Raw genomic sequence first — 288,358 nt, forward strand, 5'->3', positions numbered from 1 at the left:
TAAAGTTGGCTGGACCATCTTGTCATATCATATTCTCTGTCAGGCTTTCTCTTCATGCTCCCACTCATCCCATCAGACTGACGGCACTGCTTCATCTGCTAAAATAGAATTTGCCACAAAACTCAATAATGTTGCTAATTTAGGGTCTAATTTCCAAAGATTCCTTACATATTGCTTTAACTTATCCATATTTTGAACACCACAACAAATAAATAATTTTTTAAAAACAACTTTTATTTCATTTGTGTATATCCTGAGGGGAATATCACCAAAACACACCTAAGTTTGGTACATCCTGCATAAATGTGTCCCTCTGATGTGCCGATGCTTTAAGGAAAAGCCGTCTGAAATTACATACCCGCCGTTACTGCTCTCCATTTCTGCCATGAAAGTAGAGGAATTACTTCTCACTACAAATAGATTTTTTCTCATGCTCACGTGCAGTCCTGTGACAGACATTTCTTTCACAGGACTCTCTGCAGTCCTGTTCAGCTTCATAATTCAAGTAATAACTTGAAGCTGTTTTTTTCCTGTATGACTTTATCAGTCTCTCACATAATTGTGAAATAATTCTTGTAAGGTCCCACCACAGCATCTCAGTCTGGTTGAGGTCCGGACCGGGTCTGCTCTGGATCATTCTCCTGTTGCATGACCCACTTTCGGCCAAGCTTTAGCTGTCGGACAGACAGCCTCACATTTGACTCAGTGACTTCCAGAGGTCCGGGTCCTGTGGCTGTAAAACAAGCCCAAATCATCACCCCTCCATCATAACTTTCACAGTTACTATGAGGCATTTGTGCTGATATGCTGTGTTTGGTTTTCACCAGATGGCATGCTGTGCAATATGGCCAAACATCTCCACTTCGATCTTGTTTGTCGTTGAGTCTTGTGATTTGTCCAGATGCAACTTTGCAAACCTGAGGCATGCTGCCATGTTCTTTTTAGAGAGAAGAGGCTTTCTCCTGGTGTGTGCTGTTATGAATCTTAGCATTCAACATGCTAACTGAGGCCTGTAGAGTCTAGTGCAGGTATTGCTGAGTTTCTTGCATTTTTGTGAGCATTGAACGGTTGAATTTGCAGGGACGTTCACTCCTGGGAAGATTGTAAAATTCTGTTAATAAACACCTGAATGTGACGGACCAGCAAAATGCCAAAATCTCTGTTTTTATAGAGGTGATCACCAGAGATGAGCAGTAACGTGTAACGCGTTACTGTAATCCAATTACTTTTTTCAAGTAACAAGTAAAGTAAGGGATTACTATTGCAAAAACGGTAATTACATTACCGTTACTTTCCCGTAGGAACGCTGCGTTACTGCGTTACTAAAACTGTGAGTTTTTTGCGAGAATGTCTCATGACAGTGACGTAAGCGAGTGCGACGTTCGTGACAACAGCTGTGTGCAGATCAACAATGGATCATATATCGAGTACGGGAGAGAGTATGAGCGTGCAGCGTTTAAAGCGTGGAAGTACTGACCTTACTTTGAGTTTGATTCCATAAAAAGTGACAAAAACATTAGTGTCCGTTGTGCGTGGGAAGAAAACTTCTTTTTACAGCGAAAAAACCCCTAAACTTCCGAGCAAGCACCGAGTAGCTACGACGTAATGGGAAATTCACAGAGAAACTCGCGGATTCTTCCACTGACCGTTGCGGCACACCTGCACCAGGGTAAACCTCCGCCTACCTCACTCCTGCTTTACAGGTGAAAATAGAGCAACAGGACCGCTAGTCTTTGATTTTATTTATTTTCTGCTGTGTTTTACTTGCATCTATTTGAAAGAATGAGTGTAAATGCAAAAAAAAAAAAAATTATGTGCTGGAATGTGCAGAAATTAAGTTTAAATGTTAAACAAATTTCTTCCAGTCAGAGAATGTTGCATATAATTAAATTTTTGCTTGATGCATAAAGTTAAAAGATTAAAACTAATAAAACAAGTTTAAAAAAAAGAGACTTTTCCATTTGATTGCATTTTGTATGATGGATTATGTAGAAAAAGTAGAAGATGAGCTGAAAGATCTATCGCTTTATCACCTATTCAGGTTGTAAATCGTGTTTTTAAAAAGTAGCTAAGTAACTAAGTAATTAATTACTTTTGAAAATAAGTAATCAGTAAAGTAACGGGATTACTTTTTTGGGGAAGTAATCAGTAATTAGTTACTGATTACTTTTTTCAAGTAACTTGACCAACACTGGTGATCACACATACTGATGATCAGTTTACCAAGGGTATTTGATTATCAGCACTTAGCCGCCTGGTGTTTTATTATTATACTGACCGTACCTGCTATCAGTTTCAATGCCACAGTTGCATTTGTATTGTGTGCCTTCAAATGCTGTTTAATTCATAACTGCATTTAGTGCAGTAATGAAACATTGCTTTTCCCACCAGAGTCAGTTCCACATTCTTCCATGCTGTGCTAAATCCCTGCTGTGCCTGGTAGCTATGAAACCAGGCCATATGGCCATTGAGCTGCTGTGGGGTCAACCGCTGACCATAACAGCCAAAACAGTGGCAACAAAGATCCACAGCTTCCACTCAGTCTTTGAGCTCCCCTGAAGGCGTACCAACACCCGCCATCTGCTTGACTTCTTTCTAGCTGTGATATCATTTTGACAGAAGCTTATTTCCACAATATACTCCCGGGATCAAAATACCTGTCCACCTCCAGGATTCCCACTCCAGTGCCTCCTCTGAGTGAGATTTATTTCGTGCACACATTACAGCGCGTAGGCAAAATATATGGAGATGTCATCTCCGCTCTTTGCATTTGACACACTGAAAAGGAGAATATTGTGGAGAGAATTCACAAGGGTGTGTTGGGTAATCAAAGACTGCGTGTGTTAAACCATTTTTGAGTAAACCCAGAACTTACAATGAGATTTGGAAAGCTAGTCTAATTTTTGTATCTATTAATGGTTAATTGAATTTATTTATTTAAAAGGGACAGTGCAGTTAAACATAGTTCAGGTGCAAGACATGAGACTGATGTACCGCACATAGGTTTATAGCTACTGCTAATTTTCAACAATTGTCCCTTGTTGGGCTTACAATCTAAATAAATACATATTACAATAAAACATACATTTTCATAAAACCAAATTACATCATAAATACAATTACAATTGATAGACAATAATTTTAAATAAAATTAAAATCATCAGATAAAATGACTACAACTTTGGTTTCCCTTTAACCAAACTTTAACCTTCAATGTAAAGGATCTAATGTCTGTGATCAGTTTGATATCGGTTGGAAGTGTGTTCCACAGATGGCAAGCCTTTATAGAAAAAGCTGACTGACCGAATGTAGATCTGCGATATAATATCTTCACCTTACTCCTAGTAACACGATTACTGTCTTGTCTCTGAATGTATCTATTGAGACACTCTGGGGCCATCCTATTTATACATTTAAAAACTAATTTAAGATAACACCAATGATTAAAACTCTTAAAACTAAGTAAGTTATACTTCTGTAAAATGTGACAATGATGCCACCGAACCGATTTTTTTATCCATTATTTTTAAGGTTTGATTATATAAGGATACCACAGGCTGAATTGTAGATGGTGCTGCTTGTGTCCAAACTGTCATACAATATGAAAAATGCGAAAATATCATAGAATGCATAAATAACTGAGCTGCTGAAGTGGGTATACAGTGCCGAATTAACTTAAAACAATTCAGATTAGCCTTGACCGTCTTAGAAATCTTCTTTACATGCTTGTCAAATTTAAGATGTGAATCTAAGATTATTCCTAAAAACTTAAAATCTTTGACCTCCTTTATTTCTTCGTTCCCTAGGTTGATTTTAAAATCATCAGATGAATTTTATTTCCAAATGGAAAAACACATAGAAACAGTTTTTTTTAAAATTCAGTACAAGATGATTTTGTTCCAGCCATTTTTGGACACCATTTAGATGTACCGTTAAGGTGTCTGCTGCTTCACCAGGTGACTTAGCTGGTACATGTATAACTGCATCATCTGCATAAAGTTGGCAGTTGGCTTTTGGGCAGCTGTTAGGCAAATCATTTATAAACAAACTAAATAGCAATGGGCCAAGAACAGATCCTTGGGGAATACCGATTCTGTTTTCCAACATGGATGACTTTTCTTTATCAACCCTCACACACTGTTCTCTTTTGTGGAGATAGGACTCAAATAGTTTCTATCCTATCAGAGTGTAGTGACATAATTTAACAGGTGGTGAAAGGGAAATCCAGACCCAACATCCTATATATGTGCAAATACAAACAGTTCAAAGGCTATAAATATAATTACTATTCAAGAATCATACGCACAAGTTTCCCCTCAAGCCTTAAAATATCAACACAGGTCTGTAACTTGGTGTCAGTTTATGGGTGCGCCAACAGGCCCGAAGTATGTTGACTGAAATAAGCTTGAGTGAGTGAGGGTGCTGTTGCTGGATGACCGGCATATTCTTAGACTCTGTTTAGAGAAGATCCAGCTACAACAACAACACGAGTGCTGCACCCAACTACAGTTGTGCCTCAAACAGGACAGCTGGATTTCACAACTCAAAAAACTGGGAGCAAATTTTGTATTTTTAGATACTGAACGCTTCGTCTGACCCGCCCGTCATCCAGTGACAGCAGGGCTCAACTGCAGCCTCTCCTCACAACCCTGGATTGGTTGGAGCGTCTGTTGCAACTTTGTTTCTTTTTGTTTGGTTTGCAATGAAAGAAAATGAAAAGTAGACACTCCATAAAATTCTCCAGACTCCCTCTCTCATTTCAATTCCCCGAATGAGTGAGGGAGGAATGTAAAAATGCTCAAACCTTAAAGTGATAAAATTCCTCCCCGAGGAGGCAGGGGAGGAGAAGAAAGATGAACAGCCAGCAGCCGCTCTGGCATTGATTAATGAAACAGACTCGGAGCTCTCAAGTTCAAAGCTGTATTTATTACTCTGCTTTCTTTTCGCTACACGATGGAGTCCGTAGGCTGAGATTTTTGTTTTCCCTCGCCTGAAACTGTTGATGCAAGTGCTAAATATGATAAACTATCAAATCAGACTCATTCAAAGCAGGATAAAGAGCGATGCACGGAGCTATTTGTGGATTTTGACCTCAGGTAAACATTCGGAGCATTGAAGCCGGTGCAGCGTACTGCTGAACGCTGGGAATGCGATAAATGACTCAGCGTTCTCAGCAGGAGCTGGCAGAGCTGACATCCATCACGCCACTGTGACGGTGTGGCCGTAGCCTATAGTGACTCCTCTGACATTATAACTCTGTGCAGGTGGAGCAGACACCGCTGACTGCAGAAGAAATATTAGTCTTTTTCTGAGCAGAGGTCAAACTAATCTGAGGAGAAGTCATTTCGAGGAACAGCCAAACAATAAACGGCGATTAGGTCTGAATGAAGACTGACTGTCTCGGTGGGATTATGCCTGCTTTATAACAAGCTGCAGGACCTCTGGTGCAAACATGAGTTGTGGGGCAGCTTCATTAAAGTTTCCTTTAAGCGCCCTTAAGTAATTAACAAAAGCTCCAATGCTTGGAAACTATCCTGCCTAGCTAGATCTTTCTCTTTGAACACCACGCCAAGATCACTTCTTCTTCCCAGCTTCATCCCTTTACACTAACAACGAGCAATCAGCCTGAGAGAAACCGGCCTTTCCACTGACAGAGCCTAGACTGAGAAACACATCATCCAAAAAGCCCATCACACTCAGAGCAATCACTACCTTTTGTAACTTTCTTGCTTCCCACAAAGAAAATGGACAAGAAAAAGCTTCAACTCCTTCTACAAATGATTACAATCTAATAATGATAACGCCACAAGCCACAGCTGTAAGAAATCCCCATATTTTACCTCTGTGTCAAAGAATCAATAACATCACGGAGGTTCAAATTTGTTTTGATCTCCTGCAGCCCCTGCGCTGCTACATCTACCTTTGCCCTGCACAAAACATAGTTTTTATTTTTCACTCCTTTTTTAACTCCTCTCTCCTCCTCCATCACAGGCAGCAGAGGTCGGGATCATCTGGAAGACGGCACCCTGCAGTAGCTTCTCTGCGAACCACCTCAGCGAGCCTCTGGCTGAAGGACACACTCTGGAACGCCTTATTGACCTTGTGCATGACTCCCACGTAAAAACTTGGAAATGCATGCGCCAATACCAGTTCCGGAAAGCATTGCTGGCATGATTGGAATAGAACCAGCTTTGATTCAGAGCATCAGTGGTCTGATGCTAATGCACTGTAATGAACCAACTGGATCTTATGTAACAGCAGCAGCAGCTCCTGTTAGCACCTGTTAGCATCAGATGATGATGCAGATATTAGTGACTGATGACAACATTTCAAGCTAATTATTTTCTGGTCTGGCACAAAACAAGTTTGTTTTTTCTTTGTTGACATAAATTATATATTTTCTCATTTAACAATTGCCTCACTTGCACCAGCAAACAAACCCTTTAATTATACTCCCATGACACAGGGGGAGGTGTCACTGTGAATGCTTTCCTTGGATCGGCAGGTGGCGTTGTCATGGCAACAACAACTGAAACTGTCATAGTGGCTCATGAGTTGACTGGTGGAGATGGGGAGTGAGGTTTACTCTTTGCCCTTAGATCAGGTCCTGACCTCCTCGGGAGGGGTCCCTTGGGAATAGTAGTCAGAGGTGCTGGTGCAATGATATTACTGGTTTTAATATCCACTGGCTCTCAGCTCTCTCTGTGACGCCCATATCCTCAGGCCCTCCACTTAAAATTAGAGAGCAGCTGTTCCCAGATTGTCTTATCCCGAGACAGATTCCTGAAATACCTGGGACAGAATTATCCTGGGGGTGATGCAAAGAGGAGGTACGGGGCAGAGAGCCTCTTTTAGAGGTGAGTGTACATAAATGACTATTTTGAACTGTGTTGGTACTCAGGCAGCAGCCTGGCAGGAATGAATGTTTGTGTTTCTATAACAAACTGCCAAAGCTAGGGCATCACACTTAATCCGGTGCCTTAAACCATCTATTTTAGGATTATATGATGTGCTTAGTTGTGTATTTCATTTTGTGTGTCAGGATGTTCATCCATCCATTCAATTTTCTACCCCTTATCAGGTCCAGATCCAAACCGCCCTTTCCCTGGCTGCCTCCTTCACCTCATCTGGGGGCTCACTGAGGCAAGCTCGTGACTATAGGTGAGGGTAGAGATACAGGATGATTGTTATTCCTGCCGCTTCACAGTTGGCTGCAAAATGCCCAGTGTGAGCTGGAGGTCACCCAACACATTGAAGCCAACAGAAGCAGAGACAAGTTCCTCAGCAACTAAAGTGGATCCTCCAAAGGATGTGACAAAAACCACATCATTCCTCTTGAATCCGAAGTTTGACTAACAGACGGACTCTGCTCTTCAGTACCCTGGCGTACCCCATTTGAGGACTGTGATCACCTTGAAGTTGGCAGCCAGTCACTGGTCTCACTTCTTAAAAGGCAGACTACCACACCAGGCACTGTGCCAGACACTCCAACAACATCCAGAGAATTGAGAAACTCATGCTGCATCTCATTCCCCCCCGGGACCCTGCCAGCAAGGAGTTGTTTAACTACCTCATTGACCCCTGCCCCAATAATGGGCGAGTCATACGCTCGTCCTCAGACTCTGCTTCCTGTATGGAAGGCCTCAGACTTGTCATTCCAAAGAGTTGCCAAAGAGTTTGCCAGAATCATTTTAAGGCTGAAAGAATATCTTGATCATTCGCCCCACCAAATTCCTCCCACGGCCGTTTATGCTTCAGCTACTTCCAGAGTCACGCTCCAATGGCCTGTTGGTACCTGCCAACTGCCTCCAGAGTCTCACAAGCTAACCAAACCTGACAGAACTCCTTTTTCACCACCTGATTTAGGGTTTACTGTCACAAAAAGCACCAACTACCTTGCAGCCACATCTTCATGGAGATGAAGAACATGGTCCACTCAGATTAAACGCCGGCAGCCTTTCTGGAATGCAGCCGACGCGTTGCTGAAGGTGGGAATTGAGGACCTCTGTCGATTTCTAGCACACTTTCACCACATGGCTGGTGATGATCAGTTGACAACTCGCTCCTCTTTTCACCTGAATGTCCAAGACATAGACAAGCAATACAACTACAAAATCACTGATTGATCTGCAACCTGTGGTTTCCTTATGAACATCTTTATGCTCAAACATCATTATAGACAACCAGTGACAGAAGTCCAATAACACATTGGACAGGCTCTTCCTCTCATTCACACACCTCCAGATCTCGCTGTTGTCCCACACCTGAACAGTGGAATCCCCAGCAGGGTCACCTGCAAGCACCCCACCCAGGTACTCCAACAAAGCTGGGTACTCTGAACTTTTATTTGACACATGAGTTCAAAGGCTCCTGAGGACCGATTCCCAGAACCTAAGGTACAGGGAAACAATCAATGTGATCCCCAATGTGCAGTCAGAGAACCGAAGCAGATACAAGTATACCCACCCCCACTCAACTGCCTCTCACAAGGGGCAGTGACATATTGGAACAGAGTCCAACCCCTCACAAAGATACACAGACATATGCTCTATATACTGTATTTTTGTCTCAATGAGTGTCTGCTTGTCACTGGGAATGTGGCTGTTTGCTTTTCTGTGTGTGTGTGTGTGTCCTTGTGGGTTTGGTAATAGAGCTCCAGTGAGAACCGTGACAGTCTGTTTACACTGGTGTCTCAGAGAACTGGGCTGGTGCTCTAAAATATACCTCATGTGGGTGTAAACACATCCAAGGCTTTCTACGAACCGACAACTTTTCACAGGAATCGCTTCTCATCGAGAGGCTTGTGTCACCATCTCCACAGAGAACTAAGTGGATCTGACCAAATAATATAATTCACTGATAGCTATAACTCAGGGGGGGGGTGCGCTCTCAGGGGCGTTGCAGGTAGCGTGAGCTCCCATTCATCTCAATCTGAGCTCCGACAGTACAAATATACGCCAGCACCAGGAGCGTGCAGTGTTTAATGAGATCGTGTGAGGCTGTTGTTAGTGCAAGGAGAGATGCTGGATTATTGATGCCTCTAAGGTCCTTTGCTGGGCTCATTTCTGGCTGTCTTTTCAGGGTAGAGGTGTGTTTACTCACCTCCAGTTTCAGTGACAGCCCGGTATGAATTACCTTCCTCATTCCCCCCTGCTGACACTGCAGCTAGCGGCCAGCAGCGACGCATTTTAATATGGAGACAAGACAGGGAGAAGCACACGAGGGAGAAGCGAGTGGGAGAGAAAGGACAAGACGAATTTGGTGCATGTGCGTTTGGGTTGCTATGAGTGATTTTGTGTTTTGGAAGAAAAAGAGCCGCGAAGATAAAGGGAGAGGCGGTGGCACAGACGAGAAGAAGCAAAGGAGATGAGAGGCGAGATGAGTCCCAGTGAGCTGAAAATCAATAATTGAAAGGTCACACGAAATGAGAAAGTGAAGGTCCTTTCACTAAATAATCCTCTCTTAACACACAGCTGCCAAAATCTGCTGCTTCCTCATCCCATCAGGTCTCTGGGAGTGCTGACACCAATGTACCCAGGGCTTTATTCATGCAACATATATATCCTGCTCTACCAACACACACGCACGCATATGTGTAGTGTGCATACACAAAGAACGAGTCCTAAATTGGCCCGTGATGTGTGGTTATTGCTGAATAATATACTGTAGTGTGCCTCTAACACTTGACTCATGCATTATGTTAAACACACGCTGGTATTCACTTAGTGCATGCCAAAGGAGCATTTGAAAAAGCACTTGGTGACGGTGCAGAGAAAAAATGTTCCCTTTTAACAGGAAGAAATCTCAGAACCAGGCTTAACCGGTTGGGCTGGGGGGGGGGGTAGTAAAGCAAAGGAAGAGCATGGACTAGTGGAACATGCCGATCGGGAAATGTGGCACTTTAGATCCAGAAACAGCTGCAGAAATGTAGAAGGAGAGAAAGTATCGAGGGGGAAAAGGGGTCAAACCTATGGGAGAGAGAGGACACAAAGTTAATGACATGCAGTAGTGATGATGGGTGAAAGAGAGCTCAGTGGGAGCATTCCTGGGCCTATAGCAGCATGGCTAGGAGACTAATCGTATCCAATACACCCAAACTGAGCTGGTTTCACAGGAAAGTAGAGGAGCCTGATAGCTGATGGCTCCGCCTCTCGTTGTCCAAAGGGCTTTACTGCAATGTCACCATGAGGTCATTAAGCTACAGTGTTGGGGAGTAACGGAATACATGTACCGCCGTTACGTATTTAAAATACAAAATATGAGTAACTGTAACGGTAACCGTTACAGTTACCGTTTAAAAAGGTGGTATTTAGAATACAGTTACTTTGTTGAAATAAATGGATTACACGGCGGTACTTCCCTGTTTCATATTGTGGCGGGTCAGGCCTGTTTGGGTTTTGTTTGACAGCTACGTTCTGTTGTTCCAGGTGGCAGCGTTACGGTTGCCATGGTTACAGGGTGACGCTCTCTCTCTGCCTGTTTCCTGGGTGAGAGAGGCCTTTTTGTTGTTGTTGTGCTAAGCTAATAGGCAGAATGCTACAGGTATAGCTCTAAAGAATGTAGCATCATAGGCAGTGTAGTCCGTGCTGCAGGGAGAATGGACTGCCATACACGTTATGTGTCTGTGAGCGAGGGAGAAAAAGTAAAAGTACGAGCTGTCATCGAGCAAAAACGGGAGCTGGAAGCATGTAAATATAATAATAACCACTGCAGCCAAGAAGAGTGCCTGACGAGCCCAGCTGTAAGTAAGCTATTAAGACTCGACTATACATATATACATGTTCGTGTTTTCTTCCAAAAACAATAAGTTCCGTTGGAGCAGCCTTTCAACGCCTCTCTCTGTCTCTCGCTAGCAAAGTTGACCCAGACAACAAAGTAAAGCTAGTTTTCAGCTACGAGCCCGACACAGAACCCACCGTATTAGCCAGAGGTCCCTTTACTACGGTTCGGAGCCGCGGACCTTCAGTAACAGTAATAAATCACAGCAATAGTACATTCATGTAGTTGTAAACAGCATGATAATATATTAAGTAATCCAAAGTATTCAGAATACGTTACTCTCATTGAGTAACGTATTCTGAATACGTTACAGAATACATTTTGGGGCATGTATTCTGTATTCTGTAATGGAATACATTTTAAAAGTAACCTTCCCAACACTGTTAAGATATGACTGCGCTTGATCTTTCAGGACTTATTATATGAACAGAATATTTAATATCTGCCCTATAAATCCAGGTGATCCCATCAGCCTGAATCAAAGTGACCTCAAAAACGTCCTCGGTTTGATAACGTAGACAGAGCTTTCTCACCTAAGCCCGGCCACTCTCCTTTTGAATGCTTAAGTCCTTGTCTGGTCTTTCTATTTGCTTGCCGCACTGAGATTTTGAATAATCAAATAAATTCAATCACCTTGTGCAATGTGTCGCATTGAGGCACCCAGAGCAATCAGTAAGTGCATCGGTGGCCGTTCAACTTGGACAAGAGACAGACTTTTGTAGAGAAAAGGCCAAGCTCAACAAAATCTATAATGAACGAACCCAATTAACAAAATGGATGCGTTAGAAGCAGCTTTCCACCTCCCTGAGCATCACGCAGTGCTGATGCGTCGATTCTGACAATCTTAGCCGTGGACTTTGTTGCAGAGTCTAAAGGACATCTTAAAGCATGAGCCTGGGGATCATGTGTCACACTGTGTTAAAGCTCAGAGTTATTTCCAGTAGCTCTAACCGTTTAGGGTTTTTTTAGCAGGTGGGGGCATGAACTGACTTTGAGTGTGACCTGGGAATACTTCAATTGCTCCCCTTCTGCAACGCTGACCCGGTCAGTTAATAATCGCTGATCTGAGTTAATGGCAGACTAACTACATAATTATGTGCAGTCTGGGAGCAGGATGCAAACACTATAACATAATGGGACCTCAGCGACAGTGTAGTCAAGCTGACTGCACAGACCCTGATATGTCCTTTGCTCTTATGTCTTAACACCAGCTTTACATGTGTTGAGGGACATGAGGGTGAACTAAGTAACTAAATACCACAGGAGGGGATCAAATATTGTTTGGGGAAGAGATTAAGAGAACAAATTACTATCATTACAGCCCACAAGACTTACAATTTAAAAGGGGGGAATATTTCTGCTCTTTAATTAAATTAAATTGATCTTTAAAAAAGCTATGCAGGTCTTATGTAAACACCTGAAATGAAGCTTAACTTTGAGTACTGAACCTTCCTTTCGTATTCTTTTCACATCTCTAAACTTACTTGAATTCTTTGGATTTAGCAGATTTCTTTCTTTTTTGGGTTTTTCAATTCAATTCAATTCAATTTTATTTATATAGCGCCAAATCACAACAAAAGTCGCCTCAAGGCGCTTCATAGATACAGAGAAAAACCCAACAATCATATGACCCCCTATGAGCAAGCACTTTGGCGACAGTGGGAAGGAAAAACTCCCTTTTAACAGGAAGAAACCTCCGGCAGAACCAGGCTCAGGGAGGGGCGGGGCCATCTGCTGCGACCGGTTGGGGTGAGAGAAGGAAGACAGGATAAAAGACATGCTGTGGAAGAGAGACAGAGGTTAATAACAGATATGATTCAATGCAGAGAGGTCTATTAATACATAGTGAGTGAGAAAGGTGACTGGAAAGGAAAAACTCAATGCATCATGGGAATCCCCCGGCAGCCTACGTCTATTGCAGCATAACTAAGGGAGGATTCAGGGTCACCTGGTCCAGCCCTAACTATATGCTTTAGCAAAAAGGAAAGTTTTAAGCCTAATCTTAAAAGTAGAGATAGTGTCTGTCTCCTGAATCCAAACTGGAAGCTGGTTCCACAGAAGAAGGGCCTGAAAGCTTCTGGGTCAGCATGCTCCCAACTACACTGCTCAGCCAGAAATCATGGAGCACACCACACACTGGCTCTGATCCATTTCTTACCTCCACTTTAATATAACCCACTCACCATATGGGCCTCCTTCAAGGGTAATGATGGAGAAGACTGCTCACTTCCCCCTGTCTGGACAGCAGATTTTCCGATATACAAAAACAGGGACAGAGATTTTAATCACAGACGTGTCTCGACTTGGGGGTTGTTAAAGTGGGTGGGCAGTGTTTCTTAGGTCTGTGTTATTAGCTTTATCCGGTGTGTGGGTGGACACATTTGTGTGTGTTTTGTGTGAGTGTGTGTCATGTGTTATGTTTGTTAGCTGAAATAGGAGAAGCCTGTCAAAACTTTATCACCCTCACGTGTCTTTTTCCAAACATTTATGTTTTAAGTGGATGATATTTGAAAAAAATGAACAGGCTGAGGATCATTCATATTAACTTTATTAGTGGTGCTGTTGGAATCAGACTTTTGAACACAACTTTTAGAGCTTGATTTATATCCAAAGTTTTGGTCCTAGAGTTTCTTCTTCTTCTTCTTTTTCATTCAGCTGATCCCAGTGGATCATCTGTGTGTCGCCCTATCCCTATTATCCCCCTCAGTCATACCAACCCTGTGCATGTCCTCCTTGAACCTTCTCTTTTGTCTTCCTCTTTTTCTCCTGCCTGGTTCCTCCATCTTCAACATCCTCTGCTCCATCTATTTACTAAGCTTCCTCTGCACATGTCAAAACCACCTCAGCCTTGCCTCTCCAACTTTGTCTCTAACCCACCCAACCTGAGATGTCCCACTCACATACGAATATCATGTCCATCCTGCTGGTCACTCCCACTCAACACTTCCACTTCCTTTTTTTTTTTTCTCCATCAAGGTAGACTTTATTATCCAATTACCGGCATATTGTTGGAAAGAAAGCGCAGCTGAACATCTTTGCCGTTCAATTCAGGAACGGCCGAGCCAATATTTTCTCATTAAGCTTTTTGCCAGCAGCGGCAAGTCATTCAGCAGTTGCTCCATGTAGTCATCTGCCAGATTTTGGTATGAATGCAATGACGGCGTTTCACATTTGGATTTATGTCGCGAATTTTGGTGCAATGTGCTGCTCTCGTCTGGAATTTTTCCCCATCCAGCTTGATTCATTTTGTTTTTTGTTTTTTTGTTTGTTTTGTTTTTTTTGTTTTTGGTATGGAGAAAAAAAACAGAAGAGAAAGCAAACAAAAAAAGAGCAACATAATAAATACAGCACCGTCACAATAAACTAGCTAGCAGTAGATAACAGTAGATACTAAATATTAAACGCTATTGTGCAGCACGCAAGATAGACAGCGCACAATGTGCTTTGAGGCAGCAGCCAAGAAGGGTGTAGTCCGCATCTGTGAACACCTGTGTGCACACCTGTGTGAATCAGCATGCTTGTATTACAAAGGTTTCTCCATGTAACGATCTGCTAGGGAGTGTGGGGAGCCATAGCCCCGTCCCCCAGGGTATGAAGCAGGTATGGAGGAGATCCAGGCCCCAGACATCCGGAGGCCCCAGAGTACGAGTACACTTCCACTTCCAGCTCTGCTTCCGTTTGATACAGACACAATCTTCATTAGTCTTTTTGTGACAAAGAGGCACCATCTTAAATAGGGAGTGGCTGTTAATAGACTTTTTGTTTGTTTGTTTTAAATGAAGCTGAAGACTGTTAAATACTAAAATCTAAGTTAGTGTATAGGAGTCTGTTTGCACTATTTGACTGTTCTGAACTAACTTTTTTCAATTATTTATTAAAGGCTGTGCATTAAAGATGGGCAGAGCTAACTTTTGTTTCTGGACTCAATATTTTAAAACCTCATTGTTAACTTTTTGACCTGTAAAATGTTTTTTTCTTTGTAGCCAGAAGCCTGTTGAAGTTAAGGGTCTGGCTGCTGGGCTGCGATCAGCAGACACTTTGGGTCCTTGTCTAGCTTAGCATTAGCATACTGTCTGTGCAGGTGCTTGTAAACAGCCAAAGTGGTGTTAGCAGCATAATGCTGTTTTGCACTTGTCCTGGATACAGTTTCCACTTTACCATCACCTTCTCATCCTTTCTGAGCCTCTAATTTTCTCCTCTTGCACAGGAACTGAAATCAGCTGATTGTAGCACAAGCGGAATCAATAAGCGTATCAATGGGCAAGAAACTGGTCACAAAGTGATGTGTGGTAGTGCATCGAAAACCACCTTGCAAATGTTTTGGTCGCTTGCAGATTGCCACAGTGACTGGTAATTTCTATGGAAGGTGGTGATTTGTTTGCAAACTCAGACACTCAGCAATTTCCAGTAACAACTAGCCAATGAACTGGGGCATACACATTTTACCCTAGCAACTGCCAGAAGGCCTCTAGGCCTGTGTGACTGAGGCCTAAGGTGACCGACTTGCCTCAAGTGGCCAGAAGCTGCAGTGTTTTTGTCTCATTTACTGAGTAAATCTAGCAAATAGTTTCTTTTACTTATCTACTTTATGGTTTATTTCAATTGTCAGCTATTATTCCAGCAGCTGTTTTAATGCTTTAATCATTTCTACTCTAATTTATGAAATTATCAGTGTGAACCATTTTTTCCATCACTTATCATCAGCGTTTAAACTTCTCCACTCCATTTCCACTTTTCATGTACTGCCACAGAGCACACTGTTGGATCAAGTCCTGCTTTATATTTGCTGAGCAGGTGCTCTGCTCTTATAAGTCAAGTTCTGAGTACCACCTTGGCATTTTTAGTATCTGTGGTTGGAAATCGCTGGTGCTTCATTTACATCTGAACACTCCAACTTTGACCGGCATGTCTGTATTCATCAGCTGCCATCCCCAGGCTCCTAACATTCAGCGCTTAAAATGAAAGACTCTGGGAAGTCAAGAGACCTTGCATATCACAAATGACTGATTGGAGTTGGGGTGACAGCTATGTTAGTGCCCCCTCCCTAAACTCTCCAAGGCAATAAAGCCAAGGAGGTGAGAGTTTCACACCAGCTTGACCCCCTGTGAACAGTCTCCATGGCGTGTCAGAGGTGACCTTCTGCAGGGTTCAGGGGTGAAGGTCCTAAAACAATAATATAACAATCATTGCACCCGCCCCCTTCTGAGCAACCTGATGCCCGTCTGGAATCCACCACATATAAACACAAAGATGGCTAAGAATTATGTTTAAGCTCTGCCTTCAAAATGAAATCAAACACATGTGATGTCTGGTACCAGCGTTAACCTAAAATGCAGCTCTCATGAATATTCCTGAACGTGCTGAGTGAAAGTTTAATCTGCAAGATCCTTGAACCCTGTTGAGTGGACCACAGTGCTCTGTTAGGTTATCACGCCTCCATCTGCTACATTCCCACTCGCTCCGTGTCTTTAATCAGTAACAATGAGACCTGAGGCACCGCTAAAACTGCAATAGCACAGAGGGACAAAGTGCTTGATCAGGTTGGTGCATATTACTCCACATATATCACCCACATATATCATAAACTGGGCTGCTGGAATTCTGCATTGCGTCAATGTGGAAAATGAAAACAAAAAGAGAAATGCACAGATCTCTTGTCTCATCACGTCGGCTCCGTGCACTGACAGGAATTGTATTGGCTCTTGATTAATGACGGTGGGACTGTTTAAAAAAACATAAAAGGACCACTGACAGTGCATTTTCAGGCCATTTGTAGACAGAGTTTGTACACATTAAGGAAGAGCATATGTTTAATAAATGACCACAAGTGACAGCCCAAGGCAGTAAGATAAATGAGGGCTTCTTAAGTGGAGAGGAATCAGTCACCACGGGTATGTTTTAAACGTTCCCTGTGGGAAATGTTTGAATTAGATGGCAAAGGCAGCTTAAAGGTGCACAGCTTAGGTTCTTTGTGTGATTTGTTGCCGGGCTCCTGCACGTATAGCCATCGGCTTTAAAATTTCCTTTGGAAGAACTTGATATCGTCTAAAGTGAGATTTAATTTCTCCCCAGCTGAGGATTTTTTAAAAACTGCAGTCATGAGCAAAGTCAAGGAGACACCCGTACCGAAGCAGGAAAAAAAAGCCTCGGTTTATAGAAAATTAATCTTTCAATGAAAATGTTCTCAGAAAATTGAGGATTACAAATGGATGAGGCGACACAAATTCAGCATCCGTGGGATACATTTCGATCTTCAGATATAGAAAGAGAGTGTGACTTTAAATAAAAAAAAATGGAGGGAAATTGGCATGCAAAACTTTAATCCACTAAAATAACTTTGCTGAGCTTTTTTTCCTGGGGCCAATTAAATCCTGGGACGAATATGCTGCTCCTTTGCGAAAGAAATACTAACAAAAACAAATAATTTGGTCTGTACACATCATTAATATAAATTCCCATCTAGGAAGTCATTACTTAATGTTTCTGCTGTGCCAAACAATTACAATTGCCTGTTATCAAAAAAGTAGGACAGATAACAGAAGTCCAGCTTCTCCTGGGAGGAAAAGCCAAAACTTTGTGATCTTTAATGACACAAGCCACAGTCTAGACATGAAACAGGAAACAGAATATTGAGAAGCCGTAGTCTTTAATGGTCACGGCCACTTTGATTCCCGTGGTAGCAGTCGAGTCTTTTTCATGCTCTGTTTGCTGCCAGCCGCCCACCATGATTGCAGCCCACAGTAACATCTCTGATGGTGCGATTCCTACGGTCAGTGACTGAACACGTTCAACCCCTGCTGTCCATGCTGACAGTGTGTGCAGCGGCAGAAGGATGGCAACTGAGGTGGAAAGGTTTCTAAAGACCGTGAGCATCCATGAGGCATTCATGACCTTCAACCATGATTGGCTTGTAATGTATCTAAACCCCAAATCCTTGCCTGGAAGATGAAGAAGTGTGGTCGCTCTCTGTGATGGATAGCTATTTCATATTCTATTTCATGCTGAGGAGCTCGGCAGTGGAGGGGAAAAAACTGTTGATGTCTTCTTTCTTCTTCTTCTTTTCGTTTCTGACCAAGTAACGAGAGGGAAGCTGCAAATTCTTACATTTTTGAAGCTACAAACTCTTCTTAGCCTTGATTCTTCCACACTGCCTAAATTCTTTTAGCCAAGCTTTCTTGTCATTTCTTAGATAATACTTCTCCAGGCTTCTACTGAAACCATTTCTGATGAGGCTTCAGTAAACAGGCTCAGATTTCTCTCAGGTAGTGTGTCGGGTGTTTGCACGATTTTTCCCTTTTTGTTAAAAGTTGACTTTTAAATGCTGTTCATCAGATGTAGATAAGTTTGTATGGCTGCCACTTCTTTTGTCCTCCAATTGTCCAGTTTCCTTAATTTTTTTAAGGACACAGTAAACACTATATTGAGATATGCTGAATTTTAAGCTAATAGTTCTGTGGGACTCACCTTACTGGTTCAAAAATACAATTTCATGCCTGTCAAACTGTGTTATCTTTGGCATTTTTTTCACATTCAACGGAAGAAATTGGGGAAAAATTATTTGTTCTTACCCCTAAGCATACAGTTTAAAATCAGTACTTTGCTCAATTGTCTGTTGTGTGTAAACACAACAGTTTCATCTCCCGAGTTATGTTTTTTTTAACGATTTGCACTTCAGGGTTGAGTGTGTTAGCAAACAAACAAGGTCTGGACTGAAAATGAGGGAAACGGTTGCCAACATTCAAAGAACAATATGAAAGATCTTCCCCTGGAAGTTGTTGCTCGGGTTTGGCTGCTTGGAAGCAACATTTAAAGCAATGAAGGGTGGCTCAAGACTTTTGCACAACACTGTACAAAATCCAAAATGTCGTATGTTATTGCAGCTTCCCTTTGTTGATCTATCGTATTCCAGTCATTCATTTTCTCCCTCTTATCCAAATCAAAGTGGTGGGTGGGCTGGAGCACATTCCAGCTCTCATAGAGTAAAAGTCAGGGTCCACAAAGAGACAGACAACCATTCACACCTACGGTTACTTTAAAATCACCAATTAACCTGACATGCATATCTTTAGACTGTGGTGGTGATGGGTGGGGGGTGGGTCAGTCTGCATGCAGGCAAATTTGCCCAACACACCCCTGCTGCCCCATAATATACTTCATCACAATCATCTCTCGTGACTTCTCTGTTGACTTACGCTGATTTCTTGCAAATAATCCGAAGTCACTGTTGAGCCATAGCTTGACTCACCTTCATTGTTTAGAAATAACAAAGGACAGATATCCTGAAACCTGTAAAATGCAAACTGAAAGTTTTTTCCCCAAAAAACTGCTTGGACTAAGCAAAAAATCCGTTACCTACCAACACTCATGTGTGGATATTAGTGAGGCTGACAGGTACAGCTCTGCTTATGGAGCCAAACCACTGCTCCAAATGAGACAGACTACTAAGTTACTCTTAGTAAGAATGCATTCGTAGCAGACATTAAACTATCAGCAGTTGTGAAAACCCCTGAAGAGCACAGTGTTTCTCTCACAGTGGGTAAAATGCTCCTGAGGAAGTTGCACCTACCTGAGCTTTTGTTGTTGTCTCACACCTATTCACCAAGCCCTCCTATTGACTGTCATTGTATCCTAAAGAAATGATAATGGCCACTCTGTCTTTCTTCCAGAGTGGCGGGGATCTGTGAGAGAAGCCTTGTGTGCGTGCATGTGTGTGCGTGCATGTGTGTGTGTGTGTGTGGTGCTGGGTGTCCACTTTCTCTCGTTCACTTCATGTGTTGCCAAACTGGAAACAAACAGGCATTGTGCTCCAGTTCTGCGGCGGCGGCCCTGATGTTCCTGTTTATGGTCCCATCACTTAATTGTGGCCTCACACAACTATGCCCATTATCTGCTGTTTCCCTGTGAATACTGTAGCCAGTGCGGCTTTGCTGAGGTCTAATGGTGGGCCTCTATCCTTCCAACATCTATATATGATTTGTTTGGGACAGTTTTTGAAGTAAAAATCAACAGATATGTAACAAGATTCCTTGCTTCACAGCGAGAGTTTGCATCGTGGGCTGCTGACCTTTTCTTTCTGATTTCCCAAGTAAAATAATTGAAGCTACATGTGTCTGAATTTGCATGAGCTGCAGCCGTAGCAAAGTTCTCAGTGTGATGCAAATTTAGCGACGCAGACGCATCTGAAGTAATTCTTTGATTGCTTCGCATCCTCCTCTCCTTAGGGGTGCTATCTATATCTGAGGGTGTTGATTAGATAGCAGTCTCCACCCACATTTGCAATTCAAGGAATTGTTATTCTCACATTGCTATGCGCACCGCCGTGTGGTTGTTCCGCAGGGTGAAGACTGTAGTTAACTCATAAATGATCAATATGCCATACAAGCCTCTTTCACGGAGAGTGAGCTTTCTGAATGTCCCTCTGTGGAATAGAGACGGGGTGAAATGCATGGATGTACTTTTGATTTACAATTCCCATCTTGCCTGTCAGGACTAAAGGATTAAAAACAGCTTTTTAAGCTTCGCACATAAACAGTTTCACACATTTTGTCACATTCTGGTACAGACGTTTTGCTGAAATATCAATTTTACCATGTCTGGATTATCCATCCAGGACCTTAACGCATCAGGCACTTGTGTGTTTAATCTACTCTCTGCCAGCAATGTTCTCTGTCCTGTCCAGTGGAATCCTTTGAGATAACTGAGGGAACTGAGATCTGCAGCTAGTGATGACAGCCTGCGTGACCATGGGTCAAACACAAATTTGCAAGTAAACTGGAAATTTGTCAAGTTGCCCTTTGTTGGCCCCTGTGTTTCATGTGTTAAGTACTCTGTTCAAATCAGCCATGCACTTTAAATCATGGCGACCACTTAGAGCCTGCTATCCCCACAGATCCCCACATAGCACCGGAAAGCATCTGACCCTGGACCTCAGTCTTAGTTTAGCCGCCCGTGCTAAACTAGCTGCACGCTCCCACAATAACAGTATTGACGTCACTGACCATCATTGGACGCGTGCTGCCTTCAGGTTCTCATTATAAGCTCAGATTTTGGACATTTGGAGAGCTGACATAGAATGGATAGAGATGGAAAGAAGAGACATAATAAATAAATAGATAAATAAAACAGATAAAATGCAACCCAGTAGGCTTCATTAAACATCTAACAGTATTCATTTGATCCTAGTGCATGTGAGTTATGGTTATTTAAGCAACTGGCCTAATATGGATGTTTTCTGATACTTAAATATGGATGCATTTAAAATGTGCCATGCATTCCGGGGCTTCTCATACATGAATGTGTTTACCTGCTATGGGGACTGATAAACTAATATTTCCTTTCCCTACACACACCCTTACATTTGATTGGCACCCAGAACACTCGATTCAGTATTTAAACTAAACTTTAACACATAACTATAAGTAATCTTCCCTGTAACAACGCAGCATTTATTTTACTTCAGGTTTGGTACTTATCCCCCAAATTTAAAAATTAGACATATGCTGTGACAGATGCGGTTTTCCTAATAGATAATACTGAGTTTTGCTCTCATACGATAAAGTTAATTAAATACCGTTTTATTTAGGCTGTCCTTCTTCGTTTAATATCGGGAATCCCAACTTCCTTGATACATTTGATACACACGAGTCTGTTTTGATACATTTAACATTACATTATGTAAAACAATCTCAATACACGCCTCTTTTTTGTATTTACACTGTGACTAGGTGGTTGCTTAATACACAAACTGTGTCATCGGGCGCACACCCATGAGTAAGATTTAGGACTGTGTGTATTTTGGTACATCCGGACAGGTCTGGGAATTTTCCCGACAGTCCCTGAACGCCTCGAGCTGCAAAACTGCGAGAGAAGCGGTGATTGAAGAGGATAGCAGAGCGGCGGTGGCGACGACGACGGCCATCTTAGAGCTACCGTGGTAACCGACACACTCATCTCCTGGATTTAATTTTTCATGTGAGACAAACACTCCGCCTGACTGACGAAGGGAAGAGGAAGAATAAGACGGCTGTTTTTAACTTCGCCGCGGTTGAACTCGAAGTCGGGATGCGGTTCCGAGGGAACAAGCAATTTGCATCCGCAGTCGGACTGGTCCTCGGACTATTATGTGCGGTGGAGGCAGCTAAAGGTAACTAAGCTGGGATTTAGATCCCGTTGTGTCTCGTGAGTGTCAGAGGCAGACAGTCTTTTATTTCATTTTATTGTTTGTTTGCGGCTGTCTGAAGCCACTTAGTCGCTCCAGGACGCTGAAGGTTACAAAGAGCGGTTAGCAGACAGGGGCAGTGCGGTCCTGAGGGGGGGATGCGTGTCCAGTAACCTGCTCCGGGATTGCCAGCCCCGGAGCCGCAGCGGATGGATGTGGCGAAGTATCCCGCCGGTGGACAAGTGCATCCCGCGATGCTTTGTCCAGTGCAGCCCGAAGCAGAGGGAAATTAGCCATTATGGTCCAACTGCACTTATTCTCCGTCCTGCTTAACATTGCCTCCTTAGTGCAAGAAGTGTGCCGCTTTATGAGATAATATCGAGGCTGTGAATGACCCCCTTCTGTCATCCGCATCGATTCTATTTTTGGCATCTAGTCACTTCTTTATACTCATTTTTTATCTTTGTGTTGTGTATTATTAGGATTATAAATCCGCTTCACCCGCTGCATGCTTTGTAATATTGCCCGTGGCTGGCACTCCCTGTACTAATCTTGTTTTTAAATACGTTTGAGTACATCTGGATTAGGGCTAGTGGTGATATGTTTCTTTACCCCCAACCCACCCAGTTTTTTTTTTTGTGTGTGTGTGTCTGTTTTATGTCCATGCTGTTAAAACCACGCAGGTTTATTTTTCCATTAGTGGGTTTAATACTTGGGGTTTGGCAACGTTGTGTTCGCACCAGGATCGAGTGGCTTGGTTGGCTGCGCATTGCAGATCCTCTTCACCCTGTCCCTGTTTCGTCGGTAGATTTAAAAAATTTATGTGGTGTGATCACGGGCTTAAAGTGGGGGAAAACACACACACGCTCAGTAGGTCTGGGCCTACTTTTGTGCAGAAACTATGCAAGACCCGAAAGTGCATCTGCCCTCTTCTTGTGCAACGTCACCGGTGGGCATTTGCTGCAGGGCGGTCCACCTCTCCTGCTCTACAGTGGCTCCAATCTGACCACCGTCGATGCGTGATTTACACGTCGTGTTTCATCGTTAAACTCCCAATCGGCGCACTCCCTAGCGTGAGCTTCCTGTTTCAGGGTGTGTAGAGGCAGGTGCGACTTAATCAGCGGCCATATCGGCATGCCCAGGCAGGGCTACAGAAGCCAGGGTGTGCTTTTGTGTTTGACAGTTATTGTGATGAGAATACAGGCGGTGAAATAGACACAGATTTTAAAAAATGTCTGCACAAATAAAGGGTGGGGTGGGGGGATTATTCTCGTCGTAATTCCCTTGTTTCCAGGTTAAGCAGCTGGGAATGCACCGCTTGTACAGCAGTAACTTCATTTCTTTTTCCATCCATCAAAAGAAAGAAAAGGCCTGTAGCACCTAGGCCTGGATAGTGTGGCTGCCTTTTAATGATCTACTAAAGAGTGTGCGTGCGTGCGTGAATGCATGCGTGCAAAGTGCACCTGCTGCCTTTCCTGTGCTTATCAGCGCACAATACCTGTGAACTGGGCATCTTGATGTTGGCTTATCTTTTATTAACCAAAGATTACTTGCTTGTTTGTTTGCACTCTTCCCTACAGCTTTGTTTTCATTGCTTTCCCCCCCCTCATTACCGGCCATCTCACAGCACATGAAGAAACCAGATAGTCCTTGGGTAGTGGTTCTTGTTCCCTTCTCTCAGTGTTAGCAAATATTAGCACTATGGAAACTGATTGAGGTGAAAAGCTTGGCACAAACAGGTGATTTGGCAAACTCTGACCCACAACTCAGACCGATAACATGACCGTAAGACGTTAAGGATGTGTTGAAACGCTATCTTTTTGGCTCCACCTATGATCATATGATCCATCAGATTGCCGGGGAGGAAATTCTGGTGTGTGTACCACTAAAGTCAAGAGCTAAACAGACACATCGCTTGTTTTTCCGAGGTCTGACCCGTGTAATTTATTTAGTTTTCTGTATACTGTGAGCAGCGGCTGTGTGTCTCCCATGCTCCAGAGTCAAAACATTAGGTCTGCTGGGATGCATGAGTTTGTTCAGTGCACACAGGGTCAGACAAAAGAGAGGCCGGCTTGTTGGGAAGTTCCTTCATTCATCATTGAATTAAGCAATTGTAGTTGAACAAATCGGATGCCCTGCTTTGTGGGGTGCAGAGTTAACATATGCGTCCTTCTCACATTGCTGGGGCTTTTTCAAGTCAGAGATCTCCCCCCCCCCGCTGCCCAAAAAAGCTTCCCAGCCCTGCATTAGCTTCCAAAGCCCATTACCAATCAATAGTTACAGTTAAAACGATGTAAATAAACTATTTATGTAAAAAAAAAAAAGTCTTCCTCAGCTCAGCTCTAAGGGGACTTATGGCAACCTCAATAAAACATTCTTCAATGGTGTAATTATCTCAATTAATTAGTTACTACGTCAACATTTTGCTCAAATTACTAATAATTTCATTTGTAATCTAATCACTTATCTCATGCTTTTTCATGGTTAAACAAAAGCTTCATTGCAAAAATGCTGCACTGATTGAAACTGCTTGCCAGGCTTATAAAAAGGCCCCTCATTCCAGGGATCAGAGCATCCCAGACACCAAGTGATGGATGATCGCCATTTGTGACTTTTCTGACCTTGAAGGAAATATATACTCTTACATTTTCTACATGCTGCTGCTGACTGTCTCAATGGAGCCCATTTCAAGCCTTCAAACTAGCAGCGATCCGGCTGACGTATGTTATCTTGCCGTGTTATGGCAAGCAGAAACTATGTGGATGCACACAGCTGACAATGACTGCATTGTTTGCCTCTTCCATGCAGCTCGAGAACCACTGTGGCGTGCTGCTATTCAGAGTCAGTCCAGAGACTTGTGTTTTTCCTTAGAAAGTATGCCAGTAAGTATGGGGTTGGGACAAAATGTTGATAAAGTCATATCTCGCTGTTTGCTCTCGAGATGCCATTATCGGGTGAAAATGTCGATCTTTTAATAAAACGTGCACTAGCGGCTCTAAACAGTTTCCCCTGATAGTTTGTCTTAGTAGAGTCACCGCTTTATGACTCCTCCTCGTGGTGCTTATCAAATGATTGATGGTAAACTGAACCGAGGCTGCAGTGAAAAAGAAATTTAAGGGGGAAAAAAGACAAATCGCACATTTAATTTCACACATTCTTGAAACTGAATGCGAATTATAATAAATATGCACAGACCACGGTGCAGTGAGTTAATGCATCACTCTTGCTTTTTGCTTTGTTTTTTGTCTTTAATTATGCAAATATTGTGATGTATTGTAGGCAGTTGAGTCTCAGAGTCGCTCATTGAGGCGTTATCATGGTCTTAGCATACAGTGATATTAGTTAGATGGCATGGCAGCAGCTTAAGATCCAAAAGTGTGATGTAGCGCTGAAATTAAAACGGAGCTCTCACTTAATTAGCTGATACGTGTGTTGCATAAAAGATGGATTGCTTTAACATTATTTTAAGTTGTTGAAGAAGGAAGCATCTAGAAAGAACTCACGGGAGGGGGAACACACGTAGATTTCCTGAAACACGATAACAATATGAAACGCATATCCCTTCTTTTTTTCTTTAAACTGTTTGAATAGAACTAGAACTAGGTGTGAACAGCTCCACAGGGCTACAGGAAGGTGGATGCTTTCAGTGCAATTACTGCCTTGTTTTCAGAAACATTGCGGGCTTATACTGGTGCACCACTTGCTGCAAAAATGTTTTGGGTGCATGCCATGAAAAACTGATTACATATTTCGATTGTTTAAAGGTAGTTTGTTTTAAATACATCATGCCCACCACACATTGGAAGTTATCTGTTTATCGAGTTCATTTAGGTAAAGGTAGCCATGTTTGCAAGGATTAAAAGCCTCAATGATTAAAATGCTTCTTGCAAACCCACCAATTAGAGGATCCTGCCTTTGTTGAAGCTAGTGGTAGAGACTGAGTGAAACAAAACCGGTCTGTATCTGACAAACCTTTTACTGGAAATCAGAGCCATTACTACGTCTACTATTTCTGGAAAGTTAGACAATTGTGTGCATGCGAAAATTCCTTTTTTTTCCTTGTTGTTTTGTTTTTTGTTCAAATGGTTCATGTGTATGTGTATGCTCTTCATCGGCTAGCCTCATGTAGGATAAAGAGTGAAGCTCTAATATGAATTTTAATCAGATTGAAGAAATTTTGCACATTTAACACAGCTAGTGGGCAAGAGGTTGGACACACCCTGGTCAGGTCGGTTAGCAGTTTGTGGCATTCCTACAGCCAATTTAGAATCAGCATTTAAAGTAACAAACATGGGAGGAAACCAGAGGATATATCTTGGATATAAATGGATACAATGTGACGATCCTGGGAAAAAAAAGAAAGAAAGAAAACGGTACTTTGTTCTTCTTGGCACAGAATTTAAGGGTCACACATTTTATTGTGAATGGCTACAGGGTGACGGATAGTGCTTATCATAATTAAACCTAGTCGTCTGGGTCATGGCCTACACCAGATTTCATTAAAAATGTATTCACTGAGATCAACGAACATCATGTCCAAGCTGGATTTAATATTGAATGTTTCTTCTGTGGAGACTCACAAGAAGCATTACAAAAAAAGTTGCTCTTTTGGCCTGAATAACAGTTTGCTTGCCCTGAAGCGAAGCTCCAGTCACACTCGTTACTTCTTAACATTTTTCAGTATTTATTCAGAGATTTCTCAGAGGAACAAAGGGCTTTTATTGGCTAGATGTTGGGGGGGGGGGGTCGGGATCTCGACTGATCACGTCACAGTGCGGTCACTGTTCATGGAGTTGCGCCTCAAGCCCCTGAAGAATGTGTGTATGAGTTAATCCCCCGAGAGTGCTAAGCATTTCCATTTGGTAGTTTGCCACTTAGGCCGCGACAATACTGGACTCAATTTGTGTCTGTGATGACTTTCCTCTCATTGGTGCCTTCGGGAGCTGAAAGGAGTCAGTGAACTGTCAAGAATGGGTCATTCAGTTGTGAATATTAAGCCGGCCAGAATACTGGGAAGTTGTGTCGACCACCAAGAAAGGAGTCTGGAGTCAAGTCAGCCTGTGGTTGTTAACTTTTGCGTGAGATATAAAAATAACAACGTGAGAAAGTGCTTTTTCATTAATTTCCCCCCTTAAATCTGTCTTAAATCTTCTTTTTTTTTTCATATCTGTTTCTGCATTTGAAACTAACACTGCAATAAACTATCCAGTATGCAGAGAATGTAATAAAAATATCCCTTTTCCTCATAAAAATGTCAAAAGTGAAACCGAATGCATAGAATGCCGTAAAGTAATAGCTGGTGATGATTATCCTATTGTGTTATTTCTATAAAAGTGTAATAAAAACCAGAGCGAACAGGGTTTAACTGAGTTCAGCAGCTTATCTGGCTGTTACGTCCTACCATTGCTGCCGGGCGAAGATATTAACCCGCTCAGCTATTCACATTTAGGCGTGTTCTCATTAAGATTTGGTTTCCCTGAGAAGCAGGTAACCAGAGAGCACATCACCTGCAGGTCGGCTACACCCGAGCATCTGGTTAGTTTCGTCTGTTTTTCTCTTGTGTTTTCACTCTCACTGGCCTCTTTTGTGCAGCTCGCACAGAGAGGTGATTGAGTTGCGTTCAAGGCCCCGCAGCTCCCCACCCCTGCTTCAGAGGACCGCCGTGTCGTCTGGGGTGTGTTCACTCTGTTGGGCGGTTGTGACTGCACGGAGGACAAACAAATGTTGTTGCCTGGCAGGGAAACTGAGAGGCTCTCCTGTGTGAGCCGAGTGTTTAAGGAGTGAAGGGGGCCTGAAGTCTGGGCTGCGTTTAAGGGTTTTCGGGGTTCTGTGAACAGTCCACAGTCTGTGATGGAAGTAGCTTACGTCAACAAGCTCCAGAGCTTTTAAGGCGAGGCAAACAGAGAAGTGTGCCTGCTTTTTCACGCTGTGAGCAGATTATTCTTTGATTATTTCTGGTACACAAAAATGGACTAAATAATTCAAGTCATTCCTTGGCTCACATGTGCAAGCATCACATACCTTAAGCTGTTTGGCCACAGCTTCTGTTTGACTGTGCTGCCTTAAATCCCTGAAGTTGTCATCTAATTTGCAACGAAGGCACACCTGTCTATGAGGCAAACTTTTCTTCTGGCTAGCACAAAATTATTGAATAATTTTCCATTGTTAAAATGCATATGTCCTCATATGCTGAGGCAGGGGAAATAGCTGGGGCATTCAGCATATTCTTCTGGTAGAATAATGTTTATTTAAAGCAGTTCAGAAGTTTCTAGACTCTCCATGAAAAACCCATAAGGTCTGACTATCGCCTCAGTGCACACACTCCCTCCTTCTTTTCTCAGTGCAGCTACTCCTGCAGCTAATGGGACAAATGTGATCAACCTGGCAACAACAGACTTTATTTAGTCTCAGACAACACACTCTCTGCACGCGCTGCTTGTAGACCATTCAGCCACTTGTATTCCCTTGATTGGCCAATTTTTCTACTAAGTTTACTGTATTTCTCAGTCTGGTTAATCAGTCAGTGGAATGAGGCTGATTATTCACTACATTTGGTTGTGTGTGCGTGTGTGTGGTATATCATAAATAAAATTTCCATATACTTGGATGTACGTGATAGTCATTGAATGAATGCTCGAATTGTTGCTGCACAAAGGATAAGTGTTGCTCTGGTGTGACCGGCCATAGCTCTGCATTTGCATGTAATCAAACAAGATTTCAAGACTTGCAGGCTGCCGGCCTGTCAAATATAAAATCGACGAAGCAGACCTCCACTGAATGTCACAGGCCTCACGTGTGACTGCAGCATCATCATTACACAACAGGTCCTCGGAGGTTCCCAGGCATTACGAGGCTTGATCTGATAATTACAGACTGATCATCTGCTGCTATCATGCAGCTACAATCTGGACAGCTGTGGCATTTTTCTCTGTTTCTTCTAGAGTAAGGACGAGTGAGCCATGTTCTCATTGTGTTTGGTTTAATCTGTACTGTTAGGGAGGATTATACAGTGAAGTGAAAACTTTTGGCGAGTGGTTTGAGATTAAGATTAAGATTTTTATCCTTGTGTTTCCCTTAAGGGAAATATGTTGTGGGCTCAGAGTTGCTGCCACAGAGTGTTGGTGTTGGGGAGGAGGATTCACAGTCCTGGCATAGATGGAGAATGAGTGTAAAGGCTGCCTATTGAATCTCAGGATTACCAGCACCTATTGTGACTCTAACGTTCTCGCAGGAAGTATTTCATCACGGTTAATAGGCCAAACTGTATAGGTTAGGCTTCTATAAAAGAGCAAGGCAACCATAGTCGGGACTTTGTCTTTGTGTCCAAGTGAATGGACAGCATGTAACCCAGTGCAACTCCACCACAGATTTGAGGTTTTCTGTTGTTTACTTTATTTCTTTTGAGCAGATTTGATCTCTAGCTGCAGCACTTGCCGATCGTGATTTAGTATATATGAAAATTGAAACTTAATATGCTGAAAAGGAAAACACAAATCTTCATTTCAAGTCCTCAAATGCCCCTCTGCTTCATGGGAGCTCAGTGCAGGTGGCAGAGACGCAGAGCTGATTAGTCGAAGGCATGCCACAGCACAGCTTGGCGCACACAGTCAAATCGAGTACTTGATCCTGGTCCATCTGTGTCATCAGTCAGCTGTGTTTCAACATTGCTCTCCAAAATGTTCTCGATCTCTGCAGTTCTTCCTGTCATTTGAGCATCTTTTATGCTCACAGCTTAACCCTGTCTCGCTGAAAACCATGTCCGTCCGTTATATCAGCACTGGCGTGGCCGTATTGTCTGAGTGGCGACGCTTATCGTTCAGGAGAATACTGTGGCAGCTACCTGCGCTTTAATGGCGGACATAAATAGAACTGACGGTGTGATAACGATGTGGCGTTACGCAAAGTGGCCAACGTGGAGAGCATACTGGTGCCATTCTATGCTTTCAGCGTCCACTAGGGTCTGCTTTGGTTCCTATGATGTAAATTTCAGCATCAAACGGTGAGGATCTGGAGGGACCAGTGAACAGATAATTTACATTACAATAAACCAATTATGCTTGCGCCCAAGCAGCAGACTTCAAAGAAGTGTAGGAACGACTACCCGGCTGTCGGGTCTCCATGTGTACTTGTCCATATCCACAACAGGGTATAATCTAGGCTTTAGTCTTGTCGTGTTATCATGGTCACCTCTGTACAAATAGTATATTGGTTTACAAATCATCTAAGAATTGAAAGATGCTGGTTTCAATCCTGGGAAGAGACACAAGTCCCTTTGGAATTGCATCAAGAAGGGCATCTGGCTTAAAAATCTGCCAAATCAAACATGTGACTCTACCTGTTGTGGTGCCCCCCCCTCACCCTTGTGAATAAGGGAGCCCGATGAAAGTAGCTCCATGCCGACCTCTACATGTACACGATCAGAATTTGGCAGGAATTTGCTTTCTCCAGGTTTCTTTGATGTCTTTATATCTCGCTCGTTGCACGACCTTGTCATTGAATGAAATAGACGCATCCCATTATAGGATTAAATGACATTGGCCTTATTTGCTGTGTAACAGGATTGCATGGCGCTGTGTGGTTGCCAGCCTGGAAGTGCATCCAGTGGCCCACCATCTGTGCACATTTAGTAATAATATCTCGATATGTGTGTTTGTCTCCAGCTTCTGACACATTCATCCCTCAGAGGCTTCTTGTACATTTTCATTTTTCCCGTGTCTATCTTTCTGTGTTTTGTGAACTTATTTGTATTCATGGTTATTGGCGGGGGGATAATGCTGCCTGAAAAGACTTTATTTCACCGCAAAAGGCCAAGATTGGTTTCAAATGTCCGTGTATTTATGGCCCAGCTCTGCATATAATATTTATACTGAGTACAAAGACTTGCTTGTGTTAAAAATAGGATGGTGAATAACTAGTCCATTTTTCTCTTAATCTTTAAATATATGCATGTGTGTGCAGTGGGTAAAAATGGCTTTCCTTTTCTGTTCAACCTTTTACCTGATAAGTCTGCACCACAGAATTTAAATGACACATTAAATGTGGTTAATGATGCACCATCCCTACTGTTTATTTCTCTAGGCATCTTAAAAATGAGTGTTTCTTCTCAGTCTGTCGCAGTGATAGTGGGGCCAGATACTTGTTTTTTGTTTTTTTTAAAGAGCTTTATTTTGCTTCCCGTTAAAAATGGATTTAACGTGAAACTACTTTGTTCCTTGTTGCTGTGACCTCTTTTCAGCCTTTTAACTCAGAGAGCATCTTGGCAGCTCCTGCGGGCAGTTATTTTATGACCAGGACGTAAAAACTTCATGTATAGAATCACCAGCCAGTAAATGCTTGAGGTTTGTTGACTTTGCTTAAAATTATGGGAAGGTTTTTGGGGTTTTTTCAGTTTGATAGTTTGACATTACAGGTTTATTTACGGCTAAAATCAGAGTGGCGGCACAATCGAGATTTCTGGTGTGTTCCACTGGAGCACTTCAAGAAAAATCACATCATAATTCACGTATACTTGGTTACATTTATATGACAGTATTGAGTAGATATATCACTACACAGTTAAAACTGTGGTGGACCTCCTCTTTGCACTTGCGGCAGTGCAGCAAAACAATTGTAAATGTAATATAAAATTACTGAGGGGCTCTTTGGGAGAGAGGTGCAGGATATCCACTACTTTTGGTATCATAGAATATATTTATGATTACGGTTCTTTAAGTGCTTCTTCTTTCTCTGTCTCCAATTTCGGCCTCCAGTTTTCTTTTCTGATCTTTCACATGTGAACAACTATTCTGATTAATTTTCAGTGATTTTGATGATCAAATAAAAATTCAGTTTAACAAATTTTAGGATTAGCTGCTTATCATTTTTAACATGGTCATTTTTGGCATTAAAAAATACAATTAAGATTAGTTGGTGGTTAATATAACTAGTGTAAAGAAATAAGATTTATTTTATTTGTTTTTTGCTAACACAAGACACAGTAAGGCCAGTTTATCAGTTTAATGTTAATCACTCAGCTTTCCGCTGAATTATATGCTTTGATTTGTATGAAGACTTGAGTCTGCAGGTTATAATTGTGCTGGTTGGGCCTATGCACGGCATTAGATGGATTCATTTCCTGATTAAGTTAAATTAAGGAAATGGCACTCGTCCAGGTTGAAAATCCTCAATGCTGCAGCAGCAGGCCTATAACAGGCTGCCTTGTTTCAAAGGCCTTACTTCTAATCTCATCCCAAAGTCTCCCCCCCCCCCCCCCCCTTTTTTTTTTTAAGCAGCCAGTCCATCCCTAAAACACATCTTCTCCCCTTATAATCAGTATATTATTATTAAGTAAGTAAATTATTCAGATTTGCTCATGTTCCTCTGTGTCAAATGTTGTCAAAGCACAACAAATGTTCTCACTACTCACTGCAGGCTTGATGAAGCGATCTTGTCAAAAAGGCTTTGTTGGCAATTTCATGCAATCCATGTGAGATTTCCCGCTTTAAATAAAATAATGTTTTAGATTTGATTTCTTGGGAAGTGTCTGTTTGATTTGGGCTGTGATTTTTGACAGCAGTACGGTAGCGGTAATCTGTCAAAGGTGTGCCATCTGTTTTCTCAGACATGTTAACATTTTTCCGCAGGCGTATACATCACTATTAATTATTTTTCATTAGTTTTGTGTTATACAAAAAGCATGCTTCAAACTCAAACCTATAGCACAATTAGACAAACGCATTTATAAGCTACAATATCTGTGAGTAACTCCAGCCAGTTAGAGTATTCACACAGGACGTCTTGAGGTGTCCTGTGGTGTTGTTGGCAGGTAAAACGGATCAACGTAACATCTTTAGGAATCTCAGGACTCAAGGTTGCCCAAAAGAAGTAGCGTTGTCACATGGCAAGATGTTCCGTGCTATACACCTGTCTGTCTGAGAGTTTTTTCTTCATCTACCTTTTTTTATTTTCTTTTTTTTCTTGAGGGGAATGGAGGCATTCCACTTGGCATTTTTGCTGTCTCAGTGGGTTGTCTCCTTAAGAATAAAAGCCTGTGCAGCTATACATAATTTAAATGGCTCATTGAAGCTATCATTTGGGGTTGGGCTCCATTTTGCACATCCTTTTTTCACTGATTTCCTTCTTTTACAGAGCAAAGACGGCATTCGGGGATGTCCTCTGTGTCCTCAGTGTTGAATTTTAAAACCTCATTATATCAGTAAAGATGTGGGTTGACCACCATTAGACTAGCTACCAGGTTTTTCCAAGGTTTTCTAGTCCCAGTAAGCATTATAGGCAGAGATCACCCTCACGAACTTCTGATGCACAAAACGCATACACCTCTGTGAATATATCTCCAACTGGATCAATAGTTGCCAGTAGAAAAATGGTGTCTGTCACCTAGCATTGATAAGTAAATGGGCATTGTGTTTAATATATTGGGGCAAATAACTCTTATAAGGTTGCCGGTTCGAGCCCCGGCTTGGACAGTCTCGGTTGTTGTGTCCTTGGATAAGACACTTCACCCGTTGCCTACTGGTGGTGGTCGGAGGGCCCGGTGGCGCCAGTGTCCGGCTGCCTCGCCTCTGTCAGTGCGCCCCAGGGCAGCTGTGGCTACAATGTAGCTTGTCATCACCAGTGTGTGGATGGGTGGATGACTGGATATGTAAAGCTCTATACAAATACAGGCCATTTACCACTTGTAGTTTGCTGGGATAAGGTTGCAGGTTTATACAAAACATTTCAGAGTCTTGGAGGATACTGCATGACCTCTTGCCATTTAGTATTAGTCCTGAAGGCCATAAAGGACTCGTGAACAAATGTGATCATGTGACCTAGCTCACAGTGAGGAAGCTAGAGCTGATTATTGTAGTACTGGTCTGTCTGAAGATATCCACTTCACTTCAGGGTCACGAGATGCTAAGACTATTCGTTAGGCTCGATCAAATCAAAAATTACTGGCACGCAAAGCAGCGCCTTCAATTAAGGCACTGGTGTAAAGTTGTGTCAAATAAAATGTCTTTTTTATTGTTAAAGACTCAATTTGAGTTAACATAGTGACGTTTAAACTCAGTTTGTTGTCATAGCTGTGCAGTATTTCTGTCCTTGCTAAGACTAGACTTGAGGTTATTACATATTGTACGGTTCAGACACACTTTTAATGGGTTATCAACTGTTTCATAATGATTATTTAATGTCACAGCCTGTATAAAGTGAATAATTGTTGTAAGTCATGATTGAAAATCCTTGCTTGGTAGATTGTGCCAAATTCCTTCGCTGTAAGGCTATCTAACTCATTTCTGGGTAATACTACTAATGCTTGGTGATGCGTGTGTCGTACAAATCCCGTGCAAGTAGCTTGTAATTAATTTCCATTGATTGTGCAATCACTGAGAATTACACTTAATTATGCAATGACACAAATGCAATTTAATTGCTTCACTGAAATTGGATTTGGCAGGCTGTCACCAAATGTCATCTGAAAACATTTACATTGTGCGTTTATGCTTGTGTGGGTTTTCTGTTTACATCTGTGGTTACTATTTAAAGCTCATAATGTAATTGTAGCCCAGACTCTCTTGGAGAACATCAGGCACCTTCTTATTAGTAAAGTAATTTCACTGCATGGCATATTGCAATTGCTATGTAACTGTTAAAAGTCAGGTAGGAAAAACATCTGAAAATGTGTGCGTTTTGTGTAAGTCTTAGTGGAACGACACACTTTTATGAAGGTCTGGATATCCTTTGGGTCAGTTTGCTTACTAAAAGCGTTTCTGGAACAATTAGTTATCAGTTATTGAGTGTAAAAGTTTAACAATACACACATTCATGTGTACATTCGTGAGAATATCCATGAACATTTTGAAGCACAGATCCGGTAATTAATCGTAAAGCTGTTTGTTGAAACGGTGTTGTCTTGTTAATGAATTTTGTGCATAGGATCAGCATTATCATGTGCAATTAATTGGTAGATTTTAAGATTTCTGTTCATGTAACCTTTTACCATTTTTTTCTTTGTTATTGATGTAAAGCAACCAGAAATGTAAAAATGCAATTTTGAGCTTTTAAACAAGGTGATTAAAGGAGAATATGGCTCATGAAATAATTATCATGCTGAGCTATGAACGTATTTGAGTAACTGCCAATTATGTTTAGTACTGTGTCTGGCAAAGAGTGTTTGATTATAATTACAGTTTGATGTTATGCCAAAGTTTTTATGTTGTTTGAAAAATGCCAAAGTGTGTGTGGACAGATACAAAGCATTGATAATGGACCCTCCCACTGTCTTTTCTTTAAATCCAGTTTGTGTCTGACACTCTCTAAATGGGCCTTTTAATAGCAAACCAGGCTTTTAGAGGCTATTATTTAAGCAGTTCAGCACTGCAACGTTTCCCTGCAGTGTTGTGATTAAAAGTGGAAAAAGCTCATGAAGCAGGTAATTGATGTTTAACTTGTTTGTGGAAAGTGTGTATCTGCTCTATTGCTTTTTGTCTCGTCTCAGAAAATTGAAGGTTACAGAAAAGGCTCATTTACATCCGACAGCAGCCTGAGGTCACTTCACGTGCGCTTTAACAGCTGTAGCATTCTTATCAATAACCCCCCCAAAAGTGCCTGTATTAACACTGGGAGTTTTTCTCATCTTATTGATTATTAAATGAGATCGCTCTCAATCCTACCTGTTATATAACTGGAAATGTTTTCTATTTGTGACCCTCCTAATTATGCTGTGATCAATGATTTCCTGCCATTGATTGTTTAGGCTATTGCAGCACTTCATTGTTAGCAGGGATTAGATTGTTTCTATTTAAATTTACCATCTGAATAAGAACTGCGGTTGGTTGGGGTAGAGGCAGCGTGTCTGAACGGATTTCAGCAAGCTCTGTTTGTTTGTGTCATCACAGTATAAAAATTAGAGCTGTTATATAATATTTTCTTAATGTGATATTACGCCTGAACTAAAGCTACAATTCCAAAATGTAGTGAATCAGCGTCAGAGCGATTTGGACGTATTTATGTGTTGTTGTGCCTCGTCTGGTTACCTTTTCGACCGCATCTGTCCCCCACGGCGTGCTGTCAGCCAGCGTCAGCATCACCTTTGCAGATCAGTAGCACAGGAATACCGCCCTCCCTCGCACTGTGAAGTGCTCGCATATTGGCTGTAAGAGAGCTCTATCTCCCCGCATCAGCGCCATGTTCTGCACCATCCCAAATATGTCACTCACTGCAGCTTTTTACTGCAGCCGCCAGCTACAGCCGAGTCCCGTCTGCAGCTGGGCTTCGTCTCAGGCCGATGAGCACGCAGTGATGTAAACGGCTCGACTGCCGCTCCAAAAACTGGCCTGAAAGTCTTTATCACCCCCGAATCTACTGTCAGGACAAATTAACTCATGCAAACTGTGGATCATGCTTTGTAACTTGTACATCTTAAAACTGAAGCTATAAATTCAAATTCAAATTTTATTTGTCACACACACACAACCATACACAGTATGACATGGGGGTGAAATGCTTGTAGCTGCGCAATGCCCGACCATTAAATGACAGAAAAAAAAAAAAGTTTTACAGTATTACAGTATTTACAATTTACTACAAAATTTACAAATTAACTTAGGAATTTACAGTAAAAATAAAAATAAAAATAAATAAAAATGTGCAAACAGCAGAGAGAGATTATAAAGATTATAAATTATAGGAAATTATAGGAAATGTGTGGTGGTGCGTGTGGTGATGTGATGTGTGTGAGAGTCCAGTCTTATAGTGATGTGTGTGGGAGAGTACAGAAGGATACAGGGTTTTTATTTTTAATTGAAGCTTGTGAGATTAATTTTTCCTCGCTGATGCTGTCTGAAAAATGTGCCAGTATTGATACACATGCTTGGCGGCACATCAGTGTTGGACCTGCTCCTTCCTTCTATAAACAATGCATGTTCCCATTCCTTCAGGGCTCATGGTTGCCAGTTGCTGCTGTATGTGATCTTTTCTTGTTTTGTGTTGCTTCTAATGTCGTTTCTAAAAATACCATTAAAAGCATCCAAAACCTCATTAAAAATGTATTTAAGCTTCACTGGTGAGGGGAAAGAAAAGTCAAGCCAGCAATGAGATCACACACACACACACAGTGTCAGTTTGTTATTCAGCATTGGTGAGAGGAAAAACAAGTTGCCAGCTCGATTGTGGACAGATATTTAGTGTTTTTACTTTTTACATACTCTTACATTTTCTCTCTCGCTCTCCCTCTGACAGTTAATAAGCACAAACCGTGGATTGAGACAACGTACCATGGGATCGTAACAGAAAATGACGACAAAGTTCTTCTGGACCCTCCTCTGATTGCACTGGACAAAGATGCTCCTCTACGCTACGCAGGTGAGAGAGAGCGTTTAATGCTGCTGCATCTGTTCCTTAACGAGAATTATTCTTTTCACACCAAATTACAGAAAACATCCGCTAATTAGTCTGTACCTTTTGAGCTTTGTGACATTATCAAGTATTATGGATGCAGGAAAAACTGCGGGAATAGTTTATAGACTCGAAGAAGAAAAAGAGTCCATCCACTTGCTAAAATCTTATTCTTCTTGGTAAATGAAATAGAATAAAGCTTGTTTAGCACTTAATTCTTTAACCATGACATAGATGTAATTTTTTAATGTGTGGAGGTCTCTTTCCCTGCAGGGTGTCTCATTATACATTGCTCGTAATACTTTCTGTGATACAGGTTATAATCTTAGATTAGCTATGCACACGGATACAAATCAAAGCAGTGAGTCTGCAGTGAAGAAAGAAGACAGTAACTGTCAGGTCTTAATTGTCAGCTCACTTTTGAATAAGTTCTGCTAACACATTTCTGCACATTAGTTTTTTATGACTTGCCTGCCATACTGATGTACAGTTGGTTACCATATCCTCAGGCTGAACCTTTTGATATTCAGATCAAAAACTTTTTTCAAGTTTTTTTTTACCCCCCCTCCCTCTCTCCCACTGTAGAGGCACAATTAGTGTGCTTTATGTACCAAGGCAGCATTAGCTCTGGGGTTTTTAATCACATCAGGATTGACTTTGGCCATGATTCAAAGCACCACAGCACTGGAAATCGTTTCCCACCATCTCACATCACATGAGTTGTGTGATCTCTTGTCTGCGGCTCTCTTCACACTCGGTGCTCTCACCAGGCTTTATATGACTATTTTAATCACAGATTACTCCCCCTGATTTAGAATGTGAGGCTTTAGCATCCACGTGCACGCCACAGGACATGCCAAATGTAATCTTCTTGACAAAGTTATGTGAAATTTCTCCTGAGTTGATTGGCTTGGCAGCTTTTTAAGGTGGACAACTGCACCAAGAGAGCCATGATTAGAGTAATATGCCCAACTCTCTGCATGATGTTTGTCTCCCTTCACATAAAAATTGTTTTGAACGCAGAGCTTTGGGGAGGGGAGTCCTGTTTCTCTCAGCTCTTTTGATGAGCAGGCTTTTTGCGAGTGGACTGTGTGTCCTTGTGAACTTGCTCTTTTGAGACAGTGTAAGCAGTCCGGCTTCACGTGGCAGCAGGGGTGACCTACTCTATCATGCCAGCCTCCTTTTTAGTCGGTTCTTCTGTGCCAGCGAGCAGGGTTCACTTTAAGCCAGCCTGCAGATCATTCAGAAGCTCAATCCCAGGTTCTTAAGTCAGTCTGAGGAACAGAAGCTTCACGAACGAGGAGTTGCTATATAAGTTGTCTGTAAGGCTGATTCGCTGTGGGACGGGCAGGGTAATTGGACCTGAAATGGCTGAGACTAAAGCCTTTGAAAACAAGCTCAGTGCTCATGGATGACTGTGCTGTAACACAAGTGTGAAACACAAAGCAAGAATGGCCCACCCACCAGATCGGGTTATTTTATTCCCTGAGAAGTAATAGACAAGACAAAAGGAGTAAAAATCTTGTTTCTGCGACACAGCTCCTGGAAAATGGGTTAAGATATTAACCTTTTGTGAGTGTGTGACTGTATTGAGAACATTACTCATTGTATTTAATTAGTACTAGGCAGGCTGAGGATAAATGTTTAACTATCCTTGTGATTGCTGACCTGATCCGAACTGAGAGGCCTGTGAGAAAAGCTAAGGAAATCCTAAACTCCTGATGTGAGCTGGTCGTTAGAAGTGTGTTAAACTCAGCAGCCACAATGCCGACTGCATGTCAGACTTTAGCAGCACCTCCATCCATCCACTATACCAGCTTGCACTGGCTAATGTGAAATCCATTTCTAATTGTTCAGTAGGTACAAACAAAGGCCCAGCTCACCTGTTAAAGAGATTGAAAACGTCAGCTAAGCAACAAAAGAAGTTGTCATTTTGTTTTCCCTAAGCTGCCTTATCTTCATGTCTTAAAGTTTAATATATAAAATATATTAAAAAATGAATGAAAATGGTAAATGTGACGTTTTGAGAAATATGATTTCAATGTGACGGGACTGACTTTCCACACTTCCTATCTATCCTCTAATTATATATTCTTTTTCTTTTTTAACTTGTTTAGTACTTGTTTACTCTGGTGTAGTCCTTATTCCCCACTCGCAGTATGTTTTTTGTTTCTCTGAGGGAGGTATTGTAAGCCTTTAGCTAGCGTGTATTATCTTCCTGTCCTCTGTGTGTGTTATCTCTCAGCTTCTAACTCTTCTCTGAACTGATCTGGGTTTATCTTGTCTCCCTTCCTTGTAGAGAGTTTTGAGGTGACCCTCACTGAAGAAGGTGATCTTGGGCTCTTTCTTCTGCCTTGTGCTTACTTGTTACTATTAACCCACTAACGCTAAAACCAGCATCCACACTTTTACACAGAAACTCCTCGTGCTCATGCTCTGTAAACTCCCCATTTGGTTTTCTTGACCTTGCGTTTTATTTTCTCACCCTGAAGTTTTTGCCGTTCCAACAGCTGGATGAAAAGTGTGATGTGGGGGCTGACTGTTCTTAGAAATATCTGTGCATGAGACATCCATTGCAGTTTGCAGACCCTAACAGTTTTTCAGCTGTCAGCAGGAAACAGAAGCCGCTTTAAAATAACACAACAACAAAAAAAAAACAGCAGTTCTGAGTCTCTTTGCCGTTTTGTCCAATTCGGTCCTTTTAATTCCCCGAAAAAAAAAAAAACAAAGAAGGGGGAAAAAAAGCAGAAGGCTAAAGCAATTTTCTGCACAACTCCAATTTAAAAGTCTGTGTAGGATTATTTTATAACCTCTTTAACATGCGGCAATTGGAGCAGAAATTGAAACTCTAATTGGTATTTTAAGAAGCTGAACCTTCTTAAAGTGTAACCATCTTAAAGGCACCGAGCATGCTCGGTTGTGGCCGTTAATGACCTCGTTATAGCTGCGCAATTCCAGTGACTCCTGTGAACCTTTCTGACATTTTAAGTCTTCACGTGAGATTGCTGAGATTGTTAACTAATGCAAACTCTCTCTGCTGCAAAGTTTCTGTTATCGCATCTTTGCCTCAGTGGATCTCTTGATTTCTAATTCTCCACCACTAATCTCTACCATTAGCATGGCTGCAGTTGTCATTTGATGTGGATGTCAAGCAAGTTGATATTTCTAACCCCAGTTCTCATCCAGTACTTTTGTTTTGGTTTGAAAACAGTTTTTGTACTGGTTTAGTTCTCTATGATTTCATGGTTTTCTTTTCAGTTCATTTTGCAGTAGTTTTGGGTCAGAGGCAAAATTACACAGGAAGACTTTTCTCAAATTGTGCCAAAATATTAAGCGTTGTCTGGGCTTTTTTTCCCCTTTTCTTTTCTTTTGCAGACATTTAAGCCGGGATGGCTGAATCTCAATGGTCTCTATTGTTTAGGATTTCAATTTTTGTTCCTATAATTTGTGTTATATATTGTTTCTCTCATCAGATAGGATGTAACGTTATTTTTTTTATTCTCAACAAATATACTGTGCTCTATATGCTTACTTTTAAACTTGGTTTCATGACTTTTTTTAATATCTTAAGTACTCCTGTGAAATGCCTGTCCACATTTTTCAGTTTCTGCCTGCATGACTGGATGCAATGTTTTCAAGTGGCTTGGAAAATACACTCTCTGTACTGATACGTAATGTCACCCACCACCAAACTACTCACCCACACGGGCTTCCTTCACAGACCCCACGCACCTCAATCTACAAGTCCCCGGCTCCCAAAACCTGTGGCTGACTTTGATTTGATTTTGTTTATTTTTGAGGCGTTTAATTAATTTGTTTTGTGGTTAATATAATTGCTTAATCGCTTCATTAGACGTTTAAATTTCACAGCGGTCGCCAGTTATTCTGAGCAAGCTCTGTTTTGGCTCTTAACATGTTCAGGTGAGATTTGCGGCTTCAGGATCCACGGGCAGAATGTCCCTTTTGAGGCAGTGGTCCTGGACAAGTCCACTGGAGAGGGGGTTATCAGGGCAAAGGACAAGCTGGACTGTGAGCTGCAGAAGGAGCACACCTTCACCATCCAAGCCTACGACTGTGGAGAGGGTCCTGATGGTGCCAACATGAAGAAGTCTCATAAGTGAGTTAACCCCTGCGCTAAAAGTGTTGCACAATTATCTTTGAGCACATTTTCTTTGAGATAAAATGTTTTTAACTATCTAAAAAAATATGACACAGCAGTGGGAAGCCTCAGCTTTTGGCTCACAGGGATCACTTGTTCATACGCTACTATAAAGGAATACAAAAAGAAAAATCATTTTAGGTCTCCTAAGTAAAAAATCCTGATTGTGGTTCAAGTGCATCATCAAATCTGATGCATTTGCCCTGACGAATGGGTTATGAAAGCAAAGCAAGCACACAAGTGTGCAAATGTAAATATGTGGTTTTGGCATAAAATCAAAAGCTGCGTTTTAAGTCTTTATGCTGATTGTGGGAACTGTCAAGGGAATCCTTTCCCGAATGAGCCGTATAATTATCCATGAACATTTGGTGACATGAATGCACATCTGGATTGTGAGGATTTCCAATCGGGAATGAATGGAATAAGGGTCATGATTAGATGGTTATTTGATTTGTCTGTCAACAGAAAATTAAGCTGCACCTTTTCAAAAAAAAAACAAAAACAAAAAAGATCAGTAGTGATGAAGTAATGATTACAAATAGAGTTGACTCAACACAAGAAGATTATTCTTTCCATCTGCAGTAATCAAACAAAAGCCAGGCCAGGCCTTAAAGTCAAGAATTTATTTTATTTTAAACCACTCCAGGATTTTATAATTATCTATGAATGAGGATGATCATGTAAGGTCTCATTTTCATAATAAAATAACATAAATAAATAAACCATCGACTATCCAACCGATAAAGTGTCCTAACTTGAATATCTCCCTATCAGGGCCACTGTCCACATCCAGGTGAACGACATCAACGAGTATTCACCAGTGTTCAAGGAGAAGTCCTACAAAGCCACCGTCATCGAGGGAAAGAAATACGACAGCATCCTGAAGGTGGAGGCGGTGGATGCCGACTGCTCGTTCCAGTTTAGCCAAATCTGCAACTACGAGATTGTGACCCCTGATGTGCCCTTCACCATCGACAAGGATGGTACGGATGTTCACACAGCGCCTTTGTCTTTGTGCCCACTGGGAAAAAGCTGCAGCCCACGCCCAAGACTCATGAGTGCAATGACACGCTTCACAGTGCCTATTGATTAGTTTAAATGATGATGCTGCAGGCAGGCATTCTTTGAACGTCACCAAGCTGGTCAGTGATTAGTGCCGGATTTTAAGATAATTTCTTTTTATCTTTAACAAAAAATAAATAGAAAAAGTTAGAGCTGCTCGATTATGGCAAAAATGATAATCACGATTATTTTCACTGAAATTGAGATCTCGATTATTTGATGATATTTATTGAACAATAACAATGTATTGAATAATGACTTTAAAGATTGTCAAAAAATAATATAAAATAGTGTGCAAATACTGATAACAGTGCAAATGTTTGCAATATAAAAAATAAATGAAAAATGTAAACATCTATGTTTAGTGAACTTTGCAGTGTTGCTCTGTGGTGCAGCTACGACACTGTAGCAAAGTTTACACACTATGTCTACTTGATCCACGTCTGACTCCGCGAACCCATAATGTTTCCACACTACTGAAGTTTTTTTTTACCTCTCTTTTCAACCAACGGCAGTCACTCTCCTCTCCAAATAACTTCTGCTTAGCTTTCCGAGCTTCCCTCGGGTCCTCTTAATCAGCGGTCCCCAACCCCCGGGCCTCGAACCGGTACCGGTCCGTGAGTCGTTTGGTACCGGGCCGCGAGAGTTGAGGTTCAGGTGTGAAATGTTTAGTTTTCAGGGTTTTTATCGGTTTTCAGCGTTATTTTGTTATCGTTTTTATCGTTTACTCGGTTTTCCTGGGTCTTTTCACGTGTGTTATGAATAAATTTTCTTTTTTTCGGTACCGGTACTAGTTTTATTTTGTTGTATTTATCCGCGACACCTTAAAGGCCGGTCCATGAAAATATTGTCGGGTATAAACCGGTCCGTGGCGCAAAAAAGGTTGGGGACCGCTGCTCTTAATTGTTGTGACACGTGTTCGAAATGCAGAGAGGTGCGCTCGATTTGCCACACGGAGCAGCGCGAGAGTAAAGCACGAGGGAGGGGCTAATAATCCGCTCAGTCATTTTTAATGATCGTTGAAAGCCCAGATCGTAATCGAGATTAAAATTCGATTAATTGAGCAGCCCTAGAAAAAGTCAAGACCCAGTTTTCAAACTCTGACGATTATAATGCCTAACTAAAAAAAAATAAATAAAGATGGGTAATAATATTAGGAGTAATAATATTCTCAGTGACTCTTTAATTTCACTTTAATTGTGAGACTCTGCATACACAAAAGCTTTGAAAATAACTCTCAGTACAGCATCTCAATTCAAAATGTTATGAATCCTAAGAGTGGTCCATCAGTTTATTGTTTGGCTTGTCGATAAATTCCCTTTTGTTTTTTAAATAGTCTTTACTCTATAATTCTGTTTGAAACGCGTAATGTTTTAGTGCTTTGAGGATTTCTACACCTACCGATAACTCTGCCAATTTTAGCACAGCCGCAGCTTTGAAGTTAAACAAAGAATGGTCCTTCTATTAAAATTACATTTTCCCCCCACCTGCTCTGTTCAGGCTTTATCAAGAACACAGAAAAACTGAGCTATGGCAAAGAGCGCATGTATAAACTGACCGTGACCGCCTACGACTGCGGAAAGAACCGAGCCTCTGAGGACGTGCTGGTGAAGATCAGCGTCAAGCCCACCTGCAAGCCCAGCTGGCAAGGTACGAAAGCTCTCCTCCTTTGTTGTCGCTCGCCAGCCATCACTGTTAAGTTGTGTCTTTTGTGTTGAATATAAATGATCACTGATGCAGTCCAAAAGGCTCAGAGGATAATTGAACTCCTTTAAACTATAAGGCCTCATTCAAACTCAAAAGAAGAGGAATACTTCTTAATGAGTATTTAGTATTAAAAAGGCTTTTAATTAAATAACATCTTTTAATGCTTTTTACTCTCTCTGCTTCTTTTTCAGGCTTCAATAAGAGGATTGAATACGAGCCTGGCACTGGTAGTTTGGCCCTTTTCCCCAGCATGCACTTGGAGACCTGTGATGAGCCAATCACGTCCATCCGGGCCAGTATTGAACTGGAAACCAACCATATTGGAAAGGGCTGTGATCGTGACACCTACTCTGAGAAGTCTCTGCATAAGTTGTGTGGTAAGGAGCTGGAAATGGTTCTTGTCAGTAGTTGTTTTATAACTCTGTGAACCACATACAAGTAAGTACACCATCTTTCTTTATTAGGAGCCAGCTCCGGCACTGTGGAGCTCCTTCCTGCTCCCAGCAGCTCTGCTAACTGGACCGTAGGGCTGCCAACCGATAACGGCCACGACAGCGATCAGGTGTTTGAATTTAATGGCACCCAGGCCATTAAGGTTCCTAATGGTATGGTGAGCACCAGCCTGAAGGACCCCTTCACCATTTCTGTGTGGATGAGACACGGCCCTGGGGCCCACGAGAAGGAGACCATCCTCTGCAACTCTGACAAAACGGGTAGGAGTCACAGCTTATTGTGAATAAAATAAACATGCGTATTTAAAGGCTCCAACTATTATTCAACTGTTAAAAAGGGGAAAAAGATAACTGACTCACTGTATAGATTAAATCTTCCTGTCAGTCCACTTTAATTGAAGATTTAGCTTTATAATAAGATACACCCTGGAAAGGTTGCCAGTCTGTCCAGGGTGTACCCTGGACACATAGAGACTCTCAATCATTCTCATTCACATTCACACATATGGGAAATTTATATTCAACAATTAACCTAACCCCACTAACTGCATGACTGTGGGAGAAAGCCAGTGTACCCGGAGAAAACCCATGCAAACTCCACACAGTGGAATTGAGCCTTCTTGCTGTAAGGCTACAGTGCTAACTGCTGTACCACCTTGATGTCCCTATTGTTGTAATTCCAGTAAAATCATACAAATAGCCATAAAAGTTTAATTATATATGCTAGACCATTATATATAAACTATATAAACATTATATATAACCTAGCAAAAGGCAAAAATGCCTTGTTTTTAGCATATAAATGACATGTACTACCCAATTTTCACCTTTCCTAATGTAATAAAGTGCATCCATTCGCCAATTGCATGATAAGATCAAATAATACTGTAACGCTGGCATGAAATATTAATAAAAATCTTGGAACAGAAGGTTTCGAAGAGTTTTGTAGGACAGAGCGTCTTGTTTCATACATATAATAAGCATGGCACATGGACTCATTAATCTCAAAACTGTGCTATTAAAATATCTGGCGGATGCTGATTATTGGTGCACATATGGTGTCTGAAGAGATCCTGTAATTAAAAACAAAAAAAGCCCTACCATTGAAACTTCAGGCTATAATCAGTGTTTGTGCTCAGCTGGTGGTCTAACACATGGAAACGTGATTCCTTGTTAATTTCTTTCTCACATCCCGCTGAGCGCTTGCTGACCTTTCCATTTTGACAGTAGTTGTAAATTTTCTCCACGGTCACAAGCTCCTTGATCTTACGGACTGTAAAGTCTCTGCCGTGGCCAGTGACGGGGAGCCAGTTCATCAGCTTCGGCCCAGCTGCTTATATAAGGAGGATTACATCAGGGCTGTGGCCTGGACAGGAAGCTCCCATACCCATGAGATCATGGGTCATTTGTGACCTTTGTTCAGCAGAGTCTGGAACAGAAAGACGAATCTCATTTTGCTTTAGCTTTACAGAACCACGTAAAACTGAAATTTATTTGCAATCATTTAAACCATATTTTAAAATTTTTATTTTTGCTTCATGTTAATGATAAATTGACTGTTTCTTATGTGGTGTTTTTCTACTCTGCATTGGCACTTTATCTAACGTAGACCATTCACAACTGCATTCATGCAAGCACTTGCATCTAACGCTCACACTACAATCAACATATTAGGAACAACCTAGGGTTCAGTATCTTGCCCAAGGATACTTTGGCATGCAGAGCAGTGAGGGACTGAACCACCTAACGTCTGATTAGTAGATGACCTGGTCTGCCTCCTTAGCTACAACCACCTTTGTGTCAGTTTGATGGTGTACTAATAAGTGTTAATTGGTTACCAAAAAACAACAACCTTCCCATAAAGGTTGAATCTTTCAGAATCAGATACAAGGAGAGGATGACCACTCTGTGAGAGACTATGTCGGCAAGGATGATCTGATATCGTCGTGTTGGTGTTGTTCCCAGATCATCATGAAAATGTTGTTCCAGGTTCAACATTGCAAGTGACCAATCACATTATTGTGACGTTATTCTTTTGCGCACCAACCCATTCGTGCATTTATGAAATTCCAATGTTGCAAGGACAATATCAATTCTGCTTAGCGTTTATTAAAGGGTCAGGGTCAGGGTTAGGGTCCGTTGATCGGCGGACAAAGGCGGTTTCTCGCAGCTTAAGTACAGTTTTTTGTTTTACGCCGGTTTTTCCCGAAGTCGCAAAAGTATGACATCACAACATTCTGATTGGTCACTTGCAATGTTGATCTTGGAACAACCTTTAGTATGATGATCTGGGAACAACACCAACACGAGGATATCAGATCGTGCATGTGGGATAATAGTTCAGCATTTTAAGAGTAATTGTGAAGATGCAAGACAAGATTAAAAAAAACAAAACATAATCTATGTATCCATGAATCAGGGTATTTAAGGACCATCCATTTCTATCAGCACACTCATTGTACTGATGTTTTAGATGCATGGCTACATACATATGAGGGCACCATTAATGCTAAATAATGTTCACAGGTATTGCGTCAGTCTGTAAAATCCCATCCAGGCATTGTTTTCTGTTTTCTCCTGAGGTTTTGCTAATTCCAGTAAGGCAGCGGTCTCCAACCCCCGGGCCTCGGACCGGTACCGGTCCATGAGTCGTTTGGTACCGGGCCGCGAGAATTGAGGCTCAGGTGTGAAATGTATAGTTTTAAGGGTTTTTATCGGTTTTCAGCGTTATTTTGTTATCGTTTTTATCGTTTACTTGGTTTTCCTGGGTCTTTTCACGTGTGTTATGAATAAATTTTCTTTTTTTCAGTACTGGTACTAGTTTTATTTTGTTGTATTTATCCACGACACCTTAAAGGCCGGTCCATGAAAATATTGTCGGGCATAAACCGGTCCGTGGCACAAAAAAGGTTGGAGACCGCTGCAGTAAGGCGTTGCTAAACCACACTGTGCATATTACAGCCACATAGCGATTTTTTTAAATAGAGAGAGGCTGCTAAAAGGGCCTGTATTCAGTCCACACCTTCTCAACACTTAGTGTTCTGACAGATTACAGATTTCGACACTGAGCTGGAGCACAAGAGTTCAGTTTTACCTGGAGAATCATCAAGAAAACACATTTGTTATGGTTTCTTAAGAAGATTGAGATATTTTCTACAAATACATTGCTACACATTTCCATGGATAGTCAGATATTTAATTTATCCCACAAGGGGAATTGTTGAATAGTTTAGAGTTACAGTTTCTCATCCTGATCTCTTCTGTCGTTTTCTTCTCTGCAGAGATGAACAGACACCACTACTCGCTCTACGTCCACAACTGCAGGCTGATCTTTCTCCTACGCCAGGAGCCATCTGAGGCAGAGAACTATAAACCCGCAGAGTTTCACTGGAAGCTCGACCAGGTCCGCTGCTTCCAAAACTCAACTTTGTGCCAGTGCACAGCATGAGGCGGCACACAAAGTTAAAATAATAATAATAAAAAAATCAGGTTTCAGTTTTTCACTCCTCCTGCTGTCATCTTTCCAGGTGTGTGACAAAGAGTGGCATCACTATGTGCTTAATGTGGAGTTCCCCACTGTTTCTGTATTTGTGGATGGGACTACCTTTGAGCCCTTCCTGGTTACGGAGGACTACCCACTGCACGCCTCCAAGATAGAAACTCAGCTCACGATTGGTGCCTGCTGGCAAGGTAAACCGTGTAACTGATTTTTGGAGAGCTCTCTTTTGACATTTATATCATTTATATGCATTGTATTGAAACACAAGTTCTTCTGAGTTCTTCTTTTGTGTGTTTGATACTCTATTAGAAAGAGTTAAAACTGTGTTCATGCGACATGACATAAACTATTACTTTATATTCAGCCAATGGCGTATTAACTCTTTGTAATATTAATGACGTGACCTCGTATGTAGCATCTGAATCTCTCCTCCAGATCCTCAACCTTCCTCCCTGTCTCTTCCTGCTCTCTTGTTTCTGTCCTTTACAGAAAACTCAGGACATGACAATGACACTGAGACAGTCTCTGAGCCCAGTTCAGGTTGCTCACGTCTTTCCCTTACTCCTCAGACATGTCCATGTGTCCACAATGTCCCACCATGCTAATTGCATCCTCATTCCATTAAGACTAGAATGATTCCTACCCATTCTAGATGCAAAAATAATTTGTTTTGTTGCAGTATTGATGTTCAGTGGCGCCTGACTCCCATGTATTTTATTTTCTCTTCTAACTGCAAAAGCTACGCAGTTGTTGTTTTTTTTCATTTTCCCCTTATTTCTTTATTTTTCCCCCAACATTTGATACACCAGCAGATCGCAAATAAATCTATAACGAGTCAAGAGTCCGATCCAGCTGCAGCCGTTCAGCCATGCTGGCTTTTCTTTCAGAGCTTGACCTTGAGGCTGGAAGCAGTAGCTCCTCTGTATCAGATAACAAACCTGCAGCAGAAGCGCGGGCACATATCAGTGGATGAATACGCGACCTTGAGATGTAGAGTTTGTCGCTGACTCCGCAGTGGTGCAGACTAATGCTCATTATGATGTAGCTGGAAGACAGGAGTGGCGTACCTCTCTCGAAATGTCAGGACTCCAAATTTCAGATCATGAGCATTTTGCGGCCCTCAAGATGGCTCTGTTATTTAGTGAAAATGAGGTGACTAAAGAGGATTAATTCATCATTATCTTATGTAATCCCTTCTTTGAGTTTCTTTTTTTTCCCCCCTGTTGATGCCATTTTTTTCCACAGTAAGCCGTTCACCCTTTTAATGCAAGCGTTGCATGCTGCCGCTGGCGTGCATAAGCTCATCAATCATTTGCCTGTCTTGCTCTTTGGGCTTCGGGCCTTTTGAAGGGCACACATACTAACTTGCATGAACTCCATTCACGCCAGTTTTGTACAGTGAGACAGCATGCTTGAAGCTCCAGCTCAGAAAAGGTGAAGCCTGTGAAATCTAATAAATAACTTCTATGTGTTGTCTTGGAAACCAGGTGGAAATGCTCGAATGGCGCAGTTTTTCCGCGGTAACCTAGCGGGGCTCATTATCCGCACCGGCAAGCTGGAGAACAAGAAGGTGATCGACTGTTTGTACACATGCAAAGAAGGACTGGACGTGCAGCTGCCTGAGGAGGTAGCTTCAGCTATCAAGGTGAGGAGGGCAAAGAAAGCTTTGAGTTTGTGATGTGAATCTTTTTTTAAATCATTTGACAGCTCGCTCAAGTAATGAACTGTGGTTCGTAACATCCAACCAAATAAAAAAAACAACCATTTTTAATCTTAAACCTGCAACTTTTGGAGAATATTTACCTCAAAAGTTGCATTTTTGCTGAATGAATTACTTTAAGTGGTTCTCCAGGACTGATGCTTCAAAGGATTGTTTATGTTTGTTAGCTCAGCATCAGTCACAGGTCATGTTATTCACAAATCCCTCACCTTGTTTTCTTCTCTCAGGTGGAATTCAACCCCAACCAGTCCTCTCTGACTGTGGAAGGTGACGACATCGATGCCTTTGACAAGGTCATGCAGCACATCTCCTACTTAAACTCCCGCCAGTTCCCAACCCCTGGAATCAGGCACCTGCGTATCTCAACCACAGTGAAGTAAGTAGAAGAAGAAGAAGCCAGAAGCACTTATTGTTTTCGCAGCCCGGCCTCTGTCTTGTCACTTCATCTGTTGGCTGGCAGCAGCAGCCCTGTGTTGTTTATAAAGCAGCTCCTTTCTGCCTCATAGACATTCAGAAAGCTTCTCTGCTGCTGCTTAAAATGTAAGGATGGTTTATTGAGGTAAAATGGAGGTCAAGAGTTTTACCTGATGCCCATAACAAAGAGAATAAACACAAGGTGTTTTGCTGCTTGAGAATGACAGACTGAAGAGCAGTATCCATTTTCCCCTCCCCTTTCTTTTCTATTTTCTTTGATGTCTGCAGCACTCGAAAGTCAGTAAGAACAGCAGTAGTTTTACTGATTTATACACGAGTATGAAATGAATATATCAAAGCTCTCGTGGTTGTTCTGAGCCTAGTGTGAGATTTGTTCCAGTTGGTGAAGTCGTTTAGTATTTGTTCTTATTTGCACATGCACAAATGTGCATCAGCTCCCAGCTTTATGACGCGGACTGAGTAATCAGACTAAATTGTTTTTATTTTTTCTTGTGATGGCAGTTAAATTTTTATAATTGATGAGGAACATTTGAAATTAGCTTTTTATATGTTGTCGCAGTCAAAGTGACATTTAATGTCAGTGAAAAGAAAGAATGTGTTCTTTATTTGTTACACATCAAACAGCTTGATGCATAAAAATACACAAATACCCACAAGAACTGATGAAACAATTTATTTTGCCATTTGTACAGATAGGTGAGCTTTAGGCTTCTACACGAGCACAAATAAGGGCCTTTGTCTTTTATGCCGCACACTGTTGTTGGCTCAAATTTGTTCATATACCTTCCCAACTATTCAGAATGCCACTTTTCTTCTATAGGGAGAAGCAGCAACGTGATTTAAAAAAAAAAGACAGAAGGAAAATCACATTTCTGAGCATTTAAAATCGTCTATTTCACAGATGCTTTAACGAGGAGTCCTGCGTAACGGTGCCAGATGCTGAAGGTTACGTGATGGTGCTGCAACCAGAAGAACCCAAAATCAGCCTGAGCGGCATTGACCACTTTGCCCGCAGTGCAGCTGAATTTGAGAGCCAGGAAGGAGTGACGCTGTTCCCCGAGTTACGCATTGTGAGCACCATCACCCGTGAAGTGGAGGCCGACACGGAGTCTGAAGCTGCAGAGGGAGCTGACGATGACCCTACAGGTAAGAGATGTGCACACTGGACTCTGAAGCAACTAAAAGGATTTAGCATATACACAGGAGCTAACCTGTACCTGTCCATTTAAACATGGCTGCATATGTAATAGTAATTATTGCCTTGATGGCATTACAGAGTGATGATGTGTTGGGGTGATTTAAGGCACATCCGGACTGGAGGAGCTGGGGATCGAACCACCAACCTTCTCATTTTACCTCCTGAGCTTTAGGTGCTTGTTAAGAAAGCAGCTGGTCTTCCATTTGCACCACACATAGGCCCGTGCACATACTATGTCGCCCCCTCAACAAAAATAGAGCGCACACACTCACTGGTTTGATTTCCCTTTAAACGCTCACCTGTCTGCACCTTTGACACCGAATGATTCTGCAGTTACAGGGTGTGTACAGTACAGACGTCTGTGCGGAACTACAGTAGCAGTCTATGTTGAGGATTACGCTTGGGGGATGAAGGGATTGGAAAAACAGAGCGAGAGGGAGGGTGCCATCTGTTCGGCTTGCACATAAGTTAAGTGGAGGAGACACAATAGACAAGCTCTGAGGTTGACACAGATACCACGAGATACGACGTCCTGCGGTGAGCAGCAGGCCATAAGGGACAAAAGGGCTTACAGAGCTCTGCTGCTATCACCTGCATTACCCTGCCCCACCTCACACACCTCGCAAACAAGAGATGACATGGTAGATAATTAAGAGTCATTAAAACGGAGCTTCGAAGAGTCAAATGGTACAGGCAGTAGATGCATGAATATTCATTTGTTTCATAAGCAAGCTGAGGATGCAGACTATTACAACATTATGATTTAAATAATAAAATCACTTTCTCTGATATACAAGTATAATAACATTGCTAAATCTGCTGTAGTTGTTTTATTGGACTCTGACTGTTGGAGCCAGGATTCTCTGTTTACCAGCATTTCTAAAGAGCACGTTGCATATTCTATAATGTCAGTAGTTGACTTGTTTTATCATGTCTCATCAGTTCTGGATCTTTCTCTCTTACTCCAGTTCTTTAGGTTACTTTGTTTTGTTGATTGAACAGAAATAAAATCACAAATATTTGTTCCCTTGCTCTTACTCTGTATCTATTTGTTTGGAAAGGGCAGCCAGTTATTGAAGAAATAGAGAAGGAGTGCTGTTTCAGATTTTCAAGAGTGCTCCAAATCTTTCTCCTCAATCGTTTTTGTGCTTTTGTTCTTTCAGTCCAAGAGACGGTGGTGTCGGAGGAAATCATGCACAACCTGGACACGTGTGAAGTGACTGTGGTGGGAGACGAGCTGGACGGAGAGCACGAGAGCCTTGAAGTGGACATGTCCCAGCTGCAGCAGCGCAGCTTAGAGATGAGCTCATCCAACATGGGGCTCGTCATCACCGGTACAGACCACCGTGCTCGGCTAGGAAGCCTTAACTAGCATATAGCCCTGGTTTCTGCAAAACCTCTGATAGTTCTGTGAGATTAAAGAAGGAAAAATGACTTAAAGTGTCATTAACACTTCCCCCCCCTCTCTGTGGTCCAGGTGTGAACACCATGGCCAACTACGAGCAGGTCCTGCACCTTATCCGTTACAAGAACTGGCACACCGAGGCTCTCTTTGACAGGAAGTTTAAACTGGTCTGCTCTGAACTCAATGGTCGCTACATCAGCAACGACTTTAAGGTCGAGGTACGTCTGAGCGTTTGTCACGTGCACACTGAACCGTGACCAGCCCTTCCTGGTGTTATCCACATACTTGTGCGCCCTCACTTCAAGCGTGGTCTTTATTTCTCTCTAGGTTAATGTAATCCACACAGCCAGTCCCATGGAGCATTCCAACAATGCCATGGTGCAGCCCAACTTCATCAACCCTGTCCATCACGCCTCTGTGGATCTGTCTGGGCATAATTTGGTCAACGCTCATCAGGCCTCAGGTACTGAAACATGGAGAATGCTTCATCCTTTTTCAGCAGGTTGCATAGAAAATCAGGAGTCATCTGCAGCCATCGATTCACCAAAGTTTCAAAATAAAAGAGGAAAAAATGAAACATGCATCTGTTTCAGCGACGTGGAAAAAGACACAAAATCAAAGTATAAAAGTCTTTCCTGCAAAAATTAATTTAAGGATGCCTGGAAAATAAATTAAGCAGTAGTGTTTATTTTTTCCTCAGTATTGGCTGCAATATCGTGTGTTTATCTGTTGAATGCAACACTAAATATCATAATCAAACCAGTAATCAGCTTAATTGTAGAAAAAGATTTGTGATATGAAGCAGGAGGATTACAGCCTGCTAAGCAGAAGTGGGGCATGTATGAAACACTAGTAGTGTGTCTGTTTTTTAATGGACCAAGTTAGGGATTACTTTTGAGCGCTGTTTGTGACATCTGTACAGGCAGTGCACACTGAGCACGACCTTTTATTTTCCGGCTTCTGTATTCTTCTAAGCTGACTGCCTCGCTAAGCTCGCCACTGCTCCAGAGAGGGCTCTTCCCGCTAATATGGAAAGTGGAGCAGGTTGGCGCGAGACGGGCTAAGCTATTTAAAGAAAAACAGCCTCAACACCTCGAACAGTCAAAAGCACGTGTGTGTACAGATCGTTGGGAGCACGCCATAAAGCCAAAGCGGCGGCGGAAGCTGCGTCTGCACATATTTGATCGTGAAGTGTTGTTTTGCATCTAACTAATCACTGTGTTTTTCCTGATGTGGTTTGCCTCCTCGTAGTGGTTCCGAGCGCTGCCACCATCGTCATCGTGGTGTGCGTCAGCTTCCTGGTGTTCATGATCATCCTGGGCGTGTTCCGCATCCGAGCTGCACACCAGCGCACCATGAGGGACCAGGAAAACGGCAAGGAGAACGAGATGGACTGGGACGATTCAGCCCTCACCATCACAGTAAACCCCATGGAGGTAAAACGACACGAGAGGAGGAAGCAGGGAAGCAAAATAAGCAACAAAAAAAAAATGATTATGATGGTGATTAACTGGTGAAAAGCTGTTTAACAGAATTTCGCTGCTGGTGTTAGGCTGTAGCCCAGACAGCTTTTCGCCTGCTAATGCGAACTGGGTGATGTTAAAACTGTGCCCTAGTTTTGTCTGAGCCCCTCGTAATTAGCAGCCTTGCGGGGACGAGAGACTCTGTTGCAAATATGTAAGTCACATTACCTGACTGACGCTCAAGAATGAAACGAAAGGAAGCAGCTTCTTTTCCCAGAAGCCCAAAATGAAGCGAATGAGTCAGCTCGTGGGCTTGAATATATTTGTACAAGAAGATTCATGTCTTTCTGAGTCATTCAATTACTCGTTGTTGCTTTACTGTTTGTTAAAAGGACCGATTATTTACCATGTTTTCATTTGCTTTAACTCCCATCCTGCTGTGACTAAATCACAAAGGTGGTTTGCCACAGCACACCTGCCGAGTGAGACTTTACACATTTGACCAAAATAATCTGATCATATACAAACTCTCCAATGAGACATACGGATTTGTTAAAAGATGATGGCCTTTTTTGGTAGCTCTGTTTAACAGTTTTGTTAAACAGAGCTGAAACGAGACGCTCAATTTCCTGAGTATCTTGGAAATGACTCTTTCAAAGTGGTTTGTTATTTTTATTGAATGGATTTGGTTCGTAGGAGAAAGTTATTGAGGTAATGCGGCGTTTCTCAAAGGCAATAAGAGACGTGCATTAAATCCTCTCCCGTGGTTTTATTGTATATCGCTGCCTTTTAATGCTAATCTACATCCCATGTTAGCTTTTCACCTGATGTGTTGAACTTCCGTCATATTTACATCAAAGTGTACTTGAAACGTCCGAATCTATTTAGGTTTGATTAATGTGTCTCATGTGCACAGTTCAATGACATCGAGTTTACCTTGAAAGGCTCACTGCTATGACTGTTGTGTCTAACGGCCCCAGTATTTTCTAATGTGTGAAATTCAGAACAGTGGAGGTGATAAACCTTTGTCACCGCCACTGAGGATTTTAAGCAAACAAGATGTGATTGAAGGGCAGACTTTTAGCTCAAGTTTTGCAGATGAAAGATGTGGAGCTTATTCCAAGTGTTGACCAGCTCAGCAGCACCAAAAAAGCCTGTAAGACCGCAAAAGACAACTAAAGTGCACAATGGCAGATTCATTTCAATGGTTCAGGAAAACAGTTTAACAAAAGGAGGTAGGCGTATTATTGTGAAGAGTCTATAATCAAGAGACGTCTTCATAAATGGGAATGCAAGGCCCGATTAGTCTTTGCTAGAAAACATCTAAAGGAGCCTGCACTTGTCTGATTAGCAGAGGCTGCTTGTTGTTGTCCAAACACAGTTACATACATGAAAATGATGTGAAACAGGAAGGTAACGTGCACGGTGCTCAACAAAGCCATGATCTGTATAAAGTTTTTCTAACATGGATTTAATAATAATAATAGATTGCATTTATATTTATTTACAATACCACTATTCGTTCACTCTCGCATTCACACACTGGTGGAGGCAGCTACAGTTGTAGCCACAGCTGCTCTGGGGCAGACTGACATATCGCGCCGTCGGCCCCTCTGGCCATCACCAGTAGGCGGTAGGTGAAGTGTCTTGCCCAAGGACACAACGACCAAGACAGACAGAGCTGGGGATCGAACCGGCGACCTTCCGGTTACAAGATGAGCTTCCCAACCCCCTGAACCGCCCTGGTCGCCCAATTTAAGTAATTGAGTATTTAAGATCACAAAATGAGTGCCCACAGTCACAGTCTCCATCTTTTCTCTCGCTGTCACTAATGCAGACGTACGAGGACCAGCACAGCAGCGAGGAGGAGGAGGAAGAGGAGGAGGAGAGCGAGGACGGCGAGGAAGAAGACGACATCACGAGCGCCGAGTCAGAGAGCAGCGAAGACGAGGAGGGCGGCGAGCCGGAGGACCAGCAGGGGGCCAGCAGACAGCAGCAGCTGGAGTGGGACGACTCCACCCTCACCTACTAAACACACACAAGACACCCAAACAAGAGCTCCCGACACACACATCAGAAATTCACTCATACTCCCTGCCTCACGCACACACTCACAAACACAGCACTCCCTGCAGTTTCATGTCTAGGAGCCATGATGTAAAAACTTAACAAAAATAAAAAAAATCAAGAAAAGGAGAAACATAAAGTCCCTTCAGCGTATATATGGTCAAGGTTTTCCTGTTGTTATCTTAGTGGTGGTACTCAGTGTAGTGTAGTCATCACCAGATTGCTGACTTTTTTTTATTTATTATATTTTAATTCCCAGGAAAACCTGGCTTACATTGGAACTGTGTGAGGAAGCCAACCCTGCACTTTGTTTGTTTTCTCTCAGATGTACGGCTTTGAAGAGCAGAGCAATCGCTTCTCCTGATGTATATTCTTTGCTAATGCTTGTAGATTTATTCGCTAAACTCACAACTAGCTCCGACTTGGGTTTTCTTGACTTGTAGTCCACAGTGAATCGAAAATGATGCTTTTAACAAGTAGACTGCATTTTTCTTCTTCCATTTCTTTTTTTTGTTTTTCTTTTTAGTGCATGGAGAAATTTTGGGGAAGTCATGTGTAGAGAAATAAATTGCTTTTTAAAGATTTTTGTAAATATAATGAAACCATGTAATTAGTCAATGTGTTAGTGAAGACCTAATCAATGGGGTCCAATATCTACGATTATGTAATGTAGACTATTTGTGTCACACAGGCTGTCGCAGCATGCCGCTGAATTTCTGCAAAAGCTGTTCCATCACGCTTGTACAAAATGTCTCGCTTCACGATGCGAAACCGAGGACTGTTCAGCGGTTTCCATGACAAAAACGTGTCCATTTCGTCCCTTTTCTTTAATCTTTTGCGAGGAGTAAAGTAGCTTCTTTTGCTTTCTCGTAGGCGGAGGACTTAGTTGACGGTTTCAGCTTCACATGATGCTTTTGCTTCGCTTGCACGCGTGGCAACGCTCTACTCATGGCTTTAGTGTTATTTCATTCCCAGCAGATCTCACTGATGTACACTACAGAGGGAATCTTCTTTCAGTTTCAGAAAATGTCGCGTGGAATCACAAAGATCGGCTCAGCAGTGCCGTTCGTGGTGAAAATAAGGGTACTAAAATGTCCTCAGCAGCTTTAAAACCTTTGTCCCTGTCTCAGTCCCTGTTGTGGTTCAAGGAGAAACCCTTTCAAGCTACTGAAAGAAAATGTTTATGAGCTTTAGTGGAGACTGGCTGAATCGTTGAATTGCTGGCAATGTTTTCTTTTCTTTTCACGGCACGGCTATTTTACCTAAAATAATAATACATAGCCTGTATGAGGTACATTTTTAAACTGCTTATTGCTGAAGCTTCGTCAACGACGATGCTTACGGCAGGAAAACACTTTAAAAATGAATCTTTGAATCTTAAAGTGAGATATTTTTTTGCAGTAGACCACTAGATTTTATTGTACATGAAACTGTACTGTAGAGTTGTTCAAAGATATTTGTTTACATTTGGTAAACTTATTTTCCTTCGGGTATTAGTATGAAGCTTACGATTGGGAAGGTGTGTCCAACCTCTTGTCTCCTCTCAGACACTGTTGTCCATAACTTGTATATAATCTTTCACCAGACCAGATAAAAACGTGCCGTCACACTGAACGATTTTAGTGTTCGTCTTTTATGGGGGGGTACAGAGTAAAATATAAGCGTTTCCCAAACATGCATTTATTACGACCATGTTTGGGGCATTGGATTGTGCAGAAAATGGCATTATCGGGATTGGAAAAGTCTATGCGTGCAAATCTGTTTTCAGAGGCCAAAATTAATTAAAAACACCTTCAACGCTGCTTATTATTATTATTATTATTGTTGTTGTAAAAAGTTTCCAGGCTACTTTTGTTTTCAGCTCAGTGAATCCATTTGATTTTTTTAAAAAATAGGTGTGTATTTGAAACGTAGTGAACAGTCTCCCTTCCATGATGACTTTGGCTTGTTTTAAAAAAACTAAAAAACTTTAAAAAAAAAAAAAAAATTAAAAAGGGGGGGGCGCCAGGTCTGAGCCGGCTGAGATGGGAGTGCCTTTTGCCGATCATAGCGTAATTAGCTGGTCTAACAAACACACTTATCCGTGCTCTTTTATTTTTATTTTTAATGCTAGATTTCTTTCGTAGCTGGGGAGACGTTTTCTCTCAGTTTCTCGCGAGAATAGGCCGACGCTAGTTTTATTACAGGTGAAAACATTTTACATAGATGTCACGTGTCCTTGTTGATGTGTAGAGGAGTAGATCCACATCGTATCTTCTATAGATATTGTACTTAAAAATCATATTGACGGAATCCACCTTTAAAAGATGTACATTATGAAATTGCTTTGGCAGCATACAGCGTGTATACTGACCTATTTGTGTATAGTGGAAGGTGAGTTTCTTTTTTCTTCTTTTTAACGGTGTCCTGTTGCTTGAGCTGTTGAGAAACAATTTTTTAATTTTTTTTGAGGGCAGCATGAAATTTCACAAGAGTATATATGCCTGTCGGTGACGCAATTCTCACGGTTTCATTGTGTCAAACACTTCATGTCCACATTTCAGCTACAGTTCAAAGGTTAACTAGCATCTCGTTTTTCGGGTTGTGCGCCCCCAATGAATGTCACTGCCTAACAATCTGAAATGCAGCCATACTGTAACAACATCAAGATGAAGTAAGGAAGGGTGGGTGGATGGACAGGTGGGTGGGGGTATATTGACTTTGCATGAACCACAAGTGTGTGTGTGTACGCTCCACGTGGGCCTATGAGACCGGAGTGAGAAAGGAGACGCGATACACTACTGATTCTCAGATTGTCTGTTTCACACATCCATGACACTCCAGAAATTTTTTTTCTTTGTTTTAAAATCTGCTCAAAATGGACGGTGACGGTGTTTTCAGCGTGGTTGGATGTTTCCTTTGTGCTTGTTGGAGCTGCTCTCTTTTCTACCAGTTGAAAGGCAAATGTAGTGAGGTTGATGCTTGCTCGTAAACAAAATAAAGGAAGATGAGATGGGGTATAACTTCTGTCTGCTCTTGTTTTCCTTCATTGTTTTCTCTAGTGTAAACATGGTTCCGGTGCACAGCATGGGAACACACCCTGGGTGGTGCTTTTTTTAAAAAAAAAAAAAAAAAAAAAAAAAAAAGAGCATTGTTGCCCTCTGGTGGTGAAACTGAGATCTGCTACAGCTCCACGATAAAATATAGAGCTGGTAGATTTATTATGCTCATTTTCAACTCCATGCTTTTATTCGTGCGCTCTACCAGGGCTGCTTTGCATGATTCACATTTCAAACTGTGTATAGTAGAACCACCAGTAACACCAGTAAGGCCTTAATGCTCAGGTATATTTCTCAGTTCCCTTTCTTAGAATTGGCTGCCCCTCAAAAACGGGTTTGAACAGCAGGTGGGTGGGCCTCCTGTGCTCAGAGCATATTTATGATACCCACTCTCAGTGACATCATACAGAGACAAGATTTGAAAACTGTCTGAAGTGAACCTTGAGAGCAGTTTGAAGCCAAAGCTTTAGCCACTCCGGGACGACATGTATGTTTGTTTCCCAATCTCATTATTTCAGACTATGGCCATGTTTAAAATGAGCATCCATGAGTGTAACAGTGTATACACTCATGAGATACTTTATTAGATTTGACTTGCTAGTATCAAGTTGGACCCTCCTTGCCTTTAGAATTACCTTAATTCTTTCGGCAAAGATTCAAGACGGATACGCGGTGGTCATAAAGTGACGGACATGGCCTGCAGTAACACTCAGGTAAGTTGTGGTGTTTATTTGATGCCCAAAATGTGTGAAGAAAATATCCCCCACACCATCACACCACTAGCAGCAGCCCAATCAGATCCATGCTTTTATACTGTTCACGCCAAATTCTGAGCCTACCATCCAAATATCGCACGCTTTTCCCCAACCAACAACCATGACACATTCAAAGTCACTTTAAATCAGCGTTTTGGTACTCTGTTTGACCATGCTAACATGCCTACATGCATTAAGTTGCTGCAATGTGATTGGCTGATAAAATATTAACACTGATGAGCAGCTGAACAGGTGTACATAGTGGCAGGTGAGTGTACACGGCGGGAAATAAAACATGAAGCCTGTTGTTAGTTTTCTTTTTACTCACATTAAAAGTAGCAAGAATATCAAGATTAATGCTGTAAACATTGTGACATTCACTTCTACACAGACTGATAGTTTTTAAACTCGCATCAAACTTCATCACTGTCAACATGAAGCTACAGTCATCAGTTTGAGTTGCATGATAATAAATGCATAGAGGACTCATTAAAATAATGGAAACACCCAAGTGACACTGAATAGTGGTAAAGCGTCTCAATTCATTACTTCATCCTGTAAAATCTCTGTATTTTCTCCATGAACAGACCGAAGACCCACACTGATAATAAAACTTTATGATTCTCATATTGTTGGACGATGGCTGCTCTAATCCACCCTGCAGACTCAGCACATTTCAACTAAACTGGTGAAAGACTCGTCGAGTTTTACTGAAGATATCATCAGACTCTACATCTCACCTGCACACAAGTGGTTTACAAATGTATTCATCTATAAATGCAACTGTAAATTGGTTATAGTGTACATATTAATCGAGGCACATCCGATCATCTGAAGCGCTGTAGTCCTGGCACATGCAGTGTTTCTATTATTTTATTCAGAGTCCTGCAGACGGCACAGTTTTAGCTGAAATAAAAATACACCCTGAAGGAAAACAGCATCCTAAAAACAGCACTGTTGAATGTTGAATATTGACATTTTGGAATAAAGAATCACTGCACAAACCACAAGATCATAATAACAAACTGTCTGCGCCGTCCTCTACATTCACGCACCGTTTAGCAAATCACACGCTCGTACCTAAAATACATTTTTACGCTTTATCTGGACGATTAAAAGACATTTACAAAGATTGACTTGTACATATAAAACAATACTGTTAAAAGTGTCAGCGTCTGCAGTAGCACTTAAAAGCGCACTGATTGTTTAGAAAATCCATAATTGGATGGCACATTTTTGTCTACATTAAAAACACACTTTTTTTTTTTGCAGAACTGCTATGACTTTGTTTTCACACCAGAGCTAGCTAAAGCCATTATTTTGTCTTCGGACCCTGAAAAAAGGAAAGCAAAATGAGGTCAACAGAAATATCTGTGAGAAAGTATCAGTTTTGTAGTAAAATCATCTTTTTGCTCACCTTGGTTTGCAGTAACTTTTTCAAACTGGCTCAGGGTCGCTGTGGCGTTTTCAGTGAGGAACGTCTCGTCTTCTGGGGTGAGCTGTCACATAATTGCAACATGAATGAAAGGAAACATTCGAGGCAGCTAGTGAGGGCTGCATGACTGAAATGAATCATTTCAGACTTTACGTAGCACAAGCCGCTGAATCATCCTCGACTCTGTGGATAATCATGTGTGCTCTGAGTGCTCCTCACCTTCTCCCCCAGTTTTCTCAAGGCAGTGAGGATTTCCATTTTCTGCTGCGTGTACACGTCCCGTGACAGTTTTCCCACCATCACATCGCGGTCCATCTGCACAGTATGCCACACACCGGTCGGGAAATTGTCAGGCAAATGAATCCACACATAAACACTGAGGTGTGACTGAACTCTGCTGTTGTGGTCAGAAATGTGTGTGCGATCATGGCAATTTGGGGCTTTTGATAATTTCTTTGAACTGTTCTTCCAGAGTGGAACGATTTCACAGCAAACATCTTTCATGATATTAAACAAGTATTTTAAAACAAGTTTGAATTTTTTGGGGATTTCCTCCAATCCACACAGGGTGAAATAATAGGCTTAAATATAGACATGCACTCACTTAAATCTTTCAATAAGTGGACAAAGTGGATGGAATAATGAAGGATGAGGAAAACCTCTAAATTCTTCAACTTCACCTCAGATGAACACAACACATGATCAGAACAATAATCCCAAACACACATCAGAACTGGTTTCAGTTTGGATAAAACAGGCTAACGTTAAGCTTTTGGAATGACCTTCCCAAAGCCCCGACCCCATCCTTGTTGAAAATGTATGGACTGCGTTTAAAAGTCGTGTCTGTGCCAGGAAACCGACCAATTTAAATGGATTCTGCCAACCCTGCCGAGAAGATCGGTCAAATATCCAGCAAGAAGTATGCCAGAAGATTGTTGATGTTAAGCAAAAGTGGAGATGACAATTTAACCAAATATTAGTGGGAATGTATGTTTATGTTTGAGCCTGTATTAGAGAAAATCCAAATTAAATTCAATCTTGTGCACACAATTCATGTTTTTCCAAGTCATTAAAGATAAAAAAGAAGTAATATAGAAAGTAAAAATGAAACATCAAAGAAATCATTAAATGCCCCAAATTAACATGATATTCATGCACATGATGAGGGTGTGTAAACTTCTTACCACAACTCTGTGTGTGTGTGTGTGTGTGTGTGTGTGTGTTATACAATATATATTTGACATTGCAAACCTCTGCCAGTCTGCTTCTCAGCTGTCCTGGCTGCTTCTTAGCAAAAAGTCGAATCACCTCCGGGGTTTTGAAGGCTTGGCTGATGGCAGCTTGGATCGCCTGATGAAGACAGAAACATCTGAACGTTCTGACATTTTACTAATCAACAGTTTTCTTAATCAATGTGCTATAACCTATTTAATGCACTCCTAATACACAGTAGTAGCACATTAATTGTCCATACCAGTTGCATCCCACTGAGTTCATCCACAAGTGTCATATCTCCTGACATTATTTTCTTTAAGGAGTCGTTGAATTCACCCAGCTGCTCCAAAGTTTCCTTCTTTGTCTCTTCGTACTCTTCCTCATCCAGATCTTCTCTGGAATAAACAAATGAAGGAATCAATGAGAGAAGAGAAGCATTTATTTACTCACTGTTTTTTATTCTCTTTGTTATTCTTCAGGTACTGCATGCCAGATTTTCATATACAAAAAGCACACAAGAGGAGTTTATTGTTTTTCTTTTTCTGTACTACACCTGCATTCCTCCAGGTCCTGAAGCTGCTGCATTAGTCTGTCAAGTTGTTCCTCCATATTTTGCCTCAATTTTCCAGTTTCTGATTTCCCTCGAGAGGCCATCTTCAGTTAAAATCCTATTTTTTCTACGGGAACTGAGAGAACTGGCACCAAACAACAGATCACGTTAGGTTTTGTTGCTGAGGTACTTCACAGATAACTCAAAGATGACCTAACGTGCTATTTCCACTCGATGAGAGCAGAGCTGTTAGTGAAAAAAACACAACACTTTATCGGATCTAACAGTCTCTTTGGCGACTACACTGATAGGATAAATGTATCTGTGTGTTGGAAGTTCATGCACACAGTCCAAGTTGTTTTGTTAGCTAAACAGCTAGCGTACATGCTAAAGGAAAACATCTTACCGGGAATTTCTTTGTAAACAGCTGCAAATCAGCCTTAGTAGAATGTTAGCATTTACTCAAGAGTTTGTCGTAAATTAAAGAAGGTGGCCACTCTAGAGGAAAATAAAAATAATTACTTAAAAACACGGCTATAACACGTTTACTATTAGTCGAGACGTTTGGGATTTGGGGAATTTGTGATTGTGAACGCAGCATCACCAGAGCGGGTGCGGCTCACCGCTTCCTTGTCGATTGTGTCCAATCGGATTAGTGGATCTTACAGCGTAGTCCATGACGTCAAAGGAGGAAGCGGGTGAAACACAAATGGTATCTGTAGCTGTTTGTCTTGGTACTACAATGACTACATTATTTGACATTATATTAAAAACGCATAATTTGCTTTTAAGTTAAGCACCGAGTTCATGTTTTGTCTGTTTAAGGGTCCTGTATGTGAATCTTGGACGTAAAAGGAGGCTCGCGCTGTGTGCTCAATAGATAAGCTAAAGTTAGCTACTTGTTATAGTCGAATGCTAACGTTTAACATAGCTAAAGCGTCGAGCTTTAGTTTTCTTTACGTTTGTAGTTCCACTTAATGAAGCTCACAGACTGTATTTAAACGAGGTTAAACTACTTTCTTAATACAAATATACTGTTTCCGCCCCCCACAAAGCGATTCTCGACATGTGGTCAGCCAAGTCTTAATCAGTCTTCGTTTCTTCTCCTTGTTTGTGCAAACCCAGCTCCAGTATGAGCCATGGAGGGTCACAGTATAACCAAAGTGGTCCTGCTGGCCTGCGGGTCCTTCAACCCCATCACCAACATGCACATGAGGATGTTTGAACTGGCTCGAGATCACCTGGAAGACACAGGTTGAGTTACATGAAAATTGGATCTTTTACTGTGATGCATCTCCACCTTTATCATCCATTCATTTTTTTTTTAAATTCAGTTACCCTCCATGCTGTTCAACTGAGTTATTCTAAAGTCTATTATCTCAGATATTATCATCATCATTTAGTTAGTTAGATTTAGTTAGTTCTCTAAACTTCTAAACTTACTGTAGGTGCAAATGTGTGCATGAAGGGTTCTCTGTTTCTATATGTTACCCCTGCAACAGATTTGCAATCTACCCAGGATGTACCCTGCAATCCTGAAATGGATAAGCGGAAGAAGATGGATAGATGTGCAAAAATTAAGTGAAAGGGGTAACTTTGTCTTAAAAAGGGATTGTGAATCAGTACATTGGAGAGACAAGTGTTTTGGATAAAATTGTTATACCAAAAGTCCAGATACAAAATAGTTCAAGAAGGAATTATGCTTTTGTAAATTGATTAATATGACAGTACAGAAAAGCTGGCAGTGTTTTAATATTGCATTATTATTAATAGACACTATTAGGTTGTGCCTCATACTTGATTTGGGAGTTTTATGCCAGATCCCCTTCCTGACCCCTCCAGCTGGAATGACTTTGCATTTCACCACATATTTTGATTTGGCAGACCTGGGATCAAACCAGGGATCTTTTGTTTGTTAGGCTAATGTGTAAACCAATACACTATCGAGCTAGAACCAATTATTTATTCAGTAAATGCTGATTTCTTTGATTCTGTCTTTGTTTCGGCTGTGGCTGCCTGGATTTTATTCTGCTCAGACAGTTTCCCGTGTGTCATTTCCCTTGTGCTCTCTTCCAACTTTCTTCTCTACTCTACTGTTCTGTCCAATAAAGTCTAATAATTCATCTCAAAAATTAAAAGAAAATGCATTATGTAGGAAAAACTGAACTTATTTCAAATACTATGCAAATTTTACACATATTTTGCAAACTTGTAATGTTCTTTGTATATGTTTGTAGGAAAAGTACTAGTAATAATAGAGGTCAAATATAATATTTTACCTGACCAGTACTTAAGAACATGTCTTCTTTTGTGCGTAAGGTCAGTATAAGGTGGTGAGAGGAATCATCTCTCCAGTGGGTGATGCATATAAGAAAAAGGGCTTGATTGAAGCCTGCCACCGTCTGGAGATGACTCGATTGGCTACCGAAAGCTCAGACTGGGTTATGGTGGATTCCTGGGAGAGTTTGCAGCCAGAGTGGGTGGAAACGGCTAAAGTAGTTCGGTGAGTTGACATTTCTTGCGTCTGAGTGCTGGGAGTGCTTTTGTTTGATGTAGGTGGTTTGTCTTGAGACAAAAACTGTGTGACACTACCTGTGAACTTTACTGTTTTGTTATCTGTTGTTTTCTGATTCACCTTTATTACTGACTCACCCCAGTCCGCCCACTTTCTTCTCTATTAACTTAACATTATCACTGCAAGTAATAATGCCTATTAAAATACTAATTTCCCAAACCTAAAGCATCTTTAAATGACGTGTGATGTAGGCAATTAGTGGTAACCTTAATGATAATTGCTTTATGAATTCTTTAGATTTGATTTGTGTGTGTGTGTGTGTGTGTGTGTGTGTGTGTGTGTGTGTGTGTGTGTGTGTTGCTGCATCATTAAGTATGAACACACAAAGCATCACACTCCCTGCAGTTACACTGGCTCACACACTGCTGAATGATGGACTCTGTATTCTTCATCCCATGTCTTGAAACCTTTTATCGTTTTCTAGATAAATTAATTCTTAAAGCAACAAAATCCATTATAGAGGCTTGATTTAAACGTTAGGAATTAAAATTAAACTTGTGCAGGATTAATTAGATATTAGATAATTAACATCATTATGCCTCACATAAATGAAATCATTATTTAGAATCTTTGTCATCTATTTTCCTGTGGCAGCAGGAAAAGGAAGAAATGCAAGGCAGGAAATGTGAGAGCCTTCACTGGTATGATACTCGATACATGTTATGATTTGCCGAATACTTCCCAGAACTTTGCAGGTGCAGTTCAAACAAGATAGAATCAGACAAAGTCAATCAAAATTCCTTAATTGTTTAAGTTGAAGGCTGAAATTATTAAATGCTGATGGTGAAAAGAATCTGAAATAGTATCCCAACTGCAGCCTCACAGACTTGAAGAAAAAAAACCCATAAAAGGCACAAAAACAGTTTAATAATGAGATCAAATGCATTTAGCATAACGAGAATTTGATTTTGGAGCACTATTTTGCTGACTGACAACTACCAATAGTAGCCTTTTTCCACTTTATAGCAAACTGTCAATACAGTATACACACAGCGTGGTTTTTGCTTGATAAAAATCTTTGATTCCAATTTGTAAATTTACAGGCATCACTATGAGGAGCTTCTTGCAGCAGAGCAGAACATCGATGATGTGGACACGATCAAGTATGCAAAAAAGAGGCGCATCGAAGAGAATCATCGCAAAGACAGAGGTAAGTCATGCCATACATTTACCTCCCTGTCGTTGTCTGTAACTTTTCTTATCCATCAAACGAGCCATGCAACAAACGTAGTTGTCAGGATTTTCCTGTTTGCAGCTTAACTGACAAGAGAATGGGTTTAGGGTGTGGATACTCAGGTGTGGTGTTAACAGCATGAGCTGAGCCTCTGGGGGATGGAAGGGAAAAATATGCGTTATGGAAGCACTTGAATTTTTGCTGAAGGTGCATTGTAAAAGCTGGCAGGTTGAAGTGCATACTATGCTTTGCATTTAAGTTCTACTAGCATCGCTTAACCCTGTAAAGCTTGAACCATGAAGTGTAATTGCCAGAATATTCTGACAAAAAATGTATTAAATATCAATTTTATCAGTTTGCATCTATGAGTTATATGTGAGATACAGTTGGCATTTTTGTGCAATGTATTACTTAAATACTTACTGTCCAATTTATTCAGGAAAAAAAATGGAAAACAGAAAATGCAGAGGTCACAAAATCTCATGTATCGAAAATGTTACACTTGGCATTACAGGGTTAAGATGTCAGCAGTTCAGTTTAAAAGCAGTGCAGCAGAACTGGATATCTTCTTCTTTATTCCATGAATCACCCTCTTTCCTCATCAAAATTTCAACCCTGCAACGATCTGCAGTGCGACGTGACCACTGACAATTCATTAGGACATTTGGGTGTGTTCTTATTCGCAGCTAATGTAGGCAAGTTCCAGTAAGCGCACTTCTTTGTTATTCCACACCTTCAAACTCAACTGATGTAGAAGCTGAAATAAATAGAATTTGATTTCATGTGTGACATTTCAGGCAGTTCTTGCGACAGTCACATATGCACTGTTCTGCCCCATGACAGATAGTGACTACACTAATGGTTCAAACTTTAAAAAGAGCCCAATTCTTCCATTCTTTAAATTGAAATTCAAGCAGCTCAAGTCCAACGAATAGCTTAAAATAGTGTAATGTTGCCTAAAACTAAAAAAATACATATTTCAGAAATATACAACGGCCTTTTTTAGAGAACGGGAAATGGATTAAGAACTTAAACCTGTTCTGCAGCAAAGGAGGTTGATCGAGCTTTGACAGTTGATCCTACCAACCTACTTTTGTACACCATTGAACAAGAAAAAACATGTTGAGTGTGACATCAACTTTTAAATATGAGGAGGAAGCGTGATGGTCTCGGGATGTTGGTGACATGTACAGATTTAGAGGCACCTTGAACCAAAATGGTTCTGCATCGCCATGCAGCACCCTCTGGTATGCACCTAGTTGGTCTGGGTTTCATCCTACACCAAGATAAAAACCCAAAACATAAGTCCAAGCTGTGCCAGAACTACAGTAGGAAAAAGCAACAAGAATGCACACTCTCCATCTTAAAAGTGCCATGCATTTATGGGAACTTCTGCAACACAGCTGGGAAAAACTTCCATCCATCCATTTTCTTCTCCTTATCCATGGCACGGTCGTGGGCACAGTAGCCTAAGCAAGGATGCCCAGACCTCCCTCTCTCCAGCCACCTCCTCCAGCTTATCCCGAGGAACACAGAGGCATTTCTAGGCCTCTGTGTCTCCAGCAGGTCCTGGGTCTGCCCCTGGGCCTCATTCTGGAGTTGGCCAGTAGGCATCCTTGCCAGATGCTTGAACCACCTCAACTGACTTCTTTCGATGTGGAGGAGTAGTGACTCTACTCTGAGCCATTCTCAGGTGGCTGAGCTCATTTTCGCCGCGTGTATCCGTGATCTCATTCTTTCAGTCACTACCCAGAGCTCGCGACCATAGTAGAGGACAGGGACGTCGATTGACTGGTAAACCGAGAGCTTCACTTTCATGCGGCTGGACGGATGGATAGATGGCATTGTAGAGATAATGCCATGAGTGTTTTTAGCTCTGCCAAAGGTGACTACTTTGATGAAAAGTTTAGATTACATTTTGATTTATAAATGGATTCCATGGTTGTTCTATGCTTTAATCTCAACGAGACATTAAACTGCTTGAATTTCAATAAAAAACTGGAAGAATTGGGGTCTTCTTAAAGTTTGGACCTGAAGCATATGCACAGTGTGGATTAGTTGACTCTTGTGTTGTGCTGACAGACTTGTTTCTCTGTGCTCAGATGACCTTCAGCTGATGTTGCTGTGCGGGGCTGACGTCCTCGAGTCTTTTGGGATTCCCAACATGTGGAAGCAGGAGGATATCGCAGAGATCGTGGGCCGCCACGGTTTGGTTTGCATCAGCCGCAGCAACAGCGATCCACATAAGTTCATCCACCAGTCAGACTTGCTGTGGAAGTATCGCAAGAACATCCATATCGTCCGCGAATGGGTGACTAACGACATCTCAGCCACTCACGTGCGGCGGTCGCTGCGGCGCGGCCAGAGCGTCAGATACCTTCTGCCAGACAGCGTCATTCACTACATCAAAGAGCACGGCCTGTACAGCTCTGAGAGCGAGCAGAAAAACGCAGATGTGGTTCTAGCGCCCCTCCAGAGGTACACGGGTGCTTCCTCAAGTTGAGGAAATTTGACTGTGAATTTGAAACAAAAGTGCCTGCACTGAACAGGAGTCTTTTCTAAGAATGGGTGTGTTTCAGGTCGTTGAGTGAAGTGATTTAGTAACAGTTTCACTTTGCCGGAACTTTTTGTTTGCGTGTGTGGAAAAATACACAAGATCACAAAATAACTGAGCAGCAGATCATATAGATGAGCGGTCACATAAATGTGTTTCCAGTCAATCAAAGGATTTACATTCAACTGTGAAACGGTGAGCCGACGATGTTTTTTATTAGATGAAATATGGTGCATAGAGAATTAATTGAATCACACTTGCTTTACCACAGTTATCCTTTCCATGTCTGGCTTCAGCGCACTCCGGTTAGTCAACATGTTTTTGTACCTAGAGCTGTATTTTTCCATGCTTTAAATACCCACTTCTGCAGATCTGATGATAAAGACATGATATGTGATATTCTAGAAATAAACAGCACTCTTTGTTTACCACTTTGTGAGCCGTTCATTGTTGCTTTTATCGCACAGATAAGAATAAGAAAGTCCTAGCTTTGCTTTCATGATGAAAATGCTTATCTCGCAGGATTATCCTTACTTTTAGATTTCCGGTGAAATAACGAAACTTCAGCCAAATGAAGAGATGTGATTATAGTAATGGGGTTTAAAACTAGAATATAACAGAGAACATCATCATTAGTATCAGAATTGATCATTATTAGTAGTAGTATTTTAATAATAATAATAATTTGATTATGATTAATTTCGAAAAACATTATTATTTCTACCAATTTACTCTGAGTATGTTTTAGCTAGCATCCCAAACTCCTCTGTGTTTTATTTAAGCAGTTAATACGTCTGCAATGTTATTACGCACATTTAGAGCGTTGGCAGGGGAAAAACCCTGACGTGGTTTTCCCATGTAACAAGACACCCCGTCAGAAGAAGCAACAACAACACCCGAGTATTTGGATAAGTGCCCTGTGTTTCATTTTTTTTCCACACTTGACTTACATCAATCCTTTTCACACTGCATGCCAGATAGTGCAAGAGTGTCACTATGTTCCTCATTGCACATAAAGGTGTGCCATTTTTACGTAAGCCCTGTTTGTAAGAAACAGCAGCTGTTTGATTCTGTTTACGTCTAAACTGGAATATTGAAATCCCTCTCCCTATACAACTATTATATAAATATAAAACCTTAAATGAGATGAGCATGATTTATTTTCTTTTAACTGGAAATATGTAGATTATTGAAACTCAGAGAGAGTCCAGTGCCACAGCAAATTCACACATAGTACTAAAACATTACAAATAAAGATAAAGTGCTAGATAATGTATGCCTACCAGCTACTACACTACGTGATAAATACATATAATCACAATTTAAGATTTCTCTAACTGTGCAGTAAAAAGTATAGTGTGCAAATCGGTCAATATAACGTTTACAGTCGTGAAAAGTCAAGATTTCAACAGGACTGTGCAGCCCTTATTCCATGATTATTACCTATTATTATTATTATTATTACCTATATATATTAGCTTGTAGAACCACAGTTAGAAACAGTAACTTGGAAGTTACAACTTTCTGTTTGATTTTTCAGTCACATGGTTGTGGAGGAACTTTGGTCCACTCTTCTATGGCTGTGCTGCCTTTTTCTTTTTAGAAAGAAGAGGCTTTGTCCCGGTGACGATTCCAGCTGCTCCTTGCTGCTGCTTACCTTCTTAATTCCTATCGAAGCAATTAAGGTGGACTTAGTTTGTGTACTTAGTCATGTAAAATCTCTTTTCACGTGGCTGTTTTTACTGCAGTTATATAACAGAAATAGAGTGACTGCTTTGCTGTCATTGTACAAGTGATTAATTCTGAGTAACTTTTTGTTTTATTAAAAGAAAAGGATAAAAGCCTTTCAGTCCGTCATTCAAATCCAAACACTGCTTCTGGATAACATGACCCATTAGGATTTGAATGCCATAAAGGCGTGATGCCTGGGGCAAATTTTCACAGCCATGTTTAAACTGAACTGTTGCACCAGTCTGACACGTCTGGCCTCTTCTTTACTCTGGAACAAATCAGGTCACCTCTCTCATCCTCAGGTGACAGGACACACCTGCCTCTGAGTCTCCTGATCTCATATAAACAGCATTTGCCTCAGCCTCTTCTCAGCAGTCTGCACCTGACCGGCTCAGGATCACCTTGCACTTACACGCTTCCCAAAAGAAGGAAAAGTCAAGTCCGTCAGCATGCCTGCCAGCCTGAGCGGCAAATGGGAGATGATCAGCAATGTCAACTTTGACAACTACATGATTGCGCTGGGTAAGTCCGCGTGTTGTTTCCCTCCAGAGTATGTGCGTTCACATCATTCAAAATGCACTTTTGTAGAAAAACACGGCAGCGGGGCTATTTATCATTTAATTGAACTGTGCGAGAAATGAGAAAATGAATTTGTGCCTACTGTTCAACCTCTTTTTCCACTTTTCCAGGCATAAGCGCTTCCTTACGAAAAATTGCTGCAAAACTTACCTTAAAGAAAACAATTGAGCGGCAGGGGGACCAGTTCATCATCAAAACCACGAGCACTTTCCGAAACTACACGGTCACCTTCAAAGTGGGCCAGGAATTTAACGAGTTTACAAAGGGACTAGACAACAGACACCTGAAGGTGAATGGGAATGGCTAAAGCGTATCATAAATATCATAATTGGAAGGGTTTGAATATTATGCATGTTGAAAAACAAGTCGTGATTCACGCTTCGCTTCTCTGTTACCTGTGCAGTCACTCGTGAGATGGGAGGGGAACAAACTAATATGTGAACAGACTGGAGAGAAGAAGAACAGGGGATGGACTCACTGGATTGAAGATGACAAGCTTCATCTGGTAAGACTGTGGATTTGGACATTCTACATAATACACAGAATTTAAAAACGATGCATTATTGAACTCATTTGAATCTGTTATATTTAAATAAAATGTAATTATTAAAACTTTTCTGACCTTTTCTCCTTAGGAGCTGTTCTGTGAAGGACAAGTCTGCAAGCAGGTTTATAAGAACGTTTCAAAGACGAGAGAAGAAGAATGAAGAGTTGGAGGAGGATCTTGAGGTGGTCCAGAATTAGAAGGCTTTATGGAGTAGATCCATCAGCGTAAAACCCTGACTGTGAAACCCACCCCGAGAGTTGCGACTGGTGTCTTCCCCGTTGCTTATATACTCGGTTCAAATGGAAACGTCTGTACTCTCAGGGTATGCATTTACACCACTAGATGGTATCGCTGCAATACTTTTGTCAGATGCTGGTGTGTCTGGTCCAGCAGCCTGTCGGTGCGTGCCTCTATCCCAAACCGTCAAGAATGTTTATAGCACCATTCAGCTGGCTGAAAAAATGTATTTTTTGTTAAATATTTAGAGCTACGAGAAAAAGGAGACACGGGTGCCGCTTGTGCTCTCCGTCGTGCATTTTGTTCAATGTTTCTGTAAATTTTTCATTCATGCAAGAACATTTATAACCAGTGTAACTGAAAGTTATTCATAGGATGTTTGGAATACAGTTTTGTTGTATGTAATATGTGAGTAAGAAAAATAAATCTGATGTAAAAGTTGAAGCATTTTTTAAATTTTGTTCTTAGTAAACTGACAGGTTTTTGTTGTGCCATTAATCACACGTCACCATCGGATCGACCGGTAAAGTCACCGTACCCTGTCGGCTGAATGCTGCTGACACACTTCAATTATAAGTTACACTAATGCATACAGTTTGCTGCTTGAGCTCTGCGGTAGAAGCTTCAGGTAACAGTAGTTTAGTGCTTCTGCAGCAATCGTTGTAACCAGAATGACTAAAGGACTGAGCGAATTATCCCATGCAGGTCACACTTTGGGAATAACCCCTCATGTCTCTTTGTAATTTAAAAGAGGTCATTCATCAGCGTGTGCAGCTCGTTTTTAAAGCTCAACCCTACTTGATAATTGCATAAATTTCCAGACAAATAGAAATGTGTTGAGGAAATTCTGCGCTCACAGCTGCCCTTCATTGATCCACTTCTGTGCCCAGAGAAAATGTCTCATCTGATTTGACTCTGCAGCACCACCTGTCAGCTACCTATGATCCACTCCCAGGCACTTCATACACTACTCACACTTTGCCTTAGGTGACCTAAATAGGTCACATGGGGTGGGGCAAGGTCTCATAGTGACTTTACCCTTAACCCCAGGAAATGGTAATGACCCACACCTATTTTCACACCATCCACGACCCTCAGGACCACCTCCAAAGGGGACCTGGGACTCTCCATCTTCTTCGTTTGTTTTAAAAACTGAAGAAGCTTCTTGGATGGGAAGTGAAACATCTTCACAAACCTAAAGAAATCCAGTTGGCCTCTTTTTTTTCAATCTCAAAACTCAATCCAGGACAGATATTTTTGCACTTATATATATATTCATGAGTATACCATAGAGTATAAATAGTAAATGAACTGGTACTTTCTAGTTAGTTGATCAGTCAAGTGGGGCTACTCAAGGTTTAAGTGTCTTGCCCAAGGATACTTGGGTACTTTGGATACTGACTGCCTGTGTTGTTGTTTTTTTTTTTTTTTAAATATATATTAATTACAGCGAGTTATTGCCAAAAATTTTAAAATTTGGTTGCCTATTTAGTTCATCTGGTGTACAGCCCATCCTGTCACACACGTGATGTGGCTGTAACTGCGTTAAAATAAAATGTATAGGCACATACTGTGCAGGCATCTTTACCTGGTGACAGATGATTGGCAATTACGTCACTAATATAAGTCTTTGCAGTGACCTTGCACCCCTCTGACTTGCCATGGTTCACGCACGCTCAGTTTGATGCGCTTTATGTGGTAAATGTGACCTTAGTTATAACCCGAGGTCACGCTAATGCAGGAGCGTTACATTAAAGTGACCTAAACAGACTTTTATACTTACACAACAGATGAAATACTCCATTTATCTGTGCGACACGCTACGCACCCCCACCTTTGGTCCCTTTGGTCACGTGACTTGTGGAACCAAAATGGCCGCTGTTGTATTTTGACGTATAATAGCTAGCTACTTTTCTTTTTGTTTCATTCTTGGTAGAAAACCAGCAAACAGCAGACTTTTTGGGGGAGCTACATTTCGCCATCCTCCGAATATCGGTGTCGTTTTTTATCTTGAAGACAATCAAACTCCTGACACATATATTTGTTGAACGAGTTAGACTATGCATATTTAGATCTAATACAAGCTAGCTAGCTGGCTCTGGCTGGCATATTAAAGCATTAGAAAGTGAAATAGCTAGCTGTCTTAGCTGGGATGATGGAGGAGTTGAGCGCAGATGAGGTAAGGTGACAATATGAATAAACGCTTACACAGGGAATTGAAATGATTTTACGTTACTGACGTTAGAAATGTGCGTTTTGCAAATTCTTTCTTTACCCCTTTTAGGGATATTGCTGCTAGCTGAGATGCTACAAAAACTAGCTGATGGAAGAAATACATTTTCGATAAATATCTCAGTTAGCTGGAACACGGCAGTTGGTGTCACGCAGTTTAACTCAAAGGCTAATTATTCACTTCTTATATTGGGAATATAAGAAGTGAAATAACGAGAGGCGGATTTGGGCCGTGTTCTATTTAGCTGGAGCAGCTGGGTTGCTAAATGAAAGTAGCTAACGTAATGCTACAAGCTGGAGAACACTGCTCTTATATAAAGCATCGAACATATTTCAAGATATTGTTAGCCGCTTGTAAGTGGCAGATATTTTTCGGTGTTGTGTTTTGACAGGGAGATTAGGAAGGGAACGTTCTTTTTACTGATATGTTTTCGCATGTCACCTCGCGGCGGTTTAGCTGACAGTCAGAAATTAGCCTGCGAGACGACTCAGCATAAAAAACACACACAGAGACCGGGCCACCATTGTGCAATCAGCCGTGGGCCGATGCATGGCCATTGAGCTGTTTATATGAAATCGCATACAGCATACTGCAGCTTACTGTTATCATTTTCAGCTGCTTGATTAGCATTCAGAGAGTGTGCAGCAGATAATTTAGCTTTAACGTCGCCCCTCGGCCAAGCTGCGAAGATTGGTGTCCGCATTTGACTTTATTCGCGATGTTTTTCTTCAGATCTGACTTTAAAACGTATAACAAAGAAAATCTTTGCCTTAATGATCTGTCTTTTCTGGGCAATACATGCATAATTTGGTTATTCTTACAGTGTCCAGGCATTTATATACATACTTATAGGTTTATTAATAACCAATAATACATTTCAACATTATAACAAGAGCTACAGAGTTCTTTTAATGACCCTGTATATCTGCTCATTCAAGATTCGCAGGAGGAGACTGGCACGATTGGCAGGAGGACAAACGTCCCAGCCTAGCACCCCTCTCAGCACACCCCTGACATCCCCACAGAGAGAGACTCCACCTGGACCCCTCCCTGGACCCTCAGGTGCTGCACCCCAACCCGTGCCACCAGCTGCCTCTCAATCACTGGGCCTCAATGTCCACAGTGGTACCCCTGCCACATCTCCTATGGGCACCTCTGGTAAGAAATTAAAACAAGGTTCTGGGAATTTCCTATAAGGAAAAAAAAATATTGAAAAAAGGTTTGTGACATTGAATGATTCACAGTGTTAAAATATCAAAAATCCCCCAAATCAGGGTACACTGTGACAAAAAGGTGTACCCTGCTAGACACGAATGGTGAGCCCTCTAGTACAAAGGTAGAATGGAGGCTTCACTCATGCACAGGCTCTAGAAAATGCAGCAGAGATCCATGTATGGATACAGCAACAGTTTCCTGGCATTGTTTGTTGCTATGCATAGCCAGCTGCTTTAAAGGTCTTCCTTTTAGGCCCAGTGGTGCATTTCCTAAGTGATTAATAAGAAGAAAAAAATACTGGCAGTTTAACAAGCCAAACCTTCTCACTAACTTATTTATGTGTATTACATCTGACATTGGTAGCGTAATCATTCAATTGCATAATTGTTGTATAACCAGGAGAGAGCTGTTAATTCCAGCCCGCTATCTGGAGTAAGATCCTTTGTTAATCAGATTTCTCGCTACCTGTCTGCAGTAGTCAGTAAGCAACTTAAAAATTCCAATCTGAGCCTTTGCTAACCCAGACTGACTAAACAGTTGGTTCTTCCTTAAGCAACAGCTGTGACATGAATTCTCAAACTATACATGGTTGCCTATTCATGTCATATCTTTGTGTGGTTCCCAGTGGTAAGTGTTAGAGAATGGTAGTAAAAAAGTGCCGTATTTTCAGCATTAAACGTCATCTTTGATTACAATATCAGGAAAGATTAAGACCATAAAAACTATTTTGTATAAACGTCTTGATGCATTCTCAATCATCCAGGAAAGTAAAAGTCCAAAAGTTAATTCTGTTCATCTGGACGTAGCGTTTTGTGGGAGAAACGTTTCGTCACTCATCTAAGTGACTTCTTCAGTCACAGCTGACTGCAGGTTTCCCTAAATTTTATAAACAGTACATTTGCATAATGACTGAAACCAGTCATGATACAATGCTGTGATTGCAGCCATTCCCCAACTCTCTGTGAATGGGACTCATAGCCATTGATCAGTGGTCTTTGATCAGTGGGTTTTGGTTGGTGGTTGTTGATCAATGGTCATGAGAATTTGTGTAATTATGATTAAGGAACTGACCTCCGAGCCCATTGTTCATTCAGTGGGCTGGTTTCAGTCATTATGCAAATGTACTGTTTATAAGATTTGGGGAAACCTGCAGTCAGCTGAGACTGAAGAAGTCACTTGGATGAGTGACGAAACGTTTCTCCCACAAAACGCTACGTCCAGATGAACAGAATCAACTTTTGGAGTATTTTGTATAAAACTAAACCTTCAGTTGAACAATCATTTCAAAGTCAAAGCCTCAAACCTGCTGTTTCTTCTTTAAAAACGATATGTATATTAATATTTTCTTCATTTCTTTTTTTTTTTCTGGAAAATGTATCCTTTTTTTCCCTGACTACTGCCACAACTTTAGGGCCTTTTTGCACATCCTCTTCCTCATTTCCGCTTCTTACATTTCTTGATCTTTTCATGTCATCACACTCTGATATTATGCCAGCCATGTATAGATGTATTTACTGCATATGTCCTAGATTTTAGTCTACAATTACTGACATAGAAAATTAGGAGTTTCCCTTTGATCACAACATCCAGATGCGTTTGTCAGTCCACACGCAAGGCATTCGATTGGTTTATTCTTTTTGTTTCTGTTTGAAAATAGGATTTAATGTGAAAGGTAACTCGAGGGCATTTCAAAGAGGAATCAGCCCTGTGTGCTGTGCAGTTCACTGGTAAAGGTGTCTTGTTTTCTTTCTGTACAAAGGCCAGTTGAAAGTGAAGAGTAAACATGACTGATGTTTGGTTTTAGGTGACTGTTTGACATCAATGACCTGGATCCATCATGTTTTTTGTTTCAATTTAATTTCCTCAGAGTTCTTAGTGTGCTTTTTTGACTATGTCGTTACCCTAATCGCTGTATGTTGGGACTGATTATACCTTGAAAGCAATAAAAAGATTAGAAAAATCTATAAGAAAGGAAAAGACATGATAGACTAAAATTCAACGCTGTGCAAAGGATTTAAAGTGTACAGTAGGAATCAATACAGTCAATATTTTTCATTTCTCCAAAACTTTAGTTCATCTGAGGGGTTGGTGAGTTATGTTGAACTTAAAGTCAGAGCTTTCTGCGTCACAAAAGTAGCTTTCAAACCTCTGCTCACCACATAACATGGTCGGGAGCAGGTTACATTCAGTTTCGATTTAAAGGCTTGGGGGATTTTTGTGTTTCTCTTAATGTAAGTGCACAAACTGTGCAACTTTCAATCAATACAATTAATTTCACTTTGATCTGCTGACAGACTAAAGTGACTTTGTTAGGCTGAGGAAGAATAACAGCAATGTTATATTGTATGCAGTTTAAAGTACTCACGTATGCACTCAGCATTGCAATAATTAACTCAAATTAAACGTTTTTCTTACTGCTCTGTGCACACAGACCGCTACACCTGTGTTGAAAAACACAAGAGAAAAAAATAATTAAAAACAAAAGCAAGCAAATTTAAAACCTTACTATTTCCATTTTATCTGAAGACAGAGGCACAAGAAACCCTCCAGAAATGTGTCAGATTTGATTCATTTTTGTCATTGTTATTCAGAGAGATTCACTTGTGGTGTTTTGTTCTTCCAGGGGTCGCTTATGGTAGTCAGAGCAGCGAGGGTGTGAGCTCACTCTCCAGCTCCCCCTCCAACAGCCTTGAGACTCAGTCCCAGAGTTTGTCCCGATCGCAGAGCATGGATATCGACCCTGCCTCCTGTGAAAAGAGGTGAGAGCGTCTCCTGTGTGCTACCCTACCCAGCTTCTGTGTTCATTCTCAAATACTCCTTATCTGTGAAATTGAACAGAAGCTGTGAAAATAATGTGGCCTTCCTCAGCTCAGACTGACAGGCACATGGACAGTGATTAGATAAATATTGACACTATGTACGATTGAGCTTGGAGTAATAGCATAGTTTGCTTGGAGATAATGGCTTATTAAGAACTGTGGTTTCTCTTTTATTCCAGCATGTCCCAGGTGGATGTGGACTCAGGGATAGAGAACATGGAGGTGGAGGACAGTGACCGCAGGGAGAAGAGAAACTTGACTGAGAAGGTAAGCAGTTAGAGTGAACATTAATCAAAAGATGTTGCCTCCTGGACTTTGACCATATCTATCAGGATATCAAGAAAGTCCTAAACGAATAAACATTAAAGGAGTGTCTGGTTGTTTGCAGACGGGTGATTTTCCACAAATGCTATTCTTGGTTTCATTTTTGTTTATATCAACTCATTCACACGTACCTCTGTTGTTTCTTGCTCAACCAGAGAGATCATGAGATAACGAGTATCCTGAGACTCAGTAATGCTTGTTCATTATGCATGTTTTGTTTTGTTTTTTTTAAATCAAGGCTTCACTGTTTTTTTTCTGCATCTTAGGAAACTTCTGCAAACTCAGATGTCTCTGAAGAACAGGCCCTGCAGCTCATTTGCAAGATTCTCCGCGTATCGTGGAAGGAGCAGGATAGAGATGTCATCTTTCTCCCTTCACTGGCTGCAGAGTTTCACCAGAACCCTAAAGAAGGTAACGCCACTAAACAACAGCTTTGACCATAAAAAGCTGATTCATCAAAACGTTGTTTTTGCACACGTGGGAGGCTCGTCCAACTGTTATGTTTTCTCCTGCAGTATACTCTGACTTCAAAGACCTCATCAGCCAGATCCTGATGGAAGTCTTAATGATGTCCACCCAGTCACGTGTCCACAACCCCTTCGCCAGCTTGACAGCCACCTCACAGCCAATTGCAGCAGCCAAATCCCCCGACCATCGTCTGACACTGGTGCAGCCCTCCAGCCAAGGTGGAAGCCCAATGGGCCCTAGCGCTGGATCCTTTGGAGCCAGCTCTCTGTCCAGGCAAGTGCCACGAGTCATTATTAAGCTCGCGGAGACATATCAAGGCTGTTGATTGGGCTGTTTTTTCTATTTACTTTATTATCATGCTGCCATGTTCTTCCCAGTCTTTTTCATCATGCTTTAATCATTTCTGTTTTGAAGGCTTTAAGGTCATTCTTGTCTTAACAATGTTATCCACAGTCTGTATGGCTGTGGTAGTCCTCACCCAGTGGCTTTGGATGCAGCCAAGAGGACCTCCCCCTCTCTCCTCACCCCTACTACACCGTCTACCCCACAGTTCGTTGTTCCCCCCAGCCCACCTGCTTCCACTCCTCCACGGCACTCCCTCAGTGCTCCATCTGCCCCCGTGCCCATTTCCCAAAGGTATCGCCCTTACTCGGTCACCACTCCCTGGGTGGCTCCTTCCCCAACAAGCCCGAGTCACAGAGGGTTTAGTTTCCCTGGACCCTCTCCCAGCCCTGCAGGACCCTCCGTTCCCCCCAACACTCCAGTTTCTGTGCCACCACCTTCCCCCCAGTCTTTATCCTTGAGCTCACCTATGGGTCACAACCAACCCTCCTCTGCAACCTCTCCTATGGTGCCTCCTTCTCCCAGACTGAACACTCGACAGGCTGCCTTTGCTGCCAGGATGCCTCCATCTAGGTATCTAAACTGTCACCTGCATGTCAGAGTGGAGTGCAAACGCAAGCCAACATACTAAAGCCTGAACCTTTGGTGATGTTTCTGTTCATCACTGGTTATATCTGCCTCTAAATTAACTTTCCTGCATTTAGAAGTTACTAGCACTTTAACATTTCTGTAGTTAAAATCTTGTGAGAAAATGAGATTTAAAAAATGCTATCTCTACCACAAAGTAACTATTTAAATTTAGGCAATTAAAAAAATTAATACATTTAATATTAACAGCTGTAGTTCTTTGTATAAGGTCATCATGGCACAGAGCTAGCATGAGTGTGCTAAAGCGATAGAAAACTGGTTTAAAAAGAGAGAAAGTAGTCTCCATGAAAGCATGCATCTTCCCTGTGCTCCCTTTCTCATTTCCTTTTTTTTGTTTGTAACTGTTCCACATTTGTCTTGATGCTTCCCCCCCGTTGGCTTTCTGCCTCCTCACGCTTGTGCATCATCCTCCTTTCTTCCAGTCTTTCTCTCATTTCACCTGTTTTTCTCTCGTCCCGTCAGCCCCTTTTCGTTCCTGTTTTTTGCCCTCTCTGACATATCTCAGGACAGCGATGATGAAGATTCTCAGGAGGAGCAGGAGGAGGATATTTCACAGGTTCAATTTGGGTCCAGGTACACCACTGCGTGGTGTGTGTTAATGCGCGTGTGTGTGCACGCTTGCTCAGGGATGGGCTCTGATGCATGTTCCAGCGGGTCCGGTAGGCTTGCCACTAACCGTGCACAAAGACGCCAGGCGAGATTAAAGAAGATTAAACCATGTTTAGGAGTGTTTTGGTCATCGACATTCAGAGATAAATTCCCATAACTATAAATTTTAGTACATGCAATATGGAGGTAAGTAATAACCACATTAACTCTTCTGCAAACGGCTTCAAGATGTAGAAAATCTTCAGTGCTGTGAATGGCTCATTAATGACTCTGCGTTTCTGTCTGTATAAGAATCCATTGTTACGTTCGCATCTTTCTTTTTAAGAAGGAGAAATCACCCTTAGCTCAAAGACATGTGAGCCACTGTTTCATCATTATGTAACCCGATCAGACAACATTAGATATTTATGTATAAGCCTACCAAACCCGTATTTTGTGTTTTTGATTGCAAACATTGGAAGTAACACCATGAATCCCTGACTGCAGAACTTCAAGCTCTCTGGCACTGCCCTGCCTTTGATTCATAAATGGAGAATTATATCTCTAAGAAAATATTGTTGCTTACTATTTAAAACCATCATTTAGCCAGTATATGTGTATATATGTATGTGCAGAGAAATACAGAATATATTGCTCACATTAGTAAATTAAATCTACTTTGTTGAGATCTTTTTTTATGCTGTGGCTTGGAGAGGTTTGGAACAGGTTTGACCTTTGCCGCTTTAATTTGTTTCTGTTGTCTAAATCATCTTGACATTATTTTAGACTAATATGGAAAGTGATTGAAAGCAAGGCTTATTGTGCCATATATACAGCTGAGAAACCCATAGAAAATCATTTTGATTCTTCTTGTTCAAATGTTTTAGCTCACACTTTGAGTTTGTCTTCATTGTAGCCTCATTTGTGTTCATTGTAGCTTATAGGATCCATATCTTCAGTAGCATAGTTGCTTAAAAATCAAACCGTATGTGTTTTTGTTTGTTTGTTTGTTTGTTTGTTTGTTTGTTTGTTTGTTTTATTTGAGGACCATAAGTACAAACCTTAAAAAGGGTTGATGAAATAAAGTAATTTGATTGGGTACCAACATTAACGTTCTCTTGCAAGGAGCTGAGAAACTGTTCCTCACAGTAGCAGAAACAATTCATCTAATTCACATTTGAGTTCAATTTGCTTCTTATCTTATTGAAGAAAGAAAAAAATCTGTAGAGCTCGACCGATATAGGACTTTTTAAGACTCATACTGGTATTTGGTGATTTAGAAACAAAATTATATCGGCCATTTGTTTTTCTTGTTTTTTTTGTTTGTTTGTTTGTTTGTTTTCAGGCACACAAAACATAAACAGATTCCCTTTTTCTTACATGTAATTTGTGTGCTCTTACTGAGTTGACATGACAATACAGTTTAACACTAATCTTATTTTACCTGCTCGGATCACCTGGTGGTTGAATTTTGCAATGCTACCTTTAAAGTGCTTTAGTTTGTCGTCTTTCAGGACTTTTCAGGAAAGTTTGATTCTAATGCTACGTCTGTCCACACTGTGACATTTCCTGTTATTTGATGAGCCTCTCTGTCTGTGTCTAATTTTGTTTGTAGTCTTGGGGCATGTGGAGGGGGGATGTCCTGCGAATCAGCCAGCGACCGCTTCACCATTGAAACATGCAAAGAGACAGAGATGCTGAACTACCTCATTGAGCGTTTTGACAGTGTTGGCATGGAGGAGAGGAAAGCTCCCAAGGTAGATGACAATCTGTAAGACCAGTAAATATCCCGACCAGGATTTATAGCAGATGATTTATTTTTCTTTCCTAAAATATTTAAGATTTGAGATCAAAATCGTAATAAGAGCTGATATATAAAGGTCTTTAATATGTTCTTCATGTTTCAATTGTTTTAAAATGCGCTGAGTATAGAAGAACAGGTTGTGCTTTGTAGACTAGCTGCAGGCATTAGGCATAGCTCGTCACATAACACTTTTTTTTTTTAATCACACTGCAGTCGTTCTCACTCTTCTCTCTGTGTTTTTTTCTCAGATGTGTAGCCAACCAAATGTCAGCCAGCTTCTCAGTAACATTCGCTCTCAGTGTATTTCCCATGTTGCCCTGGTCCTTCAAGGCGCTCTGACCCAGCCTCGGTAAGAAGCCATCCATTAACTCAGACGATCTCTGGGTTTTTACTTCTTTTTTTTTTAACGCTCTCACCATATTTGTGCATCTTCCATTCCTTTTCCCTCTCTGTATCCATAGCAACTAGTCATTCACCTTGTCTCCAAATGTGTGATTAATTTATTTATTTATTTGCCGTATGTTTACTACTTTTAGGAGCCCTCTCCAACAGTCTCTGCTGGTACCTTACATGCTGTGTCGGAACCTTCCATATGGCTTTATTCAGGAGCTGGTGCGCATTACTCACCAGGAGGATGAAGTATTCAGACAGGTGACGAGCACATCCATCCATTCTTTTGGATCTGTTTATGCTTACTCAAAGCTGTGGGTTTTTTCCAAAAGATTTCTTACTGCTGCACTCATTTGCTTTCTGTGCACTATGGCTCATACTGTTTGGTACAGACCGGCTCTTTACACACACCCATAAATAATCTAGTTAACTGTAATTAATGGGGATGAATCAGTTTAAAAATGTAGAACTGTATTTCTTCATATTTCTTCATAACAGCTGGAGATGATCTCATACAGCCATATATAGTTTGTACTGGGTGATTCAACTAAGCAAAGCCCAAATATCCATTTTTAATTGTCAGGTTCAGCACAGATAGAACTGGAAAGTCTGCACGCTGAAGCTTTACCAGCCCAGCATGACTAAACAGACTGTACTAGGTTGAATCTTTCACACTGTGTTTCTCTGGGTTGATCCTGCAAAGCCAGAAATGATAATTCGTTACAAAAATATCCTTGCCCTTTTTTTCCCCAACCTATTTCTCCTGTAGATGGAGCACCTAAATTTAAACAGCTAGAAGGTGACTCCTTGATGCCTTTATTCCCCCCATATTTAGCCATCTGCTTGTCCAGATGCATGAATATAAAAATGTAAAAACAGAGTGATCCCATGTTTAGGGCAGCTAGTTAAACACCCTCACGGTGATGTGTAAATACAGACCGTGTGAACGTTTCTCCAAGGTCAAAATGCACTGAAGCACCGAAGCATGCTGTTTAATGTGTTGTTGTTTTTATTTAGATCTTCATCCCTATCCTCCACGGCCTGGCTCTTGCAGTCAAAGAATGTTCCTTTGACAGTGACAACTTTAAATTTCCCCTCATGGTAAGGCGACATTGTCCTGGTCTTTCCTGCAGCTGCAGTAATTCTGTAGGGAATATATCATACAGCATGGGATGAAGCACACATCCATACAACTCATTTTTAGCACAGTTCACGTGTTGGGTTGTAATCCTTTTCTGACCTGATGTCTGTTTTTGATTTTACAGGCATTAGCTGAGCTTTGTGAAATTAAGTTTGGAAAGACTCACCCGGTGTGCAATTTGGTAAGTATACAAATGGAAAGGTAAAGCTACATCATAACACCTGAGTGTTGTTCACTGGGTCCTTATGGCTCCAATTATTATCGACATCTATTGTGAAAGCAGTTTGGTTACCCTGAGCTTATTAATAAATGTAGCTGTTGTAAATGTACTTTTCCTCATACCAGGAAGGTATGAACTCTGCCTGTTGTGAGACATTTTCCTGTTACATGGAAAAAGGGCAAGAGGAAATTCCCCGGTGGAGGGGTGGGGTCTCTTAGCTCTCTTAGTGTTTGTTATCTATCCAATTATATTCTTCACTTCGGGGCGACCGTGGCTCAGGGGGTTGGGAAGCGTATCTGTTACCGGAAGGTCGCCGGTTCGATCCCCGGGCTCTCTGTCCTGGTCGTTGTGTCCTTGGGCAAGACACTTTACCCTACCGCCTACTGGTGTTGGCCGATGGGGGGGCCGATGGCTCCTCTGGGGCGTCAGGGCAGCTGTGGCTACAACCGTAGCTTGCTTCCACCAGTGCGTGAGTGCGAGAGTGAATGAATAGTGGCATTGTAAAGCGCTTTGGGTGCCTTGAAAAGCGCTATATAAATCAAATCCATTGTTATTATTACTTAGTGTTTAAGTTTTTAAAATACTGTGGAATTAATTGATGCATAATTAGCCATTTAGCTTCACTTAGGGAAAATGAGTTACAGTTACTGTTGATTAGTATATAATATATAAATGTATAAATCAGTGTTATACAGAACTTGACAATAACATGTATTAAATCAATGACTGTGTAATGTGTGCAGGTAACATCACTGCCTTTGTGGTGTCCCAAACCTCTGAGCCCTGGATGTGGCAGAGAGATTCAGAGACTGTCCTACCTGGGAGCCTTTTTCGGCCTCTCTGTGTTCGCTGAGGATGATGTGAGTTGTACTTTGTCTGAATCTCAAATAAATCAGGAGTGTCAAACGTAAGGCCCAGGGGCCAGAATCAGCCCAAATCCAATCGGTCCGAGTGAATGGCTTAGGAAAAGGTGAAGGAGGGCATAAATTGTGGACTTTTAACTGTCTTATCAGAAGTTTTTCTACTTCTCCTACTGATGAGGACTTCCCCTGTGACCCTTCTTATTACACCATATTATTATTATCATATTATTTAATTAAGTAAAGGATAAACTATGGGAAGTCACGCAAACCTCATATTTAAAAAAAAAAACAGAACAAAACTGAAAAGTACCAACCATTTCAATGACAAAAGGCTTTTTTTTCCCTTTCTTTCTTTTTTTAGACAAAAGTTGGAGACAAATACTTCTCCGGCCCGGCCATCACCATGGAGAACACACGAGTCGTCAGCCAGTCACTGCAGCACTACCTGGAGTCTGCAAGGGTAAGTCTCAGTTTCATGTTTTTATTTTTTATTTTTAATAGTTGTTTTTTCCAGCAGTGTGGAATGATGTTGTTTATTGATTTATTTTTTTAAAATCAGGGTGACATGTTCAAAGTTCTCCACAACATCCTGCTAAACAGTGAAACGCGGGAGTTGGCTCTTAATTACATGGCAGCTCTAGTCAACTACAATGTGAAGAAAGCCCAGATGCAGGTAAAGTTGTATGTTTTACAAATCGATGTTTTTCATATTACTAGATTCAGACCATAAGGAACAAACGTGATTAAAAGTATATTAATTTTAGAAGTCATTCTTGATATTATTTAATCTTCGGGGGCAGGTGTTTACTGTGTGTTTGTAAAGATTTTAATAAAAAAACAAACCCCACATTCTCCTCTCTTCCAGACTGATGACAAGCTGGTTTCGACAGACGGTTTCATGCTCAACTTCTTATGGGTGCTGCAACAGCTGAGCATGAAGATCAAGTTAGAGACAGTGGATCCCTACTATATTTTCCATCCACGGTGTCGCCTTGTCGTCAGTCTTGAGGAAACGCGTCTCAAAGCCACCATGGACGAGCTCAAGGCCTGGCTGTCTGAACTACGTAAGCTGGCATAACCAGAAATGCTCAGATACATACGATCATTTCAGTAAATCTAAGTGGACCGCATAGGTTTTAAAGAGGCGGTCGTTAAAGATAAATATCAGTTGTAATTCAGCAGTTCTCATGAACTAATCCTAAGCATATCAGAGCCACAGTTTTATTTTGTTTTGGGGTATTTTTAACTAATCTAATTGGTTAAAAGAGTCACTTTGTTGCTTTGATGCTGTGAATGAAATCTTTTAAATCTGTGGGCTTAGTAGTAGGTCACTAACTTTGTAGAGACTAAAGCTGATATTTGTGTCCTTATAACCATAAATTTCATCTGTGAATATGTACAGATAAAGACCCCGCCAAGTTCACAGAACCCAAATTTCCTACCGAGTGTTTCTTTTTGACGCTTCACACCCACCACTTATCCATCCTGCCCGGCTGCCGGCGCTACATCCGCAGATTACGAGCCATCCGCGAACTCAACAGGTACACGCTCGCACATCTACACAGATAATCATATCGCGTTAAGTGTATGCGTGTGTATTAATGCTGCTATTTTTATCTTTTAGGACTGTAGAGGAGCTCAAAAACAGTGAGAGCCAGTGGAAAGATTCTCCCCTGGCGAGTCGACACAGAGAGATGCTCAAACGCTGCAAAACTCAGCTTAAGGTCAGTGTTACGTACTTGTAGATGGAGCCACTGTCTTAATTCATTTAATGATCAAACACCAAGGACCAATTTAAATGTAGAGATGTGAGAATGCTCTCAGCATTTCTTGGTTGGGTATATTTGGAAGACACGCGTGGCTGATTTGGAGCATGTTTCCAGACGAGTGATTGTTACTGTGTGTGACAGAAACTGGTGCGAGCCAAAGCTTGTGCTGATGTGGGCCTTCTGGATGAGAACCTGCTCCGCAGATGTCTGCAGTTTTACAGCACAGTCATCCAGCTCATTCTTCGCATGGTGGACCCCACCTACCCCAAGTTAGTCACCTCTCCTCTGACGCACCATGTTGCCATTTGTTTTGATATCGATGTCAGAGGAACAGCTGTGGCATCACGCAGTTGCTGTTTTTTCCAGTATTTTTATTTTTTTTTGCTTCACTTCAGTTTATTATTAAATCAAGAAGTAATATGTTTGTTTTTCCCTCCCTTGCGCAGCATTAACCTGCCTCTGAACCCCGAGATACCCAAAAGCTTTGCCGCTCTGCCCGAGTTTTACATTGAAGATGTGGCAGAGTTTCTGCTTTTTGTTGTGCAGTAAGTCCTCTGCTCATCTATCATGTTTTAATGACTGTCCTGTGGAGGGCAGTAATAAAATGTTAACAGGAAGGAACGATGAGGGGGAAAATACAGATATTAAATGCTTAACAACTATAAATGTGTATATACATGTATAAATCCATAATTCCCGGTGAATTTTGTGAGGAAAAATTAAATCCAAATAAGGGATTTGTGAACCGCTATCTCCTCTTTTCTCCCAGGTACTCACCCCAGGTTTTATATGAGCCATGTGTCCAGGACATTGTCACCTTCTTGGTGGTGTTCATCTGCAGTCAGAATTACATCAGGAACCCCTACCTTATCGCCAAGTTGGTGGAGGTGCTGTTCGTCACCAACCCCGCTGTTCAGCCTCGTACTCAGCGATTCTCTGAAATGATGGAGAACCACCCGTTGTCCGTCAAACACCTGGTCCCTGCTCTCATGAAGTTTTACACTGGTGAGCTTTATGTCGTGCTGCAGTTCTCTGCTGATGTTGTGCTCGGTAGAATAAAATTCTTTACAACTTGTTCTTTACTACAAGTTGTGATCTTTTCAAGAAAAAAAGTTCACTAAAATCTTTCCCTCCTCTGGTCAGATGTTGAGCATACCGGTGCTACCAGTGAGTTTTACGATAAGTTCACTATACGGTACCATATCAGCACGATCTTCAAGAGCCTCTGGCAAAACATTGCCCACCATGGAACCTTCATGGAGGAGTTCAAGTGAGTTTGCTATTGACAAAAACAGCAGTTGCAATGTTTATTTTAATTTTTTTTTTTTACCTTATTTTAAAGAAATTGTGGTTTAGAGTGTGTGGCTGTATGACTTTTCCAGCCTCACATCCTCTTCTGTCTCCTTTTGTTCTTCTTTCACACCAGCTCTGGCAAGCAGTTTGTGCGCTACATCAACATGCTGATTAATGACACCACCTTCTTGTTAGATGAGAGCCTTGAATCCCTGAAGCGTATTCATGAAGTTCAAGAGGAGATGAAGAATAAAGAGCAGTGGGAGCAGCTGCCAAGGGTCAGTGCTCAGTTTTTTAGGATCTAGCAAAGACAAAACTGTCAGAGGTCATGTTTTATCAGATTATCGCTTCATTCACAGTTGTGCTGAGCTGTGAAGACAGGCAGAAGGTTACTGCCATTGTATAGGGTAACTTATTTATTATTTTGTCTTTTTTTGTTGTTGTTGTTTTTTGGGGCGGTTGTACAAATTTTCAGGAGCAGCAGCAGAGTCGTCAGTCCCAGCTGACTCAGGATGAGCGGGTGTCCCGCTCCTATCTGGCCCTGGCTACCGAAACAGTTGAAATGTTCCACATCCTCACCAAGCAGGTCCAGAAGCCTTTCCTAAGGCCTGTGAGTGTCACTGTTACCAATGAACACTTGATGTATTCTAGAGATTTATTCTCAGTTATACAAATAATATAAAGGAAGCATTATTTGCCATTTTCCTCCAGGCATATTATAGAATAGGTACGTTGTCATTCAAACATACACCAGTTAGTGCACGTTAGAACAAAATGTTGGTCCATTGACTCGACATTGGACTAATGTATGCATCCATGCATCCATCTTCCCTTTTCCACAGCAATAAAACAGCAAAAAACAATGTATATCATTATTCCAGACATAATGCACTGCCATGAATATACAGTAATGTGAAACAGTCCAGAGACAGTTTCAGAATGTACCTTGTTTATGTATAAGAGGGATGTGAGGGTTATGGAGAGTTCAACAGTCTGATGTCTTGGGCAATGAAACTATTGGAAAATCTATAGATGTGCTTTTCTAAACAGTGGTTCCTTCTTCACACAGGAGCTGGGGCCTCGTTTAGCTGCCATGCTGAACTTTAACCTCCAGCAGCTGTGCGGGCCCAAGTGTCGGGACCTGAAGGTGGAGAACCCAGAGAAGTATGGCTTTGAGCCCAAGAAACTCCTAGACCAGCTGACAGACATCTACCTGCAGCTAGACTGTGCTCGCTTTGCTAAAGCTATAGCAGATGACCAGGTTGGCACTGATGGGGGAGGGGGGGGAAATTTGATGTCCAGTCTACATTTAGTTATCTTGAATCATCTGTTGTGACTTTATTGCCGTGCCAGTTAGCATGAATTCTCTACTGCACGTGGAGAATATAGTGTGTGTGTATATATATATATATATATATATATATATATATATATATATTTCCTGATTTGTTGAGAGAACAAAGAGAACATTATGAATGATGAAGCCACATTATTGCATATTATTGTTTTCAGAGATTTACATCAGAACATATATGTATGAAATGCAGCAGTTGCTTGTTGTGTGCATTATCAAAATCTGTAAGTTTGAAGACGTGACTTAAATTTCAAATCTGTGATGTGATGACAGTAAGGTACTGAAGTCTGACCTCAGGGACTTGTTGCTCTTTGCAGAGGTCCTACAGCCGTGAACTCTTTGAGGAGGTGATCTCAAAGATGAGGAAGGCTGGCATTAAGTCCTCAATTGCCATTGAGAAATTCAAGCTGCTATCGGAGAAGGTGGAGGAAATAGTCGCCAAGAACTCCCAGTCTGAAATGGACTACAGTGATGCACCGGATGAGTTCAAAGGTGTGTGAAAGACAGTGTTTGAACAGCACAACTAGAACTCTTGAATCTGGTTATGCAGCAATGGTAAAGCGAATCATCTTTCCCACAGCTGGTTTAATAACATCTCACTCTGATATGTGCTGTACCGTTAAATTAATCTATCTAGATCACTTCAGAGTAATGTATTGAGATCCTCAAATAACATCCATATAAAAATAATGGGTCACATTACGCTGCTTCTGAACGCATCATGTTAAATATCTTTCTAGGTCTTCAAATGCAGTTTTTAAATAATATTGTCATTGTGTAAAAGACTGACCTGTGACCTCGGGTCAGTCAATGACAGACGGGATCTTTAACGGCCTCTTCTGCTATTGAATTCCAGACATGTGTGGTGGATTTTGAAGCTCACACTGGTCATCTAGACAGCTTAGTGCAAGGCTATCGAGTAACCACAGACTTAATATAATCTAGAAAGAGTATGTGGTCTGCGTGCCTCCTTTGATTCTCAGATATGCCAGCCAGCCCACCACAGTTGATGGGAGTGTGCCATACAGGAGACTTGAGTATCAGCTGTCTGAGTAGATGAAATCTCCCACGACAGGTTTTATTTTTGTAGCACCAGAGTCCTACTGTAACAACCTTGTGACATTTCAACACAGAGCCCCACGCCACCAAACGCTCTGTATCGGACTTCATGGGAAATTTCGTTTACTAGTGTTTTGATAGGTGCATCAATATTGTGGTCATATAAAACATTTTTTGGACATGTGACAGGCTCCTACACAAACCAACATGGGCACACATGTATGTCACTTTATTTATTTATTGTTTTTACGCTTAAACAAAGAAGTTTAATTTTTGCTTTTAATGTTGTAACACTGGTCCCTCTCCTTATCCAATCAGGGCGCCAGCGCTGCTGGTGATGAATCAGATTTTTAGTGTAGCATCTCGCTTGTAATTGTCTGTAAAATCTGTGACTGTGTTACAACAGACCCTCTGATGGACACGCTGATGACCGACCCTGTGATGCTGCCTTCGGGGAACATCATGGACAGATCCATCATCTTACGCCACCTGCTCAACTCCCCCACCGATCCCTTCAACAGGCAGCCACTCACAGAGAACATGCTGGAGTCAGGTAACCCCACCATTTATCCTTTTACTTTATTTATTTTAAACAGATAATGTAAATGAGTGTTGCTGTTTAAGGTACGCAAGATAATGCACTTATAGATGGAGTCGAGGCTAATAATTTCAGGATGCCTAAATGTCACAATGTTAATTCCACAGTGCCTGAACTGAAGGAGAGGATCCACACCTGGATGAGGGAGAAACAGGGTGGACGGGGTGTCTAAGGACTACGTCACTGATGTCTGGCTAATCATCATTAAGGGATCGGTCCAAATCACCTGAATTCAGCATCACTACTACCAATGAGAACAAAAAGAAACAAACATTTTGAATGGAGAGGAAAAAAAGGAGACTTGATTTGATAATTTTTTTCTTTTTTCTTTTTTTTTGTTGCATTTACCCTTTTTGTCTCAAACCATTATCATGGTTCTAAAACAAAACATAATAAAGCTAAGACTTTTAAGTTTTTCTCATGAGTTTGTGTATATATATATATACGTATATATATAAAAATATATATATATCAAAGTATATACATTAATTTAACAATAGTGCATTATAAAGCTGCAGAAACCATTACCAACAGGTTTACCTGCGAGGTGCATACAGTCTCTTCATTGATCACCTTCCTTTATGGTTCTCATTTTGTTTGGTATTACTGAGTCTGGTTGGGTTCTGATAAAACTGTTAGCCTCAAGTTTTCTTTATCAAGGCTTGTGACGGTAATGAGTTTGAGTCCACGTAATGTTTAATGGTGTTCCAGAGATAACTTATGCACAGTTTGTGCTTGTAGAAGAGGTTCAGGATTGGGAATACCCTAAACTAATCCTCAGTGTCAGCTTTTGTTTTGAGTAAAGTAGGAAGAGGAGCTGTGGCTCACAATGATAAAGTGTGCCCAAATTTTCCTTCTCGGTCACGTTTTCCCCGCTGACTTTGATAGATTGAATTTACTTGTGCGTGTGTGTGTGTGTGTGTGTGTGTGCACGGCCTTAAGTCGAGAACCTCCTGAGCGCCACGTGGACATGTAATCCCCATTTTAGGTCTAGTGGAAGGACCGTGAGAATGTAGCATGATCACCTGAAGCACCATCCTAGGAGCACACCATTAAGTCATCTCACCTTAAAATGGTCTCTTTCAAATAGCACTGTACCTAACTTGACCTTGCTGACCTTAACTGTACAGGAAATTATTTCCTTTAACCACATACCTGTTTTGGAAGCTAGGATTTTGAACTCGAATAAATGATGATGCACATTATTTCACAACTGGTCACCATTTTTTTTCCCTTCAGACTGATGTCTTAGTGGCTTTGTTTAGTATCTTTTTTTTTAAATTTAAGTTTAGTGTAAGTAAAGAAAACAAAGACGCCCCTGACAAGATACAAATAACAGATCAGTTGCATTTTATTTATACAGTGCGAAATTGCAACTGTTGCCTAAAGAAGCTTTATATTATAAGGTGAAGACCAGGAGGAGGCAGGACAAAAGACACATTGGAACAGAGAGAGAAAAACAACTACATAAATGGCGAAAAAAAAGCTGGATGTGGCAAATATAATGCAAACCTGTTTTCATTTTGTGTCAGCAAAGGTAACTTCCAGTTCTAGGGAACAAAAAAGTTGCAATCTTTTTTTGGAATGTGAATAGACTAGTCATTGTTCTCAATTAAACTTGGCGACAGTCCAGTATTTACTGGCAAGGACACCTGTTAAACTTTTAACTCCAAGTTCATTCCAAAAAGAAACTGCAACTGCAAAAATATCACAGGAAAGTGAATTGCTTTGAATCAAACCTGCCTCTTAATGATTCTGCCAGAGGTTCCCTCCTGTTAAAAGGACGTTTTTCCTTCCCCTTGTCGCCATGTGCTTGCTCAAAGGGGTTGTCTGATTGTTGAGGTTTACTCTCTATTATTGTATGGTCTTTACAATAAAAAAGTGAAGTCATTTGGCACTAAATGAGTAAAATGTAATTGAACTGATTATATTCAAACACAGCAGGAAATGCATTTGCTCATTTTATTTTGTTTTATGGTCAGTGACATCTCTTGTGCCTGCTTTAAGGCAATTTATATTAGCAAAAATATAAATAATTTGGTTTATAAATTCGTGATGCACGGAAAATTTACGTCGCTAGGCGGCGATCTTTGCGGTAACCCACGGTGCTGCGGGTAGCGGTAATGAGAAATCCTGCAGTGTGGCGTCACGGGCGAAAAAAAGGGAGCGACACCCCACCTATTCCCTCCCCCTTCGCGACCCCGAGTCACGCCATAGGCTCTTCGCCGCATTAGTCGCCGCTCTCTGTTTGCTCATTGGCCCGCCAGCCTGTCCGTGAGCGCGCTGAGAGGGAGTTGACGTAATCTCTTCGGTAAATCAAGACAATCTACCAATTCTTCTTCTCGCTAGTGTGCAGATAGGCGTCCGCCGTTCATCTGTAAGGGAGACTAAAGTAGTCAACGAAGTGGCCGTTTCCAAATACAAATCCTTCCACCGGAGGATACCGCTATAATGGGTGTTTTTCACGGAAATGGACTTTATAGCAGTTTCCTTGCGCACAGATTCTGATAGAAACAACACATTTTGACGCCTGCTAGCTAGCGTTAGTTCTCGCCACTGTCCGGTGGTTTTGGTTTCGTGTTTTGCAAGAGTCTCCAAGCGTAAGTATATATTTTTTAAAATAATATATTTATATTTTGGGGGACTGTTGTGCACTGGGTTGTTATTACAGTTTAGTTTCAACGATGGATAGGGAGCAGTTGTCTGTGTTAACTAATACACGTCCGGTGGTCAGTGGACCTCTACGTGGCCATGGTTGCGATAACATAAAAGAATTAAACATATATAGGTACTTAATTGTTATAGTATATAGAATAATTTGTTTATAGGTTTAGTTGATTATAGTTGGATAGCTGTTTCCATTAGACTGTAGGTCGTAAATATTGAAGTCGGAGCCAATAACATTTAACGGGTTAAAGCTAGCTTAAAATAGAAAATATAATAGCTACTGTTGAAAGCTTCGCCTCTGGTAGGATTTAACGTCAAAACGCCTTTAACCCTGCCGGATAGGGTAAATGTGAACAATGTATCCAGTCTGGGCTGCTAAAATAAGCATGTAACTCCTCCCTTGCACTATTCCCCAACATGCAGCGGCGGAGGATTAGCCTACTTCCTAATATCAGCGAATGTGATTTTTTTTTTTTTTTAAAGGGGGAAATTTAAGCTCTTCGTCTGCACAAAATGAACAGTGTCAGATGCAACAGACAGGCCCTTGGTTAGCTGTCCCGCTGTAGCTCACGCCAAATAGGGGAGATAGGATTTCATGGGCGTATGCTTCGGCGAGTATGGCTGACTGCAAGTACATGGAAAAACATAGGATATTTAGGCTGTGTAGTCACCGGGTGCGGGTTGTGTAGCCTAAATGGACTGTAAAAACGATGGAAAGTTGTGTGGTATTTTAACGCCACGTTATTTTATGCATGCAACAATCGTGATTTGTGATCTTCGTATTTTGTTTTCGGCTAAAGCGCATTTCACGTAAACTGTGGGTTTATGATATAAATATAAAGGTTTACATCCTCTGTTTGATTTGCTAAATGTATGATCGGCTGCTGTTTACAAAATATTAAAGGCTTCATCGGGTTTGGTCGGCCATATTTGTTGTAGGCTGTTATGACTGAAAATTGGGAGGGGGTGGACTTTCATTGTGTTTGATTTACATTTAGTGAAAACAGGCTCTGCTTCTTTTCACCACATCACTTTTGTTTTATTTTTAAAGAAGGAAGCAAACATTGTCTGGCTTCACTGCATCACTTATTGTTTTAACTGAGGAGATGCACACTTGTTTTTCTGTTTCCTTTAGGAGGGATATACACAAGGGATCTTACAGGGAGACGGACTTAAACTGCAAACATGTCTGGGGCTTCTGTGAAAGTCGCTGTTCGAGTTCGACCCTTCAACTCGAGGGAGATCAGCAAGGAGTCAAAATGTATCATTCAGATGCAAGGCAACACTACAAGTAAGTGGCCTATTGGCATGCATGCAAGACCACCAACACAAACTGGAGGGGAAAAAAGCATCTTGATTTTATGCAGGTCCAGTCTGCAGGAACACTTTGGTGTATCATGCATGCTCCTGCATGTTCTTCCTTCAGGCGTCTTAGCAGAGAACAGTAGAATGAGCAAACTGAATAGTGGACGGTTGGGGACGAGCAGCCTGAAAGAGAATAAAAGGCTTACAGAGTAAAATTCCTCCGCCTCTGGAGGGGTGTGCATGCCAGAGGAGATTCTGTGTGAGAAACGCTTAGTTGGTTCACGCTGGGAGACCCAGGGGTCGTCCCACAGCGTGGACTGCCAGCACCCCCAGTTCAGCTAGGCTTTATCACACGGCCACTGTTTTTCTTTAATGGATGTGTGTGCTGCTTTTTAGTTTATGGTTGCGTTATCTCTTGAGTGTACACAAACAATTTGTGAAGAGGTTGTTTGATGCATATAAAACACGATTGGCAGTTAATTATTTACAAGATTTGCATCCCTATTTGAACCACAGTGGTTGAGATAGAGATGCAATGTGTATATGTGTCTTTCTGGCTGCTGTTACAACCAAATTTCCGCTTGTGGGACAATTAAAGGATTATTTTATTCTATTCTATTCAAAGTCTGACAGGTTAAGTAAAAATATACATATTTCTAACTTTTCTCATGTTGCACTAATCCATGATTGAGGCATAGGGAAGGATGTTAAGACCATCTAAGATTTAGTTTTAAGCGAGGCACATCAGCTTTGATTATGTGATAGTGCCCTTATTTACTGTAAAGCATGCTTGTCGACAGTGTTATGTGATAAGCAATAGCAGAGCAAGAAGAGAAAACCTGAACGTGGTTTGCAGTCATGTGATTCAACCTGCTTACTTGTGAGTCATCTGTTACTGTGAAGTGCTAGCTGCCTCCTTACTCATGACTCTGTTGTGTGTGCTTCATTCCAGCTAAGCACAAGCTCCACGACATTAGCGTGGAAGCATTTATTAACCCGCAGTAACGAGACAGCATGTGGAAACAGAAACATGCTCTACCAGCAGGCTCTCGAGTTTTGTCTGTCAGTCTTATATCACCCTCATTAGACTAAGCTTATATGAATCTTCCATAAGATCAAGTGTCCCTACCAGTTATGGCTCACTTGTCCTTTATCTCTCACACTCTACCAAAGAGAAGCTTTGTGTCAAATCCCTAGTAGTTTTACTCTATATCCTTGGGTTTTCATTATGCCAATGTCACCCGAAGGAGCTGGAGGGTGACTCGTGGTTTGTAGCAGAGCTGCAGTGGAATATGCAGCGTTTTTTAGGGGGGTTAGTCAGTGAGTGTGTGTGAGGGAGAGGAGTAGGCTGCGGTACTGCCTACTCTGCCTCCTTTCACATGGGCAGATTGCAGAGCAGAAAGGGAGGCTGGCAGGTGGCCATACTCTCCCTTCGTCAGGACTTCATTGCAGATGGTATGCTGAGAATGCGCTGTCTTATTTGGATGCCGAGAGGCCAAATTTTACCTGATGGCTCAGACACGCACAGGATCATACTGAGATCATTTGGCTCGAAGTTTTAAAAAAAATCTGCCTTTTTTTTTGTTGTTGTAGTCGTTGTATTCCCCCAGACTTTCTAAAAGCCATTGTGCATTTTTACTCTAACCAAATGAAATAGACACAGCATTGCCATTTGAACAGTATTTTAATAATCAAGATTCTTATGGTATGTTTTTAACAGTAACAGGATAAATAGATAGAATTAGTCACATGAGTGTTACATTTACCAAGGAGTTTTTATTTGTCAACCTAGTGTTTTCTTCCTAAGTGATATGTTCAGCGTCCATCTGTGTAAATGTCTAATTTTGCATGATTGAAAAACAAAAATCTAAACATGACTCATCCCAAGTTTACCCAAGTTGTTTGATACCCAAACAGCTTTGGGTATCAAAAACCCAACAACATAGCCTTTCCAGAAGGCGTGGAAGGTGGCTATGAAACAGTTGGTGTCTGACGTGGTGAATCAACAGCATCTAGAGAAACTTCTAAAATCCATGCTACTGGAAATTCCCTTAAAAAAAATCTCTGGTCTATATGTTATGTTTTTGCCTGTGTATGATAAGCTGTGATGTAGTACTAGCCAGTCAGTGTGTGTGTGTGCAGTATGGGTGTACCTCTAATGTTTTCACTGGTCTTTGCTTGCATTTAAATTGGGCTGAAGGCTGCCTGACGGAAATGGGATGTTGCGTGGTCAGCTTGTATGTGTTTGGCAGATGTGTGCGTTATGCCATGACACTCCCCTTATTGTTGTGACTGGCTCAAGGGCATATGTGCCCGCCTGTGTGCATGTGTCAACAGTACAGAGAAAGATGGCGGTAGGGGGCAAGAACTCAGTCTCTTTCTCGCTCTTTCCCCTTTTCACCATGCAGAGAGGGTTGTCAAGGATAGGATGAGAGCAAAGGAGCAGCAAATTGATTATCCAGTGTGCAGGAAATGTGTCCAAGGCCTCTGCAGGGAGACAGAAACAAAGAAAAGGCCTCATTCAGGAGACGCTCTCAGACATACCAGAGCTAATGTAATTATAAAACAGTGACGCGATGGCCCGCTAATTTTGTGTTGGTACTCCAAATGTTGAATAACTCCAGTACACCCAAACTCCGCCTTAATCTGGGGCCTGATGTGTTCTTCACTTCAGTTTCCATCTTGTTATGTAACTCATGTGTTATGTGCCCCTTGAGCCAGTGAGGAGCCACTCACGATGTATAGCCAGAGATGATCAAAGAGTTTCAAAGCACACAGATGTTATGATGAAGCATTTTGTCAACTAATTAAACCTGCAGTCTAGTCCAGTCGCTGTTTGGTGTTCAAAATAGTGTTTCTAATGCTTTATCAGTAGTCTACGCTAGCCACATTTTCAAGAACGGGATGTTAGACGATATTATCACTTAAGCTAAGAGTAAACAAAATGACCAATTGAAAGGACAAACAGAAGGTCACCACATCAATTAAACCTTCACCTTTCAGATACAATTCACACAAGTGTGCTCTCACTATGAGGTAAGTGGATGCTGACCTTACCCTGCAGGGAAGAACGAGCTCAGCTCCAGTGTCAGTTACACATAAGAGGAGGCTCTCATCACAGCAGAAATAACAATGAACCATTTTCAGGTCAATGAAATGCAGTTATTGGTGGGACATGCAGCAAGGAAGGTGGGTTTGGATGTGGGGCAGTCATACTTTCGCTGAACCCTGTGCAGACAGGGCTGATTGACCCGATTAAGACCAGTAATCCTTTGGCTTGCCTCAGATCACCACGCCCAGAAGCGGTAATCCTTGTGACCCTTGCAGGTGTATACATACCGACATGCACCCGCTCTAGGGTGTTACATTCCTCATCACTCAGATAGTTCTAGAGCCAAACATTCACAAATGTACAGAGCAAACTTTTACATTCAAACATGACCTCCTAATAAGGAGGAAGGACAGACAGCCTGTGTTTACTGTGTCATGGGACTGTCAGCTGAGAAGCACAAATGCATGTCATGCAACTCACCCAGTTTTTAGCTGAACTACTCGTAGCAGGTGTCTTACAGAAAGTCACACAGTTAGTGTATCGACGAGTGTGTTCAACTAGCTGTTGAAGCTAGGGAGACTGTGTGCTAATATTGTTATTGTTACGTCTTAACTCACATTTAACATTTCACTTGGTATTTTTGAACAGCGTACAAGCGCTCTGCTCTAGGGACAGGTATCGTTTAGGTTTTATCCGATACCAGTACCAAACCGGTACTTTTGAAACGGTGCTGGTGCTTAAACGGTGCTCGAACCGGTGCTTAAAGAATGGAGAACACAAAATTGGTCCAAAAACCTCTCATGTTCAACTGTTTTTTGTAAAAAGATAACAATGTTAGCCTTTTCTGCAGCTATAGGGCATATATGGTATCACTCTTGGCTGGAAGCAGTGCTTAAACAATGGAAAAAACACAAACTTTGTCCAAAAACCTCTCATGTTTAACTGTTTTCCACTTTTTCTTTGGTCATTTTAGCCTTTTTGGCCAGGGTGAAAGGAGTATCTGCCATCAAACAAGAAGACAGCCGCATGTAGCTACGACGGTGTTTGCTAGTTCACCTTACATGCATTAATGTAATAACGCGGTTAGCGTACTCAACATAAATTACACACGAACAACATTAAGCTACTCACGCAGAGAAGAACGGCTGCTGCTGCCATCATCATCCGTCATCCTTTCTGCTACACTGGCAGGGCTAGGGGCCAGGACTCTCCTCTTCGGGTTTTTGGGGGATGTTGCTAACTCCATGTCCGATAACAGGCACCACACCCGCAGTAAATGTGCACGGTGTGAGGTCTCGCAGCAAGCTATCAAATACGGCGCATTTCTGTTTGCATCTTTTGCTGTGAAGTACAGCCAGACTTTGACCGCTTCGCCTTGGGCATTTTTAATCTGTAGCTCTGCTCTAAAAGAACCTATGTACCTGGGCCCGCCTATTATCCTTGGAAACTTAAAAATGATTGGCTAGAATATAAAGTGTATGACATCTCAGGAAAAAAAAGCAACAAAATAAAGCACTGAAATAAAGCACCGAAATGTGCGCTGCTTTTTGGTCTGGTTACTACCGTTTATGCCATAATGGCACCGGATACCGGTACCCATCCCTGCTCTGCTCACCCTTACCTGTCCATAAACATATTTAAATTTGTAAGCAAGTCACAGACTTTTCATGGAGCATTATTGCTAAGTGCACACCATCTGCCTAGCTAGTGTGTGTAAATAATCGTACTAATACTTGTATAACATCTTTCTATACAGAGTATTCCAATTTTTCCTATTTTTACAAAAAGCAACATGTACCCATTCAGATAACCACTCATGCAGCGCTTTATTCTGTGCCTTTTAAGCACTTTCCATCATACGCACACTGACTCTCTGATGGATCCATCAGGAGGCATTCAGGATTCACCATCTTGCTTGAGGCTTCTTTGACATATGAAATGTACCAAGTCATAAACCCTAGACCAAGGTACATGCCAAACTCATAAACAGGAAATAGAAACCCTGTAAGGGTCTGATGAGCCGTGCCTCATGAAACCACTGTCATATGTTCTGTGGTTGTCTTCTGTAGTAGTCAAAGCAATAGCAATACTAAAACATCTGCAGCGAATGAATAAAAGCTTCTCTTTTTCTGTATTCTTTGCTTTTTTAAAATGCATATGAGGGAAACCCACCACAGCGTTATATTTTGACTTGTGGTTCTTCATGATGCTCTGTTTTTGGGGTCAGCTTTGCAAATTGTTGTTAAATGCTGATGTTCTGGCAGTTATTGAAACTGACTGGTGGACATATGTTTGGGATGTTTGAATAGACACGGTCACTTTGTGTAATAGCATGTAGGCTGCTGAATGCTGACCTAGTTACAACAATACTAACCATAGGTTTTAATGAGACATTCTCAGGTACTGGAATCTTCTCTAATTCTCAGATTCTTTTGATAAGCTTCTCTTCATGTGTCACGTGTTTGGCAAATGGGACCATTCTTATTTAAGATGAGAAACAAAGCATTGCACAGAGTCCCGATGGCCTTACCCATTAACACTGAATTATGCTTTGTTAATAAGAAATGAATAAGAACCCACAACAGTGCATTGCACATGAGGGTGAAGCTTGAATGCTGCTATATTCTAGATGTGGCTGAGGTCAGAAGAGAAAGTGTTAAACTCCTCAAAGTGGTTACAGCTTTGTAACTGACCAAGTTTCTTGTGGTTTTCACTTCAGTTTTTGTTTGCTTTTTGGCAGCTAGGTTTTATTTTGTTTCCAGTGTTCCTCCTTTTAAACATTTTACTTTAGTCAACATCAATTTACTTACTCAGTAATCTACATAATTATGCACACTCATTTGCTCAAACTGCAAACAGTTTTTCATGGTTAGCATGTTGTTTGGGCCATAGAGTCTGTGGAAAATGGGATCCTGATGTCAACTGAAGTGAGTGACACAAGGCATTGTGGGATTTCTTGGTACGGAAACTATGGAAGGAGTCTGAGCAGTAATTTCTCAGACTTAGAAAAACTGTGGACGCAGCGACGCTTGCTGTGGTCGAGCTAGACTAATGAAATATCTTAATAACATGCAGGGCTGTAATGTACTGTGTATTATAAATAAGCCGTGGACTGTCATTAACAGAAGCTACAGCCAAACAAAGAAGAGACATCTGCTGTTATATATCAGCGTCATAGCAGATGGATAGAAACACCTCCTCATTAATTGATGCACTCCATCTATTGAGCTGACGCAGCCTGAGATCTGGGTAGAGTTAGCTACTCGTCATCATGGTTAAAGATTAAGCCATGGCAGATTTTACTTTGCTATCTAGAATTTTAGTTCAGTAACTGGATTTTTAAAATGGTCTTCTTTGGCTCTCGGGGAGATTTCTCTAAGCCTAAACAGTTATTAACCCAGAGTATAACAGATGTCTGCTTTAGAAGACAGAGATCACTGAGATCACCCAACCATTCTCCATGTTGCCACAGATCAGGCCAGTTGCTACTGTATTTTCTTGTAATAACCTGCCTTTGCTTCCTTGTTCAGCTTATTACGGGAAGGAGTCTTGTAACTTCCATTGTTGATTATTTATTTGCTTTTTGTTTTTCTGTTTTGTCATATCTTTGTGTTTTAATTGCTACATGAAAACAAAGAGACTTATTAGAAACTTCTTTTTTGCAAACGCTTGCAGCAAATGTCATAGTTGGATGACGTGATCCTCTGTAACTTGAGGGCTTGAGGATCAGCTCCAGATGTCTTTAAGCGTAGGTATTACCAATGCCATAAAGCAGTACATCTGGAAAAGCAGCATACCTCCTGATCTCACGAGGTTTATTTTTCTCACATAGCACACTAGCTAGAAATTTGCCAAACTCGTTCTGTACTCATCTTATGGTTATGTGTTTTTTTCCATGCATCCTATTGGTTAAATTCTATCTACCTCATTGTTTTTAGCTTTTCAGCCTGCGACAGAGATCAGAAAATCTGAGTGAGCCTTTTGCAGAAAAAAGTGGGATATTAGAGGAGCTGACTGGTAGGGGGGAGGGGGTGTGCAAACGCAGCCGCAGCAGAGAGACAGTGAAAGTCGTGCATGAGCACACTTCACGTGTAGGACAGCGTGAGGCAGCATCACATAGCAATACATCGTGAGGTTTTGGTCATAATTATGATTGAGGCTGACCGTGCATGTTTGTAGCTTAGCTACCAGTGAAGGGAGACAGTGCCATTATTTTTTACATCCGTTAGTCATAATTGGAAGCCTGTGTTTGCATTTTCACTTCATTATTTAAAATACAAAATGCGAACAGAAATTAGTAGAAATTGAGAGATCTCTGTATTTAGGCTGGTTCAGTTGTTTGTAACTCTCCTTGTTTTTCTTAGCACTGAAAATGTTTCTTTATCACTCTGCTTGTCTCCCTCATGTTATTGCATGATGGCTAAGAAGAATGCAAACATTAAACGTCTGCACAAGATAATCAGCACATGCAGGGTTCAGAGTATAGGATGATGCTTTTTGTGCTTTCATTTGATTACCTGCACACCACATAATCAGCAGGTATTTCTTTAAATGTCTTTGCGTTCCCAACAGCCTGCATCCAACACCGTTCATCTCTGACTATCAGCAAAAAAAAAAAAAAGCCAAGATAATGGCATGTTTGTTATCATGTTCCATCAGTTCTTGGCTTGCTTCTCATCCCTGCTCTTTGGTTCAGTGCTTAAGTTGACTGAAATGGTCAGACCTTCCCACATTCAAGAAAGTGAATGTGTTTTTAAGTTTTTTGCCCTCACCGACACAGCTCTCTTTCCAGACTGTGTTGTTTGGTTTCCTCCCACAGTCTGGGGCTGAATTCAGAGGCAGCCCAGGGAGCTTTGCAGTCTGAGCACGAGTAGCTTGTTGGTGGGCACCATGCTCCCTGTGTATTATTCATGCGTCCAGAGTGAAGGGGTTGGCAGTGTAATATTTTTGAAACCTTAATTAATCAGGCGGGACAACTGACCCATGACTAGGTCAGGTACTGGATTCCTTTGCTGGGAAGCTAATGAAGATCATTGGAGTGTACACCCACTCATGGATGCATATGCATGCAGCACACAGACTTTCACACATCACTTTTGTTCTCTGCAGAGAAACTGTTCTGTGAGAGGTTCACTCATCTAATGTTAACATGAGGCATCAATCTCTGCTTAACCTGAATGTTTGGGTTTTTTTTGAAAGATGTACACCAAAGGAAAAGAAATGTGAGGTTTTCACTGATCCATGCGCCTGCTCCGTGTTCATGATGTCACAATGTGTACAGAAAGCCAGGGAACATTTAAAGTGAGACTTGTGTTGCAGAGTAGAGGCTAGTTAAGGAAATCCAGGTCACTGCTCTGTAAAATAGGAGCTTGTTGTGAGCAGTGCTGTCTTCCCCGTGTCTGCACAGCTCGGTCTCCACCGTTGTTCCCACTGTTCATGGCCATATGATAATCTGAGCACTGAAGAAATGCTCTGAGGATTTCTGCACTGAATTTTTTATTTTTCCTTCTGTCTTTGATTTTTTTTTTTTTTTATTCCCCCTCTTAAGCACAAATTCAAATATGCAGATTTCTGGAACTGGATTCAAGGACCCTAAAACTGATGTGACCCCAAAACTGATATAAACATTGTCTACTGACATCAATAAATGTCATATTGTGTGGCTCCACAAGCTGAATATTGGCTGCTTAAACCATTGCATCCCCACTGTTTTTAGACAGACTTCAGATGTTGCTCTATCATGATGTAAATATAAAAACAAGTAATGCTGCACTGCCGATCCATTCATTTATACTTGTCAAAAAAGCTTTCCTTTCTCCAGGATTTATTGTTTCTGACGGTAGGGCACTGCACTCATGTTAAAGTCATAGGTTACTGGAGTTGAATCAGGCCCTCTCTCCCTTTTTTTTTGCTCTTCTTGTTATTTTTATGACTTTTTCAGCTGTAATTTCATGTTTTATAGCATCATCTGTGTGTAAATGTTATTAATTAATCACTGCTCTAACTCGCAATGTTGATCACCTCAGTTGAGTTGACATTAAAATCTTGTTCTGTAGTGTGCAACCAAATTTTCTAAAAATTTAAACTTAAAGAGGAACTGCTTTCTCTGTAAATATTTTCAGTTCCTCTTTTTTTAGTTGAGCACGTGCAGCTCCACGGGCTTATTGTGCCAAGATTAATGCAGGAAATATTCAGTGCTGTAAAAGTAAGTGCTATTTTTAAATCGGAATATACCAGACTCTTTTAAAGCTGAGCTGGACGTGCTGAACTACTTCTCGGCACAGGTTGTCATGGGAAAGACCCTTTGACCTTTGAGGCAGCACCTGCACCAAGGAGAACATAATTCTTGGAAAGCGGTGCCTCTTGAAGCTGTGAAAATGGCTGAAAAAAGCTAATTAAAGGTCCTGGAGTAGAGCAGGGCGATATGACCAAAAATATTTATCACAATATACATTTGAAAATTTGCAATAACTGACGATATAATTGACACTAGACAAAATACTTTACAACTCCACAACTTTATTAGTGCAAAAAAAAAATAATTATGTGCATTAAAGTTATATAAAAATGTAACAGTGCAAATTCCTTGCTGGCAGTTTAACCAAAAGGCATTTCCAGTGGAAATTGGCCGACATATCCTCAGCATAACAATGTAGAATATCCACAAAACTTAAAAAGAGGTTATACACACACAACACGGTAATATTATGTTGAAGCACAGTACGTATCACTCCGCGAGGCTCCTGCCTACGATAGCCGTAATGCTCCGACAATCCATCAAGGGTGCGGCTTCGTAGCTCAGCAAAGTCGTACTACAACATTTGACAGATTTTCGAGCGCCCTGTACCACAGAAAATCGTTTTGAGGTCAGTAAACACAACCAGAATTAATACATAAGGCACACTGAATTATAAGGGGCACTTTTGATTTGAAGTCAAAGGATTGATTTTAAGTGTGCCATATTTTCCAAAAAATACGGTAATAACGGCGGCCCGCTAGCATGCTCTACCAAAAATAGTGCTTTGTTGTGTATCTGACGGACGAAAGCCAAACCGGTTCCACACCACTGGAGTTGCAGCATTTTTACAAACCAATTCTGGTTCATCTGTTTCATTCAACGATCCGCTGTCGCCCATCTCATTCTCTGTCGCCGCCATGTGCGTATGAAAATAAAGGCACTGAGCATGCGCGTTTTACCCATATTCTATCGCGATATTTCATTTTCTTATCGTTGCCCAACATTATACTGGTATTAACGTGAACGGTATGATATGGCCCAGCCCTATCCTGGAGTATGTTCCCAGAGTTTAGGTTGACATACAGAGTTTAGGCAATTAAAATTGAAACTTTTTTTTTCTTTTTCTTTTTTAAATTTAAAAAAAAAGAGAGAATTTAGTCTTATTTCAGCATTGATTTCATTTAACCCTGCATGCCACCACCTGTGAGGCTGCCTGGCATCCCTCTCTCTTTGTTGTAGTTCTGTGTTTGTTTAGCTGCTGAATGGAGTCCTGCTGGCCTTGCATGTTTTCTCTATCTGGTGGCTTCTAGAAGCCTCTCTTTAGTCTCTGTTATCCTGGACTCAGTGAGTCCACATAAGCTGCTAATATCAAGAGGTAGTTGGAGCACCCGCCAGCTATCAGTGTCTGTGGGCTCAGAGCAATGTATGGTTTGGCTACAAGTTCAGCGGAAAGGTTGGGCGGCTGAAATCTGTCCATTCCTTCCTGTCACTGACAGTCTGTCGGCATGCTAGGCACTAACTGCCATCTGCTGCTGTATAAATAGACAGTCGTCAGAGCTGGAACAGCTGGCACATGGGCCGGCCAGGGCTGCGCTTCTCCCACTGCTTTCTAGCTAAACGGGCAACTCCACCTATAATCAGGTTACGCATGTGGGGCTTTTTTGTTTCCTTTTGGAACAACTTTTGTTAAAAATGTATTGATTTAAGATTCATAGCGATTTCTTATTTCTCACCATGCTAACAAGAAACCCAGTATCCTAAATTGGGGCGAGGAATTAAGAGAAAGCCTGTTACCATATACATATATGCATATTAAGGGAAAAAAAGCATACTCCTACTAGACTGCCTCTCTTTTCTCTCTACTCTCACTCAAAATGCTTTAAAGAAATCCTCTTAAGTTGGTGGGTGGTGGGATTTATATGTGATAGCTCAGAAACAGAAAGTAAACAGGGGCTTTTTTTTGCACTACATGCAAACACTGATTTCCTGCTCAGACCATATTTCATCAGATAACCTAGGCGCATGTATTGAATGCATTTAAAGCTTAACTTTTAGAGCATCAGTTAAATAAAGCATGCTTTTGAATGGAGCGCTGTTGTTTTACATTTGCTTTTAAGCTAACTTCAGTCACTTTCCAATGAAAACACTGAGAGTATATATTTTTCTGAATGCTTTTTCTTTCCTAAAAAAAAAGAGGGGGGTAGGGCAGTGTGAAAAGGGTCATTGTCACAGAGGGGACTCGGCGCATAGAGCCTTGTCATAACAGATTACCTAATGTGTTTTGCAGGCTCTAACCCTGCATGCAATACCCTGCATTCAGTGCTTTGTTCAAGTGTCTTCCTGTGCCTTTTTTCCTCTCTCCTCTCACCCAGTAGAAGAATGACGTGATCGGCCTTCTGAGTAGAAGCTGAGATGCATTTAGTGCCTTCCTTTAAAGTTCCAGCAGTGCCTCTGAAGTACACTCATCTGATCAAATGAAAATGTCTGATTCTGAGTCAGTGACCGTGATATAGATTGTTTTAAAGGGTCATGTCTCCTTGTAAGAAAAACTCAGCTCGCTGCTTGGAAAGTTAAGTTTTTTTTTTCCTGACAGAAGTATTTAACAGAGGCATATTGATTTGCTGTGTCGATATTTTTTTAATTAAAGGCCACCTGGCAACCCACCCTGACCTTACATGAACGTTACTGTATCCAAGGGGGGTAATCAAGGTGTAAGTTTCTATTTTGGAGATGTTGTATGTGCTGTGTTGTGGCTGCGACAAGCTCAGCTGTTTGCAAATGTGCGCTGCAGTGCTCAGACACTACTTTTAGCCCTCAGCTTTAAGCCGCATCCAGCGACAACTCTGTCACCTGTGCCGCAGCCCTGGTAACCGAGCCATCAAACACACTCTCCTAAATACACTGGATGCAACACGCAGAGAATTTCTGTGGCCAACTCAGCATGTACCTCATCCAAACTTGAGTCTTGCTACTTGAGAGTGAACAGCTATATTAGCGTTACTGTGGCACTGCTCACATCGTTGGTTCATGTCAACAGCTGTTTCGCTTCACCATTCATCCACAAACTGACACAGGCGGGAGGCTGTAGTTTGAAATAAGTGTACACAACATTTTCTATTTCTCATACAATGCCTCACACTTTTTACCAAAAGGAATAATTGTGTTGTAGCATGAAGCAGCTGTGATTATCCATACTGCAAGAACCACACGATGAAGTGTCACATGACAACGGTGACCTTAAATGGAGATTTAATATTTTAAGTGAATATACTTACCTTTTCCCTCAAGTCTTCTGTATAGAAAATGAATGATACTCTGCGACTTCAGGTGTCATAACTGCAGGCAATGGGAAGTAGGCCGGACTCAGGTAAAAGTTTTCTCAAATTCCCGGTAAGCGACTGAAGCAACTACCAATGAAAGCGAAGATTACCGCTAATTGACATATGACCTGGTAGTACAACACAGGGTGTGCAAGCGACCAGCCGTCAGCTTCAAAGTGATGTATGACAAATGAATCTCTTCCAGCGTGCGCACAGCTGAATGCTTAATTTGTGGATTTGCCATTTCATCCGTTTGTGTATGTATTTGCCTGTGAAGGCGAGTTTTCAGCCAAGGCTAACATGCTTCCGTGCAGCGCGTCGAGCAACATGTGATGCTTTGCATCGATCAAATGTTGATTGATTGATTGAAAAGTGGACTGGAACAGGGTAGGAAGCGACAGCAGATCTCACCAGGAATGATGCAAAAAAAAAAAAACTAAACTGTGTTGTATGTTGCTAAAACAACTCAGTTTCCCTCTGGGATCAATAAAGTTCCTCTGATCTGATCTGAATTCAGTGCTGGCTGCATCTGTGTAAAACATACCAGCTGTGGACGTAGAGGATGCAGCAGTTTCCCTGTCAGACTTTGTTGCTGTAATGTTTTAGTTTACCCTCTCTGTCTCTCTGTCTCTTTATACCAATGCAGGGTGTTTCTTGGGGGGGTTGTTTGTTTTTTAGATGGCAGAGGGAGACAGAGATTAGGTTTTAAGCGGCATTTCTAATCAGCACCATGATCCACATTATCAGATTATGTTATTGGGAGAAATTCCATTAATGGAACAACAACAATTTTAATTGATTTGCTTCCATCTTGTATTTTACATATTAACTAGCAGAGAATAAAATCATTCTAGACCCAGAGCTCTACCAAAGCAGAAAATAATTTTCTGACATGGGGTGTGTTTTGGTGAGGTTCCATTATTGTTTTGGGCACCTAGATGTAATCTCTAGAAATAAAAACATCCAGTGACGGTGAATTGCAATCCATTTAAAAATAATTACTATGGCCTTCAATATTTAATAATAAGTAAGAAGCTGGGCGCTAATGCTGTACGCTGAATTTTAAATGTTTCTCTCAGCTGCTGTTACAAATGGATTTTCTATCAGTAAAAGTAATTTTCCTGTGAAGTTACATGTCATGAGATTATTTAATTAGTAGTTAAGTGCACATGGTTTTGGTTCAACTGGTGTAACCAACACTTTTATTTAGTGGAAAAGAGCAGTCTGTACTCTTGTGAGTAAATATGAATTAAATGTTTGAAGTGATATTATTCAGAAGTGAACATCACACAGGTGCACTTGCATATGCACACAGAGACCCCAGGGATGCTATTTAAATTCCTGTCTTGTTCAAAGAAGCACGAGTTGTCATTCCAGCTGTGCACAGATATTATTTCTCTGGGTTCCTTTAACTTCACCCATTTGTTTCTCTTTCAAAGTTTCCATATGCATTCACCCTAATGTCTTCACCCCCTGCCTGTGATCCCAGACAGTCATCGATCAGCTTCACTTAGCAGTCGGCGTATCCTTAGAGGGTTACTGGAAGAGAGAGAGGTCGATTTTGTTCAGCCATTTTAGACTCTGGCTGTTAGCGTCAGGTGAAAAGGGCTAACTTTTAGTCTCCATCTGGTGCTTGGAGACCTCCTAACAACCTAATTACTGAGGGGTTTTTTTTTTCTTTCCTGGTTGGAATATAGACCCCATATTGAGCACTGTAGCACAAAATGTCTGCTGGCAACAACCAGCTGAGGTTGATGTCAGGATGTGGTTAGTTAACTGCTGTTCACTCTGAGGGCTTGTGGAGGGCTTGCATCCTATCAATCCTAAATTCCTAGGAGCTGAAAATGTAAAACCGTAGCATTTCAGAAGAGTAAACAGATGAATGTGTCACACAATAGCTTTTGTTTGTCTACGTTTCTCAGTCTTAAGAGAATTTTGACTCCTTTTGAGTACCTCATATGTGTAGATTTGCATGTCATCTGTTAATGTAATGGATGTTTAGTGCTTACCGACGGCGGGATGATAAACAGTGCCTTATTGAGCCTGACATAAGTGGCCTAAAGTCTGCAGTGCCGCCCTCATGTTGGTTGTTAAGATGTGCAAAGGATTTAAAGCTGGAAAACAGTGTTTGATAAATGACTGTAATTATCCATAAACTTGAATTTTAAGAATGTCTAAATAGTTTGCGAGGGCAATAACGGCGAACGCTCGAGACGAGAGAAAAGAGGACGAGATGTGCTGCATCCTCCACGTCTGTGCCCAGTTTGAGTTGTTATGGCAACCAGAATCTGGTCCTATACCTGTTGCCATGGATGAGAAAGACGGAATGATGACGTTGCTTATGAGGCAGCAGGATGCGTTTGCCATTTCAAGTTCAGGACGTGACTGTGGCTGAATATTAAGTGGGGGTACTATAAGTATTATTTATTTCAGTCAGGATTTGTGACTTTTACTAAGTGTGAATCCTTGTTCATGTGCTTTATGATATGTGTAGGTGCAGGTGTAGGCATGTCATGCTTGAGTGTAAAGGCACTGTTTTGTGATTGACTGTATAGCAGATGGTGAGGATAAAACTCTCCACATTCTGCCCGTCAAATGCAACAATTTGACACATGCATGTGACACACCAGCCCAACCTTTCTACTCCTGGTAGATGCAAGTTGCTACTGGACGTTTTCTGATTGGATTAAAGCACAACTACATCTCTATAGTTTTTGTGGATTATTTTACTTTTAAGACTCATTATGTCTACATTACGTATATGTGTTCATTGTTATTTCTAAATAAATGTTGATAAACAATTTTTAGTACAGTGGCACTTTGGGATCACTGGAATGTGATACATTTTCAACAAACTGTAACTAATAGTGCCTGTAGCTGATTAGCTTGTCTTAAACAGTTAATGAGTAGTCTGCAAAGAAGTAGTACAATATATTTAAAAAAAATCATTTGTTTGGTGTTTATGACCAGCAAGTTTCTTAATATACACCGTGATAATGAACATAACAAGAACGGCACGATAAAATTACACACGTCTGTGTTTTTATGCCTGAGCGAAGCAAACTAGACCCACAGGCCTGCGTTTGTGCTAGTCATTATAATAATGACAAATAAAATAAAACCACATAACCAGAATAATTTGCAGTCCACGCTTCCACTCGGTTAACAAAAATCAAAAGTAATTGTCACAGGAAATAAAGTCATTCAGTCCTTAAAAGGTTTCCTGTTATGCTTTTCAGTTAGACATAATGCCACTTTTTAATTTCCACTTATTTTTAAACAAAATTGGGATATGTGCTATTGTTAGTGTTAATGTGTCCAAAGCAGAGAAGTCTAACTTAAAAATACAACCAATTAATCTCAATTTGGATTTATTAATTTGATCCTTAAATCTCTGTGGTATTGGACAAAACACCTGTTATCTTTGAGAAGCACTGATCTTTGTCTCTCTTGGTTCCCTGTACCCTCACAATCGGACTCTGCTTTATTCATTCAACCAATTTAAACAAAACAGATTTTTTTTTAGTTCTCGGTATTGCAGCATGCCACCACACTTTGTGCAAACAGGAAATCTTCTAAACAATGGGCACAGCTTATTTCGGTGCCCATTGGACTTGTTCTTGTTCCTCCATGCTGTGTAAGCACTCTTTCTAGGAACTAGTGCACCCCTGGTCACACACAGCACAGCAAACCAAACATAGAAAAACTTATATTTGAATAAAATAGATGGCTCCCTGTTGTCACAGTACCACAGACACCCAACCCAGCTATTTCAGTCTGTATCGAACCAATATCATGAACAAATATTAGAGTGGTGTGTTTTTTTTTTTTTCTTTTTACTTCTTTCAACACAATGTGTAAATAAAAGCCAGACTGTGAATATGTAACCGTTGCCATTGGTATCCTTTATGTGCAGACGCAGCACTAGTTAGAGCCCCATTTTTGAAGGTGTGGGTATCTTGACCTCAGAACACCTTTACAGGCTCTTACAGAAGAGACCCACTCTTATGACACACTGATGACACCACATGGGTGAACCAGCTCTCCTCCTTTCTGGGAGCAATGTTGTGAGCTATTGAATGAGATAATTATAGTACATGAGCATGATTCACATTAGGGGCTGATCAATCTCCTAGTAGTTGCTACCATGTAGAGTCTTGTCCAAGATTGAACTTTGAAAGATTGAGAGAGTCAAAGATTAAAAAGCTTGTTTAATGCTGATTCCCTGTATGGTAGAGTTTGTCACCATCAGCCTTCTGTCCTATAATAGGAATATCGCTGTCTAAATGCCCCCACATGTGGAACTCTCTCATCATGTTTCTGTTTTTAATGCTTAGTTGCCCCATTGACACTGAATCAGAGCTTAGGCTGCTTTCTCATTAATAGCCACTGTAGATTGCTCCAGGAAAGGTGAATAAGGGCACTGGTAACCTAAATCCCCCTTCATTTCTTCATCCCCAGTCTCCAATTTCCCTTTGGAGGCAGGTCAAAGTTGAAATTGGGATTTATTTAGCAGCCTGTCTCGCTGTATCCTCTTCCAGTGCCCAATATGGAAGCTGCTACTCTGCCTGCGCACCTTAACCTGTTCAAAGATTGTAGAGTGCACAGTCAAATGGATTATTTTTGCATGAATCTATATGAGCTTCAGTGAAATAGCTGCTGCTTTAATCATCATAGATTTAGCATGAAGCAGTTAGTGTTCTGGTTTCTGAGGACATGATGTGCTTTTCTGTCAGCCTGTGACCCATGGAGGGCGATATGCTATCCCCGTCTCTCCAGATCTCCTGCATTATTGATAAGCGCGCTGAAATCCTCTGACTACATAAGGCACTCTGCTGGCGACATCTTGATGCAAAAGCCTCTCAAGCACCGTCATGTTGAGGAGCCAAACCTGGCTTTAATTTGCCCATTAGCACAGGGCATCACACAATGCTAATTATTCCTTTGTGACTGCTTCTGCAGACTTCCCTGGAAAGATTGAAAATGCTCTAAATACTTACGCTCACAGACTGTAGCATTCTTACTAAGACACAGATAGTTTTTTCCCTTTTGTCCTGCCTTCGGTTTCTGTTGTTGATCTGTTTGGACTGTTGCTAGGGCCTTGAGCACTCACATTATTTTAGTCTCTCCAAACCCTTCTTTCACTAGCCTCTTTCTCACTCCTTCCTCTCCCACTTCCTCCTCACTTCTAAAGGTGGTGGTATGCATTTGTCTGCCTGGCCTTGGTGTGTCTTGCTGCAGCCATGGCACAAAACAACTCTAATCCCTAAAGTTTAGTTTGTCTAAGAGGAGTGATTACTGTGGTTATCTTATAGTAAATTAACATCCCGCTTTCTGCCTGTCACATATCCAGTGTGAAATCTAGTGCACTTGTCACCGGCAACACCAACCAGCATGGTTGAGGAGTGTGACATGCCAGGCATGGCAGCAGATTTCTGTTCATTAAAAACTGTCCATGTGGCGACGGGGAATGGCTGAGTAGTGTTGAGCGAGAGCAGGTGAAGTGGTGTGATTGAAGTAGGCTGGTGTTTTTCATTCAAACTCTGCTTTTGATTGTCATTTTGTAACGATGTCAATCTTAATGATGATGATTAAAACACTGGTTAAAGATAAAGCATATGTGGCAGAGCTTGCTGCAACAGTTGCAGTTCTCAAAAAAAAAGAAGCCAGCATCTCGTAGTCTGCCACTGATTCATGTGACTTGCATTGCCAGAAATATCTCTCTAATTGAGGAACAGGAACCTGAGGTAGCTGCTATTTGCCAACCAGGATCACATATATATATTATCATTTGGGTCTATTTAGTAACTCCAATTTAAATTTACAGTGTACCGGTTTATTTATTTACTTTAAAAAGAAATGTAGGAAAGACATGAAGGGAAAACATGAGGAATGCATGGTTATATATATTATTGAGCACAGAAGCTGCTTTTGGTTGAAGAAACAGAAAACTAAAGAATTCTGTAGAAGACATCATAAACTAACTAAAGGCAGCTTTTTAAAATAACAGAACATGCGAGTAGTTTTTGTGTCACTTCAACTTTCAATCTAGAAAATATCAACCCCATTACTAATTTTTGTTCCTCCTCCACAGCTATCCTCAACCCCAAAGCCCCAAAGGAACCAGCAAAGACCTTCAGTTTTGATTACTCCTATTGGTCTCATACCTCTGTGAGTTTTAACTCTAATCACTAAAAGCAAAGAAAATATGCAAATCTTATTGTGATGATGCATATATTTAAATATATTTTTCTCTTTTTTATTGCAGCCCGATGACCCCAGCTTTGCCTCACAGAACCTTGTGTACAATGACATTGGAAAGGAAATGCTGCAGCATGCTTTTGAGGGTTATAACGTCTGCATCTTCGCTTATGGCCAGACAGGAGCTGGCAAATCCTACACCATGATGGGCAAGCAGGAGGAGGGGCAGGAAGGAATCATTCCCATGGTTTGTTCAACAAAACCTCATTCACCATTCACTGCACTGCAGAGACTAAGACAAATAATGCAATCCCTTGTCTTGTAGTCTGTTTACTATTCCTGCTCATTTAGAGCCTTGAATGTATAGTACAACTCACAAACTGCTGAGTCCATTTAATCTACTAATTATTGTTCTGTACACATCTTAGACCATCAGAGCTCTGGAAATATTACACGTAGTGCCTTGTTTATGATGAAAAGCCTGAAAAATATGTGCATAACAGATTTTTTTTATACACTTAAATAATGTATGTAATGACAAAGGTGTCCTCTCCCAAAGCTTTGATCTGGCTCTTTCCCCTCCTTTGATCAGATTGTCAGATCTAATAGATAGAAAGTTTCTAAATTCACCTTTCAGAACATTAAAACAGTCTAAAATAGAAGAACTGAAACAACTTTAAGTCCTTTAAGCTGCAACCACACTGAAAGCAATTTAGAGCGGTGTGGAAAGTGAATGACATTTGGCCAAAGTTTACAATTTTAGATTCATTCTAGCCTTTAGACAAAGTTTTCAGGCTATAACTATTTAAGTGTTTGCTTTATAAGAAGCCCACAGATCTCACGCCTATTTATCGCCTCTTTTATGTCTCTGGTTGCCGTCATTTGAACTAAAATGCTTTTTTTTCTTTGCCACTCAGCTGTGTGAAGATCTGTTTGAGAAGATCAATGAGGACGGCAACAAAGAGGAGCTCTCCTACTCAGTAGAGGTGAGTATCATTCTTCTTTGGTATTTGTAGTCCTCATGGTTCACCTCTGCCCCTAACTTTTTGTGTTCGCTGCTCTTTCCTGAGCATTTCCCAGACTTCAGTCACATACTGCATGGTTTTCTTTGCAAATCTCTGCCAGTAAAATTGGGAAAACAAAAGTGTGACTGTGAAGTTGAGGTGCGATTGTGGTCTGGATAATTCCCCAAATCTGGGATAAATAAAGTATATCTTATGTTCTTATGTTCTCTGACCTTAATATATGCATGCAAATACCTCCTCTTATATATATTAATAGTGACATTAATATGTATTCTTTGTACAGAGCTGCACAATATTAGCTTAATATATTCAACCTGGGGCACCTGAAATTACTCTCTGTACTTCTGAAATTGTTTCCAGGTCAGTTACATGGAGATCTACTGCGAGCGCGTCCGAGATTTGCTCAACCCCAAGAACAAAGGGAACCTACGAGTCCGAGAACACCCGCTGTTGGGTCCCTATGTAGAGGATCTGTCCAAGCTAGCTGTCACCTCCTACACAGACATCGCTGACCTGATGGATGCAGGCAACAAGGCCAGGTGAGCTAAGCCCTGAGATCATGCTGAGATCACAGGAAGGAGCGGGAGGGGCTAAAGTTGTGGCGACAGCTGTGGTGATCTGATAATCAACGGTCAGCCAGGTTGATAAAAGATAAAAATTAGCTTTGAATCAGGAAATGTTCTTGTATGACTCATTTGCAAGGATTGAATTGTTAAACAGCAAGACAGCTCAGCCTTCACTGTGTTACCGCCTTCATTTATTTATTTATTTTTTTTTTAAATATAACTGCATGTCAAGCTTGACCTGGCAGGTAATGAGTATTTTTCAATGAAATGTGCGCGTGCACGAGGGCTCGTGTGAGGAGGAGTGAACCCTGCCATAATCTCACTGTGCTGACTTAGAAGGCTTATTTCTAGAACATGCCACGTAAAGCCCACATCTCCCCTGTGACTATCCCTCTGAGCACTCCTCATGTATTTGTGTTTGGCGTCCTCGCGTTATTATCCACCTCCGCCGCACAAAGTAATCCTTTAGACTTACTTCACTCTAATAGGTGTAAAACCCACTGATGATAGCGCTAGTAATAGCCAAGACTAAGAATTAGGAATTAATTTTCCTTTAAAAGAATATTGTGTGGTTATTAAGGTGCTCAGAAATCATACTGTTTATTTCCTAACTGTGCCCATATGTGCTAAACTCCAGAACTGTGGCTGCCACCAACATGAATGAGACAAGCAGCAGGTCCCATGCTGTTTTCACCATTGTCTTCACTCAGAAGAAACACGACAGCGAGACGGACCTCTCCACAGAAAAGGTCAGAGCAGGAAAACAGTCGCCCTCTTTGTTTATAATTAGTCTGTAAAACATTCACACTCAAATACACTTAAAGTTCCTTCCTCGTGTTTGTTAGAGATGAATTTCTTTATGCTGTTTTATTTAGACTGAAAAATGGGTTAAAAGCTTTCTTTGGTCCTTTAGTCTCCTCCAGTTAGTGGTCACAGGAGGCAGGAAAAAAAAGAGAGAGAGCCATTTTAGATTTGACTTTTAGCATTTCCTCAGACTGTGGAGGAACAAAGACCGCTGTGTTACTGTAAACAATGCCTATTGTATGTGGCCACTCTGTTAGATTTTACACCCTTGCTCCATCTCACTTGACAGGAATGCCCCCAAATGCTTTGAATGTGTTCAACAATTCATTCTGCAGATTTTTATGGTGGGATTTAAACCATTAAACTGGAATTTGCTTTTTGGGATTGTTGTTGTCTCTGTTTTCTAAATGCAAAAATGTTAAATGCAAAAACGTTTTGCATTTAGAATTGATTTCCTTTATAAATTATTTTCTAATGTGATTTGTGTGAAACTGCTGCTTGGCCCGGGAGCACCAGGCATACGTTTTCCTTGACATAAAAACTATAAATAAAGTGAAAGTGGAGCTTTCATTTTTTACGTCATACCTCCAGCAGCGCTGTTTCTGTTGCAGTAATGGAACAGATCTTTTGTAATAGATTACACTGATGGAGCTATTTCACCTCACCAGAGCTGGTCAAGTTTTATAGTGCGTGCTTTGTCGCTGATGCTCAGCTCATTACTGTGTCCAGGCTGTTCATAAGATACTAACCTGTGTCATGCAGTAGCTTTAGTATGAGGAGTCTGTACATCATCCAAGTGCTGCACTGTGCTCCTCTATCTTTTTCTGATGTGGTCAACATTATGCAGAAATTTAGATTTGGCATTGGTGAAGCTAAGAGCTGTATTTTATTTATTTATTTATTTATTTTCCCACCCTATTAAATGCACATTATTATAGGCCTGATGCATCTAATGCATTTACTCCCTCCCTTTAGGTCAGTAAAATTAGTCTGGTAGACTTGGCAGGCAGTGAGCGAGCAGATTCAACTGGAGCTAAAGGTACCAGGCTAAAGGTAAGACTCCGATCTTCCCAAACACCTTGGAATCACATAAAAAAATGGCTTGTATAACCTGGAAATCTGTGTAATTTTATTCTGTTTTTGTTTTTTGTCTGTGCTTGCAGGAGGGAGCAAACATCAACAAGTCTCTCACCACGTTAGGAAAGGTTATCTCTGCCTTGGCTGAAGTGGTGAGTCTTACACTTGATTTTATTTCCTTTATTTCTCTCCTCCTCCTCCTTTGCAGTCGTTCTCTTATCCTCTACAACTTGACCCTACCTTCAAAAGGAATTCATGTTTGTAGCCTGGCATGCTGTAATGTCTGCCCTTCTGTTCTCTCTTCTCTTGTCCTTGTAATGCTTACTTGCACAGGATAATTGTACCAGCAAGGTAAACCCTTTGACAGCTAAACCACTAACCTGTCATTCATCCCATGAGACAGATTTGACAGCCTTTGGTCATGTGCAGCAATTAAGTTACAGATATTTAGCTGTTATCAGTTTTAAACCTTAAACCCTCAATCCCTGCACAAGAGCAAATGCATGTCAAATTAACTCTCTCCTCATTTTACCTGACATATTGACCCTTACACATAAGGATCTTTTTTTTTCTATTACAACATAATATTGTACAGCCTCCAGTCGCTTCCATAATTTGTACATCATTACATCAGCTCATTTTTACTCATATATTGATTTTTTTTTTTTTTTTTTACTTACCGCAGAGCAAGAAGAAGAAGAAGAGTGATTTCATCCCATACAGGGACTCTGTTCTGACATGGCTGCTGAGGGAGAACCTCGGTATGAATATTAGTATCACTTGATTAATTGACGTTACTATGTGACAATAGTGGTTTGCCAGTAAATTACGTATGAAAATCCGTATTTGTAGACAGCCAGAGAAATTGAGCCATTTGCATAATGGAATATGCAGTCAGGATTAAAAAAAAGAAAAGACTTGAAATAGTCTACATTGCTCTCAGGAAGTTTAAGAAGAGCATAGTCACCTCACCTCCTTGGTCCAGACGTGTCACAAAAAGTGTGCAGTGTATCTTAGATTTAGTCTAATGAAGCTCTTGATTACACAAAAAATGTATTTCATTTGACGAGCTTTTAAAAAGTGTTGTATTTTCATAGAAATTATATGTGCCTTTGGTCATGTTTGGTCCTCAATGCTTATCTGACATCTCTACTGATCTTTTATCAGGTGGGAACTCCAGAACAGCCATGGTAGCTGCCCTCAGTCCTGCAGACATAAACTACGATGAAACCCTCAGCACTCTGCGGTAAGCTTTCTGTGCTGGAGAAAGATTGTGATTGTTTGAATTACACTTAAAATTATTTGTTTTATTATGCTTTTTAGCTATGCTGACCGCGCCAAGAACATCAAATGCAATGCTGTCATCAATGAGGATCCCAACAATAAGTTGGTGCGCGAACTGAAGGATGAAGTGGCCCGACTGAAGGAACTGCTCCGTGCCCAGGGCCTGGGAGACATTCTGGACAGTGAGTTTTATGCTGTCTCAGCTGGTCGTATCTGCAGCCAGCGACCTTCTCTGTCAGGGCCCACCACAAACTGGCAACGTCTTCTATCTTCATTACTGTCTCGTTACTCTCAGCCATCTAACGTTTTCATCTCAGTGCTTGTACTTGTGGCTGGTACATCACTAAAAACAAAGAAGGAAGCAGCTTTTAACACGTTTACCTCAATACTGGTTTATTATGCCTCAGTGCAGACATGTATAGAACGTCAAATATGTAGTATATTTAAGGTTGTATGTGTTTGACAACACATGTAGTCACTCAAAACTGCACTAAAATAGCATTTGCTATATGCAGGAGTAATGGCTCATAGCCTTGTCAATTAGATACATAATATACCTATTAATGACTTCTAATAGCTGAAGTAATGAATAACCTGACTACTTGCTAATGCCTGCATAGATCACGCCTAATGGCGCAGCACTTAGCAAAACATATCGTGACGTTTCCTCTCAGCTTTGTTATTGTTTATCCAGCCCCCCCCCAAAACAAGCAAACATAAAAAATATCTGTAATCTTTTCCTCCGATTCTACTGGTGCTGACCTCTGACCCTTCTCATCTTTTCCTGCTTCCCCTCAGTTGATCCTATGGGGGATGATTGTCCAGGAAGTGGAATCAAATGTGTGTATATGTGTGGTAGACTTGCACTGTATATCACTATTTGCCCTAATTATAGTAGCTAACATTGCTTATGAACCCCATTAGCTGTATATTGAATCTGCTACCAGCTTTGCATGTAAGTGCCAAAAGCTTAATAGAGTCTCAGAAATGCAAGGTTTCCATAGGTGTTCTTATAACTGGCAAAAGTAAGCATGGCAGTAGGTTAGCATGCTTTGCGCTTTATTGTTATTTTTTTGTTACGTTTTTCAGAATGACAGGGGGGAGGCAGCTACTTACAGGCTCAGATCCATTTTAGAGTAGCCGTTTAGTTTTCCCTGGCCTCAAAATGCAAATGCATCGTTTCATAACAATGTCTCACTACCTATGACTCGCACTCTTTAAGCTTATTTTAATCCCGGTTATTCGTTCTGCTTTTTATTTTGTTTTCTTTCACTAATCATCCCCAGCAGGTGACGGTGCCCAAAGCTTTAAAATGCCCCTTCTGAGTTCTCAAACTGAGGCTCAGAGCTACAGACGGAAAGGTGCTTAATTTTTGTATTTCTATATAGAGGCACCAGAGGTGTTTGTGTAAAGATTTGACTAACTTTGTGCACTTTAGTAGTTAGTAGAGTGACTAGTTTGCTAGTGTGCTTTCTGTTGTATTCTCAAGCATCCCTAACATCTTAACCTTAAAAATGTTTCTGCACCATCTGATGCGCAGGGCAAATAGTTAACTAGCTCAAGCTAGAGTTGGGTCTATTTTTTTGGAGAAAAAAAGCCCATATCTTAAGAAAGTCATCATCCCCCAGAATATTTACCCTTTTCTAATATCACTTTGATTTAGTTTGGTCCTAAAGAGCTCACTTGTGTGTTGCCTCAGAGGCCCTTGAGGTCACATTGACATGAGCTACCTGACCTTTGAGTGAGGCTGCTGTGGCTTTTGTTATGGCGGATGCTGTGTGCGTATGGCACGTGTGCTGTGAATTAATCTAATCTAAACTCCAGGCTGAACTTTCTTTGCCAGCATGTGTCCACGTCTCTCCTCTGTCCTCCTGCTGGACCTTCTTGCAGTCTCCATCTCCCTCCCATCCTGTAGCCGATACTCATGATAGCAGTTTTCACACAGTGTGTTCACTCTCATTCACACATACACAGAAGCAACAAAGTGACACCTCCCTATTCCTTCCAAACATACTACAAATTAAGAGCTCAGAGTTAATTGCTCTCCACTGTAATTGTGACCACCATAAAAGCAGCCCTTTAAACTGGTTATTAAAGCTCAGGCTGAAATCTAATGCGTTTTCTCTGGAAGATGATGAGTTGGAGCGTAACTGCCTGGAGTGAAAACTGCTGCTGTCTGTAGCTGACTATCATGCTGGGTGTTTGTCTAAACCCTACAACGTAAAATGTGTGTCTTACATTGGTCTTTCCTCCCCTTTGTCCTTTCTCTTTCCCCATCTGCCCCCCCTCTCTTACTTTCTTTCCTTCTTTCTATTTGGTGTTTCGTTATTCCATTTTTATGTGTTTTATTCCTTCCAACCTTTCTTGGCCTATCCCTCCTCTTTCTGTGTTATCTTCCTTCTCCCTCTCTCTTTCTTGTTGTTGGCTCAGACCTCAAAGACATTCAGAACAATAAGAATAGATACTTGATAGCCTCAGAGAACCAACGCCCTGGCCATTTCTCCACAGCCCCTATTGGTTCCCTGACAGCCTCGCCGTCCTCTGGCTCGCTGTGCAACCAGGGGGGCCTTCAGTCAGTCACCAGCATCCAAGAGCGCATCATGTCCACGCCTGGAGGGGAGGAGGCCATTGAAAGACTCAAGGTAAAGCAGACAATGGTGTATGCAGCACTTTTAAAATCACACTCACTGTTTGTTGTTAGGAAAGTTAAAAGTCCCGCAGCCGTCTTCCTACTCTGGCCACTTAAAGGTGTATCCCAGATATCTCATTTTATACCCTGGCCCACATACAGATCTTTGATCTTAAGTGGAACTCCTCTTTCTGTTAGTGGAATAAGACATTTACAACTATGTATTTATTTGCTGAGATATGCAATTATAAGAAAAATAAATATAATTTCAACAATATCTAAGTTTTACTACATAAAGGAGTAATGTAGCTGTAGGAAAAGAAGTCTGTCAGCAAAACTCTGGACTTAAATTGATTGATAAAAATCAAAAGTTCAGTTACTGCCCAGACTATCCTGTAATTATAAAACAGAAAGTTTTTCTTAAATCACAGAAAATTTTCAGTTATTTTCACTGCAGACATTTAATTGTTTATGTATTACTTTATTACTTTGAATATCGTTGAGGGACGTCTTTATTAGTAGGGCTGTTTTGGAGCCTTTGTTGGGCCAATTCTGGCCCCTGGACCTTATGTTTGACACCTCTGCTCTAACCAATAGAGGCCTGAAGAAAAACTATTGGTATTAACTGCTGGTTTCATGGTTAATATGGCAAAAATAATAAAGTAATTGCGGACTTTTTCAATGCCACACGGGACAACAGGCTTGCTTTTAATTGTTAAAAAGTGTATTTTATCCACAGTGTATATAAATATATAAATATAGAGATGCAGCTTTATATTTTATGATTAAATATACAAAATTTATTAGAAGTCAAGAAATTCACAGTAACGTGAAATAAGATAAAAAGGAAGAAACTGTAACTTGTTCAATACATTTATTTATCGTTAAGATGGCTGTTTAATTTTACGCCACATGCAGCCTTTAATAAAAGCCTGCTTTGCGTATCGGTCGTCACGCAGACACCGAGCCTTATATGCCTCCCACTCGCAGCAGTCTCTCGCACTCTGTAGATAGGGTAGCACATAAGATTGCAACATCCACAGCCATGAGGAGCTGCAGTTTCCATGGCAACCGTGGTGCCCGGTCCCGTCTGTCATCCAATGACGTCAAGCACCAACGCAAATACGGTGGAAATCAGACCAAAATAGATTCAATCTTATCAACTTTAGGCTTTAATAGTGAGGAACAGTGTTCTCTATCAGTGCTGAAGCTAATTTGGGGAATCTAAACGCAAGAAAATAAGTCATAATCACGTTGAGTATACAAGTTTATTTTGTGAAGGGAAAGTGTAAACATTACACATAAACATTTGACAGTGATGAGGCAAAGGTAATCTTCCAAATCCAGGTTGGTGCGCTTGTTCCTGCCTCCAAAACACTGCTAGTAGTTACTTTTATATTACACAGGTTTTGTTTTTATCTCATAATTTTCCCTTTGTTCAGGAATCAGAAAAGATCATTGCTGAGCTCAATGAAACCTGGGAGGAGAAACTGCGAAAGACTGAGGCAATCCGCATGGAGAGGTCAGTACAGGCAGACAGTGTTTGTTCATTTCCATCTTTATTTCCCGAGGGGGAAGGTGTCTGTCCAACGTGTGCATTAAAGTCTTCCTCATTGCATCCTGTCAGTCTTAGAGGGGTGTGCGGTCTGTCTCAACTGTGTGTCAAATGCTCTGATAGCATTAGAAACTTCCCCCGACACACCTCTCAGACGTCACATAGAGGGATGTCTGTCATCCATTATCACCTGATGCTGTGATTGGCCACTTTCCTTCTCATTCTAGCTCTCTGAAGCTTTGTTTGTTTGTTACTCAGCATGTGTGGCTAAATGTGACTATTACCCCCTTTTTTTGTATAGGATATTCTTGTCTTCTCCCTCTTTGTTGGTCATGATTTATCTATCCCCGTCTCTCTATGAGCACATTTAATTTTCCACACTGTCAAATATCACATCTTAAGAACTTGTCCTGAGAAACTGTAACCAAACCTTTAGTTTTCCCCTAGTACTTTACTCTCTATCTCTCTATCTCCCTCTGTGCTGTCTGTTTTACTTTTCTCTCCCACCTTTTTTTCCATCTCTGCACTAGTTCTGTCCATTTCACCGTCCTCCTTTGTCGTCACACTCGGCTGCACAAACACCCCTCTCAGACATCAACCATGCTACCGTCTGTCCATAGAGTCTAACTGGTGCCATTCTCAGCCGGTTGTCATGCTACAAATCACTTACTCCAACGTTGCACACCATCGGTTCTCATCCTCTCCGAGTTACCAGTACAAACGATCTTTAGTGGGAAAAAAGAAGTGCACACCGTGTATGTTGCAGCAAGAATAAAAGACCAATAAAGGATGCTTTCACTGAGTGTACGAATGTTTTTCGGCTGTATTTCAGGGAGGCTTTGCTTGCAGAGATGGGCGTGGCAATCCGTGAAGATGGAGGCACTTTGGGTGTATTCTCTCCTAAAAAGGTATGACAGACTGGGTGGGAGCGCATAGTGTCAACATTCCCACTGGTGGTGAAGCACATCCTTCCTCCATCACTTCACTTTATCTCAGTGTCTTTTTCCATGAGAACCCTTCCTGGGAGTTTTTTTTCTTTATCATTCTGTCTTTCTTTCCACTTCTTATTTGCTTCCTTCACATACTCAGCTTAGCGATGAAGGGCCATTTGACGAGCCTTTTGATTGTTTTGCCACCAAAAAGGTTTGTTTAACCAAATAAGCTGGCAGAACTACATTTCCCGCATTAGAAATAGCCCCACTTTAGACAGTTTAGTCTTTAATAGACATTTTATGTGCATGGTCCAGATCTACACTTTTTCTGCTCATTGTTTTGTACTTTTACTCTGCTGGATCATTTACAGTCTTATGTTTTTTCCTGTAGATGCTTAGATCTCTCAGTGCTATCAGATCCTTATGAAATTACAAGCAGTGGCATGTTCCATTCGCTCAATCAAGTAGAGGCAGTGCTATAGTGCAGTGACTTAAAAACTGGTAGATATGTTTATGTTTGTTTGTCAGTAGAGTCATTAGTGCCTGAAACAACACACGTCATCACTTCAGGAGTCTGTGAGGCATTGTTCTAGTGTGTGTGTGTGTGTGTGTGTCCTTTGTTCACATCCGATTGTCTTCCATAATTTCTTTTCTCTCCTTTCACTCACTGCTCCACGGGTTAGCCTTGCGATCTCTATGCAGACTTTAACGGGGTATTCTCACCTAAAAAGGTTGGTGTTTTGGAGGAATAGCTTGCAGGATCCTTTTTGAAGTAGTTCTGTGAAATATAAAACTCCAGAGTTGTCAGGACAGTGTTGATGTGACCGCTTCTGTCTACATTTGCAGACAGAAGCATTTGTTTGATATGAAAATATCCTAGCAACAGGGGCAGTTTCTGCACTTATGAATGTTGATTAAAGCAGCGAAATTCTAGAAATGTTTTTGTGGTAAACGGTCTGCCTCATGTGTTTATCTGTAGACCCCACACCTGGTTAACCTGAATGAGGATCCTCTCATGTCTGAGTGTCTGCTCTACTACATCAAAGACGGAATTACAAGGTAACCTAAACCTGAATAATGACCCTGCCACAGTGGATTTGGAAAGTTCTGGCAACTCTCCCAGGCAAGGTTGTCTGGAAAACTACTGGGTCTTTTTATGATCAGGCTTAAAATCTGCTAATGAATACATTTTGCTTTTGTTTATGTCGCCTCTTTGTCCTGTTGGTACCTTCTATAGACTCTTTCTGTTGAGTCAGTTGTTACATTTCAACTTACAGAAACACTAACTGTACATTTTTGCACAAATGGCTGACAATGCATGTGGATAGCAGTATTATGTCTCTCAAACTGGCTTCTGCGATTGTTTCAGAGTGGGTCAGGCCGACGCAGAGAGAAGACAGGACATTGTTTTAAGTGGTGCTCATATCAAGGAAGAACACTGCTACTTCCGCAGCGAAAGGAATGCCAACGGAGATGGTGAGACATAATACTGGCTGCTGGTGTTTGGAGGTGTTTGTATTGTATGTATTGAATGTGTGCTAAATTAAGTTGAGCAAGATGTTTGTAGTGTGATTTTTAAAAACACCTAAACACATACAAAAGAAACCTTTTTTTTGAACGGATGAAATGAGTATATAAATATTAGGGGTGCAACGATACACAAAATTCACGGTTCGGTTCGGTTCGATACTTTGGTGTCACGGTTCAATATTTTTTTGATACAAAAAAAAATGTTCATGCCTTTTTAATTTGTCATTTATTAAAATTATAAATATATATTTTAACTCAAAAGTACAGTTTTTAAATTTAATGTTGCTGAAACAACAAAGTAATAAAAAAAAAAATCTATCCGATCGAGAAATCACTCATCTTTGGAAAAGAGAGTTTATTACAGAGAAATGGCTCTTTCCAAAATAAAAGCTATACTATACGCTTCTTCTGGGGTATACTCTCAGCAGCATATTAAACATATCAGGTCCCCATAAGGAGAATCATGTGCTAACGGCTGTCTAAATGACTCGGGTAAAGTTTGTAGCATGCGTGCTTGTTGTTTTTGTCTGCGTCCACTTGTCTTTGCACTAGGATGATGTCGGAGTAAATGTGCAGTCAAATTCGTTGTGTTCCCACTAGTGCTGTCAGCGTTAATCTCGTTGAAATGACGTTAACGCCACAACACGGCAAATCTCCGTTAACGAGCTATGGCGGATCGCCCGTGTGTGGGGCTGGACGGCGTCAACACGTTAACGAGCTAACTGCGCTAACGCACTAGTTCCCATCAGTTGAGCATTGCGTGGCACATCCGACATACTGTTTTACTTTTGTCCATGATGGCTTACCTTCAGGGTCATACGTCACATGAAAACCAAAATAGTTCCAAACGCCAGATCTGAATGAGGGTGGGGGAGGTTCAATTTGCCATGTTGCAACGAGAGCTTAACTTCTGTCTCGCTAGCTTGCCCTGCGCTCAGTGAATCTGCGTTCGACTACTCCGCCTAGGCTGCACTGTCGAGCGCAGATCCACTGAGCGCTCAACACAGACAGCATCGTCAGAAGGAAAGTTGATAAAATAAATTTAAAATTTTGTATTGTTCATACACATGCGTACCGAACCGAAAGCACAGTATCTAACGGTTCAATATCGATACGAGTATCGTTGCACCCCTAATAAATATATAGACTACATCTAATGGGTGACATATTTGTGGGTTTGTTTTCTTTTTGTTTGTTTTTTTTGAATGGTGATGAGTCATTCAGAATGATTGATTTGCGATTGGTTTGTTTTTTGCTAAAGTTATTGTCATGCTGGTGCCCTGCGAGGGATCGGAGACCTACGTCAACGGCAAGCGTGTTGAGGACTCGATCCAGCTTCGTTCAGGTATGTGTGTAGAAAGTTTTCTATACAAACTGTGAACATTTGCGTGATGTCTGTAAGCAGATATGATGTAACTAATTTCCTAATGCCCAAATTATGAAATGTATTGATGACCTGTAGCGTTTAAGAAATTTTTTTTTCATGCTTGTGCTGCCTTCTTTAAGGCAATCGCATCATTATGGGAAAGAACCACGTGTTCCGGTTCAACCACCCAGAGCAGGCCAGAGCTGAAAGGGAGAAGACGCCATCGGCCGAAACCCCCGTGGAGCCCGTCGATTGGACATTTGCTCAGAGAGAACTCCTGGAGAAACAGGGCATTGACATGAAGCAGGAAATGGAGAAAAGGTATGCAATCTATGACGTTCATTTATTTTAAATATGCGAGTAGTCGTGTGGCATTAAATGTGGATTGTTTGATGTGTTTCAAAACTTTTATTTTACTCTGCTGTGTAGACTCACTGAGATGGAAATCTTGTACAAAAAAGAGAAGGAAGAAGCCGATCAGCTTCTGGAGCAGCAGCGACTGGTGAGTTCAAATAAGCCCCTTTTGTGAATTTAAAGAACTCACTCTGTTTTTTGTTATCAAAGATGTTTTAAACCAGTTAGTAATAAGTGCAGAGTGGGTGTAAAAGGAGCTGTAGCTTTTGTTAAAGTTAATGAAATCGCTACTAGACGCAGCCTATTGAGTGAACGTGCTAGTTTGGGATATTTTGTGTGTGATTGTTTTTTTGATGTACTTCAGGCCATCTCTTGTGGATTTCAAAGTAAAAGTATCTCCAAAGCTACGATCAGTTACAATTTGACAGCTTGTTTCTTTGGATGATGGTTTCATTTGGTCCTTTTAAATCTCACTAGTACTAATTCTCACTCCGAGCTCTGACACTTTGAGATGTTTATGTGTGAATCACACTTTTACTCCTAGCGCATGTCTGTTCTTTTTGCATGGAAGTTTTTCTGGTTTGAGACGGATAAGCTTTTACTGGCTGTCCTCTTGTGTTCAACAATTTATTTATTTTTTTCTGTAGCAGCTTGATTGAGCAAGAATTAGACTGTAAAGCTTTCCCCTTTCCAAACCCCTGTTTTCCCCTTTCTTGTGTCTTCTTTAGTGGATCTGAATCTTGCAAAACAGCAACTTGCAGCTAAAATTGATTTGATATGAAGATCAAATTTCCTTTAAAACCGATTCAGCATTTATCAGCATCGAAAAACATGTTAAAAAGTGCCGCTGCTTTTGCATGGTTCATTTTAATAGCATGTTTTCTTAACTCATTCAGTACTGGTTGTGGACTAAGTTGCAGTGTTTGCCGGAGCTGGTCAACTCTGAAGTGGCTGTTGATTTGCTTGGATTAGATTTCTACTCTAGTTTTCTTACTCTGTTTTGTCCTGAGTTTCATCTCTTCAATGCAGTTGCAGATATGTACAATGCATTGTGATAACAACAACTTCTGCTGTAGTTTTTGACAGATAGTGACAATGTGGTTTCTCATTGACTTCTTTGGCATCTGTGAGGGCACGACTGAACAACAGTTACCACTGCTCACAGTTAACTCAGTGAATCACGGGGCCTCGTTCACATCCTGGTGGTTTTATATGTGCAGAATTACACACAGAGGGTTCAGACTCCCAGGGACATAACACGTCCAATTCTTCCCAAAGATACGTACAGTCTCATACACACAATCGAAATGATCTCTACTGGTTGTGATCTGTAATGTATGCTGTCTCCAAAAAATGAGAAACTGCATTTTTTTTTTTTTCCTCCAACTAACAACTTTCTTGTAGTGGATTAACACTTATCCGCACTTCTGCATCTCCTCTCTCTACTGGCTTTCTGATCAACTGCAAGAACACTGTCTGCTAACTTACCACTAATACTAAAGCCACTCAAACCTTCTGGACTAAAGGGGGAAAGCTCCAGAATTCATCTACATGCATGCTGCTGTAGCATGTTTGGGATCCAACTCACAAAATTTTCCACTAAGAAGAGGAATATCACAAAACAGTACAGATGTGCTCCAATCAGCAACTATCATCTATTGATATTTTCTTTCTAATCATGATAGACATGCTTTACCTTTAATATCAATATGCAACACTGGGAACAATAAGGTCCAAAAAGGACACATCCATTTCAGACATATAAAAAGTTTTTAGCGAGTGTTGTGTTGAGCATGAATTTATATCCATAGCGCCGTTAGAGAGGGAAAACTGACAAGAAAGTCAATGGAAGCCACTGTTTCTTGTGAATTAATTTTCCCCGTTTCTATAGCTTTATTTTCAGAATAACTTTAAAAATAATCTTGCATGTTGCCATACATCTTGTATAATAATGATGTATGCAAAATGTTTCTAATATTAGTGTAATTGTCACCTTTGGTTAAAAATCCAGAATTTGGAAATGCTGTCTGCGCTTAAGACAGAACGTAATCTTCTGATATAACTTTGACTCTTGGTTGGTGTTCCCTTGTTGCATATTTATATGTTCATTCTTTTTTTTTTTTTTTTTTTTTAAAAGCCATCTTTTCATCCTCTCCCTGATTTCCCATTGTAATTTCTCCTTTTTTTGGGGGGGGACCCATCTGGTTTGTGTCCTGTGTTGTTTTCTCAAGGATGGAGACTCTGATAGTGGGGATGACTCAGATAAGAGGTCTTGCGAAGAGAGCTGGAGACTGATCACTTCCCTGAGGGAAAAGCTACCTCCCAGCAAGCTCCAAACCATAGTGAAAAAGTGTGGATTACCCAGCAGTGGGAAAAGAAGAGAGCCAGTGAAAATGTACCAGATCCCTCAGCGGCGCCGCATCACCAAGGACTCTAAGTGGGTCACCATCTCTGACCTGAAGATCCAGGCAGTCAAAGAAATCTGCTACGAAGTGGCGCTCAATGACTTCCGTCACACACGGCAGGAAATTGAGGCATTGGCTATTGTAAAGATGAAGGAGCTTTGCGCTAGCTATGGCAAGAAGGACCCCAACGAGCGGGACTCGTGGAGGGCGGTGGCTCGGGATGTTTGGGACACTGTAGGGGTTGGTGACGAGCGCATTGAGGATGTCATGACCAATGGGTCTCGACCCGGAGGAGTTGTTATGGACGAACTAAAAGTGCACATTGATAAACTCGAGGACATCCTGCAGGAGGTGAAGAAACAGAATAACATGAAGGATGAGGAGATCCGCGCCCTCAGGAATAAGATGGTTAAAATGGAAAAGGTCCTACCGCTCATAACCCCAGAGGGCCAAGAAAAGCCTCCCATTGTAGGTCCCTCTACTTGTGAAGCAAGAACTCCAAGCCCTCAGGAAGGAAAACTACCTGTGCCTGAAAAGCCTGACGAAGAAGATGCAGATTCACTAACAGGCCAAAGTACGGCAGATGATTCAACGCTAAAGCGAGGCCACATGCGCTGGATGCGTCAAGAGCAGCTGCGCCTCAAGAATCTACAGCAACAAGAGATCTCCAAGCAGCTCCGCCGGCATCCCGGGCCTCATCGCTTTATACCACCAGAAGACCGTAAATTACGCTTCCCCTTCAAAAGTAATCCAAAGCACCGTAACTCGTGGAGCCCGGGTACTCATATCATAATTACAGATGAGCAGGTTATAGAGTTAAAGGTGCCCAAAGAAGCTGTAGAGGAAGAGGAGGCAGAAAGCCTAGCTGGAGAAGATGTACAGTGTAGCGATAAGATGGCTGCTTCAGTTATCCAAGTCTCTCCAGCGCTGCAAAGCCCATCAGTTCAGCGCAGAAGCAAGGACTCTGACCAAGGTTTAAACCAGGGTCACAGGCATAACTATAGGAACAACCAACATCAGCAGCTGCACGAACGAGGCCGCAGCAACTCCTTTAATCACCGTCAGCGTCCCTCGGGCTCCATGGAGTCACTGCAGCAGTCTGAAAGCAACAGGAGGTATACGCAGGCTTTCTACCAGCCCCGCCACTATCAGAACCAGCCAGCACATCCCCAGCCTCACCACCACCAACAGCCATGCCACTATAACGGCGCGATGTATGCCGATGGCGGCTTCAATGGTTACCAGCATTACCATCACACTGACCATCCTAACCATCCAGTCACCTTTCAGCCACCTCCACGAATGCGCAGGCAAATGTCTGCTCCGAACCTAAAAGCCAGCAGAGAGACGACGGTCTGAGTGGGACTTGAGGAGTGAGGAAGTAGATTGACAGACTTTTAGTAGGCAAACACATTACAGATCACAACAGCTCTGACAAAAGTGACTGTGACTATTGCACTAGATCGGTGTTACTGGTTGATCCAAGTATTGTATGTGTTATATATAAATATATATATAAAAAAAGAGACATTTTATCACCATCAGTATCATCATATGAAATTTTTATCATTTGTTTTCTGCATCGTGTGCATTGTCATCACTGTCACTGGAATTCAAAGGATTCAAAGCCAACAGATAATTTTTTTTAACATGTCACGCCTACTCTTCATTTATCAGCATGTGTGACAAGTTGATGAATCACACTTTGATTTGCCAAATTACTTTCACGGTCGAATTTCTGAGTTTACATTATTGCCATTTTAGTATTGATGAAAGTAGAGTGTTGTGTTTTTTTTGTTTTTTTTAAATGGCCACTGTGACATGAACATAGTGACGTGTCCAATACGCATTTTTGTTGGTGCCCACTTTAGCAACAGAACACACCCAGTGTTTTATCTACGTACTGTTGAGCTGCACGGTAGGATGGGAGAATCAGTTGTCTTTAGCACGATCATGTTTACCTCATAAAGCATTTTGTTATAACGCATCATTGGCCTAGATCTGGAATCAAAAGACCACTTGAGGAATAACTTGAAGCACCAGTCAATCGTGTGCCTTTTAAACAGACTGACATATAAAAGTGGGTTTTTTTTAAAGTGCCTTTTTAGATGCTCTAACTCTATTAATCCTGCTCTGCCTTTGCAATTCAGTATTTTCTTTGCCTTCCTTTTAATTCAGTGCCTACGGACAGGTTTGCAGATTAATTTTGTAAAGGAAGCTTCATACCTTACCTAACCAAAACTAACTTTTTATCAATAACATACTGACTTATACATTTTTTAGCAATCATCTTATTTGCTTGATTACAAACTTTTTCCTGTCTTTCTTTTTACTTTACAGTTTAACCAAAAAACAAAAAAAAACTTCAAATATGTAGCTACCAACTACTTACATGACAGTGTTTTGCACTTCCTCACTTCACGGATAAGCTGCATAATTTGTTATTGACTGCACTAATTTTTAAAGATACTAAGTTCTTTTAAAAATATGTTTTAAAAGCAGACCAAGTCCAAAAAAGGTTTTAAAACATGTCCATGAGTTTTGGAGCTCACTAAAGACGCGCCGAAATGCAAGAACCACTACGCTGAAAAGCACAGAGAGCACCCTCGATTGTACGTGAATGCAAATTGTATCCATTTCAAAGTTTCACTGAATAGTTCCCCCTTTTCTTTCTGCATGAAGCACTCAGTCTGGTTAAAATTACATTTTAGGTTTGTGGCTCATTGAGTAAGCACAGAGTTCACTGTGTTTCGGATGGATGCCCTACAGAGTGTTGTCAGGGTTCCCAAAGACTTGCCCTAAAAATGTTGGAAGCAGGACAAAGACTTGAAATGTTTGCATAATGGTATTCAGAGAAAATGTCCATATCAAATGAGATTTTTGTTTTTTTTAAGGACTGCCTTGTTTTTAGCTGCGTATTCACACAACCGAGACAGATATGGGTGTGATGGTCTGTGAAATCTGTTGCCCATGTTAATAACTTCAGTAGTCTGTATCAGTGTTTTTGCCTCTGTGCTTTAGCGTGTGCGTATTTGCCTACCTTTTTAATCGGCCTGTTGTCTGCTGCATTTTTAGCTTTAAAAGAACCCCCATTAATTATTAACATTAGATATCAGATGGTCTTCAAATTATTTCAGACAAACAGCGACACTCACAGCAGGACGGGAGAGACCTTTGAGGACTATCGTATTGTTAAGCCTGGGATTTGAATTTATTTTCTTTTTTATGCTCTTAAGTTTTGACGGTATAAATTCTGCCTTACTATGCTGTAACAAAAAAACCAAATGACATGACATATTCAGCCAGCCTTCCCCTCATATGTCTGACTATCTGTGCATGGAGTAGCTTACATTTCCTCAGCCCTGATGAATCTATTAAAAGAAAGTTGTTTAACATAAGCTCTGGTGCAGATGGTGACCGGGTAAGCTGGACAGTGTACAGCATCAAATGAACCACCGTGTGTACAGCTCTGAAATCTGCATTTAGAAGTATGCTAGGTCTCTGTGTCTGAGTGTCGTACATCTTGTGTTTTTTGAACCTACAACCACATAAAGTGCCTCATTGTGGCTGTGTACAGAGTTGCGTTGCTCCTTGATAGAGCACATTAACATTGAACAGTATTGTTCACTGGTTTTCATAAAGGATATACCACAACTATGTGTTTTATTGTCAAGGTATGAATGAAATGAAATAAAATGACATGATCCATGTGCAGTTGTTTGTTACATATTGCTGGTATTTGTTTTCCACTACCACTAAACCTAAATAGGAGTAGAATCTGCATGTAGGCAGCGTGCAGGGTTAATAATTTGCAACAGTCAGGTTAAAGGTGCTTAAAGTGTCCTTCTAATAAACTCTAAATAAGCTTCGAGTTGATCGGTGAAACTTTCATGCTGGATTTCCACGGGCTCCTTAAACGAGGAGACGTCAGCTTGCTGGTAGGAGTTCAGCAGACAAATGAAAAGGCTGCATTGTCTTCTCAGAAGACTGTGAACAAACAGGATGAGGTCATTGGGAACACAGCCTGTCCTGATGATGATGATGGCGCCCCTCATTGGATTACAGTTGACTCAGCTTCTACCGGCACCTCTCTGCTTCCACTCATACCACTGCTCTCAGATGCTTTTTTTTCCTCATTGATTAGTATAGAAAGTATCCCACAGTTTATGCTCTTACATACTTACAAAGGAGATGGTTTTTCCTTTGTTGTACTGGTGAAGAGCTGAGCGATCCACATAATTAGAACTTTATTGAATCTCTTTAGTCCTGGATTTAATAATATCTTAGTTTCATGGACAGTAGAAATATCTTTTTTTTCCTTTGTAATGATGCATGAATTGCTTATGTGCAACATATTTATCTAGAAATTCATAATATAAGGGTAGGGCTCACAATCTAATAACTATAAACCAGTTTAATGCTATTACACATCCAGAAGCGCGCATCATTTGGCTTCATAATCGGTCTTCAGTGCTCGTTTTTCACAAATAAAACCCTCGTTGGGTTGGCGTCACCTGTTGTTGCGGCTGATGGACAGTTTTCCACGTTCTCTCTCCTCTTCCCTGTGTTGGTGTCCAGGTTTACGAGAGCAAATTGCAGGAGCTTCAGAAACAGGTGGAGACTCGCTCACTGATAGCTGAGACACCCGATGAAGAAGAGTTGGAGGAGGAGGAGGAAGAGGAAGGTGTGTAGTATGCATTTTCAGACCTGAAGATGATTGTTTTTCCGGTACACACTACATGTAATGCTAAAATATATATATGTATATATAGATATATATGTGTGGGTGAGTACGTGTGTGTTTATTTTTATATATATAAATATATAAATGAACTGTGTCTGTTTTCTTCCACACTTTGTGTCCAGAGCCTAAACTCCTTGGATGTGCGTATAGTATTTACATATTCATAATATCACTTTCATTCAGATTCAAGTATTTTAATAGTGCCACATTAATTACCCATTGAAGGTATTAACAGAAAACTAGCTCAAAACTAGTACATCCTCTAGTCCAGGGGTGTCGAACTCCAAGCCTCGAGGGCCGGTGTCCTGCAGGTTTTAGATAATACCCTGGGTCAACACATCTAAATCAAATGATTAGTTCATTACCAGGCTTCTGGAGAACATGTTGAGGAGGTCATTTAGCCATTTAAATCAGCTGTTTTGGATCAAGGATACATCTAAAACCTGCAGGACACCGGCCCTCGAGGCCTGGAGTTCGACACCTGTCCTCTAGTCCATGCACAATAAAACATACTACTAATGGTATATGTTGTTTTACATAAATTTATATATTACTTTTACTAAACCTCTGTTTAACCAAAAAATCCATTGAGATTTTTTTTTTTTCAAGGGAGACCAGGTCAGAAATGCTCATCATTATGAAGTCTAAAGGACCATACTTATTCAGCCCAGTGATGACAGATTGTCATTAAATCACTGTTTCAGGGTTCAGAGCATGCCTCTGTGCTGGTTTCCATCATTTTAAGTCTGGATGAAAGACTGGTAATAACCAGCGATGGGTCATTAATTAATTTAGTCTTAATCTCATCCATCTAGGTGGCACATTAGTCAAAATGAAACCTAATGTGAATACGGGCTCTGTCATGTTTAAAGGGGTTCTATTTATTGTGACAAAACCGAACCTTTATGCTCAGATTGTAGTTTCATACAAGAAACCTCTTAGTTTTGGTTCTTGACGCATACGTTTGTAAGTTTCATGCTTTTCTGGAACTTTTTTCATTAATTCTGTTTGAGGGCCTCAAAAAGAAACTGTTGATACTGCAGTCAGTGCCTACAAGTAATGTTACCTTCAAAGTAAAGTTGACAAAATGCTATAACTGAGAGATCCTCTTGAATTTCAAGCATTAATGCTAAGTAGGATAGATCTGTAGCTGGGCTAAATCAAAGCTATGGTCCTTTTGGGTTTTATGATTATTTGATTTGTAAGGTTTAATAACTGCTGTATTTATCTTGATAACGCCCCCTCTGTCTTTTGTATCCGCACAGTGCCGTGGACTCAGCATGAGTTTGAGCTGGCTCAGTGGGCCTTCAGGAAGTGGAGGTACCATCAGTTCACCTCCCTTCGAGATCAGCTGTGGGGAAATGCCGTCTACCTAAAAGAGGCTAACGCCATCAGTGTGGAACTGAAGAAGAAAGTAAGTGAATTGGTATTTCTCTTTATTTACCTTGAAGTGAATCACCCTCATAGCAATAATCTGTCATTTTCTACGTATTTCACTGACACCTAAACACAAACCCACATGACACACCCTCAGGCCTGGGAGAGTGTCACAAGGGAAGCGCCTGATGACGTTAATGGGTCAGAGGATGTTAGACTTAAAGGTTGCTGCATAAAATATTTTCCATATAATAATGACTTACAGGTTCCTAGCATTATTTTAGGGTTTGCAGAGTGTGCTTAGATAACTTAGTGTTAAAATAAAATATTATCATCCTTACACTATACGCTGTTTCCCCGCCTCTTTTTCAGCTCTGTAAAAAGAAAAGTTCCATTTTAGCTCCTTATTTATTTAAAGCCCTCCTCTCAAGAAGCCCCGTTTATATAATACAGCTTCATCAAGATGGGAACAGCCATCTGAGAGCTGTCGGCTGGCAATAAAGCCCACAAAGAGGATAGACTCGTTCAGTACAAAATGTTTTCATGCAGCGGTGTTGACATTTCAGAAATTACTTGTATTGTGACCAGACTTTTCTTATGCATGCTTCCCTCTACAGTTTCATTGTGCATGTTCAATGACAATAAAAGGCTATTCTATTCTATTTGTCTATTTTATATGTTTGTTGGCTTAGCATTGCATTTCCCACACAGGTCTGTTGTGTTTGGCTAGTGCTAATTGTGGCCACATTAGCGTGCAGCATGCTAACACAAAATTAAAAGTGATGCAGGCCTTCAGTTTTTTTAGATTTTAGCAGTAGACCATTTTGGTGTTCTTTGGATGTGGTTGATACATTTTAAAGAACCAGCAAAAAAATAAATAAAAATGGCGACACCCTCCTTGTTAAAGGAGGTGTCGCCTCACTGTAAGAAGCTTCCTGTTTTTGATCTTATCTGGACACCCAAGTTTGTGCATGCGACAGCTCGAGAACAATGCAGAGTAGCAGTTTCAAATTGATAACATTGGTGTATCTGCTAAAAGTCTCGGCCCAGTTTGAAACTCACTGACATCGGCCTCAAGGTTAGAGGTTTGGCTTTTACTTTAAAGCACTTTAAACGGTTACTAAGATAACAAAGCTGTATATCAATGCCATTCCATTATTATGTATGTATATGTGTCTAAGCAAAGGTTCTCTGGATCGTCTGCAGGTTGTGAAAAACGCTGCAACCAGGCTGTTGATAAAATCCTCCAAGTATTCACATGTGACACCATTGCTATTTCAGCTACACTGGCTTCCTGTTAATTTAGAGTACATTTTAAGATCCTGGTCTTGACATTTAGAGCCTTGCATGGACTGGCACCACTCTACATCTCCGATCTGCTACAGCCCTATGTCCCTAGCAGGTCCCTGAGGTCATCTTATCAGGGCTTACTTGATATAAAACAGACTAAGATGAGAACTAAGGGTGACAGAGCTTTTGCCACTGTGGCCCTGAGACTGTGGAACTCTCTCCCTCATACATTAAGAACTGTGGACTCAAAACTCTCCTTTTTAAAACTGTTTTTGGTTAAATTTCTGTTTATATTGTCTGTTTTACCCTTTTATTATTTGTTATCTTATGTGCAGCACTTTGTGATTCTGTCTAGAAAGGTGCTATATAAATAAAGTTTTATTATTATTATTATTATTATTATTATTATTTAAAGGTCACACAGATATTTATTTTTTTATGTCCCTGTCAAAACTCCTTTAAATAAAACTGATGCCTGGTTTACCTCCCTCATCAGGGATAAAAGTGTGATTTAAATGCGTGTCCACTTCTAGGCCCTCTGTGATTAATACCAGTAATGAGTCATTTGTCACATTTCCAGGCCATTTTCATCACAAGCTGACAGGATTATATCTTGGGTTTCTATCTGTGTGTGATTTATATTGAATGTTATTAATTGCTTTAGTGTTAATGCTGAGATCAAAAGGGCATGAAGAGGAAGGGAGTGGAGGGGTGTTCATCTGATCTTTCAGCTTCACGATATCAACCTTCGAACATTTACTTACCTGAAGATATAAACAGTCCCTTGTATTCGTCCTTTCCCATCATTCATCAGGTCCAGTTCCAGTTTGTCTTGCTGACAGACACGCCGTACTCGCCACTGCCCCCTGAGCTCCTTCCCCCAGAGCCAGAGAAAGATCGTGACCCGAGGCCTTTCCCTCGCACCGTGGTCGCTGTAGAGGTTCAAGACCTGAAGAATGGAGCCACGCACTACTGGTCCCTTGAAAAACTCAAGTAATGCTTCCACTTTTCCTTCTTAAACTATTCCTGAGTTTATTTACAATACATACATTTAAATCCTGAAGCTCCAATTGAGACACGTTTGACACATACTTGAGGTTTTTTGTTGTTGTTTGTTTTTTTTTTCAAATTGGTTATTTTTAAAATGCTGTTAAACAGGTGTACCTAATAAACTGGCATCGTCTATCACTGAAAGACCATTCTCAACAATAATAATGATAATAATAATAAAAGCCCTAACTTCAGATTTTAACTGTAATTTTAGAGTAACTAACCTGTATAAGAAATAATTTACCAAAAGATATTTTAAGTATTTTAAACTTTCTTTTTCCTTTTTTTGTTTGTATCTATCGGCTTTTGTGCTAATTTATTTTTTTTGTGTGCCTCTTCTTATATTTCCTGTACCAGGAATGCAAGAAAGACACAAAGAGCTATGATATCAGCGTCTGTACACCCAGCAGTCTCTGCCTTCTGACTTTTAGGAGCTCTATCTTTCTCATCGCTCTTCCATTAAAATGACTCGCTTGTCATTTGCAGGCAGAGGCTGGACCAGATGAGAGCGATGTACGACCGCGCTGGAGAAATGGCCTCCACGCACCAGGAGGATTGTGAGGGCACTTTGACAGGAAACGACCCCTTCTATGACCGTTTCCACTGGTTCAAACTCGTGGGGAGGTATGTAACGCAGAACCAACAGAAGCGTACGGTGCATCACGTTCACTCGTGTTCCACTTCTCACTTTCATCCTCTGCCATTGACGTTACATGCACCAGCGTTTTCACACATGTGGGCCTCGTGTTTTATTATTTATGTCTGTTGGTGTTTTGCTCCTCGCAGAAATCCTTCATTTTTATTTTTTTGCTGTTGATTTTATTTTCCCACATGATTTCATGTCACATATCAACTTTCCTTTTTGTATTTATTATTTTATTTGATGTCACATTTGAATCCTGTGTTGCTTTTTGTAGTTTGTTTTTTTTATCCTGTGTATCATTTTGCTGTGTCTGTTCTCACATGTCACTCCCATGTTGATATCCGCCTGTAATTCATGCAAACACTTGTTAATAGCATTGTGGATTTGGATAATGTGGAACTTTGAGGCATTTTTGTATTCTATCCTCTTTTCATTCAGCCTGTGTGAGACGATTTGTATGTTAATCCTTTAAAGTGACGTTTCATTTTGGTTTAAAATAGTCATGTTTCTGTAAACCGCTGTCACACTGTTGGCTTAATACCTGCTGCCTATGAATTGAATCCTACAAATTTATTTGCATTAACTCTTCACATTATTCTGTGTAGCTGATAATTGTTTACATTACCTACTTCCTGCTGGTTAGTGTCCAGCTATGTGTTTTATGTTGTTTCAGGAAGGAAATGTTTGTTTCTGAAAGTGAAGTGTCACATCGATGCCGTGCTCACTGAGCTGTTTTAACTCTATTGCTCCACTCTTACCTATCCTTGGTTCTCGCCACTCTTCCCAAACTACCGCCCCCATCAGCTCCCCCATCTTCCACGGTTGCGTCAATGAGCACCTGGCTGACCGCACACCCTCTCCTACTTTCTCCACCACCGACTCGGAGATCACGGAGATGGCGGACGAGCGCCAGAGCGAGATGTCTGACTTGATCGACGATGAGGCGTTCGTGGACGACACGAGCTCAGACGCCGGCACCGAGGAGGGCTCGGACATCTTCAGCGATGGCCAGGACCCCTTCTACGACCGCTCCCCCTGGTTCATCCTGGTGGGAAGGTTGGTGACCGTGGCGTTCACATACAGGCTGGGGCAGGAGTTAGGAGCTGATGTTGGCTTGGTTTATTTTTATTTGCGTGTATGCAGATACAGAGCAAAGAGAAACCAGTGAAGAAAATAGGAAAAACTGAGGATGTACTGGATTACGCCCTGTGACGATGCAGAAATAGATTTTGGATAGTTGATAGTTTCGCATCGAGCAGCAGTGCAGTGAATAGATGTAAAGGGACAAAATGCACCAACATTATTATTAAACAGTTAGAAGATCAGGAGCTTAAAATATGGTAAACACATGTGCGCAAATGACTTCCTGAAAGAGTCGGATCATGTTTTCAGAGCAGTTCGAGATAATTCGGGCACTTTTTGGACGTAATAGGATTAGTCACACTTTTAATTTAGACTGAGTCCCACAAAAAAAGCCACCATCTTTATCCATCCTCCCAGCGTGATGTCTCATTCCCCGCCACCATCACAGTGCTGACTGCATTAACTGCCATCTGTGTTCGAAATACATGTATTTGCTGTGTGAAAGCTGATTGGCTATTTGTCATCTTATGTTGTTGTTGTTTTTTTTAATCGTCTAAATCTTTTTTTTCCTCTTTATTTCTTTTATTTATTACATTGTGATTACATCATTATGTTCTGATAACCTTGTCTGCTTTAACAGTGTACATGTGATGGATTGTAGTTCATATTAACTGACCAGTAGTTGGTAGTTGTCACTCAATCAGGCTCACTGGGATTTGTTTTAATTCATTGTTGTGAAATGCTGCAGCAGCTCACGTTGCACCCACGCCGCAGCCTCAGTGCTGTAAACATAATGGCTACTTTAAAAAAAACAAAACGACTCTCCTGCCTAAGAAGAAGACGACAGATCAGTGCAGCCAGACTGAGCTGAACTAAGCTCGGCTAACCTGCGTCACTGTGACTTCAGAGAATTTACAGATTCATATCTTTCCTCCATCTTAGCCTCGAGTCTCCCTGCACTGGGACAGCAGACAGTTAAAAAAAAAAAGAGTAGGCCATTAGAGGTACAGCAAAACAAATCAAACTGTCAGTGAGTGCGTGCGTAAGAGACTAACACGGCCATAACGCAGCACAATAAACCACCCTGTTACAGGCTTTACCGCCGCAGCCCCGGCGATCCGTCATCACCCTGTCACGCAGTTTAAAAATAAAACAGATGGTTTGAGCTGCTGCAGATTTCAGCGCCCCGGAGCATGTTTGAGTTTATATTCCCCCCCTTGTTTTATTTTTCTTTGGTCCTTAATTTATATTTTTGCTTCTCCTCACATAAATGTCACTAATATTTTGCAGTATGTTATTGTAATTATTAATATGTGCTAAACACTCAAAGCGATTGTGCGCAGGGTGTTTGAATTGCTGTCAGTCTGTATATGTTTTGTAGAGACGTCAGAAAACCGTCTGTGACACTGCTCAGATCTCCTTTGGGATCCGACAGATATCAGCAGTTTAGTGAACGCCACCGTGAATCGGATGTTGATGTTTTCTGTATCTGAAAAATGCCGCAGCTGTTTCCAGACTGCACCGCGCTCAGGTTTTCATATCTCTCTCCTCTTTTTTACTCGCAGAGCTTTTGTGTACCTGAGTAACCTGCTGTACCCTGTACCTCTGGTTCACCGTGTTGCCGTAGTAACAGAGAAGGGCGAGGTGCGTGGCTTCCTGCGCGTGGGGGTCCAGGCTATAGCTGGTGAGTAATTAATGAGATTCTTTAGTGAGTGAGCCTACTGGGGGAGATAAAAGCACGCTTATTGCTCTTTATTAAATATGAGCGCCCCTGTATTTGGGCCATATGAAGTTTCCAATTTTTATGCTATTTAAATGGTAAATTTAACTGCTTTTAATGTTCAGTAGCAGCATGGCAGCATATTGAAGAGCCTTTTTTTTAACCACTGATACAGTGGCAAAGAAAAGATTCCTTAGATTCGGTGTATTCCTTTTGATCCGTGTTGACGGTTTAAGTCATCTGTGTCTGAGATAGATCCTGATTACAGGAGGGTTTTTCACTTTGTAGCTGACGAGGAAGCTCCAGACTACGGGTCAGGAGTGAGGCAGTCAGGAACCGCCAAGATTTCCTTTGATGATGAATACTTCAAAAAGGTAAGCCCAGAGCAGCATGTTTTCTGTGATGATGTGTATTATTGTGGTTCAAACATCAAGTCATTGCTGTTCCTTATTTTTTATTTTTTCCTGTGTATTCAAGTCAAATAAAATGGCCTTAAATGGCCAATGCCTCACACTATAGCTAGGTTTGGAGATTCAGTGTTGCTCCTCCAGCTATATGCTAATGTCTTCCTCTGTTTCAATCAGAATGACTTCCCCTCCAAGGTCATAACCCGCTCTGGGTTGTCCCTGGAAGAGCTGCGCATCGTAGAGGGTCAGGGTCAGAGTTCAGAGGTCATCACACCCTCAGAGGAGCTCAACAGAATCAATGACATGGGTAAGGCTGCCACTTTCACCTCTATACTCGTAAATTTCCACCTATGAGCCCCAGTGTTAAGCGCAGATGGTCCTGTTTAATGAAAAAGGAGGACTTAAAATGTTTTGTTATGGAAATTTGGCAGTTTTTCTTGTCCTGTGAAGGAATGTGTATGAAAGCTATTTGATGAGTGAACAGCAGAATCCTCTCTATAAATTACATGCGTGAATGTGTGCTTGTTTAGAAGTCAAATGGAGACGGCAGAGTCACAGGTGCAGTCAAGGGTCTGTCATCCAACAAGCCTGCTAACCTTTCACTGTGGCTTTCTTTAGACCTCAAGCTGGGTAACATTGGAGAAACCAAACTAAGTCATGGTGATGATCTGGCAAGCCACTTGGAGGTGGGCAGCGTCTTTACCTTCCGTGTCACTGTGCTCCAGGCCAGCGGCATCCCGCCTGAGTATGCTGACATCTTCTGCCAATTCAAGTGAGTGCACGATCCTGAGAATACAGTAGTTGAGTCGGCTTTCCTTTACACTTCTAAAGGGTTCTAAATGTCTTTCAAAGTTTTTTCCACTCATTTTCAGTCCAGTCATTGTACTTGAGGTACATGAGAAAAACACCAACTTTAAAATGGACTTTGAGGCAGTGGTGTGGGAGATCTTGTCAACACTGATTAAATTAAGAATGCAAAAAAGTACCATCAGATTTCGATCCACCGCAAAAACACACAAAGGAGTATTATCAGTCATGGATTGGCCTCAACAGAGCCCAGAACCTTAATGACGCAGTGTGGGATCATCTAAAGGCAACATCCAACGAAGAGCTTTGAATGTCCTTTAAGAAGTCTGGAAAACTACTTAAAGAAATGACAAGAATGCTTGGCTAAGAGTTCAGGCTGTGTCGAAGAATAAAGGTGGTCATGCCAAATACTGACTTTAAAGAACATTAGAATTGTACAAACTTTGTTTCTTATATACCAAATTTCCATCTATGTTTGCACGTTTCAATAAACTGCTGCATCCATTTCCCATTTTATTGGGGAAAAAACTAAACAAGGGAAGACTTTTGCACAGTAGTTCATATTTGTTTGAAGCAGACTGGTTAAGTGGAAAATGCAGTGCTGTAAAATCAGCTTTTTAACTAAAGTATGGTGTTATTGCTGTAAATTTACACCAAACTGTTTTGGTTTAAAAGTCGTTTGATTTGAGTTCAGCGTTTCAGTTTTATCTCTAAATATATACTCAGAACGAGGATTCAAAATTCGAGCTAAATCCTGGAGGTGACTTTCAGCTGTCTGTCGTTATCTCGAGTAAAAAGAAACGCAACCCGCTGACATTCATTTATGTTTCTTCCCTCAGTTTCTTGCACCGTCACGATGAGGCTTTTTCCACCGAGCCTCTGAAAAACACTGGCAAAGGAGCTCCTCTGGGCTTTTACCACGTCCAGAATGTGAGCGCACACACACATCTGCACCTACACACACTAACTGTGCTTCAACGATTTTATTCCAACTCAGTTTGTCAAACCCTTTTTCTTTTTTTTTTTATCTGTTGGAGCAGATTTCTGTCGAAGTTACAGAGTCTTTTATTGAGTACATCAAGAGCAAGCCCGTCGTGTTTGAAGTGTTCGGCCACTACCAGCAGCACCCGCTGCACCTCCATGGCCAGGACCTGATCAGGTTGGTGGGGGTCAAACAGCAGATCCAGTCATGCAGTGATAATTCATATTTAATGCAGCAGATTTTGTTAGAAGTGGGTAAACGATTGCATTCTAATCACCTAATTTTATATGCATATGTAAATAAAAGGTATTTTTATTATGTCAACAGTCCTCCAACACCATCCAGGAAGTACTATCCTATTCCCATGCCTCTGTCCAAACCAGGTGAGTGTTTCCACATCAATGTGTTCTTTGCCGTCAATAATTTTATGTTGATTTTTTTCTTACATAAGCATGCCTCATGTGTCCTTCCACTTTTTTTCCTTGTCATTTCTCGCCTCCTTTGGATTTTTTTTTTTTGTGTCTCTTATTCAATCATTCCCTCACAATTTATATAATCCTCTTACCCAACTCTGTCCTCCTTCCTCTTCTTTTGCCCTTCAATCTCTCTCACCGTTCATCAATATCGCACATCCAGACCATACCCGTAAGATAGAGTTGATCCGCTACCTCGTGAGCGGCTATGTGAACGGCAAAGTGCTGGACACGCTGTCCGAGCAAGCCAACTCCCTGGCGTCCTCTGCCCTGGCCAGTTTGGAGGACGAGGCTGACCAGCTCTCTCACTTCCCCTTCCTCCCAGTGGCCAGTGACCCTGTGCTAATTGTCCCCAAGCATCATGGTTGGTACAGTGGACTCTGTTGTAGCTAAAGAGCCAGACATTTGATGCTGGTGCTGTAGTGATTAGAGTAGTGCTGTGCTCTTATAGTGCTCTGTGGCTGCAGGCGGTAGCACGGTAAAGCTCTGCTGTTGTTATGAGTGCTGCACCTTGCTGCAGGTGCGGTTAGTTCGGTCACAATGTCCTCCTGTTGCTTAGAAACTGTCCTGAGGAGACAACTTCAGGGTCAATGACATATCATTCACGTATATAAGGCGTAAATACAGCAGTTTTCAAGTGTAATAACATTCCTTTCGATCATATTGAGCATAGACGATTGCAACTGTGAGCTTTAGCGATTAGCCCGTTTCAACAGGACCGTAATCCCGATGTGTGAGACAGCAGGGTGTTGTAATCTGTGATTTACTTCCTCCTAACATTTCAGTATGCTTCCAGTATCTATCCTCTGTGATTACTGGCTCAGTATAAAGAGTCAGCAGTGTTTTCACATCACCTATCCATCCTCCATTTAGTCACCCAAAGCATGTAGTAAATACTCCTGACTTTTATTCATCATCTCTGAAATTCAGACAAATTCCCGCTTGATAACATTGAGCTTCTGTCTGTGTGTGCCAGTTCCAGCCACCAAGTTGAACACCATCACCAAATCCAACCTGGGTCAGTGTGTCAGCAAGTACGACCTGCTGGTCTGGTTTGAGATCAGCGAGCTGGAGCCCACTGGAGAGTGAGTATCCACTTGGAGTGTTATATTCCCACACAAGCTTTAAAGAAACAATAAAAATTATCTCCACAAAGAATATTATAAATTGGGATGTTGTGTGACCTTCCTGCCTCCATGCACAGGTACATCCCAGCCATCGTGGATCACAGTGGAGGCCTGCCCTGCCATGGTACCTACCTGCTGCACCAGGTACAGGATTGATCCACATGTTCTTTTCTTATTATTCACACAGTGGTAACTGCTTCCTTTGTACACAGATTGACTGAGTTGAATATCTTCTTTTAAAGCGTAATGTTGCTCTAGCTGTGCTCACTGTGATCTTGAGCTCCTGTTATGTTTGCTGCAGGGGATCCAGCGGAGGATCACAGTGACCCTCATCCACGAGAAGGGCAGCGAGCTCCATTGGAAAGATGTCCGTGAGCTGGTTGTAGGTGAGCAGCCTACCTTTAGGGTCTAGTCGTGCTATACCTCTGTGTAGAAAACAAAAAACCCAAAGCACAGAAACAATGTTTTATAGTGTTTGTGTGCTTTTGATAGAGGAAGACAGGACAGAACATCATTAAAGGGATTTGACTTTGTGAGATCACACTGAAAACACACCACTCGGTTCTCTCTGAGACATTTTCAGTCTGGAAAGATGAATCTGTCTGGCTTTAGGCTGCTTCTCACTTTAAGCAGTTCATGCTGTAGCTGTAGCTGATGGACCAAATAATTACATTTCATATTTTAGACATTCAGCTGCTGACTCTGAAGCCAACAGGCTCTTGAGTGTGGATGATTGTGTTGGTACTGGATGCTGTGATAAAACAGCTGTTAGTGGACAAACGGCCTGCTGGCTGAGCTTCTCTATTGAGAGCTATTCCAACACAAGAAGGTCTTATAACTGTTGTGTGGATCTGCCTCACCAGGTCGTATCAGGAACAAGGCTGAAGTGGATGATAGCGCAGCCGATGCTGTCCTGTCCCTTAACATCATTTCTGCCAAGAACATCAAGTCATCCCACAACAACAACAGGTAGGTGAAACTCCCACACTGAGTCAGTTTGAGTGAGAACGCGCTAGTCACAACATTTGAAGGTGTAAAATGTTTCCATTCACAGATCTTTGAAGGTTTCTTGTTGCCTTCTTGCTTGTGTTCTCTTCGGTTATTATCATGAAACACATTCATTTTTCTTAAAAAAAGCCAATGTGTTACATTGTTACACTGTGTTCTTTTGTCATGATTGAGTTCCTGCCATGTAAAAAAATCATTCGTTGATGCTTTGTAGTAACCTTATCAGTTAAAACTATGCATGTATCCTTGTCTGTATATTCTCTGAAGCCACATTGGAGTCATTGCACGACCTTTTCCATTTTCGCTGCTGTTACTTTGCTTCATTGTCTTTGTTGCCTGACTCTTTGTGCTTCTCTCTCTCTTTTTTTTTCTGTGCGCTCTCTTTCTTCCTCCTGCCGCGGCTGGACTCATGATTGTGCTCAGGCTTTCTATTGATAAGGATATTGATAGGTACCAGCCACCAGAGAACATAAGGCTCCTTCACTGAAAGACCTTTATGCTTCTCATTAGTCCCATAGACTCGTAGAAATAAGCTCTCCACAGTTTGTGTGTGCTTGTGTGTCGCATAAGATCTGTCTTCATTCATGCCTGTCGATATTAAGCCTCCTAAGCTCCAAACCGGTAAAAGCAGTCTTTGGAGGCAACACCGCTTTTAGTACTTTTCTGTATTTGTTTGTGATTGTGTGACACTGAACCACGGTGCTATGTATATCCTCTGTAACACTCAGACGTTTCCAGATCAATGTTTTCCCCCTCAGCTGTTTCTCACTATAGAGTCTTACCTCAGTAACAATGAGGCCAATGAGGCACCAGCAGAGCGTATCTGACTGTCTGTGGCTGATAGTGCCCCCTGCTGTCAATAATAGGAACAGTGTAACCTTGTATAGAGCTCATAGTGATGGTCTTAAGATTGCTGCTGCAAGGCAGTCATTTGTATCCACGTGTGCTGTATGTTCTGAGCATATGCAATTATGTGAGCTCTCAGGTTTTATGATTCAGGACATAATTTAAAAACAATCAGGTCTTAATATGAGGTAAACCTCACATGAACAACAATACATAACACATTATACCACGTCATTATTTATTTAACAAACACTGAGCCTAAATTCAGATGTGGTGAGTACATCCAAGCCTACTTGCATAATTATTTAAGAGGGTCAGTATTAGCCACGTGCTAATTAAATGCACTAGATCATCAGTAACCACGACTGTCAGTTTGCTGGCGTATTCAGGAGAGTGGTGACATACTGAGGAGGAGAGAAGCAACTGTTGATACCCATCAATCTGGGAAGGCTTTGAAGTCGATCATTTTACAGCAAGAAAGATTATTCACAAGTTTTAAAAAATATCAAAGACCGTTTCCAATCATCCCAGGAGTGGACGTCCCAAAAATTCACCAGAGATTTTTGAGGCTCTACAGGCCACAGTTAGCATGCTTAATGTTGGAGTTCATGCAGTGCAATTAGAAAAAAGCTCAACAAATATGTTTTGAAAGGCTTCCAGGAGAAACCCTTTTCTCTCTAAATACAACATGGCAGCATGGGTTCAGTTTGCAGAGTTGAAAACCTAAGCTCTAATGCACATCTTCAAGATTGGTGAAAACCAAACACAGCATATCAGCACAAACCCCTCGTACCAGTGGTTTTGCACGGGTGATGATTATTTGGGCTTTTTTTGCTGCCAAAGAACCTGCAAAGTGTCCAGGTCACTGAGTGAACCATGAAGTATTCTAGAGTCAAAGAGATCATCGTTGGGTCAGTGACTCCAGAGCGCAGCAGCAAAGCTACAACAGAATGGTGCTGCAGTGGCTCAAAGTCCAGACTTCAATATGATTGACATGCTGTGGCAGGACGTTAAGAAAGCTGTGCATTAATACATTTCTGCAAACTTCAATGAACCGAAGCAATATTGTAAAGACAAGTGGGTCAGAAATCCGTCCACACTGCTGTGAGACACTAATAAAAAATCATTACCCCAAGTTTTTGCTGTTAAAGTTGGTTCCATCAGCTGCTGAATCACAGGATGTACCTGGTTATAGTCATTTGTGCATTTTGGCATGGTTTTAAATAAATAATGATGTGGTGTAATAATCTAGATCTAGAACCTTAGACTGCTTTTCCACGTGTCTGTAAATGAATTTCTTTCTTATCATTGTCCCGATTGATGTCGGCTGACACTTGACACTCTGTGTCTAATTTATCTGTTGTCAAGGTCTCACCTCAGTGCGATTCCTCACGTTTTGTCATGGTTAAAGGATGAATGTGAACACCGCTTCAGTCACTGTGTTCACTTCCCGATATGTCAGAACTGTGCTCACGTTTTTTTAACATGACACACTGCTGTGCACAGAGACCCTGTAATGTTAGCACCAAGTAGGACTTCATAAAAAATAATGCTGTCAAGCTAACTTTTCCTCTCTTTTTCAGGACTTTCTATCGCTTTGAGGCAGTGTGGGACAGCTCCCTGCACAACTCCCTCCTGCTCAACCGCGTCACTCCCTATGGAGAGAAGATCTACATGACCTTATCTGCGTATCTGGAGGTAAGCCGCTGCTCCAGTGTGTTGCACCTGTCAAGTCTCTCGATGTCATCGTGTCTAACACACACCCTTTATCTCCTCTCTACAGCTGGACCATTGCATCCAGCCTGCCATTATCACCAAAGACATCTGCATGGTCTTTTACTCCCGAGACGCCAAGATTTCCCCACCCCGTTCTCTCAAGAACCTCTTTGGGACTGGATACTCCAAAACTCCTGACTGGTAAATCTGGGCTGCTGTACTGTAGCCATCTCTGTTTCACAATCAGAGATATCTGCCCTGTTACAAAGTTTCCTTGTTCATAACTTCTGCTTCATTATAGCAACCGAGTGACTGGGATCTACGAGCTGAGCTTGTGTAAGATGTCTGACACTGGAAGCCCAGGTGAGCGGACATGAAACATGTTTAATGAACAGCAGCTGTTTTATCATAATTCTGTGGAGAGCTTCATCCTAATGAGGGCTCATGTCCTGAGCAGGGATGCAGAGGAGGAGGAGGAAGGTCCTGGACACATCAGTGGCTTACGTGCGTGGAGAGGAGAACCTGGCCGGCTGGAGGCCCAGAGGAGATAGCCTCATCCTAGAGCACCAGTGGGAGCTAGAGAAGATGGAGCAGCTGCAGGAGGTGGGGCCTTAAAAGATGTATAAAGAAATAAATCTCTGTTTAATATCGTAGAGGGAAGAAAGTGCTTTTTTCTTAGAGTACAAACTTTACATGACTAACCCTCTTCTCCCCACCTCACATTCGCCCCCATCTTTCGTCCAGGTGGAAAAGACCCGTCACCTTCTGGCGCTGAGAGAGAAGCTGGGAGAGGCGGCTCCCGTGGGAACAGCTCCCACCACCAAGTCCCTGAGCGAGTCTCTGTCCCCCAGCATGAGCTCCGGCACTCTGTCCACCTCCACCTCCATCTCCTCTCAGATCTCCAGCACCACCTTTGAAAGCGCCATCACGCCGAGCGAGAGCAGCGGCTACGATTCCGCCGACATCGAGAGCCTGGTGGATCGTGAGAAGGAGCTGGCCACCAAGGTGAGAAAAACGTCGGCTTAGTGGGCGATCTTGTTGCCGCCTTCTTCCTTCTCTGCTCGGAGCTGATCGGTCTTGTTCCTGTTGTGTTGTAGTGCCTGCGCCTTCTGACACACACCTTCAATAGTGAATACAACCAGCTGGTGAACAGCATCAGTGACTGCAAGGTGAGAAAAAATGGCAAAAAAATTGCCTTTTTGTGTCACATCATCGAGTTGATATATTAACGTCCACCTCATCCTGCTGTTGTTTCACTTCAGCTTTCTGACATCTCACCGATCGGACGTGATCCATCCGTGACGAGCTTCAGCAGTGCCACCCTCACCCCTTCCTCTACCTGCCCCTCTCTGTCGGACTCCCGCTGTGGCTCCATGGACCAGAAGTAAACATCTTTTTAGGAACATTGACCTCGATCTGCAAACGGTTATTGACAGGTCATCTATTTGATTCTAACTTGTTGTGATTTGTGTTAAAGGACCCCTGAGAACAGCTCACGTGCCTCCAGTCCCTCCTGCTCAGACTATGAAAACTTCCCGATGGTTCCCACTCTGGAGACCTCCTACCTTGCGCGGGCTGCAAAGAACGAGTTCCTCAACTTGGTGCCTGATATTGAAGAAATGCGACCAGGGTGAGTAATGCCATGTTAACCTAAATACTGTCACTATGACATGTGTCTCACAGAGTGTAAGTCGATACTCATGTTCTCTAATTCAAGCAGAAATTATGTGGATCGATTCAAATTCCTGAACCTGGATGATTTCAGCTGGAAACAAACCAACTCTGCGTCTTCCTCAGAAAACAAGCGCTCTCTTAAAAAATAAATAAATGAATAAAATCTCTTCTTTTCAGATCTGTTGTGTCCAAGAAGGGTTTTCTAAGCTTCATGGAGCCTCGCTCTAACTCATGGGTGAAGCATTTTGTGGTTGTTCGTCGGCCCTACGTCTTCATTTACAACAGCGACAAGGACCCTGTGGAGCGAGGCGTCCTCAACCTCTCCACAGCACAGGTGGAATACAGCGAAGACCAGCAGGCCATGCTTAAGGTAAGGCTGGATGTAACGCGCTTTTCTTTAATGAGAATTTATTCCAATTATTTTGGTGCACGTTGTTCAGTTTTGGACACATTGATTGCTGAAATGGCAAATGCACTGGGATTTATCATTTGAATGAACATGAATATAATGTGATGTTTTCTTTTCAGACGCCCAACACATTTGCAGTGTGCACAAAACATCGAGGCATCCTCCTGCAGGCCAACAACGAGAAAGACATGAACGACTGGCTGTACGCTTTTAATCCTCTGCTAGCAGGAACGATAAGGTACACACACACACAGACACACACACACTCCTCTCACACCACAGTCAAACGTGCAGCTTCTGCACCCTTCAAAAACATTCCCTCCTCCTCACAACGGAAAACTCTCCCTGCAGATCTAAGCTGGCGAGGCGGCGCAGCGGTCTGACGAAGAACTGAGCGGGCGGAGCGGGAAAACCACCGCTTCCATCCTTTCTGAAAAGCCTTTGAAAATACCGAAAATACCAAGTGTTAAAACTTATTAATCATTGTGATTCTTGACGGTTTTCTCTTGTAAGTAGACTTGTGGCTTAAGTCTCTTTTCATGCGACTAAAACGTTTAAGTTCCACAGAACTTTTGCCTCCCCGCTTCCCTCCAGCAACCCCGCTGCCAACTTAGCTTTCCTCCTCTCTATCCCCTCCCCTCAGCTTTTTGTGTTTTTGTTTCGATGACAATGTTCGGGTCTAATTTTGTTCCGCTTCGTTGTCATTCCCAAACTCCCCTAACTAAGTAGCATGTTGTAGTAGTCTACTTGTGTGTGCACGACTCTTTAGAAACTTTCCGTTTGCCAATCATCTGTACAAAAAAATTGTCTCTATCAGTGTTATTTGTCTCCTGAAAATGAGTTTCATTCTATTTTGGGGTTTTTTTGTTGTTGGTTTTTTTATTAAATTAAAATGCTTGCATGATACCTGCAGCAGTCCTCAGGAGAAGACCAGGTTTGCTCAGTTTAAAACAAAAAACAAAAATGAACCAAATCAGCCAGCTTACATTTGAAACCATGAAGGAAAAATCTACAGATCTCTCCAAGTGACGTGTTAGTTTACGCTCTGCTACCTAAACTATAGCTGCTAATAGATTTATAGGGTATTTTTCTTCTCGCAGTGAGATTCGCATCAGGCTGAACCGTCTCTGAAACAAAAACTCAAAGTGGGAATGAACTTTGACAGGAGGGCCTCGCCGGATTTCCACTGTCATCCACGTCATACTTAGATCCTCCTCAATCTGTGTACATACGCCGCCTCTAACCCCCCGATAGTGCCAGTGTCAGTTAGTGAGTCAGTAAAATACTCATGCATTTGTGTTAACATAAAAACTGCAGACTAACTAGAGACAAACAAGCGAGGATCGCTTCATATCTCAGCAGTTTAAAAAACAAAAACAATGACCGATTGTTCCTGCAGGAGTAGATTCAGGCCCCTTTTTGCTTTTTCATCCCAAGAAATAAAAACAGGGTTACAAGGAGACGAGGAGGAGGACTAGGAGGATGAAAACGAACTAGAGGGAGAACTTGATTTGTACATGCGGTCTGTTCTGGGATCCGTGTGGTAGTTAACCCTCATTTAACACATTCCTCTCTGCTCCTCTAGCTCGCTCTATCTCACTGAGAATCAGAAAGCCTTGACATTTACTGCTATTAACTTTACACTCTTGTTATAAAGATGCAAAGAAAACACGGTGGAAAGTTTGGGAGGAAGTAAGGAAAAAGAATGAAGGTGCAATGTTTCTTTAGTTTTTTTTGCTTTGACGCCAGCAAAGCTGCTTTTAAATGGCCTGCAGGACAGATTACGATGTAGTCCCATGACTCCCCTCGCTGTCGCACCAGTGTCGGCTGAAATCTCTGAAGTGAAGTACTCGTGTTCAGCAGCACCACAGGGAACCATGTGTTCATTTTTCTATTCTTATTCTTGAATCAAAACCTCATCTAATTCTCATTGTGTTCATTTTTTTTTATTTTAACATTATTTTTTTTTCTTACGCTTTTAATCATTCCACAATGAAGGTTTTTATGAAATGTAACAGAGGGCATTTATTTCTTAATTTTTTTTAACCTTACTTTGCACATTAACACATATCTATAGCAAGGACAGAGACACAGCCACATATGTTGAGTCCAGGATTGTATTTGATCATCAGGAACAAATGATAAGAGCACATATCAGGAGTACACTGGATAGCTGTTTCTCAAAGGGTTTAATAGAAGGAAAGAAGTTAAAGGGACTACATATTCAAAGGTCTTATTTCTGATACTACCCTATGAAAATATTTGCTCTGTGTGCCGTGCTGCAGCTGCTACATTCGGCTCCGGATTCACTTTTTGGCGCCTACGCCTCTCGAGATGTGTTAATGCAGACAGGCATAAAAAAAACTCTGGTCAACCAACCAGCAGTCTGCCTGCTGTGTCGTATGAAATGCGTGGAAGGAGAGCTACCAACTGTCTGTTACATATAGATGAAAAATAAAGCTCTGACGTGACCTCAGGTCAGCCAGCCTGACGGTCAGAGAAACAGAAACGTGCTGGATTGTGGATCTGTGAGCTGCACATCAAAGATGCACCTATGCACAGATTAAATCTCGAAAGTGCAATGTACCTCATATACACGTTGACGCAAAGCGCTGCCAGAGCAAACGTTTTCACTTCATTTGCAGAGGTGTTTTTATTTTGGATTGTGTATTTATTGTTTGCAATGTATATATATTAGTTTGCAGCTCTTTGCACATATTAATAAAAGGTTCAACTAACTGATCAAATAAAGTCTGTGCGGTTTAGTTGTTCCACTCATATTAAACCAAATGATGGTGTGGCGGCCTGTTCTAGTGTGAACTGGGAGAGGGTTTGAATGTAAGAGGGGGGGAGGAAAGGAGACCTAAAATGTAACCCCCTGCACCTCGACTGAGGAGGTGAGTTACATTAGTGCTTCCTCTTTATTAGAAAGCGGTTTGAGTGAATTAGAAGTCTGTTGGGTTTTTTGGGTTTTTTTTGAGGATATCTACTCATTAGTCATACTAGGCATCCATCTGAACTCTATCAAAATAAAGGTGTATTTTAACTCATTTTTATTTTTTCTAATATCAGGGATATAGGACTATACAAAGTAGCTTGTGACATCTAAAACGACAGCACACTTATTGTGTCTTTCTTCACCTCATCACTTTTTTCTGTGTGTGTGTGTGTTTGTTTTTCCGTTGATGCCTTTCAAACAAAGCTAGCCATGATATTTTCCCCCTCTGACAATTAATATCAGTTAACCCCGCCCCCTTTCAGATTTGTTCACCAAAAGAAAAGGAAAAAACAAAACAAAAACATCATTAACGCTGTACATTATTTGTCAGACCGGTTTCATTTTCATACTTACTTTGTAAATATCTGTGTTGTATGGAGCTTGAACTAAAATGTAAATATGTTTACTGTATTTGTAATAATTATAATCCATTCGCTGTATAGCATAGATGTGTCATGCAGATATCCTAATTCTGTGTATGGTAATCTTGCACCATTGAACTGTTAGTGAATGAGGCAACAATAAAAGTGCAAAACGTGCATTAGCAGATGAAGTGCTGCCTGCTTATTTCCTGCTTTATGTGAGCTTCTGCTGTAGTTTATTATGTGCTTTAGTCCCAAGAAACCACCCTATTACTGTGGCGCACAATAAGCTCTTCTCATGTTTGGTGTCATCTTCCTGTGATCTCCTGTGAACAGGTGGATTAATTCACTTCAAGTTTATGTATGTAGCACCAAATCACAGCAGTCGCTGAACACTGTAAGGTAAAGACTCTGGAATAATAACAACATTTGAAGCTCCTATCCTTTTATCCCACATACCCAAAAGTTAGCTATATGATAAATAGCCCTGTGTTTGTTTACTTGATTTGTATAATGCAAAGTGGTGATAATGCCCAGGAAGTTGTTACTTCATTATGTCATTTTTTTTCTTTTAAAGTACGTCCTCATATGGCGATAGTTTTTTTTATGGCATAAAACAAGTCATTGTTTACAAAAAATTGTACATTTTATTGGGCAGAATGAGGTAAACAGTGAAGAAAACTACGAGATAACGGACCATAGGATCTCCGGAGACTATGGCAACTAGAATTATTGTATACATGTGTATGTATCAAGTTCTGACACAGACAAAGAATTAATCATACAATGAAGCAATGTCATTTGTTTATTTATAGGATAAAACCATTCAATTGAGTCATGAATAAAACAGCAACCTCTGGTCTGCTAATTGGGAAACAGGATGTCGGTGTATTTTTCAGTGCTAGTTGTCCAAATTGAGTGAGATGACTTTGCATTTGAATAGATTTGATTACAAGTTATATTTAGTTTTAATTGAATGCAGTTCAATTTGATTTACATTAAGCCAATTCACAACATATAAACTTGCAATATATGGTAAGATAAAGGTTGTGCAATAATACAGAGAAAGCCCCAACAATCAAATAATCCCCGATGATGAAGCACTTGGCAACAGTGGGAAGGAAGAACTCCATTTTTGGCAGAACCAGGCTCAGGGAGGGGCGGCCGTCTGCCTCGACTGGTTGGGGGTGGGGTACGAAAATGAAAGGAAACTCACGTCATCGCCCTGTAAGTAAAAACAAATAGGAGCGAGAACCATCATCCTGGAAGCTGCCCTGGCTTACAGCCATGGAGACCCTCTCCCAACACGGCTGCACCCAGTGAACAACAGTGAGACACTACAGGCAGTGGTATACATCTACCCTGCTGTCAATCATACGCGTTGTCTCCTACTGTGCCGTTCCTGCTGTCGGGACTGGGTCGCCACATCACGCTGACCGGTCAGTCTCCTTCTTTTCGATTTCGCCTTCCTCTTCCCATCTGGGGCCTCTCTGCTTCCACTGCTCAGTTTGCTTCCTTTTCATAAGTCCTATAAACAGCTGATAGGACACCTCTGGACACACCCGTACCTCAGCAGTGGATCACTATCAGCTAATTTCTCCCATGCCCAGCAAATCCACAGTGGATTAAAACAATGTAAAATAACACACTAAAAACATGTGACGCAAACAGCATAAAATCATGCAAATAAAAACTACACTCACAAATAAACACAAAAATCAGAATAAAACCAATATAAAAGATAAATACACATTTCTACTGTGTGAAACTTACATGCATCACCAACTGAACCTTTTATGTTAACGTTTCAAGCTCCAACCTAACCTCATTTAATTTTGCTCAGCAAAGTACTTTTCAACTCTAATAATTAGTAAGAGTATATTTCTTATCATCTATTGTTCATCTGACCTGATAAACCTCAATGAACATTATAACACAGGAGTGATTGTCTCTAAAAATGGGCTCCTGCACGCTTGCAGACATTTTTCCATCACAACTTATGGATGATGAATGATTTGATTAAAGCTGTGAAAACATTACTGATAACCTTCATGTGATGTTACATTAAAGCCAATTTTCTATTAAAATCAGGGACTTTTCTAACTGACCTCTGACCTTTGAGCAGTAGTGTGTACTGTATGCTTGTATGTAACTGTATCTGACCTGGATTTTATCACCAGTTTTAAATAAGAATCTTCTTTAAAGTCTGTGTTTAAATGAATTTAACTTTATCAAGGCTGATGGTAAACTGTCCCTAACAAGTCCACTTTATTGCGTGCTCATTGACTTTCTCCTATCAGAGCTGTTTAACAAGTCCACTTTATACATGCTTATTAATCTATCACACTTATCAGTGGCTCATGGTTGCTTAAAGCCTATGTCTGAACTTGACCACAGAGGCAGAGCATCATTCAATCTTGGCAGCAGCACGAAGATGACAAACTCCACTTTCTCTGCATCAAGACAGCTGATAACTTTTTAACAGTCTCTCCTGATAGTCTCATATCATCTGCTCTAATCAGTAACTATACACTATAATTACAATGTAGACTACAGCTCAAAAGTCTGAGGTGAATTAGAAATGTCTTGTTTTCTGACTAGACTCAAATTTGGTTTCATATTGAATCACAGCAATTTATCAAAATAATCATATAAATGCTTAATATTAACACTGATCACAAGTCATGAAGGATTTTTAATAGAATATCTACAGAGGTGTTCAGAGACCCATTTTCAGCAATAATCCCTCCTGTGTTCAGTGGTACATTGTCTTATCTAATGCAAGTTTAACACATTAAAGCCTAACTTATCACTCAAAACATATTTTTATAAACATTTTTAGCACAAACTGAAACTGTTGTGGTGATTAAAGAAACTTTAATATTTCTGGATAATCCCAGTTTGATACATGGGACATTTTTTGTTTCATACAATAAGAGTCATCCAATAGGTTTTTATAATAAAATCCTGGTTTAATAATATTAATCTTGCCACATTAGTATTTGGATTAAATCCAATATATGTGTATCCATATACTCCAAACCTGTGGCATACCCAGCTGTAACATCCAAGAAAACTGAAGTAATGTTCAAGATTTTGTTCATCAGCACAATAGTTTCCAGTCTTATGCTAATATCATCCCTGAAAAGTTGGTTTTAACGTAGACTATCCTTTTAACAGGAGTGTGTAATGTGTTTTCCTACTCACAGGTTTTGCCTTCTTCCTTCTGGTACCTTTGTTTGATACACCCTTTGCTCTGCCCCCTCTCGTGTCCTTTGCTCTTGTTTCCGCTGACATAATGGATCCAGCTCCTTGTTTCTGCATTGAGTTGAAATCGAAATGATTATAGAGGTAAGCTAAATCAGGAAACGTCTTCAAGCTGTAACTACTGTTAATATTTTCAGACTTATTCTAGCCCTTTAAATTTACTTGATTTGAGGAGAAGGTATATTTGGTGTGACAACATAACACAGTATTAGTTTTATCCAAGATTAAATCACAGAGTCAAATCAAAGTTAGTTACCAAAACTATTATAAAACACAGTAATATATCACATATTATAACTTTCTAAATGTTTCAAATTACATTCAGAAAATGCATTTTGAAAAATGCATTTTGAAAAATGCAAATCTGTTTGGCAGCATCAACTAGTTTAGTCAAAATACTGGCATTTTAGTACCACAAAGTAGTCTTAACTCTTTCAGTGCATTACTGACACATCATGAAACTAAAAAAAATGACAAATGAAAATTATTCAGAACTAAAGGAAAATACATTTAAAGAGTCTGATTACAGCAAAAAGAGTGACATAGCATCATAACTGTTTTTCCAATGTAGCTAAATAAAAAAGTGGTTTACTTGGAAAAACAATGCTGAGGAAATAATTTTAGCCATTTCCTAACATTATACAGGAAATCTGAAAGGAAAAAGATGAGCAAAAACAGTAGATTGGTCTTACCTCTTCAAAGGTGTCCTCAGAGTTGTGATCAGACCTGCTCTCCTGCAGCTATGGTGCTGTTATGCAGTCATAGCAACCCGAATTCCAAAATCCTAGTGATGTTTACCAGACAGGACCACTCTCTGGTCCTGTAACAGCAGGAATTTAACTACAAACCCTCATCGCTCCCATCAGTGTTGTTCCTCTGCACTGCAGCAGAGGAGGATTAAAGTCGTTTATGTACTTTTTATTCCCAAACTGCTGATTTGTGGACCCCTGGGATAAATATTTAGACCTTCATATGTTTTAGTTTGCAGGAGTGTCTTAATTAAAATGTTTAAAACCGTTATCACCATCTCATCCTAAACATTTTACCAATATGTATAAGCAGGACCAAAAGACAGCTAGCAATCATGAAGCCACATATTAACATACACTTCAGTGAACATGTTTATGTATAAATTCACACAGTTCATTCACACCACTTGTTCAAACAGTGAGCTAGCTTGACAGTAACATAAAAATTCTGATTGTATTTCCCTCCTACACACACAAACTGAAGTCAAAGTCAAGCATACGACATGTGTTACTTTGTCTTTTTGATTATTTTTAATGTGTACTTGCTGTTGTGCATATTTATTCTGACATTCCCAAAACAGAAACACAAACAACTTTTATTTTGAATAAATATGTGTGATGGCCCTTAGACCTCCATATCCACTTACATGTTATTGTGATTATTTAGATTAGGGGAGTGGCCTATTTAGAGCAATATTTGTCACTGTGCGTAATTGCTTAACTGAAGGTATATAAGGAGCTCAGCAATCACTTTCTGTCTCTCTCTTTTTCTTCCAGATCATTTGTTTTCTTGGGTTTTTCTTTTTGTTGTAAACAAACTTCGTTCACAGCACAGGAACACCCACCGACACACTCCGCACACTGGTCCACAGTTTTTCAGATGCCATTTATTTCCATTATACAGACGAAAAGACAAACATTTCAAACAAAGACAGCCAAGAACATATTTCCTGTGCCAGAATGTGTGAAATATAACTTAACATGAAAAGAATCAATGTCTACTCCATCCATATCCTCTGTCTGTCATGGTCCTGGGTCGAGTGACCCAGTGTTTGAGTTTCATGTATCTTTTGTATTCATTTGTGCCCTAGTTTAGCTCATCTAATTTATTTTGAGATTTCTGTTTAGTCCTTTGTTCCTTAGCTGTTTATGTCATCTCCCCCTGTACTAAGTCTCCCTGGTTCACGCGTCATGTCTGCGTGGTTATGTTTAGTTCAGGTCATGTCTGGTCTCCATGTTTCCTGTTTTACTTTGAAAGTCTGCATTTAATGTCAGTATATGTAGTTTCACTTCTCCTGTCCTGTCTTTAGGTTCATGTGTGTCAGCTGTGCTCCCATGTGTGGCCACTTCCCCTGATCACCCCTTATGTGTATTTAGTCTCTGTGTTTCAGGCAGTCTGTGTTGCGTCGTCTGTGTTCCCACCCTCCATGTTTTCACAGCCAGTCTTTGTAGTCGTAGTCATGGTTTTCTGTGTCTTCATAGTTTATCACAGTATCAGTTTCTCAGTTTGGTTATAGTTTAGTTTTGTCACTGCGTTTCTGCCTTGTTTGAACTCCTTGTCATTCAGCCACAATAAAGGCTCGCTTTTCGTTCAAGCTCAGTTTCGTGTCCTCGCCTGTGTCTGCACCTGAGTCCTCCACACACTCTCCACACGGTCTGCCACTGCGGACCGTTACACTGTCTGTAATGCATTGAGCTAGTTAGCAACAGGAAAATTGACTGAAATTATTAGATTGTGCTGTTGCATAATCTACTGAAAATATATAGGCAATTCTTCTTCTAGAAAACTTGCTGGGCGTGTAATCATTATACTGAAATCATATAATTTAGATGTTGTGATAAGAAAAACATTTGCTAATGATTCTTTTAAAAAACATCTGAAGATATTTTTATTTAGAAAAGCATTTAATTAATTTCCTCTTATGTTTTTTTTTTTTTATTGTTTTACATTGCTGTTTTGTTTACTGTTACATTGTTTTATATTTCCATTAAGCACTTACTACTAACCCTATATAAATAAATTTTACTTACTTTCTTACTAAACAGCTAAAAATGGGCTTAATCTTCTGCATTTGTGATTAAAAGATGAAATACACAATGTACTTGTTCAGATTTTCACCAGAGAAAAAGAAAACGGATTTCATTGACTTATATATTATATATATATATACTTATATTATAGATATATAGACATATAGTCTATTGTGGCGCAAGCGCGGCTCTCAGGTCTGGCGGATTTGACCGCTGCCAATAGAAACGAGGTGTCCAACTGGGAGACTGACGAGGCAAAATCATCAAGTTAAAATGTTGTTCTTAAACTTACTAGTCAAGACAACTTTGACTGTCTCGATACTTAAAGAGGAAAATCCATTTCTGAAACAGGTCCCTCATCAAGCAGACGTATGGCGTGCACTGAAGTTTCGTGAGTGACTTCCGGGGAAGCCAACAGGAAAAGCGATAGCTCTGCTCAGAATTCTAGACCAATCAAATTTAGTCTTGGACGTGGCTTGTTTGCAGAAAGCTCTTCGATTGGTTCTTGCTCTACGTGGGCGTACCTAAGAGTCTCAGTCAAGTTTAGATGAGAACGAGGAAGTGGAAAACGAGCAAGGAGGAAATCTGAAGGAAAGGACTGGTGTGCGAGCTCGACTGTCATTTTAACACAGTTACCTTACAGTTACTTTGCCCACAGAACACAATGGCTGAGTAAGTCCTTCACTTGTTTCTTTGTTTCTTCTTCTGTTGTGTCTTTTTTTTGTACAAAGTCGGGGCAATAGAAACGTTATACCTACTAGTTGAGGTTATTTTGTTTTTCTCCTTTGCTGAGAGTAATCTTCTTTAGTAGTTAATGCTAACGGTGCTGTTATCTGACCGAGGTCAGCTTTAGAGTTTGGTAGAAATATTCAGCACTGAATTGGGTGATGGTCGCTATGGACTCTGGGAAATTAAAGGGATCTCCGGAGTGAGGACTCTGAAGCCCATGTTTTAATTTACTTGAAATAAAAATACACTGGATGACTAGAGGGATAGTAGACAGAAGGCTGTTTTGATAATTACCCTGAAGCCAGACTATCCGATCTTCTCACCTGTGATGTGATTCTTATTTCCTCAGAGCAGACATTGCACTAATTGGTTTGGCCGTCATGGGCCAGAACCTCATCATGAACATGAATGACCACGGCTTTGTGGTAAGTTGTTGCCTCCTGTGTGTGTTGCTGCTACTCCCTGCATAACCTGTTCCACTTTTCTTTCACTCATTCAATATCTTTCCAACAGGTCTGCGCTTACAACCGTACCGTGTCCAAGGTGCATGACTTCCTGCAGAACGAGGCTAAGGGCTCCAAGGTGATTGGAGCAGAATCTCTGGAAGACATGGTGACCAAGCTCAAGAAGCCCAGGAGGATCATCCTGCTGGTCAAGGCTGGACAGGCTGTGGATGACTTCATTGACAAGCTGGTGAGCAGTCAGTCCTGAACTAGGCTAAAGTTTAGAAACTGCGTCCAACCTGCATATATTTATTGGGTTTGTACTACATCTGTTAATTCTCAGGTTCCTCTTCTTGAGGCTGGGGACATCATCATTGATGGTGGCAACTCTGAATACAGAGACACGACAGTAAGTCATAAACATTCACTGTGGAGCAAAACCTCTTTATTCCAGAGGATATCACCATAGCTCATGCACTTCTATCCTATAGCGGCGGTGCAAGAGTCTGAAAGAGAAGGGCCTGCTGTTTGTTGGCAGTGGAGTGAGTGGTGGAGAGGAGGGTGCACGCTATGGACCCTCACTCATGCCTGGTGGGCATAAAGAGGCCTGGTAAGTCGTCAGCTTCATTTCATGTGTGTTAAAAATCAGTGAACATTTATCAATTTCACTTAATGTTTATTTTATAGGCCTTACATAAAGGACATCTTCCAGAGCATCGCTGCCAAAGTTGGAACAGGAGAGCCTTGTTGTGACTGGGTGAGTGATGTATTTTAATCTTTGTGTTTATTAAATATATATTTGTTGTTATTATTATGCCAAATCATCTAACAAATATTGTGTGGCTTGAGCAGGTTGGCGATGAGGGTGCGGGTCATTTTGTGAAAATGGTCCATAACGGCATTGAGTATGGAGATATGCAGCTGATCTGTGAGGCCTATCACCTGATGAAGGACATCTTGGGTATGGACCATGACGAGATGGCACAGGTGCGTTTGTTGTACTTCTATGACACCACTTTCACATTTGTCTGGCAGTGTTAATTATGTAAAATATAAAGACAATATGTGTTTTTGATTTTTTTTGTTTTGTTTTTTAAGGCTTTTGACAGCTGGAACAAGACTGAGCTGGACTCCTTCCTGATTGAGATCACAGCTAACATCCTTAAATACAGAGACTCTGACGGTAAACATCTGCTGCCCAAAATCCGCGACAGTGCTGGACAGAAAGGCACAGGGAAGTGGACGGCCATTTCAGCCCTCGAGTACGGGACACCTGTCACACTGATCGGTAAGAGGAAGAAAGGAGGCTTAAAGCAATGAACAACTCATGTACCAATACCGCAAAAGCCACTTATCAAATTACCCTTTAATGATCAGATTTCTTGGGCTTATACTTTGGATCTGTCAGCTGGCAAACACAGCATGGGCTGTGAGCTTCTTTTAAAGAATGTGATCAATATGTTGTTGCCTGTAAGAAGCTTGAAGGATATTCTGATGGCCTGTGCATGTCAGGTGACATAAGGGGGATTTGGCTTTGGTCTTTGCTGTGACTGTATCGTAGTCTTTATATGATTAACTTTAAAAGCATGCAGGGTAAACTATATATTGCTGTGTTTGCTTGTTCCTTGTCTGTGTTGGATACCCTGCTGTGCTAGAGAGGGATGGGTGCAGAATAAAAGGCTTCATTGTGTGAGAACTAAGCCCATCAGGGCGAAGCAGTATGTACAGGAGGCGCTCTCACCCAGCAGGGATCACATTCCTCACTAGGACAGTTTTTACGTTATAGAGCAGCGCAGGTTTTAGCAAGTCATGCTGACCCAACAGGTTTTTTTTTCCGTACTGTCCTCAGTTAGTGGCAAGGAAATGATCCTCTCTAATCTGGGAAACCTTGAGTTTTGTCTGATGTAGCTTTGGCACGCCTGCTTTACCAAACACTATTGCAAACACTGCTGAGTCATGCTGTCGCTCGAGCGTTGGCTGATAGCACAGGGTCGCTGTGACTATCAGCTTGGAAATTCTATGTAATGCTTTGTCATTTTTTTGAGATCTCGGGAAACCTAAATTACTATTTAAAAAGAAGAAAAAAAAGCTGGGCAGTTAGTTTATGTGACACTCAAAGCGGTGTGTGTAGTATATGCACTGATGCCGTCCCTCTTCTTTCCTCTCCCTTCTCTCATCCTGTTGTCTCCCAGGGGAGGCTGTCTTTGCCAGATGTCTGTCTTCTCTAAAGGATGAGCGAGTGGAGGCCAGCCGCAGCCTGTCAGGGCCACAGGGGGTCAAATTCAGCGGCAACAAGGCTACCTTCCTAGAAGACATCAGAAAGGTAAAACCACAGTAAATGCATTTACTCTAAATGGGCCAGTTTAGAGCAGCATGCCACAGAGAGGCCAAAGTAAAAATGTTTGCGCACCATTTGAGATTACCAGGTATCAGAAGTGACGAATAGACATTTTAAACACTGAAAGTAATATGAAAATTGTTATGTTTTCATTTGTCCAGGCCCTGTATGCGTCCAAGATCATTTCCTACGCGCAGGGATTCATGCTGCTGCGCCAGGCGGCCAATGAGTTTGGCTGGACGCTCAACTATGGTGCAATCGCCCTGATGTGGAGAGGAGGCTGCATCATTCGAAGGTACTTTTGCCCTCATGTGTCCACACAGCAGAAGTTTGCCTCACTTCCATGTTGTGCAAAAGTTTCAACACTGTTGTCCAAACACTGGGGACGAGAGCCCTTGTTAAGAAAGCCCAACAAAAACAGAAGTTTTTGTTGCTTGTCTTCCTTCTCTCACCCCAACCGGTCGCAGCAGATGGCCGCCCCTCCCTAAGCCTGGTTCTGCCGGAGGTTTCTTCCTGTTAAAAGGGAGTTTTTCCTTCCCACTGTCGCCAAAGTGCTTGCTCATAGGGGGTCATATGATTGTTGGGTTTTTCTCTGTATCTATGAAGCGCCTTGAGGCGACTTTTGTTGTGATTTGGCGCTATATAAATTGAATTGAGTAAGATTTAAGAACATTTGAGTTAAGCTGCAGAAGCTGCAGTTTCTTTAAGTGCAAGAAAAACCTTTATGCAGTGCCATAACGTTGTAGAATTGCCTTTTTGTCAATGCGTTGTGTTGTAATGTTGAAGTGAGAAAAGAGAGGAACAAAAGGACTCTTCCCATAAAATCATATTGAGAGAGAAGAATGAGGAAATTGTGATTGTGACACTGGTTTACTTTGTGTAACCTGGCACAGTTGTTGTGTAATCGCACATTTAACACTCATAATTTGCAGTGTACAGTCACCAGCCAGCTAATGGGGATGAAGTTCTCAAAGGGCATTGAACTTTGTTTAAATGGAGTTTTTATTACAGTACCGGAGAACATTAACACTGCTTTTCCTCTTCCAGTGTCTTCTTGGGTAAAATCAAAGAGGCTTTCGACAGGAACGCCGAGCTGCAGAACTTGCTGCTGGACACTTTCTTCAGTAACGCTGTGCAAGACTGCCAGGTATGAGGAAGGAGGAAGTGGCCAAGCAATAACCTGCAATGACCACATTGACAAAGGCACAAAAAAACAAGTTATTTCCTCTTTTTTTTTTTAAATATAGAAAAGGAGTGCGACTTGTCTTGTAGTCACCAGCCCTCTGGTTGATTTGTGATATAGTGGTCTGGGTTCCCTTTACATTAAACGGATGAACTCATTCAAAGTGTGTGAAGATGATCAGAATTGAATCCATCCCAATAGACCCAAATACACAATACATTTTTTCTTCTCCCCTTCCCACTTTACAGGTTTTTCCTTTGCTAGTTTTGCAGTCATAGTGAGTCCTGCAGAATTTGAGCCGATGAAAAATGCTGCAGCGATTGTTTTGGTTACCAAAAGCCTTGAGATGACCTCTAATTTATGACCAGATTCACAGTGATTTAATTTGGTCCTGTAAACAAACTTAATTACGTCTTCATTCTGTTTACTCTCCTGCTGTAGGAGTCATGGCGCAGAGCAGTCAGCACTGGAGTCCAACATGGCATCCCCATGCCCTGTTTCACTACCGCTCTGTCCTTCTATGATGGCTACAGACATGACAAGCTGCCCGCCAACCTTCTTCAGGTAACACAATTCTGGAAACGGTCACGCCTCCACTATAGGAGGTGTATCACAATAAAAGATCCCTTGTAGCTCGAGTCTTGTGCTGGAATCTAGATGCTATAAAATCCTTTTTTCATATCGTGAATCTTTTGGTTAAAATATTTTAAGGATTTGCAGATTTTAAAAAGGTAACTGTATCTGGCTTTGTTATCAGGCTCAGAGGGACTACTTTGGAGCCCACACATATGAGCTACTCTCAAACCCCGGTCATTTCATCCACACAAACTGGACAGGTCATGGCGGAAATGTCTCCTCTTCATCCTACAATGCTTAAGGGAGATCTTCACAACACACAAAAACAAACACGATGGAAGAGCGAGGACGAGGGAACGTTATCAACAAGTGAAGATTTTAAACATTCCATCTTTCAACTTTCCACCATCTAGAACCCAGAATCTACTTCAACCAACTTTTTACTTCTCACAGAGACTTGTTGCGGTTATATTTATCAAGAGGTGGAACAATAGATCATGTGCACTGTAGACACCTCCTGTGTATTTTGATGTAGTCAGAGAAGATGTGTGACTCCATCTCGATATTACACAGGCCGCCAGGATACTGTTCCACAGTCATGTTGGGCACGGGGTCCACGGTGTTAACACTGGATTAAGGTGAACCCTTGCACTGTGCTGTGTTAGGCTAAATAAAGATTTTCAATCCCTCTATAATTAGCTTGAATGGTCCTTAACTGTCTGGATGCTGTAAACAGGATTGACGTGTGTGTGATAGTAAATAAGGCAACAAGTTACAGAAGACCGTGATATATAATCGTGACCTGCATTTTAAAGGCAAAGACATTTCTGATCTACATAACCATTTAACACTGATGAAGACATAATTTATAAAACTACTTTATTTTAAAAATACCAAGTAGCTCCACACGTCTGATACGGTGGAGTTTTACACCACATGACACTCCTGACGCAACCCTAAAGGGGATGTGTCTCTGGTGGGATTTGAACCAGCAATCTTTTGCTTGCCAAGTGAATGCACAGCCAATTCCAGATGGTAAGAATAATTAAAATCTGTAGCTACACATACCGATCTGTATCAAAACAATATCAAAAATATTAACAGGTCACCACAGTGAAATGACAAAGCATTTCATGTGTTGTCTTTTCAGTGGTTGTCCAGCAGGTGGCCCTAAGACCCTGACACATTTCTTTACACATGCACAAACTCATGTTAACACTAAACCCTTCACTGTTTTAGTGGACACCAACGTGGAGACTTATTCAATGATACTGTAGCATACAGTACAATAAACTGTGAGACGACACAATGTTAGGTATGCTCTACAATTTAAATAACATGGGAAAAACTGACTCCAAATACAGCAGGTCACTATAAAAATTACAGCACAAGTTCAAAGACTCATTTAAAACTCAGCATCACAAGTTTCCCTAAGGTGACATTACTGTAACTGATTTAAAGTATTAAGATGCTGTAGTGTCCGGCCTCCATATACTCATACATTACTATAATACGGTGAACACAACACCATCATTGAACCCTATCCTGGGTCTGGACTGTTTAGGATTGGCTTTGAAACCTTAGAAACAATTCTTAGATAAATAAACCGCTGTTTATTGGGTAAACTGCTCATCAATGCAAATAGTTAATCAGCCAGTCAGATAGCAGCAAATTAACGCATGCAGGCTTGTAGACGTGGTTAAGACAACCTATTGAAATTCAAACCAAACATCAGAATGGGGAAGAAAAAGCGACTTTAAACGTGGCAGGGTTGTTGGTGCCAGACAGGATGGTCTGAGTATTGCCAAAACTGCTGATACAAGTAGATTTTCCTGCACAATCATCTCTAGGGTTTACAGAAAATGGTCTGGAAAAAGACAGTAACAAGTGAGCAGCAGTTCTCTGGGCAAAAACTGTTGATATCAGAGGTCAGAGGAGAATGGCCGAACTGCTCGTAAGAAGGCAATAGAGCGGCCAAATAACCACTCATTACAACTAAGGTATGCAGAAGAGCATCTATGAATACACAACACCTCAAAGCCTGAAGGAAATGGGCTACCTCCTGCAACTCCCATGTGTCTTCAGTCAGTATCACTCAGAGGCCTTTAGCCTAATTTTTTAATCTGTGCTTTCATAAAAGCGTTATTTTTAGACATTTACTACTACTGGAGAGAAGAGACGTGGGGTGTAAAGCCTGTCAAAGTTTTTAATCTTTTATCTTCAAAACTGGAAAATGGCCAAATGTCACTGGCTTTCATTTAGCCAGCTCCTTGTGAGCACTTATTTGGCTGGAGACGTTTGTTTTAGAAAAAATGTGCTTATTTCTGTTTGAGTTGCAGAAGGTCGTTTTTTGGCAAGACAACGGCTGCTGCAGCAGAAGTAGTTCTCAAAAACAATACTTTTCCAGAGACAGTGGGCGGCATACAGAACATGAAAGCATGGAGTTGTATCAGTGCTTCAGGTTGCTGGTGGTGTAATGTTATTATAGAGTTCACTTTAGGCTCTTTAGTATCAAATGAGCATTGTTTCACCTTATCCATGCCACAGTGTACCTGATGGCTGCTTCCATTAGGATATAACCCTATCACAAAGCTCAAATCATCTCAAACTGGTCTGAGCGAGTTCACTGTACTCAAATGGCACCACAGTCACCAACGCTCAGACAGGAAGAGCACCTTTTGGAGGCAGTGAAACCTATGAACCTACCTATGAAGCGCCTTGAGGCGACTTTTGTTGTGATTTGGCACTATATAAATAAAATTGAATTGAATTGAAACAGGAGAGTCAGATCCCGGATGTACATGTCAGAAACCTGCAGCAACGATGCGCTGTAATCATATCAATAAGGACCAAAATCTTGAAGGCTTTTTCATCACCGTCCTGAATCTGTGCTACAAAGACTTAAAAGATTTCTGAAAGCAAAAGGGGGCCCAAACGCAGTACTAGTAAGGTACATCTAATGAAGTGAGTGTGAATATTCAACCTCCTAAGATCTGAACTCTTTTAAGGGTAATAATTTTTAATTTCTCTTTGCTATTTTACCTGATTTTGCTCTACAAGCGCCTGATAGCCGCATATGAGGATATTCGTTTTAAATGTGAATAGAACAGTGGCAACACAATGTCCTTGTAAGTGGACATCAGGCCCTTGTAGAGCAAAATTTTGTACTGTGGTCCAGCCAACCCAAAATGTGATGTCCATATATGTGGTCACTGGGTCCTAGGAGGTTAAAATGGGATGAGCACTGAGAGCAGATGCTGCTTCCTGGTGGTGTTAAAGTAATGACCAAAAAACAGCAACACTTTCAACTGTGAAAGTTGAATACAACTCCACAGCTTTAATTACCTTCATTTCCTGTACTGGTCTACAGTTAGCTGCCCATTAGCAGCATAAAACACCTTCTCACCTTAAACACATTCAACTCTCCAGAATTACTCACCTCAGTTTCTACGTTCATAAAGTGTATTTTATAACAATCTTGATTTAAAAACAACCCAAAATACCAAACTGTAATCCTTTAAGCACTTCAGGCTTGCCAGGAAATTCCCAGCCGCTGTAAAAAGAGTCTTGTGCTAACAAGACTGCTTTAACTCGTACAGCAGTGATGGTTGTTGTACCTGACAGGAGTGTGTCACAGCTGTTATTACACCTTCTGTTAAACAGTAAACAAAGCCTCGCCTCAGTGCACCTGCGCTGCAATAGCTTTGGTGATTACCATATTGATGTTAACATCAGGCTTTCATTTGGCCATCTTGGGACGCTTCAAAGAGCTCATTTGACTCTTCGTGTCAGAGCTTTGATCCTGAAAGGGTACACAGCAGAACAAAAACAATATAAACTCCGTCATTTCAATGATTAACTACATATATACACTTCGAGTACCATAAACATGCAGCTTTATTATCAGAGCGAGGCTCGCTACAATAGGGCCTTGTATTCTTAATGCGGCCTGACGCCATGCAGGGGTTGCATTAGAGCACAAGAGGCTGTTAGAGCTCAGTTAAGGCAGGGCAGGTGCAAGATGACACCTCTGAGTCATGTGCAGACAAAGCAGGCACCAAGGAGACACCAGACAGCGTGATGACGATGCAGGAGGAGGAGGAGGACTGGATGACGGTCAACACTGATTTTAGTCAAGATCAAACCCCAAATTAGAATAATTTCTATAAATCATTTAAGACACATTAAAAACAGTGTTTTACATATGGGTCCAGTGCTGAAAACTTATGTGGTTTCATGGGCCCTTAAAAAGCAAGCAGCTCAGTAATTGTGCTTGTGTACTAAAATACTGGCTGGCAAAGCTTCGTTACAGTTAATTTGCTTAATTTAAAAGGCAGAAGATTTTAGTTTTTTAAAAATTAATCTTTAGAACTTGAACGTTTATTGTAGTCAAGTACATTAAAGTAAATTACAAACTGGTTATAATGAAAGACGTTATCACACAATGCAGTGGTGACTCATTGTTATTGAGATAATACAAATGCAGAAAGTCACAACTCTTAAGTGTTAGAGTATTAAAATTAAAGGCTTGAATACTTCTGCTTCGTGACATAAAGCAAATTAAATACAAGTACAAAACATAATGATAGATTACGCTTTCTAAATGTTGTGTAAAATTTCAAAATTACTTATAGGAATAGCAGAACAGAAGAAACAGCTTTGAACTCTGTGCTTACATCACAATAAATCACAAAAAAACCCAAAAATGCGTGGGTGCGTGGAGAGAGGTTTAATTTGGATCGAACTGACGTCAGTTGGAAGTGCGTCACGCTTCAGGGTGTATGAATGAGGCTGCAGGGCTTAAAATATGTTACGTCAATATTACACTCCACCAACCACTGACAATCTGGGACTGATGGAACAAGAGGTTTGGGCGTATGCACTCTTGGTTCTCCACTTTAATTTAAATTATAAAAACAAAAATCTAGGTACAATTTTGCTTGCAAGTCATATGAAAATACAGAATTTTTTCTCATGGACCCATTCGTTTAATTCAGATAAACAGTCCTGGTGCATACCTCTGACAATACAGCAGAGAGCACTCTCAGAAACCAGACTGCATCCTGGAAAAGATCAAGCTGAGACAAATTCCTCTGGAAAACCTTTGCAACCTGCTTGCAGTGGGAGAAACCACATTAAATCACATTGTGAGAAAGGTTATTCTCTATGGGGACCTTTTAAAGATCACGGCTGTATGTATAATAAATGTTATGTTTAAGCACAAGGAAAATATTTAAACCCACTACCTTGTACTTCTGGTATTATTGCAGAGTAATTCTGAGAGATGTACAGACTTCTCTGTTATTCATTTAATTTTTTAGGTAAAACTTAAACTGATCTGGTTTTGATGCCTTTTTTCAGTTCTTAAAAATCACAATTTCTGCATTTATGTACAGTTTTAATGAGCTCATCTCAAATCATTTCACACCAAAAATAAGTTTGCAGAAACCTTGTCAGACAGCCCATAAAAACACATGGTTTCCACACATTATTAAGAGTAATTTAGAGCAGCGGTCCCCAACCCCCGGACCTCGGGGGGCGCGAGTCATTTGGTACCGGGCCGCGAGAGTTGAGGCTCAGGTGTGAAATGTATGGTTTTTAACCGGTTTTCAGCGTTATTTTGTTATCGTTTTTATCGTTTACTCGGTTTTCCTGGGTCTTTTCACGTGTGTTATGAATAAATCTTTTTTCGGTACCGGTAGTAGTTTTATTTTGTTGTATTTATCCGCGACACCTTAAAGGCCGGTCCGTGAAAATATTGTCGGGCATAAACCGGTCCGTGGCGCAAAAAAGGTTGGGGACCGCTGATTTAGAGTGTAAAAGGTTTTAGATAAAAGTTTGTTTGTTTTTGAAAAAAACAAAAAACAAAAACTGCTTTTACATAAATACAACCTTTAGAGACGCATTCCTGATTGTCAACTGATGATTTGTACGTTTAGTTTCATAGTAGTCTTGAGTGTGCAGAGAAATTTTCACAAACTCTTACAGCTGTTTAAAAATGGAAAGTATCAACAAATTTTAATATATGAAGGGGATGTGATAGTCCTGTCCAACAATCAGCAAAAACTGTACAACAGCACCATCATCAGGAGGAAAATATAAATTACATCCACCAACAAAGACTGTAAAAGAGTCTGTTTATATAGTCAATCTTCTATATACATTATATATGAGCTAGCTTTCTGCAGGATGCTAGAGCCGTTTTAACAAAAAGACTAAATCTGAATTGTATCCGTGTTTTCAAATAAATCCTAAAAAGAGATATGGATTAAAAGCAAGGAAAACTAGAGATTATGGCCTGAAAAAAAGTCACATTTTATCTACATTGAGAGACCACAATGATTAAAAACTCCAAACCTTTATTTAACAATGCAATACTAATATGTCAGAATACAATGTGTGAATTGCTGCTGTTCAGTCAGTTAAGTCCCTTTGATGAAAAAAACAAAAAGAACAGCCAGGTATACATTTCAGTCACTTAACAATCAAGGTAAACAGAACTAGACAGCTTCCTGCTACACCGATATCATTTTTAACCACATCAAAACACCCGACTGGTTAATACTTTGATGTCAGTGACTGTTGGGAGACAAAAGAATAAAGTGTTTACTGACAAACACCCAGTTTTAGAAAGGCAAGACCTGTCTCACAGATTGGGGACCAGACAAAGGAATGATCGCTGCCAAGCAGCAGGTGTTACTTTCGTCCCAACTGTGACATCTTTATGTATGACAAAAATAAATAAAATACCTTGATTGTCACCGAGTATGGTCCGCTCTAAATTTGGTGGTCCAAGGTTTCTTGCAAGTGAGGTGAAGAAGATCCTTTTCAGGATTAAGGTTCATTGTGGTTTGCACCGGCACACCCAACAAAGGCTTCGTCTTCCACGCAACTGACTCCAACCTTCATTCAGACGAAAACCTGGGCTTTCCGTGTCCGAGGTCCCTATACATGTGAATTAAAGTGTTGGCAGTTCAATTAATGTAAAGGAAGTTAAAAATAATTGACTATCAAGAGGGCATTATACCTAGTCAAATTCAATTTTATTTCAGACTTCCCTTGATTCACAAAACATAGAAAATGCATTCGTAACCACTTCAAACACAAACTTTCGATGGGAACTTGTCAAACATTCACCACATCAACTTCTGAGCTCGCTTTCAAACTTCAGCACTCTTTCAGTGTCCCGCAACCCCACCCACCCACACAGACTTCACTAGCACAAGGTCACATTTTCACACAGAGAGGGTGGTAACAAGGAGAAAGTAAAGCACACAACCAGACACAGCATTCACGTCAAATCAGATAGCAAGAGAAAGCTACAAAAGGATACAAATACTCATAGCACTTGACATTTCACTGTGATTTTAAAGATTTAAGGTTGATAGAAAACAATGAGAGAAAGAGACCGTAGGGATCTCGAGATGCAATAAATGTCCTTGTGATGGCCATGGTGAACACACTCGTACTGGTTTCTTCCTCTCACACTCGCACAAAGCCACAGGTTCTTCTCAACTCTCGCAGGCATTTGTCTCTTTTGAATAAAAAAAAAACAAAAACAAAACAAACCAAAAGAAAAACAAACAACAAAAAAGAAAAAACTCCACACCGTCAGTCCTACTCACACCGCTTTCTTTCATTTCGCTCTCCCGTTCGCTCACTCTCACTCGGGCCAACACCAATCCCACTCACTGATCTCAAAAAGTGACAACAGCAGACAAAATTTCTATATCCCAAAAATTAAAAAAATTAAAAAAGGGGGAGAGGAAAAAAAGACAACACCCACCGTCTAATACAGTATATGCAGAGTGAAGCTGTGTTCTTGGATGACAAAGCATTTACACATGGGAGGAGGGGAAATGATACTGAGATCTGTCGAACATTGCTGCCAATGAGGCGCTTCCTCCCGGGAAATTGGGAAAGAGTTGGTGAACTGCAGAAGAGATTTCCATGAAGGCGTTTCCAAAAGATGTCAAACAAAAACAAAGATAAAATCAAATGCATACATACATATATATATTTATATGTAATTATAGAAAGCCCATCATTTCACAAGAGGCAATCAGGGGGCTCTTGAGATACTCGTGCATGTTTATAAATTATTTTATCCTGCATGCACAGTAAATTTGTGTAACATATTCTCAAAAAACAAAACCAGGTAGTGTGGCAGCTTCCACTAACAAACTACACTTCTCACCCATTCAATGCATGACTACATAAGTCACACACAAGTATAAATTTCCTCTTTAACAAAATAAAAGGCAGTGTATTTTTTCTTTTTTAAATAACATAATATCTAAGCCATTCCCCCTCATATGTATACTTACCAGGTCAGCCTTATAGCAACAGAAAGAGTTAGCTTGTAGCTATCTACATTCCCCAACTAGAAGACTTAGACTCCATAGATGCACCAAAGCCAGAGCTGAAGCCGCTGCTGGAGGCCGTGTTAGTGCCTGCAGCCCAACCGAGGCTAGCTGAGTTTGGGCTGCTGTAACTGGTGCTCGCAGAGCTATAGGTCTGGTCTCTGGTTGTAGTGGCTGTGCCTGCCGTTGTGGTCAGACCCTGCTGGTTAGCCAGCATGCCCATCATTCCCCAACTGCTCTGCAGCGCCGCCTGAGCAGCCGCGACCATGGCTGGGTTTAGACCGAGAGCCCCAAAGTTAACCCCTCCGCTACCGCTGCCTAGTCCACCGCGATTACTGCCATAGCCCTGATTGAACCCACCAGCCCCAAAACGCCCTCGATCCATCATTTGCCTACTATTATTGTGTTTGGGCTCAGCATTGGAGATGTGCACACTGACACCCTTGATGATCAGGTCCTCTCCACACAGAGCTTGGGCAACCTGAGAAAGAAATGAGTTACTAAGTCTGTGTATTTCTTTTTTCTTACAGGTAAATAAATACTCCGTACACTATAAATACCAGGTGTCATGAGGTATTTACAGTATAAATCTGTAATTGAGCTCTCATGTTTTCCACTACTAAACCAAACTTATATGCATATAATTACTGACATTATAGATTTGTTTTTGTTTTATCTAAACATACATATTAGGTCTTTCTCACTCTTCCTGTATAATACCATCTACTAATATTCAAAGCCTGTCATTTAAGGTCAGTCTTACCTGGTCATCAGCAAATGTGACAAAAGCAAACGCCCGGAAAGGTTTGGGAATGAAGACGTCTGTGACTTCACCATACTGCATGAAGTACTGCCTCAGATCATCAGTTGTCATGTCCTCTGTGCAGCGACCAACAAAGATTTTACGGCTCCGCATCGGCTCATCGGGACATGCCTGAAAGGAAGAACGGGCACCACCATTTCATTTTAAGTCATGCTGCTCAACAATCCAGATTCAGTTTTACAAGATATAATCAACATTTGTAACTTGTGTTAAACGTTTTTTTAAAAATCCACTGCAATGACTTTAAAACGCCTGCTTGTAAGTGTGGAAACCCAATCCTTATCTGAAGTGAATGTGAATGAATGTGAACGTGTGACACAGATCAAAAAGCAGTAACAGGTGCTGTAAGCCTACATATAAACCTAAAAATTAATTTATACCAAACCTTATTCACTGAAGAAATCAATTTCTACCAAAGCACTTCTTTGAGACACGGTAAAAATCGTGCCCAACCCACCTTTGAATTGGGAAGTTTACAGTCACACCATCTCCCGTCAATCATGTGTCTCTGAGCGATGACTTTGGTTTGCGTCTCGTAGTCGGTGAACCGGACGAACCCAAAACCTTTTGAATTGCCGGTTTTCGCATCTCTCTTCACCTGAAAATGGGCGAGGTGAGCAAATTCATTAGTACACAAACAAAAGTCATACCCTTGTTGCGCTCAATGTCTAGAAAAGAACTGAGAAAACATTCACAGTCACATGACACATCAATACCTGCACCATGATGACCTCTCCAAAGGTACTGAAATAATCCTTGAGGTCTTGTTCTGTTGTTTTCCATGGCAACCCGAGGACAATAAGATCCGATGTCTTCTGAAAGCCCCTTTTAATTTTCACAACTGTGGCAGCGTCTATTTCCTCCATCTTTCTTTTGTTATCTATGAAGAATAAATAAATCATGCCAGTGAGGAAAAAAAGCAATCAAAAAAACCTTGTCTTATATATCTACAAAGCTCCCCTAAATTAAAAAACAAACAAACAAACAAAAAACCGAAATACAACTGTGTTTACTATTTCAATAACATGTTGCCATAACAGCATCAACTAATCTGTTATAATTTTCCAGTCGTCACAACCTGCTGCAGGATTTGATCACATTCAGTAAGCAAGCTATTAAATACAGGGCTTTAATCCAGTTCAGTCACCTGTCTCACAATGTTTTTTTTAGACCAATCTAATACAGTAATCTCTCTTTGAGGTATCTTTTGGAGGCTCCAGTTTGTGATGCTGCTGAATTTTGTAATATACTACTATACAGTCACAAACATTTTTTATACGAGTTAAAATACAGCGCACACGTTTAGGTGTTGGGCAAAGCAGCTTCACTACAATATGAACAACACTTTATGTTCAAATTTGGACCAGTCCCGAGCATTAAAGCGTTAATTGTAATACGATGTATTGGTACTTTTAACTAGTTATAGTCAAATCAACTTAACAGGCAGTTTGTGGGCAGGGTTGTCAATTTGCTTGCATGTTTATAATGACACAAACACCTGGCATACCTTTGGGGTAATTGACAATGTACACTAGGTTTCCCCAGTCGTTCTCCGGTGGGTGCAGGACACCCTCCACAAGCCGGACTCCCCTCATGCACTGGGTCTCTGGGTTTCTGTATCGCAGCCCGCAAGCCCCTGGAAACTGCGCTGCTACAGACGACAGCAAAACAGTGCCATCGTCCTCTGACGGGATCTCCATGGGTTCCTCATTTTCTTCCTCAGCCACCCGAATGTAAAGCTCTGACATGGTGTCCAGGATGGCTGAGCTCTGGTCCAAGCACGGTCAGCTGAGAGAGCTCAAGTTATCAGTAAACACCGGAGTGGTGCGAGCGGATCTGCCCCTGGCTTTTAGTTTACTTCTGTTAACTGTGCGCGAAGCTAATGTAACACAAGCGCAGACACGCGAACTGCGTGAAACAGTCACTCTGCGACTCTTTCGCGTTTAACAGCTGGTGGCATGAAAGCCGGGATGTTTTCTTTGCCAGAAATGACACTCGTAAACAAGTTAGCCAGCTAGCCACTGAGCTAGCACACTCAAGTCAGCTCGAAAAATGAATGGCCGTCCAGTTTTACAACGCGCTGTCAACAAATACACGACTCCTCCTCGTGCTTACGAGCGCGTGGCCGAAAACTGTACGTCAATAACAACTTCGACGAGTTATCGACTTCGACGCAATTTCACCACCAAAGCGAGTATATCAATACAGCTGCACGCGGCTAACCTCTTTTAACCTCAAGCTAGCTAACAAAATGGCTGCTGATGCTCACCTTGTAAAGATGACATCATCGACTTGGGAGGGTGCACTCTTATTTGTGGGGCTGCCAAAAAATTAATTTGAAAACGTTTTCTGAATAGATTAATTTTTGACTATCAATTGCCAGTTACCGTTTGTGAATTTAAGTTAAACCTAATCTTCCTTTTTATTTTACATTTATCAAGTGTCGTAACTTGTTTTCTGCCAAGGATAAAGCTCCCGAGTTACCCTTTGAAGTCTCACAGGAAGCTAGGAGCCCAAACAAAAGGTGTGTTTTGAAGAAATTAAAAAAAAGGAAAAGCCCGACCGATGTTTTGGTAAGCCAGTATTATTGCCCGATATTGGTCAGTTGCAGAGACTAAAACTTCCGGTCTTCGTGGTAATTTTTAAAGCACATCACTGACACAACAATAGGGACCAAATCTAATTGTTTTCAATGTTAAGTAACTCTAACTGTATTTACAATACGTTTTTTAGAATCTTTTTTTTATTTAACTCCATAACAATCTGTACATAAAACCCTGTACCCTGACATAAATGAATGAACAAAATGTTCTCGAGATATATACAAACAGAATTTACAGGATAGAGGGAAATAGCTGCAGAAAATTAATAAAATATGTGCAAACATCCATGCAAATACAGTTTGTAAGGCAAACACTGAGCATGCACAATTCTTATGAGCTTGAAAAGTCAACATTTGGTATGACAACCTTTATTCTGCAACACAGAATAAGCCAAAAAAAAAAAAAAAAAAAGCCAAAAAAATATGACAATTTTTTTTGGCTAACAGCAGTTTGAGAATCAACTTGTCAGGGTAAAATACCTGCTACCTGCTAAATTCAACCAATAAAATGATCATGTGTTTTTGCAACAGGCTGCTAGTAACAAAGTGCCTAAAGACGCAATTTAATAGAAGTCTGTGAAGGTTCTCAGTCATCCAGAACCTTCACAGACTTCTATTAAAGTCTGTGAAGGTTCGTAATCAGCCAGAGTTTCGGGTTTTGGCTGATTGGGACCCACACCCAGTTCCACACCTTGGCTCAGGCGATTAGAGGATCATCAGGGGGTCCTTTTGTCCCTCTGTGGGGGGACACTCCCACTAGGGTTATATCTGGGACTCTCCACCATTTGACCTTAGAACTGAAGAAGCCTCTCGGATGAGAGGTGAAACGTCTTCAAGTAACTTAAAGAAGTCCAGACGCTTTTCTTTGCAAGCTCCTTTGACTAATTTAATAGAAGGTAAAGTAAAGTGAGATTTTATTACAGGGGCAACAATCTCTGCATTGATGTCAAGAAAGCAATAAAGGTTAATAAAAGGAGGCCACTGGAAGTGAAAGGGGTAATTCATGATGGATGACAAACACAAAAGGACACAATCCTGTAAAGTTTATTTTCACACATGCTCAAAACAGCAATTGTTCTTTTATTTTTATTTTTTTATTTTATTTTTTTTCTCACTTGCCTTTTAACAAAGCAAAGTAAACACACCTGTGCTTTAACCTACCCAGGCCAGTGACACCACCTCTCACCTACAAATAAGACTATCCACAGACGTTTCCATCACTTCACCATGGATCACATCAGAGTTGGCATCCTTGCTATGTGAGTAACAGAGATATGTATAAATGTTATATCTACATCCTCTTTCAAATATAAGCTGCATTCGATGCTCTTTTCTACAGTTTTTTGCAGTGTTTTATCACAAAGAGCGCATTTTTCATTCAGAAACAAGAATGGATCCAAACTTCTGCAGCAAGATCAACAGGTGAACATTTATTCACGTATGAGCTAAAGCTGTTATGTTCCTAGTGTTTGTGAGAAATCTACCTGCTGCAATTTCAGAAGAAGATGTGGTTTGCTTTCCTGAATACATGGAGATGTGGATGCACAGTGCAAGAATCGAGGAGTTCAGGGTCTGGCTGTCGAGGGCGCTAAGTATCCAAGGTAATTCTTTATGACAAGATAAATGACTTTAAAAAGCATTCATTTAATTTTGAACATGTCATTTCTGAACCACTGCTTGCTTTTCACAAGCCAACCTTGCATCTCTGGATCACCTGAATCTCCAGCTGTCTGTCTGTGGATTCTCACTGCAAAACGACCCCGACGATAACTACGTTTTTAGAGTCAGCTACACCGGGTGTTTTGTTCGGCAGCAGGTTTGGCATTCTTTTCTGAAATATGCAATCCATGTCTACAACCTCAAATCTTTTAGCCTCGCACTTGGGCTTGGTGGTGATAATGATCTGTGTTTATATTGACTTTTCAGAATGGCTTTAATGTCTTAACATTAAATTTGGTGCGGAGGATGAATCGATTTGGAAGCCAGCATCACAGTTTCACGATGAAGTGCCCTGTGATGTCTGTGGTGCAAAGCAGAGAGCAAATCCACTGTGACCCTGAATATGTTCAGGTAACAATGAACATTTTGCCACATTTCAACCTAACTGTATTTATATATTTGGATTAGTTTGCTTTGTTACAAGAAATAATTTGTGTGTGCCCTCAGGTGATCAGAGAAATTCCCTATGGAAACTGGGATAATGAGGTAGTAATTACATTCAGTGCCTGGAATTGTTATTACCTTCTAAATGATCACAATTTTGTCTGTAGATGTTTAATGTTTGGAAAGCAAGTCTAACTTTTTGTTTGTATTTATTGTCTGATTTTTGCTGCAGCTGCAGTGGTCGCTGTGTCTGGACGATCACCTCCTTGTAGCTCTGGAGGATGCCAGCTTGATTCAGATGAACATTGATGTGAATGTAACAGACATAAGAGTTCAGGGCAGGAGGAGGGAGATCTTAAGGCCTGTCAACGTGAGACTTCACACAGCATTATGCCACCTAGTGTCTATTGTTAGTATTACAACTGAAATGTACTCAATTACTGTTTGGTTAATACAGATAATGGAAAATGAAGGGGAATTTTTGGATTTGAAGCTGGTCAGAGACAGATATGCCTACAGTATGGAAGCAACTTGTCCAAAAGGTGGGTAACAAGGACAGAATTGGAGCTGGAAGTTAGTGAGTGTTTGAGTTTAATTAGAGCCGGGGTGTCAAACACAAGGCCTGGGGGCCAGAAGCAGCCTGGCACAGACTCCAGTCGAGCCCACTGGGTGGCTTTGGAAATGTAAAAGAGGGCATAAATGTTGGACTTTTAACAGTATTTTCATCTGTTTTACAGCTTTTACAGTTCAACAGCTACAATTTTTCACTATCTATTATAGAAATATAGTATGTTTTTTCGCAGTTTAAGAAGAAGGTTAATATTCTGTAAAATAACAAAAACTTGTCACTGTGCTGACCTTTACATCAGTCAAAATCACTTGGGCTATTTTTTGTTTAATGTTGATAAAAAACATGTGGGGTGTCGGGACATTTGCTCTTTTTCTGTCTTCTAAAGAGAACGGATCGGTTATAAAAAATGTTAAAAATACTTAAATGTAAAAGTCCTGAATCCAAAGCCAAAATATTCTTAACTCCAAAGTATTCACAATAGTTCTGTATGTGGTCATAGTTTGAACTAAAGCTACAAAGTTTCAGCTTGGTCCAGTGGATTCAAGGTCCAAAGGTTCACAAGTTAAATCTGTGGGTATCATCAGATGACCGATGAAAATGAAATAATAGTTTTGAAAGTGGCACACTTTTTGTAAATTTGCCTCTGTACACAACACAGTCGATTTTAAATTAAACCCCCACGATGTAACTGAAGCACAGACCTCCAGCTTAAATTAAAGGGGTTCGTCTAAAATATTGCACTGTTTAGGAATTACAACAATTTTTATATAAAGTCTTCAACATATACAAATGTTCAACATGAACTGAACAAAGTAACATGATTTTAAACACGAGGATTGTTGCAGTCAATGACTGGGTAAAATCTAGAGCCCATGGAGCTCTCTAAGTGCTGTGTTTCCTCCATTGAGAAGCTAGGCCAGGTCTTCACTGCAGCCGCCTTCAGTTGCTGCTTGTTTGTGGGTCTTTCTGCCTTCAGTTTTGTATTTCTTAACTAAAAAACATGCTGCGTTGGGTTGAGATCAGGTGACTGACTTGACTATTGAAGAATATCAGATTTCTTTCCATTGAGAAACTCTTGGGTTACTTTGTATCACTTTAAATCCACAGTTCATCCTCATACTTCTATCAGGAGTCACATCATCAGAAAATACTCGTGATTCAGTGTCCGTGGCAGTCATACACATCCATACCAAAACACTGCCTCGACCTGTTACCTCTGATTCTGCATAATGTTCCTATTCTCATCATTCCCGTACAGGTTTACCAGAATGATGAGAATAGGAACAGTATGAGAAGTTTACCAAACCTTGATTTTACCAGAACCATGCAGGCTTTTTTTTTTAGATGTTTTCTGACAAAGTCTAATCCAGACTTCTTCTTGAGGTTAACCAGTGGTTTGCACCTTGTTGTAAATCCTCTCTATTTACATTAATGACGGTTCCTCTTGATTGTGGACTTTAACAATGACAAGCTTACCTCTTTGAGACTCATTCCTGAGTTCATTAGATGTAATGAAGCTGCTTTTCTTTGGACAATGTAAATGTAATGCACTTCTGTGGTCAACCACTTTAGTTGTCAGGCTCTTTGAACAATAAGGAAATAGGCCACGAAACGCTTTACCAGTCCACTGTCCCATAACGTTTGAGCATCTGAAAGTAGGAGACTGTATATAACAATGGCTGATTTCCAAAACATATTGTGCAATATTTTTGTTAAACCATTTGAAAGTTTGCACTTTACCCACATGATGATTGTTTGGTTTATAATCCGCTGTGACGGTGCAGAGAAGCAAAATTTAAAAAACATTTATGATTGTCCAAAAATGTATCAACCTCATCGTATATCTCATTATATATATATATGTTAAATAAATACAGAGCAAATGTGCAAATGTAATCAAATAGAAATTGGCAACAAGTGAAAATACTTATAAACAGATACATCAAATATAATTAATTGTTACTAACTAACCACATTAACACATCTTATTTTATTTCAGTGAACGCATCCACGGCAGACAAGACTGTGCTGCACATCCTCAAACGCCGAATGGGTTTGACCAGAAGAGGCACCTATCACAATGAAGCACTGACACTCAGTGACCTGTCAGTTATCCAGACAGATACTTTCACAGTGCATGAGACGAGTGAATTTGTAACTCTGTCCATTCCCACAGCCCAAATACTCCAGACAAAGGTTAGTGCTGAAACACAAACCTGTATGACTCCAAATCACGGTGGTAGTGCATGGCTGTCAAAGCATACACTGACATGAGTAAACTGTGTGGCTTTGACGATTCATTAAAGAGTAACACGTCTAACCCAGGTTTATTTTACAGCCCTGCACAGATGACAACCGGCTCCTGCAGCCGTTCTACAGGGTGGATGCTGTGCTCACCTTCAGAGAGACAAATCACAAAATGCACTGGACCATGGAGAGCACGCTGCCATGCATAGGTGAGTTTTCTGCTGATGAGCACAGTAAAAACTAAAGAGGTGATCAATTATTGGATGTTTTCTTGACCATGGCATTTAATGTAGTCACACCAGGCACTTCTTGTTTGTTGCTCAGCCAGACGCTTAATGTTTCAATCCTGTTAATGAAAACACTCCAATATACACACATCAGACACTTTATTAGGTACACAGTGTCTGTACAGGGTTGGATCCTCTTTTGGATGCCAGTCTAGGTTCATCTCTGACCCATGGCCCTACGCTGTCTCTTCACATTTCCCACTCTTCATTGCAATGTTTAAAAAATTAAATAAAAATAATATCACATAGCAATAATCAGTCATATCAATATCAATAGCACTCATTTTAAAATCCCTCCTTGAACAATTATTCTCAGTGTAACAATTTCTAGATATATTACAGTGTGTTTGCACATTTTCAGCATATGAGTGTTAAAAATGTTTCAAACACCAAGAAAAACTACTCACCCATCACCACGTCATCTTTCGAGCCACCGAAGTCTAAAGTCCTGGCTGTATATTCACCCTGCTCTCTTCTCTCCTTCTTTTAAGGACCACTTTTTTCCTTTGGCTCACTAAATATAATTTAAAATGCCGCTGCACTGATTTACTACTGTATAAGACACCTGCAGAAAATCAAATGGATAAATATTTAACATCAACAGCTTTTGTGCACATTTTCCACAAATAACAGGGAGCAAGGTCAGGAAGTACAAGTCATATATTTGCTAGCATACCCCTCTGCTATCAGAACCCTTCAGAAAAGATGCCTCTTTGAATCAGTGGAGAGTAAAAATGATTGAGTAAATATTTGCAGCTAAAATGCAGTTCATGAGGAAACTACATGCTGCATGCATACAGTTAGGCTTTGGGTCAAAAGCTAGAACCAGGACTTGAACTTACAGTGTGACTTATAATCTGTCCACTTTAATGTTATGGTGTCACTGATTCTGTGTAATATAAATTGAGGGATGTGCTCGATTGATATCGGTGTTAACCGAGCTTCTCCTGCTTTCTGGTTCTGGGGCATTTTTTTGGCTGCTGTGTTGAAAGTTTTGCCTTTGCAGCCACAGTTACCTGTTCTTAGCTGATGGGAGTGGCACTTCCTGTAGTTTTCTACTGCTGTAGCCCGTCCACCTCAAGGCTTGAGGTGTTATGTGTTCAGAAGTGCTTTTCTGCATACCTAGGTTACAACCAACTGTTATTTGTCCATTCTGTCCATTCTTCTCTCTTTTTTGGACCATTCTGTGTATGATCGTTTGTGGGGACATCCCAGCACATCAGCTGTTTCTAAAATACTCAGACCAGCCCAGCTTGCATGAACAACTACGCCACTTTCAAAGTCACTTAAATCACATTCGTCCCCATTCTAATGATTTGGTTTGAACCTAATCAGGTCACACTAAAGATGGCTACACAGCTACATTCACTGGCTGATTAGATATTTGCTTTAACAAGCAGGCGTACTTAACAAAGTGCCTGGAGTGTATAGGGACACAACATGCTTCTGAAATTGGATCCAAGATATATATATATTTTTTTCAAAATATGTCGTAACAATGCAATAAAGAGATCTTAACTGGATGATTGGATGCATCCCTGTGGACAGTTATTGTGAGCCTGCAGTTCCACTTCTTATAGTGTTTTGTTAATATGAAAATGTTAAAACATGGGAAATAAAGATCCTTAATAGATATATTTTAAGATCTCTAAAATAGTTTTGTGTCAGTTAAACTACTGCTGAGAATTTAGAAATAATTGTTTTAAAAAATGTGGCTTCAAATTTTTACATCACACTTGTGTAAATTCATTATTAAACCTGTGTTTGCTGCATTGTCACAAATCATGTTTTTTCACAATCCCTGTAAGCCAGAATTCACTGCACCAGTTATTAAATTGTGGAATAGCAGGCATTGTTTTTGTTTAATCTCACCTTTGTTGAAATCACCATTATCTCCACAGCTGCACCTAAAAACACATCATCACATGTCACATCTTCTCCTGGCCCAAACAACATAAGCCCGTCCACACTGGACTCTACACGTGAGACTGTAACTACGGATGAGCCTTTGCCCGACCTCGTCACCATCCCAGAAGAAAACCTAAAAGAGAGAGATTCGTTCAAGCCTGCAAAGTTTCCCACAACTAACCCTCCTCACATGCTGAGAGAGGGCCGCAGTTTTAATATCCACGCTGACGAGATAATAAGGGATGATGTGTCTTCTTCAGTGTTGGATAATGGCACCAGTATCGACATTAACGCGAATACAACTAGTTTATTTGATTTTCTACATGCAGCTACAAATGTTTCAGTAGAATCAGACTTGCTTACGTTAGCAGCCACAGCCCAAACACCTCATATGTCTCTTACCACGCCGGCTCAGCCTGATGAAGAGTACCAGGAACTCAACACAACCAGCAGGAATGAACAACAGCAAAAGGAGAAAAAACTGCAGTGGATTTGGTAGGATTAGATTTATTTATTTAGTTAAGTCAAATTATTCTTCAAGTAATATATCTTAATTACTTTAAGGCCTATTTTACTCCTTTTCCTTTTAAACCCAACTGGTACCACATACATCTGTTTGCAGTCATGAAAGGTGACGCAGTGGTCAGTGAAGGCTGATTATACAGTGCAAGCAGAATTACCGTCAGACCTCTGCCAGCTATTGCCTCAGGGTGGACATTATCCAGACTCAGACAAAGGCAGGCGTTAAATAAACACGTCTCTTTCCGAGCAGCAAAACAGGCTGATGAAGAGAAGACCTCGTGTTAGCTGATGCCACCTTTCAGAGCAACTTGAACTCAAATCACAGAAAGTCATAATAAAAGCTCACAGATTGCTTGTCAGCGGTCATTCTAAGATTCTTGGATGTTAGAATCAATTTTATGTGTTAAAAACTGTTTTCTTTTCAACAACAGATCAAATTTAGCTTCTGATATACTGTAATGTCAGCTGTAGCTGTCGCTCCCCTCATTGCAGTACGCTAAACCAACAGCAGAGGGCACTCTCCAACATGTTTTCAGTAGACTCCTGATGGGTCACAGCCTGCCTCCAGATGCTCTTTTCCAAATTAAGCAGTTTGACTTTTTTTTAAATTTAAAAAAAAAAAAGTGAACCTAGATTCAGTGCTAGTTGTTTTTTTGTGTGTGCATAATTAAATGGACTTTATTCATCATAAGATAACTCTTGAAAATCCAATATGCAGTATAGAAGGGGGGTTTAAATTTATTCACTTGAGTGCTTTAAATGTAACACCCATACAGAATTACTGGTATAGATCAAAATAGCTAAAGAGGTTTTGTTTTTGTCCCACTGCTTGTTTTTTTTTTCCACCTTTGTTATTGTGACCTCCCGGTATGCACCAAAGCGTCTCTAAATGATAACCGTGCGGTGTTGCGCAGTTACATGCATCATATACAACGGTCTGTGGGGCAGAAAATCTAAACTTCCTTGTGCCTTTGGTTCCCATCTGCTCAGTGAACTTATGAGCAGGAAATGGAATAAGTGGTGCAAAAAGCATGCCAACATCCCCGGTTCTTTCATGTGGCCTCTCTCGGCCATTAGCCTATCTGTATCGACTGTTAACTGTCTTTACAAAGTTAAAAATCCCTTTCATGTTTCACTGTTTCTTTTTTGTTTTAATTTCAGTCAGAGCATATGGTTTGCACATCTGGGATATGCTAAGCGTGGTGGCACCCCCCCCCCCCCCCTCCCCCCAACACACACACATATACACACGAACACACACACACAGACTCTGTGAAGTGATCCATATATGGTCTTCATTGTTATTGCTCATAATCACTCATCATTATTATAAACAAGTTCTGTCATGATTGGTTGCTTTGAGTTTGCTGTCTGAAGATGCTTAATAGTGTGAACTTTCAGGATAAAAACAAAACATGTGACTAAAGTAGGCGAAACTTTCCCTCATTTAATACAGAAGTGTGAAACCTTACAGAGACATGTCACGGGGTCTGGTCATGCAACTAAATTTACCATCTCTGACTATTCTGAGTCTCCTTGCATGACCGCTTGTCCACAATTTTTTTAAGCAAGACACATGCTGTGGAGCAAATTCTTTATTTCTCCTTATTTGAGCCACAAAAATGACATTTTTCTAGTTCAGACCTTTAAAAGTGGGCCAGCAAGAAGACTGTGCAGCTTGTTCTGCATGACCACAAACAAGCAAACAGATGAGGGAATGTGATCGGTCTCATCCCACTGCAGAACAACCACATTTTAATCCTGCATAATAGAGCGAAAGTGGTGATCTAATGACATCAAAACGAAGTCAGAATTACTATTGTGAACAACTTTGAGTCATTAAATGCCACTTCAGCATCAGCTACCAGCTCTCAGAGAGACGGAGTTTCGTGCCACTGGAGAGACACGGTGGGGGGAGGCGGGAGGGAGGAAGAGGGGGAGAGGAAGGCTATGTGTGGCTTTGAGTGGTTTGTTGGGCCTCTTCATCTCGCTCAGCGGGTAATTACAGAATCATGGGTCAACCACGCATGCAACCACGGTTACGTTGCACAGTAGCAGATGTGCTCATGACATTATCCAGCACCAGAGCAAAAAGGTAAATAAAAACAGATGCAGCTGGTTGCTACGGACCTTCGCCAAACTTGCGTACACCCCTAATTGTTCCCATGTGGGCCTGCTGAGCTGGAATAGTAAAAGGGGCGGGTATGCCCTGTTTAAAAATGCCCGTGTTTCTCAACAGGAGGAATTTATGAATGGGACAACGAGCCTGTGTGTGGTTCTGGTGGTGCGTGTGTTTATATTGTGTTAATGTGTTCGTCTGGCTTTGGGTTGTGGGGCAAAATTAACAGTAAAAGTACATCCTTCTCCGCGGAGAGAGCCTTATTCCATGTTCCAGGCCTTCTCTGAGCATCCCCACTTGCTCGAATGCCTCCTGCTTCTTGATGTTTCCTCTGTCAGACCATGCCTGGATGCGAGTGCGTGACACTGCTCAATGTCAGGGAGGTCCCTGGTTGGACATGAGCCAGGTGTGCTGCAGGCCAGATGAAAAACTGAGGAAGAGGCTCGATTTCAGAGAAATCCTCTCTCGGCTCGGATCCGATTCCCGTACTCAGCCTGCAGCGGAGGATAAGACCTGTGTTTGTCGGTGCAGGTACAGGTGTATCTATCAAACCGCGAACGCAGGTTTGCAGTAAGAGCGTTTATACGTTTGGGCGTGGACTTGAAATTCCTGATTCGGAGGCCTGTTTCGATAATTCGACGAGGCCCGTTTGATGTTTCTTCGGTGTTACTCGCTTCTGAGCTGGAATGTGAGCTATCCTCTTTTCACCACAGACACACACCCACACTTACACGTCTTACACTGTGAAAACTGGCTGCCAACCGAGTGTGCCTCCTCTCCCTCTCTCATTAACCGCAACTGTCAGATCCTCCAGATGAGGAGCAATTAAACCAGATAATAAACACTCGCCATCAATTCCTGTTTGTTGATGTTGTTGTTGTTGATGTCGAGCTGGGGGCTCCTCTTCTGCCACCTCGTGCTAACTAGTACTTGAGTAACACACGAGAGCAGCAAGGGAAGAGTCCTTCATAACACCGAAAAGGCCTCTACCTGCTGCGTGTATGGCAACACCGGCCTGATGATGATAATAAAAAAAAAAAAGACAGTGAATGTTAACAATTAGATCCTAATCAGACACAGCTCACAGAGGCTGCTCTTTTATCCCCAGGCTTCACAGAAAATGCAAACAAAGAGCTGCAAACTGTCAAGATAAAGGACTACTTGGGATTGGTCGTGTCTTACGGCGTCTTAAAGGGCAGTAATCTTGCCGTGCACTGCTTCCTGAGACAACGTGCTGTAAAGACTCCCGTGTTTGCTCTTGTATTGGCGTGATAAGGCCGCTCTTCATCGCACCTTGCTTCTGATGAGGCTCGTCTACCCTGACTGTGAGAAGATGGAAAGTGTTGGATGGGTGTGTGTGGGAAGGGGGGAGTGGGGGTAGAGAGAATAGCCACGGAGGTTTTTTTTTTTTTTAGATGGTGATTGGCTGATGACATAAAAAGCAGCAAACGTTCCAAGTAAAAGGCTTTGACCTGATATTTTTTGGGTAATTAAGGAACATCCTCAAATAAAGAGTTCCCGCGTTGTTGTTGTTTTATGCCGTTGAGATGAGAATCACCGATGGCGGCGTTTGAGCCGGGATTGTTCTAATGAGGTGAACTCTGTCTGACCTGAGGAACAAGGCATAGGTGTATGTTCACTCGTCATTGTTTAGCTTGTGGAAAAAATAGAGCCTAAGATGGTTTTCCACTTAAAATTTGAAGGCTGGATAAAGCCTTCTTAGGAATTTAAAGACAATACCCTTTCTTCCAAAGGCTATAAAAACATGTATACAGCTGTACAAGGAGTTTCCTGACTCAAAGGCAAAATACAGTGTCAGATATTCCTATTACTAATCAGGATGCCGTGGCCATGGAAAAAAAATGTACAAGATGAAACTGTGGCCTGTTCAGAAAAAAAAAAAAGATCTGATTTCCCTTTCTCTGTGGAAAAATGGACGTGGCCTCTTGTTTTGAAACCATATTTCCCTGAAAAACACTTTGAAAACTAAACAAAATTGACAGAGTCGGATTTATTGTCTCGTGCTCTTTTGTCTTTGACCGCCAGTGTTTGTGCCTTTGCCATGGCAACACCAGGGTTATTTATCTTTACAGGCCTTTTACAATAACGTCCCTTTCCTGACCAAACAACAGAGGAAATATCAGGTCAAGCCTCTTCCTCCCTCTAATGATCAGGTCAATTCGGGCTCAGTATTTCAGAGGGCTCGGGCACAGTCGCATGTGCGTCCACACGCGGTCATGCCATTGATGAGAAACATACAGTTTGTGATTGGATTTCCGTCTTCTCGGCTGAGTTTATGTTTTTCTTAAACATGTTTTGTTCTTTAACATTAAAGGAAAAGGGAGGTGATGGCTTTCTATTTATTCCCCGGGCTCAGAAAGTTAGTTCAGCCAGAAACACTAGATGGAGACAGAGAAAACTGACTCCCAGGTTGGATTTTGGACCCTTTTGAGTGTGTTTGAAACACAGCACAAGGCACGTCCACATACAGTTTCCCCCCCAGTCTTCTTGACTTCTTTTGGGCAAATAGTATATGTTTTACGTATACATTTAACACTTCTCTCTCACGTCAGACACCCCTCCCCTCAGATCCTCTTAGTGCCATATTTTTCCTCTTTGCGTGATAAACCTAATAATCTCTTTTCACACGTAAAATGTGCTCTGTGCAGTCATCTGCAAACATCTTGCAAATCCTTGTGACTTGTATATACTCCAGTATACTTTAGCTGTCGGGGCCTGTCCCCTCTCTTTGCAATTACTCCTTTTAAGGAGCCGCTCTCGTGAAAGTTGCCTAGAGTATATGCAGACTACTTTCCTCAATCCACATAAACAGCACCAATAATAGAAGAAAGTGACAATCTGGATGAGGAGGAATGGGCATAAAAGCAGGAGGTGTGCAGAGAGTGCATGTCACAATTAAATTACTTAATGGGTGAAAGTCCCACGATAGATCACATGTAATTTGCATCAAGAGTCACTGTAATAAAGACTTTTTAAAACTTACATTGAAATTCAATTAGAGTGTTGAATGCATAACCAAAGCCGTGAAAAATGAACTCATTGGGGGTCCCTTTTCATTACTGCCCTGAGGCAAAAGAGACCATTAATTTAATACATTCCATGTTTTTTCACATGAGCATTTTTAAGTTGGTGCACATTTCCATCCTAATGTATCTAATACAAAGAGAGAGCCTGCCAAAGACTGCATTATACAAGAGGCAAAGAACCCCCCCCCACCCCCATCTCCAGTTGTTACCTTGAGTAGTCAGACCACTTTCAATCAGTCAAGCTTGAAAAATGACCTGGCCCTAAAAAAAACAAAACAACAAAAGAAGAAATTATGATATTGTTTTATTGATTCACGGCGTGGTGAATATTCCTGTACCGCAGGTGCCGTCACGCGGAGGTGCCGAGCTCGACTGTAAACAGTTAAACGGCGAGCCTTAATTAAGATATTACTGTTTTATCTTAGAACAGTGGATCTGCACACTTCAGTCAACCACAAAGCCAAAACAAAACAGGGACCCCTTTCAGAAGTTCCACCCTTAAGAGGAGTGCTAATTAAAAGACTATTTCATTAACTGTTCCAGCTTGGTAAATATAAGTTTACCAGGGGTCAATAGACTTTACAACACATAATGATTTGGAATATAATTACTGTGTAAGGGGAGCCGTAAAAAAAATGCCTTCAAAATAAAGCAAAGTTGTTTGTCAGTCCGACGCTGACCCCCGCCGTGTCAGTCTAAGTTACCGGAGTTCAGAGGGCAGATCATGTTGGCTGTTGTCAGCGTGACGCACCGACAGTTTATCAGCCTCCTTTGTACCTTTCTATAGTACACATGGCTGCTATTTGCCGAGTGGCTGGGGAGCAACAGTAAACCGCAGCCTCTACTTTTACTCAAGTCTTGTTGCAAATATGCGAGGCTATTCCAACACTGTCTGCTCTTCGGCACAGAATTTCACAGGAAATGCTCAAAACCTTTGAAATCACATTTAATCACACAGTCCTCACAATTTAGGAGTGCGAGGCTTTGAACTTTAGAGTGCATGCTAAATACTTAATTAAAAAAAAAATGAACAAATGAGTTTGAATTGACCACTCTACATGTTTTTTTGGGTTATTAATGAAAATCACAGAAATCATAAAACAGTGCCCTTTAAAGCAGTGCTGCAAGTCGAAAGTCATAAACACATTTTTTTTTTTTTTTTTTTAGGATAAAGATGAGAGTGACACTGGAGCCAATCTGGGTGAGTCCTTGTGAAAGCAGCAGAGACATGCATTATTCATAGAAAAACTGTGAATGTTAGTGCCTCTTTTCCTTGTTTCAGCACGCATTTTTTCCATTTGTCTTGCGATGCTAAATTTTTAACGTTTTCCCCACATCGCATTGATGTTGCATGTAATTAGTGACTTTGCAGCAAAATCACTCCTGACACCGCTGTGTTCGCAAATTAGAATACTTCAGATATGGAGGATTCAGCTGGGAGAGTGGGTCTGGGAGAAATATGCGAGTTGCCTAAATATTATATGCGCTTCCCCGGAAAAGTGACAAAATCATTTGAATTAACAGAAAAGATGCATAAAGCTAATTGAAAACTCGTGGGTTATTTATACACGCGTTTAGAAAAAAAGCGCATGGTGTTTTCAGGAGCCGGATGTGTGCCCTCCGCCATCACGACACCGTATCCTGCGTGGAAAAAGAGCAGGAAACGCTGAAGTGCATATTTGATTTATTTATTTTCACCCAGACGGATACTCAGAGCTTTATACAGATTTTGCCATTTGGAGGCTGAAATAATGGATGGGGCGCTCATCCATTTTTAATTCCTCCATGTTGTGTGAAGGGTAAACATGTTGTTTGAGATGTCTTTTCTCTGCTGAACTGTGTTTTCTCATTATGAGACTGTGTATAGGGAGCAAAAACTAGTCACGAAAGTGCTTAAAGTGCGTCGCGACAAGTCATTGAAGGTGATTTTCGAATAATGCTCAGTCCCAAAAGCCACTTATGTCTGCATAGCCAAAAAATAATAGAAAAAAAGAGAGATGCCAGTGGTCCTCCTTGTTACATCACACATCAAATGTGCAAAATGCCCACCTATCCCTTCCAAAATAATATTTAGGGTGATTTTCCTCTAATACATTTGAAATATTCACTGATCTAAAGACAGGGATCTATGCGGACAGACCTTGCACCCATGGGAAGTTATTCTGTGACTAATACAGCGCAATGGTTTTCAGTTTGGACCCAGACACCAGCCCACAGATCCACTGATAATTTGGAATCATTTTTAATAAGTCGTAATTACACAGAGGGTCTGATTGTGCTCTGCAGCCCTTGAAAATGAAATATGTTACATGGGGGCCTGATGGTAAAGGATATTGCTTGCCGTTCATACATAATTGAGAGATCTTGAATGTCAAACCAGTGGGAGAAAATGCAACAGAAGCAACAGAACACCTCACCACAAAACTACACAGCATCGTCTCTACTCTGAGCCAGCCAGCAGAGAGGAACATGTGTTATGTGGTGTACCGAACTGCCCGGAGGAGGTGTACATTGACAGGTTCTGTATTCAAGAGTGCTTTCCCAAATTGCTGCGCTTTATTTACACCTACTTTCTTTCCCGCGTCTTAAATAGAGGAAAAGGACATATTTTTACCAGTTCGTGCTCCACATAATAAACGTTAACTATATATTAGCACGAGAAGAACTCCCTCCCCACCACCACCTTTTTTTTTTTTTTATTGCATTTAAAATTAAAAGAGGATGTTTACTTGATGAGAAATGTGAGTGTCTTTTGTCTGCCTCGTTTCCCTTCCGGTCTCTTTGTCTGTGTGGCTGATGGGCAGGAGGAAGAGAGTTGTCTCTAAACAGATAACCTGACTTTGTTAGTAAATGAAATACACAGGAGCTCGGGATGGGAGCTCTTTATTTCCTCCTCTTCTTCATAGATAAATGACTTGCTGTCTCCCAGGCAAAGAGCCATCTTTATATTTTTGACGTTTTTGTGTTTAATGCGTTGTAGATTTTATACGGCCCATCTTTATGCTCTGCATTTTTGCATTTTCTTTTAAAGCTCAAATGCAGTTATTGATGGCCCTGCCTCTAGTACATTATGCATTATTTGTTAGTAAGTACCATTTTTGCATATTGACTCTAACAAGAAAATGCATGTATGGAAATTCTAATATAAATTGACTTATATGTATAGGCTTAGACTGTGCCCACTAAGCTTTTCTGCAAATAATATATAGTCCTTTATGATGCTAATCCTGAAGAGCAGTCCTAAAGACTGCCGACTCGAAGGAGAGAAAAAAAAAAAAACCCCAACCCGGACCTTTAGCTTTTAAAGACTTTTATCTTATATTACAGCAATGACAGCTTGCGCCTCTTTCTAAGGCTTTTATGCTTTGTTTCAAGAGGACCAGGAAGGGGGAAGAGAGATGTGTTAGGAGACAAAAGGTGATATTGATAAGGATGGAAGGTGCAGAGGAGTGTACTCCAGTGTAATGCAGCTTTATGATGCCCTTTTTCATTTAGCATGAATGGTTTTTATGATTCCATTTCTTGGGTGAACAGGGATGAAAGAGGGCTGAGGGTTTGAAACAGACAGAGGACACACAAGGATCACCCGAGGACGCTTTATCGTTTCGCTGTCAACACAAAAAACCGCTTTTACTTAAAATTGTCCCACCTACCCTCGCAACACAGACTCTTTAAAAGTGACATTCAGGCAAAGAAAACACACACACACACGCGCACACATGAATGAATCTGGCTGTGAAATACACGTGTTTTCTTCCCAACAGCTCCTCCGTTGTAAAGCTGCTAATAAGCTGCTGCTGTATTCATCTCTTATTAGTAGTTTGCACATTTTGGTTAAGCAACCCAGTTATTACCTCATTATCAGCCTTTATTTTCTGGAGAATGTAGGAAAAACAAATAAATTCAAAGTCGAATCTTCACATTTAACGCACAGAGAACAATTCTGCTTTTAGTTTGGTCTTTTTGTGCAAATGCATTTTTGCCATGCTTCACCTTAAAATGACAGACATTTGCTGACAGTGAAAGAGTTGCACATTTTCATGGATCTAAAGGTACAGCAATGTGGATTTACATTCTTTCTAATAAAAGTCATCACATTTCTGTCACGCAGAGCAGAAAAAATGAAAAAAGAAAAGAAAAAATAATAATTTCGGTGAGTTTATCTAGAAAGCAGCGCTGATTCTTTAACCGCTAGCCTTTCCTAGTTAGCAGTGGGCGAAAGACGTGGTACAGGACAGGTCTCCAATCCATCACAGAGAAAGTTACGTTTTAAAATTTAAGTTGGGCAAACTCTAGTGATCATTCCCAGAAGTCATTAGTATTAAATTCAAACTGAAATTAAAGCAAACACCAAATGTCTCATATTTGATACATGAGTTTTTGAGACCTTGAGTGATTTTTTTAAACTCTAACTTCTCTTTATGTGTTTTTTTTTTGTTTAAGATCAACTGTGAACTATAAATTGCACAAAAATGCCAGATGTTCAGAAAAAAACACTCCAGTTTCAAAAAATGTGATTTTTCTTGCATTTCTTTCAGGGTTCGGGCTTTGCAAGGGTAAAATTGAACGTTTTCTAAAGCATTTCTTTTTGGGAAAATGTGAAGCGAGACTTGATAACTGTCACCTTAAATGAGATTTTATAAAACTATAAACAAAACTGATAAAATAAAGATATTTGGTCTAAAACACAAAATAAAACTGCTGACAGTGCACACATAAATTACTTGGGAAATACTGCACTCAAGCAAAGTAAAAATACCACAAAATACTCCTTCCTGAGAATCACGTGTAATTATTCGTGTATCAGGGTCACGTAAGTCCAGCTGTGTCATTTAACTGAAACAGGTTCTCCTTTTTCAAACTAACATTAGCTCTGAGCAATCCCAATCCCTCCTTCCATCCTCAGCAGTTTGGTGAACATGTGTCCTTCTGATACTTGCAGACCAAAGCTTTTAATTTTTCAAGTAAGTGCAGCGCTTCCTCTTAGAGAGGGATAGAAAAGGGAAATTTTGGTTTCTTTGGCTGTTTTCCTGTAACATGTAATATTTCTGATACTTTTTTTTTTTTTTTTAAATGAGTGGTTAAATTTAAAATAAATAAATAAATAAAGTATTTTTCTCTCACACCTAAAAGTAAAAAAAGACATCTTGTTTTATGATCTTCTACTCTGGGTGACGAGCAAAGCTGCCTCACGTTGTCACACCGCTGCCCAAGAGCAGATATGGTGACGCTGACTGATGCACACTGTTACATATTTATCCAGCCCACTCTCTGGCACTGAGTTTAAACAGAACAGCTGATATGTTTCTAAAGTGGGAAATAAGGAAATTGGAACAATCCAGACTGACTGACTATCTGATAAAGCCGTACAAACCCCCTTAACCTCAGATATGAGTGGACCTTAAAGTAGAAACAGAGACCTGAAAAGGTTTTTAAAACATATTACAAGAATGCTTTGGATGGATGACTTCCTTCAGCCTTACTTACTCGTGTCCGCTCTTCGATCCTGATACCGATAGTACTGTTTAAAGCGTCCACTTACCAGGAACAGGGTGTCATTTTTCTGTCTCTCAATAAGGATCTGTGGTTTTATCCTCTGTGTCTAAGGCACATAAAGGCTTTATAAGGGTGCTTACAGAGAGACTCGAGCAGAATCAGGGTTTTTGAATCTGTTTAAATGATTTTAAAGGCGGGGCTGAAGGCTATGATTCTCTGATTTATTGCTTCCCCCTCTTAGTTCAGATTGATGTTTTGCTTTTCCATGCCTTCCTGCTTTTATGGCATCATCTTGTGTCCAGAGATGTGGCTCCTCCAATAAAGAGCCTTTTAACTTTGCTCACATTTCTATTAAAAAAGAAAACGGAGAAACAAAAGGAACTGTTTCGAAAACTTGTGACAATCTATTAAATCTGAGCGGCATGGTGCGCGCAAAGCGTGCGATATGAATGAAAAATGTGGCAGTTCCTCTCCTCTCAGCGACACAATGGAATATAAAAATAAACTACGCAGATATTTTATTACTGCTAGTACATTTATAATTCTCCTTGAGGCTTTCAGCAAGGGACAGCCAATCACAGGCTATTTTATGCTGCCGTATTAAGACTCGCGCAACAAGAAAATCCACTGAACCACAGTGTCCTCGTGTCATAAGTGTCACATTGGGCTGTTGTCTAAACAAAGACATGGCCTGGAAACAAGAAGGAGTTAGGGGGACAGGTTAGGCACAACGAGAGACATCCATTTTAATTAAATGTTACACAGTCCCACTCCCAGGCCCTAATACAAGTAGGCTTACTGCAAAGATCTCATTTAGGACAAACAAGATGACTGCATCTTTCTCTAACTATCACCCACAGCCGAGGAGCGCGCTGCGATACAGGGCTGTAAAATGACTGATGTTTGTAAAAAGCGACATTTCTGCCTAGTAAGCACTTCTACAGGGACGCTCCTGAGTTTTTATGTGCGGGTTCATAAACTCCCAGACTAATGCACCCTGACACTCTGTTTTGATATCATTACGGCATTATACCCATCCTTTTTTTGAGCGAAAAAACGCAAGTACTTAGAAAGTCGAAATTCATAAATAAATTTATGTCAAGCTGCACTTAATATTGATTTTGTTAGTGTACAGATTCAATAATAAGGTACCGAGTACATGAATATTTAAATATAATCTTCATTTCTGCATCTCCTAATGGCCTTTTCTCCTCTACACTCAATTTAAACACAATTTGGAAACTATAATGTATTGAAAATGACTGGAATTCAGCAATAAATCACTGCTGGGATACTGGGGGCCTTTTATAAGATAGTCCAATATTAGTTCCCAGAGGGATCGGCACAATTAGATTTCTGTTTTTTTTTAAACTTAGCAATTATTATTCCAGCTATGGTTTCACCAGAAATTATTGTCTCCCCTTTTCCAATTTCCATGCAGAAATGAAGCAAAGCCTAAATGGTCTGCAGGTTAACCAACAGAGGCCAAAGGTCAACCCCTGCACAGAGCATGCAAATGAAAGCCACGGCGTTACTTTGTTTGTGCTGGGAACTCAGGGACCTGCGTAAAGTCAGTTATTGTTAACAGTTAATGGATAAAAGTAAAAGAAGAAGAGTGATGCGTCGGTCAAGGCAGAAGTCCAAGCTAGCGCAAATGAATGAAGAAAACCCTCTAATAGGCATGTGGAGCCACAGTGTGCGATCCATATGATGGCTATCAATAATTCATTCTTGGCTTTGGCCTTTTGGGAGGCATTAAGGTAATATGAAGAGCAGTCAGTCCAAATGGTTTGCAAATCCTTTTTAAGCAGGATACACAGTATCATTTACCTGATTTCTGCCACTAGCAGCTTTATAGGGAATCTAAGTGTTTTAGATAAGCACAATCAGAGACACTTGTGGTTCACTTTGTTTGAAAGATTAGAAGCAGGACGAATATGAAAACAGTTCAATCTTGCTCCTGGTGGTTACTTTGTTTTTAATGGATTAATGCATTAAAACATGATACGTGGCATTAAAAATAACAGATGCAAAATCAGAACTGATTAGGAGAAGCAGATCTAAAACACTGGGAGTTACTGTAATAGTTCATGGAATACAAATGGGACAGCTTGCTCGCAGAACATATGGAGTTCACACTCCATACTGGTAACTGCTAATAGTTTGTTTCTTGGAGCCTTCTCTGTAGTTTCTTCACCCCGGTCCATGTGTTTCTGCTTCCACAGGCGCACTTTGTTGTCTCTGCTCGCCCTCAGGAAAAGAAGGAAAAAAAAAAAGCACTGCTTCAGCAGTAATATTTGGCTTTTCTGCGTCATTTTGATTCGTCCCAGCATTTGGAAAGCCACATGGATGTGATTTGTTTTGGAGAAACAGGCTTCCATTCACAGACAAACTGTCAATTGATCTCATATGATAAATATTAGCCGAGGATTAACAGAATTTAATTGTTACCCAAAGTGGAGCCGAAGGGAAAGATTTTCTTGAAAAAGCTTTTCCGAGTAGCATTAACAGAGAACATGAGAGACGCACATAAGGAGGTTGTTATCATTTTTCTTTCTTTCACGTGGAAGGAGTATGTATACAGTTCGGTCCAAAAGCACTTTGGCTCATCAGCTCAGCGATTACTCCGCACACGCCGTATTATGTAAAGGTGGACTAGCAGTGGTGGCTAATGGCCTCCCTGCCTCTTTAAGTTATGGATGTAGCCTTTTGTGCTGCAGGGTCGCACATAAAGGCCTCTCTTTTTAATTCACAGTCACCCACGGTCAGGCTAAACGGCTGACACTGGAATTGGAGGCCTGGTCGACACACACGCACACACACTTAGTTTCAAAAATGGCTATTGACATTGACTGAAGAGCTTCAGCTGGATTCTCTGCAATCTTGCTTCAGTGTTAAAGATTTTAGCGAACGCTGTCAGTTTCACACGTGTATGATGCAGAGATTCCACGAGGAAATGAATGGAGTGAATTTCCCGAAAATATAATTGCGAACATGCAACAAAGAGCACATCTAGGGGTACATCTCATGATGTACTACTTGCTCGTAAAAAGCTGCCAGTTAAAGTACTTTGCACAACGGTGTTTAAGCTTGTATTTCTCTGTTATTTATGTTTTCATTCGCGGTCACCCCTTGAAATTAAAGACTGCGCATTAAATTTTATGATTGCTTCTGTAAATTACAGGGAAATTTAAAAGATATCTACAGTAAATGCGCAGGTTGTTGCTGGCTGCAGATACATACACGAGAATGCTAATAACGGAGCCGAAGCTCGCTGTTCAGCGTTGTATAACATGCACAGAGTGCAGGCGCTGTTAGTGGCCGTTCATGTTCATTCTGTCTGGGACTTCAACCCCGATTACAAAATGTTGCAGAAACCTGATCTGTGCATTTCTGAGCAGCCCACATTTCTACCCCCCCCACCCCTTTCCTTGAGTAGATTATTAAAAATTGATCAGTCTTTGTAATGTAATAATTTCTGTCTGTTTTCATATTTTAATCCTGTTTTAAGGAAAACACGATACATTAATCAAATATGACAGAACATACTCTTAATGTAATCACGCAGTGGAATATGAATTGCAAATGCCTCGGCACCACCCTCCTCCAGCACCAAATGTACTTCCATTAATGTTACAAAATAAAATAATCATGACCATTTTAAATAGAAATCAACTACATGGAAAGCGACGGAATATTTGAGAAACGGAGTTTGCGCGAAATGGCAAAATGCAGGGGCTTTTCATCAAAAGGCAGCGGCGTAATGCTGTGAACAAGCGCCGGTGCCTTTGGGACAGCAACTCAAGACAAATGCAAGGCGACGCACGCTTCGCCAGGCCCCATTTCCTCACTGATCGAGATGGAACACAAGTTTTCTGTGTCAAGAACAAAGATTCTTCTTAGCCGAGATGATTCTTGACTAATGGTACATCATCACTTTCTGCGCTGTCCTTGTTCAAGAGATTGACAGGTTGGGCCCGGGAGCCCCAAATGCACTGCAGAGATTATCCACTCTGTCTCTGCAGCTTCTTTTTTATGATGTTTTTATATATTAAGATGCACAACTTCCCAAAAAAAAAAAGATTGAAAAAGCACTCGATAACTGAACAAACAACTGGTGCCCGTGAGCTTCAGAGGGCTGGAAATTAGCGCACTGATGACATCCTGCAATAAATGCAATACATTATGAACATCTAGGCGCCACTGCAGATCTGCGCAGGATCGCATTTATGGACTTAAATATCTCATCAGCATTTAGAAGTTTTCCTTAAAGAGATTGGGAAGGAGCATTCCAGAGACGTTCTCTCGAAATGGAGAGGCACCTTTCAAAACAAGTCAATATTCAGCACAGAAGAAAGAGGTCCTAATTAGATTCATTTGCCTCTTGGATCAATGTTTTCCTAGGGATGTGAGTTATAAAGTCAGAGTGGAGCATAAATAATCAAAAACAAATAAAGATGTGTGTTTGGAGAAATATGGCTGATGGTGCTCATAAAAGCTCAGCCCGGCATGCAAAAGCGGGATGAATATTTAAAGATGGGAATGAAAGAAAATAGCTCAGGTAGAAGAAAAAAAAAAGGCGGTTTCTAAAAAGGTCTGACCTTGGCCGGCAGAGTGGAGGAATCCTTTAGAGGGTACCTTGGCCATACTTAGCGAAAAGTAGATAATTTGTTAATGTCACGCACTTGTTGGAAATGGCAGATAAATGGATTTCAGCCATTATTTTCCGGCCTAAGTGAAGTGAAGGAGGAAACGTTGCGGAGAGGACAAACCCAGTTATGACTGATAAGTGTCTAAAAGCTAATGAAGGCTGGCTAGGCCAAGGTCAATGGCTGCTAGCGGGATGCTATGTGCTGCTCCGTTGTCCTGCTGCTTAAATATAGAGGAAATATACATTGAGCTTTTAACACCTTGAAACATAGGAGAGACTGGTATATGAAATATGGGCATGTAATGGCTTTTTAATGACGGCCTCCCAGCCCACCATTCTGGCCTGAGATTGGAAATCGGAGGTGAACCTTGATATCACTGCGCTAAGTGCTTGTAATGCACCGTAACTTCTGGCCATCCTGTTGAGTGAGACAGTTCAGGCCAGGAGATAAATGCCCCTGCACTGGACAGGGCCTTTTGCTGGCAGGAGGACACCGCACTCCCCGTGATCCCAGCCAGAGTTACTTATAAGTTCAAAACAGTGACAGCGCAGTCAGTGCGGTTTTCAGAATGAATTTATAAAAGTTTGTTCTTTTTTAGGATTATAGGTTCAATCAGAGGTGTAGTTTGAGCCTTCTACATGCTTTTAATTACATACTAAATCTTGAATAATTACATGTAAAAAGACTAATTGTTGTGCTGTTCAGCTTAGACCCACCTGGAAACCACAATGTGCACATCACTGGGTCTAGTAAAGGAGGGCAAATGTCATGTCAATACTAATAGAATATTTATCCAGTGAGGTCTGTTTATATAGTCTGCATGGGTAATGTGCTGAATACAAGCCATCTCTAACTTCACCACAGCTGGCCAGCAGTTTTTAAGGACGAGTGCTGCAACTGCACGGACCCGTCTGGGGAAAGTTCAGGATTTAAGGAAGAATTTAAGAGGAAAGATAAAAAAAAAACATATTTAATGTAAAACACGAGTTGTTCAAGTTTATAGTTTATAGAAGATACATTTTTTCTGTCATCCAGGTGCCTGAGCAGCACACCATATTGCAGGGATCATGTTGTTGCAAAAGCTGCTACAGTTTGGGACTAAGCTGACCCTTGGCTGGACTCTCAGTTTTGACTCCTATAATCCAATCATCTGAGTGAATAATTACAAAATAATAACACCGGTGCAACATCATCTTGGCTCCATCCAGTATAGTGGCTTCCCTTCCGCCACTCGTGTGCTTAATGTCCTCTAAAGACCCATATTACACCCCAATTAGATGGCACTCTTGTTTCCTTACATCAAGGGCTTGACTCTACTGGCTTGTCACCCTCCCTTGGCCTAATCAATTTCATTACTCCAGTTACAGCCCCAGCCCCGGGAAAGCTGTGCCCTTAAACTTCAGCTCCTGCTTCAATCGATCAATAGCTCGAGTCCCTGCCAAGGTTCCATTTAAAGTTCATTTATTTCAAGCCATCATATAAAACAAGACAGAGCATCGATGCAGCCCCACTTTGTTTTATTTGACTGAGGATTTCCACCATGACACTCAAATCCACTCCAGTTTACTCCAAAGGCTGTTGTGGGAACGGGCACCTGGTGGGATCACGATACGACCGAGCTTATTTACTTCCTGTTTTCCGACCCCGGTGATCTGAGTCACATGTGCACTTCTGCTCCATGTGCTGTAATAAAGGGAAAGAAAGACCAAAGAGCCTTTATTTCCCTTAAATGACGTGAGCCCTATTACAGTATTTCAAATTAGCAGCCCGAGCTTCGCCATTCGAATCTGCTGGAAGGAAAACAATTTAGCCGAGCACCACGAACAAACTCTGAAAGTGTAAGTGACTCTCTGTAAATAATCTGATGCATAAGCTCACAGAACTCGGTGCCTCTTCCACGCATTTTGTTTGCTGGAGTTCCCTATGGATCCTGCAAAGTTAAACATCCCATATATTCACCAGTTAATTAATCCGAGTGATTAGTGAAATATAGCTAGGTCTGTCTCCTCCATTACATACTCTATTTGTTAAGTCTATAGAGATGCCAAGCTTTGGTGTGCAATTATACAGTATACAGAATTAAGATCCTTAAATATTCATAAGGGTTATATAGCAGATGATCATGATTGTGAAACCCTGCATCTTCAGTCCTTCATTAACCAGACAACTTCATTATCATTCACAGCTTGACAAATCAGTGGCATGGTTTTGGAAATCTAATGAAGATAATTTGCTTTAGATATTGTGAATGAGGTTCCAATTTACATGAAAGTGGCCCCCAACATTGATTGAAGTGGTGTGTTTTACTTATTTTGCTGCTGGGATGCGTTGCAATGCCCCCACTGTATCTCGCGGCTTACAGTCCCGCGCGCCTATTAGCTTGGCTCAGGAATTACCTCCAAATTTCAAATTAACAAAATTCCAGACAAGCAAAAATTAAGAGCTCGGGTTGCATGACAGGTGTCAGGACAAAGCTCAAGTGACTCTTGAGATTTTTGTTGATTCGGGCCATGAGTCAAAGCTGATGGGTCAGCCGGAGCCAGACTCTCCAGACATCCAGTCACCGCCACACGAGAGTGACTTCATAAGATGTCAGAGAGCATTTCACCTGCCGTTGTCACATCTCTCCCACAACTGCGTATTCCCGTGCCACTTATGAATTATGGATGGCCGGCGGAAACAAACCTATAGTGCAAATTCAAGCCTTTTATAAACTATTTAAATGCAGTTAGTTGTCATCTTTTTTGTGAGGGCGTTTGGAGAAAGTCTTGTGCTACATGTGCTCAGTCACACACATGCAAATGAAATCCTTTAAAATTTTACTCTGCTGTACAGATTGATAGAAAGCCAAAGTTGTCCTGGGAAAATGCAGACAACTTTAAAATAATTACCTATACAGCTTGAAAAAAAGGCCTTTGGCTCCCCTCACACCTCTGCATCCTTTAATTTAACAGATTAAGCAAGGCTAAGGGAAAGTAAAATATGCTGTTATAACTCTTAATCCGGAGCGAAGGTGGCTTTAAATTTTCTAGGCTCAAAGGTACTTATTTCATGCGCATTTGCCTTAATCTTAATATGAAAAGCTATTAAATGAGTGTAAAATTAAAGGGTTCTGTGTGAAAAATTATAGCGATGACCTCAAGCTGCATGGGGTTTTAATAACAACTCTCTGTTTCATGTTGACCAGAGTTCCACTGTGGGCTTTTTCAGAGCGCCACTTTGATGGAGGAGGTTTGATTCAGTAGCATGTTTGGGTTTAAACCAAGAAAGAAAAAAAAAAAAGGAAAGCTCTTTTGGTACAATGAGCATGTCAGCCTTGCCACACATGGCAAACCTTACAGCAGTAGGGGCTTGGCAGGGAGAGGCCCATCTCTGGGAGTGATTTCTTCCAAAGCTGGCCCAAATGAAAGCATCTTGTTTTAATCAGGGATTCTGGCTGCGATAGCTGCAGTGGGAGCAGCGAGGACTTGGCAGTCGGTTGCAATACAGGCTGTGGCACTCGTACAAAATACACAAATATTTCCACAGTAATTATGTGTCAAGTTAAACAAGCAATTGAGGGCTCGGGCTGAATGTGTTGGGGGGGGGGGTGCGAGGTGCTGCTCGGAGTGGCTGAGGGTGGGGTGCTAAGCAAAAGCGCACGGTGTGTTACTTGGATGCAGAGGATCGAGTGAGACCCCCAACAGGACAAATTAGGCCAAAAGACTTTGATACGCTTCGGTTTTATTTGTTTTTTTCTGCTCCAGGAAATGCAACAGACCTCACTGTAATTGTGAATACCCAGTGGATTGAGCAATAATCATGTGGTATTGCCACTTCTCGTTCCAGTGTAGGAAGGCGCTTTCAGCTCGCAAGATACAGTTCAAAGACTGGGTGGATGGCCAAAGGGACTAAGTAATTGTGAGATCAGTGACTAGTGCTTTTTTGTGGTTCCTGGTTTATATAGGCGCATTTGTAAATCTACATTGGCACCGAAACTCTGAAATGAAATATGATCGCTGTATGACTCTGTGATCTTATTAAAGCTGCTGGAAAGGCTGGAAATCGAGTATGAGAAGCAGAATCCCTGCACACCAGCTCGAGCAAAGGCAGCAGAAAGTAGTCCTGTCTTCTCTCGTGCTCGTACAATCATCTGGATTTGTTGTTAGATAAGGTACAGCTGAATCAAATGAGATTGAAAATGTCAGGCTTTATAGTTTTAAGATTTCAGAAAATTAGCTTAGAAAAAAAATCTAAAATCTGCCCAACAACTGCTAAAAGAGCCTGACAAACAAAGCTGCAGAACTTCATTCACCTCTGTGCGTAAGAAATAAAAATTCTCTTCTTATCTGGTTTACAGCTTTTTGAAACTAAAAGAACCTGATGCCAGCACACAGTCCTCTCTCCCTGCTTACAACAGATCGGACTACATCTGCAAGCCACCTTAAGAGTCGCTCCACCTGGCTGGGGGAGTCAGTTGCAGCCATTGTGTCGCGCTGACTTCCCCGTGACCTTCCACCTTGAAGAATCTCTCTGCGCTGAGTATCACTGTACCTGATTTAAAGCTGGCTAATCCAAACAGGAAACCAAACACTTGCCATTCAGCAAAAACAGAATTCCTCTCTTTGCAGATCGACACATCCGAGCGCCATCGGAAACAGACGTTTAAAGTAAAAGGATCCCGGGAAAAATACTGGAGAGATTTCTCCTAACCGCTTCATTCTTTGACTGGAAATAAATATGCACACACGTCACTGATTGATATGTAAAAATAGACTTAGTGAAAATAATATATTTAAATTAGAAAAAAAATAACAAATATAAAAACTGACTGATTGACATTCAAATATTTAAATCCACATTCTTTCTTTAGGTATCCTCCAACTGTCTAGCAGTTAAGTAGTCTTTGTGATTGTTGCTTTCATATGTTAAATTATTGGCCTGAATTAAAGTGGAACATATGTTACTGCAGCTAAACAAATAACCAGATCCTCATTAGGAAGATTTCTAAATGTAACCTCTGAAATGTTAGCAACACATTTTTTTTAGCTTTGGTTTCTGTGGGCTGATCTGATGGTGTATGTGAAGTCAGGATGTTCAAAGAAAGTACGGGCCTAAATAAGGAAGAAGAAGAAGAAACTTTATTGTCCCTTATGGGAAATTTGACTTTAAAACTTAGCAGAATTTGCACAATAACACCAACAGTTCCATCATAAATCAATAAAATAAGTTAATCAATACACATTTGTTTCTTGATACAACTCCGGCAAGCATTCGAGCGCACGTTGGTGTGGCTTCAGAGCTTTTACATTGCTACTGCACTATTTCCTGTTTAGGAAAGTAGAGAGTCATGCACGCAGCTCTTTTTTTTTAAACTTAATTTGGAGCAGACGTCTTACCTGCAGTTTAGCAATACTCATAAAGACTGTCTTCCAACAACATTATCTGCATTTCAGGCCTCATGTCTTGAGCTCCTCACAGCAGTATGGCTATGACACTCTCATTACACTCAATCCAATATAAGCCCCCTCATTTCGCTACCTACTGTATGGAAGCAGCACCCGCAAAGTGACACCACCTCTCTGAAAGAATACGCTCATTAGCAAAACCAGCTAACAGTAGATCTCCCCATGTCTATTAGTGTTACATTTACCTCTGGCGTGACAGTGATTCATCACAAATATTATCTTTGACTGGAATCCTGTCTCTGTACACTTCTATTGCTGCTGTGACAACCATTAAATCACCTGCCACGGTGCAGCCACTTTACTGATGCCGCTGTTGATGCCTGGCTGACCCGTCTGGCCCCCGGCAGCGCATACTTCTGCTTTATGTCACACGTGGTAGCAGTTCAGGACCAACAGGCGCGTATTGTGTGTGACTGAGCTTCTTATTTCAATTAAACTCTGTTTTATTTTTACTTCTTTCCCTGCTTTCATGCATGCAAAAAAGGGAAGTGAAAATTGCATGCGAGTGCAGAGATGGATAAGGACACCGGAGATTCGTCACAATTATCGCACATCCTATAGCGACGTTCTTTGCTCTTTGGTTTGGAACTTGTCATTTCCTGGCGTATGTTTTTCTTTACACCTAAAAAAGTGTTTTGCTTTTTTTCCCCCCACTCTTCTTTTTTTGTGCTGTTTTCTCAAACTGATGTGGGAATTGAGAAATAAAGCAAACAGTCGGGCTCGGATTCCATTTCTTATTTAAATGCTCACATTGTCTGCGCCAAAACTATGATTTCCCTCCTCACTCTGCCACGCACAAAGCCCATCATCCCAGGTGCCCGCTACAGATGGCGATAAAAGGTATTTGCTTTTTGAAGGCGTTGTCTTGGGTTTTTGTGTAAATCCATTATTTAGGCTATCCTTGGTTGGATATTTATTGTTAGGAATTTGGATGAAACTTCTTGGTTCCTGGTGGCGCGACGCATAAAGGAACGACATCCCCCTGGATTGTGCAGCAGCGCAACTGTACGAATTCAAAAAGTTTTAATGAAAAAGCGAGACGAGAATGCGAACAGTTTTTTCACGAGCAGCAGCAGCAGACCTGTCATTCTCATTTGAGACTGTTCAGTATTTCATCCTAACCTGACATGGCATCTGCTGGTTTAGCGGCCTGGCCCACTTTTAACCAAACAGAGGGAATATCTGGTGAAAGCGTTCAGGTTTTCACTGGAAAGCAGGCCTGCAGATGTGCGGCGCTCTGTGGTATAATGTCCTGATGGTTCATTTGAAAGTTGTAACATTAAAATCAGAGAAGGACTTTTGACTCATCGTGTTTCTTCCCTACTTCCTGTTAATGTTTACTGTAGTTACAAGAAGAAGAAGAAGAAGAAAAAGCATTTAAATAAACTGGCATTCCTTGAAACAGACATTTGATAACCAACCAAAGCCCACGTGGACAGATTTGCCAAGTGTCTTTAATAAGGCCTTATTTAGTGGGCTAACCACCTAACCAAAATCTGAATTTAACACATATCAAGCGCTTCCAAGCTTAAAATGATTCTGTGGTTAACTCAACCGCTTGCAGATATATTTTTCCCTCTACATAAAAAAATAACGAAAACATATTATAAAAGAAGTGCTATAAATTTTTTACACAATGCATCCTTTAAGTGTCGCAGTTACAGGAACATCACAACTACTTAGTGGGGGGAAAAGTCACCTGCGATATCATCACTCCTTTTTCTGCACACATCCATCCCCCTGCACTGCAACATGCATGCTTTTCAAACTTCAAATCCTCTCGGAAAACAAGCAAACGGGAGAAGATGGTGGTCAGGTGTCTGATGAAGCATGAGGAGTACCGAGATACGCCAGTGGGAGGCGCTTTAGCCGTGTTGTATTCAAGCCGCCTGCGTACAGGACGGAGAAGCTCTCTCCTCAACGTGAGAAAAGTTTTCTATCTCTTTTCTTTTTTGACAGGCTCTTCTTTTAAAACTATGCGAAACTGTGACCACAGTTGCTTAAGTTGGAGACTCGCTATTTAACGCATGCGCATGGTAGAGGAAATCTGGGGCATTTCATGGAGATGTGTGTGAAGCAGAAGATGATCGGCATTTTTCCATAACTGTAAGCAACACCTCAGTGGTAAATAAACGCATCCTACAGGCACGCATATACAAATAGACGGATTTCACAAGGCCTCCACTCTTAAAAATAAATAAATAAATGAGAAATTGTCTTTTATGAATTTTGAATCTGTTTCCAAAGTGACACAGAAAAGCTGTTAATATTATTTAAAGAAGAACATAAGGCCGCTTTTACGAATGATTTAAGCACCAAACGGCCAAACATTGTTTATGCAATTAATAAAAGTCCGCGCAGCTGTTGACGGATGGGCTCAGGGTCAAAGTGCTGTTTCTCAGATTTCAGTTCATTTGCACGACGACAGGCAGACGCCTCGACACATTGCGAGTCAATATCGCTGATAACAAAGGACACAATCCTTATGTGACAACGCCTTGAAGTTGGATCCCGGTGAACTCACGCAAGCAGCAGCAGCAGCAGCAGCAATGCAAAGTGCAGCTCAGTACTGTAAGGAAAAGGGGAGCATTAGCGCTGGTACTCCTTGTCATTTAGCTGCTCAGCTTTATCACAGGGGACCTGCTGGAAATAGCGGCGAGGTGGGGGGAAAATAGCTGGATGCAAACGATCTGCTTTCCTCTTGTTGGGTATTAAACACTTTATAGAAAATTAAACCTTTCAGAGGTAGCAGTAAAAGACCCGGGTGCATCTGTCTTTTTCTCGGCTATAATAAGGCATTGGTATCCAAACAATTCTGGGATAATGCATTTAAATACAAGTCCTATTATTTTTTATTGTTATTTTGCATTTTCTCATTCCCTGCTTCGCATCTTTGGCTACCAGATGTGTCTCCACACTGAAGAATTATTTCTCCTCCCCAGAGTCAAATAAATGCAATCAATATGAGTATTGCTCTCAGGCCTTGAAATATTACATTAATGTTCCATGTGGTGACATTTTAGCTGGAATTTTCAAATACATCATGAAGGCTCAAATTAATATTTATCAGCAAGAGGCTTTTATGCTTTGCAAAACAGTATTAGCGTGAAGTCCAATAATCTTGTCCTCTAAGCAGGAAAATGGTGTCTGTATCTAGGCTTGGTCAGACGGGTTTTGGGATTTGATAAGTCAAAAGTGTCAACTAAACATTTAAGATGATTTTTTATTAAGCAAACATCTGGATTTCTGCTCTTGAACTAAAGCACCCTCCTCAAGCTCACTCCTGCTTTTATATTTCATATATTTATTGCCCTTCTTCTCATGTGTGAAGGTGGTGAAAGTCAGATTCATTTGACTCAAATAGGGGGGGTTGGTGGATTCGCCATTGATATTATTATTTATTCAGGCATGTTAAACAATTTGTCCTTCCAGTATTTGCTGATCAGAGCAGAAAAGCCTAAGAAAATTCAGAAAACATTGATTTCTCTATATGAACCTGATAAAAGGAGGAGACACAAAAATAAAACAAGCATGCCCTATATGATTTTTGTCTTAACTATATGTTTGCATCATTCAGCTTTCTGCAGTCCATCCTGTCAATCTAGCAAATTGTTATGCATCTGTGACCATAGGGAATACCGTTCTATCGTTTATAGATCTGTTTTAAATTATTCTTGTCATTGAGCCCCAAATTTATGCCACCATTGATCCGGCAAGCAAAATATGAAACGAATTGGTGTTGCTATTTGATGACCTGCAGGTCAAGGAGATTTTAACATTGGTATTATTGAGCGTGGCATCTGCCGTTTTTCACCTGGGCCGCTGCCCTCTTCACTATCCCTGCTCTCTACTGCCAAAATGAAAACAAACACCTTTTTTTCACTACGAGGACTCCAGATCTGTCGCCCGCAAGGTGACAGTTGCAGGTGTAAATCTGCAAAGTGTGCGCAATAAGAATCTTTGTTTATTTTAAACCGGCCTGCACAATTTAATGTGTGTGTGTCTGTGTGGTGGGGCATTTTCATTCATTCAGTCTTTAAATCAGTTATTTTAAAGAGGACTTATTTTAATGTTTTTAAAGCTGTCTCAAAGTTATAAATCTGCAGGGAAAAATAAATGTAGTTGTCTCATTTAGTCATTTTTTGGGCTGATGGAAGTCTGCTGGATCAAATCTGATCAAGCAGTCCAAGACTGAACGCTCACATGTGCGCTTCTAGACCTGCACAGTATTGTCACTGCACATCTTCTTTTCATTATATATACATGGGATTGTTGCCAGTCTATCCGTAGAGGCATTAACATGATAAAGTCCATGTTAACAGTGGATCCTGCTGTATCCTTCAGCAGCGCAAGTCTATTTTCAGTCAGATAGCCAGACTGTGGCAGAGCGTCACCACTCTGCCTCGGAGCTCCGAGCAGAATGAGCCAGGTGTTGTGGTAACAGACTTCCCCTGTGGCCCACTGATGAAGAACATCTGGAGTGCTTCTGTTCCGCCACTTCTTTCCTGTCCCCAATATGACCAGGCGATGTAGCTAACAGTGCGATGCATGTCGACACATGGCTCCAAGGTCCCTAGATAGGGTAGGAGATGCTCCGATATTCATACCTGACAGGGCTGCCCCATTGACACGCTGTGCACTCTTTCCATATGTGTGGCTGGTGTTGGGTGCAAGGGTGCTGAGCACAGTGAGGGAGTTTACAACTTTACTGGTAGCTGCTCTTTTTTAGGGTTTAAAGGGGAGCGACAGCAGTGAGAGGAGGGGAGGAGGAATAAAAGAGGTGTCCGATAGAGCAAACCGACATTTTCTCGAGTGGAAACTGACGCGAGCCGTCTTAAAGTAAAAAAATAAAGTAAAAAAAAGTGAAAATTGGCCCTATATTGCATTAGCTGCGAATGAGCAGTGGCCTCCGCTGATCTGACTAAAAACAAGTCGTGAGATGATGAAGAGAAAAAATAAAATTCTGTAGCAGTCACATTTTCTTTCTCCACCTATAATTAAATTGCAGCAAATACCAGTGTAGCATCACTTGCTGCACTTTTAAAACATTTCAGCCGTATCCATTATGACAGCCAACATTTACAACATGATTAACAGCTGAGAATAAAAGCCTAACTCAAACAAAGTAATCCAGTATTACAACTTTTCTTTTACAATACTGCCGGCCCCATCTGAGTAGGTGGATCTTAAATCAGCGCGAGACGTCCACTGCGGTTTGCTGCCAGGTGAAACGTGGAAGCAAATTCAGCTGGACACCTGCAGTATGAGCGGTGGGAAACCTCAAATATGGAATTGGTTGCGTTTTGAACTGCTCCCCCAAACGGGGGCTTCAAAGAAATGACTCATGTTGTCTACTTACAGATAAACAATTATTTATTCCCAGGAAAACCAGATGTTTTTTGAAAGTATTTATGAATTGTTTTTAACTGGGATTAGTCAGCTTTAGATGTCTCGTCTCACATTTATTTACCTGAACAATGAATGCCGGATTGTTTTTGTCCTTCTGCCCTCCAGACAGCCGAGAGCCATAAAAGAGTTAAATCTGCTGGAACCCTGCCCTGCTGGCCAATTGAATGGCAAGCACAGTGATCCAAAACACCCTCTACAGAAATAAAACAATATATAGAAATGTGCAATACTGGGATTTAATTTTCCTACCACCATCCATTTATATAATACATGAAATGAACCTCAAATTAATTTGCACCGAGCCTCTAAAGTAACAATGTAATCTCAGTGTTATAGCACAGTTGCAAATGGATTTCTGTCTCTTGTAATTTTATAAGAAGCACTCTAGGGGTCACCTTAAAAGATGTCGCTATTTTTTAAAAGCCAAAACTATCCCTGGGCCTGTCAGCAAAGGGAATCTCTGCAATGCAATCTGTTTTGAGCCATCGATTTGTCTGGTATTGCTCCTTGTCACATGGTTTGCCTGTTAGGTTTGCTGGTATTGGCAGAGATGACTAATATTATACCCAGATGTCTATAATAAAGTGTGGAGTATCTGCTTACTTGTGCGCAATCTGGTCCTTACAGCTTCCTGACCAGTGCAGAATGACTTGAACCCTGCTAAATGTTAAAGGGAACGACATTGCATTACATGGCATGGCAAGAGTGACGGAGAGAGGGCTCAGCAGAATATGATGACACTTCTATTAGTGTCTTTCTGCTGAAGAACCTGAAACCTGCTATACTGCGTTATATTTCATTTGTGGGTTTCGTTAGATGTATATATTTTAGTTAAAAAGATATTAAGCTTAAGGTCAAATCTAGGTGAAATCTGATTAATAAGCTGCATGGCTTGAGTTATTTCTCAATAAGAAAACAGGCACTGAGAGGTAATAAAATGCGTATATTTCCCCATTTCTAAAAGCCACTTATCAGACACTTGTCTGGTAGCACCTGTCACACTATCAGTCACTTCAAAGCTCTCCTCTACAGCCACAATGTGTCCCCTCTTATGCTTAAAATCCGCTCAGCATTACCAGAACTTTTCTTACGTCACTTGAGCCCACCCAAATATCTCCCCCCGGGCTGTAACTCAGTACCTAAATTTAGGCAATATATTAAGATGCTCCCCTCTGGACCCCGATTGTGACTTCTGCCTTTTTTAGGGAGCAAAGTATTTAACAGAGGCCGTCCCAGTGTGGTGCTTGGTTTTTAAATTACCACAAAGGCTGGGTGAAGGTCACTCAGAATAAACAGTGTGACGTGATTTAAAGAGCATGTTCACGACAGTCGCAGTCGAGAGCAGAGCGCTACCAGAAAACGCGGTCGAGCCACCCAGTTTTACGGTACACGCTGAAGTTCATTGGAAGAAATTACACGTCACACACCCAAACTGTCCTGCTGATGACACATCTAAATGTGCTTCGTTGTGGAGATGAGAAGACTTGCTCGTTCTCTGATCACCTTTTTTTTAATGGCTTGTTTATTTCCTCATTTGGGAGTTTTGCCGGCTCGTTCTTAAACAAGCATTTCCACTCACCCATGTCCTCACTCTTTGTGTGTCAGCGTTTTCTCAGAAGGAGGAATTTAGGGCTGTGAAAGTTTATAAATAAGCCTTCTATCAAGTTCCACAACAGGTGTGACCCCTGTGTCCTAAAACTGAACACTTTCAGTGGGTGCTGTTTCGTAAGGGACGAGGGGAGGGCATGCTCACTTATCGTATAGAAACCACACACCACAGTGTGATAAGCTTCTTTTTTTTTTCTTTTAAGTTTCCCTTTCTCGACGCTCTCTCCGAATTCTGACAAAGTGTTAAGTGAGACCGGTTTTGTGTACACACAATAGCGCCTGTAGTGAAGACAGACGCGTCAAGTTGTGCTCCTGCCAGAGGAGTTTGAGGTATTCAGTGAAGCTTTCAAGGATAAACACCATATCAGGTGATATACTGTACCCAGCAGCAGTCAGCATGACACACTGAGAAGAACGCAAGCTCGTCCCCGTGGTCTTTCAACAAATGCAGGAGGAGGAGGAGGACTGCAGAGCTTGTGAAGTAATTGTGAAGGACTTTTCAACACGTAGACTCAGAGTTAAGAAAGCACCTGTAGGCTCCGTCCTCTCCCACAGCTTCTGCTCGAGGTGTAAAGACGCAAAGAAAGATAAACAAAGGCTACTGAAGAGGACCTACTAGTGTGGTGCTTGTAACATGACAATCCTAGGGCCACACTCTAGATCAGGGATGTCAAACTCATCTTACATCATGGGCCACATACGGCTCGCTTTCACCTTACGCGTGGCGGTACAGTGAAACTTCTGGTTTCTGGTACGTCTAGTAGTTCATCATAACATCTAAAGTCTTCATTAATTCACAGAAAATCAACGTGGATTAATCCGTCATCACAATTAACGCGGTTAAACTTTTTAACGCAATTAACCCATGATTCAAGATCCCTGAAATGTCTCTGTCAACGCATTTCGGGCTGTTTGTCCAAAGTGTGTCCATTCTGTGCTCCAGATAGGTTCAATGCATTAAAAATTTTAATCGCATTAATCGTGGGGACGCATTAAGGTTGACAGCCCTAACAAAAACATGTAATTTCTACTGTAGAGAGCAGACCTTTTCTGTCATTTGTTTATCTAATACTTTATCATTTTGGTGTAATATTAATCCCAATTGTGTGTGCGGTGGTGGTTGTGGTGGGGGGTTCAATATGAAAAGCTGTAAAACTTATGAAATACAGTTAAAAGTTCAAAATTTATGCACTCTGTCACATTTTCCAAAGCTGTCCAGTCGGCCGGATTGGAGTATTTGCCAGGCCACTTCTGGCCCCTGGGCCGTATCTTTCACACCCCTGATCTAGACATGCAAAAGGTTCATAGGAGGCGTAGGATCTTTCCACAAAATTGACATTTGTCAAGCAAGTGTTAATGCGCACTTTCAAGGTGCAAGAGGAGCACATGTGTGGCTGTTTGAAATATTCGGATTTGTTGTTTTGTTCGGATTCATTGTTGTTCTTCTGCTGTGCTTTGAATCAAATATAAGCAGTGAAGTTGAAAAAGTGTTTCTGGAAGGTGCTTTTAGATCCTGAGGGAATAATTACGGTCAATCATAAAACTTTATCACAGTGTGAGACAAACAATGTCACCGAGCCTGAGCTGATTGCTCAAATTCAGTCTAAACAAAGATGCTTGGCCATGCATGACTGATGTGCTTTAATGTCCTATTAAAACCCCTTAAGGTTTTGATTTAAAATTTCCTATCATGAGTTTACATTTCTCATTCCAGCTTAGTGTACAAAAAGGAAGGACGGGTTGGGGGTGGGAGAGGGGGCTTTTGTGCCTCGGAAAGACAGCTGGCCTGATCTTAACAGGTGAAAAATAGTGAAAAATATCTAAAATGAAGCTCTTTTTTAAGAAATTGTTTGCTGATATTAACAAAGGCATCCGACAGGGGTGATAGGGCTGTTAACACACCATTTTATTTACCACAACATCACTGGTAAGACCAGTCGAGAAATAGGAGCCGAAGGGTAATGGTGGGTAAAATGCCCTCCTCCATGTTACTCCCATGTCCTTAAATGTCCCTCCCTGTCCCCTGTCAGCTGAGAGCGGTCTCAGAATTAGGGGCAGGTGAGCCAAGAATGAGAGCCGGCCAGATTACTTTACATTATTTCAATCAATTATTCAAATGTCCCCGCTGCCTTCATGATGGCTTGACGAGGCATGCCAAATAATGATCCCTGCCCCCGACGCCCGCAAGTTAGGACGCATGATCCGCTAAATGGTAGCTCACTTACGGATACTCTGCTGAGCATGAAAAATTCACGCGCACAAGTTCACAACAACAACAAAACACTAATTTCAGCCCTGTTGATTGGACCCAACTGTGGAAAGATGACAGGGAAACCTGTGTGAGGTCAGCACCGGTGGGTCTCTGTCACCATAGTCACAGAGAAGCAGCTGGAGCCAGCGGCACAGGAAGGAGGGAAGAAGAAGTATAGCCAAACCAGTGCAAGAGGAACAGGTTACCCTTTGTCCCACACTGTGACTTTAAAGAGTGTCAAAAGCTAATAAATTTTTTAGAATTAGGTGCGTGTTGAGGGCAGGCCCTCTCTATCGGGCGTCTGCTCTGTTTACTCTCCCAGGGAAACAGGTGCAGCCACATGAAGGAGAATTTCATTTCAAAAATAGCATTTAGCATTTTCTTCCTCCTGGAGGCCTTCTCTGAGACAAATTCTCATGTAATCATACACCGTGGTTGCTGAAAACTTCTGAAGTTGATCCGCTGAGACATATGGTGTCTTGGGAAGAGGAGGAGCAGCGGGGGCTCGAGGGATGAAAACAGGATTTAAATTTGGTCGGGTCTGTCATTATTTGCAAGGGGCACGTTTCGGTTTTTAAAAGTAATAGTTTATACTAAAAGTCAGTACAAGTAAAGTCCTTTCAGGTATGAAAACACAGCGAGCCAATCAAACAATCCAAATATCCAAACATCGAGCAACCACTCATTAGCTGTATTTCTAAATTACTGATTCGTAACATCTTTGATAGTTTCGTGGAACAGCTTTAGGGGGAGGGCTTGTTTATTTTCGAGGACTGCGCCGTCTCTTGAACACCCAGGTCCACCTCCCATTGCCGCTGAGCCTTTGCATCTTATTTTTTGAGGGTTTTTTTTCCCACTCACGTCATCGAATGCTGCCTGCAACATAATGAGAGATGTGGCAATTAATTTTCTTTTAATCAAGGTCGAAATGAAGTAAATTGGTGCAGCTTGGCAAGCCCTCATTTTCTATTTTTGCAGTGATGCAAAACAAATACGATAAAATTATGGCCCTCCTCACCTTCTGTAATTAGAAAGCATGAATGATCACAGGCAGATGATATGTACTATACAGTACCTCCGACTATGCCTCTCCCCCCAGAGATCAGATTTCAGCTCTTTTGAAACAGATGACCATGTTTTCCTCCCCTCGCCTGCCTCATTTGTCTGTTCTTTTTTCCCTCTGCCGGAGTTACAGACAGAGGGAGCAGCTCAACATGACATTGACTGCAATGTTGTTGTAATGCCTCTCAAATCTTATTAAAAACGCAGCTGTGAAAGACCTTGCTGACTCTACACATTTCCATTAACTGTGCTGTTTCGGTGTCCCTCCAAACTGATTAGGAATTTATTAGAATTAGATTTTACCTGGCCCATCCTATCATCACCATATGGTGCACTGACCAGCATTGTTTTTAGCGTAGACATGTGGACACAGCTTCTGTAATTATTTTTTAAGGAAACAGCTGTTTCCCTAGTCATCATTGCACTCTGTGAACTTTGAACACGAACCTAAATGTCGTCTCTCGCCGCAGAATTCTAGTTTGTTTTGAGAAAAGTTGAGATTGTTGTGATAGTGCAGTTCTATGGAGGACCCACACCTTAATTTCCTGTTGGAAGTGATTGAGGAAGTAGCCACCTACCCGTTATTGTTTGCTACCTAAACATGTAAATAGCGCAGATGAAGATATTATATTGCGTCCGCAAGAGAAAAAACACACGAGCGGCTCACAGAGGCATTTCATAAAAAATTCCCATAAAAACCACAAAGCTATAGGAAAGAATCGCACGTTTGCTTCAGCGCCGCTGCCTTTGAGGTCGTGCTTATCCCTAAAGTTTGACAGAAAGAGTAATTTACTGGCTCAGGCATTTCAGCTCTTGCCCTCTGCTGCTCATGTGCTGTGTACATCTGTCGCGCCAACTGTGTCTCTGCGTGGCCTCAAACACTAGGTGTACACAGTGTTGAAATGTACTGGAAAAATATATACAAAGGCTTGATCGAGCATTAGCTCTAAGTCAGCACAGTGAGGTGGGTATGGCGACAGCTGTCCAATCTTCCCCTCACCCCTCCTCCCTCACCAGCCACCATCACTTTTCAGAAAAGGCTCCCTGTTTACCATACATAGGCAGCTGCCACCACCGTTAACTTCCATAAGACAGCCACCTGCTACAGGACATTTGTACATGTCTTTATTTAATTAAGGCGAATGCCAGTTCATTGGGCCCCTCATGCAATGTGACTGAAAATAAGTCGACCTTGATCAGGCTTCTGCCGGTGGACAGTTTGGAAGCTTGTGGAGGGCACGCGTCTTCGTCATTGATCAAAGTTTTGCAGCAGAAAAAGGTGTCACCCAACTATTGCTGCAAAGTGCATTTGACTCATTAAGCATAAGCTAATCTGGCAACTGTTTGTGTAATGCTGTGCAACAGTTTTTATGCAATGCAGTGCTGTTGCACTAAAAAAAAAAAAAAGAAGCTATTCACACCCATGGTTTAACTACGTTCTTGTGGTCCAATGTAATATCACTCACTGCCAGCGTGAAACTTGAAACTAAAACAGGTATCTGAGCTGATATTGATGACGAGCTCAGACAGAGCTCTTGATCAACTCCACTCTGCCCTTTTCTGTTTGTGGCAAAACAGCTAAACAGCTACAATGGAAATCTGCAGAAAATGCTACATTTGAACAGAAATGGAAAATTTCAAGGGTTCATCGGGTGAATATGAGCAAATCTGCGACTTTTACAAATGCTGTGTTATTGTACCAGATTTGCTTTATTCTCTCCTGCTGTGTATTTGTGTTTTCATAGTACAATTGGGAAACTCTGGGGGGTATACTGTCTGAAAATCACTGCCAGCCTTTCAAAAGAGGAGAAAATGTGCTATAGACAGTCAGATAATAACCCTCACGTACATTTTTATCAAGTGTTTTACAGCAGTATTTATATCCTATTAATAAAAAACAAAAAAATAAACAAACTGCACGTTTGTTTTTTGCCCTTTTTGAAAGTGTAGAAATAGAAAAGTGAGATGTGGAAGGGCGATTTGTTTCTTTGCACTTACAGTCTCGTACTGAAATTGATGCAGGCCTTCGAAACGGACTGTAGTTATTTCCCAGAACAGAGTACTGAGCTCATGTTTTATGCACTTAAACTGTTTAGATCCATCACACATGACACGATACTATCAGGGAGGCATCTGATGGTCCCAAATTGATTCTGTAGCACGACAATGTCTCCAGACATACAGTGAGAATAATTAAGATCCCAAGCTCTTCAGAACAACAAGGAGTCCTACAACAGAATATGCCCCCCACAGAGCACTGATCTCAACATCATCAGTCTGGGATTACATGAAGAGACAGAGGCAATCAAGACGGACTAAACCCACGAAACTGTGAAAATTCTCCAAGGTGCCAAACACCGTGTGCAAGTCTACTTAGGAGACATTTTTTTTCTGTTTACTGCAGTTTTTATGAAGTAACTTGTATGTGTTTTCTAACCTTGGAGTGCCACATGATCAGCTTTTAATGCCGTATAATTAGTAGTACCAATGGCAAAGGAGTCAGCAGGGCAGAGGTGGGGTGGGTACGCCCTTGAGAGCGGGCCTTATGAATAAACGGCCGGCGATAAATGGACTGGATCATTACTGAATCAAGTGATCTGCAGAATAATCGATTGATTTTCTGGTCTTTCTTACTTCTTTATTATTCTGTATCACAGTATTGCAACATCAGGAGGAACCCACTGATGGATGGGGTGCCCGGGCCTCTGCAGTGACCGTGGGGAGAGTTGTTTAAGAGTGCTGTGTATATATAACCCATACCAGAGCACTGGGCATAAAACATAAAATAAACTGTGTTGCTGAGATTCTTTACTAAATTTAGAGCATATGTGTTTTTGAGTGAGTCTTCATTTCGAGGCTTTCAGTAATGAGGAACTTGGGGTAAGGCATAGAAGCCATTATTAGTCTAAAATCCTATATGTACATTATATAACAACTAAAGAGTGACATACCATATAAGGTTAGTCTGCACTGTCTATCAAATTAAAGAAAGAACTCGTTCAAACTAAACACTCCCAGATGTTCGGGTTGTTGCTTTCTTTAAAGTATCTGATTAGTAAAATTATTCAGCCTAACCTCATTTTTTGGGGCGGCAGTTCACATGTTGCTCAAAATCTTAAGCATGCCAGTTGTCTGAAATGAGAACGAGAGTAAATCAATTGAACAAGGCCCTAATGTATTGGTGATACACCCTGCAGTAGGTCGCGAGCTTTAAACCCTACAAAAGGTAGAGATTAAAGTGTTACCTTGTTAGTTGACTTTGCTATCGATCGTCTCAATTCTTTATTATGTACAAGAGGACACATCACAAAACTGCTAATTGGCAATAATCTGTTTGTCAATAGATCACAAGACTGCAGAATTTAGATAAGGAAAGTTCAAGTTTAAAATACATTATAACAGCCCCACTATTCCTATGGGCTTTGTTCCTGGAAAACCTTCAAGGAGTCTCATGCTCAGAATATTTTACAGTAAATTATTGATGTGTGTGTGGTGGTAGAAAAGGTGAGAGCAGGAAAACAAACAGAGGAAGTGACTTTAGTGTCCTACCAGTAGTACAGTAAACTTTGACTCTCAAGCTGCTCCTATATAGAAGTACAAATCTGCCGAAATGATCGAGAACATGTGCGTCAACAAATCTTTGACTATATAATTCTTTAAAAAATTAACAAACCACATAAGAAAAAGAAAACACGAATATTTTAGAAATCAGTCAAAAGCTTGTTTAAAACTAACAATTATGTTTAATTGTGTAGTGTTAATAAAAACTAAATGGAAACTATTAAGATTTGCAGTCTCTGTGCTCCTAAAGCTTCTGTCAACTAAATAAATAGTGTTAAGATGTTGCAGTATTGTGTTACTGAAAGGCAGTCGGTTTCCTTAAACGAACAGAGTAGACACAACTGTGTTTGAATTTGTCACAAATGCTTAATCAAATCTGAATGGAAGCAAACTAAGTAAATAAAATTTAGCATCTGAGTAAAATAAATCCATTTAAGTTCATCCTACTCAGTCAGTAATTCCCCATCATGACTGGGATCCGGCAGGGCGATGTGGTGTCACCGCTGTTGTTCAACATCATCATCGATGCGATAATGCGCAAAACATTCAAGGGCCGCCGCGGAGTCCAAGCCTCGACCGATCAATTTATCACCGATCTAATGTTCGCTGACGATAGCGCCATTTTTGCCGAAGACGACACCGAGGCGACTCACATCCTCTATAACATCGCCCGGCACTCCAAACCGTAAGACCAAGGTCCTGACCACCGAGGGCTCACCAGCGCTCGTCCACCTCGACGGTGTGCAGATCAAACAAGTCCAACAATTTAAATATCTGGGGTCCCTCGTCGAGGAGAAGAAAGTGGCATCATAAGTGGAGATACGCTCCAGAATTGGGCAGGCGGCGGCAGCGTTCGCTTCCCTGCGCTGGTGCGTTTGGAAGAAGAACAACATCTCATTGGCGACAAAGATCCCTGATCCTGCCCATTCTACTTTACGGCGCGGAGACGTGGACAATGCTCAAACACGACCTGAGCAAGCTCGAAGTTTTCCAAATGCGTTGCCTTAGATGCGTTCTCGGCGTTTCCCTTCGTGACCGTCATTCGAATGACACCATCCTCACCAGCTGCGGCAGCCAACCGACGATCGGCGACCTAATCCAGCGCCGCCGACTCCGTTGGTTTGGCCACATTTGTCGAATGGACCAGAGCCGCTACCCCCATGGCCTACTCTGGTTGACCCGCCCCACCGATTCGAGGGTGCATCGAAATGCACCAAAAAAGACATGGATGAAACAAATCCAGGATGATTTGAAGGCCCTTCGACTTGACCTTGAGCAGGCAAGAACCATCGCCTTTGATTGAAAAGCGTGGAAGATAATCATTGGTCAAGCAAGAGAACCTGCGGCACCTACAGCAGCGTACTGGTCGCGCGGCCGACCACCGCCGCTGGTAGCCCGCTAAAGGACAAGAAGAAGACTCAGTCCTCATTCATGAATTCACTTACTTGAGTTTTGTTTTGTTTTTTTTTAAATTATGAGTACTCAATTAACAAAATTACCTATGCAATAATTCAAACAGTTCCTCAAACAGTTTGAGTTTAACTAGCTCATTAGGCAAAGCAAACTGAACAGAATTCCAAAAATTATTGGAAACCTCAGAAATTAATCAGTCATAACAGTGAACCACTAAGAAGAAATTTCCTTTTGTGCTTTACAAATTTTTCAGCCTTTTTGTAAAACAGTAAGCTGGAAAATTCATGAAGAATAACAATAATTATATTTTAATATTAAAAATATATAAAAATATATATTTGTAATGAATAAATATGATAATAAATATGTAATGACTGTGTTCCTTGGGAAGGATTGCTTTTCTCTTTTTTTATTAAAGACATCAACAACGTACAAAGGTAATGTAAGTGGAGAAACCAACTCCAGAAGAGTTAAATAGTAACCTCAGGATTTGGTGGAGACCACCAAACCAACAGAGTTGAGATGAAGGTGAATAGCGAGACGAATATTGAAGGAGTCGTATTGATGTTAATGTGGCTCTCTATCTGCACTCTGTAAATGGGCAGATGTTTGACGTTCTTCACATAAGGTAACAAAATGTATAAAATGTCAAAATGTGTTCACAGCTGATTTGCGCCAAAGTGTGAACATCCAGACCTTACAATTACAATGACCTTGCAATTTACAGTTCATTTAGCAACATGAAAGCTCCACACCTACCTTGCAGTGATCTATCAACACATTAATAAAAGGTCTAACGTAACAAAGCAAGTCCTACTTTTTCTCCAGTGCTCTGACGTTATCATGAGGTGGTGCCTCAGCTGAGATATGCAGTTAGTTTGCCTGTCAGTAAGATCTTGCAAAAACAAACAATTAAGTTTTCTTAAAACTTAGTGAAGTGAAAACAAAGAACAAACCCAATTTATTGATGTGGAGATTTGAATGTCTTTCTTAAGAACTGGGCATTACCCCTGGCTGTCAACTTGTTAAGTGTTGTTGATTGTGTTTGTTATCCATAGTAGCAAAACTAGTCACACCTTATTTCTGATGTTACTGGATTTTCTTTCTGTTTTCTTAGCTCTGCATATGGGCTAGTAAACTTTGAGTACCACATTATTCACACAGCATTTAAGATATACTTTTAGTTGTTTGATACCACTGCAACATCTATAAACCACTGGCAATCATTTAGTCCCAGACAGGTGAGAGGGTGGTGCAGCCCTTACCTGAAGTCCATTATGGGCTTTTAGGGCTGATTGGCTCTTAACTAAGCTAAAATATATTAGTTACAGTAAAAAAAAAAAAAGTGTGTTTATGTTATTATGGTGGATAAAAAAATACACTCACTGGCCACTTTATTGGGTACATCAGGTTCAACTGCTTGTCATTGCAAATATCAAATCACCCAATGACACTGCAGCAGTTCAGTGCATTTAGCCATATAGGCATGACATGGCATAATGAAGTTCATACTAAGCATCAAAATGTGGTACAAAGGTTATTTAATGACTTTGAACATGGCTTGGCTGTTGCTACAGGACAGACAGGTATTACAGAAACTGCTGATCTACTCTGCAGACCTTCCTGCACAACGTTTGGAGAGCATGATTAAAAAAAAGAGGGGAAAAAACACTCAAACTGAAGTTCTCTGAGTGAAAATGCTTTGCTGAATCCACGGTTTAGAGAAGAATGGCCTTTAGGGGCGGCTGTAGCTCAGAAGGTAGAGCAACTGGGAGGTTGTTGGTTTGATTCCCTTGAACCCTGCAGTTGCTCCTGGTGTATTTGTGTGAAAATGTTAGATAGAAAGTGCTTGAAAAAAGTGCTTGTATGAATGAATAGAGTGTATTGTATAAAGTGCTTTTAGTGCTCAAGTATGTATGAGCCTTCAAGGTGACAGGAAAGCAGCAAAACCCTAAATAACCACTTGTTACAACCAAGAGACCAAGAGATGCAGAAGAGCATCTCTGAATGCACGGCATGTTGAATTTGCAGAAGTGACATTCTTTGCAGCTAAAAACAGGAAACATATATCTGTATGTATGTGTAATATATATATATATATATATATATATATATATACATACATATACACATATACACATGTATGTATGTGTAATATATAAATATATATATATATATATATATATATATATATATACACATGTATGTATGTATATATATATACACATAATGTATGTGTATATATATATATATATATACACATACATACATATATATACATATATACATGTATGTATATACATACATACATGTATATATGTATATACATGTATGTATATGGATAGATTTTCACTGGGATTTTTTTTTCTGTTTAAATCTTGGATTCTCAGACTGTGAAGTCTTTATCACCTCTGTTACACGGGAGCCTTTTTTCTTGTTTTCACTGGTTTTCTTTACTGACTTTGGACATATTATATATATATATATATATATATATATATATATATATATATATATATATATATATATATATATATACACATACATACATATATATATATATATATGTATATATATACATCCATCCACCCATTCTCTTCCTAGCCTATCCCAGCTGTCTTGGGCGAAAGGCAGGGTACACCCTGGACAGGTCACCAGTCTGTTGGCTAACACAGACAGACAACCATTTGCACTCACATTAGAGATGGCACGATACCACTTTTTTGTAATAATGGATTGCATTTATATAGGGCACCCAAAGCACTTCACAATTCCACTATTCATTCACTCTCACATTCACACACTGGTGGAGGCTACAGTTGTAGCCACAGCTGCCCTGGGGTAGACTGACAGGGGCGAGGCTGCCATATAGCGGTATGAATCCGATGTAGTCTATTTTATAATTAATAAAACTGTTTTTTTGTAAATATCTTGCTGCATTTTGTATACGTTCATACTCAAATTTAAAAAGACAAAAACTAAAGCTATTCTATTACACTTGTATGCAAAAAATACACTGCGCCCCAAATATTTTGCAGTTCAGCAATACTAATATTTTTATTTAAACTTTCAGCAGAACATTTAATCTAAGTATTGAAAGTAATATTCAAAAAGCAATTTAAAATTCAATGGTTTCTTGAACATAACAATGAGTTCACTTTACTCATACAGCCTCCACAGTCAGAAGATCTCAATCCAACAGCACACCTTTGGGATGTGGTCAAACAGGCGATTCTCATCATGGGTGTACAGCTGACAAATCTGCAGCCACTTTACGTTGCTTTCATGCCAATATGGACCAAAGTCTCAGAAGAATGTTTCCAGCACCTTGTTGAATCTATGCCATGAATAATTGAGGCAGCTATGAAGGCAAAAGGGTGTACAGCTACTACTACTACTACTAGCAAGGTACTAAAAGGGTGTACCAAATAAAGTGTCTGCTAAGTGTAAGTCAATACAAGTTAAGTTGTAAGTTAATGCAAACAGGTTGCCAGATAAATGTTAATACCATAATATTCATGTACACACACACACACACACACACACTATAATTCTTTCCCCCTCAGCTAGCTTCATATCATAAAACACTTTGGTAGCTATTTGGTATTTAAGGGCAATATTTAAATTCCAGTTCCTCTTCATTAAACGGAAAGCGCAGATTGTAGTTTTTATTTGATATATATTTTTAATAACTACAATACACTGAAAGAGTTAACTGTTATCAAGTCGTCAAGGGAGACTATCCTAAACTCCAGTTCAGGTTTTCCGATCAACACCTGCTAACCGAGAAATTCAATTAAGGGCTCCTCTTCCCACTTGGAGCCGGTCTCCAGGGCAGATCTTCCGGCCAACTCGCCCTGTAAGAAATTAGAAAATGCTACAATAAAACCTGAAAAAACTGAAAAAAAATGTGGGAACTTTAATAATGAAAGCTCTCACACCGGCCACCGTAAGCACACTCACACCTCCCCTGAGTTGGAAGTCACCGAGAGACAGCGAAGTAGCACAGGTAAGAGTTTTCCTTTTGCTCTCAACTATGCAGCACACGCTCATTTCATCTCCAAAACATATCACCCCGCGCTGAAAAGGACATCAAAGTGTCCCCAGCTCCAGCGGGGACATCAACAAATAGCATTATCAAGCGGTATTTAACGTCGTAGAAGCGATACTGTAGGATAGAGAGTTGATGTGAGGACTGTAAACACGGTGCGAGCAGCAGCCTCGGTTACAGCGGCAGCGCCGACAGCAACAGCGGCAGGTCTGGAGCGACTCCACACAGTCCGACTGAACCTACTGTACCTTTGAAAATGACGGCGAGGGGTCCGGGCTTTCCTTAAAATCTGCTAGTTCACACAGCGGTCTCGTTTTAAACCGTCTAAAGAAGATAAGGAAACTGCAAGCAAGCAAAAGCCAGCCCCCGTTTCAAAGTTGAGACAGAAAGGTGTAACTTTTTCCTCCCCATAAGTTTGTACTTTTTTTTATTGCCCAGTCAAGGTGAGCTCGAGTCCTCCCTTCCTCAAAATATAAAAAGAGGACTGCGTGAAAACAGAACTGACACGCGCTGTTTTCTTTATTATTTAATCAGCAGTTTTGGACGTACAAGCTATCATAGGCTGTTCCTGTTAGTTTGCACTTATCCAAAAGTGCAACAATGAGAAAAACCCCAACAAAACAAAACAAAAAAGGCACAAAAGAGCGACTTCATCGCCGAAAGTCCCGCTTTTAAAGTCGAGAAAAACTTAGTGAAACTCCTTGACTGCCCCTAAACAGGTAGTAGCCTTCACACAGTATCATTTACTGTAAATAGAGGAACTGCTATAAATGCAATCAATATTCAAAGCCCGAATTGCGGAAGTTCTGCTTTTGAAGTTTGGCTGTGAATGACTTATTTTTTTTCTTTTCTGTATATTGCATGGGTAAAAAGGTTAATTGGGGCCGTAGTGTCTGATCTTAGTCACAACTGAAACCTGCAAAGTGCATCACCCCATCAGACCTTTTCTACTTATTAATAATTATTGTTTAACGTTGTAAGGCTTCTTACCGATAATGTAGTTTCAGCTATTGGCAGGTCTGACACCACACACCACTAAACTATATTTGCTATGGTAAATATGATGCAGTTCCTGCTCTCAGTGACTGCATGGGCTTTCTGACTTCCACTTACTGTCGAACAAACAATCTGTTTTAAAACACTGCGTGTGTTTGGTTAGTTGTGATCTCTACAAAACACCACTGTGATGTGAGATTTAATTTAACATGGTTTTGTAAAGGGTCACTGTTTGTTCTCTCGCGCATTTATAGATGTCTTTGCTGTGTGCTTGCCACTGTGTTTGTTATTGTTCTCAGGGATGATGAGGAGGACAGGAATAGATCACTGGCACTTTAAACCCGGAGTTCTCATATTCTCGCCGGATCTTTCTCCTTTGCTAATTATTGTGTTGTTTTCAGAGCAAATATGTCATATCCATGGCGACCAGGCAGGTTTATTGTCTCTCCCGTGCAATAGCACAAAAGTAATTAATTACCCCCCCCTCCCCCCCTTTTTTTCCTCTCTCCCTCCTGTCTTTGGTTAAACAGATCATTCAAGGAAAGCCATCTTCTATATTAAAAATGCCACTGATAGTACAACACAAGGTAAACATGAAAAGTTTTTTTCTTCCCAGGTTTTTTTATCCTTTGATTTTGTGTGTGTGTGCGTGTGTGTCCCACAGATCACTAGTAGATGAAATAATTTCATCATGTGAAGAGATGCATTATGCACGCAGTGTGTGCTTTTGAGGTATTTTCCATAATACCCTCATGATGCAGCAGCTGTGCAGCCTAACTGTTGCAGATGTATTCATGCATGCAGAGCAAGCACACACTTGGCACTTAAACAAGGCAAGCTTAAAAAACACATGCTTAGACATGAAATTACATAGCATTTTGCGTGTTTTGAGTACCAGTCATTAGCCGGTCTATATGCGAGTTCGCTTTACTGATGTCTCCTGTTTTATGAGCATACCAAAAATAAAAACCAACAGCAGGTGACACTACAGAGTACAGCAGTTCACCTCGGTCCATCGCAGGGCTAAGGTAAAATAGCTTTTGTACATTCTGTGCAAAGAAGAGCTGCAAAGTGATCAGCTGAAGCCGTTTCCAACTCTTTCGCCCCGTGTGCTCCCTCGGTGCCGCTCTCAAGTGTAACGGCATGTGCCCGCTGTCTGGAGGTCCATCTTTAGCTGGACACCAGCCAGCCTTCACTGTCAGGCCGGTGGCGCAGGTTCTCATCTCTCTTCGGCATTGAAGAGACACTGCAATATCCATATGTCAAACATACTGCCCTTCCTTCCCTGCTTCTCTTTCGCTCTCCTCTCTGCCAGAGAGGTAGGCAGAGACGATAGTTGAGATGATAACTGTCCATTTGTGCGGTTTTAATTGCAAATTCGCTTTGTGTGCTTAGTTCAGTATTTATGGATGCGGTGGGCCTTTCGTTTCGGGTTCTCCGTCTCTAAAATGGACTTGAAATGTTGCCTGTGGTGCTGAACCCTTGGTTCACTAAAATGGTTGAGAATCTCATTAGTTAATCAGTGTGCGATGCCTCCAAGATTCTTATTGCTTGCAGCTCTATCAGTCAGTGAAATGCCTCATGTCTCATAAGTACCCATCTGCATCTGTCAAGGGGTGTGTAAAATTAAACCCATGTGTATTCCTCTTCTGTATGACCTTGGCTGTGGACCTCGGGTCTTTGATGTCAAATAAGCATCTGTAATCCCAGGCTGCATTCGACAGGCTTCAGGAGCTATTACTTTTGTTTCCCCGGCACCTAAGCTTTATCAATTGCCCACAGTGTAATGATTTTTGTATACATATTCACACTACCACAACCATAGTGTTTTCCTTGTAAAAATACACTGCCTTCAACACATACTCTTACACCGGCACAAATAGCACACATGTTTTTTTAATCATCATTATTGTTTTTATTTTAGTGCTGAGGAAATGTCCTTTTTGCATGCTTGATCAGCCAGTAGAGAAATCCAATATAATGGAGGTTCAAGGTGAATTGCATCCCGTGCATCTCCCCCCCACCCCCCCATCCACTCGACTGAAGGAATATTCTAAAGCAAAATAAACAAATCACGCAGACAACAGTAATATAGGGTTGATTTTGAAGGCATGAAATAAGTATCGATTAAATCCTGCAGTTCATAGATGAAAATGGCCTTTTTGGTAATTTGTCCTGGCTCCTTTCAATACGATGGAGAAAGAGGGAGAGAGGCATGGACTGGGGAAAAGAGAGAGACTGCAGAAAGGGTGGAGAGCGGGAGCAGAAAGAAGAACAAGACGAGCGAACAGTGAGGAAGAGAAAGACAGAGAGAAGAAGAGCCTTCACAGAGCTGAGAAAGGGACAAGCTGCCCCTTTCCGAGCTCATTATCATTCTTAATAAGTCTTAAGGAAAGAAGGAGCATTGAGTGTAAATGCACGGTAATCCTTACACTGGCCAAGGTTAGTAGGGACGTCAGCACATGCGCACCGTTCCCAGCTGGCCACTTTGGGACAGGGAGGGGACCAGAGGAGCACAGTTAAGGATAGATGTTCAAGGAGAAAGTGAGGACGTTTAGACAGTGCATAAAGGTTAGGGCCTTTCCCCCAGCCTGTAGCTTTCCAGTACCTGCACCACCTGGCAATTAATGAGTAAACAGTTCTGCATCAGACTTAAAACAGCAGTGTTTGGGCGCTAAGACTTGGCGTGAGCTGGAATTATTCCCAAAAAGAACAGTTAAAAGGTGACCAACTTAAAAATTTCAGTGGAATACCTTCTGCTTTGGGGTTCACGTCTATATTTGATCTCAGTGTAACTGTTGATTGCACTGCTTGCCTAATTCACTGTTCTTTGGGTGTGGTCCAGAAACAGGCATTATGATGAATTAGATGAACTGGTGACCAATTAACTCATTTAACAAATTGCCAGCCACTTGTCGGGGTTGTTCAACCACACTGCTTTAATGGAAATCCAATGCAGTATTTATTTATATACTGTACCAAGTTTACAGTCCAGTGTTCTGTCACCCTATACATTATACAGTGTTAGTAATATTAAAGTATTCCTTTTCATTAATCAAATCAGTTGTGAGACATGTCTGGCACATTAATCTTAGTCCACATTAGGCCACACAAGAAGGTGATTTTTATACTCGGATTAATTAGCACAGAGAGTGTTTCCCTTACTGTTGCATTAGCAAAAAAATGTGTCAAGAGCCATTACCAGAATGTAATGACATTGACAAATTGAATGAAGGACATTAAAACGTCTGAAAAGACTTTCTAAGTCACCACTGCATCTAATAAGATTAAAAAAAGCTCAACCAGTATGAACAAATGTCACTGATCTATGCAGTACATTCAGTAGTTTTTGCGCAAACGTTATCATCCAGCTCAAAATGAGCACCAAACTGTAATAACTCAATCAGGCCAGCCAAGAACTGTAGACACACCTGTGAGTCATGGCGCAGGGCAGTAGTTCATCTAAAAAGGCCCTAGCGTTAGCTCTGAGCGCTTGGAAAGGAGGATAAAGGGGAAAAGCAGCAGCAAGAGCAGACAACAAATTGGTAATTAAATTAAGTACTCAACGGCACTCGCCTTTCTTCATTGCTTCACTCAACAACGTAACAACAGCCTTACTGCACATGTGTAAGTGACTCAGTCTAACTTAGTGGGTTTATTGTGGGAAGTGAGTCTCTCCTGCTTTGTGAGAGAAGGAGCTGCTGCTACAGAACAGTGAATCCCATGAGCCATGCAGTCTGTAGATAAGCTCATGCTGCACTATAGTAGTTACTGAAAGTCTTTCACTGAAGAGGAAGAGTTTTTGATGGGATATCAGTTCTCATTTTTAAATATGGTTATTGTCAGTGCTGGTATATTGCGACAGCCCTGTCAGCTGCTTGTGATGTGACAGAATTGGTCTCTGACCATAAATGTGTAAAACTGTCATAAAAAAATGGGAACAGATTTTATTTCCTCAGCTAAAGTAACTAATTAAGAATAGTATTTGTAATGGTATTTAGGTGTCATAGGAATCTTCAGTAATTATTTTAAATTTGGATTCAGAATTGATCATCAATTCAAAAATATTTTTATGACATAATTTATAAAAACTTCATTTATAAAAAATTAAAAACTATGATCGCTCAAACTTGAAAGCACGTTGTCTGCTCCTAAACCTGGCTAATCAGATTTTAGTCCTTAAATCTGCCAGTGATTGAAAGTGATAGTAAAAATTGAGCAGAGAAAATGAAACAAATCACCAACTGAAAAGCAGAACAAAGTGCAAAACACTTGCAGTGGTGTCTTTCAGAACACGCCTTCTTTGAAGAATGACTGCAAACACAATATCCTTTCTGGCCCTGACATGTGGCCCTACCTCTTTGTTTTGTGCAGTATTTAGTATTTAATAATACTAAAACAAATTAAAAGTTACCAAACCGTCATTAACAGCACAGCGAGACAAGGTTTTGTTCCTAGCAATTTTAAGCATGCTGATGAAACCCCCCAAATAATCTTGATTGGGGGTAAATTTTGGCCTATTTTGAAATTGATTCAAATGTATTAGACAAAGATGTATAATGTCCATTCAAATCCTTATAATGCAAATTTAACTCAAAAATAAGCAAGAGAGACTCAAAAGAACTTAATTGAAACTTCTCTTTTAAAGATCTATAATGGTCTTTTAATAGCAGCTGTTGTAGGGCATTGCTCTGTGCTCAGAATGCTTTATCTCACGTCTGCCTTTGATAGTCTTGGTCATAATATATTACTTAATATGCTTAAGGTTTTGGCTGGTTTTGGCTCTGTATTAGATCACTTTTCCTCCTAATTATCTGGAAGGTGAACAAGTGCTCCCCTACCACTGCTTCCCTAATTTTGGGGGTTCCACAAGGATCAATCCTCGGTCCGTTATCATTTTCTTTCTACATTCTTCCGTTAGCTAGCATCATTCAGCCTTTTGATTACATTTCTTATCACCTTTATGCTGATGACATTAAGCTGTATATCTCTTTTAAGCTTCACCAACTGGATAGGCTGTCTACTCCAGTTGATTGTTTATCCTGGATTAGTGACTGGCTTTCCAACAATTACCTTGTTTTAAATTCCAGTAAGGCTGAGACCATGATTATGGCTCCTCCTGAACTACATCCAAAAATCGCTTGCTTCCTTCTGCTCATCTGAGAAATCCCATGCTCCTAATCTCACTGTGATATTTGAGTCTTCTTTGGGTTTTGAGTCAAATGTAAAATCTGTCTCACATTCTTGCTTCTTTCATTTATGGAAATTTCTTAATTGCGAGCCATAGTCTCCCCATCTGAACTGAAGAAAATTATTACTGCATTTTTATTGTTGCACCTAGATTACTGCCCTGTTTATGGGCTTAGATAAATTGTCTCTTTCAGGCCTCCAAGCTATACAAAATCCAGCAGCCAAACTATTAATGCATTCTAGTAAATGAGCTCACATTACTTGTATTTATATTCTATACATTGGCTTCCAGCAGGTTTTTAGATTTGTTTTAAAAGCTTTCACTTCAGCTATCGTCAGCTCACTCTGTGACTCTTTTAAAAAGCAGTTGAAAACCTTTCTGTTCAACCTTTTGTTGACATTCTTTTGTTATTACTGTTTTTATTGGCAATTTTTTCATCTGTTGCCTGTTAAACATCGTTTTGTACTGGTGTTTGCTGTGTTTTAACTTTCTATTATAGTTTATGTTATTTCTGTTATAGTGTTTTGTGATTACTCCTAGTTTTTATTTATTGCATTTTACAATGACTCTATGTCTGTGAAAAGACACCTTTACTCACTAAAGGTCTGTATTTCTAAAATGATCATTGAGGCTCTCTAATAGGGCTGCATGACCACCACCACCTGAACAAGCAGCCTTATGTGGGTGGTAGTTTGGAGAATAACTCTTGTTTGTAAATGCTGGTTTTTATTGTTGGATTCAGCAGTTTTCTTTTTTTTTGGCATCTGTTAATTCTTTTTAAAAACACAAGATTACAATTGCGATTTTCCCCCCTTATCTTTTCATATATCCAACAGTTTACTAACAACAAATGGCGTACTTAATCAGACTTCGCTGAAGAAGTTCACAAAGTGTTCAGCAACTTGAGACAAGAGTGAACATCAGCTATTTATGGAAATAAACTTCTAGATTAATATGCAAAGTAAAGCGTCTTTTGTCTTTGTTTATTTTCTATGTATTTTTAACTTGAAGATGTCAAACTGTTCTTTGAATGAATGTGGTTTAGTAAGAACGCAGCTGGATAGATAGTCCCTTGTAACACGTTAAGAAGTGAGTAAACTTTTAATGAAAACTACACTAGGTTTACAAGAAACCGTTGATCAGTCACAAACCCTACAGTGCTGTTTCCACAGGCTAAAGGCAGAAAAGTCACCAGCATCAGTAAGTGGGCAAATTTCACTGGCTGACTGGCCACATTGCATCCCTGTGCATGTGTGGCTGCACTGAGTGGGGATTTTTGCCCTCACAGCCAACATAGAGCACTGTTTATTTGCAGTTTATACATAAGATACAGTTCAATAAACTGCACTTTTCATGAATAATTGCAAGAGTTATTTGGGCACGGTTAAGTTAAGATAACAAATATTATTCACAATTGTATCATTGCATCGACTGTTTTTATGTGGAACTGGGATTCTCGGTCTGTGTCTGTGGCCAACTTTTCGCGTTCTGCGTCACATTTGGTTGGTTGTCTGTTTGTTTGAACGGACATACTGCAAATCAATTTCCCGTTAGGGACAATAAAGTTACCATTGACCATTTAAGCAGGTCTGTTAAAACCTTGGCACTATTTTCCCATTTCCAATTGAAAAGAAACTGGTCAGATACTGAGTACGAATGGTTTTATCAGAAGTCGCGAAACTTTGTTATCCAGTCTCACGTGGCAGTTCCATCTGGGTCATACGATGGTTAGGCCTAGCTGACATTAGGCAAAGCATAGAGTGCCAGTCTATTACAGACACAACAATAAGCATTGGTGTCCACATTCACAACTACTTTCAATTTAAGGTCACAACTGAACCCTACATCCATGTCTTTGAAAACAGGGACCGGAAGAGCATAAAACTTAAAGAACGTCCTTAGCTAAGCAACAGGTCGGAACCCCGAATATCCTTGTCATGAGTCACTGGTGCTAACCACAAGTGTTTGTGCCAACATTGTGCAAAAGATCCCTATAGAAACTGGTATTATTTTACTTAAGGGGAAGTCCCACTGCAAAATGAGAGATTGAGAGAGCCGTTTAGAAATCTGAGTATTACACAGTTGGAGTATGGAGCGTATAGATTACAGATATAGTTTTCTCTATAACTGTAGTACAAAGAAAACAAATCTTAACAGAGTGCAGAAGTTGTGGCTAGTTGTGTTACAAGAGCATGAAAACATGGCTGCCTGTACACAGAGTCTTGGTGACAATAATATTTCAGTTAGCATTTTAGCCAGGACGTCTGCTGGCTGTGAAATCAAAGAAATCCGTTGCTTGATTTTCATGAAAAACTGCAGACAGAGAGATAACGTTGTTTCTGTGTAAAGTTATCTTCTTGACTTAGCATCAGTAAATGTAAAAGCATGGCTGGATAATGTCAAAAACAATCTTAGAGTATCTATTTGACCCTGTCAGTGGTGAAAACAAGCACTTTTATCTTGTCACAGACTGCTGCAGTTGAGGATTACATCGGAGACGTTGCGTTCTTGCATCACGTTGGACCAATTCTGATCATTTTTGTGCCATTAATTATTTGAAAAATGAAGCTCCTATTTAAAAATAATGACATTTTTCTTTAAGATTGTTACGTAAGGTACTCCTTATGTTCCCTGCGCATTTAAATCTTGATGATAATTCCGCAGATTTTCATGGGAATGTTTTGGTTTTAGTTGTCCAAGTAGGGGAAATAAATGAAACAAGCACATGAAATCGGAGCTGATGGTGTAGAATGGGTGTAACCTTTTGTCCTCTTTTGTCTTGCACAGTGTAATGCCATCTCTGTGCCTTTCTGTCATGTAAAAATGATTTACAAAGAGACAGATGTTCTCAGACCTTTGCTCATGAACCTACACGTTTAGTTCTATTTTTTGCCCTTTTAAAGGTTAGGCAGTGAAACGCGCTCCCTGCAACATGTCGGCCTCTTTTGATTGCTTTGATGTTGTTTGCTCTGCTCCACAGTGTGCTGAGCTCCCCTTATAGTGGACTAAAGTCTGGAGTAAAACAACAAAACAAAAAAACCCATTACGTTACATAGAGAAGAAGCTTGGAGGAACATGTTTTCTTTACCATTCTCCCGGTGCGTTTGCATTTTAGTTTGCAAGGTTGGCAAACTCCTCCTTTACTGCCCCCTTCCCAGGCGCCAACCCTTCGACACCCTCAAGGAAGCCTTGGGAGGCAGAGAGCCATCGCCATGGTGATGTGAACACAGATCCCCCACACACCGGTCCATTGTGACTGGCGTGCGTTAAGGTGAGAGAGAACAAAATGTCACAGCAACAGGTTTTTTTTGTATGTTTTTGTTTTTGCCTCAATTCCCAGTGGAAATGCACTCAGATCCATGTAACCCGTCACACTGGATGGACTGCTGCAGGGACTGTGGGAGTTAGGCAAACAGGCTGATTGGGGAAATGAATGGATTGGTATCAAAGTAGACTATAATAAGTGCGTTTGTTTGTTTTCCTTCCTTCTGTAATGTTTAGCATCAGGGTAAAAACGCAAAAGCAGAGCCAGGGAGGAAGTTTCATTGTTTTTATCTGAATAAATGTGTTTGCAAATTCTCCAAATGGGCACAACCTGAAGGGAAAACTGCAGGGTTTTTAATTATATAACAATAATTTATAATAAAAACACGCAATTGAAAAGCAGAATTTTGTTTAATTAGATTCAGTGCTGAAAAAGTTGTTTCATACCGAGGTATTTCAATTTGCCTCAAATTTTATTCAGTTTAGTAGTATTTTGAAAAATAAAACTGAATAAATTAACCTTGGAAAAAAAAAGGCTTCCCCCTCTCTCTGACTTCTATACAAACACTTTTCGCTGTGAACAAATTGGAGTCCTGCTGCGGCCTTCGCAATAAAGTAAAATGGTTAAATTGCATGGGATCTGCTCCTTGGATTGAAGTGCAGTTTTCCTGTCAGATTTGTGGTAAATATAAAAAGCAGTAAATATCAGTCTCTTGAAGACCCTTGGGATCCCGGGGTCTAACGTCCTCCACGCTTCACTGTACTTCTGCCATAATAGCAATTCTGATCACCTCATGGTGCCCTTTGAGCCATCATTTTACTTTGACCTTTGACCTGTCTCGAGGAAGGCTATTGGTTGCCGGCCTCGGGGAAGGAGCGGTCATATAGATGATGTGTCACTGAAAATGTGGAGCAGATTTTGCCCTCAACCCTGAAGAAGATGTGGGCTGTGTACTATGACAGGTCCAGGGTTGCCCTCAGTCCCAGAGGTTGGGAGGGTGGGGTCAGGCTGAGCCAGAGGACACAAAGGTGACTTCAAACACACAACCCTAGCGTCTGGTGTAATGTCTAGGCCTGCTGCCCTCTGCTAAGGGTAATACCACCCCATGGCTCCTGTGGCATCAAATGCTAAAGTTATTGTCTTCTCTCAGAATATCCACATATGCATTATATACATACAGTAGAGCTGTTTTGTTTTGGAGTCAGGGCCAGTATGCAGTGCATACCGCAGCTCCCCCGATAACCTGTTTTATTATGCAAGAACCTGAAGTCTCATTAATATTTGTTGATATGTAGCTATAGCAGTCAGGTCTTTTCATGCCAAGTCTGTAAGATGCTGTCATCTCGGTTCCCCGAGCAGATGCAAAGGTGCAGGTCCTGAGAGATTCTTTTATGTTTGGAGACCTCTCCTTGCTCCTTTGACTGCGACCTCAACCACAGCGCAGCTCTGTCTCAATCAGCTCTCTGCTGTAATCCCACTTCAGAATTCCTCTTGGCTAAGCGAGTAAATAAATTTTTCAGCATTTATTAGAATACAGCTTGCCAGAAGGGACTCCTCTCTCCTCTGCTATTGCTGCTCCAGTAATTAGCAAATTGATTAGGAGAACTTCAACACACCTCCTTGGCTCTTATCTCCCCATTCTAGGACAATATTGCTGTGCCATGGGACAGCGTAAATATTTTAAGGGAAACCCTCAGTGATTCTCATTAAATGGCTGTGGGGCAGAGCAGCTGTCTCCTGCTGAAGGTCCCAGCCAATTTTCTAAACTATGATTAAAGAAAAGTTTTGGATTATTTAAACATGCTGTGTCCTGTGGGTTTTTGTTTTTTTTCCCCAGTCCCACTGACGACCTCCGATTCCCCCCACCCGTCTGTGCCAGGACTCCTCCTCTCCCTTTGGATCTATTAGTTTGAAATCGTTTGGGTGATGACTCTTTGAAACCTGTGGTCATTCTGGGATGCCGCGTTCAAATGCAATGTAACAAAGACCTCTCTTTTATGCACAAATGCTAATTAAAATTTTTACCCCCCATCCCCGAGCTGCAGAGGGAAAGACTTGGTAGCAATTTGGCAGATAATCAAATTGCATTTTAAATGGAGCCGTTTAAAGATGACTAGGGTCTGCTCACAGGAAGACACAGTGGCGCAAATTAAGCTCGAATAAGCTGCCATGTGCACCGAGGAACAATACAAGGAAATTCTTGCAACAATACCATAATGCATTTATGTTGTTAGACAACATGCAATGTTTCATTTATGTTTTCTTTAATTAGTTAGATTTGTTTTCTTAGGCAGGAATTCTGTCTTTCTTGTAATTATTGTTATTTGCCTCTTGTTCACTGACATTTTTACATAATGTGTACTTGCAATATGACCAATTGCTGCAAAAATGCTAATAAGACATGATTTGTTAATGGATGTTGTACCTAGGAAAAAAATGTTCTTAATTTTAGATTTTCAGCCTGACAGAAATGGCAAACTGGGTGGAAAATACTGTCAACACCTATGTTTGTCTAGAAAAAATGCGCTTAGAAGCTGTCCCCTCACATTTGGTATACATCATTAAGTTCTTCGTGGCCAATCAAACTGTCTGTTCTCACAGCATTCCAGTACATATTAGTGACATCTCGTTAGCAGAAAACAGAAAACTGACACAAAAAATTTGGGAAACAGGCCTGAATTGTTTATCTCTCAGAATAAGTTAAAAGTGTGATTCTCATGAAATGATAGAATCAGATCAAACGTGCGGCTCCCAAATCCTCGCTCATCCTCGCCTTTTGTGTGCCTGAAAAACTGAAGGCACTAAATGATCTGCTTAGTTTTCAACACTACTCATTTCAGAGGCCATCTTTCCTGTAAAGTTAGCCATTCATCACCAGGCCAATACAGCCATCACAGTGCTTCATATCCATAAAACCCCATTATGGACAGCACAACAAGTGATGCTTGACTTGTAAGTTTAAAGGGTTCTTAATTGGCTGTGATTTGCTGGCTGTACAGCAGTAACTGGAAGTGGCATAATGATCCTCTGTGGATGATACATTACTTTTCTGCCAAATTAATGCACCTTAATGCAGGATGTATTCATACTCCTCTCTTTTATTATTAGTCCTTTATTTATCCAGGTAAAAAAATCTCATTGAGTTTAAAAATCTCATTTTCAAGAGAGACCTGGCATCATGGCAACAAAAGTCAAAATACACATACCACATAAGTATATAACATTTAAAACAAATACAATATCCCATACCAACATGTGTAAAATATACAATAACAGATCAAATTCAAAATAAGAGTACATTAAAAACAATCACACTGAGTAAAAGAGTTATTCTCTCGTTCCTTTAAGACAGACTTAAACTCCCCCAAGATAACCAATTCTGATAATTTCAGTTCCTTCTGCAGATTATTCCAGGAAGCAGGGGCAGCGTATTTAAAAGCCTTTTCCCCCAATTTTGTTCTGATTTTTGGGACAATCAATTGTATGATATTGTGAGAACGAAGGCTGTATTGGTTGTGGTTTTTACACATATACACATAAATAAGATGGAACCAGCCCAAGGAGAGATTTATAGATAAAGATCAACCAATGGGAGAGTGCGAATATGCAAAGATGGACATTTAGCAGCAGCACAATGGTACACAGTATCCAACCTCTTTAGGTAGTGGGCAGTTGCATTCATAAAAAGCAGGTCACCATAATCCAATAAAGGTAAAAAAGTTGCATGAATCAAGTGTTTTCTCACTTGGAGGGAGAAACAAGATTTATTTCTAAAAAAGTAACTTAGTTTTAGTTTTAACTTCGACACAAGCCTTTGAATGTGAGTTTTAAATGACAAATTCTGAACTATAATGATCCCTAGATACTTGTAAGATGTGACCATTTATATTTCAGTTCCTTGAATTGTTTTAATCTTACGAGACGTAGCTAACAACTCTTTGCCATTTGAGAATAACATAAACTTGGATTTCTCTGGATTTAACACCAACTTAAGTTAAATGGGACTGAACTACATCGAAGGCAGACTGCAGAAATTGCAGGGTTTGTGCTACTGAAGGGGATGAACAATAAATAATTGTATCATCTGCATAAAGATGAAATGCTGCATTTGACAAATTATCACAAAGGTTGTTTATGTAAAGAGAAAATAGCAATGGCCCTAATATGGAGCCCTGCGGAACTCCTTTAGATACTGGGAGAAAAGAGGAAGAAGACACACTGTTTTCTTGTTGACAAGTAATTTGAAAACCTTCATTCATATTTAAGCCTTCATCTGGGCATCATAACAAATGGACATAACAATGTCTTTGACCTGCACGCTGCAGGTTTTAAATGAGTAGATGAAATGTTGACCTCTGCCACTTTCGCTAAAGTAAGTCCCTTGAGTTGTTTTACAGTGATTCGCCAATTAATTCCATGTTTTCGCTTTAGACTTGTGGTTGAAGGCCATGAAATACCAAACCAGCTGATCTGTAAAGTTTTTTAATTCATTATTACAGCTTATTTTCAGCATTGTGGACCACTCCCAAAAAGCCCAGGGGAAGCCAGAGTGCAACACAGAAAAATGACTCCCCCGCTTAGGCTGTTCTCAAAAAGCAGTTTAACATAGATAGATAGATAGATAGATAGATAAGCATTTAGCAAACCACAAGTTAACCATTAACTCTGACTTAAACTTAAATCTTAGCTATGGGTCTAAAGATCCCAAACGAGCCACCATCTGTTATCTGGTGACAAGTAAGGAGTCCACGTAAGGTTTCTTAAATACTAAACAATTCATTAGAGATAACCTAACCAAGAAAGAAACATCGGCTACATGCACACATATAATATTCTGACTGAAATCCTGATTAAAGACGTTGATGCAGCTGTTAACATTCCAGATGTGCAAAGGCAATAGGTATGCATGCATTTGTCCACATCGGCATCAATCGCCGTCTTTTTAGTTTGATGAGCTGCCTGCAGATGGATGTCTTTAATGTTGCCTTTAACGGAAACTTAATACAAAGTTTCTCTAATACAAACTTAAGAGTTTGTATTAGAGAAACTCTCAAATTCAACTCAGAGTTGGATTTGTGGTTTTTTGGAGGAGGTGGAGTTCACACATGCCCGTGGGTTAAAGATGGAGGGGATGCACCAAAAGATTTCAGAGCAGAAGGAATGTGCATGAAAAACGCAGCCAGAAAATCCAGTTAAGTAGATTACGTGGTTCAGATTTTTTTTTTAATGCTCATACAAATGTTTTAACCTCCCCATATATAGCGATTATAGTCTCATTATAGTGATTATACATGGAGTTTTTTTTATTTTTTATTTATGCTTTGTTTTTTTCCTTTTGAAGATTTCCCAAAATCCACTTTGTTTTTGTAAACAAGCCTGTTTTTGTGCTTAAAAAAAATTAAAAGCACGCAAGAGTTGTATTGTTTTGTAAATGCCATAGAAGTCCTATTGGAGCCACACAATCCCTCTCTTCTGATGTTGATTGACAAACATTGTTGCTAACTTAATGGCACAAGAGGGATTTAATTGATCAACTGAATGACTGATCATAAAACTGCAGTCAATATTTGGCTGCAGCCTTATTTCCCTCTGAGCAGCAGTGTACCAGGATGTCTGAGATGTATGGTTAGACACACAGTGATGGCAAAACACATATTTACACTTCTTCTCTCACTGAGCGTGATGATGTTGCTCCTGTTTGCCGTACAGTAAATAATATCCCACGCTGTTAAAATGAGCAGCCTTAGTGTATTTATTCAGTTGGAGCAAAGGGTATTGGTTAAAGCTGACCAACTTTTGAGTAGTTGGGATGGAAATCTCTCTAATTACTGTACTGTGTGGATCCTCTGGTCCCCGTCCCTCGGATGGTATTAAAAAGTCTCTTTTATTTATAGAAGTAAAATTTTAGCTTCAGAGACAATAGGTTCTGTTTTACGGTACAGCAGACTTTATCTTTTTAATAAAAATTCCTGACTTGGTGAAAGTTTAATTAATAAGGGACTTAAAGCTAAGGGAATGAGCAAGGGAGTTGGGTCTTTAAGGGGCTACTTATTTTTCCATCTGGGCTATCCTCCAAAAAAACTGTCAATTAGTGCGTTAAGCTGAAGAGACAAAAAACGTCATTAGTTCTTGCAAAAAGAATAATGGGTTTTAAATGTTTTGCTTCAGGGGCAGGCCAAAAGCACAGTGAGCCTTATGTATTTTCATTTACTTCCTGCAATTATCAAGGTTTGAAGGAGGGATTTATTGTTCTAAGGTACATTACTGAGAAAGCAGACACAGTTTGTTGCTTTCCTCACTAAGTGTGTGCCTTAATTGCCTGAAATAAGACAAAATTCATTTTTTCCCTGCTGAATTGCTGTGCTAAATAGTATTGTCACTGAGGAAAGCTGGATGTCGCTGTAAAAATGTGAGAGATGGATTATTTGATAATCCACTGAGTTGGTTAAGAAAATAGGCACTTCCAAACCTTCGCGTGGCATTAAGCCAGCCGTGCTGTAGTGCAGGGGCAGGCTGTTATTTGGCCTAAAATAGTCCAATCAGTTTTTGTTTTTTCAATTTGGCTCCTGTGAATAAATTCATAAACAAATGAATCAAACTCAACAACAGGTGAAGTTTAATACTTACACCTAAACAAAGTTGGGTTGATTAATTTGTTCATTGGCATCATTTATATCATCTTTTGATTTAGTTTAAAGTTAAACGAGTGTTTCAAGACATTGTTTCAGAGTGTGTTCATTATTTTATTATTCCTTTTTTCATCTTCAAGTTCTACTTTCATCCACTAAGGTCACCTGGAATCCAGCCGGGTCCTTTTTGTAATGAACTTTCTGCCTTGCAGATGGCCATTAGAAACGTTTTTTGTTTTATATATGTAGGTAGGAAGTGTGACATTGGCGCTTAAATGAGGCTTACATAACTGGTCAAAGAGCAGAGGGGTTGAGGCACTGAGCCCAAAATATGTCATTGACTTGTGCCACACACAACAGGAGATGGCTTTTGCATCACAGTGTGAGTGCTAGTAAATGATTGGTTACAGGAGATCCTCCAGTAAATTAATTGTTTCCACTTCATGGTTAAGTATGTGCTACTCTTCCAAATCGAGTGCTGGTACTTGGTTATTACACTTTAATAGCTCGCTTGCCAAACTAACGATATATTACTCCATGTGCTGGCTCAGATCAGAGAAGATGAATTGGCTATTAATTAGAGTTGCACTGAGAGGGCACAGGGGAGAGACTACTCATAGCCTTGCAATCAGTGTCAACGGGGGCCCTTTTCTGACTGGGACAACCGGGGCAGGCCCAGGTCACCGAGTCTTATGGTGAAACCCGCTGAATCCGGTGGAAGAAGCGGCATCAAAGATGGCCATCGTGCTGTCTGCTTAAACAAAAACAAGAGAGCGCGAGCAGCTGAGCAGCTGCGATTTCATCTGATCGCTTTTAGTTAGGAGTGTGGATGGAATCGCAGAGATACGTAGGAGGTGGTTTGGCTCTGCGAGGTTCCTTAACAAAAGGCTCACGTCCGAAGGACTTTGAATTAGAAAGTTATGGAGGAAATATTTGACGGGCTGAGATGATTTGTGGGGAATATTATTGTTTGGCTCACTTTTCTTGTGCAGCCTTTGAATTAGCCCTTTTATCACAATTAATTAAGCTTGCCTATAGGAGATGTTCCATCTTGAGCTCATCCACACAGGATAAATAAGTCAAAGCAGTAGGATATATGTCCTTTTATTGGCTGACTTGATCTCCGAGGCATCTGTAGTGGGGGGGGGGGGGGGGGGGGGGGGGGAAGCTGTCTCTGTGGTGCGACTTTGTGGAAGAGTCTTTGCCATCATTCACTTTGAATGCTCCTTTTATGACTAGTTTTTTTAAAAACCTCTTTTTTTAATGCAAGGTATCAGGAGTTATGGCCTGTCCATGCAAATTAGGAAATTTTGACAGTTTGTTATTCATGACGTCGCCTTTTTAAACACTTAAAGCTAATAAATTTCACTGTGACAGGCTGCTCCAAAATTGCCACTAAATATTATTAAATATTTTAACAAGTTCCTTGTAAATATGCCTTAAATGTTTGAACGATGGGCAGGAAGAAAAATGGCTTTGCATCAACTTATTAGAGGCTATAAAAGTGGCAGTGATTTATCATGGATGTGGAACAACTCAGGCCATCTTTTTTTCTTTCCTTTTTTTTTTTGTTTTGCTTGTTCTGTTGGCTTGCTTTGTTCTGGTGTGCACGTTAAAGAGAGTAACATCGTATTAAAAGCCTGCGCTTTTCATGAGTCGTGAAAACGTTAGAAGCAGAAACTGTTACGGCGTAGTCCTTGAAAGACAGAATGATGTATGGCAACAGCATTTTAAAGTTTTTAAAGCTTTTTATAGCCATTAGCAGTTCTACGTTTTGTGATGTGGCTGCCTCTAACAGTGTGTTTATGGAGAAATCCATCCGACGTGTTATTTCACCCACTCAGGCTTTCTAATTATTTTTCTTTGATTATTCGTGTCACTGTTTAAAGAGACTAAATGTTGGCAACAGCGAAATGCTACGTCTCTGCCAGCCGACGTACCTGTCACACTTTTAAAAGAAAGAAACGAAATTCTGTCTGTTGTCTGTTTTCCAGCTTGTAGACGAACTGTACAGTAGTAATTTTCTCTGGTATTATGTGCCAGAATTGATTTGACTCTCTTTAATTATCTTTAATCTTTTAATTACAAATTCAAGCGACAAAGTTTGGTTGAACGGTTTAAAAACGGGTTGAGATGTGAGGCAGTCTCGTGGTTTGTGGTGCACCTTTCTGTTGGTTAGGGTTCAAGCTTTTGGGGGCAAATCAGGGTCATTTAGAGTAACAGGTTACAGAGGATTTGTTATTTACACTGAATATATGCAGCAGCCAGCTTTTTTTCTTCATTGTTTCGCAACTTAAAGCGGATTCTTTATGTTTTAAATTTCAGTTATGATCAAGTTCAACGTTATGTTATTTATTAACTCTTCAGAAATGATTCCAGCCAGGGATCACAAAGGAAGAGAACAATTTAAATCATCACTTGGCACTAAATTATAACACACATAGTGAAAACACTTCTATATTGAAAAGGGCTGACTGTGCAGTTATAGTGCTTCAGCATCATTGTTACTGGGATAAAAGAGCTACCAAAAAAAAAAAAAGCCTAGTTCACATTTCTATCTGTGAACATCTGCTTCCGTAAGTCTTTCAGAGTTTGGCTGTTTGGTTGTGATTTGCCTTATTTTGGAACTGAAGCACCAAAGCTGTGCGCAAACTTTCGAGCTGTGTGTTACGGCTTATTGACACTGCAACAGTTTAATTGCAGATGTGAGGTAAAAAGCCGTCGCTGAGGTTTCATTGGTTGCGTGCGCTTATGTTCACGATCTGATGTTCTCTTGCTGCCTTTGTTTTTTCTCGTGCTCCTTTTGGGATAATTAGACATAAAGAAGGCAATCACGGGTCATATAATCTACACACCACTTACTGTTCTGGTTAGGAGCCACCGCACTCTTCTACAAATCTCGGCGCTGTCTGCGCACATCACTCTTGCCCGTTAGTACGACGTGACGGCTGCCATGTCAGCAACATGGCACATCTCTGTTCTCTCTCTCGCTTGAACCCTCTGTGAGTTTTCCCTTGGGTTGGCAGAAAACGAGTGCCCCCCTCCTCCACGTCTGACTGGCTGTAACCTTGCCACCAGCTTGTGTTTGCGTGTCTTTGTTTTTTCTTTCCAACTCTAAAGACTTGAACAATGATGACTCAAGCCATGCAGAGTACACCACAGGGAAAATTCAGTGGGAATAAAAATAACAAGTGGATTTTTGACTGTGGTAAGATGTGAGCATGCTGGCACTGGGCTAAAAGCCTGAGCAGATTTTGCCCCCCCCCTCGACCGTCGCACGCACCACACACACACACACCCAGTTCATTAGATTAGGCTGTCTCGTGTTCAGGAAGTGCTGAAAGGCACTGCAGATTGTATCTCCACAAAATGCTGTCCTTACGTCCAGAGACAGTTGCCAGTCCCAGTCTTTGAAATTCCAAAGTAGTTCTCAATCCAGTTAACGTCCGATATTGCGGTCGTGTCTTTGTGCTCCCCCTGCTGCTGAGGTTTCTTATTGGGAGGGTTAACTATGAGGATGCTGGTGTGTTGGTATTTCTGCGGTCGCTCATCTGCGCACCGCACATGAAGGTCTCTAAATTATTTACTTTCCTGACATCACCATATGGTGCTGTAACTTGTTTGTCTTGGAGCATAGAGGAGAAATGCAAGACATAGACAGATTTACTTCTTGCACGAATACATAGGAGACCCTCTTCAAACAATGCCTGTTTTTTGTTATTTCTTTTGCTGGGTGGGCTTTGTTGATGCAATTGTGTGCAACGCGCTACGAGAGCTCTCCTCTCATCTACTTGAGAGAAAAGCGATAATAAACATAATTGAGCCAAAATATGGTGATGTTTCAAAGAGAAGACCAGAGGCTGCCGACACTGGTCTGCAGCGGATGGGACAACTGAGCAAGAAGCTTGAAAGGCCTTGGAAAAATTGGGTCCTGATCTTCTTTGAAATGCCACAATTAATTGCTATGCGTTGTCCCCAATGCACGGATGATTAAATGTGCTCCTAAACTGCCCTGATTTGTGGGGGCACCTTGCCGATTTTATTTGCCACTGTTAACATTTTCATTCCTGCATTATGCATGGTGCTGTGGGGCAAGGAAGTGCTGCAAACAAATGGCCTGAGGGATCGGTGTAAACACATCGTGCCATAAGAGGGAGAAGACTAACAGTTCAGCACAGCCTCCCTCAGCCAGTCTTCGCTGACAAACTAGACAGCCCCTCTGGCAGCTTTGCTGTACTCTAACAGATCAGTGTAAGTGCGACTGTGAATGTCGGTCAATTCGGATGCTTAAACTTGCCGACTGAAAATTAGCTAAAGAATATGTGAAAACTGTTCAAGCAGGGCTGAGATTTGACGCGTGGGAACACGTTCTTCTGTATCTTTATTAATCGACAACGAATGCATGTCTGATAGAATATTTCTGTCTAACTAATTGAATATGATCCCTCCTCCTTCATAGGCTGAGGTCACTTTCACTAGTTAATTCTGACAGGCAAAGCAATGTGGTGCTGGTTGCTTTGTGTTAAGGGATTTTAATTCCTCATTGCAATAATCAGTGAGTGATGGAAGCCCTAGTGTTATATGAAGGCATGCCAAATGACATGTGCTCCCTTTTGAACATGAAACACTACAGAGCAGAAATATGAATTTTCACATTAGCTGCATATTAACTCACTGATTAGGATTTACTTGATGTGAGATCTTGGCTGTTAGAAGTGCAACGCTGCACACAAGGCCTGTCTGAGTTGTCAGCTGTCACGGCATTGGACCAGAGCCTTACACTTGGCAGATCTCCACCCTCTCACCTCCGGCTGACAATGCAAATACAGGCAAACGATGTGTAGCTGCTGGACAGCACTGTATACCCTCATCCAATTCCTTATGGATAAAAAAACTTCGAGTCAGACGCTGATCACTAAAATGATTCTTTTCACTATGACAGCCTGTTGTTTTGACACTGGAGTCAGTTTTTTATATCACGTCATAAACGAGTCCATACTCTAAAGTTCCTACAAGCGTAGGGAGTTTTTTTTTTTAACCTAGTTCCTTGTCATCAAAAAGTAACTAATGCACAAGTCAGGGGAAAGAGGGCAGATATTGTTTTTTATGGCGTGACCTTTGAGGCATTATTATTTTTTTGATGAATAACTGTTTACTCTGAAAGCGGGCGTTAAACACGTTTTTCTTAAGTTTTGCAGTCATTGTCCCTGACACAAATGGCAAAACAAAAACACCTCATCCTGTTCATGAAGCCTGTTGACAGTGGAAATAGAAAGTCTGTTTAAGTGGACTCGAGGGTAGTGTTAAATACACGGTAACCAGTTCATTAGGGTGCCTTTCGGAGCATGAAAAATGACCTTTTCCCTTGTAATCGTAGGCTGAGTTCGTAGATAGTTGACTGGAACGAGAGCATACTGTATGTTGACAAGGATCACTGGAAACAATTAGCATTGCGTCTCACGAGCCAATCTGGAAGCGGCTCTGTTTTCACTTTATTCACACCTTTTGCTCCAACACCCGTCTGATTTCATTATGTGGAACAAAGGTTAGACAAATAACAAAATACATTACTATAATATTTTTTTTTAAATCAAGTGCACTGAAGTTCATTTAGCTCTGTTTGCTTTGCCCTCGTATTCTTTCTAGAGGGTCACAGCTGGGTTGGGTAATTTCTTGGACCAATTAAAGATTTCTTTTCAAGTTTCTCTTCTGCAAAATATTTATTTGTCAAGTACTTTGTGGCATATAATTAACTGAGCAATATAATCAGCTGTCTCTTCTCGTTCTGCTGACGGACTCCCGCTCCACCGTCTTGGACTGTAGCTGGCAGTGGTGAGCACAACAAAGACGACCATGTGATTCCTCATTCGTTGCTGGAGTGAGTGAGCAATCTTGTGTTCAGTCTTGCCGCCTGCGACAGAACATTTGACACACTTGGCTGAGACATTTTGGATCTAGCAGAAGTTGCTCTTGCAAGTCAATGTAGAGCAAATGCTTATTCTTTGTTTTAGGGTATGCTAACCCACCTGCTGGGAGGTTACTATGCTAATGTGGTTTATAACTTTGATGAGGCTTGACACACACACACACACACACACACACACACACACACACACACACACACACACACGCACAAACAAAAGTTACACTGTAAAAACACTAATCTCTAATACACTAAAGCTAAAAAACTAAATGCACTTCATAGTCTCTTTAGATATTTTTGGTTTCGTGCAGTTCTAGATTGCAATCATCATCAGAAATTCCCGTCTCTGTGGTGTTTTGATAAAGCAAATGTGGTTAAAAGACAGAAAATATTTAAGGTATCTGCAAATGTGATGCACATCTGTCAAACAGCCCAAGGGTGAAAACCAGCACATAAGAAGGCAACAAATGCTGATCCGGGACTTCTCTGCGGCAAAATAAAATATGGCTCAAGTTTTCATTAAGGTGCTATTGATTAGCTTTTCCTGGCAATGAATTATGGATGACATTAAATAAAAGGGAAAATATTTTTATGACTTTGCTTAGGCCATGCCAGATTCCCCCTTTGCCTCTTGTATGCTCGCCCTGACAGGCATTTTGTTTTCTCTCAAATTCTTGTGGCTTTTGTGAGACCTAGACCAAGTTAAAAAAAAAAGAAGCTATTTCACTTTGATTACCTTTTCCATTTTAGATACGTGTAAAATGATTAGGATTGCAGACTTCACAAAAGGGTCAAAAATTTGTCAAATTAAATATGTTTAAAATCTCAAAGTTCTAAAGGTCCAATCAGCTCTCTCTTTCTAAAAAAAAAACCTCCTTTAAAATGTAAAAAAATAAGTAGAATTGCATAAAAACAATTCAAAGTTGCCACAGTTCCTTTACATGCTTAGTTGTTATTGAAAACAGTTATTTTTTATGAGAGTTTCTCTGCTGTTTCTGATTATTCTTGTTTTCTTGTGTTCCAAGGATGCTAACTGTCTTCAGATAGTCATTGCTACTATGAAGTCTTTGCATAATAATTCCTGTAAAATTATTTTCTTGATATGATATCTTGAACTACTAAGTGAGAGGTGACAGAATGCTTTCTGATTATTGGGTCTGTAAAGAAAACAAAAGCAGAAATTATTAGAAAATCTTGTATGATTGAAAATCTTTATTTAGCTGTTACAGTGCACTCTCACAAATGTCGCTGCACTCCTAAGCTGCCTTAGGCCCGAATCCCACTAGGCATGGCTGCTTTGTGTCACACCAGCATAATCCTTCCAGTTCATCCCAGTGCACGTACAGTGAATTTCCGGAGCAGCACCGGCACTCCTTTGCACTACTAAAACTCTGTGCTGAACTTTTTTAGTTTTTTCTGTTGGAGCTGCACAAAAAGAGGTGAGGTGCTGGAAGTCAGATACAAAAAGAACATGCAGTGAATTTTCAAAATAAAACATCCTGTGCACATTCAATGCTACACTTCTAAATTAGTCTGAGCGTGCTTTAAAGCTGCACGAAGGCCAGAACAGAACTAGGGATTCATCAATTTGACATTTGTATTGGGTGATGGTCCAATCTTAATATAAAAAAAAAAGAAGCTAGATTGGGTATCCTTGACAACGTGCTGATCGTTGAGCTGACCTTTTGAAATAAATTGATCTGTGTTTATTTTGTCATGTGGCAGCAGCAGCTAGCCTGAGAGCAAACATGGCATGGCGAAAGCTAGCAGGTATTTCACCTTCGCTATGCCAGCGGCTTGCTTTTTTTTTTTTTTAACTGTAATGAGACTAGTGGAAATGAATTAGATGATCAGCACCGGTATATTTTTGAATTTTTTTATTGTATTTATGGATCTTGGGCATGCTGTCAAATATTATATTGGTAGCAGATTGTTGGAGCCTTTCCCAACTGGATACATCCTGAGTAGATCACCAGTCTATCACAGGGCAAACACAGAGAGACAGACAACCACTCAGACTCATTCCCACAGTCAATTTAGAGCCACCGATTAACCTAGCATGCAGTGTTTGGACTGTGGGAGAAAGCTGGAGTACTCGGCTTCTCTCATGCAGACATCAGGAAGGCTTCTGGCTGACTGGTGGATTCAGACCCAGGAATTTCTGACTGTGAGGCAATGGTGCTAACTACAACACCTCAGTAGATAGCAACTGAATGTTTCTCTTTCTAATAATTCTCTTAAAGGATTTTTAAAAATGTCTAAATCAAACCTAATATTCCTTTAACTATAAAGAATGTTTCCTAGTTTTTTCCCAGTCTGCTGATAGCTGAAATCAAACTATGGAACTGGAAAAAAGAAGGCTTGATGGGCAAAATCAGAAAAAATGGAATTGCATCCCAAAAGTTGAATGTCACATCTAGTGTAATCCCGGGGTTAACAGCAGAACTGCTCATTTACAAACACACAAACCTCTTTTACTCTTGTAAGTCATCAATTGATGACGTCCTGCTGAGATTTATTCCACATTTCCTTTTCTCTGGACGTCTTGTCTGTGCCATAGGTATTGCAAAGTTGTGTTTTTCAAGTAGCTGTCCACAAATTCTTCTGCTGAGGATATGAAGGTGTCATGGGAGTCATTTAAAATTGTAACTGCTCCCTTATTCACAAGGGGTCGCCACAAGGGGTAGCTCGACATGTTTGATTCGACAAATTTATTATTAAAAAAAAAAAAAAAGAAAAAAGAAAAAAATGCACTTCCTGACACAAGCACAAAGGGAATTTTGTCTCCTTCCAGGAAAGGTTTAACTTGGTATGTGAATATGTAAACTACCACATATATATTTATAAAAACAAAAGACACTTTCTCTCTGTTATAGCAATGGCAGCAGTCACATTCACAGAGCACGCACAATCTTGGTTTTAGTTTTGACCTGTTATGCATCACAGGAATGTACTAACTGTTGGTGCTGGAGACTTTTATTAGAAATAATTACATCTGCCTACAGTAAATAATAGTTGAACCTGTCTGCCCAGTTCTGTCTTCTTAAACGTCTTTCTGCTTATACATCGTCTGTTTTCTTAAATAGTAGTTAAGTTGCAGGGACAGTTTTCTTAACTGGAACTTTCTTTTCTCTTCTGTCTCCTGATTAAGCGCAGTGTGTTGAATGTGTTTGAGTATCTTGTACATTTAAGTCTAAATTTGTTCAGTTGATGTCTGCGTTGTTTAAGTTATTTTGCATACAAAATCTGCAAATGAATGAAATGATTCTTTCATAAGCAGTAGTGCTGCTCAGATATTTGTGCATCTGACCAACAGGTTTGCCCATGCAAGATTTGCAAGAGCTAGAGATCTCATATTTTAAATGGCAAGAAAAATGGTCTGTTTAGAGGTATGTCTGAGAATGAGCGTTCCATTCACATTGTATGCTTGGTTTCAGTAGACACAGCAGACAAACAAAAAAATATGTTCCTGGCATTTGCGTGACTGAAAGAAAAAAAAAAAGTAACTGCACCTACAGGTTTTTACAATACGGGCTGTATCAGTTCGTAGTATTTTCTCTTCCCTGAATTATTATTGAATTCACAGAAAGATATGATTTACAAAAAGAACATGAAAGGCATAACATTATGTTCCTTTTGTGAAAAAATGAGTTTCTCAGGGCTAAAATCCTCATATAAACAGTGGACTGAGTGCAGTTTTAAGTCAGGTGAAAGGTAGTTCTTTATAGTTAGACTGATGAAATATATTTTGGGGGAGTTATAAATATAGTTATATATATATATATAAATATAGTAAATAAGTTGTTTTTAAATCCTTCATTTACTTAATTTTGACAAATTTACATATTCATTTACTATCTGATGTTTCAGCAGTTAAGTCATTATATTATGGTTCTTCAGTTTGCTAAACAGTGTTAAAGTCAGTGATATGTAAAGCCTGTAGAACCTGCCTTATCTATCCTTAGGTAGCTTTGCAGTCACTGGCCACTTTATTAGGTACACACAGTTATCCTTGGTCCAAGTGGGTACTAACAAGCCTTTAACGTGCTTTAACATCAGTGATGGAAACATTCCTCTGAGATTTTGGTCTATCTTTACGTGATATTGTCACACAATTGCTACGGCTTTGTTGGCTTCAGCTCTATGATGCAAATCTCCTTTTTCACCACATCCCATAGGATTGGGATCTGGTGAGTATAGAGTACAGTGAACTCAAGAGATGTATGTGCATTATCCTTTTGGAGCCAGACGATGGGCACATTGTGGTATATAAAGAGAAGGACAGGTTCAGCAACAATGCTCAGGTAGGCAGTTGGTAGTATTTTTCCCAATATTCTGTTGTCTGATTTTGGTGAGCAAATTGTAGCTTCAGTTTTGTGTTCTTAGCTGGCAAGAGTGTGGTCTTCTGCTGCTGTATGCTCAGAGATGCTCTTCTGCATATCTTGGAAAGACCCTGTCTACATGTGTAAATGCTTTTGGTTATTGTCCAATTAGATATTTGCATAATGAACGCTTGAACAGATGAACTACTGTATCTACTGTGCAAGGCCCCTTTATTTTGAAACATTTAAAGCATGAGAAATCACCCAATCTCTATGTATCTTCCGTATATACAGCGATTAATAAATTTGTTTTAGACCACCACCCAATTTAAGGTTTATGTCACAGCTGCCCTAAATTAACAGTAATGACAGTTGACAAAATTAGAGTAAGCAAAAGCACATTATTATTTTTTGATTAAGATGCCAAGTTAGTTATTGACATGCATTCCTGAACAAATAAAAATAGATTTAATAGCTGAATGTCATTCTGGATTCATTTGTGATTTCATTGTGCCGCCTCAAATTAGGGTATAAAAATGTGAATTGAGCAATTCACATTCAAAAAAGTTTTTGAAAAACTTCTAAAAGATGTTTGTTTTCTTATTCTTACAGGTTGGTATAATAAATTTGTTAAGCACTGTATTCCTACTGTTGCCACAAAATATTTACCAAGAATAGGTTAAATAAAAACATATATTTTTAGCTAACCTACTTACACATCTTGCTGTAGTGATCATAGCGTTTATATTAGAGGTGGGAATCACCATACATCCCACGATACGATATTATCACAATACTTAACGCACGATATGATATTATTACAATTTTTTAAAATATTTTGCGATATTCAGATTCTGTACATAAAGGTAAACTTTATCAATATTCATTTTATCTAATATCAAAGTCTCACACTCAGTCTTTCTCTCATTTCAGTTTTATTGTTGACAAACTGAACGGTTTGTATTACAGTCTAGTCCAACTTAACTGAACGCAACCATCTGGTACAATTATAGCTATTCTGAACTATGCAATTTATGAAAACTATGCAGCCCCTTCAGCAACTGAAGAATTTGAAAGTAAATTAAAACAAAATATAATTTTACATTAAATAAAAAAGTTTTAAACTTAATTAAAATAAAACATGTCTTAAATTAAAATAAGTAAACTGTCATGTTTATTGCTGCCAACAAAAGTTAAACACATTTGGACAGTGAAGGAATGTCAGGATTCTTGCTCAGAAAAAGGATCAACATGCTCTGAAGTCAGAGCAACTTTTTTTGTAACAAAATATCGATTTCTGCTGTCCCTGTATCGATACATTATTAGCAAACAAAATATCACGATACTACACAGTATCGATTTTTTCCCCCCCACCCCTAGTTTATATATATCTGTATCTCTTCCCTAACAGGAACACCAATCTTAAATTACCTTTACATGAACATCGTCACACATACGGCAGTCATTAACTGCATTAAATGCAAAATATTTTAAAATACAATTCTTGAATCCCAATTCTTTGGATTTTCCTATATGGTGTGGTGATTTCATCATCCCCCTGCGAGTGCGATGTTATGTTCTCTGCTTTTGTTTGTTTCACGTGTCACATTCAGTGTGCATTGCCCATATGTAACTTAATGGGCACCGAATTTGTATTCTCTAAAGAATTTTGTTTGTGTGACTGCTAAATATGGAGTGAATTATTTGGAAAAGGGCTAATTGGTCTAATTTGTTAAGAAACCTGAAGCTAGTCATCAGTCACAAAAGCCCCTTTTCATGCATCAAACATCCCAACAGAAAAGAGGAGAAGAGCAAAAGCCGACCGATTTAAGTGATATGTTTTTAAACAGATGGCTATTTTGCTATTTAATGCAATTTACAAGATACAATCCTTTGAAATCTGACTTTGGTAGTTCATTAACTTGCCACATAATGAGTGTCGAGAAAGGACAAGTGTGGTACGAAGCTGCAGTACGTAGTTAATAGAAAATCTTTTAGAAGTGACAGCGCTTTATAAAAGAGCTCCATGACTGCTAGCTGTTGTTCAGTGTTCAGACTGCAGGCACTTAGTGCACCAGGTGTTTTGCCCAAGATTTTTTCCACAAGACAAATGGAAAAGTGCCATATCCTTTAAACATCCCATTAATATGTCTTATAAGAGTCACCGCAACTGAGCACCAAAAGCTCAGTTTTATTACAGTTTCTTGTCTTTGTCAGGCATAGCTTCCAGTTTACGTTTTCAGGTAATTATAGCGTTGTGCACACTAGAGTGGCACAAATTAGCACTTTGGGCGAAGAATCAGTTGGCTGGATGCCCATCATTGCTTGCATGGCCTGGACATGATAAACACAGAAGCACAAATGCCTATAAAAGGCATCCAAAGTGTGCATCAACATTTTGAAGACGTTATTTATTTTTTATTTTTTCAAGTAAAACTCAAAGACTAACTGCGGGATTACCGCTTTTGATTTTAAAGACCAACATTGGGTAAAGTCCTGTTTGTATATTGAGTGAACCCTGCAGAGTCGTGTGTGAAAACAGGCCTTTATAGAAGGTCAACTTTTTTTTCCCTCTGTTCTTTAAGCTCGTAAATAAATGTAGCGGGGGAAAAAAAACTTTGTTGCAATAAATGAAGGGAGAGGACACCTTAAGAAGTCTGGTCTGAGGCTTTGCCTGTGCCTAATGTGTGAGGAATAATGCACGATGTTTGATGTGGTCTGAATAGTTCTTCTATCACACATGCCATGAAAGAGAACTCATGGCTGTACTGTATACTGTATGCAATTCCTCTTTATTACACGTGGAATTTCCTCCCAGATGATTGAAGTATCAGCATATTGCTGCCATATTCCCTCCCACAAGAGCCTAGAGTTTTAATAATTTGCAGAATGAAGGGGGGTAGGGGGGTTGAGAGGCTATCAAAGTGGCTTATATTTGTTTAATCTCTGAAGGACTGCCATTCACAAAGTTTTCCAGAAAAAGACAGGAGTTCATAGTTCTCTCTAAAAAGCAGTGTCGAAAGCCGGCTAAGCTGCATCAAACCGTATAACGTAGGTAGGATGCGCACGCAGTGATCAATATATGCCGAGAATTACTGTATGTGCTGTGTTTACAGTATGATCATGTGGTGGAAAAATAACAATAAGTAATCTCATGTCATTCTGCTGTTCTATGCAAAGTTAATGTAATCCTCTAATGTTTAGTATAACGCATCAATCATGCAAAAATCTATTGTTGCATTAGCCTTGAAAGAACAATAATAATAAAAATGCTATAATGGTTTTAGCTTCCTTTCCATAAATCATACTTGGAGGCTGGGGAGGGGGGGCATCTTAACTTGCCATTTCAGCTCATCTGAGCAGTTGAAGTGATGCTGAATACTGATAGGATATTGAACAATAACCAGAGCTGCAGTTGGTCACTTTCAACCTGAAGTGGTATGAAATACTGCATGACACAGTCAGTGGTTGCTTCTAACTGAAGTTGACCCAACACCCTCTGCAGTGACATAAAGCTGTTTTCTGTTCGATAGCCTCTCAACAAAGGACTGTAAATCAGGAGTAAATGCATAAAAACAGCGAGCGGCAGAAGATTTACTGTAACTCTGCGAATCCTTTTAAACAAATATTAAAATAAGGGCCAAATCAGGCGGATCATCTTTAAGCGGGTCGTGCTCTCTTCAGCTTCGAGGCGAGCCACAGTAGCTGACAGGATGGGGGAATTTACATCGTTAATAACATTTAATTAATGCCGCAGCCCTCACTCTGAAGATAGGTTATGTTGTCAGTGTAAGTCTGTGATGTATGGATAAAAATTCGAAACGAACGAGCACGTCGCTGAAGCACGCCGTCCTTTACCATGATTAAACAAAACGTTGAGACGCACAAGCGACTGAAAAGTGCTACAGTTGAGCAAATCTCCCGTGTCGTCATTCAAAAAGTCATGTGGCGAAGCACGTACGTATGGAGAGAATTGCTGAAGAGCACAGCTTTCAGATTTGATGAGTGGAAGTGCATTTCTACCATGTGGTTTCAACCTGGGACCTTTACAAGTGCTTGTCGGAGTAGTGCTTAGAGTGCTGCCTGAAGAGGCTTTTCGATTTCACAGAGAATACACTCTTCCCAGGAAGTGGGTGGAGAAGATAATTCTGCAAAAGAGGAAAGGGAAAGGGAAAAAAAAAAAAAAAAAAGAAAACTGGAGAATTAATAAACCTTTTTAGTTGGCATAATCACTCATTTTGAACTTAAACTGAGCAGAGCAACAAAACAAATCATTTTTGGGGAAAGAATACATGTATTTTAATGCCCTCAAGCAAAACTAATTAAAGACGACACCTCATTTACATAAATAAGCATTATAATTTGCATGCGTGCACAAGGGAATAGAGTCAGAAAAGAAAGCAATATTTTGCAGTCTGCTAATTTCATTTTATTCAGGATTTAAGCTTAATAAAGATTCATTTTGGAGGGGAAAGGAAAATAATCAAAGAGGGAATTTGAACTATCTCCAAAGATGCAGCAGCCTACTATTCAAAGGGCTCCTTCCGAGTCACCAGATGACTCCTAATCTGGAGTGGCACTTCCTGGCCGAGTTCCAACACCAACTCCTTGAAAGGTAAAGAAATTTTAGAGCCCAATTTATTAGTATGCAGTTCTGGCTTCGGGTGGAGAATTAATGGCGGTGACTGATAATGACTGTAATCGTGGCACAAATGGGGTGTTGAAATAGCAAACAACGGGCACAAGGCATGTAATGGGGATTTTATTAATTACCCAAGGTCCCTAGCATGAGCAGTCTCCAGGATTTACTGTGGCCGTGCCAGCCGGTCGAAAAGGGGTCGGCCAGTCTAATCTGACAATGAAAGGGTCACTACAGAGACTGCAACGTGGGCAAAAGGGAGCAACGTGGCCGGCCTCCTACACGTGACTTAAAATGACTTTGTAATGTTATGAAAGGCACTAATATTGAAAAGATGAGAGCGGCTGTGTTCATTTTGGTTTTAGAATCTTTTTGCGGATTCAGCAAATGTTTCAACAAATGCGAAAACGCATCAAAAAGACAAGATCTAAGTCAGATAAATTGTCCCCTTTCATCAGAGTGGTTCAATTAAAGTGTATTGTAAAGGCATTCACCTGCACTGCAGTAAGCTCCCTCTGTCTCTTTGTTGACTGTAAGAACAAAAAAAATCAACATATGGTCGCGCTGTCAGGTAGGATAGCCCATTCGCACATCAGCTCATCAACAAGAGAGGATTGATTAAAAGTCCTTTTTATTACTCACTGCATCCTTAATGGACGCTAGACTTTCAAAATGGAAGAAACAATTAGAGTTTTACTGCTTTGTGGGCACTACTGATTTATATAAATCACTGCACGGGTGTAAATTTTCCAATAAAACACTGTACCACTCCTAGCATACATAATCAACACGTCCATTCTTGGTACACACTCCAGACTTGAACAATCTCTTTAAATCGGTAGGACTCAAGCTCACTCAGTCAGTAGACTGTCTACTTGATGGGATTTAACTGTTTCTATATGGTTTACCATAACTACTAGTATACATTTGCAAGGCAAACAAACACGGGGAGACTGTTTACTTTGTATTTCAGTGCTGTATAAACATGAAATTAGAGTTTGCTCATTCATTTAATATGAAAACCAGCAGTTAAATCCAAGCCCGGTTAGGTGAGCGTCATTTTCTGGGGTGATGCGGTCACTGTGACACAAAACACTCACTCAGCTATTCAGGGAGTACGTTTTTGTTCTTCTGTTTTATAGCTTACTATTTTAGTGTCAACAAAGAGTATGAACAACAAAATCAGGCAAAGAAAGTAAGGTGGGTCAGCTGCATATTGCATTTATGGGAGATTCCATTATTTGTAATGTTAATGTCGTTTTGCTAAATCCACGTTGCGTGACAAAAGTGGGTAGTGCATATTTTACAATGTGTTTATCTAGTACTCATGCCTAAGGGTAACATAACCACAGAAAATCTCATCTTGCAGGTTCAGATTTTTGCTTTTTTTCCTCTCTTGAAGGTACGTTTGTTTTGGCCTTTTCCAGATTAAGCTGTTAAATGTTGTCTTGTTAAATGTTAACGAGTCATCTCCTCATTTTATCAAAAGGTTTCACAGTCACTTAATAGTTAACACATTTCAGCCCCTGGGATTGTTGTTTTATCACCAAAATCAAAATATGCACTTTTTCAGAACCGTCCCTCATTCACATGTTCTGACAAGGTTTTCTCAAGTTCCTTGGCTCTAGGTTGTATTTGTAGTATTATAGTGTTTTTCAGAACACCTTGATACTTACAATCATAACAAAAACAGCTGTACAATTTGCAGGGAAATTCAATACTCTACAGAACTGGCCTGTAAATAAAGATAAGATTAGATAAGATAAGATAAGATAAGATAAGATAGATGCTTTGTTGATCCCACAAGATACATTTTTGTGTTAGTATTAACACTTCTTGTAAATGTTGATGTCATTTATTTTAAAAATAGTTTTCTACACTTTCTTATTTTTTGGATTTGAATGGATTTGAATTTTTTGAACAATTCTGGTAAATGTTAAATACTCTGCGTCAGTGCCTTCTCTTTTGTACTTTACTATTCATAGATGAGTCATGCCTGTAATGGAAAATACCGTACCACAAAGCACAAGCCTAATTTACTTGTGAAATACCCATCTTTAAGTTCTGTTTTTTTTTCTGTCAGTGTTTTTTTCTTTTTACCTCAAGTACCTGTTCCATGGGTGTGTACATTTTTTCACATCATGAGGTCATGTGTGAAAAATGTACTGAAAAACAGTCATGCCATAACAAATCAAAACCTGTTTTTACGTAATGATCCAGATATTTTAAAAAAAACAAAACAACAATAAAAAAGCGTCTCTATCTTAAACACGCACGTCGACTGTTTCTCTGAGCTTGTTGTTTGTTTTTGCTCCTCCTCTTGTCCTGCCTTTGAGTCCAGGGGGAGAGACTTTGAAACTAAAGTTGGCAGCATTCCTCGGCGGTGACACACGCTGAAGTATCACCTTATTGCTCACTTTTAGGAAACACGAAAAACACAAAGAGCTCAACCAGATGTTCGAGTTCTGCTCTTAAAAACAGAAGTGTAAACACTCGCTGAAAGAAAAAAAAAAGAACTTCCAACTGTTCATTTTTTTGACACGCTGTGCTGTTTTGTGTGCGTGCAGCCTAAAAATTAAAGCCAGACCAGAAAACGAATGATTTTCCTGTTATTGCTACAACCCACTGTGATTGTGTTTCATGGTAGTCGGAAGTAGCAGACCCGTGGGTGTTGAGGAGATCCCTCTGTGTTCCAGCGGTGTCTCAGACAGGCGTGTTGCCTCACCTGGTGCTGTGTTTACCTCAGATGGTAGGATTAGGAAGCAGCCATGTGGAAGATACGACTCTAATCCATCGTGCCTTTGCTTGGCACTTAGACATGGCCCTCTGCAACACTTCCGCTCTCCTAAAGTTAGAGCAACGCCCTTAAGGAATGTGAGAAATATCAGCACCGTTTCAAGACTCTTGAGCATGCTGCAGCCACGTGGGGTTCAGTTTACCTCGTGGAGGAGGTGGGCGTATGTATGGGTATGGGTGCTGATGATGGCAGCCATCAGCCAGATAGATTCAGATTTATTGGATGGATCTGGGCATCGTTATTTCTCTAGGCTTGTGCCTGGCCTCTACCCCAACGAGATACTTTCATTTTGCTTTTTAAATTTTTTCCCCTCATGTGCACAAAACCCTCTTTCAACGTAGAGTAGCAGATAAGCTGGTATCATGAAAGAAAATCTCTTAGTTAGATAAAATCCTGAATGTTGTCTTTTTAAACTTGCCGACATTGATTAGGCAGTGATAAAAAGCTCATAACCTGCAAGAGGGAAGGCTGACCTCTGCTTGCTCACAGTCTGCTGCTGCACCCCAATCTTTTATAATATAACTTACTGAGCTTCCACGTTTACAATGCTGATATTTTTCTGTCTGGCTGAGTTTCTTTCTTTCTTTCTTTTTAAAGAAATTTCAGGCAAAGTTTAGTTTTTTTCTGCAGAGATGGTTTTAAGTATAAATTAATAAAAATAAAGTGAAGTGCAGCTGCCCGTTTGTTTAAAAGCTATAATGACTTTGCACTGAATGATAAATGCAGTTGTTTAAGGCCTAAATACTGGCTTGCGATAACTTTGATATCTGATTTTCCTTTTTTTTTCACACAGTGCAAAGGACATAATCAAATCTATAAATGAATATGCATTTAATTTACATGTTAAATGTTTTATTACCATTGAAGAAAGGGTGCTACAGCGTTTTTCTTGTGCGTTTCAGAGGACTTGCCCTTGATATCGTGGCCAAATCACCACCCCAATCACAAATGGTGGAAAGCAAAACTCTTATTTATCCAATGTACTGATAATTAAGCTGTTCTCATTAGTTACATAATTGGAAATGTAATTAGCAATAGTAATAATTATTGCATTTAATACCTTTTCTCTTTTAGTTATCAGGCTCATTCAAGCTGGTAATTAGCAGTCGTGAGAATTCTATACTTTCGTCCTAATTCATTTTGGTCGCCAGTTATTTATAGTGTATTTTATATCAATAAATCATTACCATATCCATTTCGATTTTTCAGTAAACATACAAACACCGTGCTCACTCAAATGTTTGTTTCATGTTTTGTGTAATAACAAAGCAAAACTCTATCTGCATAGTTGCAGTTCTACTTTGCCTTAACTAAGCCTTACAGTGAGACGCCTGACAGAGCTCAGCAGCGAGGTTCCGAAAATGGAAAATCTCATTCATATTTTCCGTAAGGATTTTGATTATGAGCAGTAATGTTGTAGCCATCCAAAGCAGACTTACTCTGAGCTACAGCATTGTGAAATGATGGCATGTAGAAATGCTCCTGTAGAAACCACAAGTCTGTGCGATATCCACCTTGTTTTAACAAAGATGCAGTTTATGCTCTCCCCGAAGGGACGGAGTATGCAGTCGGTTCTGTTCATTAGCTGTCAAGCAGCCACGGTTTTCAAGATATCGTGCTCAAATTTTGTGTCGTGGTAAAACATGAGCTAATCTAGGTATTTTTGAAAACGCCGATTTTTCTATGCGTTTGCACCTTTCGTCCACACGTAAACTGCGTTTTTGGTCACTGAAAACTGAGATTTTTAAAAACTCCGGCCAGGGTGGATATTTTTGAAAACTCAAACTGTTTTTGCATTTACACGTGTGGACTAGAAAAATGGAGAAAATGCAGAAAACGCAGCGAAGGTGTGCGCATTTTTTGACGTCACACTGTGCGCCACGTTATTGTTTCGGTGAAATGAATTTCTACAATACTGTTACTGTTAATTGTACTCTCTGCAGTGTTTAAATGCTTACATTTCTGGGCGACCGTGGCTCAGGGGGTTGGGAAGCGTGTCTGTAACTGGAAGGTCGCTGGTTCGAACCCCGGGCTCTCTGTCCTGGTCAGTGTGTCCTTGGGCAAGACACTACCGCCTACTGGTGTTGGCCAGAGGGGCCGATGGCGCGATATGGCAGCCTCGCTTCTGTCAGTCTGCCCCAGGGCAGCTGTGGCTACAACTGTAGCTTGCCTCCACCAGTGTGTGAATGCGAGAGTGAATGAATAGTGGCATTGTAAAGCGCTTTGGGTGCCTTGAAAAGCGCTATATAAATCCAATCCATTATTATTATATACACACACAGTTACTGTCCCTCCACACATACGACTCGGTTCTGCTTCTATGCCCCAGCTTTGTTTACTTTTTCCTAGCGAGGCTTCTAGACTTCTGATTGGCCAACATTTTTGCACGGTTAGGAATATAGCGCCACCTGCTGCTTTGGCATGTTCCTAGCAGCGTTTTCCTTCATTTCTGCCTTTACCTGTGGACAGAATTATTTTTTAAAACGAAAACGGAAAATCTCCGTTTTCAAAAATACCCATGTACTTGTGGACATAGCCTTAATTTTGGTGAAAATCAGATCAAGGTCAAGTTCACATGAAATGTATAATTTATTTATGGGTCGTCTTCAAATTTCACAACAATATACTAGGAAGTTGTGGCCTTGAGTACCGGGCTGTTTGCACCCGGGTCAAAGTTGACCTTGAAAAAACATTTAAAGAAACCACAACATCCCAGCGATTACATAAAATTTAGCAAAATCACACATGGCGCGAATATGTCTTAAAATCTCAAATTTGATGCCGAAGAAGTCAGCTAATTCTGCTTCAATCACATGGCTAAAGATAATAAAATATATAATTTTACTATGTAATGCTTTAAGGTCATAGGTCAAAGTTCAGATATCTGGGTGTTGTTATAAAAGCAGGTTGACGTCAGGATGTTGTAATAAAAACTAGAGGTGGGAATCATACATCCCACGATACGATATTATCACAATACTTAACGCACGATACGATATTATTGCAATTTTTTAAAATATTTTGCGATATTCAGATTCTGTACATAAAGGTAAACTTTATCAATATTCATTTTATCTAATATCAAAGTCTCACACTCAGTCTTTCTCTCATTTCAGTTTTATTGCTGACAAACTGAACGGTTTGTATTACAGTCTAGTCCAACTTAACTGAACGCAACCATCTGGTACAATTATAGCTATTCTGAACTATGCAGTTTATGAAAACTATGCAGCCCCTTCAGCAACTGAAGAATTTGAAAGTAAATTAAAACAAAATATAATTTTACATTAAATAAAAAAGTTTTAAACTTAATTAAAATAAAACATGTCTTAAATTAAAATAAGTAAACTGTCATGTTTATTGTTGCCAAAAAAAAAAAAGTTAAACACATTTGGACAGTGAAGGAATGTCAGGATTCTTGCTCAGAAAAAAGAGCTGATCAACATGCTCTGAAGTCAGAGCACAAAAACCTGTTCCAGTCCACAAAACCTTTTTTGTAACAAAATATCGATTTCTGCTGTCCCTGTATCGATACATTATTAGCAAACAAAATATCACGATACTACACAGTATCGATTTTTTCCCCCCACCCCTAATAAAAACATCATAAAACATCAGTGTTTATGAACAGCCCTTTGAGGCGAGTCATTCTCTCCGAGTGCGCTTGTTTGCAAAGTCATGGAAAGGACTAAAAACAGCGTCATCTCTGATTGGTGGACGCTGCTGTTACCATGGAAGTGTCCAAACCCAACAAACCAATTTAAGAAACTGCCAAAGAGGTGTTTGCAGTCAGGGATGATATTTTGATTTATGCTTTACTACACAAAACACAAAATGCAAATTAGATTCGAAACTATTATTAATATTTAACACCATTATTAACCATATAAACATTATGATAATGATAAGGTTTGATTTTCAATAAAGCTTAAAGATACTGTGGAATCTGGATACTGTGGAATTTGCAATGCATTATGGGATGAGTAATGCCTTTCAAGTAATCATGTAAACACTCTTGCACCTTGGTCTTTTTTTTTCCCCCTTTATTTTTTCTGCATATCAAATCTTTTTATGGTCATGATTCACTCATAGCTGCCTTGGTTCAAGCCTTTAAACTCTTTACATCAGGATTTTCGTCAATAAATGAAAATGAATGGGAAGTTCACTTCTGGAGCCAAAGCCTTTAGAAAACGGGGTACTGATGTGCTTGTTTTGTTTGACCATCATAAAACGAGTTGGTTCCCCTTTATTTACCAAAACCAGCTGCATCACTGAATGCAAAACTGCTCCACAGAGAGGTTTCTACACAAAAGAGAAAAAGAAGTTGATTTTGATTTGATAAGTTTGATTGAGAAGTTTGATTTTAAATACTGTATATTGGACATAAAAACTACATTTTATATAAACTTTATTGTCCCATAGATTCACACATTTAACCTGTACATTCAGTTTGTTATTTGCAACATTGGTAATGGCATCTTTGCTGCAATCTGCACAAATGCTTTAAATCTCTTATTTCAAAGAAACTACATGTGATGTAAACGGACTATATGTGATGTAAACAGCTGTTTTATGTTTATCTACAGAAATCAGATGGCAGTAGAGTGAGCATCGGCCAGAGGCGATAACTCCTCAGCGGATTAGTCTTCAGCAGACATTATTCAACAGGAAGGTGAGTCTTTAACTTTTATTCATGCACCATTTTTATGTGGTATAGCAAATATAGGTAAAAAAAAAAAAGAGACTGACACTGGCTTTCCTCCCTGTCTTTGACAGATTGGCCCGTGTGATTTGTAATTCAATTATATACCAAAAAAAAAGAAGAAGAAAAAAAAAAAAGCAATTCGCACATTTGTCATCAGTTTTCTGTTTTCTTCAGTGGGAAACAAATTATTGGATAATTGACTTTCGCAAAATACAAAATGTGTCATGCAATGTGCGGTATTGCTGTCTTTGCTCCACGTCAAAGTTGCACCTCTGTTTCTTGGAGCAACTTAATTGTCTCAAACATGCACAGAAGCAGCACGTTCGAGTCATGATACCCCAAGGCATAGATTAATTAAGCTATGAAAACCCATGAGCAGAGAGCATTCAGCAGGTGCCTGTTTGCCTTGGTATGGGACTTGTTTTTGGCAGTGGTGCAGTGGCTCATTATAAATCTATAATTAAGTTACAATTTTATTTGCTTTTTTTTTTTAACATACTGTCATAGGGGATCAACATGGCTTAAACTCTGATTCTGTTAAGTGCACTCTTGGCTATATCGCTTTTATGTCTTTATTCTTCCTCAGGAATTATGCTTTGACGAAAAAATGTGAATGAGAGGCTGAAAACGATACTGTGTGTGTCGCTTAGTGCTCGGTATCCCACGCCTCCTACAGGTGTTGATGTTTTAGCTTCTCATGATTCTTAAAATCTGCTGATTTGTTCTTAATCCAAAGCAAGCTGATTTGCCCACTCCTTTACCTCCTTGTATCTCGGCACATAAACAACCCCACCCCCACCCCCTCTCCCCTGCTGGCTGAAAGGATGGTCCTGAGAACCCCCCACAGTTCGACTCATCCCGTGTTGGGCATGTTGGCAGAGCCGGGTGATTGCGATGTAGCGGCTCTCTCAGGCCAACATCTGTTGTTCTGAGTCACCTGCCAACAAAGAGGGAGGGTGAGCTGCACAGTGAGGGGCCTGAAGGAGGGATGAGCAGGTCTGCGGGGGAGAATCCCCGTATCTGCAGGGTGGTCAGACTGAATGAGAGTCATCACCACGGCAGTAGTCTTTGCCAAGAGCTTCCTCAAGCTAACAATGTGGCCTGTGGAGGGGCAGACTAGGCAGGAAATTGAGGTTAACGACATTGTTACATATTAAGCAAGGGTTGGCTGCCTCCGTAGGCAAATCCTTGAATAGTCAAGCATGTTATTATTCACACGTGAAATCTATTAAAACTCACACAGTGTTTGCGGTTCAGTCAAGATATCCATTTTTAGTAATGTAAAAAAAAAACCCCACATATTTTTGGTATTGTGCTGGAACGCTTCTTCAGAGATTTGAGTTTGAAAATCATAGATTCAAAATAAAAGTTTAAATTAGTTCTCATGTTTCAAGTACCATTATATCCGAGTGACCAGGAGATCACTGCGGTACACTTGAATCTGAATTGAATAATACATCTACAAACTCTCTTCAAGTGAAGTGACTAGTCATCGGTTGTGACTGTTATGAGTGTTTTCACAGGTGGTAATTGTTCACTACAGCACAGGTCTGTGCTTTAGCTTTCATAGCTCAGTCCTTACAAGTGAATCTCCACACTTTCCTTCACTCTTTCCCCCACTGTGCTTTGCCCAGGGGAGAGACGCCTTCTACGTGTTGTAATAAGGGTAGCTGATATAATGAAGGTCATTGTAATCAGAGCTAATGTGCCAAGGAGTCAAGACACTGTAGCTTTATTTGCCAGCAAGGCCCGGCATTTGGTACCCATGGGGATCAGGCTGATAGTGTTATCTTTGCTAACCTGACTCTAATACAGGCCTTGCTCCGCTGTTTGTGTCAGCGTCGGAGCTGAACTTTTCCCAGTGATCCCCTCCATGTGTGGATGGGCATGGATTGGGCTCTACTCTGTTCCATCCTGGTTAAATCCCATCCCAAGGTGTTTGGCTTCTCTCAGTTCACGTTCTGCATTTAGCGAGCGGCGCTCCCTCTCTCTGACTGTCGGACTTGGGAAAACAGGCTGGGCTTCAATGGAATGTACTTGACATAGAAACATTACATTGGCATCTGTTGAGAACTGGCTCGTAAGACATGACCTCTAAATCTAATCCTGTCCCTCAGGATATGCAAATGTCCTCAGCTCAAATTTGATTTGTTTTTGACTGTTCAGGACACGGCCGTTTGTTTATAACCGTTATCTAACACAGCGGCAGGAAAAAGCCGCGTTCGGTAGACAGTTTCGATATTATTTTCTCGTACAAATTTACCTTAAATGTTGGAATTAAAATTCTTCTTTCTTCACCAAGTATTCCGTAGAAAGAGCTGATCTGAAACGAGTTTTAGTTTCAACCAGGAAGTGAAAACTTTATGGTTAATACCGTGTTTAGTTGCAGTTAAGGTTATTTGTAAAACTGACTGAACCGTTAAACATGTTATGCTAAAAAGTTTTTACAACTACAGATTCACAGCTGTCTTCTCCATTATTGAAAAGGCTCTGATGTCTGATATGTGACCTGATATTTATCTAGGAAAAAAGAAATACCCCATCCCTACTGGGCATCATCAGCAGAGCTTCAACATTAATTTCCATTTTTCTTATTTTTTTCATAGTTGCCTTTTAAACTTGGTGCTTTCAGTAGCAAACATCAAAGATCCTTTTTCCTATTCATCCGAGCACCTCCTGGAAAAAAAAAAAAGGCTATCCATATCTAACCCCATGCAAGTCCCCTGATCCCATCATTCAAACTTCCAAGCCTCTCTTTGTGGCTTCCTAGAGGACCACGGTGAAATGATCTCTTTTGTTTCGCATCATTAGTTCCATCTGTTGTGCGAGCAGGCCTGTCTGTTCCGGAGCATGGCAACGTGATGGTCGCCAGGGGCGATTGGAGACGCTGCCGTCCCGGTGGCTTGTGGCTCAACCTCTGCCACCACCATTGCCTTGTCCCTGATCCCCATGACACCATCCCATTCGCTTCACAGTTTCTGCTTATTTATTCATACGTTTGAGCAGATAATAAAAACGTAAGCTTCGTGTACATGCAGCACTAGTTTACCTTATACACGAGGCCCCTTAGGAGAAGAGTTTGGTTCACTTGGGACGACATTCATACAATCGTTTGCAAACAACATACAGATTTGAATCTCTATGCCTCAAACGCTTAAATGTCCGCTGTGTGTCAAAAACGAGCTTTAATAGGTCAGATTTGTGTGCTTATTTTCCTGCAGTCGGGAGTAAATGATGCGCCAAACAGATGTAGCATTTTCTCACAACAAGGAAATATTTTATTCATGATTTACATGAATGATAAATCTTCAGAAAGTCTTAGCGCTGATGGGCATACACAATTTAACATCTGTCTTCCTCAGAATAATTAATCGCTTACCAGAACACTCGGGACTCGGAGTTGGATTTTTCCTCTCACTTTACTTGGTCTAATTACTTCTTTAAAAGCAAAGCTTTCTCTAAAGAAGACTTGAATGATAAACACAGCAGCCGTACGCTCCGCAAAAGGAAAAGTTCAGGAAAGACGCAGGAAACGTCCTGCTCTCGCTTCTTAGTGCCGTTCCTGTAAAACCAAGCAAACCCCACCATACTTAAGACAGAGAAATGTGGCCATACATTCTAATTATAATTCGTAATTCCCAAATGAACATTTCCATAATGTCTCCCAAGTGAATTGCTCTTATCACCATAGTGTGAATGTACAGCACAAGGGCATCCGTGTGCATGTCAATGCGGAGATCGCCAGATAATTTTCATTGAAGATGGAGCCATCAAAGGTCATAGCCATCCGAATGACCTAACCTTGCAATGTAACACCTGGGTGTAAAAGTGGACTCATCCTATCTACTGGGATGGGTGTAATGTACCTCTAATGTATAAAGTGCGGAAATAAAATAAGAGTTATAGGTTGGTGGAGGAGGCTCAGTGTGGGCTAGAGAATACTGTAACTCTATAGGTTGAAATAGCTGTGTTGGTATCACCCGAGGTGACAGGCTATTGCCAAAGTGCTGTATTTGTTGGAACCATTATGAAATAAAGTGTGTGGAAAAGGGCAATATTCAGTTTGAATTGATTCTTGGAAAACTCAAGAAGTGAATATGCTTTCATTTTGATGGTATTACTATGGACAAAATGTGTTGTGTCAGTTTCACCTCGCCATTACTTTGCTCCATTAAGGCAAAACCGAGTGATTTTATTTTTGCCCAGTCTATTTTCTGTGATAAAATGAAAATCTGAAAGCTTTATTAAGTCTGAGTGACACCTAAAGCTGAGAGCCAACAGGAAAATAAGTCATGTGGGATCTAGTTTCAGTTCATTTTTGCTCAATTCCCATCTCCTGATCAAATACTGCACTTTCCAGTAGGGGCTTAATGGGAGTGTCAAGTTCACAAAGGCCTTCTCTCTCCCACTGACTCCATTACCTGATAACAGCGCTGGTTTTGGCACTTATTTGCACAGTGCAGCGCTAAGCTCGGCTTGTGCCGTGCGCATTCGAAGCAGGTTGTAATTGAAGCTGTACTGAGACCATTTTATTAATTTTTACAAATCTTCCCTGCCTGTATTTCCGAGCTACTACGGGCACTAACCCATCTCATTTTCCTTCGTGTACTCTGACTACTTGTGCTGCTCTTTTGAATGCTGCTTCTCTTTAAGCCAAACAAACATGACCACTGGTGTCTTGGGTTCAGGGCCTTTCAAACAACCTTTCAATAAAACAAGATCAGCTGTGAGACATACAGGATCTCACATGCTGGGCAGCCCCGCTGAAAATACCCTCCCTCCTGTTTCAAAGCCATCAGCTTTTGGTTCCCCCAGGAGAGCCAGCATTATCCTGCAGGGTTTATTTAAACTTGTTGGGAAGGTCTTGCCTTTTCTTTTTGATACACTAGGTTATTTGACATTTAGGCGAACCCTGTCACATTTAAAACCTGATTTTATTCGGCTTATTGGTTCAGATTTCAAAACTTTAGTTGCCAATTTCCCGTTAAACCCAAACAGTGGCAGATTTAAGATAGGGGTCGAGTAATGCTGCGCCTGCCGCACTTGCAGCTCGTCCTATGTTTAGGCATAGGATGACTGATGATGCGACGCCTGCGACGCCTGCCACGTTGCTAGACTTAACATTTTGTAAGAGACAGTAACCTGAAAGAGAGGAGAAGCGTGAGGAAAAAGGACGGAAAAAGAGCGACAAATAGGGACAGATGACACAGGCATCTTTTACAGCTTGATAGTGCAGTCCCCGACTTGTTTTTATTGACCTTTTCTATCTACAGTAGAAGATGTGCCACTTAAATAAATGTCATTTGACCATCTTTGGTTTCAGTGTCACACGCTGACATGTGGTATTTTGATAGAATTCATCCGTTTGTGTGGATAGAGTATCCACTTCGGCTGCTGTGTTGCGTCACCATATATAGGGCTTTATTTCACTCAATGTGGGCACTTTCAGAGCATCCCTAACTGCCTCTTAAATCAACAAACTGGTCAGTCTCAGTGCGTTACTTTTTTTTGTACCACCCTAGGAGGACACTATGCTTTGGCTGAGACATTATTGGACCATTAAATCGCCACCCCTCCCACTCGCAACCACTTTCGGTTCTGTTTTAAGGCTTTGGAATTACGTCCAGGTGGTGGGGGGTTGCAAAAAAGACTGCTGGAAAGGCTACTTATTCTCTTAATGATGTCTTGTCCTTTTAAAAGTCGTCATCTTCATTCACAAATGGATGACTATAGCAGAGGAGCACCCCGAGGGACTGAGGTCATCCCAACCTCCTTGTCCCAGCAAAGGAAGTTACTGTGTATGAAATGAGGCATGACAGTTTGCGTTAAAAATTAAATTTGTTGACATCGGGTGGGGGGGTAGAATGTAATGGCACATAGTAATTATTATAGGGGTGGATTAGTTAGGCAGGTATTTATGATAAGTTTCCTGCCCATTAGTAGCTGCACCCAGGGAAATGGGGAATGTTTTGTTGCATGCCAAATCTAAATCTCCAACTTAATAGTGTATTTAAAATGTGACACTGTTAGTTTTCACTAAACTGCTGTAAATACAGTATCTGTTTATTCAAGTATACAAAGTTAAAGACGTTTCAAAGCTTTTGAAATGTAAGCCTTTTTTCAGTGTCTGGTTTCATGACTAGAGGCTCTTTACTCTGGTGGTTTACACAACTGCTTAACACGGGAAAGATTCCCGGTTCAGTCTTGGGAGGAGACACGAATGCCTTTGGGGGTGTGACAGGAAGGGCATCAGGTGTAAAAAAATAAATAAATAAATCTGCCATATCAAACATACAGAGCTACCTGCTGCGGTGACCTCTTGTGAAGAAGAAAGTCCTTTTCATGAGTGATGCAGTGACTAAAAGTTTAGACCAAGGATCATTATTTTTATCAAATACTTTTGAAATATTAGAAGGTTTTTACTAATGCACAGACTTTATACAAACTTGGATGAGTTTTGCTCCTTCAGGTAATTTTCTGTCCTGTTTAGTAAATAAAAATTTAACTGGAGGAACTTGCTCTTTGCTTTTTTTGTCCTTTTATATGCACTGTAGATGTATTTAACTGTGATTTCATGGGAGTATAATAGCATAAAAATAACAAATAATAAAACAAAAACAACTGGACGTTCAAGATTTTCCTAAATTATCCTTGAAAGCTTCACACAAGTCTGAAAAGTAAATAAGGAGAGCACCTGAAACAACAGTACAGTTTACTGCATGTTGCCTTTTCCTTCAATCCCCGAACCTTTGGACTGCCTACAAGCTCACATCAAGCGAGCAAGGTGTAGTCGGTGATATACATGACACGCGTCTCTAAGGACCCTCTGATTTGTATAATATCCTTCAGACAAGGTCATAGCATTGCCTACATCTTTGAAGATAGAGGAAAGAGAACATGTTCCCCCCTCACTGTGCCTGTGGAATAGAACAAACGTGAGATCACGGTGTCGAGGGGCTTCCACTCTTCAAAGTTGATATGAATCAGACATGAAATGATTTAGATAAAGTGATAGTTATCTTGATTCCCGGCGCCGTCCATTGAATAGACACGGCGACGCGCGGGGAAGCTGAATAGCTGTGTTTTAGTGTGAAATCCCGGGGAAACGTATCCATCTGGTATATGAATAATTTAGATGGCTGAAGTTGGTTCCTGTTGCTGTTGTGTTTGCGCTCAGCTTTCTCTCTCAGCTCAGCACCCCCACCATCACCCTCCCTCCTTGACATCACTCCTGAGGTTTGTTTGTGATGCTTAAAGGGAAGTTGGGCCACATGAGGAATCGAGGGGAGGAGAGACTCACTTTCCCTCTCTGCTGTGCTTTCTGTGTCTTCTTTCTTTCTTAGATCTACACAAACCTCAGATAAACAGTTAAACACCCGCTGACACACATAGCCTGTCAGTCAGCCAGGCATGTTGCATGTGGGAAACACTCTTCAGATATCGAGACGCTTTGTTTTATACGGTAGACATTGCACACATTTGAAACTTGTATACACTGGATTCTCTTAATTGAAATCTGATTTTTTTTTTAGTGTTCACTGAGCATCATGGTAATGAGGCTGGGTGTGACTGCAGATGGATATTTATTTGACACATATAAATGGATATTTGGTGGAAGGTCTTCCAATATGGAGCAGTGTAAAATGGATTCAAAGATCTGAATTGTCCCTGCAGCACCAAGCAAAGGCAAACACACGCGTGCACGTACAACGATCACACGTATGCAGAATTTACGGTTTCAGCGCAGATGTGCAAAATTGCAATTGTGCACATGCACTTGCATAACAAACAACAGCAACAACAAAACACGTGTTCTGGCAAAAATGTGCAAAAGTGTTTGTGGACAGATAACACACAAACATGCAAATCCACTAATGTGCCAGGCCAGCTATACTAATCCAGTCCCTGTCTTTAAGGGAACCAGTCAGGATGAGGAGGGGGGGCATTGAGGAATAGGAGGAGGGAAAGACAGAGAGAGGGAGAGAGAGAGAAAGGAGGGAGGGGGGGATGTGACAGGCCCTTGGAATCTCAACCTCTCTCTCCTGGCGCCCGCACTAATCAACCCCTGTAATTTATGCAGAAAATATGATTTATATTTAATTTCACTACACTTGCATTGTTAATTTGAGATGTAATTAACGCGTCGCCACGGCAACTAATTTCTCAATGCCGTAAATTATCACCGCCTTTTCATCAAAATTCAGTTACTTTGGCTCCTGTGTGCAGTGTTGTGATGCAATTAGGTTACCAGGGCAACCCCAAAGTGTTAATTTTCTTTTGTTATATTGCAGCGAGGCAGAAGTTTTTAAAACACAAATCATATTCACTTTTTTAGTGAACAAAGACTTTTTTTTCGTTCTTGAGTTAAAAAAAAAAGGAGGGAGGGTGGACGCGATGTTGAATGTTGGATACCGTTCTGCCGTTCATGAGCACCGGTATATAACCCTGCACGCTGCTCTTCACAACACTTATATATGTACTGTCGTGACGTGGACTGAGTGATTGCTGAGAATTCTTTGATATTGCGAGCAGGGGCGCTTCAAAGTTGTCCTTTGGGAAAGGGCATGTTTGTCAAAGGAAATCTATATAAATGAGAAATATGTACAAATTTAAGAGAGCTCTCTTTTCTCTCTCTTACTTTTTTTCCTCATTCCAATATTCTCTCTCTCACACACACACCACAGCACATTTTCAGTACTCACACTCTTTTTATTCCCCCAACAGTGACTGTGAAATGACTCAATATTTTAATCAACTGTATCTAATTTGCACTCCAACAGAAGATAGGGCCACATGTGTGCTGTTGTTGCCTTTGCTGGCAATGAGTATGCCCACCGGATGGCTCTGAGCCGCCCTGGATTGCCACGCATGGCAGTCTCTGTGGCCCACTCGGTGCGTCCGTCTCCAATCCATCCCCCCTTAGCTAGTCTTCAGTGGAAATATCAGGTCATTGGCTGCTAAGCTGTGGTTAACTGCAAAGGTAATTAAATTTGGGAGCAGGCTTTTTGAATCTTTTTAGCCTCTTCGGTAATACCAGCAGGAATTACAGCGTTTTTTCGAAGCGAGGTGCTATTTTGACACCCTGGCAGAAGGGGGCCAAGTACCAGTGACCGCACAGAGTTTACAAAAGCCAAAGTACCGATTTGCAGGAGACTCTTTAGGAAGACCAACCCCCCCCCCAAAAAGATGATTTAATTTTTCCAGTTTTTGAATATTACCCATTGTAGGAGAAAGACAAAGCCCTGCATGTCTGGTGTTTAAACTGTGCATAGCAAAAGTGCACTTGCCTTGCTCATCACACTTGTGATAAATACTAGACGCTGTGCAGAAATCTGAAAATGCAAAATTGATTTCGCTGTCTCCAAAACAGTGATTTGTAACATATTGTCATTAATGTACTGCTGTTTTTTTTTGTTGGGTTTGTAGAGTATCCCTCTTCAGCCTCAAGCAGCTGACAAAGTTATTTGTCCAGTGATGTCAAACTTTGTCTAAATAACAATTAGAAGTCACAATGAGGCTGAACCGCCTAATCAAAAGCAGCATAATAGGACATCTAACCTGTCTGGCATGTCTTGCTTGATTAGAACAACATAGTCAAAATATACTCGCTATTGTCCTGGTGGGTGCAAAGTACGGCTGCGAGGAAAGGTCATCAAGGAAGTTTTTATGTAACTCGCTCTGTAAAAACATTAAGTTGATTAGACTTGTTTATTTATTCAGGTCCAAAAGAGTATTTGCTTTTGTCGCATTTATTCCCATTTTGCCAGCACAAGGGGCCCTGGAAGACGAGTTACCAAGGAACACAAAATTTTAATTAGTGTATTTTAATCATTCAGGCTTTTCAAGCTAATCCACAGACCCCTGAGAATTCCCAAGATGCAGCTCTGTGCTGCTTTACCATTTATTGTTGAGTCTATTATAATTACTGTTAGCAGGTGGGGGCAGGGAGACGTTTATTATGTTTTTCCATCTTTATTATAATTACCAGAAAAAATGAAAGGATGCTGTTTCATTAAGTTTAGAGATGATGCCATTTTCCCCCTGTTTTCCCCTCAATCTCCTTCCTGCCTTTGTTTCATAAAGCTATTGTACTGGCTTTCATTCCAGGGCTTTCATACGTTGCACAGCTTTATGAGAAAAAAACAACAAAAAGAAACAGATCTTTTATTAAGAACAGAAGAGGGGGAAGATGGTCTTAAAGAACTTAATTTCTGAGACAGTTTTCCTCCCTTTTTTTCCTCCTAAATGCAAGCAGTGCTCTGAGAATGAAGTTGACACATCCTCTGAAACACAAATGTTTAATCGAGTTGGACTGGGATCAGAACAGAAATGCAGAAAGTAGAATATGTTTGCCTCTCTTTCACACTTGTCAGTAATGAAAGATAAGAGGACTGCAGTAAATCTTTAAGCCCCATGCTTTTGGTGCTCTGCAGGGATTTTAGCATCATCCAGAAATATTTTATGTTTGTCTGTTTGTTTAAACATTATTTTGCCACTCCCTCTTCCTCTGCTCGAGTCCCAAATGTGTGGCAATTGTGTATCTAAAACAATCAGGCTGCTGAAGTGATGAATCAAATAAAGTGGAGTTTTCTCAATTAGAATCCTTTTTGTGTCTGTATTTATGATACTTCTTGGAGGAGTAAATAGAGAGCCAACTTCTAGCACAGCAGTGTTGCTTTTTAAATGAAGAGAGGCTGATTTACGAAGTAAATGTGCCTTTTGTGCATGACAGAGGAAAGCACATCAGCCGTTTTCTGCTGGTGCCGTCTGGGTTGACTAGTTGATCAGAGCTTGTAGTATGGTTATGTTGGAGTCAACTACATCGCATAAAACTTAACGCTTGCTATCATTTCAATGTCTGTCAAGGGCACCATTTTGGCAATGATCTCATCAATTTTCTTAAGTGAGCAGATCTGAAGCCGTCACTTGGCCAGAAAGCAGTATACCCAAGAACTGTATTTCACATTGATATGATTAGACTTCCAGTTCTGTAAATGGTTGCGGTGCTCCAAGTCTTTCTTCATAAACACCTGAAGGGCAAAACTGAATGCATACAGTACCTCTGCAAATACTCTGGATTTAAAACAAACTTTAAAACGGTAATAATTCATTACCCAGCAGCAGCTATGTAATAGTTGTGTCATTACCACAAGTCAGGACAAGACAGGCGTAACTCTGAAGAGGCGAATGGGCAGATTGGCTCAAGAGATAAACGTTGGGGCTTACTCTGTCAAGCACTTGAAGACTGTTTGCATCCACGGTGTAACACGTAGCAGAGATCTGAAGCTCACTGCACCTGTGTCAGTAAAACAAAGCACAACTTTAATGTTGGTTGTTAGATGACTTTTCTTTCTTTTGATTTGCAAGAATTAGCTGGAAATTAAAAATAAATAACAAAAGAGAAAGCGATATTCTTATTAGTAGAAAAGCTGTTTTACAGGTCTTGCAGTACGTGAACCTGAACAGAGCATGTCAGATGTTCTCGTTGACAAACTGTCAGATCGGGCCAGTTTATGTGGATGCCATGTGTAACTGGTTGTGATGTTTTATCTCTGTTCTGCCCAGTAAGAACAAGACTTGTTTTGTGACATGGTGATCTTTGCACTGCATGGGTCTTGCAATATGCTAATTAATTAGCAAAAAACAAAAGAACAAATGCTAACTTCTAATGGATTGTTAGCATTAGCATCTGTTGTAAGATCTAAGGGTTTGAAAAGAAGACTACTGGATTTCTTTAGGTTTTTTTCTTTTTTAATGTATAATAAACAAACTGTAATGACCTGGATGAGTGAGAACCTATACAGGTATACATGCTAGCTAGCTACAAACATTTAGCAGTTGCAAAACATCTGCACAGGAATGCAGTTTTACATTTGTGAAAACTAGCAAACCTCTATTTCATTTCGTTTTCATTTTTCTTTTTTTAAGTGTGTGAAAATGTGAAGAAAGTTTAACCCATTATGATAGCAAAAAGCACATGACTTGTATATTGGTGTCTGCCACAAACATAGTCCAGTAAAACTTGCCACCGTTGGGAAATTACATCAAACATACTTTTAGTGTGCTACCTTTCAAACCACTGTAGTGGGGTGTTTTTTTTTTTTTTATCATGTTGTTTCCAGTGATGGTTTCCAGTCACATGGGCCTAGGGACCAATTGGCAACCTCCTTGCAAACTCCTGGCAACTATTAGTCGCTATGGAAAAATTGCTAGAGCATACCGGCAGTTACTGTGAAATCATCTGCTAAATCCACGCAGGCAGTCACGCAGGTCTAGAGAGCAGTCAGTGAACCTCCTGGTGATCATAGCTCACAAGGGAAAAATGTGTATTCCCCAACCAGTTGCCAATTGTTTGCCGGAGGTTGTTTGCTTTGGTTAGTTGAAATTGATTGCAAAGAAACATGCTGCACCAAAAACCTTGTGATTCTTTGATCACTAGCAGATTGCTTCGTCACCTGTAGTTTGGATGGAATTGCATGGAAGTGGTAGTGAAACTGAAGAGTGCAATGCACACCAGAAACGGAGACTGTCACACTTTTCACAGTTTCACTACCACTCTGCGGTTGGCTGGCAAACTATTGTGCAGACTGTGGCTGTCTGAGACCAAATCAATCATCAGGAGGTTTTTGGAGCAGACCCTTCTTTGCGACTGATTTCCCCTAATGACAGTCAGCAAATTACAGCAACTGCTCGTCAATTGTTTGAAAATACAGTTTTCCCTAGCAACCAGATGTTTCCAGGGGGTCACCGTCCAGTCTCTAGGCCTGCACGACCTTAGCAACTATCTAGCTGTGCAGCTATGGTATCATTTGGCTGGGAGTCACTAACCAGAAAACAGCAGCATCCTCAGTAACTTAAGCCTGTCATGAATGTATTTTCTCAGTGGTGAACTGTAACCTTTGGCTCTGACAAATGTGTTGGCTAGAGTGAGGGAGAAAACACTGCCGAGCGCTATGGGTGGATGTAAACCTGCCACTCTTCAACAAGCACAGTGTGTTTTAAAAAGTGTCCACTTAAAGCAGATTTACATTTAGAATGACAGGGGACAGCTGTACCTTCCCATCCTGACCTGGCAGTTTCATCCCATTCTCATGAGCTTGGCATTTCCAGAAGGCACCAATTTCATATTGTGGTAAAAGTCACACTGTACGGCCACTAAGCTCACCTTTTCTCACTTCTCTGGAATACTTTGAGGGGGTTTTTTTGGGGGGCGGTCAGAATTGCGACACATGACCACTTGGATGGACATAAGGATGGACTGGTACGAATTGAGTGATCAATGCCAATGTCAGTAATCTCAAAACATCTTTTGGTTATAAATCAACTATTGATTCCATGTTTATGAAAAACCACAGTAACCATGTTACTTTCTGCAAGTCCAGAGTCCTCACTACATATATTTTGTGAGCTTGCTCAAACATTGATGTAAGCTGCAACTCGGCATAGATCCAAAAGTTTATTTTTTTAAAAAAAATTGTATCTATTGTGACGCCATGTAAATCTGACACTCTTGAGGTTTCGCCTTATTGACTATTATTAGCTTTAAATTTCCCTTTTGGACTTCAAAATTATGCTCTAAGTAAATAACACCATGCCATTGCACTATTCTGGGATGTTTTGAGAGCAGAGAGTAGAGAGCAAGTGATGATCTCAAGTGGAAATTTTTATGTTTTCATGAAAAATTCCTCATCTTCTCATGAGGTGGCTTTCAGAACCCCCCCACCCCCTCCCCCCAGATATATTTCAGGACAGGTCCTTGGAAAAAATGACTAAATAGACATTTGAAGACTGAAAGAGTATCCTAATGCAATTACAGTGTCTTTGTGAAGTGTCATGATTTTGGAATTATAAAATCACTCTGGATTGGCAGCGGTAATTATGGTGGGTGAAGGAGACATTCTCTCAGGCCTGTGTTGATACAGATTGTCACTGCCCCGTCTTTTCAGTCTGTTAAAGGGTTTATTTTTATAGCCTCGTGTTTTTATACAGAGCTTTGTAATTGTCAAAGAAGTTAGTTATGTAATATGTGGCTTTAAATTAAAACTGCATTGCATGACGTAGCATAATAATTAAATATTATACTTCTCATTATATAATGGCAAACACCTTCTACCAGAGTTGTACTAATACTGTGTTCACTAAACATAATATAGAATTATTTTATATTTATTTGCCCTTTTCTTATCTTCAAATTCTTAACTTTAAATCAGAATTGATTTTGTAAGATTATATAAAATCAATCTAGATACACATTCATTCATTTATTCATTCATCTGTTGTTTTATCTCTACAGAGCAACGTTTTTGAAAAGTTTATGAGACCACAATCGCAAAATATGTTTTACAGATACTTTTAAAACCCAAAATCTTCCAGTTTCCACTACTTTGCTAACATGTCTGTGGTACAGTAACTGGGCAGTCTTTATTGGACTGCTCAGTAGCACGGCCTTGATAAGCATTGCAGAATAATAATGAGTGCATCTGTCCTTCACACACAGCCAGCCAGGTGATGTTTAGGTTTTTGTATAATAGTAGGGCAAGTGATTCCATTAGCATCCATGATGGGTCTCTTGGGGTCACTGAGGACAGAAAATGTGGATGCCCGTTCTGCCTTTTCTAGCCTTTTATTTAAGCTTGATGTCTGTTGTACTATGATACAATACAGAAGCTCTTTACCCAGTCTCAGCCGAAGGTCCACGCGCTTAGTTTGAATGAGGCAGGCTAACCAGGCCTGATAAAAGTGGCATTAAAACATCAGACTTCTCCCCTCACACAGCACACATCGACATCATACAAATTACTGCTCAATTTGGCTGCAATCATGCTCTTAACATGGAGCTGGTTTGGAGAGGAGCTTTTCTAATTATGGGCAATCTGTAAAAGATTGTTGTTGTGATTACAGCACAGACATATGCCCCAGTGCTGAGTACTACAAACTAGACACCAGTAAGCTAAAAGCCCAAGACCCTTTAGCTACTGACCTACTAATGAAGGTTTTTGTTGATATTTACATGGTAGTGCATCATGACTGATATTAATCATTAAAACAGCCATGGCTGTTTTCAAAAATATGTGTCCAGTTGTGGAGTTTTGACATCAAAGACAAACCAATTATGTGTCACTGTGTTATAACAAACTGGAACTCCTCAACGTTTGGAAACAGGCTTGGGTGTAATTGCGAATTAAGATTGAGACATTGTGACTTTTGTTATTGTCAATAACATATCTTAATATAATGATTGCAGCATAGGTTTGCATATGCATATCTATGTGCTCTTTAATGGCCATGAACAAAACTGCATGAACATCTTCACACATACAATTATGTTTTTAAAAAGGTTATAAATCCCAGTTATTTGGATTTTTCTATATATTATGGCCAATTCACAAAATGAAGAATTTTAAATGCCACAGGCCTGGCAAAAACCAACCTTAGGGTGTTTTTTTGCTAGTATAAACTAATATATAGAAATACCATAACACTGTGTCCAAATTTGCCACTAATTAATTATGTGTAGGTTTAACAGTAGTTAAGGCAGAAACACAAATGGTTAACAGATTTTTAAAGAGTGGAAAGAAAAGAAATTAGTTATTACCTTTTGGTCTTTTCCTGTTTTTACCAAACAGAAGTTTTGTGGTTGTGACACTGAGGCCATGTGATCTTGGCGTAGGTTGTTCATACCGTAATAGGGATTTAATTTGTGGTGAAAGATGGTGTCAGTTGCTGAACAAAATGCGTCAGTATCATAAATGTTTTCTTTGATAATCCAAAATGCTAAGGAAAAATCTTTTGTTAGTGTAGCCACTGTGGATTCACCTATTGGTTAGTGGACTAACCATAGACTCTGACCAAATACTTTTTATATTAATTAATTTTTGTTTATTTAGATGATACTGCTGGAGAGTGAGGTTAACACTTTTCATAGAGAGTATAAAACATAAACTTAAGCCTTAAGTTGAGAATTTTGCCTTATCCCTTTAAAGCCGGTCAGAGCGGGCACGCTCCGTTTTGCATAACTATTTTTAAATCCCGGTAGCACTGCAACCACATAAGCTAGCGCAATAATTTTTTTTGCATATGAAACCGGAGGAGTTGTACTTACATCTTATGCCATCAGCTTGCCCTAGGTCACAGTTTCCTTGCACATATAGCTTTGCAAAAACTGCATAAAAAGCACTTGCAGCAACAAAAACATAATATTCCAGAAACACGCTTTGCCGATCCGATCAGCTGTTTGTAACACTTCCTACGTCCATCAGCGCGAACTATCGCATGTCTGCCATGACCTGCCCGAAACCGGAAGTGACGTTATTTTGTTTTTTACCATCAGGACCTTATGAGCCTATAGTGGTGTTTTTAAAAGTTATGTTTGACTTTATGACTTTCTGTGTCGTTTCTGGGATGCTTAGGACTCATATTGGACTGCTGGAAATAGTTTATTTTGATGCATATGCTGTTTTTTTTAGTAAATTTGCATTATAATATTTATTTTTGTTTTTCCTGCAGTATATAAAAATTGGTGTATTTCAAAAATAAAACTATGAAGACACTTAAATAGATTTCCTGTGGTGGGAAATTATTTGTGCAACTTTTTTGTATTTACAGTTTTGAGGGATAAGCCTCTTAAATTTCTCTAACTAGAAAAATATGTTAAAAAAACAAAAACGATTTGAAATTTTTTTGTAGTTTATTGCACTTTTTTGCAATTTATGTAATTACTATGCACTTAATGCATACATATTATTAAAATTTGGGCTATAATGGTTGTATTGATGTATATCAACTTGAAATGCTGCCAAAAATGGCACTACAGCATGTAAAAATATAATATAAGCTCTGGCGGACTTGGTTCTATGGTAGGTCTTAAAGGGTTAAACCTGCATGCTATTAAAACGCCATCAGATAGTTGCGATTGGAAAAACACATCTGGTCATATAGAAGTTTATGGGAAAACAGCTTTCTGTGATGACTGCTGTAAACACTTTCCTGCTGAGTTTATGAACTCAGTCACTCATTTTGGGTCACACTGAGTAAAAAAATTCTATCTGTTTTATAAATCTTCATCATACCAAAATGGAGAATTTGCTGTGGTATGAAACCCTATGCTCACTTGCCTAGTTGTCAGTCACAAGTCAGTAGCCAATGAGTGTGCAATTTCAGTCAGACCCGCCTCTATTATATCCAATACTTCAAAAAAATTGGGGTTATTAATGGGTGATTTCACCCATTCAGTACATGCCAGTTATAATTTTATGTAATATTGAATTGAATTAAATTTAAGCGAACTTCTTGAAGAAACTAAACAGCAGAATTCTTTGTTTCTTTTACTACAACTGAAGGTGGAACCATTCGGCTACATATGACTTTAAGTATAATTTAAAGGGGTGTGTTTTATAAGCGTTCATCCTGATTACAGTTGTCACGAGGGGGGATCGATTCACTATTTGAGCCAGTCTCAAGTGGACTTTCCATTAATTGCAGTTTTTAGGTACACAAGATTTAAATAATTAGTGATATTTGTTATTGTAATGGCCTTTAACTTCTTTCAGGGTACTACAAAAAGGTCAAAGCCAAAAACATTTAATGCCAGAAAATGCTTGGGATTGTATTGGACATTAAGAAATATTGTCATTGTGTTAATTTGTTTCACCAACATTTTAAAGGTAAGACAGTTAAATAGAACATAGAGATTAGCAAGATTTATTTAAATCCTAATTTTAAAAAATGCATATAGTACAAACATTACATCCAGTGTGACTGTTTTTAATTAGAAAATTAAAAAAGATGAAATTGTGAATTGACTGTTTTGTGTAACTGCCTGGCTTTTCCACGGATACTGTCTTTGTCTGTTTTCCTGCGAGCGTCCAGGTCTCTGTCTGTATTGCAGTGTTCTGTTATTAATTCAGTTTTTCTGTGTGCTGATCAAGAGGGTTTGAGTAGGACACCAATGCAGCTTTCAAAAAAAGACTTTGGCTCCAGCTCGCCTTAAAAAAACTCCTCATCCACCCAAACCGCCACACGTGCCCTTTTCCTGTCTCCTTTTATTACGCAGCCATGATCCTCTTACGAAGGCTTCCTCTCCAGTGGAATACCATATGTTTCTAGTTAAGCCCAATTTCTTTTTCTCATCATTCAAGACAAGCATTTGCCAAGCCAAAAGCATTGAGAAAGCCCAACTTCTGCCATTCCTTTTCTTTTTTTCACCCGCCTGACATGTCTCAGAATATTTCAAATTGCTGAGGTTTTAAATTAATTTACAGCCACAACAAAAGAGCTCAGCATTTTAATAGCATTGTAAGTAATTTTAAGTTAATTCAGTAACCTTTGAAATAGAGTTCAGGCAGCCACTAAATTGTGGTTGCTGTTGATGAACACAGAGGTCACACAGAGGGTTCCAGCTTATTCATCAGAGGATTACTGGGATATCATTTTTAAATTGTCCATTTTTTTTCATCCAATGGCACAGTGTGTCACCGAAACACTGCGGAGAACTTAAAAACATTCGCTCGTTTGGTTTGAATTATTTTTCTGGCTTCAATGTTTTCGTTTTCGCTCGTTCCATCTTTGAATTGTTATTGTGTTTAAAATTAGGCAAATACTTGTTGGAAATCAGCAAATTTGTAGACTTTTGTAGTCGTTGTAGATTCTTTCACTGGACAGCTCTGCTGCAGGATAAACGTTTGAGGTCAACTTTAATGTGAATTTTCTTTCTATGAGGAAAAACCTTCCGGATGAATGGAGAAGTGAGAACAATCTGCATTACTCAAACTGCACTTTTTAACTCCCGCCGCCAGTATATTATCTACACAGTCTTTAAAATCCCTTTTCAGCCATCACTGTTTCACAACCAGCATCAAGAAATAAGTGGCTTCCTTCATAACGCATTCAACAATATGAGAGTATGGCTGTGGTGTCAACTCCTTTTTAGTGTGAATTTCCCCCCCACATTAAATGTAAGCTGTTATAGGGCCCAGAGGAGCTCAGTAGTCTATTTTCCAATGATGTTGTCAGCCATGTGGCTTACACCCCTGAGAGGTGAAGGTAATCAGCCTTTTCATCTCCAGAGAAGAGGCAATGTGGAGGTCCTGGCTGACTCCATATTTTCCTCAGCCGTCCTCGCCGTGTTTGACCAAAGCGTCCTTTTTATGGATTAAATCTTTAATACTAAACTGGAGCCATCTCCCTAAGCGTGCTTTAGTGTGACACCATGTTTGATGATGATTGTTATGATTTTGATGATGAATATGTTTGTGTGTTAACAAAACAAATGGCTTATTTTTGGATTATGAGCACAAATTCTGGTTAAAGTTTGTATCCACAGGTTAAAGGTTTCACCTTTACAGTTACATTGAGATGTATCATTTTATCAGCATGTGTAATATATAAATATGCCAGCGTGTTGTTATTTAAGTCTCCAGCCTATTCAAGTAAATGTGTGTTCTTGCTTGTTCAAACCTGGACTCGGATTTTTTAATGCATCGTATTTAATTTTTAATTTTTATTTTTGGAAAGCTGTAATTTGTTTCAGAGTCAATATATTGAAAAATGGAGGCTCCAGTTTGTAGCGCGCCGTGCTGTACATGGCTCTAAAATGAATGAACAAACAGTAATCAGCTCTTGGGGATGTGATCAAAACCCAGTTTTAAGAAAAGGAGCAAAACCCTAAAGTTCCTCATTAAAAGCTTTGAAATCACTTTTCTTCTGCGAGCTCATCCGTGTTTGCATTTCTTTTGTGTAGGTGTTGAAACAATTGCTCTCTTCTGTGCACCTCCCTAAAATAGCAGACGTACAGGGCTTGTAAGAAAATTAGTCAATTTAATTTCCTTGAGTAATGAAAATGTCATGCACCATTTAATAAAACTGCAAGAAAAAAGTCTGCGTTTCACACGCTGGAGATAGCTAGGGCCCCGTGGATTTGAAACTTTGACAGTTGGCCCTTTTGATGTTTTCTCTGAGTTTTGTTTCTTTTCTTTTTTTTCTTGATGTGATTTCAAATTAATCTCAACAGCTTGGATGTAAATATGAAAATGAGACTTGTTTGGTCTTCCCCTGACAACCCAGAGCACTGCTGGCTGAGGTAACTGATATCTCTTTCCCCTTTAAACTGCAAATTATTTTACGTTTATGAGTTTGTCTCATCTTCAAGGTCAAAAATGTAATTTTTGCTCTTTCAAAGGGTTATAACCTTAAAAGAGAACCTCAATCCTTGCTGATTAATAAGAGACTCCCGCATTTGATGTTTCAACTGTGACATTTTAAACTTTAAATATTTTATATGCATACCTATGAAAAAAATGAAGATATGCATTCATGTGGAATAAACGCTATTGCAGAGAAGAAAGGCTGGGCCGGGTATCATTTTAATAGAACAGTTAGAGTGCAATGGTTTTTCTTGGTGATTTTTATTTGAGGTTTTTATGTGTGCGCAAGCTGATTTAAAGGCACACTAAATCATTGGGGATGGGGAGTAGTGGATTATGCATTTAATCAAGGAGTAGGCCTTGGGAGAGTGGCTGGCCGAGTCACCAGGGCATCAGTGAGGGGTTGGCTGTAACATGGGGTCTATCCTCTTTGTTCCTCGTTATAATGGACCATTTTTACATCGTTTGTTAGGAAAAAAATGATAGAGCGCGTGCGCTTGCTTCAGCTTTGTTCCTTTACTGGAATTATGCGACTGCTGAATGTGTTTAATATAGAATAACGCTATCATTAGGCAGTGCTTAAACTCAGGAAGCTCTCAGTACCATTTTTGCTTTTTGCACAGCATGTTTATACTTTGGTAAAAGTCTAAAAGTCAAAGTTGTTTACTAGAGGTGGGAATCACCATACATCCCACGATACGATATTATCACAATACTTAATGCACGATACGATATTATTGCGATTTTTTTTAAAAAATATTTTGCGATATTCAGATTCTGTACATAAAGGTAAACTTTATCAATATTCATTTTATCTAATATCAAAGTCTCGCACTCAGTCTTTCTCTCATTTCAGTTTTATTGTTGACAAACTGAACGGTTTGTATTACAGTCTAGTCCAACTTAACTGAACGCAACCATCTGGTACAATTATAGCTATTCTGAACTATGCAGTTTATGAAAACTATGCAGCCCCTTCAGCAACTGAAGAATTTGAAAGTAAATTAAAACAAAATATAATTTTACATTAAATAAAAAAGTTTTAAACTTAATTAAAATAAAACATGTCTTAAATTAAAATAAGTAAACTGTCATGTTTATTGCTGCCAAAAAAAAGTTAAACACATTTGGACAGTGAAGGAATGTCAGGATTCTTGCTCAGAAAAAGGATCAACATGCTCTGAAGTCAGAGCACAAAAACCTTTTTTGTAACAAAATATCGATTTCTGCTGTCCCGGTATCGATACATTATTAGCAAACAAAATATCACGATACTACACAGTATCGATTTTTTTCCCCACCCCTATTGTTTACAATATGGACAGATGGACAGAGCAGAAATCACATGGTTCTGCTTGTACTGCACTGGGTAACTTCACCGCTAGGCCTGTTTGCACATGTACAGACAGCACATATAGTCTGGCACAGTGCATATATTCTTTTAGTCCATCATACAGGTCGACTGGTGAATAAATATTGCTGCTGTTTCAGATCCGGTGACTGATTTTTCTCTGGTTAATTAAATGATTAGTCCCCTTAAGTTCGAAAAAAAAGTTTGCTGGCATTTTCAGATTTCCCGTATCACGTTTTACCACTTGTTGTGACTAGAACCTCTTTATTTATTGAATTATAGTTTTAACTGGAACCAGGGACATTAAAATCTGTCCAGAAGGCCACTTTGCCTTTTGTAAAGATACTTGATTTAATTGCTGAAATATTATGATATAATTGAAAGCAATCCAGATTACATCAAAGAGTTTGGCCTGTAATTGCAATTGTAATTTTCATTAGTGATTTTTTTTTTCTGTACTTTTGTCAAACACATCACGGAAACAAAAAGCTTTGCAAACTGCACGGTGGACTCCGCAGTGTTTGTCTCGCTCCTGTTATTAGTCTTATCGTAGCTCCCGCAGCGTTTCCCGTGAAATTAAAATTTTCCATCAGCGGTTCGGTTTTTAGACATGGGTTGACTTGTGACGTCACGTTGAATACTTTCTCGCACTGACACTGTACATTATGGGTAAGGGTGCATGCATGTTTAAAAACTGTCTACAAAAGGATTTTTTCGCCCACTATGGTTAAGTATTTAATATGAGTGTCCTGTCAGCTTCAGACAAGTCATCGCCACTGTCTCCAAGATGTTCCCATTACCGCTAGTTCTTTGAAAATTAATATGTGTGCTTAATGCTTGATGACTTGCTTTCCTACTGGCCAGCAGAGCTTAATTTATAATTGAAAAGCCACAGTGTGCTTTGTATGTCAGTGCTGTGCAACTGTCTCAGGTCTTAATCAGGATGACAGCATACAAATCAAGAGTGATTTTGGAAAGCAAAGAGAAACACTCACATTTCAGTTTTAAGTTTCATGGATGAGCTTGTGAGCTAGAAAGCACACGCTGGATATTCTTCTCATAGGTTTTGTGCAGATCATTTAAGATACTGGGGCTAGTGTGTGTGTGCATGTATGTGTGTGAGGGTGTTCAGTTGCTACTTATGCTAAGATTGCAACTTTTTTTTGTCTGTTTGTTTCTTTTAAACATAGGTTTAGTCAGCAATGCGGTTGAAACTCTTTCCCACCTACCAGCGCATGCTTGACTCTTCTGCACAGTTAGATGGATAGGTGAAATATTTACCCAAAGTAGGATTTAAACAGGGACATGTTTTCTATAAGGGCATGGTTTGTTTTCTCCACCTCTTCGCTCCTGTGGGGGATTAATAATGTCAATCACATTGACTGGCACCTCTCAAATCACACCCTTGCAGCAAAGTGGCTGATTTTGTCAGGGAGAGAATGGCGTTATCGGTAGAACCTTGTTTAGAGACTCACAAAACCGCTAAACCCGCAATTCATGGGAGATCTGTTTACAATCTGCACCGGCCATTGACTGCTAAACAGCCCGCGCAGATCCATCCTGGGCCACTCCGAGGAGGAGAGGAGCAGAGCAATTACATCCTCAAACAGCAATCTGAAGCTAGGTCGGCATGCAAACAGACATCAAGTGCACACACAAACACTGACAGATTCAGACACGAGCAATACGTTTGCTCAAGACTTTGCAGAGTCCTGTTAAGCTTTGGGTATGAATATGCTTGGCCTATCTATAGTGGCGGATGTGTTCCGTGCAGTACAGTTATTTTGCTGATTTGTAGGCCCGAGTATCTAATGTTACTTTCCCTCTTCCGGAAGCAGGATAAGAAATTTGCAACGTGATACCTGATATTTCTTCATACTTGAAATACTTTTCGGGAAAAGTGCTTGGATTAAAAGAAAGCGAACAAACAGAAATGACATTTTTGTTTACAAAAACCTACAAATGACCAAATGCTAAAAGGGTACCAGCATCAAGTTTGCATTAATGTGACACATTAGCAAATTCCCACATTTCAGGATACATTAATAAAGTCTGTTGGATGGAATTCCAATTTCTGTTCTCCTGTCACTTTTATCATTCAGGCAGTTTGTAACATTTTGAATCATTTAGCACAGCGGTCCCCAACCCGCGGGCCTCGGACCGGTACCGGTCCGTGAGTCGTTTGGTACCGGGCCGCGAGAGTTGAGGCTCAGGTGTGAAATGTATAGTTTTCAGGGTTTTTAATCGGTTTTCAGCGTTATTTTGTTATCGTTTTTATCGTTTACTCGGTTTTCCTTGGTCTTTTCACGTGTGTTATGAATAAATTTTCTTTTTTTCAGTACCGGTACTAGTTTTATTTTGTTGTATTTATCCGCGACACCTTAAAGGCCGGTCCGTGAAAATATTGTCGGGCATAAACCGGTCCGTGGCGCAAAAAAGGTTGGGGACCGCTGATTTAGCACACAACGATCGAGACATTTTTGGCACCGTCTCCAGATTTCAAACAGCAAACTTTTTA

The 288,358-nt window shown here is 40.7% G+C and overlaps 9 protein-coding genes across 22 annotated transcripts; 7 read left to right on the forward strand and 2 right to left on the reverse strand.

Annotated features, from left to right (window-relative positions):
• Positions 1 to 21,626: 21,626 nt before the first annotated feature.
• Positions 21,627 to 59,481, forward strand: clstn1 (calsyntenin 1). 4 transcript variants are annotated; one of them, XM_087833425.1, is made up of 19 exons: positions 21,627 to 21,922; positions 37,157 to 37,279; positions 39,612 to 39,641; positions 41,234 to 41,429; positions 42,246 to 42,454; positions 44,034 to 44,183; positions 44,432 to 44,617; positions 44,705 to 44,953; positions 47,974 to 48,095; positions 48,220 to 48,382; positions 48,681 to 48,731; positions 49,679 to 49,836; positions 50,139 to 50,287; positions 51,248 to 51,492; positions 52,708 to 52,878; positions 53,022 to 53,167; positions 53,277 to 53,412; positions 54,201 to 54,385; positions 56,250 to 59,481. In XM_087833425.1, the coding sequence occupies exons 1-19, from the start codon at positions 21,841 to 21,843 to the stop codon at positions 56,442 to 56,444; spliced, it is 2,946 nt and encodes a 981-aa protein (XP_087689551.1). In that variant the 5' UTR covers positions 21,627 to 21,840; the 3' UTR covers positions 56,445 to 59,481. The 4 variants fall into 4 exon arrangements, with proteins under 4 accessions (XP_087689551.1, XP_087689553.1, XP_087689552.1 ...); XM_087833427.1 differs by lacking the exon at positions 48,681 to 48,731; XM_087833426.1 differs by lacking the exon at positions 39,612 to 39,641.
• Positions 59,482 to 61,240: 1,759 nt separating this feature from the next.
• Positions 61,241 to 64,075, reverse strand: lzic (leucine zipper and CTNNBIP1 domain containing). 2 transcript variants are annotated; one of them, XM_087834215.1, is made up of 7 exons: positions 63,879 to 64,075; positions 63,476 to 63,617; positions 63,182 to 63,317; positions 62,959 to 63,057; positions 61,927 to 62,022; positions 61,690 to 61,771; positions 61,241 to 61,605 (listed from the first exon to the last, which is right to left on the reverse strand). In XM_087834215.1, exons 2-7 carry the CDS (start codon positions 63,574 to 63,576, stop codon positions 61,550 to 61,552), a joined length of 570 nt encoding a protein of 189 aa, XP_087690341.1. In that variant the 5' UTR covers positions 63,577 to 63,617; positions 63,879 to 64,075; the 3' UTR covers positions 61,241 to 61,549. The 2 variants fall into 2 exon arrangements, with proteins under 2 accessions (XP_087690341.1, XP_087690342.1); XM_087834216.1 differs by having other exon boundaries at positions 63,476 to 63,718.
• A 59-nt stretch (positions 64,076 to 64,134) lies between these two features.
• On the forward strand, positions 64,135 to 70,206 carry nmnat1 (nicotinamide nucleotide adenylyltransferase 1). Of its 3 annotated transcripts, none has more exons than XM_087833882.1 (5): positions 64,135 to 64,184; positions 64,598 to 64,726; positions 65,792 to 65,975; positions 67,091 to 67,197; positions 69,324 to 70,206. In XM_087833882.1, the coding sequence occupies exons 2-5, from the start codon at positions 64,612 to 64,614 to the stop codon at positions 69,722 to 69,724; spliced, it is 807 nt and encodes a 268-aa protein (XP_087690008.1). In that variant the 5' UTR covers positions 64,135 to 64,184; positions 64,598 to 64,611; the 3' UTR covers positions 69,725 to 70,206. The 3 variants fall into 3 exon arrangements, with proteins under 3 accessions (XP_087690008.1, XP_087690009.1, XP_087690010.1); XM_087833883.1 differs by having other exon boundaries at positions 64,147 to 64,206; XM_087833884.1 differs by lacking the exon at positions 64,135 to 64,184 and adding an exon at positions 64,241 to 64,478.
• A 1,202-nt stretch (positions 70,207 to 71,408) lies between these two features.
• rbp7a (retinol binding protein 7a, cellular) lies at positions 71,409 to 73,295 on the forward strand. The gene is made up of 5 exons (XM_006785533.3): positions 71,409 to 71,460; positions 71,809 to 72,028; positions 72,196 to 72,374; positions 72,489 to 72,590; positions 72,721 to 73,295. The coding sequence occupies exons 2-5, from the start codon at positions 71,956 to 71,958 to the stop codon at positions 72,790 to 72,792; spliced, it is 426 nt and encodes a 141-aa protein (XP_006785596.1). The 5' UTR covers positions 71,409 to 71,460; positions 71,809 to 71,955; the 3' UTR covers positions 72,793 to 73,295.
• Positions 73,296 to 74,718: 1,423 nt separating this feature from the next.
• ube4b (ubiquitination factor E4B, UFD2 homolog (S. cerevisiae)) lies at positions 74,719 to 93,202 on the forward strand. Of its 2 annotated transcripts, XM_087833367.1 has the most exons (29): positions 74,719 to 75,048; positions 76,041 to 76,260; positions 78,941 to 79,076; positions 79,316 to 79,403; positions 79,727 to 79,871; positions 79,976 to 80,201; positions 80,382 to 80,843; positions 81,381 to 81,491; positions 83,122 to 83,263; positions 83,559 to 83,659; positions 83,847 to 83,961; positions 84,718 to 84,801; positions 84,966 to 85,022; positions 85,805 to 85,921; positions 86,286 to 86,384; positions 86,484 to 86,597; positions 86,790 to 86,988; positions 87,327 to 87,465; positions 87,549 to 87,648; positions 87,835 to 87,962; positions 88,140 to 88,238; positions 88,463 to 88,698; positions 88,837 to 88,963; positions 89,120 to 89,264; positions 89,462 to 89,596; positions 90,056 to 90,247; positions 90,658 to 90,832; positions 91,806 to 91,952; positions 92,105 to 93,202. In XM_087833367.1, exons 1-29 carry the CDS (start codon positions 75,022 to 75,024, stop codon positions 92,167 to 92,169), a joined length of 4,131 nt encoding a protein of 1,376 aa, XP_087689493.1. In that variant the 5' UTR covers positions 74,719 to 75,021; the 3' UTR covers positions 92,170 to 93,202. The 2 variants fall into 2 exon arrangements, with proteins under 2 accessions (XP_087689493.1, XP_087689494.1); XM_087833368.1 differs by lacking the exons at positions 80,382 to 80,843; positions 81,381 to 81,491.
• A 1,095-nt stretch (positions 93,203 to 94,297) lies between these two features.
• Positions 94,298 to 155,208, forward strand: kif1b (kinesin family member 1B). Of its 6 annotated transcripts, XM_087833839.1 has the most exons (53): positions 94,298 to 94,597; positions 95,800 to 95,955; positions 114,674 to 114,750; positions 114,848 to 115,027; positions 115,698 to 115,766; positions 116,166 to 116,344; positions 117,009 to 117,120; positions 118,151 to 118,228; positions 118,339 to 118,404; positions 118,586 to 118,603; positions 118,938 to 119,013; positions 119,420 to 119,498; positions 119,576 to 119,718; positions 120,335 to 120,376; positions 120,823 to 120,897; positions 121,967 to 122,178; positions 123,608 to 123,687; positions 124,553 to 124,628; positions 125,632 to 125,711; positions 126,022 to 126,128; positions 127,444 to 127,527; positions 127,689 to 127,869; positions 127,978 to 128,050; positions 134,886 to 134,991; positions 135,174 to 135,191; positions 136,317 to 136,465; positions 138,533 to 138,711; positions 139,255 to 139,392; positions 140,216 to 140,467; positions 142,060 to 142,178; positions 142,503 to 142,588; positions 142,799 to 142,928; positions 143,240 to 143,393; positions 144,268 to 144,358; positions 144,469 to 144,587; positions 144,738 to 144,793; positions 145,047 to 145,247; positions 145,860 to 145,968; positions 146,088 to 146,154; positions 146,312 to 146,396; positions 146,874 to 146,979; positions 147,442 to 147,468; positions 149,448 to 149,562; positions 149,648 to 149,781; positions 149,882 to 149,943; positions 150,038 to 150,183; positions 150,325 to 150,585; positions 150,678 to 150,749; positions 150,843 to 150,964; positions 151,058 to 151,210; positions 151,432 to 151,624; positions 151,783 to 151,901; positions 152,015 to 155,208. In XM_087833839.1, exons 2-53 carry the CDS (start codon positions 95,850 to 95,852, stop codon positions 152,055 to 152,057), a joined length of 5,805 nt encoding a protein of 1,934 aa, XP_087689965.1. In that variant the 5' UTR covers positions 94,298 to 94,597; positions 95,800 to 95,849; the 3' UTR covers positions 152,058 to 155,208. The 6 variants fall into 6 exon arrangements, with proteins under 6 accessions (XP_087689965.1, XP_087689966.1, XP_087689967.1 ...); XM_087833840.1 differs by lacking the exons at positions 120,823 to 120,897; positions 145,047 to 145,247; positions 147,442 to 147,468; XM_087833841.1 differs by lacking the exons at positions 120,823 to 120,897; positions 135,174 to 135,191; positions 145,047 to 145,247; positions 147,442 to 147,468 and having other exon boundaries at positions 94,299 to 94,597.
• Positions 155,209 to 161,607: 6,399 nt separating this feature from the next.
• pgd (phosphogluconate dehydrogenase) lies at positions 161,608 to 167,034 on the forward strand. Its single transcript, XM_087834020.1, has 13 exons — positions 161,608 to 161,742; positions 162,149 to 162,224; positions 162,313 to 162,492; positions 162,586 to 162,651; positions 162,734 to 162,852; positions 162,930 to 162,999; positions 163,095 to 163,229; positions 163,341 to 163,530; positions 164,435 to 164,565; positions 164,742 to 164,875; positions 165,628 to 165,727; positions 166,205 to 166,327; positions 166,521 to 167,034. Exons 1-13 carry the CDS (start codon positions 161,735 to 161,737, stop codon positions 166,638 to 166,640), a joined length of 1,452 nt encoding a protein of 483 aa, XP_087690146.1. The 5' UTR covers positions 161,608 to 161,734; the 3' UTR covers positions 166,641 to 167,034.
• A 5,296-nt stretch (positions 167,035 to 172,330) lies between these two features.
• On the reverse strand, positions 172,331 to 177,803 carry tardbpa (TAR DNA binding protein a). Of its 2 annotated transcripts, XR_436737.3 has the most exons (7): positions 177,033 to 177,802; positions 176,242 to 176,405; positions 175,983 to 176,123; positions 175,466 to 175,636; positions 175,099 to 175,183; positions 174,126 to 174,272; positions 172,331 to 173,284 (listed from the first exon to the last, which is right to left on the reverse strand). XR_436737.3 is itself a non-coding variant. In XM_006785522.3 (5 exons), exons 1-5 carry the CDS (start codon positions 177,271 to 177,273, stop codon positions 174,710 to 174,712), a joined length of 1,191 nt encoding a protein of 396 aa, XP_006785585.1. In that variant the 5' UTR covers positions 177,274 to 177,803; the 3' UTR covers positions 173,291 to 174,709. The 2 variants fall into 2 exon arrangements, 1 of the variants encoding a protein (XP_006785585.1); XM_006785522.3 differs by lacking the exon at positions 172,331 to 173,284 and having other exon boundaries at positions 173,291 to 175,183; positions 177,033 to 177,803.
• A 184-nt stretch (positions 177,804 to 177,987) lies between these two features.
• Positions 177,988 to 185,742, forward strand: ciroz (ciliated left-right organizer protein containing ZP-N domains). The gene is made up of 12 exons (XM_087833312.1): positions 177,988 to 178,049; positions 179,293 to 179,386; positions 179,467 to 179,549; positions 179,627 to 179,728; positions 179,819 to 179,943; positions 180,054 to 180,197; positions 180,294 to 180,332; positions 180,463 to 180,600; positions 180,688 to 180,772; positions 182,801 to 182,997; positions 183,140 to 183,257; positions 185,237 to 185,742. Exons 2-12 carry the CDS (start codon positions 179,355 to 179,357, stop codon positions 185,740 to 185,742), a joined length of 1,569 nt encoding a protein of 522 aa, XP_087689438.1. The 5' UTR covers positions 177,988 to 178,049; positions 179,293 to 179,354.
• The last annotated feature ends 102,616 nt before the right edge of the window (positions 185,743 to 288,358 follow it).

This window comes from Neolamprologus brichardi, chromosome 20 (assembly GCF_056152115.1).
Source record: "Neolamprologus brichardi isolate AB-2024 chromosome 20, ASM5615211v1, whole genome shotgun sequence".
Taxonomy (NCBI): Eukaryota; Metazoa; Chordata; class Actinopteri; order Cichliformes; family Cichlidae; genus Neolamprologus; species Neolamprologus brichardi.

What these genes read in the sequence shown, in the direction of transcription:
- clstn1 (XM_087833425.1), top strand. Translation starts at nt 21,841, where the DNA reads ATGCGGTTCCGAGGGAACAAGCAATTTGCATCCGCAGTCGGACTGGTC. An exon ending in AGGTAGCTTCAGCTATCAAG is followed by an intron (nt 49,837 to 50,138) that starts GTGAGGAGGGCA and finishes TTCTTCTCTCAG; the next exon opens with GTGGAATTCAACCCCAACCA. An exon ending in CATGGGGCTCGTCATCACCG is followed by an intron (nt 52,879 to 53,021) that starts GTACAGACCACC and finishes TCTGTGGTCCAG; the next exon opens with GTGTGAACACCATGGCCAAC.
- lzic (XM_087834215.1), bottom strand. Translation starts at nt 63,576, where the DNA reads ATGGCCTCTCGAGGGAAATCAGAAACTGGAAAATTGAGGCAAAATATG. An exon ending in AACTCAGTGGGATGCAACTG is followed by an intron (nt 63,058 to 63,181) that starts GTATGGACAATT and finishes TGTCTTCATCAG; the next exon opens with GCGATCCAAGCTGCCATCAG. An exon ending in AAAAGTTACTGCAAACCAAG is followed by an intron (nt 61,606 to 61,689) that starts GTGAGCAAAAAG and finishes TCCTTTTTTCAG; the next exon opens with GGTCCGAAGACAAAATAATG.
- nmnat1 (XM_087833882.1), top strand. Translation starts at nt 64,612, where the DNA reads ATGGAGGGTCACAGTATAACCAAAGTGGTCCTGCTGGCCTGCGGGTCC. An exon ending in AGATCACCTGGAAGACACAG is followed by an intron (nt 64,727 to 65,791) that starts GTTGAGTTACAT and finishes TTTGTGCGTAAG; the next exon opens with GTCAGTATAAGGTGGTGAGA. An exon ending in GAATCATCGCAAAGACAGAG is followed by an intron (nt 67,198 to 69,323) that starts GTAAGTCATGCC and finishes CTCTGTGCTCAG; the next exon opens with ATGACCTTCAGCTGATGTTG.
- rbp7a (XM_006785533.3), top strand. Translation starts at nt 71,956, where the DNA reads ATGCCTGCCAGCCTGAGCGGCAAATGGGAGATGATCAGCAATGTCAAC. An exon ending in CAACTACATGATTGCGCTGG is followed by an intron (nt 72,029 to 72,195) that starts GTAAGTCCGCGT and finishes CCACTTTTCCAG; the next exon opens with GCATAAGCGCTTCCTTACGA. An exon ending in TAGACAACAGACACCTGAAG is followed by an intron (nt 72,375 to 72,488) that starts GTGAATGGGAAT and finishes TTACCTGTGCAG; the next exon opens with TCACTCGTGAGATGGGAGGG.
- ube4b (XM_087833367.1), top strand. Translation starts at nt 75,022, where the DNA reads ATGATGGAGGAGTTGAGCGCAGATGAG. An exon ending in ACTTTAAATTTCCCCTCATG is followed by an intron (nt 84,802 to 84,965) that starts GTAAGGCGACAT and finishes TTGATTTTACAG; the next exon opens with GCATTAGCTGAGCTTTGTGA. An exon ending in CTCACCCGGTGTGCAATTTG is followed by an intron (nt 85,023 to 85,804) that starts GTAAGTATACAA and finishes TAATGTGTGCAG; the next exon opens with GTAACATCACTGCCTTTGTG.
- kif1b (XM_087833839.1), top strand. Translation starts at nt 95,850, where the DNA reads ATGTCTGGGGCTTCTGTGAAAGTCGCTGTTCGAGTTCGACCCTTCAAC. An exon ending in ATGATGAATACTTCAAAAAG is followed by an intron (nt 142,589 to 142,798) that starts GTAAGCCCAGAG and finishes TGTTTCAATCAG; the next exon opens with AATGACTTCCCCTCCAAGGT. An exon ending in AGATGGAGCAGCTGCAGGAG is followed by an intron (nt 150,184 to 150,324) that starts GTGGGGCCTTAA and finishes TCTTTCGTCCAG; the next exon opens with GTGGAAAAGACCCGTCACCT.
- pgd (XM_087834020.1), top strand. An exon ending in ACCATGACGAGATGGCACAG is followed by an intron (nt 163,230 to 163,340) that starts GTGCGTTTGTTG and finishes TTGTTTTTTAAG; the next exon opens with GCTTTTGACAGCTGGAACAA. An exon ending in TCCTAGAAGACATCAGAAAG is followed by an intron (nt 164,566 to 164,741) that starts GTAAAACCACAG and finishes TCATTTGTCCAG; the next exon opens with GCCCTGTATGCGTCCAAGAT.
- tardbpa (XM_006785522.3), bottom strand. Translation starts at nt 177,273, where the DNA reads ATGTCAGAGCTTTACATTCGGGTGGCTGAGGAAGAAAATGAGGAACCC. An exon ending in GAGAGGTCATCATGGTGCAG is followed by an intron (nt 176,124 to 176,241) that starts GTATTGATGTGT and finishes GCCCATTTTCAG; the next exon opens with GTGAAGAGAGATGCGAAAAC. An exon ending in TCACATTTGCTGATGACCAG is followed by an intron (nt 175,184 to 175,465) that starts GTAAGACTGACC and finishes TTTCTTTCTCAG; the next exon opens with GTTGCCCAAGCTCTGTGTGG.
- ciroz (XM_087833312.1), top strand. Translation starts at nt 179,355, where the DNA reads ATGGATCACATCAGAGTTGGCATCCTTGCTAT. An exon ending in GGAAGCAACTTGTCCAAAAG is followed by an intron (nt 180,773 to 182,800) that starts GTGGGTAACAAG and finishes ATTTTATTTCAG; the next exon opens with TGAACGCATCCACGGCAGAC. An exon ending in CCCAAATACTCCAGACAAAG is followed by an intron (nt 182,998 to 183,139) that starts GTTAGTGCTGAA and finishes TTTATTTTACAG; the next exon opens with CCCTGCACAGATGACAACCG.